This window comes from Xenopus tropicalis, chromosome 7, assembly GCF_000004195.4.
Source record: "Xenopus tropicalis strain Nigerian chromosome 7, UCB_Xtro_10.0, whole genome shotgun sequence".
Classification (NCBI taxonomy): domain Eukaryota; kingdom Metazoa; phylum Chordata; class Amphibia; order Anura; family Pipidae; genus Xenopus; species Xenopus tropicalis.
Window position 1 is genome coordinate 84,524,477 of NC_030683.2, and position 209,042 is coordinate 84,733,518.

The window sequence follows — 209,042 nt, forward strand, 5'->3', positions numbered from 1 at the left end:
TTTCAGCAGGGGGGTTCGCTCATACAAGCGAGCATTGGGGTGTGCGGAGTGACTATTCTGGCTGATGTGGGATATTTCTCGCAGCCCTGTGCGACAAGTTGCTGTTCCTCCCCCGCATACACCTGTTCCTTAGCTCAGTGCCGGGTCAGTGCCCGCTGCCTCGCTTTCACTCAGCGGTGCGCCTGTGCGTCTGTGGGAATTTGTCTTAGGATTCAAGCGCAGAACTCGTTACACAAGAGAAAAAATGTTCTCTTTGACCTTGAACGTAATTAAGCGCTAAATGCTAAAGCTTGCCATCGGGAACGGAATGTTTTTGGTCTCAATGATGCCTTTTAGCCAAATAAGTGAAGCCGACAGGTAGTTTAGGGCTAGGCAAGTGCAAGGTTTCCCAGCATTTCCACTGAGATTTATGGCAGACGCTGTCCCTTAAGTTATTTCCTCAAGACATCTTACTGGAGTTATTCCAGGTAAATATTGTGGGAAGTTATTATTTCCTAAATCATCTTTCCGTGGTTACTCCATATTTGTATTGGTGAGAATTATCATACATAGAAGTCACCAGAAAATACAAATATATGTATTAATATATGTATAAATTGATAACATTATAAAACACAACAGCCTTGAATATCCTATAAACAGGGTCGGACTGGAGGGTGCAGGGCCCACCGGGTTTATTCCCAGTGCCAGTCCAACCCTGCCTATAAATTATATCTATAACTATATGTATATATAGTTGGGGAACTTGCCTCAGGCGGCAGCACCCCCAAAGTTACTAGGGGCAGCAAAAAGCCGCTCCTGGTAACTTTAAGAGCTGAATTTCCGTTTTTTAAAGCGGAAATTCGGCTCTAGACTAGCGATACGCGACCCCCTTTCCAGCTGTAAAGGTAAAAGTTGTGGGGGGGCAGCTCAGGGCCCGAAAACACCCCTGCCTTTTAAATGGTGCTTAGTGGTGTAATTTCTTTCACAGCTCACTGAAACTTGTGAATTATAATGAATAATATGAGGATATTGGAGGTCACTTCAGAGTTCCATGAACTTTTATATGGCCATAAAACTTCTCTAGACTTATAATATCCTAATTTTACAATAGGAGGATACATTATTCACTATAAAACACACAAGAGCCATGAATATCCTGTAAATGATATCCTTATAATATACAAGAGCCATAATTATCCTGTAAATGTATCCTTATAAACTGTGCTTTGTGATATCATCAGTTATAATCATAGCTTAGCAATGTAATTTCATATGACTCACTAAAAATAATGTACCCCCTGTTGTAAAATATAAGGATTACTTTTGAGTTTCATAACCTATATGAAAGCATTTGGCCTTCAGCCTCATGCTTTTATATTATCATCCTTGGTGACTTATAATATACTTATAGTTTACAATAGCGGGAAATCTATGCTACCCTGTGAGTGAAAAATCTCTAAAAAATACCTTAGCACTGGTGGCAGTGTACATTTCTGGTGGTTAAAACATATTTATAACCGCCTGAAATACTCTTCACCTGGTTTTTCCAGCAGTTATGTCATTGATATGTTTTACCACCAGCAATTCACACTGACATCAATGCTAAGATATTTGCAGAATTGTCACCCACAGGCAACACAGATTTCTCAGCGAGCAACAAATCAACTCATCTGCTATTACTCTTAGACTGTAAGCTCTTTCGGGCTGGGACCTCCTTCCTATAAAAAGTTTAGTGATGCATGTACGGGGAGAGGTATATCAATAAATACATATATCTTGGGGCTACATAAACAGAATGGTCAGGACCTGCAACCCTTATCACCCTTTTTAAGTGTCGCTGGGGCTAATAATTGTCTTGCCCAATCAGAAATAGTATGGACCAGACATTACTGTATTAAATAAAAGTGTTGCTTTCCTAACCCCTTCTCCCCAACTATTTCCAGCTGCCTCCACTTATTGCAACCATGTCTCATCTGCTGTGCAATATAGGACACCTCTAGGGTAATGTAATAAAAAGTCTTAGTAACCCATAGCAACCATTCAAATAGTTGTTTTGAAACAGTTGACTGGGAATCAGCTGCCTGCTGATTAGTTGCAATTGGATATCAGACAAGTAGGAAACTATAGACTGTTTATTACACTACCCCCTAATTTCCATCCATAATAAAACCCATTGAATTCTAAATTCATAATTAGATCATAAGATCATTAGATCATAAAATGATATATGATATGATATATGATATAATACCACTAAATATGCACATTACCTGAGAATATCCATCAAGATCAAGGCCAGTTGTAATGCCTTAAATCAATTCTGATGTACAATAAATACACAGACAGCATATGAATTCCAACCCAATCTTTATTTTTGCACATTTGGTGACTTAGGGCCATATTTATTATAGTGTGTAAGCCAACATCACCAGTGGTGTTGCCCATAGCAACCAATTAGATCTTTGCTTTTGTTTCATAACTTGTTGGAGACTGTAGGTGACAAATCTAATTACTGATTGGTTGCTATGGGCAACATCACTAATGATGTTGGCTTACACGCTATAATAAATATGCCCCCTTAGTCTCTGTTCAAATTCAAAAATCTTCTGTGCATACCCATTAATTTTAATTGAGTCTACAGCTCTGGTAGCAGCTATTGTTGCACTACCACTCTGAATCCAAAAATAGCAAACACCAGGACAGCCTGGAGCCTTATCCCTTGCTTCTCCTACAACAGAGTCACCACCCAATTGCCGTCCCAAGCTGGGCTATATGCCACCCAGGTCATACCCTGCTCCACCCAGGCACTGCCCCCCTCCCAGTACAGTTAGTAGTTTTGATGACTGTAGAGCTTTTTGTGACATTACCCATCATTGTTGCCTTTTTCTCAGCTTTATTTAGAAAAAAGAAAGAGTGTGTTATATTTTAGTTCCCTGTGCACCAAATGTTTGTAATTGTAATTGTTTTCTCCACATATATATTGTATCACTTAAAATCATCTTGTCATTTTGTGATCCCTCAAAAGTTGCTTGGTCTGCATTTTGTATTGTTAAGCCACTGCCAAAAGCAGAGATGTCAACAGGCCCCTGTCATTATGGTGAAACAATTAAATCCTTTTTTAAACCTATGTAGATAATAAATATAAAGATAAAGTTAGGTCTTGAAAATTCCCACAGCGGATTATTATCATCTTAATGACATGGCATACTTCCCGACATTTGAAAAATGAAAAGAGGGATATCCTCGATGCACAGAAAACCATGCCCACTTGGTAGCCATGCCCCCATGCCCATCAAAACCTGCCCCTTATTATGTCATAGTTGGTGAAACTTAGGGACTGCAGGGGAAGTATCGGGGGAAGCAGCCACTATGCAGCGATCGATTGATCGAGTCTAGCCTTGCTTCTGTATAGGAAGTAGTCAGGTTAGGCTCGATCAATCGATTGCCGCATAGTGGATTCTTCCCCCAATATTCCCTGCATCGCCATATCGCCTTTCTTCAAATGACCGGAAGCCAAGTTTTGACAGGTATTTTGTACTAAAGCATTCAAAATAATAAATGGTTTGCAGGATAGAGCAATTATTGGGGCAGGGTAGAATAGATTTTTTACTTATACATTTTTAATGTTAATTTTCCTTTAAGTGCCGTACCATATTCAGACACTGCCAACACTGCTCCATAATGATATTTTCTTTCTCAGCATTGCTTTAGCACAGTAAAATTGTCACTTCATGGGAGCTACAAAGAAAGCATTGCATTGCTTTCTCTAAAAATATGGAGCTCTTCTTTTCAGTGTTTTACATATCCACCTCCTCTAACACTTCAATTTATATTTGGATCCAGTTTAGGCAGGATTTACTACAATGTCAGGCATTCTAACTGGCCAGTTTTCCTAGAATTAGTCAGAGTATGCCCTGTGTGCCACATGCCTTAAAAAATATATACTTAAAATGTGTGTGCATAAATCTATACATATACCATTTTACTCAATAAATTACTGTCATTTAATTTAGAATGTGCAAAAATGTCTGTTAATTCAGTGTGTTGGTTAATAGTTGGTCCAGTTCTCTGTATTGTACAGCAATCGTAAATTAGGTTGCCCTCTGCATGTATTTGTGCAATTAAATTATTCTTGGAGCCCACAGACTCAGGTTTGGGGCAGGATGAGTGGAACTGAAACAGTGATTCTGGGGAGGATGGGACATATCACACAAATGTTTTTAATAGTGTCAGAAGTTTTGCTCTTTACTCCATGACAGCCCCATTGTGTGTGGTATAAGGTATCTCAATATGCTTTCTGCCATGTTCAGGGGTCTTGGTCTTGGTGCAGGAGTGTGGCATTATGGGAACTTCCTTTACAGAGCTTGGTATTTTTTTTTCCTTTGAGGCTTCTGATCATCTGAACAGGCGAAATATGGGGAGACTTAAACCTGTCACCCTAAGAAATAATTCCAATTTCTTTTCTGTTGTGTTTGTTAAGCAAATTTAACTTCACATACTATATAAATTATATACATCTTGTTTCGTTCAGTCTTGGGAATATACATTCACAGCCAGCAGACAGCTGCCATTTTGTGGGCACTGTTTTAAGACAAGCTTTGCATCACCCCAAAATCTTGTGTATGTGCCAGAATGGGGGACCTGATGCCTTTGCCTGTGCACTGCCTACACAAGTGGTGAGAAGGTAGGGAGAATGTGAGTGCTGAATGGAAAGTTTAAAGGAACAGTAACATCAAAAAATTAAAGTGTTTTACAGTAATTAAAATATAATGTGTTGTTGCTCTGCAAAAGACTGGTGTTTTTGCTACAGAAAAGCTACTATATAAATAAGCTGCTGTGTAGCCATGGGGGCAGCCATTCAAGCTGGAAAAAGGAGAAAAGGCACAGGTTACATAGCAGATAACTAGTAGATAAGCCCCATATAATGGGGGTTTATCTGTTATTGGCTAAGTAACCTGTGCCTTTTCTCCTTTGAATGGCTGCCCCCATGGCTACACAGCAGCTAACTTATATAAACTATAGTAGTCTTTCTGAGGCAAACACACCAGTTGTAGCAATGCAGGGCAACAGTACATTATATTGTTATTACTTTTATACACTTTCATGTTTTGGTGTTACTGTTCCTTTAAGTAATTGTCTGCCCCACCTCTATGCCTAAGGGATAGAGGCGGGACAGGCAGTATATGATTGACAGCTGGGATTTTTAAATGCATTTATAATGGGTTTGAATATGTTAATATAAAAATGAGTTTTGGTTTCATGTTTCATTTGAAAAGGACTTTTATTATACAGCTTTTCATGTCTGGGTGACAGGTCCACTTTAAGGGCACTATTGAAAGAAATAAAGGTATGCCTGCAGCTTGAGAGTTTAACACTTTAACACTTAATTAGCCTTTCCTTCTCCTTTAATACATAAAAACTCACCCACATTCTGTTCATTACTATGGGACTGTATTTAGCAATTGGTGAGTTCTAAAATTCACCTATTTATCTCATAGGTATGACTAGAACTTGGGTTTTTGTGCATTAAGCTCTAAACTCACATTTTGATAAATCTGCCCCTTTATGAGTGATGTCATAAGGTCAGTCAGTATGTGGTGGGAGAGATATCATGGGACCAATCAGTATGCAGTGGGAGTCATCTTATATGGCCATTTAGTATTCCCTTGGTGTGAATAAGACCAAAAATCCTAATGGGGCTGAGAGTGGTATCACTCTTGAAAAAAGAGTCCATCAAGTTCAACCCTTCCAAGTAAACCCAGCACACACAACCTATACTTACCAATCTATACACTCACATACATAAACTATATATATAACCACTAATACTAACTGTAGATATTAGTATCACAATAGCCTTGGATACTATGCTTGTTCAAGAACTCATCCAGGCCCCTCTTAAAGGCATTAACAGAATCTGCCATTACCACATCACTAGGAAGGGCATTCCACAACCTCACTGCCCTCACCGTGAAAAACCCCCTACGCTGCTTCAAATGGAAGTTCCGTTCCTCTAATCTAAAGGGGTGACCTCTGGTGCGTTGATCACTTTTATGGGGAAAAAAAACATCCCCCATCTGCCTATAATCCCCTCTAATGTACTTGTACAGAGTAATCATGTCCCCTCGCAAGCGCCTCTTTTACAGAGAAAACAACCCCAACCTCGACAGTCTCACCTCATAGTTTAAATCTTCCATCCCCTTTACCAGTTCAGTTGCACATCTCTGCACTCTCTCAAGCTCATTAATATCCTTCTTAAAGGACAATGAAGGTTAATATAAATTAAAAGTAAGTCTAAAGGCATTCTTTTTAAGTACTTACTGCATATCTAAATTCCCAGAACCCTGCTTGCTTCTCTGAGATATGGTGCTGGCAGCCTACAGCAGTGGAAGACTACAGTGACATCACTGAAATCTCTGTCCTTCCTGTAAGCTGCCAGCGGCAGCCTTCCTATTCTCTGAGCATGTGTGTAACTTGATCCTGTCTCCTGTTCTGAGCTACACATGCCCACCAGCCAATCAGAAGCGGATCTGGCAGAGGGGAGTGGGGGGAGGGAATGAAACACGTGTGCAGCATGAGGCAAGGAGGGAAAGATAGAGAGAATACCTTTTAAGAGATGGCTGCCTGTTCTAGAAAATGTGAAGTAAGTGTGACTGAGTAAATATTTGATTAGGTGAGCCAAAAGTGTGGCGTTTTTACTAAACAATAGGAGGACTATTGGGCAGTATGCTTTTTAAATTTTGACTTGCATTCTCCTTTAAGGACTGGAGCCCAAAACTGCACTGCATACTCAAGGTGAGGCCTTACCAGGGACCTATAAAGGGGCAAAATTATGTTTTCATCCCTTGAATCAATGCCCTTTTTTATACAAGACAGCACTTTATTTGCTTTAGTAGCCACAGAATGACACTGCCTGGAATTAGACAACTTGTTATCTACAAAAACCCCCAGATCCTTCTCCATTAAGGATACCCCCAACAAACTACCATTCAGTAGATAGTTCGCGTTTATATTATTTCTGCCAAAGTGCATAACTTTGCACTTGTCCACATTGAACCTCATTTTCCAATTTGCTGCCCAGTTTTCTAATTTTGTCAAATCGCTCTGCAAAGCGGCAGCATCCTGCGTGGAACTTATAGTTTTGCACAATTTAGTGTTGTCAGCAAAAATAGAAATGGTACTCTCTATGCCCACCTCCAGGTCATAAATAAACAAGTTAAAAAGCAAAGGACCAAGGACTGACCCCTGCGGCACTCCACTAACACTGGCCCAATGAGAAAATGTTCCATTTACCACCACTCTTTGTAATCTATCCTTCTGTCAGTTTTCTGTCCAATTGCAAATATTATGTTCTAGGCCAATATTCCTCAATTTGATCATTAACCTTCTGTGAGGTACTGTATCAAACGCTTTAGCAAAGTCCAAGTAGATGACATCAACTGCCATTCCAGCATCGAGGTTCCTGCTTACTTCCTCATAAAAGGCGACTAAATTAGTCTGGCAAGATCTGTTAAGCATAAAACCATGCTGGCACAAACTAATAGTATTGTGAACTGCAATGTATTCAAGTACCGTATCCTGAACTCACTCTTTATGGTCCCCCACCTACCATTCATTTTGTCATTAGTACCAATATGTACCAAGACAGCTGGGTCATGCCCAGCCCCTCCCAAACATTTGTCAGCCTTATCGACAGATTACCCTGTCCACTCTCCTAATGATTGAATCCCCTATAACCACCATCTGTTTAGGCCTAGCTCTGCTCTCCTCCACGCCACTATTAGAGAAACTGGTCTCCCAGCTGTTAGAGGGATCAGCCTCATCTAGAACCACCAGTCCAGAGTTCACACTCCAATCTTCTTCACACAATCTGGCAAATCTGTTGGGATGCGCAAACCCTGGCGCAGCCTCCCTCTTTCTCTTCCCCACACTAGATTGTCTAACTGTCACCCAGCTTACTGCCTTATCATCCTTTCGCTGCTCCTCTCCCCCCAAACTATCTGACCCCGGTAGCTCCTGCTCAGTGAGCAAAAGACTCCTCTCAAGATTGTCAATCGAACGCAGTGTTGCAACTTGTTCCTCTAGGGCTCTAATGCGAGCCTCTTAAGCGGCAATTAGCTCACATCCATAACAGAGGTATGCACTTTGGAACTGTTGTTCCACATCCGCATACATGTGGCAGGCTGTGCACTGTGTCAGACCTTCAGTGTTGCTGCCACTCATTCTCCCAGTTACAGAAACAGTTAAACAGGGGAAAAAGATTTGCAATAAATGCAAACTTAGTACCTTGTTTTAAACTCCCTTAGTTTGTAACTCCTGAGGTTTATAACTCCACTTACAGAGCAATAACTTAAAGAGCACCAACAACCAGAGCAAGCTCCACTGGAGTCCCAGTGGTTCTATTTATACTGTCTGTTAAGGTGCAACTAATCAAACCCCACCTACCTCAAACTGAGGGTAACTACAAAGGAATGCAACTTCTGGCAAACGTGCTGTAAGCAAATACTTTTGAAAAAAATTAAACCCAACAGTTAAAAAACACAATGATTTTGAATAAAGTTAATAAAATATACTTATCCCTTTTTTGTTGAATTGAAAAAGCAAGTTGTTTCAACCAGCCACCAGCCTGTTAGTAAGGCATTTGCAGGGAGCAGTATACTTTTATTTTTTTTCAGGATTCCATCTTTAAAAAGTCTATATTTGAAGAGAATTGCCATGACGTGGAGAGCAGCAATGTTTCAGGCCTCTTAGGCCTTTTCTTATGCTTTGCTTGGAGCAGTGCCCAGTATGGGGCATTGTGTACTTGAAGCAAAGCCGGTGAGACAGTTAGTGCTAGAACAGTGTCACTGAGCTGTTCAGTGAATCAAAACACATATTCCATTATCAACAACTTATTCTCTTAATCATTAACTTGCATCAGTTAATGATTTAGCCATTATCATCCTCTGCCATATTTAGCCACTCTTGTGTTACTCCAGTTCATCAGTTCCCCACATTTTTGCCACCTTGTTTCCGCAGTTCGATAGCACCCTGCATCTACCCACCTCCTACATTTCTGATAACCTAATTTTCCTCACACAAAATCTCAGACTTGCTGGTGTTTGGGAAAGCTTTAAATGAAATGTAACACAACATTTTTACATTCAATATATCCTTTCTACATACTTTTATGACCAAATATAGCATAGAAAGACTGTAATAGTATATGTGGTTTTTAAAAAAAAATTAATTTACCATAGATTTATTGAGCTCAGGCAGCACATCTCTCCCAAGTCTCGCAGCCTGGTTCCGTTCTGCTCCCCCTCCACCCCCTCCCTTTCCCCATCCAGGGTCTGGCAGTTCTTGTTGAAACAGACACACAGAAGCAGCAAAAGAGCAGAAAAGGTCCATCTCCTATCCCTCTCTGTGCCAGATCACTAGAAGCGTATACTGTGGTGCTAACATGTGGCAGGTGCACAAAGCAACTTAAAACACTGAGGTCTGTACATGATGTCAGATTTTCATTCCTGGCCAAGTGTTCTATGCAGCTCAATTTTGCTCAAGCACTTCCACCTCTACCCATTAATGAAAGAGTTCCTATAATGACCTTTATTATTTTATTATTATTATTTTAATATGCCCACCCTTGTACAGTGAAATTCAGACTCAAATCTTTTCTTTTGAAATATCGTTGATGTGTGTTAGATTGCAGAATGAGTGAATTACTTAACTGCATTACTGCTTGAATCAAGGTGAATAAATAAGATTGAATAAGAATTTTCACAACTCACAATAAAGATGCATTAATGCTTATGTTCTTAACAGTCGGGTAGTATAGAACACTAGGGGGCCCATTTACTTACTCACGAACCGGCCGAATGCGTCCGATTGCGTCTTTTTCGTAATGATCGGTATTTGCCGATTTTTTTCGGAAAATTATTGCGACTTTTTCGTTGCCATCCAAATGCCATCGCAAAATCTGGCGATTTTTTCGTAGCGTTAAAACTTGCGCGAACAGTCGCGCCTTTTTCGTAGCCATTCCGAAAGTTGCGCAAAATGTTGCAATTTTTTCGTAGCGTTCGGATTCATTCAAGCTTCAGTATGGTGACTTTTCTTGGCCCAGGTTGGAGCTGCAGGGTGCCATTGAGTCCTATGGGAGGCTTCCAAAATCATGCTATGTCTGAAAGTTTCGGCCGCCGCTTACGAGCGCTCAATACGAAAAAGTCGCAACAAGATACGAATCATAATGGCTACGAAAAACTCGCATTTTTTCGTGAAAATCGTATTGGTAACGAAAAAGTAGCGACAATTTCCGAAAAGTCGTAAAGGCGCCGAAAAAATCGCAAAAAAAACCCGAAAAAGTCGCAAAATGTTCGTTTTCCAATCAGAATTTCTCCAATTCGGATTCGAATTCGTGTCTTAGTAAATCAGCCCCTAGGAATGTACTTAAAGGAGATTAAAGCCTAGCTAAAGATGTAGGCAAGAAATGCTGTACAGTATGTTTTGGGTTTTTGTACCAGCCTAGGCCCAAGGCAACCACAGCCCTTTAGCAGGGAAGATCTCTGCTTCCAAAGATGCCCCAGTAGCCCCCCATCTTCTTTTCTGTGGTCCCCTGCACATGCTCTGTGCTGCTGTCACTTTCCTGAGCTCAGGGACCGACTCAAAATGTACTGTAAATACAGAATATAAATGTCACGATATAAGGCTGATTAGTAATTAATACTGGTAATTACTACATGGCAGCTCACATACCAGGGCAATTATTATCAGAGGACTGCTAAACTTAGCTTCTCAACTGCTGCTCAGAGCACACTCAGCATGTGAGTGTCTCAGACACTTTGCAAGATGGTGACCCCCTGTGACAAATTCGAAGTCCTGGATCATTTCTGCTATTGAGATGCTGAAACTTTAGGCTGATGCAATAAGTGCAGTATATAAAAAAGGCATTTTTAGCAATATAAATTTTTAGGGTTTAGTTCTCCATTAAAGTACAGGTAGGCAAGGTGTTACATGGTTAAATACCCATGTATAGAGAGTTTTCCAGCTAAATAAAGAACAGCCTTACACTTTTTTAAGAGATACTAGGAAAGTCTGGGGAAACCAATTTAATTTAAGTTGGCATACTGTAAATGCAAATTATAACTCAAAATTACTATTCATATACTGTTACGAAACATTGAAATTAATAAAAAAATGAATATCCAGTAGAATGTTGATCATGTTGTACAGATGCCATTACATTTTATTTTATTTTGTTTCTAAGGGCCAAATGCAGTTTGATTTAGATGGTCAGGTGAAGACAGTTCTAGGGTTAGCCAGTTACATGACTTTGATGATTGTAACCCACTTCACCCTTAAGAATTTGACAATAAGAATACTTTCCCTTTGCAAAACAGGAAAAGGCAGCAAAAAGCCCACTAAAACTACAATTTTAAATTACAGGAATATGACCTGAGGTTTTTTTTTTCCGCACCATCATCACACGCTGGAAGGGGCGCTTTTCTGACAAAGGTGGCGTACCTTTGTTAGAAAACCGCCCGTTCCAGAGTTTTACATTAAAGTTATTTTAAGATAGCAGGGGTGGTTTTGGGTGCTTCTCTGAGGGTGGAGAAAATACCCTTTCTGCCATCAGCAGATTAATAACTTATAAATTATTAAGCAGTCGATTTTAGAATGTTCACAGGTATCAGGGAGAACTGCCAACTCCTATATGGCAGCAATCTCTGTTAATTCATATTGATTTGTGACCACCTATTGTAACTGCTGTCAATTCCCTATTAGGGCTCGTACTCATAGGCATTTCACCCTGTGTTTCCCTAGAGTGCAGACAAAGGCCCATGAGTACGAGCCCCTAGACTGTGGGTTGTGAGTGGGGTTAATGTCATCTCCCACAGTGGATGGAGAATGTATGGAATCCAGTATGCTGGAATAGAGCTTTAGTGTAAACATCTTTAGAAGATGGAAAGTGTTCTGGTATGGTGCATTCATGCTATTCAGTGTTACAAGCATGTATTAAAATGAATCTGACAAATGTATGTACTGTAAATCATAAAAAGAAAAAAAGTGTTAACATATCACCAGTATTTCAGTCCACAGAGATCTTCTTCAGGGAGTTCCCAGCATGGACAAAAACATCGGTGTTAGGGGATATTGTTTGCTATTATGAATTATTGCTATTTAAAAAAAAGGGTGTGTCTGATTGCTAATGCACTGTGAGTCAGACCAAACATTTTCCATTCTATATCAAATATCATTATATTAACAGATTAAGCAAGGGGAAATACATTGGCTGAAACATTAACTTAATGTATTATGTTACATTTTCACTTCATGTTTTTGAATTCTTTATTAATCATGTAATCTTGATGTGTGGGGGGGAAGGGTGTCCAGGTAGTCCAGAGATATCAGTTGTTATTTGGGCCCTCTGTTTCTCTCATCTTAAAAAATTCTAATTCTGCATTAAATTACATTTAAAAATGTATTTTTTAAAGTCTGTTATTTAAAATTTTTGCTGTGGTTACAACAGATCTAGAGACCTGAAAATTGTATGAATTCCTTCTGTAGCTCCTTAAGTCGTCAGTAGGTACTCCTCAACAGGTTACAGACCCTGTGCTGGCTGTACAGCATTTCCAAATTCAAACACCAATGGCCTGGAGAGCACACATTATCTTAGTGTATCATATCAGTGTAATTTATTGAGACATCATAGCATGGAAGATGTGTGCGGCCTAGGGGCCCACCGTTTTAAAATCTGGCGCTGCATATGGGACAGTTTTAGCCTGTATCTGCATTTCCTCCATCAAGGACGAAATGCTGGTAAAATCATGAAAGTGAACATATTTAAAGCAAAATCCTGACTTCTTTACCATGAATATCTCCATTTGGAATTTGAGGAAGTTCACAAAGCAAATGAACTGTAACAAATATAAAGTCTGAAGGATTTTACAGCTTTATAAATATCAGTTATTTATAAGTTATCCATTAACCAACAATTGAATACTGGCCTGATATTTCACTAGAAATCTCTAATATGTAGTTAAATAAGTCTAATAGAATTTAAATTTCAGTGCTCTTTTCTAATCTGTTGAGGGTTAGCCAAAGTTGCTCTAGTTTTCAAAGCAGTTATAGCCACTATTACTGCTCCTAAATTTTTACATACACCTTATACAATTTAGCAAAGTTTAGACTACAAAGGGGAGAATATGTAATAATCGTAGTGCACAAGTGAAGTAAGAAAAGTGAAATTTTAAGCTCAATTAACATGTTTTATTTCCCTATAATGTAGCGTTTTCTCCAAAATTCCAGCAAATTTGCATGGCATGGTACAGTTGCAGTGCGCCTAGTGCAACTGTGTCCAACTCACCACACTTAACACAACTGCGCACATATTTTGTAACACATCAGACACAATTTTCCACAAGTCCTCCTGGCTTCACCAGTGTTTGGCATGCAAGTGACATTTGTAAGAGGATTTCTTACTCGCCATACATGGCAGTCTCTGCTATAACTACTAAATCTGTAGTTAGCCTATCCTAAAATAGTAAAATATTGCATGTCAGTGGGCCTGGGTATGTGTTTCTCTGTTTAGTTAACATCAAAATGTGAGTTGGTTGGAATGTTTCAAATTAGTGAGTGTTCTCTATTGTGAGCGATACAAGGAATAAAAACACTGTTTGGTGTGGGAAAACAAGTAGCGCAAGGTAAAATGCCTGGTTTTGCAGCACCTAATGTTGTTTTCATAGAAGTGGCTTAGGAAAAGCTGGATAAGTGAGTCTAGGAGTAAATGGAGGGTTAGTAGGATGGGTCCTCTATTCTATACTCCATTTAGAATTTTCAGTTGGCCAGCTGTAGGTAGCTGCCTGATTAGGCTGCAGGTGAGCAGCAAATAAAAGAACTATGGGATTACACAGCATTGGTGAGGTGGGGGACTCAAAGATGTTGACTCACAGAGAGGGGTTCACTCTCAGAGCAGGGCACAGAGCAGGAAGGTTGCCTGCCTGTGTTAGGAATTCCTAGAGGAGCTGGGGGTGCTGCCTGCCACTGCAAGGAGCAGAGGGAGCTGTAACCAATGAAAGGTCTCTCAGCGCAGGGCACAGGGCAGGAAGGCTGTCTGCCTGTGTGAGGAACTCCAAGAGGGGATGCTGCCTGCCAGTGCAAGGAGCAGAGGGAGTTGGGACCACGTGTATGAATGTGGGAACAATAAGGCTTAGTGAGAAGCCAAAGTGTGCCAGAAGCTGGTGAGCTGGTATCCCAGGAGGGGAGAGACAGCAGGGCTGAGTGAGTAGCTGAGTGAGTAGCCCGAGTGTTCACGACTGTGAAAGTCAGCGGGGATGGTGAGAAGCCTCGGGAAAAGGTTCCAGAGTGTGAGAATCTCAAAAAGGCAACACATAATGAACTTCTTATGAACTGTTTGTAATGTTTATGTTGGGAGGAGTGTGCCCCAAATAAACCTGTGGGGTTTTTTTGCCTGAAGAAGTGGTGATCCTCTTCTGGTGGTGGTGATCCTGATCCTCTGCATACCTGCCTTCCATAGCTACTTTCCCCCAAAAATTACGTGTACAGGCAGACAGCATTTCACACTATGTTAAGCATTTGAGATGTAAAGCCTGGATGAAAAAAATCTGAGAAGAAGTGATCTAAGCAATAATTGCTCATGTGCTGAGCAGACTAGAGCTACAGTGATACATCTCTGCTCAGAAAACCAACATTCAGTTGACAGACAACAGCTATTATTAAAAAGGTTGCTGGACAATTGAGCATTATCCAGCCAGCATTTGCATTCTGAGAACCTTTAGTGACAAAAATGTTCTTTATTATTTGAAGAAAACCCAGCTGGCATATGTAAATGGTCAACCAGTTCTCATAGATGTGTAAGAGAGTGATTAGTGGGAACAATATATTTATATTTTTTAACATTAAGATTTTCAAGTATTTTCAGCTACTACCATCAGTGAAAACACTCACACTCTCTACTGCTCTACCATGTCTGCTTAGCATTACACAGCATATTTGCCACTTGGGCAAATTTTGTTGCAGTGGTATTTTGCTCAATTCAAAATTGCAGTTGTGTTTTATAGTGTGAATCAAATGGACAGCTGTTTGTAGTTAGAGAATTTATATATATTGCTAATGTGTATTTTATTTTCAGACTCGGGGGAAAGAAGAAAAGTAAACATAATGGTAATATAATCAGTTATTTGTTCATTCAACATGGTATAAATGATAATTATGCAAAGCCCCAGAAAATTCTATTATACTATATTATATACACTGGTCAAAAAAATAAAGGGAACACTTAAACAACACAATGTAACTCCAAGTCAATCACACTTCTGTGAAATCAAACTGTCCACTTAGGTAGCAACACCGATTGACAATCAATTTCACATGCTGTTGTGCAAATGGAGTTGACAACAGGTGGATATTATAGGCAATTAGCAAGACATCCCCAATAAAGGAGTGCTCTTCACAGATGAAAGCAGGTTCACACTGAGCACATGTGACAGACGTGACAAGAGTCTGGAGACGCCGTGGAGAACATTCTGCTGCCTGCAACATCCTCCAGCATGACAGTGGGTCAGCAATGGTGTTAGGTGGCATTTCTTTGGGGGGCCGCGCAGCCATCCATGTGCTCGCCAGAGGTAGCCTGACTGCCATTAGGTACCGAGATGAGATCCTCAGACCCCTTGTGAGACCATATGCTGGTGCGGTTGGCCCTGGGTTCCACCTAATGCAAGACAATGCTAGACCTCATGTGGCTGGAGTGTGTCAGCAGTTCCTGTCTTATTTTTGTGTTCCCTTCATTTTTTTGAGCAGTGTATATATATAATATAAAATTCCCTATAGCTAACCTTGCACCATTTATTACATAACCCCAACGTTAAAGGGGATGTATAGTCAAAAATCATTATCATTGTATTATTTAGGCGAAATAAAATACATTTGAATATAAACCCATTAAAAATTATCCGTTTTTTAATTAGAAGCCTTTGTATTTTGCATCTTATGCTATTCTCCAAAAATGAGCTCTGATCACAGCTCCCGGAAACCAACAGGGCCAGTGGCTGTCCTGATGTGGAAAAAAAGCAAGGGACTGCTTTGTACTAGACTTGGAGGGAAAAAACAAAACATGGACTGTCCTATACCAGACTTAACAAAAAAGCACAGGAGTTTGTTTACTGGATTGTCATTGGTCAGTTGCTGATAAGAGAAAGTCAGGCACAGATAAGGAAGAGAAACATGAACATAGTGAAACACGCCCATTCCTCATTCTGCTGCAGACACTGTGGAATACAGAGGTCCAGGTAGCAGTGTTTTAACTGCTTTCCCATCTATTATAGTTCTTTTGTATCTTAGGGCTATATATATATATATATTTATATATATATACTTCCCCTTTAAGGAATAGTAATGAATCATAAACTGGAGTAAAATAGAGAATTATTATCAGCAAGTCCTGAATAAAGTTTACCAGGCTACTTCTTGGATGTGTGTCTGTTAGTCTGGTTGTAATCAAACTCAAGACAGCAAAGCCACAATACTATGCACTGGTTGCATGCATTACCTAGAGTCTTAAAGGAATAGTAACACCAAAGTGTATAAAAGTAACTAAAATATAATGTGCTGCTGCCCTGCACTGGTAAAAGTTGTGTGTTTACTTCAGAAAGTCTACTATAATTTATATAAATAAGCTGCTATGTAGCCATGGAGGCAGCCATTCAAAGGAGAAAAGGCACAGGTTACATAGCAGTTAACAGATAAAACACTATTGTATCTGCTATGTAACCTGTGCCTTTTCTCCTTTTTTCCAGCTTGAATGGCTGCCCCCATGGCTACACAGCAGCTTATTATATAAATTATAGTAGCAAACACACCAGTTTTACCAGTGCAGGGCAGCAGTGCATTATATTTTTATTACTTTAAAGCTCTTTAATTTTTTGGTGTTACTGTTCCTTTAAGCTGGCCATACACTATAAGATTCACTTGTTTGGAGTGGTCTCCAAATAAGCAGATCTTTCCCGATATGCTTACTGTTGGGAATATGAGCCGTTCAAGCAAAGACCACATAATTGAGCCAATAATTTGTTCCTGCTAAAGCTGGCCATACTACTGACTCAGCCCCTGCAGCCGAGGCAGCGACTTATCAGGTCTTGAATTGGATATCTGTTGGTAATTTTTGAAAATGCAGTCGGTATGTTGAGGCAGTTCTCATCCTACAGGTACTCTCTTAGTATGATCCAAAAATGGCAAAAACGACAACAAAGCCAAAACCTTTTTTTTTTTGTTTAATAATTTGTTCTTGTATGACATTGATGTGCAGAATTTTGTATGAAAACACAACATTTTGTATTTATTCTGACCTGAGCACAGTTTTTAAAAACAGCACACACAAAATAATTTTTTGTACAGTACACACATTTGAGAAGGAATTAGAGGGAACATTGATTTTCTTAACTGTCTTTGATAAATAGTTACATAGGTAACAAAATGATCCACTGTAGTATGTTCAAAAAGGCACATCATATACCACAGACCTATGGTAACTGTACCCATATATCTTTGGGGGTCCTTACTTGGTTTGTTGTCCTAGCCACGCATTGAATGATTGCATTGGCACACAAGACTGTATAGGCTTACAATGGCCAAAAGGGGCACTACATTTGAGCAGAGTTGCAAGCCATCAGGGGAGGAGGATATCTCTCTAAAAATGGGTCTGGACCTCTGTTGGTTGTATATCCTGCAGTCCCGTGACCCACATTGAAAGTAATGCCATATGCAGGATATTTAAGGCCATCTTTAAATAAGTAAAACATGTAATGCAATCAGTTATTTTGAATAAATGTTGCACAAATATTTATATATACACATAAATAAATATATTGGTGACTGAATGAATGATTACTTTCTTTTCTAGGTTCAAAGAAAAGACACTCTACTAAACGTACCCAAGTAAGTATACAGGTTCTATAAAGTAACTTGTGCCTTATAACTTTACATTTTACTGACATAACATTCTGCTGAACACAATGAACATTACTAGCGACACTTTATTTAAAGAGTTCACAGAAGAACAAACACTTCAACTAACGCTTTGCCTGCCAAGCATATATTTGATACATTCTTTGCAGTTACAGATTTTCCCTTTGCAAGCTGCCGCCGCAGAGAGTTAAGAGCAGTATCAGCCCCCTGAGCAGTGGGACAAGGGAGCTGTTATGTAGGCCCTACAACGCAATTATCACAGGACTGTTTTTTTATGGCTTTTTTCCTGTTTTTTGTGCACACCACATTTTCACACTTACATTCACATAAGGTTTTTCTAATTTTGACCTGTTAACTGGTACCGCCAGTAATCTCCATAAAAATATACATATGTGGTACTGCTCCATTCAGGAGACATGGGGCTTAAGTACCAAAAGTGCAAAAACTGGCTGGCAGGAAAGGGTAATATTAAGAGCCATTTAATTACAACTGTTATGTCCACCCCCTTCATCTCATCTCTCCCCCAACACCTACATTATAATACTCGTTAATACACCATTTTTTTTCCTTTCCATCTTTGTAATTTTAACCGACATTTCTCAGGCCATAGTTAGTGCTTTGTTTTTGTTTTGTTCTTCATGGAGTGATAGTATACCTTTAAAATAGGAGAGACCTAAGTAACCCTTTTTTTCCTATACTACAGAAACCACCCAATGATGCACCCACATATGACACAGTAGCAGAGGTTCCTGTTTACGCTGTTGTGGACAAGGCCAAGCAAAAAAAAACTAAAGAAGAAAATATTCATTATGCAGATATTGAGGTCTTACGTCGTCCCACCACAAACACCTCCAAACGGAAGCCTGACATTCCCCCAAAACCAGAAGCAACAGAGTACGCTTCTATTAACTTTCCTAAGGAATACAATCCTGTCAAAGGTACTCTGGTCTAATAAGCACTGCTTAAGCATTAGGATACTCTGGAGTACGATTTGTTTGTTTCTGGATATTATTGGACTTGATTAGATACATCTTTTTGTAGTAAACCTTGGAATCTGCAATGGAACATGCAATGCAAAAAATTCTAACCTTGAGTATCTAGCAGAACAACCTCTCTATGAAGCTGTTTCTACAAAAAGACTGAACTGTCTGAAGGACATTATTATAATTATTCTTTAGGTTATATGGGAACTCTGTATTTTTTTTTATTTATTTTCATGATGCCAAATTAAAGTGGTTCCTGCTTTCATGTTATGTAAAAAGGGGAACTTAATGTAGTTACTACAATCCTTATATTTTCCTAAATACGTTCCTGTTTTATGGCACCTGTCATCTTTTGGTACCAAGATGCAGAGAGGAAATGCTGAGGATGGCCTGAGGATCAAAAGCGATATGTAAATATTACTTTAAAGGGGTTGTACACCTTTGAGTTAACTTTTAGTATGATATAGACAGTAATAATCTGAGACAAACTGCAGCTGCTCTTCATTTTTATTATTTGTAGTTTTTTAATTATTTCAGTTTTTGTTTGGCAGCTCTCTAGCTTGGAGTTTTAGCAGGTATTTGGTTGCTAGGATCCAAATTACCTTAGCAACCAGGTGTGGTTTAAATAAAAGAGTGATATATGAATAGGAGAGAATAGAAAAATAAGTAATATAAAGTAACAATTAAACTGTAGCTTAACAGAGCAATACGTTTTTTGGCTCAGGCATCAGTGACCCCCATACGAAAGTGTTAGAAAAAGGCAAATAATTAAAAAACTATGAAAACCAAATAATGAAGATTAAACAAAAAACAAATAAGGTTGCAAGCTTACGTAGAATAAAGCAATTACTATGCTGCATCTTGTAAAATGTCATCCAGATCCACTAAACATGATTTTTGTTTTTTAAAAGCAGATATAATGGTGCTGACTACAAACATTTCTATATTTACTGTTTTCATAATAATCGTGTTTAAGTAATAAAATCTATAATAATAATAAAATCTACAGAGGTAGTGTATTTAACTGAGTGTTATGTGGTTGGTAAGAGCTGGAGTGCTATAGGTTAAACACATTAAGGCTAAAGAACATTGTTTTACTGTTTTCTTTGCATCATAAGGCTACGGCAACATGCCATTTACTTGCTGACCCACAATTACCTGATGCAAATACATTAGTGTCTGCTTTTAGCAACAATGTATTCATGAGGGGCAGGCAGGGGTGGCACTTAAGCATAACCTCACCCTATCCCATGAATTATTTAGATGTGCAAGTTAGGGAGCAGTAAGCACTGGGCTGGTTGGCACCTACACGGCCAGATTGATGCTGCTGATTCGGGCCTTTCAGACTGTGTATGTGCATGGGGCCCTCCAACAGGCCTTCCTGACTGATATCTCACCAAAAAACGATGACAATAGGGCAGGCTTGATTTTTCTGTTGGGTCAAGGACTGCATTGACTCATTTGACCTTTCATATCCCCTTCATTGTAATGTGGTCATTTGGCCCAAGGTGGGCATATCAGAGACACTTCTATCAATGGCTGGAAGAGTACTTTTAATATACAGTAATTCTGAGACAGAAGTATGGAATCATAAGAAGGATAAGCAGATTTAACTAAGAGAAATTATTTAGTATAACAACAATCTGAATAAAATATTGATTGGGGGGCATCAATTTGGGGCATTCCTTGGCTGACTTACTTAACAAGACAGGTGCTTCTATGCTGAAATGTACTTTAACAGTAAAAGCTACAAACAGAAAACCTAGTTAGCTGATGTGGTGGGCAAGGCTGCCATCAGAAATCACGGGGCCCCTAACAACAAAAGTGCTAACCTGCTCCAGTGAGACTTTCAATCCAATCTGGATGAAACCCATGGAAACACAGGAGGAACATGCAAACGCCACACAGATAGTGCCCATGCTGGAAATTAGCTCAGCCCACCCAACCTAGGTGAATAATGAATGTCTCTGGGGCTCAAGCATGAATCCATATTCGGTGGCACAGGACACAGACCCACCATGCAAAAATTCAGTGATGACTTCTGTATTAGGGTCTTAATGTAACAGGGAGGCACTTACCAGGCACTTGTCCATAGCCTGAAAAGGGACACGCATTTGCAGTACATTACTGCCAGAGAAACAACCGCAAGAGCTTTAGTGTGGAAGTAGTGATTGACAGGGGCTCGGAGGCCAGGGCCGGTGCCGGAGGCTGCTACCCCACAGTATAAAGCAATAGGATACATACCTTGTAACTGTTTATTAACCAGTTAGGCAGAGGGACTTCCCCTAAGACACTGGTGGCCAGTGCTCCCCCTGAGACATTGGTGGCCATTGCTCCCCCTAAGACATTGGTGGCCAGGGACCCCCTAAGGCATTGGTGGACAGTGCTCCCCCTAAGACATTGGTGGCCGGTGCTTCCCCTAAGACATTTGTGGCCAGTGCTTCCCCTAAGACATTGGTGGCCAGTGGACTTACCGTTAAACTTTTTCTTCAGCTACTCCAGCGGCTTCGGGCTGATGTCACACACACGCACGGGGTGCGACCAAGCAGATTACCCGCTGACCACCAATGACAGGGTGGGACTCAGGATAGTCAGAAAACTGTAGTATGGCCAGGCCCCCTTTAATAGTGAAAATCGCCCGGCCCGGGACGACTGTCCCCCCTGATGGTGGTGGTTAAATATATACCTGAAAGCAGGTTGAGGTGGCCCTGAAAACCTGTATAAAGTACTATTAAGCTTAGGACCACCGGTCCAGTATTTTACACTATTTAACAAAGCCCCAATAAAAACAATGGTTTCTGATCTGAGCCATTATGATGATGTTTTTTTCATGGCTAAGAATGGAGGTCAAACACTGCAGAGACTCACAATATGTCTAAAGAAGCAATTCAGACAATATCATGATCATTGCTATGTCCATGTCTTTATGCTCTATAAAGCTTCAGCACATTGGCAAATTCATGTCAGCACTGTTGCTTAATGCTTATTCCCTGCATAGTATCCATAAATCTTGTGTCAGCCTTCTTGTTGTATTAATGTGATGTGTCCCTGCATGTCACCATTGCACATTGACAGGAAATAAGGCAGCTTTAGTCCTAGAAAGCCAAACCTAGAGAAGGCAGAAGAAGTTAGCCTGTGTCACCCTGCCACAAGTATGTGCAGTTGAAGACACCCCTGTATTAGCTTCAACTGTGAAGGCTCTTGCTGCAAGATGGCTGGAAAGAGAGCATCAAGTGACACAAGGAGTAGTGAAGGGCTTTTTACGGCTAGCAGTAGTATTTTGTATTGTATCCTTTCCTTTACATGCATCCCCTTTCTCACTTCCAGATGTACCATGAACTGGTCAACATGGTGCATTGGCAGATGTTATTTTCTTACCTGCTCTATTCTAGAAACAACCAATATCCATAGTACACGAATTTCAGTCGGGCTGGACAGGGCACCATACACATACCAGCAATTTCCGAAATCCAAAACTTTGTTTGGAACAATCTTATTACTTAATGTATGGCCAACTTAAATCCGTTACTATAAGGGCATGGACAAGTGCTCACACTGAACTACCCAGGGCCAGTGCAGTTTTTGCTGACCCAGGGCACTGGCCCAGGGTATCAGGCAAGTGAAAATCACAGCGGGGTGCCAAACTTTCTTCCTCCTTTAAGGGTAATATAAAGTTTTATATTAGCCACATCTAGTAACCAATCAGACCATTAAATGCTGCCTTCTGATTGTTTTCCACATATTACTGTGCAAGTATTGAAATATGGTTTACCAGACAAGTATGAAAAGGCAGTGTTTCAGAGAGGAACAAGGGAGATAAACAGGAACATACATAAGTGAAAGAAAGGTGAAGAAATCTTGCAAACATAAGACAATTTATTATATTCTGCCCATGTTCCCGATTAATGATTTCCTGATTTGTCTGAATGCTCATGGCCTGGTTCTTGTTCTTTGTACTTAGGCCTTGCGATTATAGTAGGCTAAAATGCTGACATCATGGAGATTCAATAGACAAAAAGCATGCTCAAGGAGGTATGGTGCTATGCTAAAAGAGATAATGCTCAGTTTCCTGTGATGTGTTTAGAAATCAAAGTGCCATTTGAGGAGAAATACAGGATTTTAGAGCTGTCAATGATATCATGCAAAAATGCCATAATACATATAAGGGTTGATTCACTAAAGGTCGATATTTTGAGCGCTATTTATAGCATGTGTAAAAAAATTTTATCGCTTCTTATTTTTTGCGACTTAACGCACTATTCACTATAGGATACTTGCATTTATTAAGACGCAATGTTGTTTACGTTATTTAAGTCGCGATGAGCATTTTTCTTGCGTTATTTTCCGCGCGTGCGTTAATTCCCGCTGCGCGCAATATATTTCGCTGCTTGCTATATTAGCACACGATTTAACGCATGATTTAATGCACGTAACCATTACGTTCATAAAACTACTTTTCTGCAGATGACCATTTCCATGAAAACTGGAGGATTGAAAACACATACAAAATGCCACTGCAAAGTCCATGTTGTGTTGCCAAAAGCTCACAAACCACAATTTTCTATAAGTACTGTCTGCCCCAAGTAGATGTTAATTTTCGCACAGACTAATGCGATATTTAGCGCGTCTAACGCTTCTTATGTGTTTGTGAATCATGCGTTAGTATTATTTCTATGCGATAATTAACGCCTTGTGTACATGCATTATTCAGCGCAAGCGATATGCGTCTTAACACACACGATAATACTTAAGCAAAATGCGCGGGTTTTTTTTCCGCGTCAATTTTAACGCAAAAAAGCATGTGATAATGCTTATCGACCTTTAGTGAATCAACCCTATAATCTTAAATGCTTTGTCTGATACTTGCATGGGGTAATCCTGAACCACTTTGTAGTATTGGGGGTGCAGTGTTATATTTAGGAAGGGTAGCTAGGGCACAAGTAGAACTGGGTAACAATAATGTTTGCAGTTTCCAGGTCCCTCCAAGAGCAACCTGATTGGCCAAGTTACCACTAACCACTTGGCCATAAGTTTGCTGTCATATACCTTGAAAGTGCCTTATTTTCTGTGTCGGGGTAGAGGCCTGAAAGGGTGACTTGACCCCTAACAGGGCTGGCATCATTAAAGGGGTGGTTCACCGTTACATAAATAAAGCTATTTTAGCAGATTAGGTTATTTTAATAAAATTTGTAATGTATCTCTTTAAGAAAATGTCTAGTGTTTTAGAGAAAATTACCTCTGAAGATAGCGTTTCTCTATAGGGCAGGAGGCAGCAGGGGAGGGAGTCGCTGACCCCTCTGCACAAGCCTGTGTCAGCATGTTGAAGCTAATCTATCATTTTTTGGGTAGTACTGAGAAAAGGTAGACAACCCCTTTAAGCTGCAAATAAGCTTGCACATCCAAGAGAACTGATGAAGTTGCTGAAAAAACAAGGACGTTTCTGGACAAACGAAAACATAATACAAATTAAATGTAGGCATCTGTTTTCGGTTTTCTTAAGTGTTAAAATTGTCTAATGCTCGGAGGCAGTGTTCTTATTATTACTATTAACGGAAGCCACACGTGTATCTGTCTTGTGATAGCAGTTAGTTACACAAATCTTAGGGAGCTATTTACTGAAACTTAGGCAGTAGAACTCAATGGCAGATGTCCCCTCCCTTCCCTGGAGGATTCCCTTTTGCTTCTAAACTTTCGAGACATCCGTGGAAATGAGTTTATTAGAATTTTTTAAAATACAAAAACTAGAAATGTTAGAGTTTTAGTAAATGCGCCCATAAGCGTTGCACTTTTTTTCCATTTTTTTGTTTTATAGCTTGTGGTTTTTTTGACCCCAAAATATAATTATTGCTAAAGACAACGCTAATGAATAGTATATGAATTAGCATTCATTTGTAAAAATTGCCAGTAAAAATGCTTGATCACAAGGTTAAAAATATTTTTTTTTCCAGAAAAGATCGCAACTCTAACAATAGACAATTTTATGAAGTCACATGGTGTTAGATTCTGGATGGCAATTAAAACTGGCATGATCTTTGGCACTGTAAGGAAATGATTTTGCACCTAAAAATCCAAAAGTAGCAAAGTGTTCACAGCTCAGTCAACCATTTCAGGTAACATTTTTATGTTAATTGTGAAGAAAGCATTATCTTGTGCCATTGCATTTAATGGACAAGGAAACCTAAATTGACTGGGGATGACAATATGTTAGGCACCCCTAATTATTAATTAATCTCACCACCATCTTACCTTATTATCCTAGTTGTCCCCCACTTAGTCTAAGGAGCCGCTTTATCAAAACATGAGTTTAGAGCTTAATACATAAAAACTCACCCACACTGTATGCATTCCTATGGGATTTTTAGAAGTGTATTAATCAGTGGGTGAAAGTTAGAACTCACCATTTGATAAACACTTCCAAAAAACCCATAGGAATGATTAGAACATGGGTGAGGTTTTATGTATTAAGATCTAAACTCACATTTGCCCCTTAGAGTTGAGCATGCACAGTATTGTTTATTTATGGTATATAGTGAGTTCCAGTTAGTTTGCAGCTCTTATGGCCATACACAAATCACCTATAGTGTTAGGTTGAGCATCTGACCTTGAGTGGAAACGTTACACATGCTGTGCAATTGGGACCCATTTACTAACCATTGATTTTATTTTTAAACAATTCCATAAAGCTGGGAGTTTTTTACAACTTTTCTTACATAGTAAGTTGGGTTGAAAAAAAGACTAGATAATGGGTCCCACGCCTGTAATTAAAATTCAAGTTACTTTAACACGTTTCCTGCATTTAGCACCATCTTTCTGATTTTAAAACCATATTTTTTCAGTAGATGGCGCACTTACAACGTTACAATATTATTATCCTGTAATAATACAGTATATAGTTATGACGAAGGATCACAAGTGAAGAGTGCTTTCTACACAACAGACCCGAATTTCTGGTGAAAAAAAGAACTTCGGCTCTTAAAAGAGCCATCTACAATGTGTGCCTGTACGAGGCCCTACATCCATTTGTACATTTTTGGGCAAATAACTTCACAGACCTATCTCCCCATAGGGGGCTCTCCATCCACTTACCCTATATATATATCTATATAATTACAGAATAATGGGCTAGCCTCTCTGTTTCCATTTACCCCATGTTTGGCCACCATAGGATCATAAAATTTAACACTGAACAGGTATGGAGAGCCCTTATGCTACTCCTCAATGAGTAGCTGTATTTTAGCCAATTATTATTTTCTTTATTGCTGTTTTTATGTAATATGGGTTGATTTCATTTTATTTTATTTTTTCCACAGACTGTTGCATGTTTGGCAGCTCCTTCCTGCTGATTGAGCCAGGCCAACCAAAACCATGGCTACTGATGCACTGCAGTTATAGGTTATGTACTGAATTATTGTCACAGTTAATTATGGTACACTACAGTACTTTCAGATCCCACCTTAATCTCTAAAAATCACATTTTAAAATGGTTATCTGCGATGGTGACATTTCACAGGATATCCTGAATTACTTTGTGCCTGGACATCCAATGGTGCCTGTGATTTACACACTGTCTAAAATTCACAAATGAAAAACTCACACAAAAAAGCCCCCTGGGTACCCAATCATATCATCAAATGGCTCCCTTAACAAAAATATTGAACACTGAGTTCCTATTGCAACCATGCGTTAAGGGTACAGCTATCTGAAAGAATTAATTTTTAGAGATTACTAAAAGTACTAATATGCAACAAATGAATTAATGTTGGTAACCATGTATTTTCAAAAGTTATATACATGTATCCCACATGAAACGGGGTTTAATGTCAGTAAGGAATGTAACCACAGGAAACCGATTTTATAAAGGTCCACTGCCTGTTGAGTTTGTGCTGCCATTGTTGGAGTTCATCCTTTATAAGAATTATTAAACTTGAAAAAACCCTTTTTTATACAGCACACAGGGACTTGGATTCACAAGTAGCACCTTTCTGTGCCAATATCTGTATGTGGGAAATATGAAAAGCAAAACATAGTCACCACATATTAAAAGCTAATACAGCACTTGCTCATTATGCACATTTGTGTGCATGAACATGGCTACCCACACCAGGAGCTCCCTCCCTATTGCTTCCCCCAAGCAGATTGTTGGCTCTATTAGCCCACAACTCTGGTGGGGAGAAAAATTTCATGGTGACATTTAAAAAGGTATGGTGCCTTTTACAGGTGCCACCTTGACGATTTGTTCTTTGTGTGGATAGTCAGTGAACAGCAAATAATTGAATTTCTAGAGGAATTGAATGCACAGGGAGGTCCTGTTGATCTGGTTTTAAATTATGATACATAATATATTAATTTTCTAAAGCTTACAGTATATAAGGATCAAGACCAATTACACACTGTACACCTGATATTGCATTAGTTAGTAGATGGAAAGAAGGTATGTCTGTGACTTACAATTATATGACCAACAGGTGGCGCTGGTGTTAATAAAGACATAAATAGCTTTAAAAATAAATGTATGTATGTATGTATATCTTTATTAATAAAGCGCTACTTATGTACGCAGCACTGTACAGTAGAATACATTAATACAGGGGGTTATTAAGATAACAGATAAATACAAAGTATTACAATAAACACAAATAAATAAAAGATACAGTTGCAATAAGATAAGAGTCAAAGACACAAGAGGATGGAGGTCCCTGCCCCATAGAGCTTACCATCTATATGGGAGGGTAACTTACAGACACAAGTAGGCAAATATAAGTGGTTTAAATCACAGTGGGTGACACTACAATATAAGTGCTTGTTTCCAGATCAGGTGCTGGGTGAGTGCTCCAAAAGGTAGTCTTTAAGTTTAGTTTTAAAAAGACTGAGGGAGGATTCTCTCCAGAGGAAATCAGGGAGGGTATTCCAAATGTAAGGGGCAGCAAGGCAGAAAGGTTTGAGGCGGGAAACAGCAGTAGTAGTGGGGGGCGCAACCAAACGATTGCTCTGCGAGGAACGAAGGAGTCGGCCAGGAACGTACGGAGACACAAGGGAAGAGATGTAGTGAGGAGCAGAGGAATGGAGGGCTTTGAAGGTTAAGAGAAGGAGTTTGTAAAATATTCTTTGTTTAATAGGAAGCCACGATAAGGACTTTAGCAGGGGAAGGGCCTGAACTCTCCTGGATGAGAGGAGGAGAATTCTGGCAGCAGTAGAAAGAAAGGGACGGATTTTGGCAATATTGCGCAAGAAAAAGTGACAGGTTTTGACAGTGGTGTTAATATGGTCAGAGAAGGAGAGACTGGAGTCAAAGATCATCCCCAAACAATGCGCCGAATCGACAGGGTTGATGAGGTTGCCTGAAATAGAGATAGAGAAGGGAGGGTAGGACCAGGCTTAGGCGGAAAGATCATTAATTCAGTTTTCATTAGGTTCAGTTTGAGGTGGCGTTGGTTCATCCAATTGGAGATAGCTAGGAGGCAGTTAGAGATTTCATCAGCATACAGATGATATTTAAAGCCACATGAACGAATAAGATCTCCCAAAGATAGCGTGTAAAGGGAGAACAACAACGGCCCAAGTACAGAGCCTTGGGGTACCCCCACATTAAGAGGAACTGGAGATGAGGTTTTGTTAGCATAGGAGACAGTGAATGAACTGTTAGAGAGGTAAGAAGAGATCCAGGATGCAGCCTGACTATGGATACCAATCGAATGCAGAATTTGCATCAGGAAGGAGGGAGTGCTCGACCGTATCAAACCCAGCCGATAGATCTAGGAGGATTAGTACAGAAAAGTGACCTTTGGCTTTGGCAACCTGAAGATCATTCGTAACTCTGCACAAGGCCATCTCAGTAGAGTGCACAGGCCGAAAGCCAGATTGCAGCGGGTCCAATAAATTATGTGCATTAAGAAAGTAAGGAACATGGGAGAAGACAATACGCTCTAAGATTTTGCAGGCAAGCGGTAGAAGCGAGACAGGACGGTCCAACGTGGCCTTTTTAAGGATAGGCTTGACACAGGCCTGTTTGAATGAAGAGGGGAAACTTCCAGAAGTCAGAGAAGAGTTGAAATGCAAAAGTGCTTAGAACAGAACCCTGAGCAATTTTAGGCTTATGTCAGATGGGACGGATTCTTGGCCTCAGAATAAACAGCTATCTTGGCAACAAGTTCCCCTCCCTGTGACCAGGCTGACGCAATGGCTCTGGGTTCAGGCACAGGAAAAGGCTGATGCCAGTGTAGGGGCTGATTCTTGACCTACATTTATCCGCAGGCCGAGAATTAGCCCTGTCTGGCATGAACCTTGCATTAAATTTTTTTAGGTTTACTTATACTATTGTATAGCTTTATGTAGATCGGCACTCACAATAAATCAGTGTGTGGAAGCCTGGGTGCAGTCCTCAAACACGTAGACAATCAATCCAAAGAAGGGGCCGCTTCACACAGCCTTAGGGCTCTGGCACACGGGGAGATTAGTCGCCCGTGGCAAATCGCCCCGCCGCGTCTGCCATCGCGCCGGCGACTTACATGTTCGCCGGTGGGATGGCAGGGGGAAGGCAACTCGGGGAGATTAGTCGCCCGCGAACAGGGAGTTTTGCCGTGGGCGACTAATCTCCCCGTGTGCCAGAGCCCTTACATTAAATTTTTTTAGGTTTACTTATCCTAATGTATAGATTTATATATATATATATAGCAAAAAACAGTAGATCAGCACTCACGATAAATCAGTGTGTGGAAGCCTGGGTGCAGTCCTCAAACACATAGACAGTCAATCCAAAGAAGGGGCCGCTTCACACAGGTCTTATCACGAATCACAGTAGTTTATTAGGTGAAAAACAAAGAACTGACGTTTCAGCTACTCTTGCAGCCTTTCTCGACATATATATATATATATTTAACATTTTCAATGTATTGAAAAATTTAAATTTTATTGGATAATTGTTTGACACCAACTGGACATTTGTTCAGTTGATCAGAGGGTACTTAATGAATGTATAACCACTGATTGTTATTCTTGATTTCAGTCCTTATAAGGACCAAACGTTGGATAATAAATCTTGAACTTTTTAAACATAAGAGTGCTGGTCCTGTTGAAAGCTGTTCATTTTTATTGGCCGTGCACCTTGATTTAAAGGAGTGGTCAATTTTTTTATATATGTTATAGAATGGCTAATTTTAAGAAACTTTTCAATTAGTCTTCATTTTTTTTTTATCTTGTTGAGTTATTTGCCTACTTCTTCTGTTTCATTTGAGCTTTCACTATTGCTTTGTGAGGCTACAATGTTATTGTTACTTTTTATTACTTCACTCTCTATTCAGCCTCTCAACTATTCATATATCAGTCACTCTCTGAAATCACTCCCTGGTTACTAAGGTAAATTGGAGCCTAGCAACCAGATAACTGCTGAAATCCAAACTGGAGAGCTGCAGAATAAAAAGTAAAATAAATAATAAAAAATAATAAAAACATTTATACTAAAAGTTAATGTAAAGGTATTCATGTATACATTACTAACATTTGTCACTTAGGAGATAGTATGTGAGAGCAGTTTGGGGGCAGTGGCGTGCTTGTCTTTCAGGCCTGAAATAACCTCTAATATGTGTAGGATTTTTTAGATCAGGTTGAGACGATTTTGTTGCACATTTACCTCCCCGTGTAAATTCACAACCAGAACCTAATTCTTCAAAAGCTATCGTTAAATACACGTAAACGTTATTATAGCTCATTCATTTCCCTACGCAAAACACTGACGCTGCAACTAAATCCCGCCCACGTAATCGCAAGTGTAAACAGGCTATAGCGAAGGGACGTGTTCAAAGTTAGACAATAAAGCTGAGATCCGTTCACACTGCAATACAGCACCTGCTTACCCCGTTCTTTTCAAACTATGTCCCAGCGGTTCCCGGCATTCCTTGAAATTCAATTCTAGAGGCTGTAAAAAAAATAGCAGAAGTTTTCGCGTTAAAACAAAAGACTCGCCTCCAGTACGCTCCGCCAATCGCGCTACTAGGATCGTGTAGCGCTCCTCCCACCCTGGATATGCTATTGGCACAGGTTTAGGTCCGGCCGCCTGCTATCCTCGCCTAGTGTGTTTGGTTACTATGGAGATAGCAGTACGCTGGCGCTCTGGGGGGCAGGATGCTACACTTGCAACACTTTCCCTAAGCCACACAGAGCATTAACTTCTGCTTTTCAGCGCCAACTTTCTGCTGCTGCAGCTGCCGTATGTGGCCATGCAAGCCCCTCTGGTAAGTTAATATTTTTTCTTATTCATAGCAGCTAATGCTTCCATCGTTACCTGGTGCGTAGGCAGTGCAGGGGCAGAGTATGTATGTTGGTTCAGGGTAGAACAGGGATCCCCAACCTTTCTTACACATGAGCTACAATCAAATGTAAAAAGACTTGGAGAGCAACACAAGCACCATAAAAGTTCATGGAGATGCAAAATAAGGACTAAGATTGGCTGTTAGACAGCCTCTATGCACACTATCATCTTACAGGAGGCTTTATTTAGTACTAAATCTTGTTTTTACCCAACCCAAAACTTGCCACCAAGTCAGGAATTCAAAAATAACTACCTGGTTTGAGGCCACTGAGAGCAACATCCAAGGGGTTGGGGAGCAACATGTTGCTCATGAGCCACTGGTAGGGGATCACTGGGGTAGAATAAGATGTTCAGAGATACAGTGCTAGCACCTGTGCGTTGATAGACTGGTAGTGCATGTGGGATTGCGGAATAGTTATTATGGGTGCTGGAATAGTCATTGTGAGCAAGTTGTGTGGGAGATTATTGCTGATGCATAAGTCATGTGGCACAACAGGCCCAATCTGAATATTTGCATTGCCCCCCCAACAACGATTCTATAATCACTGTAAATTGTTATTAAATGGCTGTTAATGCATACTGTCTGTGGAATAACTCTACATATATTTTATTAACTAAAAGTGATTTCATCATTCATATTAGTAACTTCTCTAGTGGAGCTTACAGTCTAATGTCCCTATATTCACACAACACTAATTCACTTGGGTCAGTTTCTTCACAAGCTAATTATCCTGCCTGTATATTTGTACATAGGGTATGGAAATAGAGACTTGGGGTCAGTGGCGTAGCGTGGGCTTTCGTCGCCTGGGGCCGACCAGAAATTTGCCGCCCCTCTATTTAGTTATTCTTAAAAAAAAATAGACAAAATAAAAAAAGCAGCATTAAATTTATTTTTTTTTTGAATTTGAAATGCGGTGCGCATGTCATAATTGTCAAAAGTGGATTCAGCTGTGCGTCCGTGGCTGCCCATGGTGGCAGGGCCGCCATCAGAAATCACGGGGCCCCTCCCATCAGTACAGGACACACAGACATAAAAAGTATTAGGGTCACCCTACCACAGTGCCCCCTAACACTATGCTGGCCAGGCCCCCCTAACGCTATTCTGGCCACGGTCCCCCCATACAACTGCCCCATAGACAGTACCCCCATACACAGTGCCCCCAATTGCCCCATACACAGTGCCCCCCACACACATTGCCTCCAATTGCCCATAGAAAGTGCCCCAATTTCCCCATAGACAGTGCCTCCAATTGCCCCATACACAGTGTCCCCATAGACAGCCCCCTCCACACAGTGCCCCCAATTGCCCCATACAAAGTGCCCCCAATAGGAAGTGCCCCCATACACAGTGCCCCAATTGCCCCATACACAGTGTCCCCATAGACAATACCCCCCAAAGACCTTGCCCCCCAATAGAAAGTGCCCTCATACACAGAGCCCCAATTGCCCCATACACAGTGCCCCCAATAGGAAGTGCCCCCATACACAATACCCCACAAAGACCTGCCCCCCCATGGAAAGTGCCCCAATTTCCCCATAGACAGTAGCCCCCACACAGTGCCCCCAATTTCCCCCATAGTACATACCCCCAACAGACCATCGGCGGCGGCTCCTTCTCTCTTACAGGCAACAGGCGCTTCTATAAGGTTGCGCCTCGTCGCTGACGTGTGACGTCATACGCACGGGCGCAACCTTATAATAGCGCCTGTTGCCTGTAAGAGAGAAGGAGCCGCCGCCCCTTCTGATACGCCGCCTGGGGCCATGGCCCCCTCGGCACCCCCCTCGCTACGCCACTGCTTGGGGTCAGCATACAGATGTTGCCTAGGTCAAAACTGATTTAAAAAAAAATAAAGATAAAGATTTTCTAACAGCAGTGTTGAATTGCTCCGTACAAATCTTTTCACCGTTTAGGTCAAAACTGAACCAGGAAGCCCAGCACTGCAATATAGCAATGGTAGCTACTGTGTCAGCATGCTAATTTCCCCATCATACCTTAAGTCTGCTAAAAAAACAATAAAACATTATTTAAACCCAATAGGATTGTTTTTCATCCAATAAGGATTAATTATATCTTAGTTGGGGTCAAATACAAGGTACAGGTATAGGACCAGTTATCCAGAATGCTCCGGACCAAGAGTATTCCGGATAAGGGGTCTTTCCCCATCATACCTTAAGTCTACTAAACAAACAATAAAACATTATTTAGGATTAGGATTGTTTTGCATCCAATGAGGATTAATCATATCTTAGTTGGGGGTCAAATACAAGGTACTGTTTTATTTAGATTTATCTTTTCTCAGTACATTTTGATTAAAATGGAGTCTATGGGAGACAGGCTTTCTGTAATTCAGAGCTTTCTGGATAACGATTTCCGGATAACGGATCCCATAACCATATAGCAAGATTGCCATGGGCCTTAGTGCAAAATTTGGTTCAGTGTCCTGTTTTTGTTGCCCACAAACATTTCGGCCTTCAAGTCCAAATTGTTCCCTAATTTGGTATCTGGGAATTATGCAGATGTTCCTCTGTGAAGACTGTTATACTCTTGTGCCGATGTGCTGTTATTTAACTTGACTTTTTAATAAGTATTCATTATTCAGAAGTTTTTAAAGATATATCAGTTTAGTACTATGAAATGTGTACATGATTTACACATGAAAACCCATGATCACTTAATAATCATAATAATGCAAATGAAAGTGTAAAAAAGTATATGAAAATATGTCTTTTTAATGTAGAATTTGGTATATCTTGAAATATGGAGCAAACAAGAAATTAAAAAACAGTCAGTTAGTGGTGTAGAGTACATTATAGTGCAGAATTAGAATAGATGGGGATGAGAGGGCAAAGTGTGACAGCCAAACAAATAGAGTCAAAGTACAGGGTCACCCAGGTCATCCATTTATGGTTCAATTTGGGATTATTTAGAATCTTCTTCCACATTGCTATTTCAACCAAATTATTTTTATTTATGTAATTCCAATTTTAGTTTTGGCCATGCAGTATTTAAACTTAATAGGTACTGTATGTCAAGGCAAATCAGTAAGTAGGACTCCGTACCACTTATTACATCACATGGAGTTTTACATCTACATGCTAAAATGACATTGTAGAATTATAAGCCACTGCTACTGAAGATAAAACCTGAAGCAGAAATATGGAGACTATTTCAAAGTGGAACTATCATTGCACCTAAATATGGTTGCCACTTATAACCAGTAAAATACTAGTCAAGGTTGTGGCAGTATTAAAAATGTATCTGCAATGTATTTGCTGGAAAATTTGGAATTACCTCCCCAGCCTGCCCCAATCACACTTTCAGTTTAGACAAGTCCCCAGTCCACCCCTTTATTGATATTGATATTATTTATGATTTCTTTATAATATTTTTTGGTGCATTGAAAATTAGTGTCCTAAAAATTGCTGGCCTAATTCCTGGAATCAGCCTGTTGGAGCTGGGGAAATCTGTCTGGGACTTTCAGCATGAGTTGATTGTATGCAGCTGGATTAAAAATGTAGGGTTATGAACTCGCAAATAAATTGTAAAAAAATAATAATAAAGCCTACTTGAAAAAACAGATTTAACATAATCTACGATTTAGTGAATATTATAATACTGACAGCCCCCTTTATCTGTAAAGGCCCCTTCATACTTGTTAAAATTTTAAATGATATCCTCTGACACTAATATTAGGTGAGAATGCCTAAAATATTGTGTTTTGACTTCCCAGAGGTTTGTTGAGGGTTCAATGCATTTGAAAGTCTTTGTGAATTGGATTTAAAAACCTTAATTTTAGAAAAATATAAAAATGAGCTCTGACTAGTGATGAGCGAATCTGTCCTGTTTCAGTTTGCTGAAAAATTAGCGAAGCTTCTGAAAAATTTGTGAAACGGGTAAAAAATTAGCGAAACTCGACTTTTTTGACGCACTACTTGTTCTGATGCAACCACAAATTTTCCACAGTAAAATATTCTGGCCGTTTCATGAAAAAATTTGCATATGCCAAACTGTGGAATTTTGCTGCAAATTCATGCCTGGTGAAAAAAATTGCTGATTACTAGCTCTGACAAACAGCTTAAATTTCTCTTGAACTACTGCAGCACAGCAGCTGCCATTAGTTATACTTATAAGCCTGGATTTCATAATAGAAATTAATTACATATACTTCAAGGAACTATGATATAAGCCAACAGCAGTGTTTAGTCTCACACGCTCTTCTGGAACTGAATGTGGTCATAAGCATAAAGGTGGTCATACATGTACCAATTACGAATTTCCTGGAAATTCAACCCTAAACGTAGATTTTGTTCGGGCACCTTCAACGGCGCCCAATCAAAATATTTTAACCTGTCCGATCGATGAGACGACCGATCCACAGTCTTTGCGATATTGGTCACCTCGTCGATCCACAATACACGCACTGAATATCGTGTGAAACAAGGTTTCATATGATAATATCAGTGCATGTATGGCCAGCTTAGGCATAGCAGAGGAAAGATCTGGAACAGAAACACAAAACTGGGTAGCTATAAATGTAGGTTGCCCATTTTCTTAAATTGACTATTATCCCAGATTCCTTTATAAACTGTGACCCCTGCATTCACACCATGACCTTTATTTAGTGAGTTTAAAAAAAAAAGAGAATTGCTTGGGGGAGGGTTGACCCACCAAGCCGCTTAAATTAACTGCCAGTCATGAAAGCTAAATATTATCTCCCTGTGGTTTAAGCAGAAACCTGGAGGTTGACAGAATTTTCTCTATCTGCTCTATTACGCTTTTTCAGACCGAAAAGCACAAGCACTGGAGCTGTCAGTTAATCTAGAAGCATAGGCAGTTTTAACCACTTTGCTTGCTTAATTCAAAAGCAGAGGAAACACCTCTTGTGTTATCCGATGTTTGATCAGTTTCACTTATTTATTGAAGATGGAACTGAGGAATCCAGAAGGATTCCCAGCAGTTTGATATTTTTTAAAAACTAAGAAATTGTTCCTGACAGTCAGGAACATTTCTAAAGAACTGATACATTTTCAAACTTGTATCATTGCTCAACAGCATACTTATCCAAATCCTTATTGCCTGATGCGAAGTGCATGCAATAGTCAAACAATTTAAAGGGGCAGTTCACGTTCTATAGCCTATAAACTATAGCCTTTTTCTTCTGGCTATAGTTTTTCAAAAGGGGTCATTGATCCCAGTCACCAAAAACATTTGCTCTGTGAGGCTACAATGTTATTGTTACTTTTTTATTAGTTATATTTCTTTTCTGCCCCTCTCCTATTCATATTCCAGTCCCTCTTTCAAAACACTGCCTGGTTGCTAGGGTAACCATAGCAACCAGCAAAAAGCTTAATAATTCAAAAATCACAGAAAAAAGTGACGATCAATTGCAAATTGTCTCAGAACTGAAAACAGTATCTGTACTGTTCTATCTGCACTTTGTACAAGAGCAGTTCACTATATATTTCTATTTAACCTTAAACCACAGAGATCCTAATACCGTATATACTCGAGTATAAGCAGATCCTAATATAAGCTGAGGTACCTAATTTTACCTAAGAAAACTGGAAAAACTTATTGACTCGAGTATAAGCCTAGGGTGGGAAAGGTATGTCCTCCCCATATTGCTCCCAGTACCGCTCCCCATACTGCTCCCAGTACCGCTCCCCATACTGCTCCCCGTACCGCTCCCCATACCGCTCCCCGTACCACTCCCAGTACTGCTCCCCATACCGCTCCCAGTACCGCTCCCCATACTTCTCCCAGTACCGCTCCCCATACTTCTCCCAGTACCGCTCCCCATACTGCTCCCAGTACCGCTCCCCATACTGCTCCCAGTACCGCTCCCAATACTTCTCCCAGTACCGCTCACCATACTTCTCCCAGTACCGCTCCCCATACTGCTCCCAGTACCGTTCCCCATTCTTCTCCCCATACTGCTCCCAGTACCGCTCCCCATACTGCTCCCAGTACCGCTCCCCATACTTCTCCCAGTACCGCTCACCATACTTCTCCCAGTACCGCTCCCCATACTGCTCCCAGTACCGTTCCCCATTCTTCTCTCAGTACCGCTCCCCATACTGCTCCCAGTACCGCTTCCCATACTTCTCCCAGTACTGCTCCCCATACTTCTCCCAGTACCGCTCCCCATACTGCTCCCAGTACCGCTAGTACTGCTTACCGCTGCGTCTTCTCTCTCCGCTGGCAGTTGTGATGAAGATGCAGCGGGGGGGCCTGGTCAATGCACAGCATTGGCATACCAGGGAATCCTAGCAGTTGGATTCAGATCTAGTTCTGTGAGTTTGGATAGTGCAGGAAACATGGGGTCAGTAGTGCTTTATTAGGACTCCCTGGAATGTGCGCGCACGTTAGTGCCGTCCGTGCGCCCCCCGTCCGTGCATTGACCCGCCCCCCCCGCTGGGGAGCGGGGAGCGGTACTGGGAGTAGTGCGGGGAGCGGTACTGGGAGCACTTATACTAGTATAAGCCGAGGCTGAGTTTTTCAGCACATTTTTCGTGCTGAAATACTCGGCTTATACTCGAGTATATACAATAAATATAATGAATTGCATTGTAAATAATTTACTGTAATTATGGTTATTATATAGCATAGCAGAGTGGTCCATCTTGATTTTTTGGCTTATTAAAAAGGGGGCTTGATGCTGATGGACCTGAATAGAACAGCAAGCCTAGTTTCGATTGCTCTGTACTTTATAATATCTGCAATGGTTTAAGTAACTATTAATAACAATATATATTTAGTAGATGACTTGTATACATTTAACATGTCTATATGGTTCAAATTCTTTAGGGTAAAGACACACAGGGCTACTAAGTAGCAACTACTTGTCACGACTACTAAACGCCAGAAAAAACCTTGCCGTAGACAACACTAAGGGGGGAATTCACAAAAGTAGAGATAGCTCTTTTTGGAGTAAAAGTGGTGGAAAAACTGGTGGAAAACACTTTCTCCATATTCACGAACAGAAATCCGCCTAAATTCTGACTCAACCGTCATTTTTCCCTTTTTGGTGAAAGAAAGGCAGTTTACGGAAATTTGTCTTTTAAACAAAATTTATATGACATTCTAACAACATTTTTTCCCACCATTTTCAAAATGGAGTAAAGCTCGGTGTAACTGTGTCAGATCGATTCAAAGCTCTTCTGTTTTGCTTTGTTTCATAATTTGCTTTGTGTCTTAATTTCATACCTCTTGTAGGGGCCCCATTGGGGTGCAAATCATGTTTGTGAATTATTTATATGTTAACTGTTCTGTCTTTTGTACCCCTCTATGCTGTAAAGCGCTGCGTAAATTGATGGCGCTATAGAAATGATAATAATAATAATTAACATATTAATTTGGATTAGCAGTCTATTGTGAGGAGACAAGTTTCTGTCTAACCCTTGAACAATAGGTGCAAAAAGCTTCATTAACACATTTATAAACAAGTAAAACACAGATTAAGCAAAAAATTCATATCCTATGTATAAAAATTTTAATCTCACATTTGCATTATTGTTGTTATTATAATAATAATAACATTTTGAGCAAATATATATTGTGTATATTTTTTATTGTATGAGATAGCCCTTTTATGAGTAAAAGTGGTGGAAAACACTTTTTCCAGATTCACAAACATAAATCCGCCTAAATTCCGACTTAACCGCCACTTTTCAGTTTTTGGTGAAAGAAAGACAGTTTACAAACGCTTTCGTGAATTTGTCCCTTAGACGATATTTGTATGACGTTTTAACATTTTTTCCTGCCATTTTCAAAATGGAGTAAAACTCAGTGTCAGATCAAATCTAAGCTCTTCTGTTTTGCTTTGTGTCACCCAGTCTCCATTTAACACCTCTGTTAGGGGCCCCATTGAGGGATCATTAAGATATTAACATTTTATAAACAAGTAAATCACTGATTGAAAGAAAAGTTTAAATTATACTGTATATATAAAAAAAAATTACCTCACATTTGCATTGTTATCCTAGTTTTAGCTGAATGAATGAGGCAATAATAACATTTTGAGCGAATATATTCTATACATTTTTATTTAAAGGAAAAGTAAAGCCTCCCAGGTAAATTTTTAGTTTTAGCAGCAGTGCCCCCTCTTTGATCACTTCACTGACACTTGCCCCAACTTATCTGTGCTCCAATAGCATGCCAAGAACTACAGAGCTGCTTAACAGCATTTTCCCCTTCTGTTCCCAACAGCCATCTTGGTGATCAGCAAGCAGCACATGCACTCTCTCACCCACACTGGAATACTGGGGTACAAGGTTGGACTGGCCCCGACAGGGCACTGGATAAAGACCCAATGGGCCCTAGTCCTGTTGAACATCTTTTCACCGGGCCTGTTGGTGTGTGGGCCAGATTGCTGTTGACCAGTAATGAGTAAAGGCTAGAGTAGGAGGTATTTAGATCCTTGAATCTCGTTACAGAAGTGGAATTACACAGAAATATAGAAACCATTACAAAGCCCAGCTTGTCCTGAAAAAATGATGTATAGTCTTCCTAGGCAAACTAAAATTACCCCTCAGGAAATGCCCATAAAGTGAAATGACAAATGGCAAATGAAATGCAAAATCCTGCTGGTAAAATCCTTATTCCAAAGCTCATGTAGTTGTGGGACTGGGTTTGATGGCACACTGACAGATATACCAAGAGCTCAAGACAAATTTATAAAAAAAAAATGTTGTCAAAATGACAAAACCTGAAAACTGTTTAAAAGACAAATTCACAAAAGTGGAGGTAGAGGTTTGTGAATAAGGTGGAAAATTTGACAAATCTATCTCAACTTTTATTTTGTCTCAATTTCATCATCTTTTGTGAATTCCCCCCAGAGACAATTATGAGTAAATGATCAGCATTGTCTATTTTTGTAGCTGTGACAAGTTGCTGCTACTTGCACAGTTTTTGTACAAGAATGAAAAAAAAATTCTCCTGACTTATAATATGACAATATATTTCTGAGTCTCCCTGCTCTTATTTCAGCACTTACGGTTATAGTTTATAATGTGAAGCATACAGGTATTGTTGTATAATGCCCAGGGGACACATTGTGATCAATGCAGTTAGTATAAGGAACACCACAATCCCAAAGCTGGTGACACATGGGGAGATTAGTTGCCCGCTAAAAAATCTTTGCTACCGCGGGCGAAGTTGCCTTATGAAGAAACTTCAGGCGACTTCGGAAAACCAAAGAGAATAATGGAGTAAGAAACAACAGTTCATTACTTTGTTAATAGTGTATGAGAAGAAAAACAAAATCCAAAGCAGATAACAAAACATGGTGGGATATGAAGGTAACATGATGAAATATTAGACAGATAAAGACTTGATAGCCTTAACAGACAAGTACTGAGGGAAATTGTTATGCTGATCGTATTTAAATTGTGCACTCTATTTCAGAGACAGCTTTGACCTTGTGGCCTGGCTCCCTGGTGTGACCTTAGTAAAACAATGGAAATTGCTGCACACAACATTCTGCCACCAACATCTGTAAGTACACTATAAAATACTTATATTTTCTTCTATCCTATATGCAGGTACAGTTACATTTATTGCATGCCATTTTGGCTGTTCTGTTTGTGCTGAACTCCTGTAGCATAAACATGTTCTATTTAAAGATAGGAATATGAGTTTTACTTGGAGTTTTTTTTAGTAGATGAACTGATTGTCAGAACTGTTTGTTAGGAAAGTTGGATTTAGTGGAATAGCAATGGCCAATTACTTGGTCCATCAGAAAAGGTAATTTCGGAAGCAGCAAACTAGCTATCCAGTGCATTAAGTGGTTTGGCCTTCATGATCTGTCTGATCCCTCCTGGAGCTTAGGCATATTCTTGTAAATCCATCACTTTAATTAGAAGAAAACTTATGGAGGCCATACATGAACTGTTAAAAGCTACCAACAGGTTGCGCTTAGTAGCTTGCGTATGGGTCCCCTCCATTGGGCCTACCCAACTAATATCTGGTGAAAAATCAGATACCACCTACCTCAAGGGGGGCATATAGGGGTAGATCTACTTGTTTGGTGACCTCACCAGTGTATGGCCACCTTAACACTTTGGGAATCAGAACATTACTTTTTTCCCTTGTATCTGAAATAAATTATTTTCATATTTGGGCTGCAAGTCCAGCTTAGTGTAATTTTGGCATAGAGACTATAGTTTTATTATGTCACAATCAGTCACCCACTTTTCTAGTTTATATGTGTTTCAATATGAACATTTTGCATTAACCCTAGTTTTCTGTGTATTTTCTCCATCAGTCTTTTCCCCTACATTCATTGCTACCCAATGAATTAAATAACTGAAGTTGATTAAATGGTATACAAATGAAAATGAATCCGTTATACCTACTGCCTGAATAAGCCTTCTCTTGTAGACTACTCATGTAGATATCACATTCCAATCACAGATGTGTAAGCACAATAAAAATTCCCACTATAAGTATACTTGCACCAAAGTAATTTTCCCTGTGTGACTGTTCAAATTCATTCACAAGTATAGTATGTGTTGTCCTGTATGCAGTAGGTAAAAGGCCAAAAACAGGGCTAATTTTGATTTCAACACTAAATTATATAGTATAAGAAATAACAAAAAAACATATATATTTTATATTTAAAATAGGCAGAAAGTATGTTCAGCACAAACCCCAATCATTTATCTAAACCAAACTTCAGGGAGTCAGGTAGCACACAACGTTTAAAAAGCATTAAAACAAAAAATGGCCAAATGATTAATATGTATTAGAAACAGTGCCATAACTACTGGGAATGAGGGGGTGCACCTCAGCCAGTCCCTGCTTGGGCTCCTTTGGAAACTTGGCAATGTGAAGAAGAGGACGTAATGTGAAAGTGTCTGGCGAGCATCCGTAGGGTGGTGCTCATCTGCAAGGGAAGGGGGGAGGTGGGGGGAACCCTGAACCCCAGCCTTTGCAGCGCCAGTTATTTTACCATACTCAGTAGAACCATTAGAACAGGGAAACAATATCAGTGTTTCAGGAGTAGTTTATTGTGGTAAACATCACTAATCAAAGACAATTTGTAGTTAACGTTTACTTATTTTTGTGGTTTTTTTTTTATTTACATTTATTTTCTGAAACTGTCAGGACTGGAATTTTAAATGTTGTCTCCTGGGGCTAAATTAACCTAGCTATGAGGCAGCTATAATGTCAGAATGGAAGATCAGGAGAGGTCCTGCATAGAAACTAAGCAATTAGATAAACAATAAAAAGAAACCTTTACGGTCAATCAGTTTTAGATTGCCGGCGTAAGTGACCCCAACAACCATATAGCAGTTTCAGTTGCAGGCTCTAAAAATGCAGAATGGGAACAATAGTCATACAAAAATATACAAAATACAACATACAGAATAGATAATTAACTAAAAAAAAGTAGCAAATGTACATATATTATAATAAAAGATAATATAAAGGTGAACAACCCTTTTAAAGCATAACTTAAGACCTGAGATAACAGTTTGTCTGTTATTGTTTTACTTGAAACTATAGAATCCCATTTTAAATTACCACAATTGTTACTTCCATGTGTCCTCTCTTTTGACTGTCTCTAGCAAATATATCATAATATGTACATATTATACAAATTATCTGTATACATATTTGTACTGCTTTCATTTCCAAGTGTACTGGGCATGAGTATTTTACCAGGGCAGATTTTAAAAGTCGTTTCTCTAAAGTGAAGGTGAGTTCAGGACATGGGGGAGGTGGCTCACAATTGTCACATGTGTACATGTGGTTACATACAGCAGCCCTGTGGAAGAAAACAACTGCCACACAAAAAAGGGAATAATGTCACCCCAGAATTAACCCTTTATTAACATCCATGTTTATTTTATGTCCTCAAAATTAGTTCTGTTTTAGTTGTATAACGTATGAGGATATGTTTGCTCACTCAGTATTGGACCAAAGTTGCAAATTAAGGTGACAGTGCCCGCTTTTACTCTCTATAAATTAGAATTGGGAAGAAGGCAAGAATAATAGTCATAAAACATGCCAGGTCTGCTGCTATTGGACTAGCAGAATAATCACTTTACTATTTAAACACACCATACACACTTACTCTTAAGTAGATACTGACGAGAAATGCCTAAATGTGAAATAACACTCACGCAAAGTTACATCAATCAATTTAAAAATAAATTATTAGGGTCGTGACTTCCTATTGTCAAAGAACTAGTATACCCTCCTTTTCCTTTAGATTATAAGATCTATTGGGTAGGCCACTCTTGTCCTTATCTTTAAATATTTGTATGTATTCTGTATGTTTGATGTATACACCTGCATAAAAATATGTACAGAAGACATGACAGAATAATAAATAATGTTACGAATATGAAAGTATTGGCAAATTAAGGGCAAGGATAGCCCCTTTCACTGGGAGTGCCAATATGTTAGGTTCCCCGCAGTGAATGTTATCGCTTTTATTTCCTCAGGTGGTACCTTTATTTTGAAAGGCCAGAGCAACTTTTAGGGAAAATATGCAATGGACTGGTCAAAAACTAACTCAGTGATGCCATTTTATTTAACTTTTGCAGGTGTTCGTCTTCAGACTTAAGGTGGGCATACACAGGCTGCCGAGCTGGCACCTTATTGACCCATGTATGGGACCCTCAGATGGGCACCCTTAACCGATATCTGGCTAAAAATTGGCCATATCTCGATCAGGCAGGTTTAAATATACTGGCAGAGTGAGGAGCATAACTGCTTGTTGATGCGGTCCTTGCCCCGACAGCCTGAATCCCATCAATGTGATCCAATTGTTCAGCTATCGTGCCAAATGATTGGATCAATCCAATGTTGCCCTCCTCAAGGGAGCTGCTGGGCAACCTACAGTTATGGCAAGCTTTAAACTGTATGCGCAGTAACATAACATTTTGTAAATTGAATGGTACAGGTATAGGATCCCTTATCCAGAAACCCATTATCCAGAAAGTTCTGAATTACGGAAATGCCGTAGACTCCATATCCCCCATAGACTCCATTATAAGCAAATAATTCTAATTTTTAAAAATGATTTCTTTTTTCTCTGTAATGATAAAACAGTCCCTTGTACTTGATCCCAACTAAGATATAATTAATCCTTACTGCAGGCAAAATAATCCTACTGGGTTTAAATGATTTTTTAGTAGACTTAAGGTATGGAGATCCAAATTGCAGAAAGATCCCTTATCCGAAAATCCCCAGGTCCAAAGCATTCTGGATAATGGGTCCATTACCTGTACTGCACAAAGTTTATGCTAAGGATGCTTTGGAAAGGTAAGTATGCTGTAAAATGGATGTGTGGCTTTGCTTTCGTTTTTTCCCAGGATGGTCAATTATTTTTACTAAAGGAAGCCTTAGGTCCAGACTGCGATTCAAAATAGGTCCTGGGATTGGAAATACACAGAAGTCTCAGCTGACCCCCCCAATAAATAGTGACTGTCTATGGCATCTTACAGCAGCTCCCCTGGCCATTGTGGGCCTGTCTTTAGTATAGGAGTTTGTAATTGCTCTCTACACTAACAATCAACTGCCCTACACCAGTCTGTGTGAAATGTGGTGGGACAGCATTGGGTTTGCCCCCTTAGGCAGCAAAATATTAAGAAGCACCTCTTTTGTTTTTATGGTAGCAGCTCTAGCATTCCCCAGGGGTGCAGCTTACTTACCTTTGTTAGTTAAGTTATAAAAGATTTCTCATATTTCTTATAACAATGGTACAACATACTGTACAACTTTCTCCTCTGTCAGAATACTTAATTTAAAATTGTAATCTTGCTCTTTTAGAATGTAAGCTCTATTAAATATATGTAAGAGTGCATCTTATTAGCTGAGAGATAAGCAGACCTATAACTTCCAGAAATACTTTGGTGTTTAAGGAGCATCTGTCATCATAAATAGCTTCCCCCCACCAGAGATGCCAGCGCTAAGCTTCCAACACCAGGAAGGTGCTTCCCGTTCAGATGGGCATGTGAAGGCATATACATGTGCATAATAAGTGATTGTGTATGGTGAAGCACAGCTGTCCCCCTAGTTGTCCCCCTACCAGAATAAAGGTTCTGTTAGCTTGCACCTCCAGTGGGTAAAACAATTTTTGGATGATTAAGCAAGGATTTTGTACCGTAATCTCTGTAATACAGTAAGGCTCCTAAAACTGATTTTACATGCTGGTGATTGTGTTTAAATTAAAAGACTTGCTCAATGTTAAGACTGTAATTCTAATGTAGCTTAAAGAGCAATGTAATTAGCTAATAGGGGTGTTTTGTTTTGTAAGACAGCAAAAGGCATGCCTACAAGTCATCTGGGAAGCTTAAAGCTCTGTTCCAGTAGTCACTGAAACCCCAGACATTTACTGCCATCAGTGCGTACAATTGGCATTGGGGTGACTGTCTAAGGACCATGGATTAGGATGACACACATGATGGTTAGTTACCACATATAAATACAATTTGGCTACACAAGCTATTGATGGTGAAACAGACTGCCTTGTGGATCAATCAGCTGTATCACATGGAAGAAAGACAGGAAGTGCAGGAAAGTTAACTGTTGACTTGATTGTCTGGCCAGCATACATGTACCAAAAGTCATATGAAAAATCAGCCTTTCACAAACATAACACATACCCTGTTCTAGCCATAGACATCTTCCTCCTTTCAAAAATAGTGTTCTTTCCCAAACAATTCTGCTAGGTCGAAAAAAAAGTAGCCAGTTTGGTAAATAAATGGAAAACCCATGGCCCTGCCTCCTTCTTTATTTCAAAAGCTGGTTGCGCTGTGCGCTTTCACAAATACAGCGTTCTGTCAATATGCAGAAGTGCACAGTTCTATTTATCTGACTAGAGATTCTGGGTGCTGTAGTTCACTAGCTGAATGACTGCAGACTGAACAACAGATATATTCAACTTCTGAATTACCAAACTCGCCCCGTGTGTCTTCACCCTAATAGGCACTGTTAAAAGTCACGGTGACCTGTACAACACGGTCGCGGCAATATTCTATTTTACACGGAGGTTAGTCACTGAGATTAGTCACCGTGACTGTGGTTTTCTTAAAAGTAGCAGCAACTATTTGCCCATCTGTCTTCGCCTAACAGGAGTGGGACTGAATAGAATGAAAAGTAAAAATACCAATAAAGTTGTAGCTTTACAGAGCAAAACTGATTTAGCTGCTGTAATCAGACAGAAGAAGAAGGTAAATTATTCAAAATCTGTAAAAAAATAAACAATGAAGAGCAGTTGTTAGGAATAGGACATTCTGAAACAAATATAGAGAAAATACAATATTTAGCACATCTTTTCATGTTCATGTGATTGATCAATAGTGCAAGATAAGAAATATCTTGAATAATGAAAAATGTACGATATGTACCCACTGTGAGGGGTAGCTTGTGTGATGTGTTTCATGTGGGCTCAGCAGGCAGGAAAGCTTACTGAGGTTTGCATCTGTTTTCTGTTATTTTTCCTGTGACAACATCCTATAAACTACAAGTTGCCATAGAGACATAAGCCTGACACACCATACGCTGGTAGGATCCCATTACGAGCATGCTCAGTTGCACTTCTCGTCCCCCTCCCTACTCTGCTCTCAAGATCTGGTTTCAAATTAACGGGCTGCATGGACCAGCTTTATCCCTGATGGCTCCTTATTCTTTGTGTCTGGAAATAGCCGGGGAGCACAGGGAGCATTGGTGACAGTAAGAGAAGAGAGCCACGTTTGGGGGTTGCTTTTTACTGAATGATGATTGCCAGTCTGGCCAGGGGGAATTTGCTGGACATTATTCATGAAGGATTCCCAGAGGTAAATGCATGTTTTATTAAGCAGTTCCTGTGCCAGGCAGATGTGTTGGCTTTGGTGACAGTGTAACCCTTTATGTTTTGGCACTGCAAAGAGGTGTGGAAAAGTTGTAAAAGTCGGGGGAAGTGGTGGCTTGGTAACTAAGAGATTCGTCTCTCTAGCGCTTCCTTTTCTCAGCATCAGTAGAGCAGCAACTGGGTCATATCTTCCTGTCATTTTATCTCTAGCAGGCTTACACATTAGATTGGCCTGGCCGCATATATCATCTTACTCTAGTCTCTGGCAGGATGTCATTGATTTGTGTAATTCATTTAAATTCATGTATGCTTGTATCATATACTCTATTATACAGGTAGGCTTTTTTCATACACTATTTTAACAAACAGATTTACCTTAAATTAAGGTTGGGAAACATGTTACTTTCCCTCTATGTTGTTTAACTACATCTTCCAGCATCTCATCCCCCCCAGACAGCTCAGCTGACTTTTATTTTAGATTGTAAGCTCTTGGGAACAGGGTCATTTGATACAAAAAAGTATTCTTTACCTATGTTTGCTAAATTATTGTAAGGCCCCTGTGTTTTATAAATTAATGTAAAGTTCTGTGTAACTTTCTGGTGTTTTGATGATAGTTATGTAGGCTGAAGCAATCAATTAATCAAAACAATTTTGCATTTGGTCTTTTTTATGGTGTGGTATTCAGATTAGCAAAGCAGGTTTCCTGTTGTGTGTGGTTGCTAAATAAAAATTCAGCATGTTTTCTACTATGTGAACAACCACACAAGGGGACGTCTGTTGACCCCCTACTACGAAAACGCGGCAGATCTCTAGTTAGCTACTCAGATAAGCAAGCTGCATTATATCAGGTCATATCAGGTGATTATGACAAAACTATACCTGATAAGAAATTCTAATTACAATTGTATTAATCCTAATTACCATTTGACAATTCCTTTTGTTATGTAGGTGTTTGTCTCAGAACTCCCGTAGATATATACCTGTTAAATTACAGTACATATATAACATAAATGGCTTTATTCATACATGGTATCTTAAAATATTTCAAGCACTTCCATACTCTTAATTACTTTTTCTTACAGACCTGGACCTGGTACACACTTCATGCAGTTCTTTTATTGAATTGCTGCAGGCATGTTTGATTTAACTGCCAAATCCATACCTTTTTACTTGACATTATTATTATGTAATGACTTGATCAGCCTTTAGAGATCTGTAACCACAGTTTTCCGCTTTTCATATATATTAGATATGTGACACCAAGTGGCATAATACTAAGCCGCAAATGTTTTACTTCATGGCCAGTGGTATATTTGTAAATTTGCAATTAACACAGTGCTAATGCAAATACAGTCAAAACAGGGTGTGACCAAATAGCAGGCAAGAGTAGCTTGCCGGATAATCCCCAAATCAACATGTTAGGGTCATCAGAGTAAACCATGTCATTAGAGTGATAATGATCTGCTCCAGGTGTTTCTGTGAACTTATTTCAAACAGTATAACCCTCATTTTATGTTTTTCAGGTGACCAGGAAAAAATTGTGTAAAATCCAATAAAATGTAAATAGTAATGTGTTAAAACAACTTATTTTTCAAGTACTCAAAGGATATAAGCCCAGGAATAACTTTTACTTTAAAATACAATATTTGCATTTTTAATGACAAGGGTTACGCAGTGCAGCATTAATGTCACCCTATGGGGCATCATGCGCAAGTCAGATGCACAACCTAAAGCAGTAAGTGATTTGTGCATGGCTTTATGAGGTACAGACTCATTGGAACTGATAATTTACAGACAGGACCATGGTTTAGGCATCTGGTTAGAATTGTAAACCTCTTTATTTCACTAATAACAACATTCATAGAGGACAAGCAGATATTTTTAGGAACATTAGGCCAAAATTCTTATGTAAAATCTGTAAACATTATGTAAAATCATAGAAAGCATCCACTGAAATGCATTATAAATAGTTTGGGTCACAAAAAACAAAGTAAAATGCAGGAAAACGTAAAACAGGGTATGAAAAATTGATGTTTCACTGTTTTTAGAATGAAAAAGGAATTTGTATCAATGAATTCATGTATAATTGATGACATTCATATACGATTGATGGACTTATGTTGTCAAATGGCTGATTCAGGTTTTGCCCATCTGATTTGAACTGTATCTTGAATCAGTGCTTGGGTAATTTATATACATGGTTTGATCCACCCTTGACAGATTGATCTTTTGCCACTGTCCCTTTTAAACAATAAAAAGCTAACCTTTAGGTCCCTTCTATACAGTTAATTTAGGTCCTTTGGCAGCCAAACAATTAGAGTACTGGATGAGCTTCTGGTTTTATAACATTCTTCTAAAGCTGGCCATACATGCACCAATGATATTGTACAAAACCTCGTTTCGTACAATATTTTGTGCGTGTATGGTGGATCAACAAGATGACCTATATCGCAAAGGCTGCAGATATCGGTTGTCTTGTTGATCAGCTGGGTTAAAAGATTTTGATCAAGCGCCATTAAAGGCGCCCAAACAAAATCTGCGCTCAGGCTGAATCAGCAGGTGGAGGTAGAATTCCTATTGTTTCTACCACCAGATCTGACGATTCAGCCCTGAAAGATCAGAATTGCTACATGTATGGCCATGTATCTCTGGTACACCTTATCTCTACTGGTTACTGCCACCTGGCGGTACCAACCATCAACTTTCGAAGCAGATGGGCCCTGTCCCATAACAGCATTACCAGTGTTTGGATTAGAGTTAAGGGATAACCATGGAAACTCAAATGTATTCACATTTCCACAGTGCTGGCCCCAGTGGGCGGACTTTTACTTTCCAGGCAGAATTGCATCTGATTGTCACACATCGCTCACGTTTTAGCTGCTGTAAGACTAAATATAGCTCCTGAACAGTCAATCTTTTGCCCTTGCATATTTCACAGTCTTTCCTATTTTGCACCTAATTACAGCTTTATCTGTAATAGTTGTAACATGCATAGTCCTGAGTGGGAAAAGCTGTCAGTGAAAAAACAATGCCTCTTACAAGCCATAGTGATCTTGCTACAACTGGAAGAGTATCTCTTCCCGTCCCAATGAGAAATGTTGGTGGCTCTAAAGCATCTTGCCGAATGAATAGAGGCAAATAATTTCTACCTTAAGGATAGATACTACGTGGCAGGATATGCACTATGTGGAAAATACTTTTCTCAAGCATCCAGAAAAGACTATGAAATCCTTTAATCTTGGTAGAAAAGTCATGTGACAAAGGCTTTCACTATATAACTTCTCATGTGTTAAGTGGTGGAACATTTGTTTTCCTTTCTGCTGTGCTGTTTTCAAATGAAATCATGCGTGTGTTTGATGTTTGTGCACAAACACTGGCTATCATTTAAAGTATCAGGTCAGTGTTCAACTGCTCACATAGTTCTTAGCTACTATGCGCTAAGGTACATCAGTTAATAAAAAGGCCATATATATATATATAAATATATATATAAATATATACAGTGGTGTGAAAAACTATTTGCCCCCTTCCTGATTTCTTATTCTTTTGCATGTTTGTCACACAAAATGTTTCTGCTCATCAAAAACCGTTAACTATTAGTCAAAGATAACATAATTGAACACAAAATGCAGTTTTAAAATGAAGGTTTACGTTATTAAGGGAGAAAAAAAACTCCAAATCTACATGGCCCTGTGTGAAAAAGTTATTGCCCCCCTTGTTAAAAAATAACTTAACTGTGGTTTATCAATTTCAATTTTCAATTTCAATATCAATTTCTGTAGTCACCCCCAGGCCTGATTACTGCCACACCTGTTTCAATCAAGACATCACTTAAATAGGAGCTACCTGACACAGAGAAGTAGACCAAAAGCCCCTCAAAAGCTAGAGGTCATGCCAAGAGCCAAAGAAATTCAGGAACAAATGAGAACAAAAGTAATTGAGATCTATCAGTCTGGTAAAGGTTATGAAGCCATTTCTAAAGCTTTGGGACTCCAGCGAACCACAGTCAGAGCCATTATCCACAAATGGCAAAAACATGGAACAGTGGTGAACCTTTCCAGGAGTGGCCGGCCGACCAAAATTACCCCAAGAACGCAGAGACAACTCATCCCAAGACCCCAGGACAACATCTAAAGAACTGCAGGCCTCACTTGCCTCAATTAAGGTCAGTGTTCACGACTCCACCATAAGAAAGAGACTGGGCAAAAACGGCCTGCATGGCAGATTTCCAAGGCGCAAACCACTTTTAAGCAAAAAGAACATTAAGGCTTGTCTCAATTTTGCTAAAAAACATCTCAATGATTGCCAAGACTTTTGAGAAAATACCTTGTGGACCGATGAGACAAAAGTTGAACTTTTTGGAAGGTGCGTGTCCCGTTACATCTGGCGTAAAAGTAACACAGCATTTCAGAAAAAGAACATCATACCAACAGTAAAATATGGTGGTGGTAGTGTGATGGTCTGGGGTTGTTTTGCTGCTTCAGGACCTGGAAGGCTTGCTGTGATAGATGGAACCATGAATTCTACTGTCTACCAAAAAATCCTGAAGGAGAATGTCCGGCCATCTGTTCGTCAACTCAAGCTGAAGCGATCTTGGGTGCTGCAGCAGGACAATGACCCAAAACACACCAGCAAATCCACCTCTGAATGGCTGAAGAAAAACAAAATGAAGACTTTGGAGTGACCTAGTCAAAGTCCTGACCTGAATCCTATTGAGATGTTGTGGCATGACCTTAAAAAGGCGGTTCATGCTAGAAAACCCTCAAATAAAGCTGAATTACAACAATTCTGCAAAGATGAGTGGGCCAAAATTCCTCCAGAGCGCTGTAAAAGACTCGTTGCAAGTTATCGCAAACGCTTGATTGCTGTTATTGCTGCTAAGGGTGGCCCAACCAGTTATTAGGTTCAGGGGGCAATTACACATCACACAGGGCCATGTAGGTTTGGATTTTTTTTCTCCCTAAATAATAAAAACCCTCATTTAAAAACTGCATTTTGTGTTTACTTGTGTTATCTTTGACTAATAGTTAAATGTGTTTGATGATCAGAAACATTTTGTGTGACAAACATGCAAAAGAATAAGAAATCAGGAAGGGGGCAAATAGTTTTTCACACCACTGTATAGAGAGAGAGAGAGAGAATTTGAAAGGCAGTGCACTCACCCAAAAAAGGCAAGAAAAGCCCAGGTGCTGCCACAAAAAGTAGCATCAGCATGTAGAACACAGAGCACTCATGGGATTCAAATTATGTGCAAAAATACACCATTAAATTTTTACACATAATTTAAGTCCCATGAGTGCTCTGTGTGCTACATGCTGATAATACTAATTATAACTGGGGTATCAGATAAGTGATTACAACTACTGGGGGGTACCTAATATTTGGCACCCCCCCAGAGATTGTAACTTCTGCTTATAGCCTGCATATCCTATAAAAATTATGAATGTACCAGTGAATTATACTCCTCTAGATATAGAAGGATTGTGCTTTAAAAAGTTGTGTTTCTGACTGATTTATTGAGAAATTCCACAAAAACCCCACTAGTCCCGCCCATCTGTTCCACTTCCTGCTGGCTGAATTCTTTGGATGAGCTGGGGAGCCAGTGGCCCTCCGTACACTACACTGTAGGATAGGAACCAATCAGCAGCTGACCTGATAGGGAACTGAAGCCTGTCTTGTGTGAGTGCAGGGCTGTGATTGGCTATCCCCCTCCTACTGTGCTTCTGGCAGGGACCGTTAGGACACGCCCACTCTTCATTGCACACTGGACGGAGAAGTGATACGATCTATAGGGAGCTCCAATAAAGGGGCCATTTTTACAGAGAGGATTAATTTTTAGCACAAAGTGAAACCAGCACCGTATATTATTCACAATTGCCTACAAAATAAGCATTTTTTTCCCATTTATCCAATATGTCTCCTTTAAGAAATAGTGCTACTTATCAACATTCCATAGCCTGTGATCAGATTAATATTTTTCCTAATTAAAATCGAAGTGATACAATTTATCCGCCTGTTATGTTTAATGGACCCCTTCATTTAAATATTTTATGGTTTTCAGATCATATTATCATGAAAAGGGAAGATAAGTTTGGAAACATCTCTTTGGCTAAAGGAGAACTGATCTTCTGATTCTCCTTCCTCTGTTAAGCCTTCATTCCTTTAAAGAATAAGTAAAACTTTTTTGTTATCTCTAAAATAACAGAATAACATACCGTTCTCATGTAAATTCACAAGCAGCTCAACTTTGACTCTCTCAGCTTTTTCCTAGTGTAGCATGAAGCTTCACCTACTTTTCTTTGCTGATTTTGCATCCAAATTTCAACCGTAACCTGCCTGACCTAAGGGTAAACCCGCATATCAATACTCTCCTCCTCTCTCTGACTGTGAAGATGGTGTCCAGTTGAATTCAATCAGGCATGCACAGTAGGCACCTATTTGACCATCTTCACAGTCAAAGAGAGAAGGAGTGTAGTGATGTGTGGGTTTACCCTTAGGTCAGGCAAGTTAAGGTTGAAATTTGGGTGACCTTTGCGGGTTGGGGTTAGATGCAGGTCATTCTGGGGAAGTACATTCTTCCTGAGCTCCTGAGCCTTGAATCCAAAGTGTATGCAGAAGTAGCGTACAGAACAGAAAGCTGCAGCTACCAGTTGGGAGCAGGTTCTGCAACAATTTGGTTAGGATTTGGTGCAGGGTTGAGTTTTTCCTGACCCCCCCCCCAAAAAAGAACTTAGCAAAGAAAAGTGGTCAGAACTTCACACTAGGCTAGGAAGTAGCTGAGAGTGATGAAGTTGAGCTGTTGGTGATACAAGGAGAAATGTATGTTAATCTAGGGGATGTTTCTATCATACTCATATTTTCTTAAAATAATAGTAGTTTTTATCTCCCAAAAGGTGAGCCCTAACTCAGAATAGGTCAGCATTAGAGCTGAAACTAAAATAGGGTGCTCCCTGAAAAGACATTATGTTCGCAGAACGGCCAATATGGAGATTTATAAATAATACTGAAAAAACCTAGAAAAAAGTAGATTATTGTCTATTTTCCATTAGATACGTTAAGTAACTACATTTCAGTATTATATTGGTGTCTTGGTGTAAGTTGTTTAGTACAGGTGTAGAGGAAAGAAAATGTTATGTAGCATATAATGCTTTGCCATTATGCATTTCATTGTGCATAAAAGTAAAATTAGAAGTGACTTGTAAATCAAAATTTGTATGCATCAAATCAACTTGCTACTGGCCTTCTGCTCCAGCGGGGTCACCATTCAGGCCAATGTAATTATGTTAAGAAGCTTACAGTTTCCCCATGAGGCTCGGCAAGCTGAGCTAAAGGGAGGGGGATGGAACACTCACATTGCTTTTCTTCTGGGTGACTGAGCTGCTCCATGTCTGAGTCAGTTTATTCCACTGTAAAAACAAATTGTGTCTGGGAAGCTGATTTTATCTGTGTTAAGCAGCATGGGCGATGTCCCTGTGTGGGCTACTGACTAAAAGGCATTAGAATTGTGTTGCTAAATACACTGGGAGGTACATTAGCAGCATAAGCATCAATAAAGATCTAATTGGGTATTTTTTAAAGGGTTATGACTTTTATATTTTGTAGTCGACACTTTTTCAGTACAGTTATGGGATCCCTTATCCGGAAACCCATTATCCAGAAAGCTCCAAATTACGGAAAGCCTGTCTCACATAGACTCCATTTTAATCAAATAACAAACACATGTCATTGGTTTTAATGGCAGTTACAAATGGGTTGCTGTGAAAGCAAGATTCAGGTTTGTGTCTTGTTCTTTAATGCCTGATTTCTAGTTCACTATGTCTCAGTTCAGTTATAATGGTTCAGAACATACAGCAGAACCTCAGTTTTATGTTTCTCAGGGGCTGCGTCAAAACAGTAAATTCCAGGAAAAACGTTAAATCTGGGAAAGAAAAAAATTCATTGTGCCTGAATGGGACCACAGCAAAGTGGTGTCAATTCAAGGAAAACATAAAATCTGGGGACATAAAATTGTGGTCCTGCTGTTATTCCATTCATGTAGGAATAACCAACTGGAGCCCAAGGGGTCAAATGATCTTTATGGCCCTATTTTATCCCAGCCATCATAGAATTCTCTCTAATCCTTCTCATGAATAAGTGGCATATCAGGAAATGTGAAAGACTTTCTGACATGCGTGTAGAGATTAATGTTTTTGCCTCAATAAAGTCAGTTTTAAATATTAGTCATTTGGCAGATGAAATGCAAGCTTGCAACTACGACAACACTCAGGCTGGGTGACTTTTACTGAATGCAGATGTTCATCTTGCTACAGTCTGATTTGGGAAACCCAAGCTGTAAGCTAACTTGGCAACCTAGGGTGCACACTGACACTTTGCCAGCTCGCACAATAAGGCACCACAGTGCAGACAGTTTATAGTGTTGTCTTGGTAACATGTAGATTTGCTCCTTGTGAACTCATCCAAGAGAATAAACAAAGCAGAACATTTGCTGAGCTGAGTGCACCACATAGACAGCTGTATGTGCAGATCAGGTTAATATTTTATATTAGATACTTCAAAATATTTCAGAGTACCAAATCTAAGTATCCTGCTATATGTGGTATATGGTGCTGGGTGCCATGGTAAATTATCTAGTGTGCTACCAAGTGCTCAACACAGCAGACATTATTTTTCTTAACCTGGCCATACATGGGAAGATCTATAAATCTGCTGAGGTTGCCAAAGTGGCCAAATCACTCCACAAATAGACTCCACTGGAAGACAACTGTGATTCTTACCCAATACAATTTTGTAACCTTTCCAACTGACATCCGAGGGGGATACATTAAGATCTATACCATTCAGCTGACTTGGTCAGGAGTGGCTCAGTTGGCAGCTGGTGTTAAGCATAATGTGGGCACTTCAAGAATTTGGTCTCATTTGAATAACAGACTAGAAGATGAGTAGGCTTAGTTCATAATATATATAGTAAGAATAAATAAAACTAAAAAAATATGATGGCCATCAGCAGATTACCACAGAATATCACTTTCAATAACATACTGAAAGTTTATTTTTTATTGAACCCCCCTCCACTTTCCAACTAAGCCCATGGGGGTCATTTAACATTTAGTTATAGGGAATCTAGAGCCCCTGTAGCATTCTTAAGTCACCTACTATCCCCTCTTTTTATAGATATGATGGTACTATGACCATACCAATTGTAAGCAAGTACTGTTAGGGTGCAAATGATTTGATGGCCTGTTAATAAAGAATTAATAAAAAAAAAATTAAAGAACAGCCCTAATAGAAATGTTTGTTCCAAATAACATACAGCATTTTTGTTTATTTATAATTTCTCAAGGATTTAATAGGAGTAGGAGCTTTAGATGGGCAAACATGTTGCAGTCTACACCCCAGTAACCACTTTATCTGGTGAACCAGAATATGGAATGCAGCTGCACTGTGGATTTCCCCATGGCTTGAAGAACATAGCACTCTGTTATAATAACAATGGAAAACATAGATCCTGTTTCACAGAGGGCTTCAAGTTTGTAAGCGACAAAGGACACCTAGGTGGGTAGAAGTATTTTACTCTGCAGAGTTCTACATGGAGCTTTCACTGTTTTTTTTATCTGCAATGTTATTGCACATTTAGTCCAAAGCAAAGCATCTATAATTGGGGAAAATATGTGATTTAAAATATGATATAATGATATAGACACTATAGTATAGTATGGTCAGGAGTAGCCCAGTTGACAGTTAAAAATTTGGTGTTATTTGGATGGTAGACTAGAAGATGAGTAACCTTGGCCCATAATACATATCGTAAAAAAAAATAAAGGTAAGCAAGCACATTACAAAGTTTAGTCACTATAGATTTCCCCATGACAGAGGGCTTCAAATTTGTGAGCAAGGAAGGGCACTTAGATGCGTAGCAGTATTATGCCTAAGCTGCAGATTTTCTGCATATTGCTCTAAGTATGAGTGGGGGACAGGTTATACTGACACCATTTCATTTTGCAAAACGTGGCAGCTCTATGCTGCATTGACAGGATGCTCCTTTAGACCTTTGATGCTGCCAGGCTTATGTGGTTGTAAATGCTGCAGTGCCAAAATACTTTGTGTAAAAGCCAAAAGGATAAAAGCATCAGCATTTTTAGGGAATTATTTAAAAATGTCAAGTCCTCAACCTTTAATTAAGAAAAGTATTTGAGCAACTGCATGTTTTGCATGTTGTTCATATAAAGATTATGTAAAGAGGTCTTCCTTTGTTTTGTATTGTTGTATTTTGTATTGTATGTTTTTTGTAGGCGCTGAACTTGGCAACTGTATTGCAGTGCTCCTGGGAAAGTCTGTGAATGCCTTAGTTTGATTCCACTGGTACTGTTCCTTATGTTTGCTGTAATGTCTGCCATCATGGGTAATCGTGGAAAGCCTGGTCAATAGCTGAATTCCTGCCAATGACTGGAGAGAGAAAAGTATTTCAACAGTGTCTGTAGTGTGCTAGGAGCAGAGGGGCTATTCTTTCCTTTAGGCAGATCGATCAATGGTGTGCCTTGTGCCATACAAACATTGATACAATAGCATAATATCTCTTCCACAGGGTTAAAGATGTTTGAATCTTGTTAGCAAATCTCTGAATACCTGCCAGTATTTCTCAGTTAAATGTTGCTGTTATGTAATGCTGAGCATTTACTCCTTCAAAAAACACATAAGCCTGTAAATTTGGGTGTGTTTTATTTTTCCTTAATCAGTGTTCTGAAATGTTCTTAATAGCTGTTTTATAGCAAACTTTTAACAGCCTCCTTTGCCATTTAAACCATCCTCACAAATGAATACTTTACATTACCTTCTTTTGAGAAGCAAATCTATTTCTGTTTTAAAAAAACTAGCTAAAAATTATTTAAAAATCTCAAGCAAAATTCAGCATGTTTTACCCAAAATACAACATTATTTTCCAGAATTCCAGCATAATTCTACCCTTACGTGTAAAGTTTTAGGCCACATACCACAGGTGCTAAATATTTAGTGTTTAGTAAAATACATGCAAATAGCTTGGGAAAAGCAGCTGGTGGGTGAGATATAGGTGTAGCATCCATTACCTATAGGCAGGCCTGGACTGGCAATCTGTGGATTCTGGCAAATGCCAGAGCGGCTGCTGTAAGATCCCATAGACCAGGGACCCCAACCTTTCTTACTCGTGAGCCACAGTCAAATGTAAAAAGACTTGGAGAGCAACATAAGCATCATAAAAGTTCATGGAGGTGCCAAATAAGGGCTAAGATTGGCTATTAGGTAGCCTCTATGCACACTATCAGCTTACAGGAGGCTTTATTTGGTAGTAAATCTTGTTTTTATTCATCCAAAACTTGCCACCAGATCACGAATTCAAAAATAACTACCTGGTTTGGGGGCACTAAGAGCAGCATCCAAGGGGTTGGTGAGCAACATGTTGCCCCTGAGCCATTGGTTGGAGATCATTTGACATTGTACCACATACATGTAAATTAGCACCTTTTTGTATATAATTTGTTGTTTTTTTTTTTTTTTAAACAATCAACGGATTTCATGTTTACTCATTTGAGTTTTGGAGGTTCCTTTCGTCAGTAGCCTTGGGACTCTCTTGGTTGGTGCAGCTAGCCAAATGGGACAAATGCCTATGGCTAAACAAAGAGGCTGACAAGCTCCAAAATCTCCTTATGTTCTTATGCTGTGGGAATTTGTCCAGCACTTTAGTTTCTCTTTGTTACAAATGGCCTTGTCAGCTTATCAACACATTTATGTTTATGAAGAGGATTTTTTCATGCCCACATCTATTTGTATATGTTTTTCTAAAGAAGTAAGAATAAAGATTTATGCTTATTGCACATTTAGCTTGCTAAAGGTAATAGCTGCAGGGAATCCCAAAATTGTTGATAAGACCGAATAAAGCCTTGCTTTTTGTTGTTTCCATTGTACAGGTACAAGAGCAGACTCTTTGCCAGATATTGCACAGTTACTGCTAAGAGATGTTTGATCATGTCATGGATTTTGTATTGTTCAGCAGTACCTTTTTCTTTATGCATTCAGCGCTGTGTGTGTTCTGTTGCAATTATGGCAAAGACAAAAAGAAATCCAGAAAGTGGAGAGAATTCTTAGAGGATACACTTATTATGTTCAGAGTTTTGCTGAACTGTAAAATAATTAAAATTAGTCATCACTAGTGATGGGCGAAATAATTCACCAGGCTTGGATTGGCTTGGTGACAGATTTTTTTGCGAAAGAAAATCCTCAGAACCTCAAAAAATTGTCACCCAAGTCAAAAGAAATTGTCACACACGTAAGTAAATTGACGCACGTCAAAAAACTATTTGTACACGTCATTTTTTTTTTTTGAAGTATGCAACAAAAACATGATAGACGCAACAAAAACATGACACACGCAACATATTCGTTGTTTTGCCAATTTTTCGCCATTTCATCTAAGCGAAATGGGACAGATTCGCTCATCACTAGTGATCACCCAGTAGCAGGATAAGGGAAACAGGGGTATCACTGAATGCAGCATTTAAATCTTTATCAGGTAAGCCTGTCAGAGGGCCAAATACACAGGCAGATTAGCTGCTGGATCAGTCTGAATAGCCAGGATTGCCACCGTTAACTGCAGGGAATAATGCTGTGCTACTTTCACTGCTTGGCTCAAATTATTTTGGTGAAAATCAGTGAGCAATGCTTTATTTCAACTGAATATTGACCCTTTTGAAATGTATGAAAAAGACAATTTAGGGGCATACAGAAGCTTCTGCTCTAAAGTACATATCCGTGATCTCTGCAAATAAGAAGCTTCAGCTTAAAACAGCTTTATATTCTTTTTGCTATATTCTTTAAAGTGGACCTGTCACGCAGACATAAAAAGCTGTATAATAAAAGTCCTTTTCAAATTAAACATGAAATCCAAATTCATTTTTATATTAAAACATCCAAACCCATTATAGAGGCATTTAAAAATCCCAGCTGTCAATCATATATTGCTTGCCCCGGCTCTATGCCTTAGGCACATCTCACTTTCCCCTCCCTCCTCATCATCTAATTATATAGCCAGTGCAAGGGCATGGGCATCTGGTCCCCAATTCTGGCACGTAAACAAGATTTTGGCATGATACAAAGCCTGCCATTTCATAACGGTGTCCACAAAATGGTACCTTCCTGCTTGCTTTGATTAAGTAATTCCAAGACGGAAAGAACAAGATTTCTATTATTTATATAGGGAAAGTAAAGTTTATTTTGCTCAGCTAACAATATAGAAAATAATTTGGAGTTATTTCTTAGGGTGACAGGTCCCCTTTAAAGCTACCCATACATGTCTAGATTTGATTGTGGTGTTTGGCTGATTTTGACCATACTACCAATTGTCTGTGCATTTATGTCATCTGATAGCGGCAAGTCAGGCTCGACAATCCTGCAATCGGTTTGTCTCGATCAGTGCTGTCCAACTTCTGTGGCACTGAGGGCCGGAATTTTTCCAGCCTCCGTTGTGGAGGGCCGATAATGGAAGCTAGTTTTGGCCACTCCCCTTTTTAAAACCACATCCACTTGTAACCACACCCATGTTATCGCATGACCATAGCCATATTAATGGTGGTAGTACAGCAAAAACCTGCCATACTCTGCCTTCCCTACCCTGCCTGTGTGTGCCATATTCTGCCTTCCCTACCCTGCCTGTGTGTGTGCGATACTCTGCCTTCCCTACCCTGCCTGTGTGTGCCATACTCTGCCTTCCCTACCCTGCCTGTGTGTGCCATACTCTGCCTTCCCTACCCTGCCTGTGTGTGCCATACTCTGCCTTCCCTACCCTGCCTGTGTGTGCCAAACTCTGCCTTCCCTACCCTGCCTGTGTGTGCCATACTCTGCCTTCCCTACCCTGCCTGTGTGTATGGCACACACAGGCAGCATAGGGCAGGCAGAGTATGGCACACACAGGCAGCCTACAGTGACACAATGCTGCCACTGCTCCTACAGTCTCCACAATAACTATATATCAAAAAACTTTTTAATTGCAGTACCACCTCAGTATATATTCTTTTTATAATGTGCAGGGTTTATTTTTGGGTTTCTACTGCTCCTACAGTCTGTCTGAGGTGTGAACAGGTGAACAATGTGGGTGATTACAGCCTGAGCCTGAGGTGTGAACAATGCAGTGGTTGAACAATGCAGAGATTAAAAGGTGTAACCAACACAGGGGATTACATTTTTAAACAATACAGGGGGGTTACAGCCTGAATCTGAGGTGAGAACCATGCAGGGGGCCAGTTAATCTCAGTACTGATACCATTTTAAAGCTTAAACAAAAGTAAGTTATCAAAGCAGCCAGACAGGTGGGGGGCCACACAGAGGGGGGTCCCGGGCCGCAAGTTGGACAGCACTGGTCTAGATCAGTGCTGTCCAACTGGCGGCCCGCGACCCCCCTCTGTGTGGCCCCCCATCTGTCTGGCTGCTTTGATGGCTTACTCTTGTGTAAGCTTTAAATGGTATCAGTACTAAGATTAACTGCCCCCCTGCATGGTTCTCACCTCAGATTCAGGCTGTAAACCCTCTGTATTGTTTAAAAATGTAATCCCCTGTGTTGTTCACACCTTTTAATCTCTGCATTGTTCACCCCCTGCAGTGTTCACACCTCAGACTCAGGCTGAAATCACCCACATTGTTCCCCTGTTCGCACCTCAGGAGCAGTAGAAACCCACAAATTATCCCTTCACCCTACAAAAAGAACATATACTGAGGTAGTACTGCAATTAAAACGTTTTTTAATATATAGTTATTGTGCAGACTGTAGGAGCAGTGCCAGCATTGTGTCACTGTGTGCTACCTGTGTGTGCCATACAGCATAGGGCAAGCAGAGTATGGCACACACAGGCAGCATAGGGCAAGCAGAGTATGGCACACACAGGCAGGATAGGGTAGGCAGAGTATGGCACACAGGCAGGGTAGGGCAGGCAGAGTATGGCACACACAGGCAGCATAGGGCAGGCAGAGTATGGCACACACAGGCAGGGCAGGGTAGGCAGAGTATGGCACACAGGCAGGGTAGGGCAGGTAGAGTATGGCACACACAGGCAGCATAGGGCAGGCAGAGTATGGCACACACAGGCAGGGTAGGGCAGGCAGAGTATGGCACACACAGGCCAAGTATGGCACAAACCAGCCAAGAATGGCACACACAGTCAAAGTATGGCACACACAGGCAGGGTAGGGAAGGCAGAGTATGGCACACACAGGCAGGGTAGGGCAGGCAGAGTATGGCACACACAGGCCAAGTATGGCACAAACCAGCCAAGAGTGGCACACACAGTCAAAGTATGGCATATGCAGGCAGGGTAGGGAAGGCAGAGTATAGCACACACAGGCAAGGTAGGGAAGGCAGAGTATGGCACACACAGGCAGGGTAGGGAAGCCAGAGTATGGCACACACAGGCAGGGCAGGGAAGGCAGAATATGGCACACACAGGCAAGGTAGGGAAGGCAGAGTATGGCAGGTTTTTGCTGTACTTCAACCATTAATATGGGTATGGTCATGTGATAACACGGGCGCGGTTTCAAGTGGGTGCGGTTTCAAAAAGGGGAGTGGTCAAAACTGGCTTCCATTATCGGCCCTCCACCACGTAGGTCGGAAAAATTCCGGCCCTCGGTACCACAGAAGTTGGACAGCACTGGTCTGGATAATGCTCCTTTTTAGAAAGTCAATTGGGCAGCAATAGGTAAGGAAGTAATAATAGGAAGAGCTCTCTTCTCTCCCTGCTGATATGTTGGCTCAAATGACAGGAACAATAGTATTTGACCTTCACAGTATATGGTGACAAATTGTACCATAACCTTAGTGGACGATCGGTCAGATACAGTACCTTGCAGTTTGGCCAGTGTATGGCCACTGCTAGGCAGTCTGAATACAAATAGGGGGTCTATGATCTATAATGCTTGGGACCTGCATAAAGGGTCTTGCTATAATTTAGATTACTTTATGTTAAGTCTACTAAAACCCAATAGGTTTATTTGTATTGCTACCAATATGGATTCCTGAAACTTACCGTATTTTTCGCCCTATAAGACGCTCCGGAATATAAGACGCACCCAATTTTAAAGGAGAAAAATCTAGAAAAAAAATATTCTGAACCAAATACTGTAGTAAAATATTTTATATGAACTGTATAAAGTTAATTGTCTCTGGGCTCGCACATAATGAGGCTTCCCCCAGGGCCCCCCCCAAGCATACTTTAGCTTCCCCCAGGGCCCCCCCCAAGCATCCTTCAGCTTCCCCCAGGGCCCCCCCCAAGTATCCTTCAGCTTCCCCCAGGCCCCCCCCAAGTATCCTTCAGCTTCCCCCAGGGCCCCCCCAAGTATCCTTCAGCTTCCCCCAGGCCCCCCCCAAGTATCCTTCAGCTTCCCCCAGGGCCCCCCCAAGTATCCTTCAGCTTCCCCCAGGGCCCCCCCAAGTATCCTTCAGCGTCCCCCAGGGCCTCCAAGCATCCTCCGGCTCCCCCACGGCACCCCCAGCATTCTTCAGCTTCCCCCAGGGCCCCCAAGCACCTTCCATTTCCCCCCTAACCTACCCCCACCGGCCTCCGGCTCCCGTGATGTCTTCCTCTCTGTGCCGCGGCTCCCAGCAGCTTCTGTGCTTTTATAAGGTTGCGCCCTGTGCGTGTGACGTCACGGGCGCAACCTTATAAAAGCGAGGATGCGGCACAGAGCCGCGGCACAGAGAGGAAGACAGTTCGCCGTATAAGACGCAGCAACTTTTCCCCCCCAGTTTTGGGGAAGAAAAAGTGCGTCTTATACTGCGAAAAATACGGTAGTTAGGACCAAGTACAAAGTACTGTTTTATTATTATTTTATAAGGCACCATTTATGAGATGGAACGACCTGTACTAATCACAGTACTGGCATAATAATTGCAGCAACAGCATCATATCTATCATTAGTAGTAGCAGAAATGGAGTGTTTTTTTTGTTTGTTTTTGTTCTTAGCAAATCAAACTGTAATTAAGTTTTTTTTTTCATCTTACAGCAGCAACTGCAAGCATATGTTGCCTGGGTGAATTCTCAGCTGAAAAAGAAGGTGGGGCTTAATCCAGTGCAGGACTTAAGGCAGGACCTTCGAGATGGTGTTGTTTTAGCACACCTTATAGAAATTGTAGGTGAGTGCTCACATCTTGTGTGTGTGTATATATATACACTGTATATATATGTGTGTGTGTGTTTTTCTAAACAGCATTAATTATACTAAATTGTGTTCACTTTTTTTCACTAATATATCTGCATCAAAAAAATCACTGACAATTGATTGCTTATTGACATGACATAGGACTGTGCAGCCTTGCCAAGGAGCTCAAGCCCAATGATCTCTTTTATCCCTTCCTTCTGATTATGCACAGTTTAATTAGTTGAAATTATACTAGAAAATAAGTGAGCCTTGGAAGAGGTCCAACCAACCCTTTGTCCCATGAACATACCTACCTGAGTAAAATTAAAGGCTTGAGCCATCATACCATCATTCAAGAGTCTGTTTCAGAGACTGCAAGATTCTGTAATTTAAAGAGAGTTTAGGCTTTGACTAGATAATTTAAGGTCATTGTTACTGAACAACTCCAGCGTTGCTTTTGTCCTTGTGTTTGGGACAGTTGCCCAGTTGAAAGAACTTTCACCCAAAATTACATTTTTGGGGGATCAATATTTAGTGGACAAACAGGGTAAATTGCAGTATTATTGACCATCCATTTTTACTTCTATTTTAAGAAGATGCCCATACCCTGATGATGAGCAGCTGCCATTCAGCATGGTGCTATCTATCATTACCTCATTTACTCTGTAGGGAAAAAGCTCATTAAGCAAATTAAGTAAACTGCAGTGGTAAAGAACAAAAAAAGTGAATGTTCCACTGGTCCACTTCAAGCCCATTTTAGTTGAACTTTGCATCAGCAGCATTTATGAAAAAGTAAGTGTCACGACTGGTATCCTAAAACTCAGAACAGGCTCTAAGGGTCCGGTCTCGGCTCACTCTTCCGCCTATAACCGCCGCCTTTCACGTCGGGAGGAGCCCTTCGCTACTCGGATGCCGCCAGGTCTTATTGTGAGAAACCCAAGGAGAGAGTTCTGAGAAAGCACAGGAACCAATCGTATGACAGGCAGATGGGAAACACTAGAGTAGTCAGGACAGGCCGGGGTCAGCAACAGTCAGGCAGCGCAGCACAGAATCAGAATCCAGTAGAATAGTCAGGCAGGCAATGGTCGGTCCAGGCAGCAATACGGAAGGTCAAGAACAGGCAAAAAGGTCAATACAGGCAGCAAGCGAGAGAAGTCAAATACAGGCAAGGTCAGGAACACAGGAGAACAGGAACAGGAATCGCACCCAGGAAATCAGCAAGGAAAACCTACGTTGGGCAACGAATAGAGCACAGTGAGCGCTTTAAATATTTGAATTTCGCGCCGAAATGACGTCACGCGCGCGCCGGCGACAACGCGAGTGCGCATGCGCGCGCATCAAGAGCGCGCATGCGCATAAGGAACAGAGAGAGGCGCGCGCGCCTAGATGATGACGGCGGGCGTCCCCGCACCAGAGGAGGCGGCGGGCGTCCCCGCCGCCCCGCTAGACCACCAGGTATCGTTACATTACCCCCCCCTCTAGAGGGGGCCACCGGACCCCTAGGCTTATCAGGGAATCTGGTGTGAAATTGTCGAACAAGACGATCTGCCCGAACATCAGCAGCTGGGATCCACGACCTCTCTTCAGGGCCATAACCCTTCCAGTGTACCAGGTATTGTAGCCTACCCCTAGAGAGGCGGGAGTCCACTAACCTCTGTATGAGATATTCGGGCTGTCCCTCAACAGAAACGGGAGGAGGAGGAGACCTCTGCCGAACCACCCTAGCAGGTTTTAATAAGGAAACATGAAAGGAATTAGAAATTTTGAGTTCGGGAGGAAGCTCTAATCGGACTGTGTTTGGGTTAATAACCTCAGAAATAGAAAAAGGACCAATATATTTGGGTGCAAATTTAGAAGAAGAAACCTTAAGAGGAATATTTTTAGAAGAAAGCCAAGCTTTATCACCGACCTGGTATTCTGGCGATGCTTTATGATGCTTATCGAAGGCTTTCTTTTGAACAGCTACTGCGGTGGATAATGACTTTTGCACCTTTTGCCAAATACTGGAGAACTGATTGACTAAGGAATCAACAGCAGGCACATCAGAGGAAATGGTAGAGAAAGAGAAAACTCTGGGATGATACCCAAAGACAACGAAAAACGGGGACTCACCAGTGGACGAGTGAGTAGAATTATTGAATGCAAACTCGGCCCAAGGGAGAAAATCAGCCCAAAGGGATTGGTTACTGGAGACATAGCACCTGAGGTACTGCTCCAGAGACTGATTTGTCCTCTCCGTCTGCCCGTTGGTCTGTGGATGATAAGCACAGGAGAAGGACAAATCTGTACCCATCAGTAAACAGAAGGCCCGCCAAAATTTTGAGACAAATTGAACCCCTCTATCAGAGACAATATTCTGCGGAGCACCATGGAGCCTAAAGATATTAGTCAGAAAATGTTCTGCAAGAGACTTTGCAGATGGGAGGGCGGGGAGGGGAATAAAATGAGACATTTTACTAAAGCGATCCACAACCACCCATATGACAGTATTCCCCTTGGAAGGAGGTAAGTCTACAATAAAATCCATGGAAATGTGAGTCCATGGCCTTTCGGGAATTGGCAAGGATTGCAACAGACCCTGAGACAAGGATCTGGAAGGTTTCGAGCGTTGACAAGTTGGACAGGAATCAACATAGTTACTAACATCTTGTCTCAGAGTTGGCCACCATAGGGTGCGGGACAAAAGAGAACAGGTTTTAAAACGACCAGGGTGCCCAGCCAACTTAGAATCATGGGCTTCTAAAAAAACCGCTTCACGGAGGTTTTCTGGAACAAATAACTTTCCCTGGGGTAGGTTGGAAGGAGAGTGAACCTGGGCCTTAGACAAGGAAGAAAGTAAATCTGGGCTTAAGGCAGCTATAATCAACTCCTTAGGGACAATAGGGTCGGGTTGACACTTCTCCAGAGGATTGGAATCAAAACTTCTAGACAAGGCATCCGCTTTAACATTCTTTTCGCCAGGTCTGTAGGTTATAATAAAATTAAATCGAGAAAAGAATAATGCCCACCTGGCTTGTCTAGGATTTAAGCGTCTAGCGGATTCAATATATAGGAGATTCTTGTGGTCAGTGATTACTGTAACTACATGTTTAGCCCCTTCCAAGAGGTGTCTCCATTCTGTGAATGCCAATTTTATGGCCAGTAATTCCCTATTGCCAATGTCATAATTCTTCTCCGTAGGAGAAAACTTTTTAGAAAAGAAACCACACGGGTGAATCTTATTGGTCACAGGGTGACGTTGAGAGAGGATCGCCCCTGCCCCAACTTCAGAAGCATCTACTTCTACCAGAAAAGGGAGGGCAGAATCAGGGTGCAGGAGTACAGAAGCAGAGATAAAAGCTTCTTTTAGTGATTTGAAGGCTGTTAAAGCCTCTACCGGCCAAATACTTGGGTCAACCCCCTTTTTTGTGAGAGCCGTAATTGGAGCCACTATCGTGGAATAGCTCTTAATAAACTGTCTGTAATAATTAGCGAAGCCTAAAAATCTTTGTATGGCCCGCAGAGACAAGGGTTGTACCCAATTTAGGATAGCCTGAACTTTGGCTGGGTCCATTTCTAAACCTTGATGGAAAATGATAAACCCAAGAAAGTGAACTGAAGAAACTTCAAAGATGCACTTCTCGAATTTAGCATACAAATGATTTTCCCTTAATCTGCATAAGACCTCCTGAACATGAACACGATGATCAGACAGACCATTAGAATAAATCAAAATATCATCAAGGTAAACTACCACAAAGCGACCCAGAAGATCGCGGAATATATCATTTACCAGCTCTTGGAAGACAGCAGGAGCATTACATAAGCCGAAGGGCATAACCAGATATTCATAATGCCCATCACGGGTATTAAAGGCTGTTTTCCACTCATCCCCTTCCCGGATACGTATTAAATTATATGCACCTCTTAGGTCAAGTTTAGAGAAAATAGTGGCTCCCTTAACCCTATCAAAGAGCTCAGAAATTAGGGGAAGGGGATAACGGTTTTTGACCGTGATTTTATTTAAACCCCTATAGTCAATACATGGCCTGAGACCCCCATCCTTTTTTCCCACAAAGAAAAACCCAGCTCCTGCCGGAGAGGTAGAGGGTCTTATAAAACCTCTCTCTAGATTCTCCTTAATATATTCTTCCATAGCCTGAGTTTCAGGAAGAGACAAGGGGTAAGTTCTACCTCTAGGAGGAGAAGAACCTGGAATCAAATCTATGGCACAATCATAGGATCTATGTGGGGGAAGTGTTTCGGCTGCTTTTTTAGAAAAGACATCCGCAAAGGCAAAATAAGGAGAAGGTAGCCCCTGTAACGAGGTTGCGGCCAAAATTTGGACAGGCTTCATGCATAAACTCTGACAGTCTGTTCCCCACTGAAGAATCTTATTAGCTAGCCAATCAATTTGGGGACTGTGCTTACGCAACCAAGGGAGACCTAAGATCACCGGGGTATTCGGGCAATCAATGATAAAAAAGGAAACTTGTTCCACATGGAGAGAACCTATCGACATGGAACAGCTTACGGACTTTAAAGATATAACCCCACGACCTAGGGAAGTACCATCAATAGCGATTAACTTGACCGAAGGGACCAAAGGAAGTGTGGGTATAGCGTGTCTACGGGCAAAGTTAACATCTAAAAAGTTCCCTTCTGCCCCAGAATCAATGAAAGCCAGGCTCTCCACAGTACTCGTATCCCATCCCAAAAGGACCGGAATCATGACTTTAGAGGAACTTTGTTGGGGAGTAGGAATGACATTGCCCAAGCAGAACTCCCCAGATCTGCTTAGGCTTTGTCGTTTCCCGGCCTCTTGGGACAAGTGCTACGAAAATGACCCCGATCCCCACAGTACAAACACAACCCGTTAGCCCGTCTACGAACTTTTTCCTCGGCAGATAAGCGGGTAGAACCCAGCTGCATGGGTTCCTCTGAGGGTCTAGAGGAAGTCTGCTCAGGTTTGAATAAACACTCTGGAGGAGAGGTTTGTGGAGCCACTGCAGGAAGTCTCTCCTGGCGTCTCTCCCTATGCCTCCTATCAATCTGAATGGCAAGGTGCATCAGGGAGTCTAGGGAGGATGACGTGGGAAAGTTAACCAAGCTGTCTTTCACAGCGTCAGATAGCCCCACTCTAAATTGACTTCGTAAAGCAGTATCATTCCACCCTGTTTCAACCGCCCAATGGCGGAATTCCGTACAATAATCCTCGACCCGTCGTTTACCTTGCCGGAGATTGTGAATAGCAGAATCAGCAGAGGCAGAACGATCAGGATCATCATAGATTAGTGCCATAGCTTTAAAAAAGGAATCAAGGGATGTACGGGCTGGATCAGAGGGAAGTAAGGAAAATGCCCAGAGCTGTGGATCCCCAGTCAGGAGGGTCATTACAAAATTGACTTTCAACCCCTCGGTAGGAAAGGAACGAGGGAGAAAGCTAAAATACAATTTACATGCTTCCTGGAAAGCAAAAAATTTATGACGTTCCCCAGAAAATTTTTCAGGAAAAGGAACTTTAGGCTCCACTACATACGTTACCGGAGCAGCGTGAAGAGAACTGCCTCCAGGAAGAGAAGCCGGAGTAGGAGCAGCAGGCTGTTGTTGGAGCGCATCCAACCTCACGGACAGTCTCTGGAGCCACTGAATAATCTGGTTTTGCTGAGCTTCTTGTTCCCCAAGACGCTGGAGGAGACTCGCCCGGATATCCTCAGAGGAAAGTGGCGCCGCAGCCCCTTCAGCATCCATTTCTTCGGGCCCAACGTAATGTCACGACTGGTATCCTAAAACTCAGAACAGGCTCTAAGGGTCCGGTCTCGGCTCACTCTTCCGCCTATAACCGCCGCCTTTCACGTCGGGAGGAGCCCTTCGCTACTCGGATGCCGCCAGGTCTTATTGTGAGAAACCCAAGGAGAGAGTTCTGAGAAAGCACAGGAACCAATCGTATGACAGGCAGATGGGAAACACTAGAGTAGTCAGGACAGGCCGGGGTCAGCAACAGTCAGGCAGCGCAGCACAGAATCAGAATCCAGTAGAATAGTCAGGCAGGCAATGGTCGGTCCAGGCAGCAATACGGAAGGTCAAGAACAGGCAAAAAGGTCAATACAGGCAGCAAACGAGAGAAGTCAAATACAGGCAAGGTCAGGAACACAGGAGAACAGGAACAGGAATCGCACCCAGGAAATCAGCAAGGAAAACCTACGTTGGGCAACGAATAGAGCACAGTGAGCGCTTTAAATATTTGAATTTCGCGCCGAAATGACGTCACGCGCGCGCCGGCGACAACGCAAGTGCGCATGCGCGCGCATCAAGAGCGCGCATGCGCATAAGGAACAGAGAGAGGCGCGCGCGCGCGCCTAGATGATGACGGCGGGCGTCCCCGCACCGGAGGAGGCGGCGGGCGTCCCCGCCGCCCCGCTAGACCACCAGGTATCGTTACAGTAAGGTACACAAATGGAAAATGTACCAAATCAAATATGGAAAGGTATAAGTGGGTGGATTCCTATGCAAGGCACCGTAAATGCTTTAATGAAGAAAAACTCATTTAGTATAGTTTGTGTTTTTGGGCCACTTGTGTTAATGTGAGGCAGCGTAGGGCAGTGTACTGTGTAACAATAAGATCTTTCCTGCATGGAATGCAGTTAGTTTGGGGCCTAAAGCAACTTTGTTACTGCGGAGACAGTCAGATCAGTATATATACTAATGTGCACTGTGAGGTACATACTGGCAGGCCATTTTTGCACCGAAGGATTTGTTTAAAATAGAATAATATGCTTTGGCACTTATGCCAGTGAATAACAAGATTTTTTTTCTTTCAAACTGAATAAAAGACACTGCAGAGAAAGAATGGAGTTTCTATTAAAAAAAATAATAAAAACACAAATTTGAATAATATAGCTAAGGGTCTAAGGCTAATCTAAGATTTGATATAATATTTATAATAATGTTATTCACCCATCTTACTAGGGTTATGGTCCTTTTGAGAAGCAAACAATCCACACCAATAAATCTGTATTAAAGGGCATATTTTGAATAATAAATCAAGTGACTGCTAGATTAGATGATTAGATGATTTAACTTAAACAATATTTATATTATTTACAATTATGGATAAATGCCTAGGGGCTGATTTACTAATCCACGAATCCGAATGGGAAAAATTCGGATTGGAAAACGAACATTTTGCGACTTTTTCGTATTTTTTGCGATTTTTTCATCGCCGTTACTACTTTTTTGTAAATTGTCGCGACTTTTTCGTAACCATTACTACTTGGGCGAATTGTTGTGACTTTTTCATGGCCGTTACGATTTGCTCGTATATTGTCGCGACTTTTTCATATTGAGCGCTCGTAAACGGCGGGCAAACCTTTCAGACTTTGCATGATTTTGGAAGCCTCCCATAGGACTCAATGGCACTCTGCAGCTCCAACCTGGCCCAAGGAAAGTCACAATACTGAAGCTGGAATGAATCCGAAACTTTCGTACTCGGCGCGACGGCTACGAAAAAGTCGCGACAATTCGCGCAAATCGTAATGGCTCCGAAAAAGTTGCGACAATTTACTAAAAAAGTCGTAACAGCTACAAAAAGTCGCGACAAGTTACGAAAAAATCGCAAAATACCGATCATTACGAAAAAAACACATTTGGACGCCTTCGGAGCGTTCGTGGATTAGTAAATGTGCCCCCTAGTCTACATTATTGTTACCAACAAACACAAAACATTGTGGTCTGGTTCCTGGGATGGGTTTGAAAAAAAACACACCTTGCTCATTGTTCAATGAGTGTTGAGTGAGTTTCTCGCATATACAGAAACGTGTTTTTTTGGGTCCTGTACCAAACATACTGCCCAAATGCTTTTCACAGGTAATCCATTTGATATGGATAATTTGATGCTGGGTGTGATTGTAAGCTACCTGGAAAACTGGTTTTATAGTAAGCCTACATTACCCATAAGACATAGACAGATATAAATACATAGAAATAATGTAAAACCAAGATGTTAATTTCTTACACTAAGCTTAGATGTGTTTTTGTTTTCTTACCTTACCTAAAGTAATTGTTAGGGGATTTTTTGTTGGTTGTAGTTTGTCTTAATCTGCTGCTTCATAGGCAAATAGGGCATAGTTATTAGCCTGTGTGTGACAGTTGCAACTAGCAATCCCTTCGATAGGTTAGTTGTAGAGCAGGGGGCTGGAAAGGTTAGCGAAAGTCCTGACAGCTGGTTTGATTCCAGCACTAATAATGCACGCCAATAAAAATTTTGCTTGATGCCAATGTTATTAATAGGGAGGAAAGAAGATAAATATATAGGAAGGCAGGTATTCTTTTCCAGAAAAATTGGCAACTGTAGTCCTTACACATTTGTTTGTATCTGTGTTTGCCCTGTGGTGATACAGCTACTACGTGCATGTTGCAGGGCTGCACTGATTGTATGGAATTTAAATTGCTATTAGGGCAGCATTTCTAGATAAAAGGCACTATGTTTGCCCAGGTGCAGTAACCCATAACAGCCAACAAGATGTTTGCTTTCAAATAGGTGACCAGGAAATGCTACCTTATGATTAGTTGCTATAGGTCATAGGAATTGTAGCAAACTTTGCAACTTTTTAGGGGCTGATTATAAAAGTGTGTTCCTTGACTAAAATATAATCTAATCAAAAGGCCAAATGGGTTCAGAATCACCACAGCTACTGAGCATGTAACTGATATCTTATTGTGCAGCTAAATATGCGATGTCCTTCAGTGGTAAAGGTAGAAGAAAACCAACTACTTGGTGTGCTTTAAAAAGTTTTTCCAGTAGCCATGCACAGTAAATTGTAACTATTCTTTACAGCTGGGGAAAACTTAAGTGGGATCCATCTTCAGCCAAGCTCTGTACAGGAGAGGAGAGAAAATGTGGAGAAAGTTCTGCAATTTGTGGCTTCCAAGAAGATCCGAATGCACCAAACGTCATCCAAGGGTGAGTGATTAATGTGCTGGGCCCAGGATACATGGAAGAGTGTGATTTTCTTCCTTCTTCTGTCTTCATCACAGTAGAGTGAAAAACTGAACAAAAAAGCCAACTTTTTCACTCTACAGCATATACTCTACTGGGGATACTCTGGCCCCCAGGAATTAAAAAAAAAAAAAGTATCAGAAAAAGAGGATTGCTTCCTCGCATGTACCTCAGGCCGATGCAGCTTTCTGCATTGGTCCAAATTATCTGAAAAGCCTTACAATCAATGGGTAGTGCCTAACATTTGGTACCCCTCCAGTGATTGTACCTTTCCTTCTTCTTTAAGATACACTCAGAGACCAGCTATTGTAGGCTTCAACTCAGTGCCTATATATATTGATTATATCCCACCTTTAAAGGCAAAGGATATTTCCACAGGCATTTTATTGCCAATAGAGGCAGTAGTTGTAAAATTGTGTGTTGGCAGCCATCTCTGAGCTTAACCTTTAGAAGGAGCCAGCGCTACACAGAACTGCTTTCAGATAACCTAATATTTCTTCTATAACTATATCTATATGTAACTAGAGAAGTCCCAAAACAGACTTGGATTTCTTACTATTAAGTGCTATTCTGATATTTATCGGGAGCTGCTATCTACCTACCTACCTTTCCATTATTCTGCTGATCGGCTGCTGGGGGAAAGGGAGGGGGTGATATCACTCCAACTTGCAAATAAAAAAAAAATCTGTTTGTGTTTTTGAAAAACGGATTTCAATGCAGGATTCTGCTGGAGCACATCTATTAACTGATGCATTTAAAAAAAAAAAACCAAAAAAACAAACCAAAACATGAATACTTACAGTATAATAATTGAGTATTTAAAAACTGCATTGTAGTAAGAAATAAGCAAATTAATTAGGTGAATAGTGAGTGATTTTGGACATAATGAATATGCTAATTGGCATTTTTATAAAAGTCTGTTTTTTTAACAGCAGACTAAAATTATAACTTTATTTTACATTACTCTAGACCCAGTGTAACCTATTAAAAGAAGTTGAATAATCTTCAGGGAAGAATTTTTGTCCTAAAAAGTGTTGTAAAACAATGTTTTATTTTTTATTACAGAAGTTTAGTATCTGCATTCAATTTGCATAGAAATGTGTGGGATTTAACTCAGCATTAAATGGCTGCAAATTGGCAATGACTGCTGTATTTTAGTGCAGTTTTTACACACCATTATACACATGCAGCTTTGGTTCAGCTATGGAGAATTCTTATTCTCATATTGCAATACATATTTCTTTAGCCATATCTGTTCCCTAGGTTATAATTACAAAATATAAAATATAACATAATGTATGATGTTATGATCTAAGACCATGTTACCAAACTAATCCTAACACTTCTCTCCATATCTGACAGATATCGTGGATGGGAATCTGAAATCCATCATGAGACTTATCCTTACACTAGCAGCTCATTTTAAACCTGTCTCTGGAAGATATACAAATCACAATGTGGTGGGAGGGACAGGGAAAAGCCAGTCGGCTTCTTTGGACAACCACAGGCCCCATTCCACTGCTGCAATGGCTCAGGGTGCAGCTGCTGCTCTTGCAGAGGTTCGGCAGGACATGTCACGATCTGGCCGGGATATTTTTCGCTACAGGCAAAGGTAGTTAAGGTTGCTTAATACCCTCTGTCAGCTTTATTGTACTGATATTTTTTTAGTGTAAAAATGTAAAAAATTAGTGTAGTGTAATAATGAGTTTGGCATTGCTCATATAATTTACATATGACTATAGTTTGAGAACAGAAAAGAAATGCATGAACTTGCTGTGGAATTAGAAATACTGTAGAAAATGTATCTATGAAAATGTATCTGTTGAAACTATGTGGATAAAATTGCAGTAAGTAGCATGTCTTTCCAAAACCACCACACAATGGCATTCACCCCACACTGAGAGTTGCTGGGTACAAATAAAAATGTCTATGGAGAAATAAGACACAACTCAAATCACCAAAGTTTAGTTAACTCTGTCAAAACCCACACCATTCACACATGGCATAACATACATAGCCCCACCATAGAGCACATTTATTCCCATTCATAATAACCCACTTTTTCTTACCTCCACAGTTATTAAGTCCCTCCAATACATGCAGTATACCCAAAACATGTTGGAGAGAAATATTTAGATTCCTTCAGCAACAGCACTTGTAAAGACAATCAATCCTACCTTTAAGAAACAGACACCTACTATCCTTGAAACTTGTTGCCAACAAGTAGGCAGACTAAAAAGGACCCTCTCTGTTTTGTATAAGCGATTATTGTCCCAATCTCTCCCAAACCTTAAAAGTATAAAAAGATATAGGCCAAACCTTATCACCAAATGAATGGAACATAATATAGGCCTAAACTAATCTAAAATATCCCCAAATACAGCCAACAAGTAATCAACATGTAAGTTCATGACAAAGATCAAAGCTCAGATTGTAAGCTCTACGGGGCAGGGACCTCCTTCCTACTGTGTCTCATACCACATGGCACTTATATATATATATATATACATATATGTATTTATTGTATTTATTTATTATATCACTCATCCTCCCTGTGTGTAATTTTGTATTCTGTAAGACTGTACAGCGCTGCGTACCCTTGTGGCGCTTTATAAATAAAGTTATACATACATACATACAAGATGGTACATTACCACTGAAAGAAAACATACATTTGACCCATCTTCCTCCCCACCCACTTGTTTTAGGGGATGTATAGATACTGGAAATTTTATCCAGATCAGGTGGACCTGCCCAAAAGCATGATCATGCCAGTTTGAATAAACCTATACCAAGGGAGATTTGTATAGCTCTTTTTAGCCCTTTCTATGAAGATAAATAAAGTGCAAAACAGGCTTGTAGCTCATATTCTGACCATAGCAAGAATCAACCTGACCAAATAATTGCTACAAACCTATATCCATGGGGTAAAGGAAAGAATCAATACTTATTGTAAAACTATACAGTGAATGCTAGCAAACATGGTTCAAATTGATACCAGCACTTTTTCCTCCCCTGACCCTATGTACCCCCATACTAACATGCCTCCTTCCCCAAACTGAGAGAAGCACATAATAACCTGAAATGGTAATATATAGTAGCCTTGTGTAGTCCCGGCAAGAGTAGCACACCACAGAGTGGGGGTCGAAGACTGGGTGCTACTGCAAAAAATCAAAATATAGACGCAACAAATGCCAGCACTCAGGACTTTGGATTAATAAAAAACCATGTAAGAAAACTTTTTGCTTATTTACTTATATTTAGATATATATCATGGACATTGTGAGATTCTCTTGTTTAATATTCTTGAACCACTTTTCCTTGGGCTGCAAATTTATTAATTGTTAGAAGTTGTTGGTTCTTAGAAAAGCTGCACTGGCCATATATTGCTTGCATGTTTAAATTTCAAGCAGCTTAACCAAGCAGCCACCTTGTCTCTGGAACAGAGATTGCAAACAAAACATAACTTTATTGGGGTTATAAAGCTTTCTGATTTGCTGCCATATTCCTGTTTCTCTGTGCTTTTACTTCTGGATCTGACTTTGGCCGTGTCCTGGTCTTGTGACCTTTGCCTGGATTGATCTATTCCCAGGTCTGCTTAAACTCAGTCTGTCACTCACCACTGTCTGACCTCTCACTACACTACTACAAAGGAAAAAAATACCCTCCCTTTTTGGAATGAGCTCATTCAGGCTTGTGTAAAAGAAAGGTGCATAAACACTATTTTATTTATTTCCTGTTATTTACAGTATGTAGCGCCAACACATTTCTGCTGAGCTTTACAGAGATTATACATTACATCAGTCCCTGCCCCAGAGAAACACACACATTCACCCACTATGGTCAGTTTAGTCAGAAGCCAGTTAACCTGTTTTTGGAATGTGGGAGGAAACCCACACAGCCATGGGGAGAACATACACCTTGCGGAAAGTGCTCTGGCTCAGATTGAATTCATGACCCCAGTGCTGCAGGTCAGGAGTGCTACCTACTGAGTCACTGAGCTGCCCATGTCTGAACTTCCAAAAGTAAATATACATTTTTTTTTTTTTACAGATATACCTGATTCCACAGATTAAAATGAAACCATGATAGTCTGCTTGTGTTGTAGGGCAAGACTCCACCCTACTCTTGGGCTGCAAATAACTTGTTCAATTCTTGGATTCTAGGCCTTGAATCCTTCTGCATTTCAGAGAATCTGTGCACTACCCACTATGGAAAGCAGAGAGACTTCAAATCCCAGAATTCATTGCTGATTGCCTATAGATGACAACAGTCTAAGTACACTTTCACACTCCTGCTACTTCCCACTTCGTGCAGCCCTGTTTGAACCCTGAGAATTGTGTTACATAAAAATGTTATTGTGGAATGCCCTATTAAATAGCTCACAGAAAAGCTGATATGAGTCCTCTATCAAAAGAAACAGGATTTCTTTTCTCCTTTTTTGTAAACATGTTCTTCGGTATCTCTCTCAGAAAAATCCTTCATTCATAGGTCCAGAGTCTGGGCTGCTCTCTCCTTTCTCTCTTCTCCTGCTTCACTTCCCATAAGAATTCATAAAACTTACTCCCTCCACAATGGCTAGAGCTGTAGCAGGAAGCTATGAAGACTGGCTTTTCAACTTGTTTATTAATGGCCTGGAGGTGGGCATAGACAGTACTATTTCTATTTTTGCTGACAACACTAAATTGTGCAAAACTATAAGTTCCATGCAGGATGCTGCCGCTTTGCAGAGCGATTTGACAAAACTGGAGAACTGGGCAGCAAACTGGAAAATGAGGTTAAATGTTGATTAGTGCAAAGTTATGCATTTTGGTAGAAATACCGTATTTTTCGCAGTATAAAACGCACTTTTTCTTCCCCAAAACTGGGGGGGGGAAAGTTGCTGCGTCTTATACGGCGAACTGTCTTCCTCTCTGTGCCGCGGCTCTGTGCCGCATCCTCACTTTTATAAGGTTGCGCCCGTGACGTCACACGCACAGGGCGCAACCTTATAAAAGCACAGAAGCTGCTGGGAGCCGCGGCACAGAGAGGAAGACATCACGGGAGCCGGAGGCCGGTGGGGGTAGGTTAGGGGGGAAATGGAAGGTGCTTGGGGGCCCTGGGGGAAGCTGAAGAATGCTGGGGGTGCCGTGGAGGAGCCGGAGGATGCTTGGAGGCCCTGGGGGACGCTGAAGGATACTTGGGGGGGCCCTGGGGGAAGCTGAAAGATACTTGGGGGGGCCCTGGGGGAAGCTGAAGGATACTTGGGGGGGGCCTGGGGGAAGCTGAAGGATACTTGGGGGGGCCCTGGGGGAAGCTGAAGGATACTTGGGGGGGGGCCCTGGGGGAAGCTGAAGGATACTTGGGGGGGGCCTGGGGGAAGCTGAAGGATACTTGGGGGGGCCCTGGGGGAAGCTGAAGGATGCTTGGGGGGGGCCCTGGGGGAAGCTGAAGGATGCTTGGGGGGGGCCCTGGGGGAAGCCTCATTATGTGCGAGCCCGGAGACAATTAACTTTATACAGTTGATATAAAATATTTTACTACAGTATTTGGTTCAGAATATTTTTTTTCTAGATTTTTCTCCTTTAAAATTGGGTGCGTCTTATATTCCGGAGCGTCTTATAGGGCGAAAAATACGGTAATGTAAACGCGAACTATCTACTGAATGGTAGTGTGTTGGTGGTTTCCTTAATGGAGAAGGATCTAGGGGTTTTTGTAGATAACAAGTTGTCTAATTCCAGGCAGTGTCATTCTGTGGCTACTAAAGCAAATAAAGTGCTGTCTTGTATAAAAAAGGGCATTGACTCAAGGGATGAAAACATAATTTTGCCTCTTTATAGGTCCCTGGTAAGGCCTCACCTTGAGTATGCAGTGCAGTTTTGGGCTTCAGTCCTTAAATTAAGAAGGATATTAATGAGCTGGAGAGAGTGCAGAGACGTGCAACTAAACTGGTTAAGGGGATGGAAGATTTAAACTATGAGGTTAGACTGTCGAGGTTGGGGTTATTTTCTCTGGAAAAGAGGCGCGAGGGGACATGATTACTCTGTACAAGTACATTAGAGGGGATTATAGGCAGATGGGGGATGTTCTTTTTTCCCATAAAAACAATCAATGCACCAGAGGTCACCCCTTTAGATTAGAGCAGGGGTGTCGAACTCAATCAGAGAAGGGGCCAAAATCTAAAATCCAGCCTAAATCGCGGGCCGAATGGTTTACTGAACCCCCATACAAAGTACCCCCAATTGCCCCCATAAACAGTGCCCCCAAAAATAAGTACCCCCAATTGCCTCATCATACACAGTACCCCCCCATAGACAGTAGCCAGCCCGCACACACAGAGCCCCCACAGAAAGTACCCTCAACAGACCAGTGATGTCGGCGGCTCCTTCTCTCTTATGCCGCGGCAACAGGCACTACTATAATGTTGCGCCTCGTCGCTGACGTGTGACGTCATACGCACGGGTGCAACCTTATAAAAGGGCCTGTTGCCGCGGCATAAGAGAGAAGGAGCCGCTGGCGCTGACGAAGACTATGTTTTTGCGCAGAGTGCGTGCAGTGATGACAGCGCGGTGCGGGCCACATTGCAAGGCCTGGCGGGCCGGATTTGGCCCGCGGGCCTTGTGTTTGACATGTATGGATTAGAGGAACGGAGCTTCCATTTGAAGCAGCGTAGGTGGATTTTCACGGTGAGGGCAGTGAGGCTGTGGAATGCCCTTCCTAGTGATGTTAATGCCTTTAAGAGGGGCCTGGATGAGTTCTTGAACAATCAGAATATCCAAGGCTATTGTGATACTAATATCTACAGTTAGTATTAGCGGTTATATATATCGTTTATGTATGTGAGTGTATAGATTGGTAGGTGTGGGTTGTGTGTGCTGGGTTTACTTGGATGGGTTGAACTTGGTGGTCTTTTTTCTCTTTGTGGTTTCTCTTGGTGGTCTTTTTTCAACCCTATGTAACTATGCTGGCCCAGGTGCATACACACAGGGAAGATGTCATTGCAGTAACATGTGTATGCATTTGGCACCGAAAGCCACTCTGGGGTTAATTTATCAACACTGGACAAATTTGCCTATGGGCAGTTAACCCATAGCAGTCAATCTGTGAGTGGCTTTTTTCAGCCAGCTGCAGGTAGTATAATCAATGCAACAGTTTGATTGGTTGCCATGGGTTACTACCCAGGAGCAAATTTCTCTAGTGTGTCTGCACCCGAGCCAATGCAGTGGCTCCAGGTGCAAGAAAAAGAAGAATCCTGCTTGACACTTTGACAATGGTACAGTTTGCTCTGCAAATATAGAGCCATGCATAATTTTATTGTATAGAGAATGAGCGTTTACAAGTGCAACCAAAATTCACAGCAAGAGTTCCTCTCTTTCTCTTGCAACATTAGATGCTTTGGATGCTAATTGTAGTCTTGTATCTGTTTGTTCTATTAAGTTCAAATGTCATAAACTATAGTTTTTACACCACAGCTTCCTACTGGTAAGAAGCATGCTAGGAGGTGTAGTTCAATAGTAAGTTTATTTTATTTAATGAGCTAAACAATACATGCTTGTCTGCAAGACTAGATAAATGTGCTTCTCGCACAATCTTAAGCATGTCACTAAACCTGCTTCGTAGACAGGAGATATTTCTGAGAATATGGTGGTAATGCTGGAATTCTTTCCTGAACCCAAAATCACTCTGTAGGTTTAGGGCTAAACACTTACAAAGGTGTATTTTAAAATGATGGTAACACTACTAAATTGTCATGTATATAATGCATTCAGCTTTAATTTCCTAACTAATTGAAGTAAAACGTTTTAGGAACAGCAGTTTTGAAGAAGAGATTGGAAACCCATACTGGAGTGTGAGGGCAATGGTGAAGCAGTATGAAGGGAATTCTTCACCAGAGACATTAAGGTAAGCAACAATTAATTTTTTAGGGCCTTTAGTAATACTGTATATATGTTCTTCCTCTATGGGTAACATATGGGAATAGGACTGTTGTATATTTTTACGCAGTCTATAAACAATACTTAGACCCTTGGAACTTTTCATGTGTTGTTGTCCTAGAACATGGAATCACAGTCGATTTAATTTAACAGTGATACTGACACGTAAAAAATACTTTTTAAAATATTAATGTACATTACAATGTACTTTTTACATTTAATGTTCATAGTGATGAGTGAATTTTGTCCTTGCTTCACTTTCTTTTGCTATGCCAAATATCCTGAAACACATTGATTTTTTTGTGGCTACCATGAAATTTTGTTTTTTATCTGCACTGCTGTTTTTTGCAGCCATTGAAGTCTATGGGTGTTTTTTCTTGGCAAAACCTGGTGAAAAATGTTGCTCAGAACTAAATGTTACCTATAGCTCATATAAATATTTTTTATATTTTTTTTAAAGGTTTTTATTTTATTTTCTTAACAAAACATATAACAATACAGTAAAGCATATAATGCTATGATCACAGGAATAATACATGACAGTGAAAGAATTAGGTAGATTTTTCATTTTTACTTGAATTACTCCTGACTGCTTTGCCAACCTGACTGTCCCTTTTTAATCTGTCAGTTAAGTTTCTAATGCTAATGGACTACTGCTGCACAAATATGGCACCTCCCTCATAGAGGAACTTGAGGGATCTGGTGATGTAGCATCAGGAAGTACTTTTATGGCAAAATTGTAGCTCCCTATCATACTTTTAGCTCAGTGTAATACAGGCATAGACCGGCCATGTACCATGATATCTTAGGCTAAGGACACCTGTGATAGATCTCTGCTATCACGGGGGACTAACCGCTCCGAAATGGCTTTGCATTGGCAACAATAGGAGTTGCCAGTGGAAAGACCTTCGCATTGCTTAGGTATTGCTAAGTCACGCAAAGTTTCCTCCTGCAGGCAAATTTGCGGTCATACCTCCTTACCATGATACTTTCTAGATCAGTATAATACAAGGAACAAATTGGTATCCTGCAGTCCACTGGCACAGACTAGGGACAAACCTAAAGCTGGCCATACATGGTGAGATCCACTCATTTGCTGAGGTTGCCAGACATGTGCATTTATATGTGGCCACTGACTGACTGGGACAAACAGACTGAAATGATCATTGACCCAGGCCAAATTTAGGATCATTTGGCAAACCTATGAAGACCCCCTCAGGAGGGGGAGGAGGAAAAATGCATCAACACAACAGTGTGGTCCATGCCCAACAGGATTTTCAAGCCCATGTGATAGATATCTGCCCAATTATTAGGCCGATATTTATCAGACAGGCCCTCCTAGGGGTCCCATACACACACATAGCGGAAATGACTCTAGCGGACTTGACTTGGAAATGACCATGCATAGCGAATCATCACTTTCACAAGCTGGTAGACACAGTAAGATTTGGTACCCGGGGAGGCCCTTGACCTAACTACAGCACTGGTGCAGAGACCTGCAGCAATTCAACAAGCATGGAAAGTATAAATATGTACAAAAGCACAGACAGAACTATAGAAGCATACATTATAGTAAAAATCCCCCATAGGCTCAGCCTCATCTAAACTGCTCTGCATATTTAATAATTATCTTAATTGTGGGCCAGGATACTTTGCACTATTTAATTAGGATTTAATCTGTGTTTCAAGGGTTGACTGCTTCCAATTAATCACCTTGGACATATCTTAATGTAATCTGATACAAAGTCATCCATAGAAGGGATAATGGATTAGACACAGCATTCTGTCTCACTTCGGGGATACTCCTTTTAGGGCTGTGTTACTGGCACACAAAAGATTTGCCTGCACATGTTTCAGAGATTTGCAAATACATTTTAAGGGTATAATTTTAGAATATGTAATATTTTTTTTTATTTAAAGAAGGTGCAGGGTCATGTTCAAATGAAAAACCAAATGCATTTGCATAATTTTGAAACATTTACTGTACGTTGTGCCTCATATATTCATTTGGGTACCTAAGTATATATACAATGCCTTGCTAAAGTATTCAGACCCCATGACTGACTTGTTCATTCATTATCATAAATACAACCTAGTAAATGTTGTTCTCTTAGGTTTTTACATTGCTTAATTGTCACATTTAAAAGGCAACACATGAAACATTTTTTATAAAAACTCATTTATTTAGCCATGGTTACATTTAAATAAAAGGTGGTTAACCTCTCTCACTCCAGAACTGAAACTCCATTCATTTTACCATCTGGGTAGACAATGCTGATACAGGGTACAGTTATCAATAACATCAGTGCATGAAAAACAGTTGCACATTAATTATTCATATGAGCTGAAATTTCTGTGATCTTTCCACCCTTGGATCTAGGATGCATGCTCAATATGGTGGCCTAAGGCAGATAATTAAAGACAAACTACTCCTAATGCATTTTCTTTTGTAACTCTCTAATGGGAATAACCAGAATATAAAATGATTTAAGATTTAAAAATGTACAGGGCTGAGTATAAAAGTAGCACTATATACAGATATACATACCTATATTGCCCCAGAGATTCATTCTGTCTTTCTTCTATGGCCCTCCTTATCTCCCTTCAAAGCCTTCCTGTCAATTTTATCTTAGCTGTAGAATAGGAGACTATAAAGGAACAGTAACACCAAAAAAGGGTTTTATATGCATCTAAATATAATGTAATGTTACTCTACCCTGATAAAAATGGGTTTCTTTCAGAAACTTAAATGTAGTTGATATAAATAAGCTGTTGTGTAGCTAAAGGGGTAGCTATTCAAGCCAAGTAGGGCAAAAATGCACAGATAACCTTTGTAGATAACAGTGCTAATAGAAAAACAAGGGTAAAATGCCATTTATTTCTGTTTATGTCTCAACAAATTAAAAAAAAATTTACAAGTAAAGGATATTTAAAAAAAAAAAAGGAGTGATTTATAGTCTGTATACATGATCACTGAAATAACATTCACCAATGTCCCATACAATCAAACTGAATGAAGAGTGGGGCCAAACATTTAAGATTCCCAAAAGTTAAAGAAGTGAAACGAAACAGCAGCATTCAGTTTGTTAGTAAATTAGACCAACAGGCGCCACATAATTTTTTGTGATGTGGCTTTAAGTATGTAAAAACAAATAATTAATATTATTTGTTTAATTAATAATTGCCACAATAATTGTTTTATGGATGCTTTCTCTTAGCTACAGCTGCTTCTGCATACTATTAGTGATTTATACTTCAGAATATAGTTACTTCTTATCTGCACATACTGAATATGCTCAGTCTGGTTCATTGAAATATTATTATAATCATTACAATCAAGGAATGATTCAGTGATTGAATCAACCCATTTTAGGTCAGTGAGTTCTGGAACTGATTCTGTGTCAGTTCTTTTTAAGCAAGTGACTTAGGGGCAGATTTATCTAAATATGAAATCAGAGCTCACCACTGGAAAATTCACCCACTTTCTATTCATTTCTATGGGATTTTTAGAAGCATATTTATCAATGGGTAAAAATGAGAGTTTACCATTTGAAAAATATGCTTCTAAAAATCCCATAAGGAATAGAAAGTAGGGGAACTTTTCTGTCAGCTTTGATCTCACATTTTGATAAATTTACCCCATAGTGTAGTGTCACAATAGGGGGTCATCTACATCTGCTGTCACAGTTATATTTGCAGAATTTTCCCCAGGTCAGTTGTAAAGCCCAATTCATTTAGGTTTCTTGCACTTAAATGTACTCCTGTATAGATCGGCCCAGCCCTGCTTAGTCCTGAATGCAAAGTAACAGTGCCTGTCACTGTTCACTCTGGGACAGATTTCAACCAGATAATGTCACTGCTTAACACTACCTTTAATTTACCTAGGCACTGATAAGGTGGCCATACACGCACCGATATTATCGTACGAAACCTCGTTTCGTACGATAATCGGTGTGTGTATGGCATGTCGGCGAGTCGACCGATATCGCAGGAAGCTGCTGATATCGGACGACTCGCCGATCGGACCAGTTTGAAAATTTTGATCGGGCGCCATAGAAGGCGTCTGACCAAAATTCTCCCTTCAGAGCTGAATCGGCAGAAGGAGGTAGAAATCCTATTGTTTCTACCTCCTTACCTGCCGATTCAGCCCTGAATGGTGTGTGGCGGATCTTACGATGTTTCGTGTGACCGATGGTCGTACGAAACATCGTCAGATCGCCACGTGTATGGCCACCTTTCCTTCTAAGCTATGCATGCACACACAGATTTTGAGACCAGTGAACAAAATAAATTTTTGTGCGCAGAAAGAATTTCATGTGAAAACATATAATTTCATACATATTCTGATATGTGCACACCAGTTTTTTTAACAGTGCGCCCTGAAGAAATTTAAAGGAATACGTGGGCTGTACGTTGTATGCTATAGAATGCTCTCAATGGGGGTCCCTGACCCCAGCAGCCAAAAATCTATTGCTCTCAGAGGCTACAATTTTTTTTAAACTGGAAGTACTGTTGCTGCAAACCAGAAGTTACATCATCAGAAGTGGGCAGGGGTAGAAAAAACTTTTAAAAAAATGTTCAAAGTAGTAAAATACAGATAATATATCTAATATAAGATAAATAATATAGATCAGACCTGCAGACCCCCATCTGAAAATCCTATACCTAACCCGCAGGGTACTGGCTTTTTTTTTTTTGGAAAACCAACCCCGCTGCAGGACATCAAGTATGAAAGTATGTAAGGAGTATTGACAATCCTCTTTTAAGCACTGCAAGCATATTCAGGAAGCATATTTCTCCATTTACAAATGACTCCCAGTTAAAGTGGAAGTATGGCTCTTCATTCCTCAATACACAATATACAGAGAAAGCATAAAGACAAAAAAACAGAAATACAACTTCCAGCATCCACTTCCAACCAATACATTCAGTTGTGAATTTTATTTTATTAATTTAAAAACAGTCCTGTCTGGGCTCCTAATCATGCACTTTTGTATCCCCTGACGGGATGTGACTACCCCCTGTAAAGCCTTTAAGAGCATAATCTTGTAATCAATTATTTTATCCCTGATGGTCAGATAAATCTATGAGGCTAGAGCTGTGTATATAGGAGAGAGTCACTTGGATTCATGTAACACTGCCAAATTCTATATTTTTTGTTATTTTAATGGCAATAAACATTTTTGGAAGTTTAATAATTATGCAGTATTGTCATTAACCTCTGTAATGCTGTTAAGTCCTGTAGCATTATATATCTCACTTGTTTACAGTCTGGCAGAAAGTATTAAAGCAGCACAGAATGTAATTATACCAACAATCATAAATCAGGCATTTGTGGGGCCCTAAATAAAGCAATAGAGCTTTAAGGGTTTTTGGTGCATTTGTACCATAATCCTAAACATAGTAGTTCATCACAGATTGTGTTCCCAGAGGTATTAGATAAATAAATAATTCAGATAGGAAATGCCAAAAAATGCCTCATATTCCCAGGGCATCAAGAGATTCCCTTTGCCTATTGGATAATGAGACCCTCCCTCCCCCTCTCCCAGCCTTAGCTTGTATTCATCTTCCCGTGATGCTGGGAGAGAAGAATAGTCTGCTAGACACAGGGTGACAGCAAGAGGAAGGCATGCTGCTTACAAATATGCAACAGAGCTTCTTAAATGGGATGACTGAATAGCTCTGATTAGCACAAGGATGGGTGCTCTGAAATGGTTCTGCTAAAAACATGCATATATAATTTTTTCTGCTGGAAAAAAGCCTCTTGCATGTACTGAGGATACTACTGGATTAGAGAAGCCAGGCTGGATGTTTACAGCAAAAAGGCAATGCAGAATGGAGCGGGGAGTTTGCACTGAAAAACATGGCAAGAGGCTTTTATCAGCACTTGCAGGAGAATGCCTAGATGAACATCTCTGAGAAGCAAGGTGTCATGATGCCACAGAGAAGCATCCAGAATGAAATGATGGAGCCCATGTATTATAGCTGGATGTGGTAAGAAGGTAATAGCAACAGCCTTGGCCAGCCACAATCTGGAAAGAGGACGTTGCTGTTAAGCCACGCGTGGCTCACTTAGCTGTATGGCTCCAGAGTCTGTGATGTCAAAGCCTTGAAGTGGAATCATGGGAGGGAAGCTTGTGAAATGGTGAGAGACATACATCACCTCTGCCTGTCATGGCTTTATGGGGGAAATCTAAATGTGTGAAGTGTGATGAAGGGTATAGGTAACATGTGAACTGTATAGGAGAAAAGGCTTAGTTTGCGAGTCAGGGCTAGCATTTATTTTTAAATGTATAATTTATAAATGTGTGTATATATATATATATATGTATAAAGATATAAATGTAAACACAGGGCGCACTCACCCGTGTTGTATTAACAGCCTAGGTGCACTCAACAGGACTTCAGATAGTCATGATTTATTGCAGATTTGAAATTTTAATTTCTAATAAAGCATCCCTATCTTTTTCTCTCTCTCTCTCTCTCTCTCTCTCTCTCTCTCTCTCTCTCTCTCTCTCTCTCTCTCTCTCTCTCTCTCTCTCTCTCTCTATATATATATATATATATATATATATATCTATATACACATATATTAGATATGTATGAAATGCCTGCAAAGAGTTGCATATTATATTAGAAATGTGAATATATGTTTTGTAGTAATTAGCATAGCTGGCCTTTACCCACATCAGAACAGAGCTATTTTACATTTGACAGCAACACAATATAATGTTTCCAGCTGAAAGCATTTTTTTGACATATATTCATCAGAATTTCATCATTGCCAATTTAATGGTAAATATATCCGTTTGTACAAAGACTTCCACTGACAAACCTGTCAGACAAGTCCAGGTAAACATGGGCTTACAAAAATACAGGTGGGCAGTGACAAATACACAGATGACATGCTTATATTGTTGCTTACATTCCTTCTAGTACAAATGTCTCTCTATGTGGTTCGGTGCAAGTGTCTGCTTTTGTCCCGGTCAGCACATGCCCATATCTTTTTGGGGGCTGGTTTGTATTTGCTTGCTAATGCATTGTTCACCCTTGACTGTATGAGTACCAGTGTATGAGTTTGTTTCTGCTTGTTTCCACAAGTGTGCGTGCAAGATTGCGATTGACATTTTGGTTATCTGTTCATTTAAGAACCTGTATATCTGTGTATATATTGACTTATGTCATAGGTACAGACAAAGCCACACACACTATAATTTACTATGGAGGACGATAGAAGACACACAAACTTGCATACATATAGTTGCAGGCATGTACTTGGAGGGATTTAAATTCATACAGTAGTGGAGGCAGTCATAGAAACAGACATGGCTACAGACATAGGCAGGTACTAATGGGTATAGGAACAGATACACACAAAAACACATCATAAGGATGACTGCAGAACACTGCAGATTAGATTTTCATCATCCACTCTTTATTGTTCATACTGCAATGTATCTGGTGCCAACAAGCATTTACTACTTAAATATTTCTGTTTGTGGAAACAACTGTAGAGCCTAACAAACATGTCCTCAAGTATAACTCTCAGAAAACACCTCGTTTTTATATAACTGTATGAAAGTATTATGGTGCACTGCAAGTGCCTACTGCTAAAGGCTATTTTAAATATTCATACTCACACATCAAAATCACAGATGAGCAGAGTAGTGGAGACTGGAATTTTTATTCTCAGGAGCAGCAGAACACATTACAGCAAATAACTCAATAGAACTACAGGGATTTCTGCTGTAAAGGCATTAAGGGGCAGGTTTACTAAAACATTACTAAAATTTACTAAATCAGGTTTACTAAACATTTCTCATTTTTTTTCATTTTAAAAATTCATCTAAAATCATTTCTACAAATATCTAAAATTTACTTAAAAATCTGAGGAAAAGTCTGTGCAGGAAAAAGTCGCTGACTTTATCAAATTGTCGCCCTCAAAACTCAAAAAAATTTAGAATTGTCACACAAAAGCCAGCATCAAAAATGTGAAACCTCTAAGTTTTGAGGCAAAAAAAGGATCTTTCAGGAAAGGGAAGCAACATCTGCTATTGACAAAAACTTTAAGCTGGCGAATTGTCGGATTCGGATTTTTAGCCATTTGGACATATAGTAAATCTCGAAAAAGTCACAACTTTTTTTTTTGCTAAACTTTTATCGCTAAAAATCCAAATCGGGGGAAAAAATCAGACAGTTAGTAAATGCCCCCCTAAGTTTCACCATTAGGGGAATTCAATATATGTATTTATTATTATTATTATTATTATTATTATTATTATTATTATTATTATTATTATTATTATTAACATGTACTTTTAAAGCACCAACATATTCTGCAGTGCAGTACAATAAATGGGTGCAAACACTGAACATTCAGATGTACATACAACATAACCAATAACTGATACAAGGGGTGAAAAAGGCCCTGCTCAAAATGAGGATAAAGCTATACTTAGATCCTGGGATATATACTGGACTTAACCAGACAAAGGTTGGCCCCAGACTTTGCAGTAGGAATTAAAGGGTAGAATAGGTGAGAGCCAGTGGTTGGCATGCAGGATTGTGAAAAGGAAAACTGTGTGCCAAAGGATAGCATATCCATGTTTTTTAATGAAGAGTTGCTATTAATGATGCCCAGTACAATAAGTGACATCTCACTTACATTTAGGTATATATGATTAACATATTTATGTTTTAACATATATATGTTTTGATTCTTGCGTCAACACTGCTCTTTCAGTGTTTTTGTGGTCAAATGGACAGTAGAGCTTGCAGTGTAATTCCTGTTTATTCTTAGACATTCTTTTTGTAATCCTTTAGTCACAGTAGTTGCTTCTCATCTTGTGCTGTCACAGTTCCCCCTCTTCTCCAGGTCCCAAAATATTTCATATAGTACATGATTATTGGAAGTGGCATAAGTGGTTTTTAATTTGTGTCATAAGGGTTGATTCACTAAAGTGCGATAATGCTTATCGCATGCTTTTTTGCGTTAAAATTGCCGTGAAAAAAAGTGTGATTCGCTTAAGTATTATCGCATGCGTTAAGTCGCATATTGCATGCGTTAAATAGCGTGCAACCGAATGCGTTAATTTTACCGCATTGCGTTAATTCTCAGAAATAATACTAACGCATGATTCACAAACACTTAGACGCGCTAAATATCGCATTAGTCTATGCGAAAATTAACACCTAATTATAGAAAAGTACAGTTCATGAGCTTTTGGCAACACAATATGGACTTTGCAGTGTGATTTATTCAAGTATGTGTTGGCCCGAGAGTGATGCAGCCTCCAGTTTGCAGGGAAATGGTCATTTTCAAAAAAAGTAGTTTTACGAACTTAATGGTGTGTATGGCTAATATGGTGTGCATGCGATAAGTAGCGCACGTGACAAGTAGTGCACTGTGTTAATTAGTGCTCGTTGCGTCAAATACCGCGCGAAAATAGTCTTCGCGACTTAAATAACGCAAACAGCATCGCGTCTAAATTTTTAACGCATGCTATAAATAGCGCTCGTTTTATCTCACTTTAGTGAATCAACCCTATAGTCTGTTTCTCTTTAAGGCTGGGCTTTTTTGTAGTACCTTCCAATCTAATCTTAGCATTTCATCTGAAACATAATTACATACTTCCTAACATTTTAAAATTGGTACAGTGTAGACCATGCCCTAGAGTCTGCCCTTCCCAATAATGACCAAACACACCCATAGCACTATCCAAAACATTGGTCATTTTCCTGTAACCAGCAGTTTTTGGGGTCCACAATTTTGAAACTATCCCTTCAATATCGGGACCTTAAGGATAATGTAATAATGTAGTAGTGTTGCATATTTCTTGTGGACATTTAAGGCATGTCTTATAAGCATTATATCCTAAGATTTTAATGGACACTTCATTCCCTCCTGTACATGATTATTAATGTTTATTTCCAGTGTCAGCATGTTGTCAGGTGAGAAGTATTTGGTCTATAAAATGATCTATGGTGCTCTTGTATTGTGCATTTTCTATTCTCTGCTGCATTCATTAACAACAGCCCCACAACAACACATGATGTGTAATGCAGTTGGTGTGATGTAGGCGCTATCTTTTTATATAGAAGTGGTGACATGATTCCTTTGTACTTATTGACAAGCACTGCATGCATGCCTTGTAGCTCTCTGCCTATTATTATAATTCTTATTATTTACTACATCTGGAGGCTGTGCATTTAAAGCAAATAATATTCTCTGTTAGACTATGGCTATTTTAAGAAATGGTTTAAAACCAGAAATGAGTTACATGTATCTTAAACTTTAAATTATACTAGCATTAATACTTTGATTGTGTTACATATCCTATAGCATTGCTTTTGATCTATGTTTGCTTTGCCTGTTCCTATCTTGTTAAAAAGCATTGGCGGCCAAGTTTTATCTGTTACATCTGAAAGACCCTTGCTAAGAATATTTTTGGTGCTTTTCTTGCTACCTTGTTAAGTAAAATAATTATTGTTTTTATTTGTTGATGAACTACTTGTGGTAATCAATGTCATCCACGTGGATGTAGAGTAATTTAGGTTATGTTTAAGAGATGTGGGCAAGCCTGCAAAAGGCTACTTGTGAGAGCTTATTTTGCTATTATTTTCACTGGTTTATGTTTTTTCCACTGCTGTCTTTCATCCCTAATATTACTCATGTGATATGGCTGACTTCTGAGGGGTTGCCATGATCATTAAGTGAAAATGAGAAGTCACACTCATGAAAATGATGCAGTGGTGCTTAATCTATTCATTCTTTTCAGCCACAGAGTGACATTCCAAATGTTATATTATCCATGTATTTATGTGGAATGGGCTAGGAATGGTGGGGCAGAAGGTCAATGTGCTTAGTAATGCCAAGACCCAAGTAGCATTAATTCTCTTGGCTTGAATCAGTCTAATCAATCCAACATTTTTTTGTCCTCCATAACTTTGTTGAAGTTACATAACCTCTCAATACAGAGTGATTCTGGAAGATGCATACAGGTCTGAACTGGCAATCTGTGTATTCTGGCAAATGCCAGAGGATTTGCTGTAAGATCCCATAGACAGCGACAATGTATTAGGCCTGTGGGAGTTGTTTGGGCCTCTGTGTACTTAAAATACCAGGGACTATTTTGAATCCCAATCCAGACCTGGGTATATGTAGTATTAGACTTAGAATGGGAGTTTTAAAACCACAATTTTCCTTTTTAGACAAAACCACACAGTAATGTTGATACATTCCCCTGGCTTCCTGGTGTTTTGTCTAGAATATATTGATTTTGTGTCCAAACCATGATGTATTTCAAAATCAGATGGCCTCAGTTTCAGAGCTGTGTCAGGCAATTTGCTAATCTAAATTGGTATCCTAATGAATTCAATCAATAGTAGAGTGGTGATGTGTAGAAGAGCATTTGGGGGAAAACAAAGCAATGTTTCAAGATAGAATCCTACAGGATCACAGAAAGTTCTTAATTAATATGTGCATTCTAGCTGTTATAGTAACAGAGCTTCCAGATGAACAGGATAGTACTGAACAGCTCATGTTAATGCTGGGTAGTGATCATTTGATGTAGGACCCCCATTTACCCCCCTTGTATTGGTTGTTGTTTGTAATGTAATCTGTATGCTCAATTTATAAATCCATTCGGTGTACAGCACTGCAGAATATTTTAGCATTACAATACATGTAAATATTATAGTAATTATACAAAGCAGTCTCTGAAGGACATAAATATACATGACCATGTTCCATGAGGATGGGGAAGAAGTAGGACATTAGTAGGCGAATGTCCATAGGCGGAGGGTGACTTTTTTGTTTGGGGAGGCTAAAGATGGGCCATATATAGACTGACCTAAAGCTAATGTGAGACTTAGTGGATTCGCTGCTGGTATAAAAAATTAACCACCAACTACCTCTTGCCGGTCCCACTGACTTGCAAGGATTCTGTGCAAAAGTGCGGGTAGGGGTGCTTTTTTTTTTTTTTACCCTAAAATGCTTAGGATGTAAAAGTATTCATACGTGCACTTCTGTGAGGGGATCTGCAAACATTTGTGTTTGTGATCAGTTAGCTTAAAGGGGTAGTTCACCTTTAAATTCACTTTTTATATAATGTGGGTTGATATTCTGAGACAATTTACAATTGGTCCTCTTTTATTTTTAATGGTTTTTCAGTTATTTAGCTTATTTTCAGCAGCTCTCCATTTGGTAATTTAGCAGCTATCTGGTTGCTGGGGTCTTATTTACCCTAGCAACCAGGTAGTGGTTTAAACAAGAGATGCGAATATGAATAGTTAAGGGGCCTGCATGGAAAAATAAGTAATAAAAATAATTTTTTGCCCCCATTTGAAATCTGGAAAGAGGCAGAAGAGAAAGGCAAATTATTCAAAAAAATTAATTAGGAAGACCAATTGCAAAGTTGCTAGGAATAGGCCATTTTATAAGATACTAAGGGGGAGATTTACCAATCCGTGAACGCTCCGAATGCGGGCAAATGTGTTTTTTCGTAATGATCGTTATCTTTGTGACAATTTTGATGCTGTCGCGACTTTTTCGTATCTTGCGCATATTTTCCGTCGCCGTCACGACATTCGTATTGTTGCCCCGAGTACGAAAGTTTTGGATTCATTCAAGCTTCGGTATTGTGACTTTCCTTGGGCCAGGTTTTTGCTGCAGAGTGCCATTGAGTCTTATGGGAGGCTTCCAAAATCGTACACAGAAGGATCAAAGTCGGAAAGGTTTTTTGCGCAAGATATAAAAAAGTTTCAATGGCGACGAAAAAGTTGCAACCTTCAGAAATTATCGTATCCAGTCTGAATTTTTCCCATTCGCGATTCGAACTCGTGTTTTAATGAATTGGCCCCTAAAACACCCCTTTAGATGTGTTTACGTTAGTTTTATAGCAAGAAAAGCAGTGGGTACTGACACCCCAGGCACATTATATGCAGTGAGAAGCAGTGGGTACTGATGACAGATAATTAGGCCAGGGCCTGGCACGGATACACAACATTGGCCCCACTGTAACTAACTAGAAATGAACAAAACAAAGACAAAAAAAAAAATAGTAAGTGCAAAAAACAACAACAGTAAATATATAATAGCACAATGAGCTTTTTCAGAGGGAAAGAGTTAACTTATCATCCTTCTGTTAGGACAGGTGATAGATTATATATTATTATAGATGTCAGGTCAGGCAAAAAACAATTTAATGTCAGCTAGTGATCCAGCCTTTAGAACTGTATTGCACCTGTGGGAGTGGGATGAAATCTGCAGCAAAAGTTCAGAGTTGGTTCTCAGGTAAAGTTTACAGTCTGCAGATTCTTCTTTTCAGTCTTCATTTCTGCACTGCCTTCAGTTTGTAATATCTCCCGAGCCCTGTCTGCATCTGTGCTTTGATTAGTCAATTTTACTGTCTGTCAAGAATGCTGTGCTCTGATTAGAGAATCCACAAGAAGAAAGATCCAATTAGAGCACAGCAGAACGGGCTTGCAGGAACAGAAAATTTCCAGGACAGTGCAGAAACAGAGTGAGGTTTTTTTTTTTGTTTTGTTTTTTTAATGAGCCAAGCAGGTTTGGGGAGGCCCTAGCCTTATTGAAAATCCACCTATGCCAATGTCTATTGTTGGCATGGATTAAAAGGAATTGCATTTCATTGAGAAATGTATCTAAGAAGACCGGGGTCAGTCCTGTGATTTTGGCTTTTTACTATGAAGTCCTGTATTCAACCATTGATTAAACCGCAATGTTCATATTCTATAGATAACAGTTTCCTGCTCCAGTTCTGATGCATCCTGTTCAAGGCTTGGTACTACTGCTCAACATGAATTTAATGACTGTAACATTTATGGGGATGTTTTATGGAAAAAAAATAGACTGCTTCTTGTGGGCAGTGTTGCCTTGGAGATACAGAAAGTGTCATCAGTGCACAATTAAGATGAATAATGTTTTGGTGATTTTTCCATGTAAGGAAGCTGTACAAATATAGATACACTATGAGCTGGGCATATGGGATGCTGCTTTAGTTCTTCTTTTTTGACTTTATAATGATAATACTGTCAGCTTTGTCACAACATAGACAAGGGTGGATTCTCAATCTTTTCTTACCAAGGCCTCATACTTTATAATATTCAACACTCTTGGCTTAGCACTTTGGCACATCAGTAATACATTTTCAGTTAGGTTTATCGGTGCCTGCATACATTACTGCTTTATAAATATGTTTCCCCACAGAAAAATATGTATGCTGATCAACGTGAAAAAAAAAAACATGTTTTAAGGCAGCAAGGGTTAACCTGGGCCTCACCAAAATTACAGAAGAGACTCATAGTTTGAGAAGCACTGGCTTAGACAAACAATTTCTCCTGTTAAGTGTAGTTACCATATTTGCAATTATAAGGATTGTAGTAGTTCAGTAATAGTTCAACTACAGTTTGATATAGGAGGTCACAGTAAAAGAATCATCTATAATCCTGATCTTTACTCCCAGCTCTTCACAGGCAGATCACACATTGTATATAAGAAGATTATAATGGATGTTAAGGTCATGAGCAAGAGTTAATGGTTTGACAAATAAGCTGTCTGGGTGTTTCGTTCCTTTGACTAAGCCATGTATGTATCTTATTTTCTTAATCAGCAGAGTTGGTTTTGGTTCATTTTGTTCACTTGTGGAGCATACAAGTAGTGCAATTTCTTTTCAGCAAAGATATTTGTGAATAACAAAAGGATGATGCTGGCTAGAATTCTGTTACGTGTTTATGCCACAATGCAGAGCAGAATGCAGAATACTCTCATTCCATTCTCTGTCCATCTGTTTACAGATTTTACAACTGTCAGAAGGGTGATGTGAAGCTTTTTGTGGGCAGCTATGGGGTCTAGTCACCTTTAGCTGTTTCAGGTTATTGAGGCTTTACGTATTATAATAAAGGACTCTGGGAATATATTTTGCAGCCTATTACAAACAACATGTATTTTTGTTCCTTTTCCAGTCCCCTTATGTACAGAAAAGTCTGTATAATATAAAAGTCTGTTTAATATAGTTTAGTAATAAACCTTCCAAAGCACCACTTCTTACTTTGCACTTTAGTAAACCCAACAGACGACCAGTTTCTGCTTAGAGGGGATTACTGCTCCTGAGGGTTAATGCAATTTGCCTGTCTGATGGATCGGAATTGCTACTGCAATTTACTGCTATGTTTTTCCTTATGAGACCGTATTAGAAACAGACAAGAAATGTAAATAGGTTTTTATAGATTAGATAGAAAATCTATTAAAAGGTTATGTGGTGGTACACATCAATCAATTACTCAATGCACACCTACTAACCACAAAAAGGCAGCAAATGGTATGTTTAACATATAATGCTCTTTACAGTTAGGTCCATAAATATTTGGACAGAGACAACTTTTTGCTAATTTTGGTTCTGTACATTACCACAATGAATTTAAATGAAACATCTCAGATGCAGTTGAAGTGCAGACGAAAGGCAAAATCACTTGGGGGTGCCAAAATGTTAGGCACCCCCAAGTGACTTTAACCGCTTACCTCGTACCCCTGGCTGGTGCCCCTGTTAGGAGAAAACAGCACCAGCTCGGGGCACCTGGAGCGGATCGCTTCCTTTTTCCGGCTTCCGTTGCTAGAATGCCAGCGGTGGGCGCAGTAGAGTGAAAAGCCGACTTTAATGTTTAAGTTCGGCTTTTCACTCTACTGCGCATGAAGAAGCAAGCACCGGCAGCTACCCCGGGCTGGTGCTGTTCCCTCCTCACAGGGGCACCAGCCCGGGGTAAAAGGTAGGTGGTCAAAGTCACTTGGGGGTGCCTAACATTTTGGCACCCCCAAGTGACTTTGACTTTCTTTTTCCTTTAATTCAGTGGGGTGAACAAAACGATTGCATAAAAATGTGAGGCCACTAAAGCATTTTTAACACAATCCCTTAATTTCAGGGGCTCAAAAGTAATTGGACAAATTAAATAACTGGAAATAAAATGTTAATTTCTAATACTTGGTTGAAAACCCTTTGCTGGCAATGACAGCCTAAAGTCTTGAACTCATGGACATCATTAGATGCTGGGTTTCCTTCTTTGTAATGCTCTGCCAGGCCTTTACTGCAGCGGCTTTCAGTTGCTGTTTGTTTGTGGGCCTTTCTGTCCAAAGTTTAGTCTTCAACAAGTGAAATGCATGCTCAATTGACTGACTTGGCCATTCAAGAATTTTCCACTTCTTTGCTTTGATAAACTCCTGGGTTGCTTTGGCTGTGTGTTTTGGGTATTTGTCCATCAGTATCATGAAACGCCGCCCAATCAATTTGACTGCCGGATAGCTGGATTTGAGCAGGCAGTATGTCTCTGAACACCTCAGAATTAATTCTGCTGCTTCTGTCCTGTGTCATATCATCAATAAACACTAGTGTCCCAGTGCCACTGGCAGCCATGCACGCCCAAGCCATCACACTGCCTCCACTGTGTTTTACAGATTATGTGGTATGCTTTGGATAATGAGCTGTGCCACACCTTCTCCATACTTTTTTCTTGCCATCATTCTGGTATAGGTTGATCTTGGTTTAATCTGTCCAAAGAATGTTTTTCCAGAACTGTGCTGGCTTTTTTAGATGTTCTTTAGCAAAGTCCAATCTACCCTTTCTATTCTTGAGGCTTATGAGAGGCTTGCACCTTGCAGTGCACCCTCTGTATTTACTTTCATGCAGTCTTCTATTTATGTTAAACTTGGATATCGATACGCCTACCCCCTGGATTGGCCGTTGTGAAGGGGTTTCTCTTCACCATGAAATGATTCTACCATCATCCACCACTGTTGTTTTCCGTGGACGTCCAGGTCTTTTTACGTTGCTGAGTTCACCAGTGCTTGCTTTCTTTCTCAGAATGTAACAAACTGTAGATTTTGCCACTCCTAATATTGTAGCTATTTCTCGGATGAGTTTTTTCTGTTTTCGCAGCTTAAAGTATAAGTAAACCTTTTTTTTTTTTTTCTATTGATAAAATTACTCTAAACAGCTTCCCAGATTGTCTGCCTTTGTCCCTCTGTTCTTTCTTACCTGGTTGCTGAGTTACATTCTGCTCTATTCCACTGTTTTGTGAATATTTACCATATAAAGAGCATTATATGTTAAACGTACCATTTGCTGCCTTTTTGTGCATTGAGTGTGTGCATTGAGTAATTGATTGATTTGTATTAATATTCTGTTTGCCTCATGTGGGCTTGGGGAACAGATTCTCATTTGCACCCTTTCTTTCTTTTTGCCATCTTTGTTTTAAAGCCAGCTATTTCTGCTTTAAAAATTGTGGTGTGCCCTCCAAAACTATTTGTTCGATTTGTGGTGGTACACGCCTTGCTGTAATGCATTGCAACTCATCATGTATGATTTTTATTTTTGGTTTTCACCCCTTAGGGCACCATATATCATGTTGCAGCCAGCAGCAGTACATGCCCAAAGCAATACCATGTAATCCTAGACAATACCTTTCCTCCCCCTCCCTTTAGTCCACACAGCAGAATTACCCCTGCTCCTCAGTCTGCATAGGCCCCCTGCTGCCCGCTACCACTGCTGCACCTACCCCACTGAACAGTGTGCTTTACAGTCCAGGGCAATTCACAGACTGCAGCTTGCACTATGCTCTGGGTACCGTGCCAATGCTTCATATACAGAATGCTAAGGTATGCAATTTTGTTGCTTCTTAACGTTACACCACTTGGTCCATACTCGTAGTAAACAAGCCCTATAGTACTTTACCGTTAATGGAGGAGACATATGAGCAGAGGACATGCCTAGAAATTTGATGGAGCCCATAGCAGTCTTTAAGCCAGAGATGGGGTCGCCCCTTATTTATATAGTGAAAAGTGGTTGTGGTTATGCACAAACATTTCAAATGGGTTTCTGAAAGCCAAATTGCAAATGTGTTTACTTAGGATCTGTTATATCCTGGTCTGTGAAGTCTGACTTCTACTATATTTATTTTACATTAAATTCCAATTTACTGTTTGTGTGGCTTTCTGTGAACTTTTCTTGGCATGCACAGGCATGCATGTAACAGTGATGTTGGGGAACCAGAAGGCTATCACATTATAATTGTTCTGTGGGAATTTGAAGTGGGAATCCCTACACAGAGAGTTTCCTGACCCTCATTTTCCTTAGGCATGCCAAGAACTGCCCATATTTGTTTCACATGGAGCAAGCATGAATCACAACCTGTGGTGGGCATATTTTAAGAATTAATGCTAAAAGTAATTGAACTGTATTGTAATTTTATGCAGTGGCCCATAGCACCAGTTAGAGGTAGGCAGTGGGTGGGGTTCATGAATGTCTCACTGGTGCTCTGTGTACTGTGGAATAAATTTCAAGCAGCTATACCCCTAATCTCACTGATTTTTAATTAATAGGAATAGAAACATTCTATCTAATTAACATTGAATCATAAGACAAGAAAAAAACATTTGTATATTTAATGTCTCATTTAGAGGCCTCTTCTCTGAATCACACCACCGACACTGTGCAGTACTTACCTGTGTGTACATACCTGTTAATAAAAACAGTGCAACATGGCTGATAGCCACCTTGTTGAGCCAGATGATGTCCTTTTCCCTGCTCTCTGTTAGCAACTGCTTACCAAAGGTTTGCACAGTTGCATTTAGAACTAGATTTGCTCATGGCCAGCTAGGGTCAGGACATCAAGTGGCCAACATGTTGGCTGCTAACTCGGATATACCAAATTAATAAAGTAAAATTCTTACTGGACTAGTTAAGGGGTATATTCACCCATTAGTATATAAGGCCCAGGTGCTCAAACCTCAAAAAACCTTCAGCCCACAGGACAAAACACCTACTTACTGGAAAGTGAAAGTAAATACCCGATTGGGGGCTGCACTTGTACAATTTAGCACCTGTGTTCATAAATAAGCACTTGTGTATTGTGCTTGCCAAAGCTTGCCTTTTTCAGCATATTATTCTCTGGTTGTAGTCATTTATAAAAGGTGGGGACAGGATGCAGGGTGCTAAAATTAGTGATTGTACAGGGATTTTAGCCTAAATAATACTTATGGTTATGTAAATTTATGAAAATATGAGAGAGAACTGCTGGTATTTTATTGCTGCTACTTTTCCATGAGAAAAGTTGTGTTTTACTTACCACTGATATCAACCTATCATTGAGCATTTCCGAGTATGCACCACCAGGTCTTACCTCCCAACTGTCCCGATTTTTGCGGGACAGTCCCTCTTTTAACAACTCAGCCCGCAGTCCCGGATTCTTACTGAAAAGTCCCTCATTACCCTTTGATCTCATACATTGAACGCTAAAAAAGATACAAATTTAATTAAAAAGTAGCTTTTGGCAGAAAGCTTACCAAGCTTCACCTGCACTTAGATACATTTTACAAATGTTGGGAGGTACAGTGGATATAAAAAGTCTACACACCCCTGATAAAATGTCGGGTTCCTGTGCTGTATAAAAATGAGACAAAGATAAATCATTTCAGAACTTTTTCCACCTTTAATGTATACCTAAACTGTACCACTCAATTGAAAAACAAACTGAAATCTTTTAGGTGGAGGGAAGAAAACCAAAAAAACTAAAATAATGTGGTTGCATAAGTGTGCACACCCTTAAACTAATACTTTGTTGAAGCACCTTTTGATTTTATTACAGTACTCTGTCTTTTTGGGTATGAGTCTATCAGCATGGCACATTTTGACTTTGCAAGATTTGACCACTCTTCTTTGCAGAAACACTCCAAATCTGTCAGATTGCGAGGGCATCTCCTGTGCACAGCCCTCTTCAGATCAACCCACAGATTTTCAATCGGATTCAGGTCTGGGCTCTGGCTGGACCATTCCAAAACTTTAATCTTCTTCCGGTGAAGCCATTCCTTTGTTGATTTGGATGAATGCTTTGGGTCGTTGTCATGCTGAAAGATGAAGTTCCTCCTCATGTTCAGCTTTCTAGCAGAAGCCTGAAGGCTTTGTGTCAGTATTAACTGGTATTTTGAACTGTTCATAATTCCCTCTATCTTAACTAAGGCCCCAGTTCCAGCTGAAGAAAAACAGCCCCAAAGCATGATGCTGCCACCACCATGCTTCACTGTGGGTATGGTGTTCTTTTGGTGATGTGCAGTATTGTTTTTGCGCCAAACATATTTTTTGGAATTATGGCCAAGAAGTTCAACCTTGGTTTCATCAGACCATAATATCTTTTCCCACATGCTTTTGGGAGACTTCAGATGTGTTTTTGCAAAATGTAGCCTGGCTTGGATGTTTTTCTTCGTAAGAAAAGGCTTTCGTCTTGCCATTCTACCCCATAGCCCAGACATATGAAGAATATGGGAGATTGTTGTCACATATACCACACAGCCAGTACTTGCCAGATATTCCTGCAGCTCCTTTAATGTTGCTGTAGGCCTCTTGGTAGCCTCCCTGACCAGTTTTCTCCTCATGTTTTCATCAGTTTTGGAGGGACGTCCAGTTCTTGGTAATGTCACTGTTGTGCCATATTTTCTCCACTTCACTGTGTTCCATGGTATATCTAATGCCTTGGAAATTCTTTTGTACCCTTCTCCTCAGGGCTGTGGAGTCGGAGTCGGAGGCAATTTTGGGTACCTGGAGTCGGAAAAAATGAACCGACTCCGACTCCTACTAAATTTAAATGGGAATAAAAAAAAAAAAAAAGCAAGTTTAAATGTCCCAATTCACAAACAGTCATAATTAATTACTTCTCTGCTATAAGAATAAAGCCCAATGCACGCAGTGCATAAACGAACACGTTGAGCGACCATGAAGCATGCTTTTCATTGACTGTATGCTTCACTAAATGGGATGTAACGCACAGTTAAGGGGCGGCAGCTCCACTGCGTCGTGTTCCTCTGTTAATGGGAACACAATGCCCACTGTGAACCTAGCCTAACTCTCACTGATAACTAATTAAGTAAAAAAAAATTGTAGGACTAGAAATACTTATATAAGTGAAGGGAATGGATAGTCAATAGTTTAAAGGAACAGTAACACCAAAAAATGAAAGTGTATAAAAGTAACTAAAATATAATGTGCTGCTGCCCTGCACTGTGTGTTTACTTCAGAAAATCTACTATAATTTATATAAATAAGCTGCCGTGTAGTATGGGGGCAGCCATTCCTGCACTGGTACAGCTGGGGTGTTTGCTACAGAAACCCTACTATAGTTTATATAAATACCCCGCTGTGTAGCCCCGGGGGCAGCCAATCCTGCACTGGTACAGCTGGGGTGTTTGCTACAGAAACCCTACTATAGTTTATATAAATACCCCGCTGTGTAGCCATGGGGGCAGCCATTCCTGCACTGGTACAGCTGGGATGTTTGCTACAGAAACCCTACTATAATTTATATAAATAAGCTGCTGTGTAGCCATGGGGGCAGCCATTCAAAGGAGAAAATGCACAGGCACATAGCAGATAACAGATAAAACACTATTGTATTCTACAGAACTTGTCTGTTATCTGCTATGTAACCTGTGCCTTTTTTCCAGCTTGAATGGCTGCCCCCGTGGCTACACAGCAGCTTATTATATAAATTATAGTAGTTTTTCTGTAGCAAACACACCAGTTTTACCAGTGCAGGGCAACAGTGCATTATATTTTTATTACTTTAAAGGTCTTTTATTTTTTGGTGTTACTGTTCCTTTAAGACTGAAGCTTTAAAACATTTGAAAAACTGCTGTAATTCAGCTGTAATGTTAGCTTAAACTTTAAACATGACTATGGGATTCTAGGGAAATCATTAGGAGTAGGAGTATAGATAAAATTGTCTATCAGTTAATTATTAGTTCAGTTGTGTTTTAAGTGCCCCTTCCCCTTCCTGGATGTATAAAATACATTAGCATATTAAAAACAGAGGAGTCGGAGTCGTGGAGTCGGAGTCGGAAGTATTAGAAACTGAGGAGTTGGAGTCGGAGTCAGAGAATTTATCTACCGACTCCACAGCCCTGCTTCTCCTGACTGATATCTTTTAACAATAAGATCTCATTTTTGTACAGCACTGGAACCTGACATTTTACCAGGGGTGTGTAGACTTTTTATATCCACTGTGTGCAAGGGGATGACATGGCATGTTATTACCATGACTAAAAATATGCATTGCCTGTATGATTCTGACTTCACACTGTTTCCATTCGAGGGGAGCAAGTTGAAAAAATTGCTAGTGCTTTTTTCAGCACTAAGAAAAAATAGTTGTGACACAAATGGCCAACATATGCTGTTTTAGCAGCATATAAGTAAAAAAAAAAAAAAAAAAAAAGTAATATTGGTAGAATTAAATCTCAATCTTTTTTTTCAATTTACACTGCAGTTTTTATAGAAATACTAATAATTAAAAAAAAACTAAATTTCGGGACAGTTTTAAAAAGAATGCACGTAAGCAAGGAATAAATATGTGCTAATCGCCTTTTTTTAATTCAACAGCCTCGCATCACCAAGTCCAGTACACAGTGCAAAATCAGAGGTCAATGAAACTGCATGTGACGAGAAGGAACTTGCTGTCATTCAGTCGGAAGAAAGCATTGCTAAGCGAGGTACAGTCTCATTTTCCATTAAAAGACATCCACTTCCCATATTTTTCCCAAAGTAATATTGCTCCACAGTAGAACTGTACACTCTCAAATGCTTCTTACACCTTGTCTTTTTTTTACATAGTAGCTTATCATCTCATTCTGCTGCTTTCTTGGGCTCTCTTTGTTCCCCTAAGCCAGGGGTCCCCAACTTTTTTGACCCGTGAGCCACATTCAAATGTAATGAGACTTGGAGAGCCAAATAGGGGCTGTGATTGGCTATTTGGTAGATCCTTTGTGGACTGGCAGCCTACAGAAAGTTCAGTTTAGCAGTACACCTGGTTTTTATGCAACCAAAACTTGCCTCCAAGCCAGGAATTCAAAAATAAGCACCTGCTTTGAGGCCACTGGGAGCAACATCCAAGGGGTTGGTGAGCAACATGTTGCTCATGAAACAATGGTTGGGGATCACTGCCCTAAGCCATAGGATGTTGCATGTTTGCATGTACTGTAACCTAATTATCCCAAAATGCTACTGGTCTAATATGTTAACCTGATTTGTTGCGTGAATAGGTTCTTAGCATTTGGGTAGTTCAGTTGCATGGGAGATTAAAACACAGACTGGCCATCTTTATTCCCAAACTTCCTGCAACACAGTAGGGATCAGTCCTCCAGCATAAATGTAATAAATAATGCATTACACTACAGGTAGAAATGTCAACATTCTGATAACATTTTAATCACAATTCACGTTTTTTCCAGCAAAAAATACAAATTCAAATTCAAGTTTCCAAAACTTGCAAAAATTTAAAAACCAAAAAAAAATGTTGGCATCTGAAAGCTGGCAAATTTATGTAACAGCTAATGGAACTGGTATTTTCAAATTTAAAGCTATTTTTCAGTGTGAGTTTTCAATGTCAAAATGAAGGATAGAATATGATTTCAAAAATTTAGACAAAATTAAAATATCATCAGATAAATGCTGCCAAGATAACATTGCACTGCCAATGTGTGAAGTTAAATGCTGCCAAGATAACATAAAAGTCAGTGAGAAGTCTAATTTTCTTCCTGAGATTGCTTTTTTCCCCTCCAGATCAAGGTTAAGCCATTCAACATTTTTCTTTGGAAATTGAAACCACTATTGCAAGGATGAAAAAAACAAAACCAATCCTGTTTAGTCGTGATTATTCAGTGTTTTTTTTTCATCTTCCCTTGAAAGTTAACAAGTATTATGAATTAAATTAGGAGAATGTCACGGAAAGCCTTAATTACCCTAGCAACCAATAGTAATCTGAAAGTTATAATGGAAGATGCTTAGAAGAGGGCCTGAAACACAACATAAACAATACAAAAGATAAGAATAAAAAAACTTAGAAACCCTAACAGTCTATCTTCCAGTAACCCCAACAATCACATGCCCAAATACAGCTGCCTGTGTGTACCATACTCTGCCTGCCCTATGCTGCCTGTGTGTGCCAAACTCTGCCTGCCCTATGCTGCCTGTGTGTGCCATACTCTGCCTGCCCTATGCTGCCTGTGTGTGCCATACTCTCCCTGCCCTACCCTGCCTGTGTGTGCCATACTCTGCATGCCTTATGCTGCCTGTGTATGCCATACTCTGCCTGCCCTAAGCTGCCTGTGTGTGCCATTCTCTGCCTGCCCTATGCTGCCTGTGTGTGCCATACTCTCCCTGCCCTACCCTGCCTGTGTGTGCCATGCTCTGCATGCCCTATGCTGCCTGTGTGTGCCATTCTCTGTCTGCCCTATGCTTCCTGTGTGTGCCATACTCTCCCTGCCCTACCCTGCCTGTGTGTGCCATGCTCTGCATGCCCTATGCTGCCTGTGTGTGCCATACTCTGCCTGCCCTATGCTGCCTGTGTGTGCCATTCTCTGCCTGCCCTATGCTGCATGTGGGAGGTGAACCTGGTGGGGATTTGTTCTGGGGGAGGAGGAGCTAAATAGAGGGTATGTCTTGATATTACATAATAAACATCTTTCACAAATGAGTGAAGGGTGACATTCCCACAGTGAGCACCAACCATTTGGGTTTTTGCTGTGCTACCACCATTAATATGGGTATTCCAACCCTCTGGACCACAGAAGTTGGACAGCTATGATCTATAGAATGCTTATTCACAATTTAAAGGTGAACTTCGCCTTTAATCAGCTGTGACTTGTTTATCTTATCCATCTGGCCAGGAAAAGGCATAAAGCTACAGAGCAACTATAAACAATTTGTTCTGTAAATAAGAGCCAGGACTTATCTTTTCTTTCAGTAGTGTGACCTCTCTGGTGGAAAGCACATTTTATTGATGCGGAACACTGCTCTCTAGTGGATTCTTTATAAAACTGATACAGTAGGCAACAAACAAAATAATACTTACATTTCAGTAACAGAGGTCAAGTATTATCAGAGTCCTAGAAGAGAGAACATACATATAAAATAATGAAAGAAAATTTCAGATAAAGTGTAACTCATGTGACAACTTGTGAGTCCATATATTTAATGTGAGAAATGCTGTGTGTATATATGCAAAAGCATCCAAAAGGTCTAAAATAGACACATTTACAATAAGAAACATACTGCAGTCTGCTGTGTACACTTTAATTTGATGCTGAAGTTCTGCTCAAAATGTGCTGACCATCTTTACCTCATTATAGAAGATTCTCCTTTGTGCCATGCTGACCTTCAGTGTACGAGCCCTGTCATTTACCCTGAGTCATCATGGGAGGACCGTCTCCTGGAGCAACAGGACCATTTAGAAAAAGAGATGGAAGAAGCCAAGAAAATGATATCTGGTTTACAGGTAAATTGGAATACTTGTGACAGAAGAATTATACTTGGTATAATTTACGCTTCTGCATCACAGTTGAGGGTGATATTATCGGCATATAATATACAACTGATAATGTTATAAACTATGAAGCTTCCTTAAACTACACAAGCACCCAGTATAGGGAATATAATGCACACAATAACAAAAACATATTTATGACAAATGCCCAGAAGAGTTTCCAAGGCACAGACATGCTCTTTGAATCCTCACCAAATAAGTGTCCACAGCCAAACCCCAGGGGAAACATTTTACTAAGCAGCTTTATTCATGGGGGAAAAAAACAGCTTTCAGCTGTGGCTGTCTTGAACCATCTGTATGCACTGTATAGTAACATTTAAAATCAACTTATGTGCAGTATAGTAAAATTGGACATTTTGCTATACTTTGAATGCAAATGGCCCTGGATAACCACCAGGGCTCCCTGGGAAAGTATTAAAGATAGCAACATAGAATTCAAAAGTACCCCAGGCCAGTGCATATTTTACAGAAGAGAAATACCACTTCTGGAAAAAAAGTAAGCAATTATATTTACTCGGGGTTCCAATGAATTGTCCCCCCCAGTAAATTTCACTAAGGTTCAGTAAATTAATAATTTTGTTTCAGGGCTTATACTTTTATTGTAAATATACCCATTACAAGATTAATTTTCCCTTTCCATAAAGTACAATAAAGTGCACATCATGTCAGGAGCTTGTACCATGTCAGATTGCATCATAGTTATACTTGCAACATAGTCTGTGATCATCAGCCTCAGGAACACAACTGTACCAAATATACATATAATCACATGTCAGGCTGCCAGAGATGAAGAAAAGAACGAAAGATCACGATATGGGATTAAACAGAGCAGCTAAAACCTGGCCTTATTTAATTTTCAATTCCCAAAAACATACCTAGCTTCATTAAAGTAGTAATTGTTGGTCTGCATTTAAATTGACTTTTGTTACAGAATCCAGTGCTTTGTTATTACCCCTGGTTACAGTATTCAATTTCCTATTCAGGCGCTGCTATTAAATGGATCCCTCCCTGAGGACGAACAACAGAGCTTGTTCACTTTGCGAGAAGATGGGGCGTGCCCAGAAGAACAACTGGTGAGGACAGTCTTGCATTATTCCCTCCTGAAATTATTTGCTTAACACAAGGTACTGGATACACTGTGTTTGTGCTACATTTTCAGGTCATCATCAAAAGTCGTTTGGATCAAAGTATGAGTGAAAATCAGTCACTAAAGGTAAGATGTACATTTTATTCCATCCTTTCTTTGGTTACCAGAAATTCTTGAAACTATAGCAGGAAATGTATTTTAAAAATGATCATATTAACGCGACTTTACTTAGCTTGTATGTGTTTTCTGGTCAAATTCCCTGACATACATACTGTAACAGGCAAATTCCATTACTCTCCGCATACACTGGCAGTTGGAGGTAAATCAAATTAAATTTTAAATTAGTTCTGCTTATCACAATACAGTACTCTGTTACACAGACCAGCTAAGAAGGTATCCCTGTTTTAGACACACCCAACTTGTATCTTGCCTCTGACTAATTAATCTTATGTTACTGTTGCAGAATGAACTTTTGAACTATAAACAGGAAAACAGAAATTTGCAGGGAATAAAGGTAAGAAGAACAATGCTAATAATAATTTCATAAATATTTAGTGTAATATTTCATAACATTTCACATAGGGACATATTTCAGTATTTAATGCAGGGTATAATTTAAACATAAAAGAGGAGAATATCTTGTTTTTAAGTAAAAAGCAAAATGTAGTATGAGAAAGTACAATAATAAACTAACACATGTTTAAAGCTATGCAAGGATCCTTTTTTATATGTGTATATGAGAAAACTTAGCAAGTGTTCCCTAGTCCATCACTGTGCTAGCATTAAAGTGTATAAGCTCATCAAAACAAATTCTTGATTAGTTACTGGACTGGGTCTCTATGTTAGCATTAAGCCAATGTGTATGTTTTGTTTTATTTTTAACACCTCCATGTGTGTTTGCAAAAGCCATTTATCCACTTTATCATGTGATAAAACAGCCAAAATCAGATAATAATACTAGATACAGACACAAGCCTCATGTACAGCGAAAGGGAAGATTGGGTGCTCAATCTATCCAATATCCAAGGCTATTGTGATACTAATATCTATAGTTAGTATTAGTGGTTGTATATATAGTTTATGTATGTGAGTGTATACATTGGTAGGTGTGGGTTGTGTGTGCTGGGTTTACTTGGATGGGTTGAACTTGATGGACTCTGGTCTTTATTCAACCCTATGTAACTATGTCTGAATAACAACTCCCAGTATTTACCACGTTTGGAAGTGAAGTTCCAAAACAACCACAGTTTCAAATCTTACCCAACCTTGAGTAATGCAGAAGGAAAGCCTGCATGTAATCTGGTTCCTTCACCCAAAAGCTGTTTTTTTTGCTTATTGAAAGAAAATGTGTTTGTAATAAATATATTATTTCATTTTCTAAACTATTCAACCCCTTTCATTATCCATATCACACCCAGTCTGCACCCCTGGATATATTTGACATAGACCTTAAAGTAATGGAATATGTTGGCGCTTTATAAATAAGTGATAATAATAAAAACAATGTAACAATGTTCTCAACATAGTTTATTACCTTGGGAGTTTTGCTTAAGTATTTTACATTTCTAATACCCAGTTGAAAGTGGTGTAATTTTTTTTTGGCTTTATTACATCCACTGTGCACTAGTATATACATCAAAATGCACAAGATTGCTTTAGGGATGCCATTGCAAGGATAATGTGTTTTGCTTTGTCCAGTTGCATTTGCTCAGCTTCATTGTTTTTGATTCCCCTAGGATGCACTGCAGCAGAGAATGGCTCACCAGGAAAGCTCTGTGCTCCAACTGAAACAGGAGTTACTGCGAGCTAACATGGACAAGGATGAGCTGCAAAGCCAGAATGTGAGTTATGTAACAGGAAGCTGAGTAAGGGTTCTTAACTTACAGTGCACTGTAGGGGCTTAATATATAATACAATTTGGGTTAATAAGAAAATAGACTGGTCAAATTATTGCCTCTAAATAAAATCATTAACTCGTGCACTGCTATTTTACGCCAAAAACTTGTTGACCAGATAGGATAGGCTTATTCAATAAAGCCCTCCCACTGGTCAAGCTAACTTATGAAGCTTGGGCTGCTCAGGGAAATTTGAAAAGGTTTGGGCCGCCTGGCTGGAGGCTGATTCCAAAGCTCAGCCTGATTAATCCACTGGACACCTGTGTTGCTTTACTGTACACCTAAGTGATATATCTTCTACATAAGTCCTTCTATGCCACCTATTGGCTATTACCTAACCAATTATATGACCTCAGTTCTCCTACTGTCTTGTTTTCCACCTGTATTATGTTAAACATTAATATGCATAAATAAAATCTATAACAAAATAGACCAACTCTTCCAAATTACTCCCTGCATATATACATAAATACATATCCTAAACTAACGATATATCACCTGACAGGGCATTACACAATCTGTATCACTGTGAAGAACCACCTTCTGGTTCAAGTTCTGTTCCTCAGGTCTAAAGTGGTAGCCACTTGTTTTTTTCTTTTATTAGTATGTGAAAAAAAGTTTCCCTGCTATCTGTCTATAATGTCCTCTAATTGATCCACCCAGTTTTTGGCTTAAGTGGCATGCAAAATGTGTTGCCTCCTAATGGCCAAAATCAATTCTTACCCATCTATCCATGCTTATTCCTAAATTTATGTAAGGTTTATCTGTAGATGGCTCTAGATGACCTATTTAATTCCACAAACCCTGAAATACAGTTTGTTATATAATGCAAGAATAGATGAAATTTAAAAAGACATGCCTTCCATTATTTTAAAAAGGTGTGATGGTGCATCCTTTTAGGCTATGTGCAGACAGGGCTGTTTATGTGTAGACCAAGAAGCAGGCAATCTGCTGTGCTCAGCCCACTTCTGTGCTTGCACTCATGGGCATTGCGTCGATTTGACTGCATTCATACAGAACAGATTTTGGTGCAGAAACATGAAAGTATACATTTCAAGGCAAAATCTGCTCCATGTGTGCACCCAGGCCGACACAGGAGTGGGCTGAGCACAGTGACTTGACTATAAGCCCTTAAAGTTAAGTTTTGTATCTTTGTATGTGCATGGCATGACCAGCAAAGAAGATTGGGTGAGTAAGATGACTAACAATTGGTCCCTATGTTTAGTACCACCCAGAGCCCATGGTATTCCCACTTTCCCACTGGAAAATTTCCCACTGCCTACCTTAAAATTAAATGCAAGTACATATTCTGTTGAACATTCTAAATTAATTTGTTTTGTGTTTTAGGTGGATTTGCAAAGAAAAATGGAAGAGAGGAGCCAGTTAGCTGCAGAGTATAAGGTAGGACATAAAAATTATAAAGTATCTTTTTTTATGATTTCTGCTTTCAGATAAAGCAGCTCCTGAGATTAATATGTTAATAAGGTGCTGGCCAAAAATAAAAAGATTTTGGAAGTGTAGGCCTACCACTAAGCTGGTTTAGTGCATATTATATTATTATTGGCTTCTCAAAATTTTCCAAGGCTGCACAAATAAAAAAGAAATAAAATATGTCTCTGAAAGTTTTTGTTCATTCAGGCCATGGTATATTTAGTAGTGGCAAGTCAACTGGCTTAGTAATCTTAAAAATGTTTCTCTGCTCACCAAGTAGTAACTAGTTTGAAAGAGGCATCAAATCAGAATATCCTAAGAGAAAAGATTTTATGTCCCTAAAATTTGGGAATGGACGTTCTAGCTTTACAGATGTGACATCAGTCATATATAAAATGATATTTTAACCATAGTTGCTAACTTGACCACTAATAATTAACACAAATTCATATGATTATTGGACATTGACCTTAGACATCATGTCCATGAGCATAACGCCAAGAAGATATGTACTGGAAATGTTGATAATTTTGAGGCAATTACACAGGGAGACACCCGCTATTAAAATTGACCTTTATCTGCACCTGTGTCCCATCTAATGTACAGATAAAAATTTAATTGGCACATCTGGGCACTCACTCATACCATTTTTTTTACTTGAAATGAATGTTAAAAATAAATCAATAAGCTCGGTTTCATCTGAGGAGCTAGCTACTACCATTTCAGCTGCCATAGTTACCTTTAAAGCATAGATTTGCCAGATCTATTGCCAGATTTTAGCTTTTTTTGCATAGACATTGATCAAGGTTCCTTGTAATGAAAAGCAATAACCATGATTATGTTCCGTATTGCAGAAAGAATTAACCCAGAAGGAATGGCTTATACAGCAGTTGCAAGGGAAGCTTGATGAGTCTCATCGGAAGCTTTCTGAAGCCAACTATCAAAAGGTACTGGTAACTTTTTTTATTGCTGGCCCCTTATTGACTAATTGCAATGACCTCTATTACTGTGGCTTATCAAGTTATATTGGCAAAACAATAAACCATCATTTCAGCAATTTATAAATTTATTGTGTGGCAGTTGGTCTGTGTTTCAATTACTGATGGCATTAAAAAATATATTTATATATAAACCACGGCCCACTGTTTGAAAATTATACAAAGGTCTATAATCTTTATATTCACTGATGAGTAAGAAAGGTTTACGTTTAATGAAATATATTGTTTCAGACTGATCTTCAGAAGGAGTTAGATCACCGGAAGGCTCTTCTTCAGCAGTACATGAATGGAGAGGATGACCAGGTAGAGCTAAGTGTTTTACATTACGTAAAATAACAGTTGCATAAAGCCATCAGAGGAGAAGTGGTTCAGGACACCACAAACCCTGGAAGATGGTGAATTATACATTTCTGTAGAGGGTCTTATACATATATAGTGCCCGCAGGGATTTTTTTTTGGCTGCTTTTTTTGTGTCACACATACATAAAACATACTAGATTTTCTCAAGCAGATTCGGGTGTCTAAAATATGAGGAGGACGTTGACACTTTGCTCATCTAATTTGTTTTGCACAAAACTAAGCATATTTTTGATGGCTGTGGAAGAATGCTTGGTAGTGGCTTCCACTGTTCCTATTCTGTCCAGAAAAGTATGTGTCCTCAGTTTAACGGATGCCCTTACAAACTCACCACATGAATCAGGGAGTCACTCTTCTCTCGAAGAAAAGCAGCTTTTATTATGCATTCTATGGTGAATTGTCTCCACCTAAGAAAGCAGAATTTATAAACGAGTGTACAAATGAGTAAGCAAATGTGCATATTCCTTCTGCAGGATAAATTATGCCCATAAGCAACTATTTTATATCCTTAAAATGAGGTCTCTTTTCTCTTTTAATTCAGCTAATCAGTGTTGCCCAAGGATATATTTACTGTATGTAAATATGTATATTTATTCTTATATACATGAATATTCCTGGTTCTAAAGGTTCTTTAATAAAAGAGATAGTTCAATCAAAAATATACATTTATTCACAAAAGTTATTGACACATATCTACAGAAATCTACAAACATACAAAATACAAAACAACGCTAAATCTAAACACAGTATATAACTGATATTTAGAAAGATAATTATAAAGGTGGATATGTTACATAGAATCCCACTTCCTCCCTTATACTCATCCTTCCATTGAGTCAGGCATCTGTGTCCTCACTCCAGGAACTCCAGGAACACACTACTAAAACTTAACCCATGCTATTAACCTAGAGATTGGTCATAGTTGATGTGGCAAGTTCTGATTGGTCAATGACCATTAAGTTAACATTAGGGAGTTGGCCATAGATTCCTGAGGCAGGTTGGACAGTGGACGTTGGGAAAATGCAGTTAGAGACAAAAGGGATTGAATTTCCAACCACCCTTGGTCAAAGTGGATACTAAGCAACTGTGTGCTAGATAGGATGTGTTTAAAGATTGCATCTGTTGTAACCTGATTGTATCTAATATGTAAATTACTGAACATCCTTAAATACACAAGTTACAATGTATATATAAAATACACGCATATTCTATTTAATAGAGATATGACGCAAGCAAGTCTCCCTGTGTTAACAATCAGCATGGTTGGTAAACCTGTATACCCACAACAAAATGAGACATAGCCTCTATTCCGCAATTTGCCGTTTTTTGCAGTCTGCTCTTTATTTCAAAGCAACTTATTGCCTATTACTGCTGTCTCTCACTGATCCGCTTCTCACTCATTGAAAAGCACAGTGCAGCCTTTCCAGGGATACAAGTGCTTGTTGAATGAACTTTAAAGGATGAATACTTGCACCTCGGGGAAACCTAAACAATCCCTATAGAGTTCTACAACAGCAGATATGTATAGTTTATCCAGGGAAACACTGCTTGCAGCATTGGCTGGAAAGTGTCACTTACTCATTGGTATGGTCTTTTAAAGGGACCAACTAAACATTTTTGACTAGTTGAAAGCAGCTTTACCACCCCCTACATTATATAATATATATACATACACACATACATACAGGTATGGGATCCGTTATCCAGAATGCTCGGGACCTGGGGTTTTCTGGATAAGAGATCTTTCTGTAATTTGGATCTCCTGCCTTAAATCATTTAAACATTAAATAAACCCAAATGGATTGTTTTGTTGCCAATAAGGATTCATTATATGTTAGTTGGGCTCAAGTACAAGGTACAGTTTTATTATTACAGAGAAAAAAGGAAATCATTTTTAAAAATGTGAAATTATTTAATTAAAATGGAGTCTATGGAAGATGGCCTTTCTGTATTTCGGAACTTCCTGGATAATGGGTTTCCGGATAAGGGGTCCAATACCTGTTTATTTGTATTATTTTATTTTAACCTGCAATCTAGTTTAACATGAATTTTAGGAAAAGTTCAACATTAACATATAGTGTTTACTTTTTCTCTTAAGGTCAGTGACTACATGAGCCACCCTGCTCAGACCAATGGCTTTATGCAGTCTGCAGGCAAAGTGCCCTCACGTGAACCTGCCCAGCAAAGAACAGTAAGTAATGTAGTGCATCTACATATTTTAAAATATTTTTTTAATTCATTTTTCTTCTAACACAACTTGGGTATTCATGTGAGCGTTTCACCTTCTCATATTCTATAGGCTAACGACTTGCAGTTGGTGCGGGATGCACTGCGTAGCCTGCGAAACAGTTTTAGTGGCCATGACCCTCAGCACCACACAATAGATAGCCTGGAACAGGGTATCTCAAGTCTAATGGACAGACTTCATGCCATAGAGACGCAGAGGAGGCATGACAGGAAGGTATGCATCGACCATGAATCTATAAACTACAAACACAATTTCCAGAATAACTATAATGAACACCATGATCCCCCTCAGGTCCCTTAAAAAAATATGTAGACCTTTTCAAGAGCTTTTAAGAGCTTTTTAAAATGATTAAAACAAGGGGCTGCCATTTATGAGAGATACTGTTTTAGTGCAGATTTAATATTACTGAAAAACCTAAAAGTGTGAAATGAAATCTGAGTAAAATAGCAAAACTTACCTGGACATTTTTAAAGTTATACAAATTTAGCCACTTAACTACAGCAGATATGGTAGCTTTTTTTCTATAATGTCATCCTATGGAGCAGAGATCTTTAGCATTTTTGAGCCCAGGGTCACCCTTGTGGTTAAACAGTTGGTGGCTTTCTTAAGCTCTTAACAAGGGAACAAATATATGTAAACTTGCATGCTTTTATTATATATCCACTGATATCCACTAGAGTAAGTATTCACACTCAAATTATACCTTGAAACACCCCCCACTTGGCAGCCAGTCATTAAAATGAACGCAACTTTAGCAACATATAGCAGTCATACATCAAAAAGGGGAAAATATATTTTTTTCCTGCACAGCTATAAACTAAATAACTGTATAGGTAGGTCTGTTGTATTGATTTATACAGGGAGGCAATTATACCTCCTTATTTTATGCTTGTTCATGCAAGTAAGCAATATAGAAATACAACTAATATAAAAAAAAATTATTGCTCACCATCTCAACTGATTTATTTTGTTCACACTCTCTATTTCTCATCCGAAGGCTCGGAGTAAGATGCAAGGAAGTAAAGGAATCAATGAATACAGGGATTCATGGCCTCCTAATACCAGTAAGCAGGCATTTCAGTAGTTTTCAATCTTACCTTACCATTTTGTAGCAACAACTTTTTTTTAACATGCACTCATACAATGAGTGAGTTATGTAACTTATTTAATTTACATTTATTTACGTTCATTTATAACAAAGGGGTTTTACAATAACTTCAAGGGGACCTGTCACTCAGACAAAAAAGCTGTATAATAAAAGTTCTTTTCAAATTAAACACAAAATCCAAATTCCTTTTTTATTAACACATTCATACCTGTTATAAAGGCATTTAAAAATCCCAGGTGTCAATCATATATTGCCTGGCCTATCGCTGCATAGAGGCAGGTCAGACAATTACTTTTACTTTCCATTCAGCACTTAGTAGATGTCACTGCCCTCCTCACTTTCCTCCTCCCTCCTCACTGTCTTATTGTGTAGCCAGTGTATGGGAATCAGATCCCCCATTCTGGCACAAAGACAAGATTGGAACATAATGCAAAGCTTTCCTCACAAACAAAATGGTTCCTGCCTGCTTATTGCAGTTGTGTAGTTTAAAGACTAAAGGAAACAAGATTTAAATAATTTATATAGTGTAAGCAAATTTGTTTTGCTTGACTAACCCGATAGAATAGAATTTTGAATTGTTTCTTAGGGTTAACAAACAATGGTTACAGAATAAAATTGGTATCAGAAGGCCCTGCAATATGTGGATTCCAGCAAATGCCAGAGTGGTTGCTGTAGGATGTCATAGACAGTTAATGTTTTTGAGGCCATGGTAGTGCTGTTTTGGTTTGGGTGTACTTGAAATGCCAGGGCATATTTTAATCCTCAGTCTGGACCTGCTGAGATAATCTATTTTTTGCTCTACCATGCATTGTTGTCTTTTCTCGTGCTGAGTGGATATCTGTTGACAGTTAGGTTTTAACAAAAGTGGCTTGTCAGAATTTACAATTTCTGTTCCCTTCTGGATAAATACAATTTATAAGATGGCAGCCATGTTAAATAACCTACATACTAAGCAACTTAAAATAATAAGAAAATTCTGTCAGTGGGTCATTCAGTCACTTCAAAATTTTAAATAAATATGACCTTGCTGTTTTAAGAATAGTATCATTCCCATTCCCTGATACCTGTAAAGTATAATTTTTGCAGTCATTGATGGACGCTATTTGCAAGGCTCATCATGCAGGGATATTCCTAGAAACAGAACAGTGATATTTTAAGTGGTAGAGACAGAACGGCAGAGCGTAAACACTATGATATTGTCAATAACTTACTGTTATATTGATTTTTGCAGCAATGCCACATTCACAGAGTACCCCAGTCATGGGCAACAGCAACTCATCCACCAAAGTGCTGTACTTTACTGACCGCTCTCTGACACCCTTTATGGTCACCATACCAAAGAGGTAATGGTAAATGCAATATTAAGCTACATTGTACATGCTACAGACAGAACTTTGGCATTACTGTTTATAAAGGTATAAGGAAGCAAAGGTGCTACTGAAGAAACAACTATATAACACTGTAAACAATAAGCCCAAGGTGTCCTTCGCTTCACTTAGATTTTTGTCCTTTGTCCCTTAGCTTCTAAGAATGAGCCATAAAAGCTGATACTTTACTGACACAGGTATGGGATCCATTATCCAGAATGCTTGGGACCTGGGGTTTTCCGGATAAGGGATCTTTCCGTAATTCGGATCTCCTACCTAAAGTCTGCTGAAAACATTATTTAAACAGCAATTAAACCAAATAGGATTGTTTTGGCTCCAATAAGAATTAATTAAATCTTAGTTGGGATCAAAAGAAAAAGGAAATCATTTTTAAAAATGTGAATTATTTGATCAAAATGGAGTCTATGGGAGATGGCCTTTCTGTAATTCGGAACTTTCTGGATAATGGGTTTCTGGATAAGGGATCCGATACCTGTACTAAACCCTATAACAAACCACAAACCCTGTGAATGTAGAAAAATTATATATTGTATGGAAAAATTTAAGGACATAGTGTTACAACTTTATTAGCCACTTGCCTGCCATAGATTGTAAATTCTATAGTGCCACCTGTCTGAACCTGACTGCTATCGATGAAAAGTTGATGCTTCTGAGTTACTCTTTGATCTATGCTGAGCTGCATGTTTACAGATCAAAGAGTGAGTCCTTGCAGGAAAGTTCCTTAGAGCCAACAGAGAAAAGGCTTGCCATTAAAATAAAGTATGACAAAAGTATCAGACAAGCAGGGTTAACAAACTACCCTTGTACCCTGTAACATCTCTCTTATATGTGTCAAACCCTTTAGAGCTAACTGTACAATCATCACATGTTCACCTAGGGCTTAGACCAACCTTTAAACCCTTTTGAGCCTTGTCAAATGTCTGACCTGAATGCAGGGGTAGAGTTGAAACTCTTGACCTCTAACCTAGTTTGGGTGGAAAAGACAGAAAGCAAGACATCATTACTGTAGCCATCTTCCCCTACTTTCACCATCTTTTTCTACTTTACCAGACTTTATACTTAATAATTCTGTTAATCAAGTTCATTCTTATGAATATCTTTTTTTCACTCAATAGGTTAGGAGAGGTGACACTGAGGGACTTCAGGGCAGCCATTGGCCGAGAGGGAAGTCACAGATACCACTTCAAGGCTTTGGATCCTGAATTTGGAACAGTAAAAGAAGAGGTAAGTTATTTAAAATCTCTAACACGAAAATTCCTTGCTCAGGTATCCTTGAGAAAGATTCCCAGGGGGGCTGAAATGTTGGATCACAGATATTGTTAATGTTGCTTAATTAAATTATTAATTTTTCAATACAGAAGAGAGTGTTGATCCATTCTATAAAGCAGTGCTATCAAACTTACGTGGTACCAAGGGACAGAATTTTAATGGCCAATGTAATGGAGGACCGATGATGGAAGTCAGTGCCCTTTTATATCCACACCCACTTTAAACCACCCCCGTGTTAACACAAACCATATCAACATTAATGGTGGTAGCACACCAGAAACACAAATGGTTGGTGCTCACTGCAGCTGTACCACTCATATGTTAGAAAAGTTTATTAAGCCATATTAAGACATACCCTTAAAGGAGAAGGAAAGGTAAAAACTAAGAAAGCTTTATCAGAAAGGTCTATGTAAATACAGCCATAAGCACTCACAGAGTCCTCTATCAAAACAATTTTGAATGATACTCCTTTTTTGTAAACATGTTCTTAGGGTATCTGTCTTCCTCTCTCAGAAATATCCTTCATTCCTGGGGCCAGAGTCTGCACAGTTCTCTCTTTTCTCCCCTCTTGTTCTCCCCCCTCCCACACAAATGCTAAGAACTCCCTCCTCCCTTAGGAATGTGTAATTTGAGCTACCAAGGCTAGAGCTGCAAGTAGGAGCTACTTAAAATGGCATCTGCTTCTAGGGCTCCTTTTCTCAGGAATGGCAGAATCTGCAGAATAAATATAGTGTTCTAGGTGGCACCAATGTGGAGAATCTATTGGCAGTAAAATGGCAAAATGACTTTCCTCCCTTGTGGATAGCACAGCAAGCCTGAGCACATAATTAAACCTTTCGGGACCCCTAACAACTATTTCCAAATGCTAACGAACTCCCAGAACAAACCCCTGCCAGGTTCACCTCCCACAGGCAGCATAGAACAGAGAATATGGCACACACGGGCAGCATAGAGCAGGCAGAGTATGGCATACACAGGGAGCATATATGCCATATATCTAATTTGTTAAAGAAGATAAATGTTCAATAGAGCTTTATTAGTATTTATGTAGAGTTCAAATGTTGCTCGTGACTTACTACATGTCTCTAGGATGAAAATCTTTTTGTACAAAATAGGAGTGTTTAAAAGAAGTAATAAGGGAAACTGAACGGAATGTTTGGTGTTACAGGCCCTTTAACATTTTTCTAGGCCAGGGATCCCCAACCTTTTATACCCGTGAGCCACATTCAAATGGAAAAGGTGTTGGAGAGCAACACAAGCATGGGAAAAGTTTCTGGGGGTTCCAATAAAAGCTGTAATTACCTATTTAATAGCCCCGATGTGGACTTGCATCCTACAGAAGGCTTTGTTGGGCATTACACTGGGTTTTTATGCAACCAAAACTTGCCTCCAGCCCAGAACTTCAAAAATAAGCATCTGCTTTTAGGCCATTGGGAGCAACATCCAAGGGGTTGGGGAGCAACATGTTGCTCATGAGCCACTGGTTGGGGATCACTGTTCTAGGCTATACATTTCTCATGTGCTGGTAAATAGTATTACTTTTTGAATGTTCTGGTTACAAAAAATTGCTTTTCTAGTAATTACTTCTTTGTGTTAGTTTCTGATACTAGAGCTATAGCATCTATTTATGTGATATACTGTATTAGAAAACAGGGTGCAGGTAAAATATAAGATAAACTACATGGGGGTTTGTATCAGGCTACAAGTAGAAGTTTGTATAAGCTATTATCTTGGGGGGGGGGTGCAAAGGTTGCAGTTTTTTATTCTACCAGCACAATGCATGAGGGACATAAAAACCTAGTCTGATGCCTGATACAGATCTCCAAATAATTTTAAATAGCAATGGGTCCTGAAACAAAGTGCAGTGTGAAAATAATTGCCATGAAAATCTTCTAGTAGGTTTAAAATATTTTCATACATGTAATATTGTTTACACAGCATGGGTGTATCAGTGGCTTGGGAAGAACACAAGCTGCCCCATGCTGCTGCAATCATGTGACTATTTCTGTTTTCTTTTTGACAGAAGCTTTTTTGCTTAAAAGCAAGGATTCTAGATTTTCACTCAAGATCAAGATCAGTTACTGTTTGTCTATTTTTGCACTATGCAGGCTGAGCTAGGAAAACCAAAGCTAGAGAAAACAAAGCAAAAGGCAAACAGTTATATACTCACTTCTTTGTGATGTAAATGCATTTTCATTTGCCAAAATCAAAGGGAAAATATAAACTGAAAGCAGAGCACCCTTTTAAGTGGTCACAGAAAAATGTACTTTTAAATGAACATAATGATGTTCTAAGATACTTTGTATTTTCTTTTATTCTGTGTGCCTTTTTAACTGTTTTGCTCTGCTCTGACAGTGGAAGATGTAAGGAAAGGGCCCGAACTCAAAGATAAGGAGCCTCATTAAATATTAGTAGGCAGAGTGATAATTAATAGGAAATAAAAACAATAAAAGCGAAGCCTGGGAATGCCTTCTGGTTGACTCTGGCAGCCAGATAGCATTAGAGATGAAGGTCTGTTTTAAGAATATCTGCAATTCAAAATTATTACCTATAAATTCCACAAAATGTGGTATAAAAATGTACTCTTACACATTATCAGTGATCCTGCTGTGAAGCAGCCTTGCTCTTGTTGCATGGCTTAGGTATTCAGTGTGATTGAGCTTGCAGGGACTGAATGTATAGCAGAAATAACTAGAGAGGTACATTTCCTGAAGAAAATGTGAGTGGTGCTTGCCATGGCAAAATTCGTGCCCCAATATTACAATGTTTCCTTCAGTTTGGTTAATTGCCCCCCTGCTGGGGCAATTAACCGCCCACCCTCTAGAAAAGTCATTGCACCCCATTCCCGAATAAGCTGCACGGTTTGACACCTCATTCATGGGTCTACGACAAACGGTGGTTAATTGCCCCCTGCTGGGGCAATTAACTGGCCACCCCTCAGAAAGGTCATAGCACCCCATTCCCTAATAAGCCGCACAGTTTGACACCTCATGCATGGGTCTACGACAAACGGTGCGGGACTCAAAGTTGGTCTCAATGTTAAGTCTATGGGCAGATAATTGCCCCCTGCTGGGGCAATTAACCACCCACACCTCAGAAAAGTCATAGCATCCCATTCCCGAATAGGCCGCACGGTTTGACACCTCATTCATGGGTCTACGACAAACTAGTTATTTGCCAAAATCCCCATTATAAGTCAATGGGGCAAATTTGGGGACCTCTCTTGCCCCGGGGGTAAAACTTATACCCTTGTGCAGGGTATCTTCTGACACAGGTTGCAAACCTCTTCAAATGTGGTAAATTTCACGTTTCAAAAAAATTCCATCTCTGCGCTACAATCCGTCAAATTTGGCCTCAATGTTAAGTCTATGGGATTTTTGGGCCAGTTAATTGCCCCCTGCAGGGGCAATTAACCGCCAACCCCTTAGAAAAGACATAGCACCCCATTCCCGAATAGGCCGCACGATTTGACACCTCACTCATGGGTCTACGACAAACGGTGCGGGACAAGTTCCGTGCCGAACTTTTGTACGGAAGAATAATAATAATAAGCCTGTGAGATAACAGTAGTGATGCTTTGCTTCGCAAGCACCACTAATTAAAAGCAAATGAATTTAGCCATCCTTGTATCACTGCTTGGTGGTTTAATATAGCTGTGTGCAGCAGGTAATTAGAGTAAGTAATCAGAATGTAAGCATAAGTCAGGACATATGTTTTTGTAGAAGGTAATTATAAATTTCTAATTTACTCATATGTATAATACCATCAATATGGAATGCCCGCCATTCCCCTTGTGGGCCAGTAACACTTCTTGGTTCAGTACCAACTCTTGCCTTCTCTCCCCCAGGTATTTCATGATGATGATATCATTCCAGGCTGGGAAGGTAAAATTGTAGCCTGGGTGGAAGAAGATCACGGAAACATCTGACATTGATCATTTGGGAGTAGAATGAGCAACTCCATGATACGGGTCTGGATAATTTATCATGCTGCCAAATGTGGATTCTGCAGGCACCAAAAACAATGAACTAAGCTGATACACAGTTCCTGCTGAAGGGAACAAGATCCTAACTAGTTGCTGTCGATGCTTTTATTGCATCAAACTGGACAACGGACGTTTGGGATAGCTGAACTGACATTATTTCATAAGATTTATGTGGTCCATGCCTTGTGGATACCAGCAGCCTTATAATGTATGAATTTGTGATGGAGAGTATTCAGTATTTTTATAAAGGATACAGTGCGGTAAATTTAGTCTTGCAGCTACAGCAGGACAATATGTAATTGGCCCCTTCAGGTTACACAATTCATAGACAGGTTTGATATAATTGTGCTTTAATAACAGCATGCTAGTTGCCATCTAAAGAAGCAGACTGCATTCTAAATCTGCATTCTGAATCTACAGCATAGGCAACTCAGATGCCCAGAACATTACTGCTGTAGAATTAAATCTATGGTAAAATGGTTAAACCTGTGCCCCTACATCTCACAGAATATGATGTTGTGGAGTGTTGGGGGTATAGTTTAATTTTAACCATATACATATTGGAGGTCACAGATATAAAAAAAATAATATGATTAATTTAGGCATTTTGTATTTACAGCCAACCACAGCCCATATTGATGTATTGGAAATGCTATGGTCAAAGGCAGACCTCTACTTAGAAAAGGGCTCTGTGATCCATATACTCACATAGCATTTTTAATTACAACTGAAAAAGAAGGCTAATAATCTTACAAAATTTAACAAAATAAATTCATTTATAACATAATAAAAGTTACCTCAAAAGCAATTGAGTTCCAAAGAGTTTAACTGCTAGTAAACTGATTAAGCCTATACTTTAAAGTCAAAGGAATATAAAACAAATTGTCCATAATTGCTGGATTACGCTGTGCAAACTTCAGCAGTATTTCTCATGTCTTACGCCCCCCCTAGTGATAAGATTTGCTACGAGTATGAATACAATGATGAATTACTTTGCACTGCACCACTGCTAGGAACTAGTATTAAGTGAATGGTTCCCTATGGGGCGCTATTCCCCTTACACACCAGCACTTGTGCCTATCTGATGGTTAATAAGCCCTAATTTTCAGCTCCATTGTATTCTGTTTCTACAACTTCCCTTTCATATTATATAGATGCAGTTTCAGTTGATACAGATTCTTCAAGTTCAGGAAGATCTGGATTCATCTGCAACCAAACCCTGATTTTATTGTAATTACATTTGTTGGACTCCAGAGCTGTAAGGTCTTGATAATAAGTTATGTGGCTCAATATTAAATATGCAGTTAATACTACATATTGCCGTTGGCACAATTCTAACTCTGTAGATTCTGGGGCTTCTAAATTTCTGTCTTTTTGAATATTGGCTGCAGTAACCTAAACGCTGTTAACTGAAATCTCTTAGTCCTTTCCTTCTGCTTTTATGCAAACTACCTCTCTTATCTGCTGCTTATGCACCATAAAAACATTTGCCCAAATCCTCACTTCACTCCTACATTACTCATCAGTGCTCCAGCCCACAATCAGCAGCTCGTTGTTATCCCTCCTTATCATAACTAACGTAACCTTCTTTTGAACTGAACGCTTACTTTTGTTTTCCATAAGTTCTCTGGCACACGCGGGCGACTAATCTCCCCGAAATGCCAAAATGTAAATCGCAGGTGGGATGGCATACGCGGCGGAAGTTGCCTTTAGAGGGAATCCCACCGGCATTTACATTTTCGCCGATGGGATGGCATTTCAGGGAGATTATTTGCCCGCGAACAGGGAGATTTGTCACGGGCAACTAATCTCCACGTGTGCCAGAGCCCTAAGGTGACCATACATTGGTTGTAGGAAAGATTGTTCGTCTACTCTACTAACATTAAGAGCTGAATCATCAGATATGCAGGTAAAAACAAAGGAATTCTTTATTCCTATCTCACGATTCAGCATTAAAGTTATGATGTTTGTACACCTTCAAAGGCGCCCGATCAAAATTTTCAGTCCTGCCTGATCGACGAGATGACTGATATCAAAGGCTTTTACTTATATCAGTTACCTTATCTTCCACCATACACACACTAATTATCATATAAATAATATCGATGGATGTATGGCCACCTTTACAGAGGCTCCATGGAACACTGACATTGCTTCTTTTAATGACCCCTGCAGTCACATTCCATAACATTCTCGGATTTTTACAAAAAGAGCTTACTGTATATTCATTCCCAAACCATGCGCTGACAACACAAAAAGCCTTGCATGTGTAAACATTATCATATCATCAATATATCATGTAAGGCTCATTGAGCCTTATTTAAAGCAATTTAAATTTCTTTAAAGGGTTTATTATTATGGGCTAAAGTGTTAGTTTGCCTTAACCTTGAATATATATATTTATTCTTAGTTTAGTTTTAGAGATGAGACAGCAGGAAAAAATCTGCAATATTCCACTGAAAATTATGAGATGGTACTTTATTTTCACATTATCTCTAGTAGAAACTTTTCTTCTATGCCTTTTAGAATGAAAATGGCAATTTAAAATAAAACTATAAAGGTACAAATAAGCTCTTGTTAAAATGTATACTTTACATAGTCTAATGCTAAGGACACACGTGGCAAATCCTCTGCTGTGAGAGAAAGTCCAGTGCCTCTTCCACCTGCATTTCACTATACTTGCATCTACCTGTCGCTGCCCACTTTTTGCGCAGTGCGGCTTTTGAACCAAAAATGCTTGTGTGTATTTTGTGGGTCAAAATATTGCCCATGTGTGCAGTGACAGATGGAGACAGGTGGGCGGAGGATCTGCCACATGTTCCTTTAGCATGAACGGTTTATCATGTTTATATGTGTACTCACATTCAGGTATGCTTTTCCCTGTTTCTCTGCATTCTGATGTTAGCCTCATAGCTTCACAAATGTCAGCACTTTTCAGTAAAATGTTTCACTCCTAATTGTGCCCAAAGTCACTAAGAATGCACACTGTGTTTTATAGGAATAAACACCCAGAGTAGTATATTGGTGCATTCCATTAGGAAATGTTTTTCAAAAATCTGCTATTTATAAGTTATGAAGAGATCCTTTATGGTAATCAGTCCTAAAACTGCTGTTCCACAAAACGGGTTACTGTAGTTTTCTATAGCTGACAAACTCTTTCAAACAATAGAATGTGCTCCTAGCTGAATTGTTATCAGATCCATAAATTCATGGATAGTGCTTTATGTTCACTTTGAAACTGATGCCATTTAACTGCCTTGTGTTCTTGTACCTCATAGAAAAACACATTAAGGGCTCTGGCACACGGGGAGATTAGTCGCCCGCAACAAATCTCCCATGTCGCGGGCGACTAATCTAACCGAAATGCCATCCCACCAGTGAGAATGTAAATCACCGGTGGAATGGCATACGCGGCACCGATTGAGGCAAGTTCGTCGATTTTGGCAAGTTGCCGGCGCCCCGTATGTCATATAGGGGAGATTAGTCGCCCGCGACAAGGGAGATTTGTTGCAGGCGTATAATCTCCCTGTGTGCCACAGCCCTTAAACATTGTTATCAGATATGGCTATACAGCTGGAGGCTTGTAGGTTAGGTGTAGCCTTCCAAGTAACTATAATCCCAATAAAACGTCTTTATATGGCATCTGAGCAATGAATATGTTATATATGGGATCACTGGTCCACTGCATGGAAAAAGTTGGACAGTGCTCTTTAAAATGATTACAAATAGAAGGGGATCAAGCATTGTGTTATATGGAGATTTTATACATAAAATTTGTCTGCACTTCTGAAATGTGTCTGTCTGTCAAAGGTGTATAATATAGCAAGGACAAACAAACACTGGGTAAAAAATCCACACCTTATTCTGTACGTAAGTTGTATACACAATTACAGTTCATTGTATGAATGCTTCTTTTTTGCAATGATTTGTATACCTCTGGCTGGAAACAGAATCATTTTTTATTTTTTGTGACGTGTCCTATTTGTACAACAATGTAATTATTTAAACAGACTCTTGTTTTTTTTTAGATTTGTGCCTATTTTTACACTGGTACACATATTTCTATTGTCGGATTCATCTCACATGAAAATATCAGAATATTGTTTTGGTGGTTCCTATGCTATGCGTAAACAAGGCTTCAAGTTCGTATTGAAAAAAGTTTGTTTATTTTAGTATTTAAAAAAAATTGGTTCTAATCTAACAATTGTACATACAGAATATATGTTTTGTGGCCTATCCTGTGTACATAAACAGTGATGCACATGTTACCAGCCTTGTGTTGCCTGATTTGTCGTCTGTTAAAGCCAAAATAATAAAAGTATAGTTATATTATATTTGCTAGCAGATATCTTTGATGGAGGGCGAATCCCAAATCTTTTCGAAAGGATTCGCCCGAATCCCTAACCGAATTGGGACCCTAATTAGCATATGCTAAATTCCTTAAACACGTGACCTAAAGTCATGTGATTTTAAGACTTCAGATTTGGCTTGGCCAGGTACTTGGACTGGAGTGAATCCAAATCCTGCCACAAAAATTCAACAAAACCTAAACCGAATCAGGGATTTGGTGCATTCCTAATTTTTGCCAAAAATCCACAAATAGACTTCCTGTATGGCGTCTGAGGGAGAAGACACACTGTGAAGCAGCTCCGTGCGCACCCCCTAAGCAACCAACTTCTCAGAGTTACAGACCCCCTCCAATTTGTTCCAAGCATGGCGGGCAACTCACCGCGACAAAAGAAGAAGCCAAAACCCTCCACAACGCCGAATCCTGAAAGGGAGAACTCGGCACAAGACGCGCGCCTGCAATCCAACATGGCTGACGAGACTTCTCTAAAACGCGCACTAGTACAAGAAAGCTTCCCAGATTTAAAGATACAAAGCGTCAACTACAAATAAATGGCTCTAGAGGTAGCGAATTTAATTAACCCCACTATTGAAAAATCTATTGTACTGGCTGTCAAACACCTACAACTAGAGATAAATAAAGTAGTACAACAACTTACCTCACATAATGCTACACTTTCAGAAATGGAAGTAAGGATTTCTTCTCTGGAAGATAATGCTTCCTCAGCTAAATCAAAAATACACATTTTGGAAAAGAAAATTGCATACTTAGAGAACAAAACTGAAGAAGGAATAATTTGCGTTTTGTAGGCATACCGGAGCATTAAAAACAGGATTCTTTCATTAAATTAATATCACAATGTCTCCCTAAAGCTCTTGGGCTGCAAAATGATATTACATTCCTAAAAATAGAAAGAGCTCATAGAGTGGGGCCACTGAAGGATTTACCACACCAGAAACCGAGAACAGTCCTGGTAAAATTTCTGGACTATTCTGATAAATTCCTGATTCTTCAGACATACAAAAAAAACAGAAACCTCTTCTTAGAAAAACACAAAATTTTATTGTTCCAAGATTTCTCTATTGATTTATCAAAAAAGAGGCAAAATTTTTCAAATGTCTGTCAAATGCTTTTTCACCATGAGGTAAAGTTTGCATTGCTATATCCTGCTATTTTAAAAATCTTTCTGTCTCCTGGAGTGCATTCATTTGAGGACCCTAAAGAAGCTGGGAGATTTGTAAATGATTTAATCTCACATTTGGGAAAATCTACATCTCATGTGACAAAATCTCTTTCTAACTCAAAGGGGAAGTTACTGCTGAATGTAAGGAGAGTTCGAGAGTTCATACTTCCCACATTTCCAGAAAAGTCAGTCCGTTTATTAAAAGGGACCGGAAAAATTACAACTTTAAATCCAGGTCCAGATCTCCTATTGACAAAATTATTTCCACACCTGAACAGTGACCTAAAGTGTGCTTTGTTTGGAAACTTCTTTCATTTTACCTACTTTGTATGTATTACATGGGTCTACTTGTATATGCCTGAGAGGGGTATGGAGCAATGTTACACAGGTTAGATTATTTATTAAGAGTTTATTAGGCTTCTAATCCACTTAAGGAAAAAAACGAAGTTTTGTGATTGAATTAACTTACTTAAATTGTTTTATAACAAAGTTTTATTATTATATATCTTTCCTAATATTGTTATATATTTTATTTGCCTTTTCAGATTATTTTATCACCATTTTATGGTTATTACTTATAACTATCTATATAAGGCTAGTCTAATGTTGGTGTCTCATGTTATATACACTGCATTCTTTACTTATGGATAACATCAAAATGATCTCATGGAACGTTAATGGCATCAGTTCACCGATAAAACGTAAAAGAATTTTGCTAGAACTAAAAAAACGCATCTAAATGATGATGAAAACCAGAAACTATGTTCTTCTTGGGTTTCTGAAAATATATATTCCCCTGCAATAAACAAAAAAGGAGGAGTTTCAATCTTATTTAACAGAAAGTTAAATTTCCAACTAATAAATACATCCAAAGACAACTCGGGTAGGTTTATTCATGCAGAAATTTTTCTTCAAAACCAGTCATGGAATATCTGCTCAGTTTATGCCCCAAACAATAATAAACGGGAATTCTATCAGGATAAAATTCACAGAATTAATTCTCTGAGTTCTTTTAATGTGATAGTGGGAGGTGATTTTAATGAATCACATTTATGGTCTTTGGATAAATGTGGCATATCCACAAATCCTTCTCACAATAAATCAAAACTATTCTCAGACCTACTAGATCATACAAACTTGAGGGATGTCTGGAAAATTTTGAATCCTAGTAAAGAATTCACCTTTTACTCTCATTCCAGGCAGTGTCATTCTGTGGCTACTACAGCAAATAAAGTGCTGTCTTGTATAAAAAAGGGCATTGACTCAAGGGATGAGAACATATTTTTGCCTCTTTATAGGTCCCTGGTAAGGCCTCACCTTGAGTATGCAGTGCAGTTTTGGGCTCCAGTCCTTAAGAAGGATATTAATGAGCTGGAGAGAGTGCAGAGACGTGCAACTAAACTGGTAAAGGGGATGGAAGATTTAAGCTATGAGGTTAGACTGTCGAGGTTGGGGTTGTTTTCTCTGGAAAAGAGGCGCTTGCGAGGGGACATGATTACTCTGTACAAGTACATTAGAGGGGATTATAGGCAGTTGGGGGATGTTCTTTTTTCCCATAAAAACAATCAGCGCACCAGAGGTCACCCCTTTAGATTAGAGGAACAGAGCTTCCATTTGAAGCAGCGTAGGTGGTTTTTCACGGTGAGGGCAGTGAGGTTGGGGAATGCCCTTCCTAGTGATGTGGTAATGGCAGATTCTGTTAATGCCTTTAAGAGGGGCCTGGATGAGTTTTTGAACAAGCAGAATATCCAAGGCTATTGTGATACTAATATCTACAGTTAGTATTACTGGTTGTATATATATAGTTTATGTATGTGAGTGTATAGATTGGTTAGTATAGGTTGTGTGCTGGGTTTACTCGGATGGGTTGAACTTGATGGACAATGGTCTTTTTTCAACCCTATGTAACTATGTAACTATGTAACCAGAGTTATATAAAATCCAAGTATTTCAACCTCGGAAACAAAGCTTATAAACTCCTAGCCAATATGACTAAGAATTGGTCAAAGTCTCATAAAATTTGTGCTATTAAGTCTACAGATGACAAAATTACTCATAACCCATTGGAGATTGCTGAGACCTTCCGGAAATATTATGAGACCTTATACTCTCCTACTAAATCTAATAGTAAGTTGAGACAAATATTCTTTAAGAACATAGCTTTCCCCAAGGTATCTCAATCTGATCTGGAAAATTTAAACTCTCCTATCACTGAAGAAGAAGTAAAATTCACAATCTCATCCTTGAAGAAATACAAAGCTGGAGGACCTGATGGTCTATCAGGACCTTTCTATAAATGTTTAATTAATGAAATCTCTCCCTTTCTTACAGAATTGTATAACTTCATCATAAAAAATAAGCAATCTTTACCTTCTAGCCTCAATTCATACACTTCAGTACTGCTGAAACAAGGAAAAGATCCATCCATCACATCCTCATACAGACCCATAGCACTAATCAACCAAGATGTGAAGATATTGACTAAAATTATTGCAAATCATCTATCAACAGTACTTCCAAAACTCATCTCCCAGAACAATGTGGATTCGTCAAGGGGAGATCAGGAACTAAAAATTTAAGGACCTTAATTAAAGTCATATATTCAGCTAAAACTAATAAAATCCCAATCTCATTGGTGGGAATAGAGGCAGAGAAAGCTTTTGACAATGTTTGCTGGGACCACCTATCAGACTCTCTAAAAGGTTTTGGTTTTCAGGGTCCTTTTATGGATTTACTTCACTTATTATATTCGTCCACTACTACTCAAATATTGGCAGCAGAAGAACTCTCAAAACAAATTTTCTTGAAAAGAGGAACAAGACAAGGTTGTCCGTTATCACCCCTATTATTTGATCTATCCCTAGAACCTTTAATTAGAACACTAAAGACTGCTGATTCCTTGCCTGGCTTACCAATAAATAAAACAATAGTTCGACTAACAGCTTTTGCCAATGATTTACTTCTAATTGTTAAAGACCCTAATAAAAACCATACCAACATATTTTCCATCATTCAACGTTATGAGGTTATCTCCGGGTTTAAAATAAATCTAAACAAACCTGTGTATGACCAAACCTCACCAAATATTCTAAACAATTAGGAATTGGCAAGAGTCTTTCAAGCATTAAATATCTTGGAATATATTTACCGTCCGATCTCCAAAGGCTCTACTCCTTAAATTATCTACCCATGTTAAAAAACATAATCTCTCTATGTCAAAAATGGAAAAATATCCCTCTGAACTTGAAAGGAAATATAGCCTTCTACAAAATGATGATCTTTCCAAAATGTATTTATACTATTATAAATTTACCTCTTTTAATCAAGCACAAAGATATCAATAAGTTAAAATCAGCCCTCTTAGAATTCCTCTGGAAAGGTAAAGTTCCTAAAATTGCGTTAAACAAATTGAACTATCACAAATCTTACGGTGGTCTGGATTTGTCTGATTTCAGATCCTTTAATCTATCAGCTTTAAGCCGTTATATAGTGGAATGGTTTTCAGAAAAGGATAAATTTACTAATCTACCTCTGGAACTTTTAACTAATTTGTGTGATAATATTTTGGAGCAAATACACAAACCTGTGAAATTCCAACCGGCTGAAACTAAAGAGAATCCTTTATATAGAGATACGTTTGCAGTCTGGAAATTAATGCATAAATCGTATAAATCGAGTTATATATCAACTCCATATATACCCCTAGTGAAGATTTCGACATTATCCAGCTCATTTCACCCTCCTATGACTACCATCTGGAAACAAAAAGGAATAAAATACTGTATATAAAAGACATTATTTCACCATCTTCCAACAAAATACTGGATTGGAAAGACTTCAGTAGTAAATTTCAAATATCTGAAAAAGAAAAACTATATTATCTTCAAATATCTCATTGGCTTCATCATCATAACCATCTAATCTCTTTGCCAAATTATAACTCACTACTTCTTACTGCTTTAGATGATCTGATGGTTTCTCAATCCCGTAATAGAATTAGGTTCATACAAACTTCAGTATGGATCAACCCGTCTCTCAACTCTCATCCACTAGATTTGACTGCTAAAAAAATGGTCAGACTATCTTCATACAGAAATCTCCCTAGAAATTTTAACCGATTGTATAAAACATTATGACAAGCTCATACATACAGAAATCTGGGGGGAGCAAAACTATAGACTTATTCATCTAGCTTATAAAGGTTTTAACTTTTCCTCAAAAAATAACAACCTCCTCAATAATTGTCCTAAATGTAGTACACCACTTACAAATATAATTCATCTACTATGGGAATGCCCTCATATTAATAGTTTTTGGAAAGACGTCGAGAACCATCTAAAATCTACATTAGACTCTAAATACATGCTGACGCCAAAATCCGCTTTATTAAATTTCTCAGAAGACACAACGCAAGTGTCTCATCTATTTCAACCTAAATTTGGGAACATTTCCTATTCCATAAATTATCTAAATCTTATTTTAGCAGCAGCAAAGAGGACTATTCTTAAGAAATGGATAGATCGACATCCCCCTTTTATAGCTGAGGTTATTTCGGAGTTACAAGCTCTCTGTAAAAATTAAGCCATTGCTTTCAAATTTGGCAATATGAAAAATCGTACAAGATACTTAACTAAATGGAAAATCTTCATTAATACCCTTTCTCCCAAAGATAGATCTCATTTGGATTCAATTGTTTTCTTTCCATGAATAACTACAAACTTTACTAGCCTATATATAAGCAAATTCCAGTATAAATTTTAATCATCTGTTTATTAGTAATCTATGTTATTCTATTATTTTTCAGTCATTTGCCAACTGTAAAATTGATTTGAAATGTGCATTTTACTAATTTGTTTATATTCTGTATCTTATTATTCCCTGTTGGGATTTACTGGTTCTCTCATCGATTGTTGTAATTGTCTAATCAATAAACAATAAAATAATAAAAATAAAAAAAGAACAGAAATATATATATATTAGTGTCTGCTTGCAATAGTTAATGCTAATTTGGGTCTTGTTTTTTTCTTTCTAAGTATTGCAAATTAGCAATACAGCTTGCCAATGGGTACGCAGAGACTTTCACACAGAGAGAACCAAGCTGGTTGGCCTGTTATTAGTTAAGGCAGTGTGGTAGTTAGTGTGCTTTGGCCACTTAATATATGATATGCTCTTTGTATATCGAGCAAGATAAACCGTGGAGACAGAACAATAAATCACATTTACAGTACCGCCCATAATGTTTGGGACAAAGGCACATTTTTTTTTATTAAGGGGGGATGGGGGAGCTGTGTATAAAAAGTATTGTCATTTCTATGGTGAAACTAAATGTAATTAAATAACTTTAAATCATAGCCTGGAATGTGTACTTTAATAACATGAGATAAAATTTTTAAACTGTACTTGACTACAACACACAGTTAACACAAAGGGTGCCTCGGTGGTAGGATCCCTGAGCTAAGAAAAAAATATTAGGAAGGGGTTAACAACTCTGTCTTTTAAATATTTTGCTATTAGTGCTAAAATAACTTGCATTGTTTACAAAATGGCACTCTGTAGTCATATTAGTCACAACCAGGAAGTGATGACAAGCAGGGGCGATTCTGGACATATCGCCGCCTGAGGCGGCTCCTGGATGACGCTCCCCACCCCCGCTCCCCAGCGCTTACCTTCTGAGTGCAGGAGCGGGTCCGGGGGTGGTGAGATCGCTAGTGCACTAGAAGAGCCGAATTTCCGGTTTAAAAACCGGAAATTCGGCTCTTAAAGTTACCAGGAGTGGCTTTTTGCCGCCCCTGGTAACTGGGGCGCTTCTGCCGCCTGAGGCGAGTTTCTCAACTCGCCTAATGGCAGAAGCGCCCCTGATGACAAGAGGTGTGGTGGCAAAATCCATTGAGAAAATGAGGAAGGGGGATCAAGGCCTTTGTTTTTATATATCATACTTGGGGTAAGTAGCATTTTGGGGAATGCTACATATCTCAAGCATGTAGCATTCACCATGTAGCTTAATATTGTTATTATTGCTGTTGCCCATGACTGGGGTACTCTGTGAATGTGGCATTGCTGCAAACATCAATATAACAGTAAGTTATGGACAATATCAGTGTATCAGTAGCGTTTATGCTCAGTGGTCACAAACCACTGCCATTCAACCACTGATCAGTTGGTATTAATTTACTTTTTAAAATTAAAATAATAGGATGAGCCTTGCCATGAACATCCATCAATAACTAGATTGCAGAAATTATACATAATCAGAAAGACATTTTTATAACGGTGTATGGAAGGAGTGTCATTGTCTTACAGATGAACATATAGTAGGTACATCCATGATGAATTTTTCAATGCCAGCTGATTACAGGGAAGGGTGCCAGCGCACAGCAATGTAATGCAAATAATAGGCACAATGCACCCTGTTTACACCTTTTATACAATTTGTGTGCCAAATACACACTCTGCTTACATAAGGTGGGCAACCTTCAATATTCCTATCTGTGTGCTTAGTTCTTTAAAAACGGTCTCAAGTTGGAAACCACAGTAGTAGAAGACCGGGAAAAGCCAAAATGTATACAAATGGGTCATATACCAAAAGGAGACAATTTTTTCATGGGGTAGTAAAGTAGTAGTGTAAAAAATGAGGACTGGCCTTTCCACAAAAGCTAGTGTAGTTTATTAATCCCACCCATCACACCCCTCAACTCCTGCAAACACTGTCATCAGGTAAAAGGTATAATTCTTTCTGCCCAAGGGGATCAGTTATCTCATATAAGTAATCTCCCTGTTACCCCTCACCTTTTGTCATCAAATGTTTTGTATTAGGCTTGAAAACCCCAACATACTGTTCTTCAACTTTGGCTTATTCTTCCGCTTCTTCTTCTTCTTAGCGCCCCCCATTTTCTAAACGCTACTCCTCCTACAGTTTTAGGGGTACAATACCCAAACTCTCCACATATCTTCGCCCTATAGCGGAGCAGGTTGCTTGTGCTTTTCTAAGCGGTTGTGCCCCCCGTCTTTTTGTGGCGCCGCTCCGAAGCCCCCCAATTTTCCCATTGACTTTGACAGGGAAGATTTTCAAACTGCTGCCACTCTTACAGCTTTGAAGCTACACCCCCCAAACTTGAATAACATAATCATGGGGTCACCCCGAATGAAGCAGCAACATTTGTTGGATGACCCCAAAGTGGGAGGGGCCAACAACAGCCAATCAAATTTTAATCATTGACTTTAATGGGGAAATTGAAACTGTTGCCAATCTTACAGCTTTGAGGCTACGCTCCCCAAACTTGAATCACATAGTCACGGGCTCAGCCTGAATGAAAATAGGATGATTATTGAATTCCCAAAAGTGGGCGGAGCTGTAAACCACCAATCAGATTTTACCTATTGATTTGGCGGAAATTCAACCTGCTGCCAGTCACAGTAATAACGTTGGGGTCCCCAAACTTTTTACACTTGGTCACTAGGGGACTGCAGTTTCAGGTTTGAAAAGTGGGCGGAGCCACCAACAGCCAATCAAATTTCACCTATTGATTTTTATTGGTTTGATGCCAGATTTTCCAAACTTTGCACAGGCAGTCACTGGGTGACTACACATTCAGGTTTAAAAAAACAAACAAACAAACTGCAAAGTGGGAGGGGCCAACAGCAGCCAATCACATTGTACCCATTGACTTTTATGGGGAAATTGAAACTGCTGCCAAACTTACAGCTTTGAGGCTTCACTCCCCAAACTTGAATCACACAGTCATGGGCTCAGCCTGAATGAAAATATGATGATTGTTGGATGCCCAAAAGTGGGCGGAGATGTGAACAGCCAATCAGATTTTACCTATTGACTTGGCAGAAATCCAACCTGCTGCCATTCTCACAGTAATAACACCGGGGTCCCCAAACTTTGCAGAGTTAGGCACCAGGTAACTGTGGTTCAAGGTAAGAAAAAGTGGGCGGGGCCACCAACAGCCAATCAGAGTTTACCTATTGACTTTCAATGGGGAAATTCAAGCTGCTGCCATTCTCACAGTATTAACACCAGGGTCCTCAAACTTTTCACAGTTGGTCACTAGGGGACTGCAATTTTAGTTTTGAAAAGTGGGCGGAGCCACCAACAACCAATCAGATTTCACCTATTGATTTTTATTGGTTTGTTGCCAGGGTTCCCAAACTTTGCATAGTCAGACACTGGGTGACTACGCATTTAAGGTTTTTTGTATTTTTGTAAGTGGGTGGAGCCACCAACAGCCAATCAGATTTTACCTATTGACTCTAAATGGGGAAATTCAACCTGCTGCCATTCTGACAGTATTAACACCAGGGTCCCCAAACTTTTCACAGTTGGTCACTAGAGGACTACAGTTTTAGTTTTGAAAAAGTGGGCAGGCCACCAACAGCCAATCAGATTTCACCTATTGAATTTTATTGGTTTGATGTCAGAGTTCGCAAACTTTGCACAGTCAGTCACTGCGTGACTTTGTACTCAAGGTTAGAAAAAGTGGGCAGGGCCACCAAAAGCCAATCACATTTCTTTCATTGTTTTCAGTGGGAAAATTTTAACTGCTGCCATTCTCACATGTTTAATGTCAGGGTCCCCAAACTTTGCACAATTGTCACTAGGTGACTATGTTCCAAGTTTAGAAAAGTGGGTGGGGGCAACAACAGCCAATCAGATTTCACCTATAGACTTCATATGTTTAAATTTAAACTGCGACCATTCTTTAAATATTAATACTAAGGTCTCCAGAGCTAGTCACCTGGTAACTGCAGTTCAGAGTTAGAAAAAGTGGGTGGAGCCAACAACAGCCAATCAGATTTTACCTGTTGATTTTCAATGGGAAATTCAACCTGCTGCCATTCTCACATTATTAACACCAGGGTCACTAGGTCACTGCAGTTCAAAAATAGGAAAAGTAGGTTGGGCCACTAACAGCCAATCAGATTTCATCCATTGAATTTTATTGGTTTAAATTTAAAATGCGGTCATTCTCACACTATTTATGCCAGGGTGCCCACTGTTTGTCACTGGGTGACTCAAGGTTAGAAAAAGTGGGCGGAACCACCAATCACAATTCACCTATTGACTTTTATTGGTTTAAATTTTTAATTGCTGCCGTTCTTTAACTATTAATCCTAGGGTCCCTAAACTTCGCATAGTTAGTCACTGGGTAACTGCAGTTCCAGGTTAGAAAAAGGGGGTGGAGCCACCAACCGCCAATCAGATGTCGTTGACTTTCAGTGGGGAAATTTAAGTTGCTGCCATTCAGACACTATTAAAACCAGGGTCCCCAAACTTTGCACAGTGGTTTTTACTGTATAACTGTGGTCCAAGGTTAGAGAAAGTGGGCAGAGCCCATTCAGTGACTTCATGTTTTTCAACCCAACATGAAGTTTGTTCTCAAACTTCCCTTTCTAGTTGTGTTGTGTTATTTTCTGTCACCCATAAAAGTGGGTAGGCACTTTTATATGTTTCTTAAGCTTTGTGGTTTACACTTTTACAGAAAACCTTTAAAAAGTAGTTTATTAAACTAGCAATTTGACCCATTGCTGGCTCCTATTGTGAAATGAGGATAGTTGGTGTACAGAGCACTATTTCTCTCCCTACACTGAAACAGCTGAATTTCCAGTAGAAAAAAAACAGAAATTCAGATATTAATGTTACCTTGAGCAGCTTTTTGCCCGATTCAAATGTTGTCAAGTTGCCTAAATTGCACCAGCGTTGTTGCTTACAATAACCAATAAAATATATTCTAACTCACTGATTGAAACTAATTGCTAATTGGTGGATAATGACAAATGCATTTACCCACCTCTGCTAGTAAATAGTATATGATTTTATATTTAGAATCCCCATAAGAACAACAGGTCACTTTAGTTTCAATTTTTCAGGAAGGAGAATGGATACAAAAAAAACACATGAAAGCATCAATATTTTATCTGAAAAAACATTTATTACTTGGCACCTCCCTGATCATTAACGTTCATATGATATAAGGAATGTTAGCTCAGAAGTCTGGAAGAAACATGGATTTGTAGTTGCAGGAACAGTTACAGCAGATAAAACAAAGGAATAGCAACAAAACAATCCAAAACAAATGTCATTTTTGGTCTGCACTTCTAGAATCACTTGACTGTGCTGCCAAGTTTTAAGGGGCATTCAGAGACTTTCTAGAAAACAGAAATGTCCAGCCCACAACCTGTTACTTGCATCCCCATAGTTGGTTGCATCCCTATGAAACTATGGATTAAGAAGCTTTCACTTTTTTACGTCATTACAGTGCTACACTGTGCAAGATATAACATGACGTACAGCAGGAAGCAGTAAATTCTGATTTCACAGAAACATAAAATAATCCAACTAAAAAGGCACCTATACTGCTGCCCACTCTGTCGATGAATGCTGGAGTGCAGAGTTGCTGCTGTAAGGCTAAAGCCCTGGGGCACTCAGATGTTACGCACATTCAGGGCTCTGGCACACGGGGAGATTAGTCGCCCGTGGCAAAACTCCTTGTTCGCGGGCGACTAATCTCCCCGAGTTGCCTTCCCCCTGCCATCCCACCGACGAACATGTAACAGTAAAGATAAAGGCACACAATGACTGGAAGAATCTTGGAGTAAAGAAGCATTTGAAAAGCTGCCACTTGGTGCCCAGTATAGCACAGCCAGGGTTCTCACAGCCCAACTGCAGCAATATGTGTGCCCAAGAAATAACATTTTCATATCAATCTGTGAATATTATAAATAGGGATGCACTGAATGCATTTTTCCGGATTTGGTCGAAACACTGGACCCATTGTAAAGGATTTGGCCGAATACCAAACAGAATCTGAATCCTAAGTAGCATATGCTAATTAGGTTTCAGAAGGGTTAAATCTGGCTGTGCGGAAATGTTTCAACTTGTTTTTACATGTATAAATGTCACGTGGTTTTTAGGATTCAGATCAGCCAGGACCATGGATTTGGCCGAATCCTGCTGAAAAAGGCAGAATCTTGGCTGAATACCGAACCAAATCCTGGATTCGGTGCATCTCTAGTTACAATATGCTTTTAGATAAATCTAGAAATTACCCAGCACCAAAAAGTCATCATTTTAAATCTTGTTAGCTGATGAAGGATGAGTACAGCCTTTTAGAAAATAACACAGCGGTGTTTGATACTGCTGCAATTCTGTATGTAATGGGTGATGGCCTTAGTATCAGGACTAAGAACAGAAGTAATCTTAAGAAAACATAAAACTAGAGAAAATAACAAATACTGAGGCATAATGCCTCGCCATGTTCAGTGGCAGAATCTGCTGCATACAGGTAAGAATATAGTATTGGTTGTGGCATTAAACTTTTCCCACATATATTTGTAATATGTTAAAGTAGGAACTAAACAGTTAATAATAGGAGAACTGTGTACAATGTTAACAAGCCAATAAGAAACAGTAACAAAAATATCTCTTCTTTTATACCTCCTCATTTATCATTTCACCCTGACGGTGACTCTTATTTAAACACTGGGTATTTAATAAAACTATTGTTACAGAGAGATACAAAATCTGCCTTCACATTCTGGAAGCAAGCATTTCTGATACTCTCTTTGAATTCATATAATTAAACTGAAGAACAGCAGTTCCAAATAATTGCACTGTAATCTCATAAAATTGTTGGTCTCCTCGCCATAATATGTTTGCTTCCCCTCTGAATTCTAAATGTTCTCACCACACAATACTTCACAAATGTGAACTATAAAATACACGTTAAGGTAAATTTAAGGATTCCCTCTATATACACTTTTTTTTTCCATACAATGGCTTAAATATATGCTTGAATGCATACATGCATGGGTTAGGGAACCCATGATTAAGGAAACCCACTAATGTCCAGATAATTTGCTTCAGCTGGTTAAACATCGCCTGGTAAACCAGACAAGTGCTCAGCAGCAGCAATGCCTGAATAATGCTATCATCATGAACACTGAGGCTAACTACAGAAAGTTGCATTGGAAATTCTAGTGCTTGTAGAACTGTGGGCAGAATAGAATGGTGGGAAGAGTAGAACAGTGGGCAGAGTAGAACCAATGGAAGAGGAAAAACATATTGCACCTTGTGAAAAATCACAAAGTTATTTAGCAAAATGTCAGTCTCATTTTATTGCTGGTACCCAGCATTATCAGTCATCCTCATCAGAGCTATCTGACCCCTCATCTTTAGCCACTTTCCAGTTTGTCCGTCTACTTTTCCGCTCCACCTTGTCTGCATCCTTAGGCTTTGATCTGTGACGGTCTTTTCTGCGATGTCTTTTAGTCTGTCTGCTCTTATGTTCCTCTGACTCAGCATCTTCTGTGCTGCTCATTTCATCACTGGAAGAGTCACTGTCCTGCCCAGATGAGCAGTGCTTTTTCCTCTGTGCCTTTTTTCTTGTCTTCTTCTTGCATTTAGACTTTTTCTGTTTCTCCGAGCTGTCGTCACTACTCTCACTATCGCTTGATGTTTCTGTTGACTTGTCCCGTTCTTTTTTCCGCTTTTTTAACTTTTTATGAGATCTCTTTTTTTGTTTTTTCTTGTGAGTCTTTTTGGACCTTTTCCGTTTGTGAGATTCCTGTTCCCTTTGTTCCTTTCGTCTTGTTTTCTCTTGCCCGTTTGTCTTCTTTTTTGGATTTTTTTCTTCTCCGCTGTTAGGAAATAAAATCATTAAATATAAATGAGATGAACTTCAAATTGCTTTAAAGAGAAACTCATCACAATAAGTAAGGAAAGAAGCTTTTTTGCAGCCAGTATAACGCAAGGAAAAGCACTGCCTTCATAAATATGTATGACATCATTTGTATTTATACATACACAAGTTGCTGTCATATTGCTTGACTAAGAGCAGTTTAATATATATTATTACTCTTCTACACTGAACTGTTGTCTATTTAGAATCGTTTTATGTTATATATTTCAGAAGTCAATTATGACCCCAGTGCAAGAGTACTAAGGGCTGCTATATTGTAAAATGCATTGAGCTAAGTTGAAGAGGAAGAGACTTTATTTTCTATGTGCTGCTGACTGTGGGAATATAAATAGGCTAACTTTGTTGCCGACTTTTAGTTGCCCTTCAACATGTAGAATCCATATGAAATGTAAGTAATTCAAGTCTAACTTTCGGTCTGTACCAGAACTTACCTGTCTGTATCAAATTCCTCAGGGTACAATTCTTTATACCCACTGTGACCCCACCTATTAAGAGTCAGGGAGAAACACAAGTTAGCATGCATTATACATAACAGACTGTGGGGCACATGGGAAGAAGGTGGTATATTATAAAAATGATTTATTAGTACTTTAGTAACTACTAAAATGCTATAAAAGTAACAAAAAAGAAAACCACCCTAATATAAGTTGCTATTTCTTAGCGTGACTAACATTTTCAGATACAGGTATGATAGATACAGGACCTCTTATCCAGAATGCTTGGGACCTGGGGCTATGGATAAGAACATTAATTAAACCCAGCTAAATTGTTTTACCTCCAATTAGGGTTAATTATATCTTAGGCAGGATCAAGTAAAAGGTACTGTTTTATTATTACAAAATAAAAGGAAATCATATTTTAAAATGTTGGAGATGGCTTTCCTGTAATTTGATACTTTCTGGATAACAGATCCTTAACCTGTATTATAAACAGGCAACTAGTACTTCAGCATACACTTTGCTATGTTAATTCCAATATGTTTTGATGTTTGAATTTTTCCTTATAAGTCTACCCTAAAATAGCACCAAAACTACATGAAAACCTGATTAAAAAAAAGAAAAGAAAAACAAAACATGTATCAAGGGTTTTGGTGCCCCACAAAACTGCACCTGCCCATCTGCAATTCCAGATTACAGAAAAACTATTCTAGGAGTACTAACTTGTAGTTTTGTAGTTGTAGTTTTCAAGGGTGCTCAGCTTTGCTCTGTCTATTTGCCTGACAAAGTTTGGTACATCTGACAAATGACAATGAGGGATTCCATTGTAGTGAGGAACTAGTCAGCAGGGCATTTTGGCCAAGCACAAAATATGTGCCACAGCTTTAGTGTGTATAGAAGAACAGAGCAAATCTTTTGCATTAATAAAATTATATAGCATTCAACAGTACAACCTGGCCTCATATTATGGAAACAACATAATGGAACTCTTGATGTACTTTGTGAAAGGAAATAATGTATTTATACTGAATATACCTATGATAAATGTTTAAGCAAGGAGAATCTCCCTGAAAGACTAGCATATAAACTTTGCCCCAACAGGAATTTTTGTAGCTGGTGGCTCAGCTGCACAGACCACTTAGGGTAAGCAACATCAGAAATAAATTATTAATACACAACCAAGCAAAGTCTCCTTATTTATACATTTTAATTTAAAGCATAGAGGAGTGAGAAAGTAGAGAACTGGGAAGCCAAAATTTATCAAATTTCCCAGGACATCTTCGGGCTTCGTAGGTTAGTTTGATCAAGGGGAGAATATTGTTAACCATTAATAGCCAGTCAGGGACAGTAGGGGCTTGGGACGCCATCCGCTTGATTAGCAAGTTTTTTTTGCATAAAAGAGGAGGGCCGTGCTAGTGACCTGGTCTTAAGTAGGGTTACTATATCATCCACTAGGCCGAGCAAACAGACCTATGGGGAACGGAGGCCATGGAAGGCTATTTTGGTAATTATATAGTCGATCACTCCTTTCCAAAATATGAATGGGGACAAGTCCAGACCATATGATAAAAGGAAGCTCCAACCCCCCAAGATTTAGGACATAGTGCATGATGGTTACTTCCCATTTTTCCAATCTAAGAAGAGTAATTTATATTTAGTGAAGGAATTTAAATTGTATAAGCCAGTCCCTCAGTAACAAATAACATAAAACACTTAATGCAAACAGTAATGTCATTCAAAAATCTTTGCTGCCCGATGTAAATCCTTTGCAGAAAAGTCTTGTGTACTGATAATTTGTGTAGAATGTGACCCAGGTAAAAGCTTGTAGTGACCCACCTGTCAGGAATACTGGCCTCACACTCAGAATATTTTTTGTTCCAGGCACGAATACTCAGTGCATCCTGTCTCAATGTCACTGCAGGGTCTGCTCCACTTTTCACCTGGTCACGGCTCACCTCAGCATCAAAACTATCTGATCGCATCTGTCCCCTGTAAAATTGGGCAAGTCTTACTGTTAGTCACACAAAGTTGTCAGGGTTGAACTTATCTCCAGAGCCCTAAAAACCAAACTTCAGCTTGCCGCCCTTCTTTTGGCAATTGTTGTGCGCTGACGATCCTGCTGTTCTGTGCATGTGCCAATTACAGGAGAGATGGGTTACCCTACGTTCCCCAAAGCTAATACTGGATTTATCCTCAATTATCTGGCTAAATTCAACTTCTGCAACCTGAATATATTGCTTAAAACACACAGAATAAAATAAAAATCACAATAGAATTAATTTGTAAAACAGTCCCCAAATTCTATAAATATACAGTGGTTCCAGAAAGTTTGTGAACCCTTTTACATTTTCTACATTTTTATATGAACGTCAAGTCGTAAAAATAGATGAAGAAAACCTAGTTAAACAAATGAAAAAAATGTATCATATTTGGTCATGTATTTCTGCGTGTGGCAAAAGTGAATCCTTAGGATAATTCAATGGCATGACAATCAGGGGTGTAAATCCAGCAAAGCCTGATATACAAACAACACATTTGTGGATGTGTATCATGGCTCTAACAAAGGAGGTGTCTGAGGACCTCAGAAAAAGGTTGTTAATGCCCATAAAGCTAGAAAAGGTTACAAGACTATGGGGCCCATTTACTTACTCACGAACGGGCCGAATGCGTCCGATTGCGTTTTTTTCGTAATGATCGGTATTTTGCGATTTTTTCGGAAAATTATTGCGACTTTTTAGTTACCAATACGATTTTTGCGGAAAAACGCGAGTTTTTCGTAGCCATTCCGAAAGTTGAGATTTTTTCGTAGCGTTAAAACTTGCGCAAAAAGTTGCGATTTTTTCGTAGTGTTAAAACTTGCGCAAAACGTCGCGCCTTTTAAGTTTTAACGCTACGAAAAAAGCGCAACTTTTCGCGCAAGTTTTAACGCTATGAAAAAATCGCAACTTTCGGAATGGCTACGAAAATCTAAACCTATAGTTTTCGCGCAAATCGTATTGTGTACAAAGGGAGGAAATTAAAGACCATTGTTTTCCTACCCAGAAGTGGTCGACCAGCAAAGATATTTCCAACTGCAAGGTGTCTAATAGGTTACAAAGGAATCTAGGATAACTTCTCAGCAACTGATGGCCTTTCACAGCAATGGTGTGTATGGCAGGGTAGAAAGGAGAAAGTCACTGCTCTCCCCAAAAACATTGCTGACCATTTACAGTTTGCAATAAAGATCCCTTGGAAAACCAGAAGGATAATGGAAGAATGTTTTGTGGACTGATTAAGCAAAAATTGATACTCAGTCAAATCACTTTAAAGGAAAATACCTGTTATTATCAAACTCTTCTGGATATAACTCCTTGAAGCCACTGTGGTCCCATCTATGTGAAAGAAAAAAACATTCACATTAATATAATGAGGGGAGGATAAAAAGTACAATACATAATAATATAATAATGTTTAAATGAGAACAAAAGCCATAAATAATAGGTATTAGCCCTGAAGAGGCCTCCCTTTCCTGTACAAAACCAAACCAGTTATCCACCACTAAACTGCTTAATTTTGGTTACCCATTGAGAAAAGGCAGGGTAGCATAGTGAAGCAGCACGAGAAGGTGCCTCCCAACCCCACTGAGGTGATCGGCTTTTTCTTAACAGGTATTTAAACCAGGGCAGTACTGGGGGGCACAATGGTGAGGTTTAGAGAGGTGAGGGAGGCAATCCAGGACCACAACAGTATCTCTTATCTATGGCATTTTTATGATAAAGGTTATGATATTACTTGTGTTCTGTGTGTGTATATCTTCTATGTACATTTACCTACACATATACAATAATGTGCAGTGTGCATGCTGCCTCTGATTATATGCACTAACATTCACGGGCAATAAGAGACCAGCTGCCACATCATATAAAGGCAACAAAGAAATGTAGTGCTGCATCAATTTTCATTCATATTACTTTGTTTTTGGATTTGTCAGAGGAGGAATCATATTTATACCCCCCTTAAAAAGTCCCCCAAATATGTAAAAGTTACTTTTGCATTTTAGTTTTTAGTGCTGACTTGGTAATGTCTGGAGATGTTCGTTTTCTCTTTGCTCCATAAGTTTCCTCTGTCTGTTTCTCCAACTCTCTTATTTTCCACATTTCAGTCTCTTCTTGAATCTAAGATTATAAATAATGATAAGAGCAATTCCAAAATTCTATTAAAATACATATGATGCACAGGTCAGAAATGGGCACACAGCCTACATAACATTTCATAAAATTCCCTAGATTTTCTTGGATGCCACAAATTTTAGTTCCTATTAGCTTCAAATCTGATACCCCTAAGAAAAAAATTCAATCAGTTATGTGTAGGGACCCATAGGGTTAAGCTCCCTATGGCTGTAAATCCTACCTCTTCACACCTTTACTGTTATTCGGTAAGAACCCTTGTACTTAAGTTACAGTTCTAAAACTATTCCCTATAGGTTTAGTCAGGTTGTACACGCCCCCTGCAGACTGATATAGTGTCTGGCAGGAGGGTGTGACCTCTTTTGGCTGCAGGCTGCTTTCCAAGCAGAGATCCATTTGAGCCTGGGAGCAGACCTTAGGCCCCAGAAACAATTTGTACCCCAGAGGATACCATCCCTCTGGAGAAAGTCGGGGACAGGGCCCCATGAACGAGGAATTAGCCAGCACAGCAGATTTTGTCATAGCACTTTCTAGAAAAGTGACGTAGTTAGCTCTACTAAGCAAGGGCAGCCTTAATAGTCCCACCAAGGAGAGATTAGATCCAGGAGTATTTCTCCTACCCGGCAATGTTGCCTCAGTGTAGGGCCACTGAGTAGAGATAGTGACAGGCAGGATAACCCCTGATCTCTACGCACCCGGAGGACTCATCCACTAGAGGTTATCAACCTGAAGGAGCAGATATCTACCTAGAATACCTCCAAGGGGTATTGGCTGAAAGGTGTGTTTCCCTGCCCAGACTCTACCAAGGTGGGATAAACCGGTGCATGCCCTCTCTTCTTCCTCAGAGTGTACTTTGTATACCATCTGCATCTGCTTGTGTTGTGAGTATTGGATAACCCTGCATCACCATTGTTCTATCTTGGACAATAAACTTGTTAATAGTTCACCGCAAGAACCTTTCTGGCGTCCATTATTACCAACTGCACTACACAGCTACAGTGAGTAGTAGTCCAACTACACCCTCAGCCCCGGTTAGGTCTCTTCCACCTAAAGCGAAGGTCCATCCTAAGAAAAAGAGTTGCATGTAACACATGCTCTCCTATCACTACTAGCCTGGTTTAACCATATTATAGCCAAAATAGTATTACATATGCTTTAATAAAAAATACATGGCATTTTACAAGGAATTATTCAGGTATAGTGATTTTCTGCCTCTGAAGCTGACTATACTTCGAAAGATCCTCCTGTCTTGGCAAGGCCAGGTGGAGACAATTAGATTGTTTGGTTGGTCCCTAGGCCAACAATTGAATAACAGGGAGAACTTGTGCAGATATGAAGAGAGAAAATCGCATCCAGGCCTTAATAACAATGCCATCATTTTAGCCCTGTACATGGTGCAATAAGCTGCCAGTTTGGGTAGGAATGAATGAGTCGGCAACCAATGGCAAACTGTATATAGCCAGCTTTACTATCTCAAGGCATAACTGGCAAATGCGCAGATTAAATCACTGGGAATAAAATACACCCATATCACTCACATCACTGGCACATTAAATTGTCAAACTTTCAGTCACAAACCATGATATATTTGTTTCTTACTTTCATGGAATATAGCTACAAATGGCCCAAAATGCTATCTGCCATACAATAACAAGAGCTAAACAATTGTCGTATTTTCACATTCTGAGAAACGTCACCTTGTTGTGGGCATCTGTGTGGCGTATAACATTTCGAAGGAGAACTTTCCCAAGAGGAACACGGGACATCTCAAATTCTGTGGAACAGAATTCAGCTGTTACTTCTAAAATGTACAACCCAACAGGCAGATAAATAGCAGCATTAATGGCAGATATACCATCTAAAAAACCTTTACGTATCCAAATATCTGTGAAAATCCAACATAATTTATATTGCAGATCTTAAAGGAACAGTAACACCAAAAAATGAAAGTGCATAAAAGTAATTACAATATAATGCACTGTTGCCCTGCACTGGTACAATTGGTGTGTTTGCCTCAGAGAGACTACTATAGTTTATATAAACAAAGCTGCTGAGCAGCCATTCAATGCACATAGCAGATAACAGATAAACCCCCATTATATTCTACAAAGCTTATCTGTTATCTGCTACATAACCTGTGCATTTTCTTTTTTCCAGCCTGAATGGCTGCCCCGTGGCTTATTTAAATAAACCATAGTAGCGTTTCTGTAGCAAACACACCAGTTTAACCAGTGCAGTGCACTGCATTATATTTTAATTACTTTAAAACACCTTTATTTCTTAAGGCCCCCATACACGAGGCGATAGAAGCTGCCGATATCGGTCCCTTGGACTGACTCGGCAGCTTATCGGCCCGTGTAGGGGCAGAAACGAGGGGCCTGGCTGACCGATATCTGGCCTGAAATTGGCCAGATATCGATCGGCCAGGTTAGAAAATTCAGTCGGATCGGGGACTGCATCGGCTCGTTGATGCGGTCCCCGAACTGACTGCCCCATTGCTGCTGTTATAATTCGATCGTTTGGCCCCAGGGTGGGGATATCGGGTAAAGATCCGCTCGCTTGGCAACATCGCCAAGCGAGCGAATCTGCCCGTGTATGGGCAGCTTTAGTGTTACTGATCCTTTAAGGGCAGGGGTACTTGGGAGCTCAGTCACTAACAGATTTGTTAGACATCACTCTGACTGCACTCCAAGCAGTGCTTGCAGTGAGTACATTTGGCAAAAGACAGTGGCAGTTTCCACAAATACACTCTGCCACCCTGCAGATATACAGACTACATACATTTACACTCTGCCACCCTGCAAATATACAAACTACATACATATACACTCTGCCACCCTGCAAATATACAGACTACATACATATACACTCTGCCACCCTGCAGATATACAGACTACATACATATACACTCTGCCACCCTGCAGATATACAGACTACATACAAATACACTCTGCCACCCTGCAAATATACAGACTACATACATATACACTCTGCCACCCTGCAGATATACAGACTACATACATTTACACTCTGCCACCCTGCAAATATACAAACTACATACATATACACTCTGCCACCCTGCAAATATACAGACTACATACAAATACACTCTGCCACCCTGCAAATATACAGACTACATACAAATACACTCTGCCACCCTGCAAATATACAGACTACATACATATACACTCTGCCACCCTGCAAATATACAGACTACATACAAATACACTCTGCCACCCTGCAGATATACAGACTACATACATTTACACTCTGCCACCCTGCAAATATACAAACTACATACATATACACTCTGCCACCCTGCAAATATACAGACTACATACATATACACTCTGCCACCCTGCAGATATACAGACTACATACATATACACTCTGCCACCCTGCAGATATACAGACTACATACAAATACACTCTGCCACCCTGCAAATATACAGACTACATACATATACACTCTGCCACCCTGCAGATATACAGACTACATACATTTACACTCTGCCACCCTGCAAATATACAAACTACATACATATACACTCTGCCACCCTGCAAATATACAGACTACATACAAATACACTCTGCCACCCTGCAAATATACAGACTACATACAAATACACTCTGCCACCCTGCAAATATACAGACTACATACATATACACTCTGCCACCCTGCAAATATACAGACTACATACAAATACACTCTGCCACCCTGCAAATATACAGACTACATACAAATACACTCTGCCACCCTGCAAATATACAGACTACATACAAATACACTCTGCCACCCTGCAAATATACAGACTACATACAAATACACTCTGCCACCCTGCAAATATACAGACTACATACATATACACTCTGCCACCCTGCAAATATACAGACTACATACAAATACACTCTGTCACCCTGCAAATATACAGACTACATACATATACACTCTGCCACCCTGCAAATATACAGACTACATACAAATACACTCTGCCACCCTGCAAATATACAGACTACATACAAATACTGACTGATACAAGAGGTAAGATGCATCTTATAAACACAAATCCAAGACTTGGGGTAAAATATTATACAACTATACAATTTAGAGTTTCCTGGGAAAGCTCACTAGAGATGAAGGACATACAATGTACAGAAAGTTCCAAAACTTTTTTGTAAGTTAAAATATGTTGAAATCAAATTTGTGTATTGAAAACGGAAGGCAGCGATATTATGAACAGATTTTAGGTAACTTTGGGGAAAGTCACTGACATACTGGATCTTATGAACCCCCCATACACCCTCGCACGCTGAGGGACCCCCATGAGATAGTTGCTGCGCCCCGGCCTGTCTGTTGCTTATACTTTGCAGAGATGTGCAAACTAATGGCCAGTAACTGACTGTATACATATAAAAGACCGGGTGTAAATAAACTGACTTATAAGTCAGTAAAGAGAAGGGGCTAGGGGGCTGCCACCCCCACCCCCTGGATTAGGCCCGGGTACTTATATATTTTATCATTTATTTCTCCGCTAAGGAAAGCTGTGCCTCCCTTCTACCTGCTTCCCTACGAGCAGCCCGGGTATTCTCTTCAGCCAAATGCAGCAGCCCGGGCCCGTCCCTCGCTACAGCAGCCTGTCTGGGGCTCACCGCTTCCCTTTCCTACCGGAAATTCACATCATTTGGCTAGTATGATTAGGGAGGCGGAACGTAAGTAGCAGGTTTTCGCGTCCAGGGAGGGAAGGTTTTTAGTGCTGCACAGCTACTTGGTTTCTATGGGAACCGTGGAATCGCTAAAGAAAGCGCAAAGTTTCGTGTGAGTCCGGCTGGGAGCAGAGAAAGTGCAGGTTGGTGCCGATCTAATTGTCTGCACATCGTGTCCGTCTGCATTTGTCATCTTGTAATCGCAGTGCCCTACTTTGGTAATATTACCAATAGGAAGTATTCACTGCCAATGCAGACCTTCCATTAATATGTATGTACATTACCCCCTCTTATCAGCACGTAGCAATAACCTTGGTATAAGGGATATAGGGGCTGATCTAGGAGTAAAGGTTATGCTAAATTAAGAATAGCAGTTGCTTTTATTTTTTAAGTTGTACTAAAGCCTTTTCAAAACATTTGTCTGGTAAGTTTCTATTGTCAACTGCACTTGCGCAATTTAGCAGCATTGTTTGTAAATCAGCCTCATTGTCTGATATAAAACTCTGGAAATGAAGTACATGGTAAGGATTAATATAAACATCAGGATTTAAATGTATGTACATGTAGGGGTTTACCAAAAACGGGCCCTTAGGACAGGAACCCCTAGGACAGGCCACAGGGTGGTGCTGGGAAACAGGAACACTGGGATGACTGGGTTGTCAATAGTTAAAGGAACAGTAACACCAAAAAATTAAAGTCTTTTAAAGTAATTAAAATATAATGTACAGTTGCCCTGCGCTGGTAAAACTGGTAAGTTTGCAACAGAAACGCTACTATAGTTTATATAAATGAGCTGCTATGTCAACACGAGGGCAGCCATTGAAGCTGGGAAAAAGGAGAAAAAGCACAGGTTACATAGCAGATAACGGATAAGCTTTGTAGAATATAATGGGGTTTTATCTGTTATCTGCTAAGTAACCTGTGCCTTTTCTCCTGTAAATGGCTGCCCCCGTGGATACACAGAAGCTTTTTTTATATAAACTATAGTAGTCTTTCTAAGGAAAACACACCAGTTGTACCAGTACAGGGCAGCATTACACTATATAGTAATTACTTTTATACATTTTCATTTTTTGGTGTTACTGTCCCTTTAACAGGGAGTACACTTGTAGTTCGGGTTATGGCCACAGGGTGGTGCATAGGCCCATATAAGGGAAGCAGCCATGTGCTGTGGGAGAATGTTGGTTAGTCCAGGGACTGCTCCAGTAGTGGAGTGAGTGCCCCGGGCATAGTTCTTAGATAGGAGTTCTGTAATAGATCGCTCTAGGAGTGATATGTAGGGCAGCCTAGTTTAGAATGGGCGGACATGGCCCCTCCAGGAGTAGTAGCGAGGTTAAGACCTCCCGGCATTATATCAGCCGGAGTGCAGGGAACTAAGTGGCTAGATAGGTGGAGCAGGTCACCGCTAGTCCAGGAGGCCGGATCTGAGGATGCCTAGTGAGAGTACCGGTGTGGGTCCCTGTGGGGTAACGTCCTAGCGTGAGTACCGGGGGAACTCTATGGTAGAGTGTCTTGCCGTGAGTACCGGGGAGAGCCCCTAGAGGGGAGCACATGTCGGGAGTACCATTGGGTAGGCCAACAGGAGATGGTACTCAATGAGACGTATGGAGATATACCCTGCACTGTATACTATTGATAAGCTGCTCCTGGAGAGGTGTCCGTCCAATAAACCTTTTCATTTACTTTATTCATATTACCGTGTGGTGAGATCTATTAGCCCGGAGGGGCATACCAACCTATGAAGTTCCCAGGGGGTAGGATACAGATCCATACCACCATCCCTGGGTGGAGGCACGCCATTTTAAGGGAGAATCCCTTGTAAACCCCCAGAGTAAGCGGGGGCTCAGGACTCCTGTAGCGCCAAAGTATAGTGCTCCACAAGGTAGTGCCACAAAAATCTGCAAAAGTGGGCTACATACAGTTATTTCTTTTTTCCATGCATTGCATTATATAAGGACAAGTAACTGCACCACCTTTACATACAGTACCGCCCTATATCCCTATATCTGCTAATAAACACAGAGTAGTGATGCCTGTGTCTGGCTGCTAGAGACAGGGAGTCAGGTGGCTACACATGCTGCACTCCTCTCACCTTTATTAGCAGGTACAGGGTTGTAGGGCCATATTGGGTATTAAAAGTCATGTGGTTCAAGTGTGTGGGGCAGGGGCCTTGTGATTTATACATCACTTTTTTTTTTATACACAATTATGTATTTTGTAGTTTGGCAACTTGTTCTTACATCAAGATGGAAAGCAGCTTTACTCAGAAGGATATGTTAGCCCAGGTTAACCAGTTGTGGAGCATGCTGGATGATATGGCTGAAAACAGCCCAGAAAGTTACCAGAAGTTCATACAAAGGCACATGAAGGAAGGAAAAGAATTTATGACCCCTCCTGAGCCCAATCTGTGCATTCATACAAAAATACTGGTAAGCTGTTGATTTGAGAAATCTAATAATGTTTACAACAAGCTAGGATAGTTCACGTGGTATATGATCAATGGGTTGTTTGCATGTTTTGTCTGGGAATCATTTAATCATAATATCTTGATGCATATGACTGATATTTATTTGATTATTACAAATAAGTGTGTTTAACACTTGAAAACTTTGATTAAATAGTGTAACCCCTATTTGGCTGTAAATCAGTCAAAACCCAGGCTATTGAGCATGGGGTACATTGCGACTCTCTTAAACAGGATGGGCCTTTGCTATATGGAAGAGACTGCTGGAGGGTGTGATAGATAGTCCTCATTCATGGGGTCCCTGTCCCCGACTTCACCAGAGTAGATGTTAATCTCTGGGACAATGGCTTGACTTTACTGGGGCCTAGTCTGATCCCAGGCTCAGTGGTCCTTTCCTGAGACTCAAAGGCAGCGAAAGAGGGAGACACACTTCCTTGCTAAACTAAATGAGAGTGCAAGGGGTGTGGACAACCAAATAACCCAATAAGGTACAAGACATAACTGTAAACTGATACAAGGGACTTTGCCCAGTAACAGTGCAAATCAGAAAATCAGGAAGTGGTAGGGTTTAAAGCCATAAGGCCATTTAACTCTATGGGTCCCTACAACAGCTTAGTGTTTCTCATGACCTAGAAATGACTTGTTCATGTACTTGTGCCTGGAGCAATTAGAAATAACCTAGTCTTGCCTTGGGAAATAATGCAGGATCCCACATCATCATCATCATCATAATAAGTTAAGCGTTGGCTTTTACAAATGTATGTATGTATTTTGCAGGAGCCTGATGAGAAGATACTATTTATAAATATCTGCCAATGGAATCGAGTCCCTGCTCCTATGTCTGAAGCACATCCTGTACCTATTAGTGCTGGGCAACTGGAAAACTTGTCTGATGGCACAGGTAAGCAGACTGTGAGCAAGGCATGTTCAGCTTTGGAGAAGTGTTCAAATATAAAAAGCTCCTGTCGCTAAAAATACTTTCTCAACTCATCTTCATTAAATAAAATAATTAGCTGTAAACATAAATACCACTGAAGTAGCTAATCTAGAAAGTCTTTCTGATTCCCACTCCCCCAATCAGGGGGCCGCTGATCTCTGCCTGTGTCAGCACACAGGAAAGTGAAGGCATTTCAGGCAGGAAGCACTAGTTTACAAGCTCTTCCTTTCCAGCTTTATTTGCATGTAATTGAGCAGAGTGGCCAAATCATGCCAACCAAATGTATTAAAGATATATAAATAGAGTGGAATGGAAGGGACATGCAGAGGTTCACCTTATGGCTGAGCTTCCTTCATCAGTGTCACATGGGCAATCTCAGGAGAAACAGCCGCTGGCAGAGTAAGGGAAACTTTCCAGACTGGGAAATTGTTGAACATTCCCTTTAATTTGAGTAAAACTTACAATATTACTGGGAAATTATAATCATGCAATTTTTATGTTTTCTTTCAAGACCAATTTGATCAACTGTTATTTTTGCTATCCCTTCTCCTTGTAGCTGTCCCTGACCTCTGATTGTCACCAGTGTCAAAAAGACTAACAGCATATTATACAATGTCCTCCCCAGGCCATTTTGGCTCTGCTTCCATCCTCACTTTAGTCACCATAATAGTAGGACTGACGACTCCTTGTACTACAGCATTCAAAATAATAAATGGTTTGTAGGATAGGGCAATTATTGAGGCAGGGTAGAATAGATTTTTTAGTTAAAAATGTTTAGTGTTACTTTTCCTTTAACTGGATTTTATGAAAAAAGTTTGTTGTTAGTTTTCTAATATGCAGAACAAAAACATGACAGCAACAAAAAAGTATTTCTGAAACACACCTACAATTATGAATCCATTTGGTATTTTGTTATGATGTTTTGTCAGTCTGCCTTTTGTTTTTATTGCAGTTGTTGCTATTGCGTATAACCCAGATGTGCTGAAGAGAGCTCACCAGGACCATGTAGAGTTAGACCAGCTTATACGCTTGGCAATGAAATACATTGAGGAGCAGTACCAAATCACCCTTTGCCATTCCTACCATGTTGCTCCGTTCCAGCTCAAGGGAAATGCTAAAAGGATGAAGGAGAGTTTGGAAAGGATACAAAAACAGCCAGCTACAAACAAAGGCAACAGTAGTTGTGGTATGTAGTTAATTGTTCTGGTTAACTGTCTTTCTGTATACCAGGTCCTGAACCCACAAGTGGATGACATTATTGCATCTAATTTTGTTTGAGTGTGAAGCCACAGGAGCCAGCTCCAACTCTGAAAATATAGGTCCTTGCTCCTGTGGGCCTAAACCCACTGAGAATATCAACCATCATAAGGGATTGCAATGGGGTGAAACACATAACTTTACAGGGGTACCATGAGATATCACCCATCTTTATGTATCTGTTTTAATTAGTCTAATTGTTAAAGCAGCTCTATCACAAACCATCTGTCAGACTTAACCTTTTATGCTAAGCCCGTCCACTGTCCTACATGCACATCTCTCTTGCTTTAGTCTGGTTACTGGCACATATAAATTTAATTAATAAAAATAATTTGTAAAGTTATTACAATTGATCTCTAAATAAAATCACTGATTAGAAATAATGTATAGTTATGGGACCTGTTATCCGGAATGCTCAGGACCTGGGGTTTTCCAGATAAGGGGTCTTTACATAATTTGAATCACCATTTAATCCTACTAAACCCAATAATCACAATTCACCATATTTTGTCTTCTAAAAAATAATCAAAACATTAAAGAATCCCAATATGATTATTTTGTCTCCAGTAAGGATTTATTATATCTTAGTTGGATCAAGTACAAGTTACTGGTCTATTATTACAGAGAAACAGGAAATTTTTAACAATATGAATTATTTGATTAAAATTGAGTGTTAGCTTTTTGGATAACAGATCTAGAGTAAACCATTATTATATTATTTAATATAATGAAAAGTACTGTATAATGCTGTAATGTTCTGTGTAGGCAAGAAATAGTTGCTTAATGCATGAATATTTTGTTTCCAGCCACAGATAACTCTTTGTTGGAAGAGCTAAAAAGCATTGCTTTGATAAGAGAAAAGCAAGAAACCAGTCCATCAATTTGTATAACAAGGGAAGATGCTCCTAAAAGTACAAAGACAAAATTGATAGAGGAAATTTCCAGTACAGACCTACAGAATCGAGACCTACTACCTAGTCCCTGGCATGAGATTTCTGTTACAAAAGATAATGCAGGGCATCCCCAAAGCCTGATATTAAAGGTCAAACTCAGGGGAGTCCACTCAGTGGCAGAGTGTGATTTGAGTGTATCTAAGGTAAGTGAAGCCTAATATTTATGATAAGCAGTATTTTACTTAGTAGTAATCTAGTATTGTTTTTTTCCCCATTGGCACTGAGTTGCATCATAATAGTTTTAGACAGACATCTTTTGACACAGGTATCACTTTTGAGCGACGGCCACATTATGCTACAATAATTATGATCTTAGACTTTCCTTTTTCGAGCACAAGTATCAATTTTTAGTTGTGGTGCACGTGTCAATATATGTATATCGTAATTAAGTGGGGTTTTTTTTTATAATAGCTAGAGTTCATAGTCATAGCTAAAACTTTTTCTGTTTTCTGAAAATGAAGTAAAATGGAATCAAGACCTCATGTGCCATAATTAATTGCTCCAGTATTGCTTAAAGATTGTAGGCCGCCGAAATATCAATTCTGAATTAACTTTGAAAAGTCTTAGGGATTACTCCTATTTTTTAAACCTGTTGTGGCTATAACTGTCAATATAAATATATTTGCTCCATGTTTGTTTTTCAGGATGACTTGCTGCTTGTAGTGCCAGGAAGGTACAGGTTGCTGTTAAACCTGCCTCAGGCAGTCAATGAAGAAACAGTTGCAGCAAAATTCAATAAAGCAAACAACATTCTTCTTGTTACGATGCCTACATTATAGCATAGACTCGGTTACATCCTTGGGAGTGCCCTCAATATTCAGTTAGCAAGAGGCTTTGTGTCATCTACCACTGTCAAACGCAGTGAAAATTGGAGCTCAAAAGGGATAGTACTGCGCCAGATTCTTACAGATGCAGTGTGGCATCAGCTACATCGGAGAATGTTTGTACTTTTTTTGGAACATTCGGCTGTTGTAGAACTTTCACAACCCCTCTTCTTGGGGGTGCGATGATAGGTGTTCTAAATGTGTAGCACCCAACCACGCACCAAGTTATAGTGAAGCACAACTGTTTCTAAATAAAGTGCTACTGAAGGGCCTATATTTCCAGTAATGAATATGCCTTTACACATAGGGACACATTTACTAATCCATGAACGGTCCGAAAGCGTCCGAATGCGTTTTTTTCTTAATGATCGGTATTTTTGCAACTTTTTCGTTGCCGTTGCGAATTTGTTGTATATTTTCTGCGACTTTTTCGTCGCAGTCGCGAAAAAATCGTATTGTTGCACCGAGTACGAAAGTTTTAGATTCATTCAAGCTTCGGTATCATGACTTTCCTTGGGCCAGGTTGGAGCTGCAGAGTGCCATTGAGTCCTATGGGAGACTTTCCTTGGGCCAGGTTGGAGCTGCAGAGTGCCATTGAGCCCTATGGGAGGCTTCCAAAAACATGCAAAGTCGGAAAGGTTTTTCCGCCATTCATGATCGTTCAATACGAAAAAGTTGAGATGGCGACGAAATATTCGCGCAAAATACGAAAAAATTGCGACGTCGACAAAAAAGTTGTGATGGCGACGAAAAAGTCGCAAAATTTTCGTTTCCAATCCAAATTTTTGCCATTCGGGATTCGAATTCGTGGATTAGTAAATGTGCCCCATAGAGTTCACTTAATTCACTTTCCAAAATTCTACATCACTGCTAGAAAGCACAAAAGTTGTATTTATACCTACATGTACTTATTTCCTTATTAATTTATGTGTCTTTTTAGAGGTGCTCAAAGTGACATGGACACTAATAAAAAAAAACAAAAAACGTCAAAATATTAATCTATATTAAAAGTTTTCTAGAGTTCTACGCAAAAAAAAAAAAACAGTAAATATGCATTAGATGGGGGAACAATACGGTTGGTGTAGCGCTTCCTCTCATTACATTAACATACAAAACAAGGGGTGCATACAACAAGTTTGATAAGATATGGGGAGACAGGTTATGTATGCAGGGGGTCCTGGTTGCACCAATCTGTTTAGAGTTGGTGTGACCTGCTTGATATAACTAAACACAGTCACTTACATCTACTCTCCTGCCTTAATAAACCTGTGCCTGACCCGACACCAATCCAATGCCAGTATATCAGACACTTTTTTGTATCTTGTTGTTTTGTGTTGTAAAAGCAATAAAAAAATTACCTTAAAAAAACCCAAACAAAGTTCTCTATAGGTCATTTTCTTAAATTTTGCTGAAAGGGCTGCTTTTGTAAGTAATTTTTACCTGAAATTCCTAAACCTGACTGTTTTGCCAACCTGTCAATTATAACTTCTAATGCTAACTGACTCCTGCTGCACAAATATGGCCGCCCCCCTCATAGAGGAACATGGGGATAAGATAGGTACAGTAAAAGCATCAGGCAAATACTTTTATGGCAAAATTATAAACAGCATACAAAGAATGTAATTATATATATAAAAAAAGGATTTCAATTCTGGTGTCAGTATCTCTTTAAGACTAAACTGGAACATTTATTTATGCAACAACATAGAGCCCCAGGCATTAATGGGATTCTCTAGCCATCATGCTGCCCATTGTCAAATTCTAGTGACCATGCAAGAGAATTCACCAGTGAAAATACTGATTGCCAACACTATGTCAGCCATCTTGTTCTTATCTTACATAGATTATTGTGGCATTTTGGCTTTATTATATTACACCCTAATCAAACATGGGGAATTGGACAGAATTGTCCAGTGCCTACAACTGCCTCTTAGTGCTGTAAGGGTAGCTTTTGGCTCAAAACTGTACCTCAGAAGTGGCATTAGCCTTAGGTTAAATACACTATTTGCAATATGCCATGGGTAGTGACAAAGCTGGTCAACTTTTGGGGAAGGAATAGCAACTAGGGGAGGGGTTATTCTGCCTAAAAGCACTTTGGCCCCTATACTAATAAATGATTAAAATAAGTAAAATACTGTTGGATATTGTTTAGAAGGAAACCCACAACACGGTATGTAAATGCAAATAAAGCTTGTGGTAGAATCTTTTCTTTGTTTGAATTATAAAAAAAAAGTGTAGGCAAATGGCAATCTATGTAATCTATGAGAAAGTACACACCCGCACTCCCTGGTCTTTTCAAAAACACTGAGCAGAAAAAATACGCTGGCACAACGTGGCAATTCCAAGCGAGGGAGACCCCCCCCTGTGTGTTTATTAGTGCAAACACAAAGACGCCCCTTCGTCTGACAACAGGGGCAACAAAATTGCTCCTACCTGCCTGTAGGCTGATGGCAAAGCTATGACAAGCATATATAAGTGTGTTTGGACTGCCTCTGTTTTTGGCCTGATATATAAGCACTCAAATCTTACATGTACTGGATATAAAGTACAGGTATGTCAATTAAAATATCTAACTTGTCAACTTACTTGTCCTTTATATATTTGTAGAACATGCTGCATCTAAATCTGGCACTGCTATTTTCGTTCCATATTCTATACTGATTTATGCAAGCAGTGCCAGGAACAGCATCTGCTAGCACACCAGCTCTCTGCTGCCATCGGAATGTTCGGAGCTGCATTTAGAGCATGCTGGGTAGACATCCCTAATAGAAATTCTGAGCTGGTAGCTTATGTCCCTTTTATGCTACCCTACAACACTGGAGTGTCCCTGCGCACACTCGTTCACTACTGGTGGCAAGTTTTTACCAAATAAAGCCCCTTAGGTATTGTTATGGTCACCAGTGGAATAACTACCATTTCTACAGATTTATCACATCTGCAAGGTGATGTTTTACCAAGCCAACCAAATTTCTATATAAACTGTTTATCCAACGGTTTTAAATAAAAACCAAATCCACCCATTATCATGTCCTATTTAGGTTTGTTATGGGATACTGTGTTATGTTCGTTATTCAGTATGTATTATTCTTATCAACTTTTCAATTGGTCTTCATATGTTGAAAATAGCCTCCTACTCCTTACAGCTGTCATTGACTTGGCCAAAAACAGTTTTACTACAATTTTGTAGTTTTTTTTGTTATTATTTTTCCTGTACAGGCCTTTCTGATTCATCTTCCAGTCTTACATTTAAACTATTGCCTGATTTTTAGGGTAAATTGGACCATAGGAACCAGCTAACATCTGGAATTCCAAACTGGAGAGCTGCTGAACAATAAGCTAAATAATAAACCACAAAAATACAAAACTGATTTTAAATATCCAACATACTAACAGTTGATTTAAAGGTGAAATACCCCTTTAACCAACCCACCTACTGCAGTTCAACACAGTTCAAGCATAAACCTAGTCCCTGAAATCAATACTATGTTCGCACTGACAAATGGATGCCCATTATATCAATGCTAAAGGGTGGTTCTGACGTTTGCACAACATCCCATTTGGTTTTTCTAGTTCATTCTTATAAGAGTTGTATTGGACCACATAAAAATTACATCTAAAAAACAAAGATGAGCACGTTTTGATCTAAGTTGCCCACTGAACAGATTATCCTACTAAAAATACATAAGACCTTTGGTTATTTCAGTTAATCTGACCTTTGATTTATTTTAGTCAAGTTCAGGAAATGTTGACCTTTAAAAGGAGATTTTTATCAATGACAGTTTTACACGTAACACGGCATTTGTAGTCTGTCAAAAATGTACATAGTTACCGAAGTGAAACAATGCCTATCTGTACAGTTAAGAGAATAAAAAACAAGGTGCTATTTTGTTGCAGTTGTTCTTTTAAATAAAAAAGAATGATGCATGTTTATTAGGAGTCATCGGAGACAGGCGAATATAAATATCTTGTTCGGATATGTAATTGTTGATCCTTTAGCTGTGGAAAGACTTGTATTTAAAGCAGCATTGTTGTTGGTTTCTCCAAGAATTTTTTGAATTCTGCAAGCCACTGTGCTCCGACTGCCCCATCCACAACACGGTGATCGCAGCTTAATGTAACAGACATCATACTGGCAACATCAAAGCTGAAACATTAACGGGGCAAATATTTGTTAGGCACAAAGACTTTTTTTGGAAAAAAAAGTCAAATTTTCTACATCATGAATCACTTTGAGCAATATCATCAGACCATGAAATATGTTTGTGTAAATTGTGTATTTCAATCCCACACATGTGAAAATAAGTTTCTATGAAGCAGAAGTGTTTGCCATCAGCTGTGCTTGCTCACCCACCATATAGCTGTAGTCTTAAAGTCCCACCAAATCCATGTATGCAGTACAGCCTTAGTGTTATTATAGAGATTGAGCGATAGGAAAGCTCAGCAACATGGCAAAACAAATTAGGCTATTATCTGGGCGTATGATGTTGCTATTATGGATAGCCTTGGAATAACAGGTCAGCTAGTACAACATGTTATATAAGCTTTGTGTAGGCTTAGGAGGAACTGATGAAATCTTGGACAAAAAGAGTCCAGAACCCAGCCAAAATTCAGGTCTGTGACGAACAGTGGAGAGTACCTACAAATGTCTGGCATTAAAAAATATTTAGTGCTTACCCTTTTTCATTGTCTGCAGGTATCAGTCTGTTTTCTGACCCTCCCACAGCGAGGATGCAGGCCTGGGGTGGGTTAATTATTGCGGAGAAGTTTTTGATTCCATACATTCCCAAGTTGGATACAGTGAAGGTTCCACCCTAAGACAGAAAAAAATAGCCTTAGTTTTAATTAGCCTTAGTTTTTAGACCAGAGGAGATATTTTTAGTATGTGCTCTTAACAGAACTGATCCTTAGTAAAATGGATGCACACTGATCTATGTTTCTTTCAGTACCAACCCACTAGGAAAAGTGAGGTCATTTAATTTGTACATGCCAAGCAAGGAATGCATAGAAAACAAAAAAAATAAATAAATAAAAAGACTGTATGCATTACATTGTTCTCTGTTCATGGGTTGCTTTTTAACACTGTGCTATACACTTCCAGTTACCAATACTTTTCCTTAGGAATGGTTAAAGAAAAACTATATCCCAGAATAAATACTTAGACAATATAACATAAACTAAGTGCCCTATTAAAAAGCTTACCTTACTGATATATATATATATATATATATATCAGTAAACATTGCCCTTTTACATCTATTCCCTAGAATCACCATTTAGTGATTGGCTGTGTGCTTCCTGAGAGATCAACTAATAGGAAATAACGCAGCTCCAACTGTAATGTTGTGTGGCGAGTTTTTGATGACCATTTTATCTTATACATCTTGTAAGTAGCTTTGATTTTAGCAGTTTTTTGTAATAAACAATCTTGCACTATTTGCCGTTTTTTCTCCTTTTGTGCCCGAATTGGGGATACGGCTGCAACTTGATATTGTATATTCCTTACACATTTGGCCAGTTTCTATCGCCATCTGGTGAGCATATTGCATAACAGCATATGGTGGTTTGCACAGTGAATAAGCCTTTTACACATCTATTTGGTGGTTGCACCTCTTTTCACTATCAAACAGCTTTATTGTCAAGCAGTTTTGCACTATTAGTTGTTTTTGTTTCTATACACATGCGCTCCTGCTATATTTCTTTGTAAGCGTTTGGGACCCAGTCAAAGGGGTTGATCGGAGGAGCAGCTGCAAGACTACACTTGCACTGCCATAATTCACGGAACACAATTGGATCAAGATCGCCGAGGACTGGGTATTGTATATACCGCATCACATATACATTCCAACTGTAATAGGAAGTAGTGTGGGAGTAAAAGACAGAATGTGGTCCGTTCCTTGGCAGATGTGACGTAACATGTATGTGTGCCCTGGTGTGTTTGTGTGCAACGCAAATCATATCCCAGGGGGGCGCCCTTAGTTCTTAAAGTGTCAGTTTTCTATTTAGAGTCATCCAATGGCACATACAAAAAGTATATTTTTATGGAAATGGTTTAATAAGATAGATCAGAACTTTACATTTAAACTTACTTGAAATTCATGAGGTTTCAACTTGCCTTCTCGTGCCCGGGTAGCTAGAGACAGCACATCTTTGCTAATGGTTGCCAGCCCTTTGGTATGGGCATTGAACACAATAGGAGTTATCAGACCAACTGGGGTGCTTACTGCCACACTTACATCAACCACATGATGTCTAAAAGACACAAAACCTTGAGCATGAATCTTGCTGAGCAAATTCCTGAGCTAGAACAAGTATTTATATAAGTATTTGCTTTCAATGTTTAACTCTCCTGGCAAATTTAAAGCCAGTCAGTCTTGCCTTATTTCAATTTATAGACAATGATAAAATAATTTAATTTGAAATCACGTTTTTGTTTATAGACATGCTATCTACATCTGGTCTGTCTTACTTGGATTTCTAATTACATAGCCAATCACTGATATTCTTCCTCTGCACTTTTTACCCATGGAGAAAGGTAGCAAACTTACTGTCGAATTACAGTGTCCAACCAGGAGGAGTTTGCTTCTGGGACTTTCAGACATGCCAGAGCCGATGCTTTAATAATGAAGTCATTAACGGATAGTTTAATGTTGTCAGCCTTGGTAACCTGTTCAGAGCAGTAGAATAAGGTCATTAATGAAATATAAACACTTCTCCTGCTGCTATACCCCCTATCACTTCCTGATACTGCCAGTTTTAATCAACAAGAAAACAATAATACAGAGTAACCAAACTATGTACAGGCATAGAGTACTCTCCAGACAGTCTTCTTCTGGGGGGGGTTACAAGCAGGTAAGACATAGATGGCAGATCATTGGTGAGGCACAGATAGAATTTTAAAACCCTGACCGGATCTAGAGAATGTAAGGCCATTTTTTTGGCCTAGGGCAAAAGGTGGGAATGGTAATGTCCTGGTCGATACAGGAGGTGGAGACTATGGGGACAAAGGAGGGAAGGATCCTCAATACTGTGTAGTCTGCACCTGGACATGAATTGCGGCACTTTGCAGTTCAGGCGAGAGGTCATGAAGTCCACCTGTGGGAGACCCCACTGTTCTACGATATCTTGGATGACTTTGGGATTTAGGGCCCACTTCCATGGATTGTGCAGTCTGCTTAGATCATTGCTGTCCAACTGGCGGCCCGCAACCCCCCTCTGTATGGCCCCCCACCTGTCTAGCTGTTTTCATGGCTTACCTTTATGTAAGATTTAAATGGTATTAGTACTGAGATTAACTGGCCATCTGCATGGTTCACACCTCAGATTCAGGCTGTAACCCCTCTGTATTGTTTAAACATGTAATCCCCAAATAAATTTTACCCCCAACTAAACACCAGTGTATTGTAGCAGGCTCACTGTACCACTTACCTCATTGAGCTCTTTTCGCAGCTGTACGATTTCTCCCATATTTATATCAATAGATAAATAGTAGTGTGGTATGGTTTGCTTGGACTGCATGAGTCGCTGAGCAATTACCTAAAATGGCAGGAGCACAGAACCAGTTAACAGCATAAAATAGCAGACTACTTGCATTGACTATATAAACAGTATTATTTGTCAAAAATGTTGTTTAAATATGACTCCCCCCAAAAACTTGTTGCGTTCTGCTCTGTAGCAGAAGACCTAACCGCTGTGACCAACCAATCACAGGCATTATTGGTGCATAAAATTTAGGCCTGAGCCCACAAATAACTCCCTGTCCCAAATACCCAAAATTTTTCTGATCAATATTGTCAAAGCCACTATTGCCAAAAGAACAACCTCATTCTATGCTCTATAATTAACTACCCAAAGTAATGGAGAAATGGAGACATTTTTAGCTCCAGCTAAAACAACTTGGATTCACTTACCCAGCTGGTTAAAAAGACCACATTAATGGAATACACTTTCCCAGACAACTGGGGAAATATAGTTGTCTTACCCTGCGAATATTACTAATAGGCACATCCGTGAAGACTCCACTGGGAACAGCAGCCACAGCTGGAGATGGTACAGCAACTGCAGGGGCTGGGGCTGCAGCAGGAACCTATAAGCAAATAAAAGACAATATCTATAAAAGACAATATCTTGGTTTCAACACAGAAATTCTGTCCCTGGTATAAATTTTGGCACAATTCTGATATGCATATTTCTTTCATATGAAAGTCTGGTAGCTTGATGCACATAGCTAAGTTTGGCCAGCACGTTACCATCCAGCCATATCCATAATGCTCTGGTGCTGGATCACTATAATTTGTCTACTAAAAAATAATTTAAACATAAAATAAACCCAATACAAAAAAAGTAAAAGCATCAAATAAAATAAAATGTAAATATTCTCTTAAAGAAAACATAACGTTTCTACAGTTTTGTTGTTGTTACTTTTTATTACTTCAGCCCCTCTCCAATTCATATTCCAGCCTCTTATTTAAACCACTGCCTGCACCATCTGCATCATACTAAAAGTTAATGGAAAGACGAATTGCCCCTTTATGACTTGAACCAGAATAAAGTACAGGTATGGGATCCCTTACCAGAAACCCGTTATCCCGAAAGCCCGTCTCCCATAGACTCCATTTTAATCAAATTATTCAGAATTTTTAAATTGATTTCCTTTTTCTCTGTAGTAATAAAACAGTACCTTGTAATTGATTTATTACTATTAAATTATTGAATTATTGGATGCAAAACAATCCCATAGGGTTTAATTAATGTTTTATTGATTCTTAAGTTGGTATAAAAATCCAAATGGAAAGACCCCTTATCCGGAATACCCTTGGCCCCAAGCATTCTGGATAATGGGTCCTATACCTGTACTAGCATTTACCTGTGAAAAGGCATTTTATTTATACATACAGACACACACACACACTTACTGGAGCAGCTTTGGGAGGAACAAATGAGTCAATATCTTTCTTTGTAATTCTTCCTTCTGGCCCACTTCCTAAAATTGAAAAGGGCAACAAAAGTTAAACAAAAATACACAAACGTTTCCAGCTCCTGCCCTGCTTTATTCTGAGACTGATCTGCACAAAAGACTTTTAAAATTGCCCACGCAACAAAAATGTATACATACTATGGGAAGGATAATAGTACCAGAGTCTAACAGGATATGCTGTATAATCTATTATATTTTATGACATCTATTTGAAACCAAGGCAGGTGCATCTTGCACTGAATAACACTTTAGGCATAATACAGAAGCCATTACACTAGGAAATATTTTGAGCATTGCTGCTTATCTGAAGGCTTAAATTTGATGATCCAGGGGTATGTTATGGGTCCATAGCTGCAAAGACCCAAAAACTACAGCCCAGCTGTGCTTTATTATGCTGAATCCTTTTGGCACCATTTATATATTAGACACTAAAGATTATAATAAAAAAAAAAGGTGAATGCTTATAACATAATGCAAGGCAATCATAATACAGGTGAGCACTTTCAAAGTCAGTACATTCAAATACAGCATATAACGGTACGAAAAACATTTTGGAACAAGTTAGAAAACAATGAGGGGTTATTTTTAGCTAAATTGGACGTCTCAGATATATTCCTCGTTGTCAACCTATAAGGAATTTGAAGGTGTTTTCTTTTTAGCTGGTAATTAAAGGGGATGTGAAGGCAAACGTAATATTCCACTTAATGCTTCTCCAACTAAAATGAAGTATATTTGCAATATACTTTGGTTAAAAAATCCGTACTGTTTCTTTAAAATGAATGATCATCTGCAGCTCAATTTACCACTTGTCTGCTCTGCCTCTGGACTCAGCTTACAGAAATCCTTTGACAGGCCAGACGGCTGGTCAGATTCAGACCACCAGAGTACTGAGAATTAATCAGCCCTGCTCTGCATTCCAAAGGGCAGGGAAGCAGAGTGGCATTATTTCATGTTTTTGCTTATCATGTAGGCTAAGCTCAGTAAGAAACAACCCTGCTCTGCTTCCCTGCCCCTTGCAATATGTAGCATCATGGATCGTTACTCTGACTGGCCGGTTGTCAGTAGATTTGTGCAAGCCGCTTCTAGAGGGAGATCAGAAGTGTGGTGAATTAAGCTGCAAAAGATCGATAATTTTAAAGGAACTGTGCAGATTTCCTAACCAAAGTATATTGCAAATATGCTTTTTTTTTTAGGTGGAGAAGCATTAGCTGCAATTTTATTTTTGCCTTTACATCCCCTTTGAAGTATTTTAAAAATAAAATATAACTGTCAGTATGGTTAGGGTTCCAGACAAGGAATCCTTCTATACAACTTTTTTTTTTCCCCACAGAAATGTTTTTTTCAATATGCTCACCTTTCACTTGCTTTATATCAATTCCTTTTTCAGAAGCAAGCTTTCTGGCAAGCGGACTTATAAACACCCTTCCTTTGGGAGCTGAAGGAGCAGTGCTGGGTGTAGGAGCAGGGGGAGGCACTGCTACTTGTGGGACAGGTGGTGGAGCTGCAGTCTTAAAACAGAAAAGCAAAATCAAAATATTATATTGCCCTTTAAAACTGCTGTAGCAATGTAACATGTGTGTGCAAAATACTGTTTTCTAGGTTCTGATGATGTAGCCAGCTACTTCCTGCACATTCAGTGCATCATTCTGTACTTTGGCAATAAATAATAGACAGAGAGAGACCATCTAATATCTATATCTAACTGTTCAAGGAGAAGGAAAGGTAAAAACTATGTAAGCTTTATCAGAAAGGTAAATACAACCATAAGCACTCACAGAAACGCTGCACTGAGTTCTCTTTCAAAAGATACAGTATTTGTTGTCTCTTTGTTTTCCTGTGCCAGAGACACACAGCTCTCTCCTCTCTCCTGCTCCCCCTCCCTCAAGAATGCTATGAACTCCTTCCCCCCTTAGGAATGTGTGATCTGAGCCAATCATCAGGAAGCTTCCTCATAGTCTTACAAACTGAGCATGTACACCGGTCTTGGTGCAGGAGTAAGGCATTATGGGGACTTTTAGAGCTCAGCGTTTTCTTTTCCTATGAGGCTTCTGATCATCTGAATGGGAGAAATATGGGGAGACTTAAGGGCACTATTGAGACAACGGAAGGTATGCCTGCAGCTTGAGATTAACTCTACATTAATTAGCCTTTCCTTCTCCTTTAAGGCCCTGAATATAAATAAATATATAGATAAACAACAAATTTAACTGTAAAACATGCACACATTTTATGTTCAGCTGCATTCCCTCAACAACAAGCATTCAGAGTTCAGCAGTATGTAAGCTATCACATGTTGTTAGGGTTGTAGCCATAAGCAATGTCCTATTAGGCTGGGGGAACCATTTACATCTGTGTTCCAACCTATGAAATCACTGCTATGCCCCCAAGTGTGCCATCACTGACAAAGCTGCACTCCTTCAAGCCAAGTTGGGGAACTTGTTAGTAAGCAGTGACCCAGGGAGGAGGGGGCACTCCATTAGAAAACATTAGCAACACTTTATTATATAGGCAAAGTAACATGTTTCACCTAAAACCTGGAATGTACAACTATCCCTTTGAGCACATATTTAAAACATTTTTTAAGTAAGCCTGTGCAACTTGAATTTCTTACTGGGGTGGGAGCTGCAGGCTGAGGTTTTATATCAGCTACTCCAGTTAACTCTTTGTAATCTTCAAAGCTGCCAATGTCTGATTCTTTCTCAACAATAATGCAAAGAGGGGTGCCCAAAGGTACATCACGTGTGCCTTCTTCGATAAGAATTTTAGCCAAATAACCTTCTTCTGGCACTTCAAATCCTTTGTGTGTGAGAGGAAAATGAGAGAGATTAAGTGACAGCAGAACAAATATTCACAAATTGTGTGTACAACCACATAGATATCCATAAAATATTACTATCCCTGTGACTATTGCAGCTCCACACTTTACGAATCTTTACAAAATACTTGGTCAGTTACATAAGGCTACAATCCTTGATTTAAAAAGAGACTTGTCATGGTCTGGTAAATGTTCAGATATATGGCAGATTTACTAAAACTCAAATTTTCTCACTTTTTTTTTTATCTTTTAAATTTGAATAAACTCATTTCCATAAATGTCTGACATTTATATATATATATATATATATATATATATATATATATATCAAAATAAAACAGCCAGCACCAAGGGTCTTTGTGTTTCAAAAAATCTCTTGTGTATTAAAATTGCATGTACAACCGACGTTTCGGTCCCTTTTGGGACCTTTTTCAAGGTGCAAATACATACAGCAACTCAGTTTAAATAGCCTCCTCCCATGAATCCAGGGAGGGCCAGTGACATCATATGCATATTAACCCCATAGTGACCATTAATACCATATACTAATTATATATTTTATAAAAGTGCATTCATACTTCATAATAAATCTGTTGCACATATTCAATACCCCAATCTAGTTAAACAACAGATTTATTATGAAGTATGAATGCACTTTTATAAAATATATAATTAGTATATGGTATTAATGGTCACTATGGGGTTAATATGCATATGATGTCACTGGCCCTCCCTGGATTCATGGGAGGAGGCTATTTAAACTGAGTTGCTGTATGTATTTGCACCTTGAAAAAGGTCCCAAAAGGGACCGAAACGTCGGTTGTACATGCAATTTTAATACACGAGAGATTTTTTGAAACACAAAGACCCTTGGTGCTGGCTGTTTTATTTTGATATTTATATGATATCCCGTGCACAGGGGCAACTGCAGAGCAGCAGATTTTGGAGTGTGGTGCTGTCGTGTGGACTGTGTTTTATATATATATATATATATATATATATATATAAAAAAAAAATATTGTGGTCACGAAAAACTGAGACTTTTCAACTTGTCAGAGGTTAACAGCGACTCTTTTGTATTGTCGCACAAAAGCCAGCATCAAAAATCTGAAAAACTCTTAAGATTAGTATCATAAGTACTTACATATTTAGTTTTATCTTACATTTCTAATCTAGCCCTTTCTAAAGTTATATATCAACTACGACTTCCAACAAATAACAATCACAAAACACACCACTGAAGAAATCTGACATTTGGTATAATATGACAGCGCTTAAAACTGTAACTACCTATAGTAGCTTTGTCTGTCTCAATTTCAGCCAGAAGGTCTCCCTCGCTGAGCTTCTCACCAACCTTCTTTTCCCACTTTTGCACTGTACCCATGGTCATGGTTGGAGAAAGTGCAGGCAGACAGATCTAACAACAGAGAAGGAAGACATTCTATACACAAAGTCAAACACCAAATTCATTATAAAAAGGTAAAAAAAAGCATTAGCCAATATTATGCCAAACTAAATTAACCTTATCTGCCAGACTTTTGCTCTCTACTGCATTCCTTCAGCCTGTCTTTCTATGCTTTAACAATTACACAACACCGTGTAGCACCTAGAAAGTATATATAATGACCAGCAGTTATTGACTAGTAAAAATAATACCAGCTTCTTATGCTAAGGCACAACAGTCTTCTATCAACAAATACATTTTCTGTAATGCCATTAAAGCTTAAAATATTTTGTAAAATTTTACATGACACTGATAAATGAATAGGTATTATACTCTATGTTTTGATCAAGTATATACAATCTGAAACAAATGCATTCATGTTTTTATTTGATGAAATCACTTACTTTCATATGGTTGGGGTAAGTGCTACCCGGGGCTTGAACTGCAGGAGGAGGTGGTGGTGATGGTGTAGCAGCTGACACACTTGGTGGAGTTGCAGCCGTGGAGTCCAGTGTGTAATTTTTAAAAGCGTCAATAAACTCTGGTCTAAGATATAAAAAAAATAGGTAAATCACTATTAAGGACCTGGTTATTTATGCAAAAAGAAAATGGGTTTTCAAAAGAAATCAAGGATATTTTTAAAAACCTTTAGTACAGGTATTGGACCCCTTATCCAGAAAGTTCTGAATCCATAGACTCTATTTTAATCAAATAATTCAATTAAAAATGGTTTCCTTTTTCTCTGTAATAATAAAACAGTACCTTGTACTTGATCCCAACTAAGATATAATTAATCCTTATTAGAGCCAAAACAATACTATTGGGTTTAATTACAGTTTAAATATTTTTTTTTTTTGCAGACTTAATGTAGGAGATCCAAATTATGGAAAGTCCCCTTACCAGATCCCAAGCATTCTGGATAATGAATCCCTTACCTGTTCAGGTAATCATCGCCTTTTCATAGTTTTAGAGATTTTTGAAACCACCAATAAACTTATTTCCACTAAAACCACTAATGTCTAGTCATATATTAAAAGATCCAAAAAAAAAAAAAAGCAATAACAAATTTAAAACATCCGTTTTTTTCTGATCTAACATGACATTCTGATCTTTTTGTATCTAACATGAAAAAAATTGTTAGTAAATATTAATCATAAAAATATACTTATAAATAGAAAATTGCCATTGTAAGAATTAAGGGCCACCTCCTGGGATCATAGGATTCACAGTGCACACAAACAAGCCAAGGCACACACACATGCTAGGCCATATCAGCCAATTAATCCACACTTCCTCCTGCATTATTTCTGGTCATCTGATCTCTAAGGGGGCACACAGCCCATCACTAAATGGTGGATCAAGGGAAGGGATGTAAAAGGGCAACATTTACTGATAGTAACATAGTAACATAGTAAGTTGGGTTGAAAAAAGACATACGTCCATCAAGTTCAACCATAATGCCTATACCTAACCTGCCTAACTACAAGTTGATCCAGAGGAAGGCAAAAAACCCCATCTGAAACCTCTCTAATTTGCCTCAGAGGGGAAAAAATTCCCATTCCAAAAAAAATGCCATTCCAAGATGGCAATCGGACCAGTCCCTGGATCAACTTGTACTAAGAGCTATCTCCCATAACCGTGTATTCCCTCACTTGCTAAGAATCCATCCAGCCCCTTCTTAAAGTTATATAATGTATCAGCCAGTACGACTGATTCGGGGAGGGAATTCCACAACTTCACAGCTCTCACTGTAAAAAATCCTTTCCGAATATTTAAATGGAACCTCCCTTCTTCTAAACGGAGTGGGTGCCCTCGTGTCCGTTGGAAGGACCTACTGGTAAATAAAACATTAGAAAGGTTATTATATGATCCCCTTATATATTTATACATAGTTATCATGTCACCTCTTAGGCGCCTCTTCTCCAGTGTAAACAGACCCAACAGACCCTTTACCAGCTTACTTGCCCTTCTCTGGACCCTCTCTAACTCAATAATGTCCCGTTTGAGCACTGGAGACCAAAACTGAACAGCATATTCTAGATGGGGCCTTACCAGCGCTCTGTAAAGGGGAAGAATAACCCCCTCCTCCCGTGAATCTATACCCCTTTTAATACAGCTCAAAACCTTGTTTGCCCTTGCAGCTGCTGCCTGGCATTGCTTGCTACAGCCAAGTTTATTATCTACAAGGACTCCAAGGTCCTTCTCCATTAGGGATTTGCCTAGTGCAGTCCCATTAAGGGTATACGGGGCTTGCATATTTTTACATCCCAGGTGCATGACCTTACATTTATCCACATTAAATCTCATCTGCCACTTAGCTGCCCAGATTGCCAGTTGGTCAAGATCCTGCTGCAGGGATGTCACATCCTGGATAGAATTGACTGGTCTGCAGAGTTTTGTGTCATCTGCAAACACTGATACATTACTCATAATACCCTCCCCCAAGTCATTTATGAACAAATTAAACAAAAGGGGACCCAGTACAGAACCCTGAGGGACCCCACTGAGAACCTTACTCCAAGTAGAGAATGTGCCATTAACAACCACCCTCTGTACCCGATCCTGTAGCCAGTTTTCTATCCATGTGCAAACGACTTCACTAAGACCAATAGACCTTAGCTTAGAAAGCAGTCGTTTGTGGGGAACGGTATCAAATGCTTTGGCAAAATCCAAATAGATGATATCTACTGCATCCCCACTGTCCAGCTTCTTACTTACCTCATCATAAAAAGCAATTAAATTGGTCTGACATGACCTGTCCTTCATAAAGCCATGCTGATTACTGCTCATAATGCCATTCTCCACTACATAATTTTGAATGTGATCCCTTAACAAGCCTTCAAATAACTTGCCCACCACGGATGTCAAACTTACAGGCCTATAATTGCCAGGCTGAGATCTTTCTCCCTTTTTAAATATGGGAGTGACATTCGCCTTCTTCCAATCCCTAGGTACCATACCTGATGAGAGCGAGTCTGAGAATATCAGAAACAAGGGCCACTGCAATTCTGCCCCTAGCTCTCTCAGTACCCGAGGGTGTATTCCATCTGGCCCAGGTGCCTTGTTTACATTTATCGTGTGTAACCCTTTAAGCACCATATCCTGTGCCAACCACTGTGTCGTTGGAGCTGAGGCAACAGTGAAGCTATTGGGTAAGACTTGGCCCACTGGCTCCTCTACTGTATACACAGAAGAAAAGAACTGGTTAAGCACATCTGCCTTTTCTGTATCCGCTGTAACCATATTGTTATTATAACTCAATGGGGCCACACCCTCAACCTGCATCTTTTTACTATTAATATACTTAAAAAACTTTTTGGGGTTAGTCTTGGCCTCGGCCGCGATGCGCTCCTCATTTTCTATCTTTGCGTTCCGGATTGCTGTTTTACAACACTTGTTATAGTGTTTATATTCATTAAACGCAGCTACTGTCCCCTCTGACTTATATTTCTTAAAAGCTTTCCTTTTTTTCCCTATTAACTTCTTTACCTCAGAGTTAAGCCACATAGGGTGATTCTTAACACTTCTGCTTTTTCTTATTAATGGAATGAATTGAGAACAGTAATGATTTAATATCATTTTAAATGACAACCATTTCTGCTCTGTATTTTTATCAAAAAACATAATGCCCCAATCTATGCCCTGAAGCGCTGCCCTTAAGGAGCTAAAATTTGCCTTCCTAAAATTCAGTGTCTTTGTTGCCCCCGTGTAAATTTGTTTCCTGCACCAAACATCAAATGAAATAACATTATGGTCACTATTACCCAGGGGTTCAACCACTTGCACATTTGCTATACGTTCTGGGTCATTAGAGATCACTAGATCTAGTATAGCATTGTTCCTGGTTGGCTCCTCAACAACCTGTGACATAAAGTTGTCGTGCAGCAAGTTTATAAACTTGTTCCCATTTACTGTCCTGGCAGTACTATTGCCCCAGTCAATATCAGGGTAATTAAAATCCCCCATTATTATCACTTGCCCCAAACTAGCAGCCTTTTCTATTTGCAACAGGAGCTGGGCCTCCTCCTCTTCGCTTACATTAGGGGGTCTATAGCATACCCCTACAATTAGCTTGGTAGATTCTTTACTATCTGTGAGAAGCTCAACCCATAAGGATTCAGCTCCCTCTGTTCCCCCCATCACTTCCTCCTTAATATTTGCTTTTAAGTCGTGCTTAATGAACAGACACACTCCTCCTCCTTTCCTATTGCCCCTGTCCCTCCGAAACAATGTATACCCCCCAATATTAACAGCCCAGTCATGAGACTCATTCAACCAAGTTTCAGCAACACCAATCACATCATATTTCCGCTCCAACGCCAAGTTTGCCAAGATTCTTTAATAGGTCACTTAACATAATATAAACTGTTGATTAAGAATTCATTTTGGGGGTATAGTTTTCCTTTAATAATGAATACAGTGAAAGGCATCTATAAACAAATCATATAAAAGTTGACACTTTTTTCCACCTGTCAAATGAAAATTAATTTCCCGTTATTGTATTAGGCATGTACCATAAGCCTCTTCTTATTTTATACTCACTTGTCCACAGTAATGCAAATAACTGAGCCAATGGGCACATCCCTTGTTCCTTCTGCCACAAGAATTTTAGCCATATAACCCTCCTCCAGACTCTCAAAACCCACGGTGGCCTTGTCTGTTTCAACCTTAACATAAGAGAAACAAGATATGGTATATAACCCTGGCTGGAGTTCAACGCTGTACCAGCACCACGGTTATTGGTTGAACATTCATTTTTAAAGGAAAAGTAAAGCCTGACAAACATAACTTGTCCTACTGAGACATTGCACTTTAAGGCTAAAAAAAAAAAAAAACATAGTATTGTTTTGAAGAATATGAGAGAGAGAGACAAAGAAAAGGAGATGTTTGCATGCCACTAATCACAGTTTATTGGTTTTCTGAGAAAATGGTAGCTATTAATTGGATACCAACTGTCTTAACTTGGGGGCATTTTTTCCACTTTTGAATGCTGAAAATAAGGCAATTATACAGATATTAGCTCATTTGGCTATGTGTAGATTCCTGATAGGCCCATGGGGGTATCAGTTGGATACAGAGCCCATGCATTTCCAGGTTGTTTTTTTTTTTTTTAGGTTTTTGTCAATCAACTGTACCAGTAGGTCTGATCAACCAAATTAACTCAGAAGATGAGTCCACTGAACTGGGGATTAAACATCTGCCCCATATTGTTCAGTGCATTCTGGACCAAAGTGTGAAATTTGAGCACATCACAGTAAAATTCACCCACTTTCTATTTATTCCAACAGGATTTTTAGAAGCATTTGTATAAAATGGTAAACTATTTTACCTATTGATAAATACGTTTCTAAAAAATACCATAGGAATGAACAGAAAGTGAGTGAACTTTCCAGTGGTGAGCAGCATGCGTAATATAATATAAGTGATTTAAACTACTACATTTCTGAATATAAATAAAATAGACTCATAATAAAGGCATATTTTGTGCAAGATAGAGCCCTTCGTGTTGTATGTGTTTTCTCATGTAAAGGACAGTCATTCTCACTACACTATAGATTAAAAATAATTTGTTACCTCAGCAATTAGATCCCCTTCATTAATTTTATCACCTTCTTTCTTTTCCCAGCGAGCTATGGTTCCCATCTGCATGGTGGGAGACAAGGCAGGCAAAGGCACCTACAAACAAAAACATTTGCTCATAAATGATTAACAAAGGTAGAAAAATATTACTGTTAAGGGCATTTAAATGCATTAATTTATATGTTAACATAATATTGTCAAAACAAAATTAAAGTATAGCATGGTGAACAATACAGTATAAACATTTTCATGGAGGACTAATTTTGTTCCATTTTAAATCTTAGCCATAAATGTTTATATAATATCTTTCCCAGTTTTACACTCCTGTACCAAATAAACATTAGGAATTTAAAGTTTGGATGGATACCAATTCTTAAAGGACAATGAAAGGTTAATATAAATTAAAAGTAAGTCTAAAGGCATTCTTTTTAAAGTACTTACTGCATATCTAAATTCCCAGATCCCTGCTTGCTTCTCTGAGATATGGTGCTGGCAGCCTACAGCAGTGTGAAGACTCCAGTGACATTACTGAAATCTCTCTCCCCTTCCTGTAGGCTGCCAGCGGCAGCCTTCCTATTCTCTGAGCATGTAACTTGATCCTGTCTCCTGTTCTGAGCTACACATGCCCACCAGCCAATCAGAAGCAGATCTGGCAGAGGGGAGGGGGGAGGGAATGAAACACATGTGCAGTATGAAGCAAGGAGGGAAAGGAAGGGAGAATACCTTTTTAGAGATGGCTGCCTGTTCTAGAAAATGTAAAGTAAGTGTGACAGTAAATATTTGATTAGGTGAGCCAAAAGTGTGGCGTTTTTACTAAACAATAGGAGGACTATTGGGCAGTATGCTTTTTAAATTTTGACTTGCATTCTCCTTTAAATGTTTAACATACAAGTTGACAGTCCACATATAGGATTAAAGGGGTGGTTCATCTTTACATTAGCTTTTAGAATGTTATAAAATGTCATATTCATAGCAACTATGCATGCAACTAAGCATTATTTATTTTATTTATAGTTTAATAATTTGCCTTCCACTTCTACATCTTTCCAGTCAAAATTTACTGCTTTGTGAGCTAATAATTTTATTATTATTAGTTTTTATTATTTATCTTTCTATTCAATCTCTCTCCCTATAATATTCCAGTCTCTCATTTAACCCACTGCCTGGTTGCTAAAGTAAACAAGACCCTAACAACCAGATATCTGCTGAAATTAAAGAGCATATAAACAAAAAGCTAAATAACTGAGAAACAACAAAAAATAAAACACAAAACCATCTGAAAACTGTCTCTAAATATCAGTGTCTACGCCAGGGATCCCCAACAAGTGACTCATGAGCAACATGTTGCCCCTTTAATGTTCCTCCCCGTAGCCTCAAAGTAGGTGCCCATTTTTAAATTTCTGGCTTGCAGGGAAGTTTTGGAAGCACAGAAACACAGTTTTACTTCAAGCAGAGCCTCCTGTAGGGCTAGCAGTCCACATGGGGCTACCAAATAGCCAATCACAGCCCTTATTTGGCATCCCCAAAGAACCTTTTTCATGCTTGTGTAGCTCGCTAACACTTTTTACATCTGAGTGTGGCTCACACATTGTCTACACCATACTAAAAGTGAATTTTAAGTAAACAAACCCTTTAATATGGACTTCACAAATCCTGCAGTTCTATAGGCTTTGGGCCAAAATTAGTAGATCCATAGAGGGCTACAGCCTTTTCAGTGTCTAGGTAAGCTGATGACATGTATGTTTAATGCAAGATAAACTGTACTTTCTTCAACACAGTTTAAACTAATTTAGTGCATGGTGAGTGCCGAGGAGAGTTTGTAAAGTTGAGTAAAAAAAAAAAAAAAAAAAAAAAGAATGGCCAATTTGTGCCCTTTTCATTTTCTGCTGGCTTGCAAACACACAAAGAGCAAATAGGGTAATCTAATGTGATTCAAAGGTACTCTATGGAGCTCCATGTCAATACAAACCCCAGTTCTAGGGTAACTCCAGCAGGTTAGCAAAACAAAGAAATTATTTAGTATGCCAAGGTAAATGGTACATCCATAGGCCAGTGATCCTAATTCTTCTGACCCTTTTTCTCAATACTTGTTGTTAATAAACCATAATTAGCATGCAGGTCTAGAAGGAAGGCAATGGGGTACCATTCAGTTTAGGGTGGAGTCCACTATGTCCTTTACTAATTGGGGATTTCTTCCTTCAATAGAAAATAGCTATTAAGGTATCAAAAAGATGATTCACCAATTTAATTTGGGTCCCCCTAAACACTGGTTTAAATGCTCATAATAGTCATAATTATGCAAGGATGCATTTCGACATACACAATGGCTCATTATACAGTTACACTTAGGAAGCCATGAGGAATTAATCAAATGTGGCATGCAGGAGTTGAATAGACTGAGAGCAAGTACACAGAGAAAAAAAAAAGAAAAGCTTGCAATTAAAAAGAAAAATTAATATCAATATAATCAATGAGATTCTGATACACTGCAGAATAAATACACAAACTAAAGCAGCACTAAAAGAAAAGGTTAAGCTTCTCAGTTACAAAAGAATGCCACTGGAAGCCATCATGCAGTGGATTTCAGCATACACAAACAACTTGTGTTTTATGGATGGATCCTAACTATACTCAAATTCTCCCTAAAATACCCAGATAATACATGCTGCCAACAGTCTATTGGCTCTCCGGAAACCCTGAAAACAGAAGCCAATTAGTTGGTATGTGAGCAGCCAAGCATGTCCACCTTCCATGATTTTATAATGGCAATCTATGGGTGCACCTACTGGACTGCCCAGAAACCACCCACAGCAAAACCTCTTAGGGTGAAGACACACAGAGCTACTTAGTAGCAGCTACTTGTCACCCCTACTAAACACCCTGCAATAGACAATACTGAGAATGTCCTCTGCTAAATACACATAGAGACAATTATCAGTAAATGGTTAGCACTTGTCTATTTTTGTAGGTGCTACTATTAGCTTCATGTGTCTTTGCCCTTAATGTTGAATGTTTTGAGTCTCCCTGAGGTCAAGGGTACGAGCCACACAATACATATTTTATACGTACAAGGGACACAGAGCCGATTTATGAAGGAACATATTTAACAAATGATAACAATAGTTTGTTTTTTTAAAAAAAAAAATAACTATCCTCCAGGTTTAACAATTTGGTTTACCTGTGTTACTTGCACTGGGATTAAAGATTTGGATAGGTGTCAGTGCTAAATGCTGCTTATGAGTTGCACTGAGCACTGAACCCACTGCAACCGAACATGTTTGTACATTTTCAGGTTCAGTAGCATAAACTTGTTGTGTTCATACATTTTAGAGTTTTGATAATAATTATATTGCTTGGATTAAAAACATTTTATGGACACTGCTTTCCAAGTGAGCTGCCAAAGCACGTTGTTACTGTGGTTTCACCAGTGCAAGCTCTAGGTCAGCGCTAACTGCACCAGTACCATATTCTTTACTATCAATCAAATCAACTGATTAATAGAATTGATGGTATCTGGAATGTGCAAGCAATGCTAAGGGTAAAATCCATAAACAAAGGAATAATTTACACAGCAAAACCTAGGCAAGTACCTTGGTTAATATAGCCCATATTTACTTTATTTTAGTTCACTTCATCCATCAAAGCGGATTCCTGACTAACTGGCCATCCACATACTGATAAATGCAGCCTTTCAGGCCTACATTTGCCACTGGTATGCAATTTGAGCTTGCAATTCAGCATTTACACCATCATGTTTGGCATGCTATATGTATAAGGCTGATGGCACACGTGGAAATTAGGCACCCAATATATATATATCTGCTCTGCTGCTGATGACTAATCTCCTGAAAATGCTTTCCCACCAGCAATAATGTAAATTGCCGGTGGAAAACATCACTTCAGTTTTGTAAAGTAATCCCAAATTGCCTCATACTGGTCCAGTAATCAGCAATCTGCATACTCTAGCAAATGCCAGAGGGGCTGCTGTAAATTGCCACTGACCATACTTTATATACTGCAGATGTTTGGCCTTGTACTTCAAATCCCAGAGCCTATTTGAAATCATACCCCTGGCATATTGCAATTCATGCAGTTTGAATGCGTTTGGGCTTTTTATAGTTTTTTTTTTCCATGGCATTGCTATTAGAGCACTCTTATAACAGGCAGGTTGTAAATTGGGGGACGATTGCACACTCCCTGCTTGTAACTTGCATTTATGCACAAACAGGCAAATAATGGCCTTCAGCAGACTGAAATTCATCCTCCCCTGCACCATTAGCAGCAAAGCGCAGACCTAGCTGGTATTTTTGGCCAACTGATACCCTGACCCCCTAGGTCAAATAGCTGCCACAATAATACCTGCCCAGTAAGTGAGCCCCTGGTCCAGCCCTTATCACTACTTCCTACACTGGCACGTTACCTTCTGGTGGGGAGGTAGGCTGTACCATCTCCTTCCAGAGGCTGTTCCCTGCCTCAAAGCTCCCTTTACTGCTGGAACATTTGCCGGAGACCCGACCAAGCCTCTCAGCCGGTTCACGGGTCCCAAATGAAGCCTTCGGTACCGACATGTCGACGCAGCTTGGCTCCGACCGGATAAAACAGAGCGAGCCGGGGCGCGGAGCCTCAGGCACAGGCGGAGCATTGCTATGGAGGGCACGCTCTAGGCCTCGGTTCTCTCCTTTCTCAATGACCTCCCCGGCAACACTGTAAAGGAAGACCGAAACAGGTTACGCCTCCCCCACACACAAGAGGGCGCTATTTCTTCTGCAGTGTTTTGATCTCCGTCGCCACATTGCTACTCCCGTAGGGATTTTTCAGCGTATATGTATACATTGTAAAACACCATTGTTGGCTGTGCATATGCATGAAATAATGCTTCTTAGTAGTTTTTTATTCTATCAGTCAATAGAAATTCACTATTAGATCTGTGGGCCTATATTAAATATCTCAATGGAGCAGAAAGATGGTGAAAAGTATATTTAACTTTAAAACTTCCCATGATTCTGTGCACTGCCCTCCCTAGGCTCCCTGTTGTTAGGCAGTAAGGACTGGGAGAGGCGGGGCAGGGGTGTGCCAGTGACTGACAGTAGCTCCTGGCAACAAGGTTACGGGGACAAGGTGACCACACGAGGAGTTCAGCGGGTCTTGTACCTTGTGAAACCGGAGAACTCCTCAGATTGAGAAAGAAAACGTTCAGCAGTAAAATAGTTTTCCGGTTATTGTACATTGTGGAGTTTTTTTTTAATCACGTTGGTGGATATGTTACTGGCCACCGTATTTGTGAAGAAACATAAGTTTTTTCGGCAACAAATTCAAAGTTCTGAAAATATATAGCTGGTGAGCCTTTGTGCTCGACAAGTTTTGTTAATTTTAAAGCAGCTGCACTTGCGCCTGCATTCATAAATAAGCACTATAGTGTACTAAAGACCAATTAAATGATAGATTGGGGGGGGGGGGGTAAGCTTCTCAATGGCATGTTGTAAGTGAATGGTTAAGGCAGAGAGACTGGGAAAAACCTATGCAATGTAGTTAATTTTACTGAAGGGCATCATTACTTAAAGTTACTAGTGCGCCCTGTGCAAAATTTCATTGGTGGGCCCACACTGCCCCAAGATGTTTGTGGTAGAATAACCTTCAAGCACAAGAAGTTCAACATAGTAAAGCAGGTAGTGAAGAAATGGTGTGCATTTACTAAAGTAGACTTGATCCTCAGGTGAGCCACCATAGACCAACAACCCTGGGAACAGAAAAATTACCAAATGTTGATGCCAATAATTATATCAGTATGAAAGGTGGGCTAGTGCCCCCCCTATCCTGGTGGGTCCTGGGCAAATCCCCCTTTTACCCATTTATAAAAAATGGCCCTGTTGAAGGGGTCTAGCTTTAGGCTGATGGCAGATGAGGTGTAGGGCGGATATTTTTGGCAAGCGAAAAAGCGATTGCTGAAAATACTGCCCTACGCCTGGTACATATGCCTGCACCCGAATGAATGGAATACGCTCAGGTGCAGGCACATGTAGCCGAAATACACATAAAAACGTGCATATCTCATTTGGGTACAGGCACATGTAGGAGGCGTAGGGCGGTATTTTTAAGCAAGCACTTTTCCGTTAACATTAAAGTGGACCTGTCACCCAGACATGAAAATCTGTATAATAAAAGTCCTGTTCAAATTAAACATGAAACCCAAAGTCATTTTTATATTAACACATCCAAACCCATTATAAAAGCATTTAAAAATCACAGCTGTCAATCATATATTGCTTGCCACACCTCTATGCCTTAGGCATAGAGGCGGGGCAGACAATAACTTTAGCTCTCCATTCAGCACTTCCTAGATGTCACTGCACATCTCACTTCTCCCCTCCCTCCTCCTTATCTAATAGTGTAGCCAGTGCATGGGCCTGGGCATCTGGTCCCCTATTCTATCACATAAACAAGATTTTGGCATGATACAAAGCTTGCCTTAATAACAGTGTCCACAAAATGGTGCCTGCCTGCTTGCTTTGATTGAGTAATTCCAAGACGGAAGGAAACAAGATTTATATTATTTATATAGAGTAAGTAAAGTTTATTTTGCTCAACTAACAATGTAGAAAATAATTTGGACTTATTTCTTAGGGTGACAGGTCCGCTTTAAGGAAAACAACTCCTTTAAGGGCAGGGGTACACGGGGAGATTATCGCGCCGCGACAAATCTCTGTTGTGGACGACTAATTTCCCCACAATGCCATCCCACTGGCTGGAATGTAAATCGCCGGTGGCATGGCATACACGGCGCCGCGATTTGCCTAAGTCGCCCAAAGTTTCCTCTCAAGCGACTTTGGCAAAGCTGGGAGGCCGCATATGGCCTCCCAGCGGCAATTTACATTGTAGCTGGTGGGATGGCATTGCGTGGAGATTAGTTGCCCGCGACAACGGAGATTTGTCGTGGAGCGACTAATCTCCCCGTGTGTCACGGCACATATAGTTTTGTGGTGATAATTGCCTGCATTTGTCATAATGATTGTGATTGTTATTTATGTTTCTCATAGAAAATTGCACAGTGTTTTGATTCCCTTTTCCGCAAATCCACTTTATCTCCTCCTTAAAACCCTACTCTGTGTAAATCTGGTTTTGTATTCGTAAGCAGTGATATGATCGAATGGACCACAAGCTGATTGATCAATATCAGCATAATTAGGGCATTTATGTGTGTCCAGTTCATTGCAATTCATAGTTACAAAATTTGGGGACAAAATTATGCTATTATGTTATTTTTTAATTATGTGTATTTTAAGCCATATATCTGGTACAGTAAAACATATATATTTTCATGTAGTTTTGGTGATATTTGAGGGTAGACTTTGAAGGAAAAATAGAAACATCATAAGATATTGGATGTTAGCATAGCAAAGTGTGAGCTGAAGTACTAGTTGCCTGTTTATAATACAGGTATAGGATCTGTTATCCAGAAAGTAACAAATTACAGGAAGGGCATCTCCAACATTTTTTTTTTATAATAAAACAGTAGTTTGTACTTGATCCTACCTAAGATATAATTAATCATTTTTGGTGGTAAAATAATCTTACTGGGTTTAATTAATTTTTTAATGATTTTTCAGTAGAGTTAAGATATAGAGATCCACATTACAGAAACATCCCTTATCTAAAAACCTTTAGGTCCCAAGCATTCTGGATAAGAGATCCCATAATCAACTTCTGCAATATATAATTTAAAACAGAATATAATCACGATCAACCATATTATTAGCTTTGCATGTATGCATGAAGATTCTCAATAGACAACAGTTCAGTGTTCAAGAGAAATAAAATATATTTAACTGCTCTTAGTCAAGCAGTATGACAGCAACTTGTTGTATGTTTAAATTCACATTCAGAATGGCATGGACTTTGTCAAAAAAGTGCAGGAGTTAAAGCTGGAGATCGATGATACAATGGTGTCCTATGACGTAACATCTCTGTTCACATGCATACCCACTACCAAGGCAATTGAAACAGTGAGGAAACGGCTGAAACAAGACACCACCCTCAGCAGCAGAACAAAGCTGACCCCAGAACAAGTTTGTTCCTTACTGGACCTGTGTCTCAATAACACTTACTTCAAGCACAAGTTTTCTATAGACAAAAACATGGCTGTGCCATGGGTTTGCCTGTGCCTCCAATTGTAGCGAACCTTTACATGGAAGAAGTGGAAAAGAAAGCCCTGGACACCTTCAAGGGAACAACACCAAGTCATTGGTTCAGATATGTGGATGACACCTGGGTCAAAATTAAAGCATGTGAGGTTCCAGCCTTCACCAAACACATAAACTCAGTGGACAAAAACATCATGTTCACAAAGGAAGATGTGAAAGACAGCAAACTGGCTTTTTTGGACTGTGCTATAGTTATCAAAGAGGGGGGGACCTGGATATTGAAGTATACAGGAAACCCACTCACACAGACCAGTACTTGCTGTTTGATTCCCACCACCCTTTGGAACATAAATTGGGTGTCATTAGGACTCTACATCATCGGGCTGAAACTGTGGCATCCAATGCAGAGGCTGAAGAGAAGGAATATAAAAATCTAAAAGGAGCTCTGAAAACTTGAGAATACCCATACTGGGCCTTTATCAAAACAAAATCAAAGTCATGCAAAAAGACCAGACCAACAAAAAGTAGGGAGGAACACAGCAGACGAAGCAACATAGTCATGCCATATGTTGCTGGAACATCAGATAAACTTCAAACTTCAACAAACTTCAACAAACATTGCATTCCTGTGTTTTTCAAACCCAGCAAAACTCTGAGACAAAAGCTGTACCAGCTTTTGTCTCAGAGTTTTGCTGGGTTTGAAAAACCCTAAAGACCCTACACCTAAGCACTTGAAAAGTAATGTGGTCTATGCTATCCAGTGTAGTGAAGAGTGCTCTGACTTATACATTGGGGAGACAAAACGACCTCTCTGTAAAAGAATGGTCAACATAGGCGAGCGAACTCCTCAGGCCAAGACTCAGCAGTATATCTACACCTCAAAGAAAAAGGACACTCTTTTGAGGACAGTAACGTGCATATTTTGGACAGAGAGGACAGATGGTTTGAAAGAGGTGTGAAAGAGGCCATTTATGCCAGCCTGGAAAAAACATCCCTGAACAGAGGAGGGGGCCTGCAACACCGCTTGTCATCAACATACAATGCCGCTTTGACATCCTTACCCCGGCGGTTTCACAACAGTTCACACTTCCAGTCATGTACTTTGAAGGATTAGCACCTGCATCAATGAGAATCATGGTACCATTGTGACTGGATCATACCTTCTTACACCTGTCAGTTTCAGCTAACACCTAACTAAATAAGTTCAATGGAACCATTGTGAAGAAGCCACTTGGATGAGTGGTGAAACGTTTTCAAGAAAAACTCAGAAAAGCAGAAAAGTCCAGTTGTTTTTAGACTTAATTCTACTAGATACGGTATTTCTATACATATTTATGGAGGCAGCTCTTTCCCTTGCTTCAAGGCTTTATCCAGGCTGCAGAAAAGCTTCTTTGCTTACTTATTGTGATGAGTTTCTCTTTAAAGCAATTTGAAGTCCATGTCATTTTTTTTTAATCATTTTATTATTTATTATTTTTTTATTATTATAAGACAAATGGGGAAGAGAAAACAAGACAAAATGAACAAAGGGAGCAGGAATCTCACAAATGGAAAAGGTCAAAAAAGACTCAAAACAAAAAAAGATTTCATAAAAAGCTGAATAAGCAAAAGAAGGACCAGGACAAGTCAACAGAAACATCAAGTGGTAGTGACAGTAGTGACGACAGTGTGGAGAAACAGAAAAAGTTCAAATACGAGAAAAAGACAAGAAAAAAGGCACAGAGGAAAAAACACTGCTTATCTGGGCAGGAAAGTGACTCTTCCAGTGATATGATGAGCAGCACAGATGATGCTGAGTCAGAGGAACATAAGAGCAGACAGACTAAAAGACTTTGCAGAAAAGAGCACCACTAAGGATGCAGACAAGGTGGAGCGGAAAAGCAGACTGACAAACTGGAAAGTGGCTAAAGATGATGGATCTGATAGCATACAAAATTATATCAAACACCGCTGTGTCATTTTTAAAAGGCTGTATTGATCCTTCATCAGCTAACAATATTTAAAATGAAGACTTTTTGGTGCTGGGTAATTTCTAGATTTATCTAAAAGCATATTGTAACGTTCACAGATAGATATGAAAATGTTATTTCTTGGGCACACATATTGCTGGCCAAACTGCCCTCTCTGGAATATGGAGATGACACAGCCTGCAGTTGGGCTGTGAGAACCCTAGCTGTGCTATACTGGGCACCAAGTGGCATCTTTTCAAATGCTTCTTTACTCCAAGCTTCTATATCATTGTGTGCCATCATCTTTACTGTCTGTGAATGCGCATAACATCTAAGTGCCCCAGGGCTTTAGCCTTACAGCAGCAACTCCACACTCCAGCACTCACCGGCTAGTGTGGGCAGCAGTATAGGGGCCTTTTAAATTGGATTGGATTTTTGTGTCTGTGTGTATCGAACATTACACATAATACTTGTGTAATGAACTTCTTATTATCAGTAAAAATGAGGCACAGGGAAAGAAGGGGTTCTGTACTGAAGAAATTGTCTTTTTCATATAAAAATATTTTATTTAAGATGAAATGCCCACTGCTAATAACAAAGGCTGAGTTGGAAGCTAAAAATTGGGGCCAAATGCTGAACTAGTGCCAGAATTATATGCCAGAAGTAAACAGATGGCAATTCTGCCTTGTGGGTAGCAATGCCCCTTTTTGCTTTCCTGTCCAGCTTTTGTTTTATTTTAATAGCAGCATAAGCCACCAACTGAAGGAAGGGGGGACAAATGGTATGTATAACAACAAAAATATTAATTGTTAACTCGTGTCTTGACCCCGAGCAGGAGCAGGTGGATACACAGGATCAATATCTGTATTGTATTGTCCAATATACTCTAGGTAATCACTTCCTCTCTGCAAATGTACCGTGTCAGAGAGAATAGATGTACCCTGTCAGAGAGAATAGTGTCATGGCTGGGACTTGTGGGTAGGAGCCTAAGTGCTTGATAATGTGATGTTTCCATGTTTGGTGTTTAGAAGAACCAGGAAAACACAATTGTGCCTTGAAATTGTTTTAATGAGAAACTTAATCAGATGACAGTCATGAAAAGGAAGAAAAATGAAAATCAAATCAGAGTGATGGAATAGAGGATGCAACATGAATACAAATCCGTTTAAAAAGCCAGAGGTTGGGCGCAGGCTGCAAGTCCATATAAACAGGTGAGAGGTCTTGGCAGTAGGCAGGCAATACAAGTCTGTGAATACAGGCCAGGGGTCAAAAACAGGAGATCATATATCAAGGATGGGTAGCAGGAACAAGGAACAATGAATCAAAGTAGGAATAAGGAACTGAGGTACAAGCAGAAAAAGAGCATATCAGGAACTCAGTCAATGATCCCTCAATAGCTGGCTGGAAGGCACTGGCTTATATAGAGTCTCAACAGGGGAGTGCGCTAACTAGACAACCCACAGCCAAGGATTTGAAACTCACCTGACAGAATAGAAAAGCATCTGGTGTGACTGTCAAGAAGAGATTTGAGGTGGTAGGGTTTATATTTAGCCAAAGCAGGAAAGTGAAAAGCAGAATAGAATAGCATATGGGAAATAAAGAAAGAATGATATAGCAAATGGGAGAATGGATAAGAAAATAACACAGTAGTAGGAAAGAATGACACATCTGGGGTATAGTGAGAGAATGGCACATGGTGATGGGAGGGAGCAAGAAAAAATAGCAGATGGAGAAAGGAAGTAAACGAAAGGGTGCAATAATGTTTGTATGTATGTAGGAAGGACAGAGAAATACTTGTGGGGGACATGATCATGAACATAAGTTTGAGCTGAGAAGTATCACATAAGCAGTTGCGATATATAGGGAAAAAGGGCTAGGCAGGGGAATGAAATAGATATGGAGAAGACAAGAGGTAATAAATTGAGAAAACATTTAAGACAAGCACATTATTTAGTTATCATTTTTTTAGCAATGGTTAAAAGCACACAGATAAAAGGAAAAGTCATGGGGGCACTAGTTTCCAGGTTTGCCTAAGGTGTCAGGACATGTAGTTCTGGCACCAACTGACACATGCACATAAAGATAAATGATCACTTCTGGATGCTATACTGATGCCATTGAACATCTGTTTTTGATCGATTGTCTTCTAAAGAAGCACAAAACATAAATTGTACTATCCAATAACTCTACTGATTATTACAAATTTAATCTAAAACTTGCAGCTGATGTTTAGTAGATTCCTCTACAGGACTACAGCAGTTCAAGTTCAATCCACTGCAAGATGTAGAGACTCAAACACCTATACCTCAGTGAATGTGCCAGTTCAAAATACATTTTTACCAAACCCAGGAGAACCAATTTCCCATCCAAACAGTAAAATGTCTAGTAGAAAGCTTTTGGGCCATATGATGGCCCCAAAACACATCCCTTAAACATATTTGTATATTCTATTTTTTTTTTTGCAATCGCATCGCGTCTGCTGCTTATCCTGTGTCTCCCCTGCTCCCCTGTGTCTCCCCTGCTCCCCCCAGCGCTGCCCACGCACTTCCTGTGCTGTGAGGACTACAAAGAGGACAGCCTGCCTGTGATCCCTGAGACCTTCTAATGGTAGGTGCTCTTTATTTGCCTAATACACACACTTACACACATTTCCACACAATTTAGCAGAGTTTTTCCCCCCATTTTGCACACTTTAGCACACTTTGACATACTTATATACACACTTACACACTGTCACACAAATTCTAGATGTGAACACACATGTATACACAAAAATGTATTTTTTTTTTTCCCTTTGTCTTTAGTTTTTTTCCCTAAAATTTTTTTGTGGTTTTATTGCATTTTTATCCCTGTATTAGTGTTCCTGATTAATATTTAGCATAGCTTTGCCATGTGGTACTTTGGTGTAGAAAAATAACTTTACCTATTTTGAATTCATCAGAATGTGTACTTTCCAAAAATATATGGTTTTCTGTGGGTCTCTGTATAGTTAGGGGTGTTACGCATAATACGCTGACAGGGGGCTCTGTATGCAAAAGCTGAGTTGGCAGGCGAGAAATCCATACGCGCTATTTTCATTTTGGGGTCAGTACATAACACAGACTTTGGTATATTTATGCATATTGGGCATCAAACTGTTCAGTAGACCTTAATTATTCCTATTTGGGGAGATTTGCCTATATATGCAAGAAATTGTGGCAAACTGCAAAATTTTTATGCAATTTTCTGAATTGTCATAAAAACCACTAATTTTAGGAAAGCTTTGCAGATTGGTACTTTTGTGTAGAAAAGACTCTTTACCCTTGGTGGATTTGTCAGAATGTGTACTTTCCAAAATTATTTGGTCTTCTGGTTTTTTTTGTACAGTTAGGGGGTCTTACACGGTCACAGGCTTTTTTTGCAGAAATTGAGTTGTCAGCTGAGAAAATTCCCATGCACTATTTTCATTTGGGTGCCTCTGTATACCACATATTTTGGTAAATCTTTGCATATTGGGCATCAAACTGTTCAGTAGACCTCTGGCATTCATATTTAGGGTGATGTGTCATTATATGTGTAGGGACCCCAAAGAATTGGGCCCCTTCACGATGAGTTCCCCTTTAGACAGGCACCATGAGGGTGGCCTTATGTGATAAGGACACCTAAAGGTGGTCCTAGCTGTTTATGTGCTAAAATGGAGTTTCCCTGTTGTTCAGCAGCAACCACTAGGTGGCAGTGTGCTGCAATATAAAAAGGGATGACACCCATTTTGTGAAGGTCTTAGTCCTGGGACTGCCTCTTGTAAAGAGATGTTCAACAGGTTTGTGTTCTAGTACAGGAGGTACTGTAATAGGTCACTCTAGGAGTGACAGGCAGGCTAGAGAGAATGGGCAGAGATAGTCCCAACAGGAGAGAGAGGGGTTAAGACCCCCCATCACTCATGGCTGGAGTTCAGGTCCTGTAGTGTTTAGTAAGGGGAGCCAAGTCAGCACCTGGGAGTGTTCCCATGTAGGGGGCCCCACGCGTGGACCGGGGTGAGTCCTAGGTGGGATCATCCTAGGCGGGAGTACCGGGGGTAGCCTGAGGGAGTGTGACTTGAGCCGTCTGTGTGACATCCCCTGAAAGTTCTGCCTGCATCAACAATAAAACAAGTTCATCTGGTTCACCATTTTAACCGGCGTCTTGGCTGTTCATATTCTGAGGATCCTCAACTGCCTGGTAAGCTAATATCCCAAGCGAGGGGCAAGGTACTGAGAGTTGCTGGGAGTCCAGGTCCAAGGAGAACCTCATAGAGTTTTCCCAGGGAGGAGACATATAGTTCTACCTATACCTACCCTGGGTGGAGGCACGCCATTCATTTGTATCGTACCTGTCCCCCATAAATAAGCGGGGCTCAGAGCTCCTGTAGCGACACACTAATGGAGTTGCGTGTTAGAAGTACAACAGCCAAAATAGGGTTACATATGTAAGAAATGTTATAAGATAAATGTGGCAAATTGCAACAATTTAGGCCTTTTTCAGAAAAATCATAAAAACCATTAACTTTAAAAAAGATTTCCAGATTGGTGCTTTGGTGTAGAAGTCTTCTTTACCCATGTTGGATTTGTCAGAATGTGTACTTTCCAAAAATATATGGTTTTTAGGGGTCACACTACATTTCTGCAGCTTCTATCCCTAATAAAACTGCCATGTGTTTATGAATTAGGTAAAGGTAAGCCATGAAATTAGTGTGCACAAGGTATATTTGGGGGGTCTCTAAGTGCCACGTGCTTTGATGAACCTATGTACAGTGGGCATCAAACTGTTCAGTAGGCCTCTGGGGTTCATATTTAGGGTGTTTTATCTTGGTACCTAATGACCTGTAGAAAATAAGATGCTGCATAGTGGAAGTTTTGAGGTGATTTTTGGAAATGTCATAAAAATCGTCAAACTTAGGAAAGCTTTCGGCTTGGTACTTTGGAGTATAAAGACATGGGTTCCCATTTTAGATTCAGGGGAATGTGTACTTTCCAAAAATATATAGATTCCTGTGGTGAGCTTACTACTTTGTAGCATTATCCCACATATAATGATGTAAATGTGTTGATTTTGGAGGAGCTGAAATGACAGAAATTACTTTCTATGGGGGTATGTTCACATTGGGGCCCCTACATGCCACATACTTAGGTAAACCTATACATATTAGGCATCAAACTGTTCAGTGGACCTCTGGCATTCAAATTCAGGGTGTTTTATCTTGGTACCTAATTATACATGGGAGATAAGATGCTGCAAACTGGAAGCTTTGAGAGGATTTTAGGAAATGTTATTAAAATTGCCAACTTTAGGAAAGCTTTGCGGTTTGGTACTTTGGAGTAGAAAGACATGGGTACCCATTTTAGATTCGAGAGAATGTGTACTTTTCAAAAATATATGACTTTCTGGGGTGAGTGTACTTTTTACTAGCTTTATCCCACACAAAATGATTCAAATGTGTTGATTTTGCAGAAGCTGAAATAACAGAAATGATAGATCATATGGGGGAATGTTCACATTGGGGCCCCTACATGCCACATACTTAGGTAAACCTATACATATTGGGCATCAAACTGTTTAGTGGACCCCTGGCGTTCAAATTCAACATGTTTTATCTTGGTACCTAATGATATCTGGGAGATAAGATGCTGCAAACCAGAAGCTTTGAGAGGATTTTTGGAAATGCTATCAAAATTGCCAACTTTAGGAAAATTTTGCGGCTTGGTACTTTGGAGTAGAAAGGCTTGGGTACCCATTTTGAATTTAGGGGAATGTGTACTTTCCACAAATATATGGCTTTCTGAGGTGAGCATACTTTTTGTAGCTTTATTCTACATAAAATGATGTAAATGTGTTGATTTTGCAGAAACTGAAATGACAGAAATGATAGATCATATGGGGGTATGTTCACATTGGGGCCCCTACATGCCACATACTTAGGTAAACCTATGCATATTGGGCATCAAACTATTCAGTGGACCCCTGGCGTTCATATTTAGGGTGTTTTATCTGGTTACTTTATGACCTGTAGGAGACAATAGAGACTATAGACTGGAAGTTTTGAAGCGGTTTTTAAAAATGTTTACAAATTTTGATAAAAAACAATAATTTTAGGAAAGCATTGCAACTTGGTAGTTTGGAGTAGACAGGCAGCTCTACCTATTCTGGATTCCCCAGAATCTGTTCTTTCTAAAAATGTATAATTTTTTGGGATAAACCTTCTGTAGGTGGAATTTTTGGCCTTGAAATCTAAAGTATTAAGCTTTCTGGAGCAGAGCTTTGAAAATTTGGTAGTGTACTGCTGGGAGTTTTTGACCTATACAAGTAAGAAATCTCCATAAAACTATTTTTTTTCCCATTTTTTAGACAAAATGTAATTCGCCGGTGGGATGGTATATGTGGCAGTGAAATCGCGCAAGTTGCCTCGAGAGGATTTCAGTGAAATCGCACCGCTGCGTATGCCATCCCACCAGGCAAGGGTGCCCCCTCTCACCAACACTCTTTGTCTTAGCTATGGAATTCTTAGCACTGCTCATACGCAATAACATGGACATTAAAGGTATAGAAATAGCGGAACAAGAATATAAGTGCTGTTTATATGCAGATGACTTATTAGTTACCCTTTCCAGACCATTGATCTCATTACCAAATCTGTTTAATGTATTGGATAAGTTTAGCTCTCTCTCAGGTTTAAAAATCAATGTAACCAAAACGGAAGCATTACCACTGAATATGACGACACATGCGATAAAATTATTGGAGCTCAATTTTAATTTTCGTTGGTCCCATACCTTTATAAAATATTTAGGGGTTTGCATCACAGACTCATATGACACGCTTAGTGACCTTAATTATAGGGTACTTATTAAGAAATTGATGGATGACATAAATTCTTGGAAGACCTTTACAGTCTGATGGTTTGGCAGATTTAATATCAAAAAATGAGTATCCTTCCACGAATACTGTATCTGTTTCGAACCTTACCTTTATCTCCCCCACCTGAGCAATTAACCTGTTTACAGAACGCATGCCTTAAATTTGTGTGGGGGAAGCAACATCCACGCGTAGCCCGTAAGGTTATATATAGACATAGATCCTTAGGGGGACTGAGCGTCCCGAATCTCTGAGAATATTATTTCGCCGCTTAGGTTGCACAATTACTATACTGGTTCGTCCAAGCAAATGCCCCTAAATGTGTCTTAATTGAGCGAATCATGTATCAAAGTGACAGTTTGGGGGACCTCCTCTGGACCTGTCAGGCCCCACAAAAATATAAGGTTTACCCCACAATACGGTATACCTTTACTATATGGCGCACAATTAGCACCAAACCAGGTTGGGTATCCAAACTATATAAACTATAGTAGTCTTTCTGAGGCAAACACACCAGTTGTAGCAATGCAGGGCAACAGTACATTTTATTGTTATTACTTTTATACACTTTCATTTTTTGGTGTTACTATTCCTTTAAGAGATAGATATGATATACCTGACAGAGAGCTATACAGGTATAATCAAATAAATCATTTTTTAACATCCCTACAAAAGAAATTTACTTTCACATCACATACCTTTCTAGAAGCAATGTGTTTACATCAACCTCTTATGAAAGGATCATTAAGCTTTATATATAGAGAAAGTACCAATACTCAACCCATAACCTCCCTAAAGTACGTAAAAAAACTGGAGCGCAGAATTATCGCCTACATTAAACGTACAAGACTGGCAAGAAATTGTTACAAATACAACGCACAACTCTATAAATGTCCTAGCGCAAGAAACAACTTATAAAGTGCTGAGTAGATGGTACCTAGTCCCAACTCGTAAAGCAAAATGGGACTCTGGAGTAAACCCAAATTGTTATAGGGATGCAATAGTCCGGGAACAATGGCACACATATTTTGGTACTGTGATAAAGTACAGCGTCTATGGATTAGGGTTTATCACCTGATTTATACGGTGCTACAAGTCAATATTCTTAAACGTCCAGAGAAGGCCCTCTTAAATAAGACAATTGACACAATTACTAGAACACAACAAATTTTAATTACACATATATTTACAGCAACAAAACAAGTGATAGCAAAGGCTTGGTTATCCCCTCATCTATCTTTTGCAGAAGTGAAAACAAGAACAGATACAGTCTTAATCATGGAAAAACTAACCAGTATAATACTAGATAGACAGAGACAATTTGTAAAGGTCTGGGACCCTTGGATCCAATATCGCTACCCGAATGGTTTTAGTAACTCATCATTAACCTATTAAAATACTTCTGACTAAATAAACACCATTAAGTGTACCAGATGGACAATGTAAAAGGTATAAATATGATGCAGCAACCAGGTGGCACATTTAAAGGAGACATTTCATATCACCTTCATATTCAGTTATATGATTCATCTTTCTTCAATCTATGTAATCTTGCAGAAAAAAAACGATTTGAATGCATTTTACCTCCTAAAATCGTTTTTATATCAGAGCTGCAGAGAGATCTTCACTCCTCTGAAGCTAAACTGAAATGAGAGGTGGGAGTGTCTCTTCATTCTCCCACAGGAAATGGTCACAGCACTGACTGACAGGCTGAACTCTGCTGTAGCAGGGAAAACCCCTCCCACCTCCCTGCCTGTGTACCTGTTACCAGTCTGCACATAGCTGTCCTGTGCTGCTGCCTGATCTTTACAAGTTGCAGGGAGTTGTTTCAGGAGAAAATACCAAAAAACGGCCAGTTTAGGTGTCAAAGTACAAGTTGCAGGGAGTTGTTGCAGGAGAAAATACCAAAAAACGGCCAGTTTAGGTGTCAAAGTACAAGTTGCAGGGAGTTGTTGCAGGAGAAAATACCAAAAAACGGCCAGTTTAGGTGTCAAAGTACAAGTTGCAGGGAGTTGTTGCAGGAGAAAATACCAAAAAACGGCCAGTTTAGGTATCAAAGTACAAGTTGCAGGGAGTTGTTGCAGGAGAAAATACCAAAAAACGGCCAGTTTAGGTATCAAAGTACAAGTTGCAGGGAGTTGTTGCAGGGGAAAATACCAAAAAACAGCCAGTTTAGGTATCAAAGTACAAGTTGCAGGGAGTTGTTGCAGGAGAAAATACCAAAAAACGGCCAGTTTAGGTATCAAAGTACAAGTTGCAGGGAGTTGTTGCAGGGGAAAATACCAAAAAACGGCCAGTTTAGGTGTCAAAGTACAAGTTGCAGGGAGTTGTTGCAGGAGAAAATACCAAAAAACGGCCAGTTTAGGTGTCAAAGTACAAGTTGCAGGGAGTTGTTTCAGGAGAAAATACCAAAAAACGGCCAGTTTAGGTATCAAAGTACAAGTTGCAGGGAGTTGTTGCAGGGGAAAATACCAAAAAACGGCCAGTTTAAGTGTCAAAGTACAAGTTGCAGGGAGTTGTTGCAGGAGAAAATACCAAAAAACAGCCAGTTTAGGTGTCAAAGTACAAGTTGCAGGGAGTTGTTGCAGGAGAAAATACCAAAAAACTGCCAGTTTAGGTGTCAAAGTACAAGTTGCAGGTAGTTGTTGCAGGAGAAAATACCAAAAAACGGCCAGTTTAGGTGTCAAAGTACAAGTTGCAGGGAGTTGTTGCAGGAGAAAATACCAAAAAACGGCCAGTTTAGGTGTCAAAGTACAAGTTGCAGGGAGTTGTTGCAGGAGAAAATACCAAAAAACGGCCAGTTTAGGTGTCAAAGTACAAGTTGCAGGGAGTTGTTGCAGGAGAAAATACCAAAAAACGGCCAGTTTAGGTGTCAAAGTACAAGTTGCAGGGAGTTGTTGCAGGAGAAAATACCCAAAAAACGGCCAGTTTAGGTGTCAAAGTACAAGTTGCAGGGAGTTGTTGCAGGAGAAAATACCCCAAAACGGCCAGTTTAGGTGTCAAAGTACAAGTTGCAGGGAGTTGTTGCAGGGGAAAATACCAAAAAACGGCCAGTTTAGGTGTCAAAGTACAAGTTGCAGGGAGTTGTTGCAGGGGAAAATACCAAAAAACGGCCAGTTTAGGTGTCAAAGTACAAGTTGCAGGGAGTTGTTGCAGGGGAAAATACCAAAAAACGGCCAGTTTAGGTGTCAAAGTACAAGTTGCAGGGAGTTGTTGCAGGGGAAAATACCAAAAAACGGCCAGTTTAGGTATCAAAGTACAAGTTGCAGGGAGTTGTTGCAGGGGAAAATACCAAAAAACGGCCAGTTTAGGCGTCAAAGTACAAGTTGCAGGGAGTTGTTGCAGGGGAAAATACCAAAAAACGGCCAGTTTAGGTGTCAAAGTACAAGTTGCAGGGAGTTGTTGCAGGGGAAAATACCAAAAAACGGCCAGTTTAGGTGTCAAAGTACAAGTTGCAGGGAGTTGTTGCAGGAGAAAATACCAAAAAACGGCCAGTTTAGGTGTCAAAGTACAAGTTGCAGGGAGTTGTTGCAGGAGAAAATACCAAAAAACGGCCAGTTTAGGTGTCAAAGTACAAGTTGCAGGGAGTTGTTGCAGGAGAAAATACCAAAAAACGGCCAGTTTAGGTGTCAAAGTACAAGTTGCAGGGAGTTGTTGCAGGAGAAAATACCAAAAAAACGGCCAGTTTAGGTGTCAAAGTACAAGTTGCAGGGAGTTGTTGCAGGAGAAAATACCAAAAAACGGCCAGTTTAGGTGTCAAAGTACAAGTTGCAGGGAGTTGTTGCAGGAGAAAATACCCAAAAAACGGCCAGTTTAGGTGTCAAAGTACAAGTTGCAGGGAGTTGTTGCAGGGGAAAATACCCCAAAACGGCCAGTTTAGGTGTCAAAGTACAAGTTGCAGGGAGTTGTTGCAGGGGAAAATACCAAAAAACGGCCAGTTTAGGTGTCAAAGTACAAGTTGCAGGGAGTTGTTGCAGGGGAAAATACCAAAAAACGGCCAGTTTAGGTGTCAAAGTACAAGTTGCAGGGAGTTGTTGCAGGGGAAAATACCAAAAAACGGCCAGTTTAGGTGTCAAAGTACAAGTTGCAGGGAGTTGTTGCAGGGGAAAATACCAAAAAACGGCCAGTTTAGGTGTCAAAGTACAAGTTGCAGGGAGTTGTTGCAGGGGAAAATACCAAAAAACGGCCAGTTTAGGTGTCAAAGTACAAGTTGCAGGGAGTTGTTGCAGGAGAAAATACCAAAAAACGGCCAGTTTAGGTATCAAAGTACAAGTTGCAGGGAGTTGTTGCAGGGGAAAATACCAAAAAACGGCCAGTTTAGGTGTCAAAGTACAAGTTGCAGGGAGTTGTTGCAGGGGAAAATACCAAAAAACGGCCAGTTTAGGTATCAAAGTACAAGTTGCAGGGAGTTGTTGCAGGGGAAAATACCAAAAAACAGCCAGTTTAGGTGTCAAAGTACAAGTTGCAGGGAGTTGTTGCAGGGGAAAATACCAAAAAACGGCCAGTTTAGGTGTCAAAGTACAAGTTGCAGGGAGTTGTTGCAGGGGAAAATACCAAAAAACGGCCAGTTTAGGTGTCAAAGTACAAGTTGCAGGGAGTTGTTGCAGGGGAAAATACCAAAAAACGGCCAGTTTAGGTGTCAAAGTACAAGTTGCAGGGAGTTGTATGTAAAAAAAAACTCATAGCGATTGTAGAACGTAATACTGATGGGCAGGGACACTGTAGGATTGGGTGCAGGGAGTTGTAACTATATATAATTGGAACCTAACATGGATGCAGGGAGTTGCAAGCAAATAACACACATCATTTATCATTAGGTACAGTCTAATGAATAAACAGATCTGACTCCTTCATTGTAAATAATGTTTTTTTTTATTTGGTAAATAATTTTTTTTTAAGAAAGAGAATCAAGGTGCCTTACATTCCAGCATGTCACAGACGCAGCGAATCTTCCTTCAACTGAGCTGCTAGTCAGGAGAGCAGGGCCGTCCGGGAGCAGCACTGAGAAGGACCCCAGCGTGACTGACGTGGGCGGGGAAATTACGTCATCAAAGTCCCCGCCCACGTCTCACGCCCACTCCTCTCTCAGTGGCTGCAGCGTCTTTATAGGAAAGAAGCCAGGGCCGGCGGCCCCAGCTACAGACTATTTTCCAGCCGGAAGCCCTGTGAAAGGGAGGGGCTTTAGCATTTGTGCAGGGATTACACAGCCTTCTTCAACAGTAGGTATAAAATACACTTTATTTTATTCAATTTTAGAGTGTTAGCTGCAATTTAAGATAAACTGAAAAATTATGGTATATGTCTCCTTTAAGAATGTTTTCCCCCAAATTTTCCCAGTTATAAACTTCCCTACCCCTAACCCTCAACTTTTCCTACCACCCCTACCCCGCTACCCCTCCCCCCCTTTTTTTTCCTCCTACAATACCTACTTACCTTAACACCCATAAGTTAACAGATGCATGGGAAAGATTCCATGGAATACGCACAGAATGAATATAACGGGTAAATGTAACATTAGGAAATCTTGATGTTAATTCTGTATATAATGGAAATGTACAACTAACTATCTTTTCCCTTCTGTATATGTTTATAAAATGAAAAATCCTCAATAAAAACTATTGAAACATAAAATGGGTAGGCCAAACTAGGCACTCTGAATGCAATTACATATGTGAAAGGATTCTATTGTTAGAATTCTTTCTAACTCTACTACATTAGTAATTCTAAATGGCTGAGATTATACATTAATGAGACACCAGGATTAATAATTCTGGTGGGGTCAAATTTTATTGAGCAGTGTTGCTTTAAGAAGCTCCTAACTTGCTCTGCACGCTGTGCAGCCGTTGTTTCACTGTTCTGTCCTCCCTACGTATTACCCTGGGGCAGTGTGTAGTTTGACATACAGCTAAACTCCTCCCTTCATCAATTCACTGAGACAGGTTGGTAGGCTTCAGTTTATTAACAAAGGGGAAGGTGTGAAAACTTTTACTATACAGCATAATAAAGTACAGTAAACAAAACATTGTGATTCATATAATGTACAATCATGTATGAAGGAAAAGAGGCATATGAGTAGGAAGCCTAGTTGCCTGGGCAAGAACAGGTGCCATGAGATAACTGCACATAAACAGTTATAAACTCAAACTAAGGCATAAGCAAGATATATATCTGCTTGTATTAATGATCTACCGTGTTTCCCCGAAAATAAGACACTGTCTTATATTTTTTTAAGCTCCAAAATATGCACTAGGACTTATTTTCAGGGGATGTCTTATTTTTCAATGAAGAAGAATACAGTACACATTTATTCCATCGTTTGGGTGGGTGTCTTATTTTCGGGGGGTGCCTTATTTTCCGAGGGGGTGAAAAATCAGGGGGGTGCCTTACTTTCGGAGGATGTCCTATTTTCGGGAAAACAGGGTAGGGACTAGGGATGGATAATACCTACCAACGATGCTTCCACAGGGCTGGATAGGTTAGGATTTATGCAGGATGTATTTTATACTGTTAACACTACAGCTCTATGGCAGCTCTAATGAACCTTTTCCTGTATTACCCATGGTCATATGGTAAAGTATGGTAAGCTGAAAAGGACATTTTTTTAAACAATCACAACCTATATATTAAGAACCCACTAGGTGGCGCAATGAAACAATAAAACAATGCTGGAGGCATAACACTCCCCATCTAATATAATAAGATATCACCCATCTGAAAGTTCTCTGGAAGAGAGCAATATGATTAGTTTAGATATAGGTCTAAGGAAAAGTTTAGTCTCATTCTGCTTTACTACCTTGACCTCCACTTTCCGGACTTTCCCATCCTCACTTGGGAAAACTCTAGTGATAAGTCCTAGAGGCCATTCATTTCTCTTGATCTGAGAGTCCTTCTGAGAGTCCTTCATGAGAACATGAGAACAGGTTCAATGTTCTGTTTGTCGGATTGCCACTTATTCCTAGACTGTAAGGCGAAGAGGTACTGCTTCTTCCATTTGTCCCAGAAAGTATTAGCAAAACTTTGAACTTGCCTCCACTGGCACTTATATAAGTCTTTAGTGTCAAACTCACCAGGAGGAGCTTTAATGGTACCAACCTTTTGAGTAAGCAAGGCTGATGGTGTAAGTATGAAGGGATCCTCAGGATCATTGGATATTGAGGTCAAAGGTCTGGCATTCATAATGGCTGCTACTTCTGCCATGAAGGTAATGAGAGTCTCATGAGTAAGCCTTGTTGACCCTTCATGTAAGAATATAGAATCAAGAATTCTGCAAGCTATTCTTATCATCCTTTCCCAAGCACCTCCCATGTGAGAAGAATGAGGAGGGTTGAATGTCCATGCACAACCTTGGTCAGACAAGTATCTTTCATCAAGATTTTTGTCAATGTTTGAAGGAAGTTTTAGCTCTTTATAGGCTCCTACAAAATTAGTCCCTCTATTAGAGTAAATGTTTTTCACTGGTTCTTGAATTGATATGAATCTCCTGAGAGCATTGACAAAACTGGAAGGATCCATGGATTCAATAACCTCTATGTGTACTGCCCAGCGTTTGCTATTTGTGTGACCCCCTCTAGTATGGCGTGAAGTCACAGAAAAAAAATCAAGGCCAACATTTGTAAATGGAAGTTCTGTACTAAGTCTGTCTGCTGGCAGATTAGCCATTTTCTGAGGCTGAAACATGCCATGAAGTTTTTGGCAAGTGACACATTTAAAGATAACACTACTTACAAGTTTCTTTGCTCCCACTATCCAGAATCCTGCTGCACGCAGGGCACCATCTGTAAATAGACGTCCTTGGTGCCTTGTCTGCTGGTGATAATGTAGAACAAGTAAAGATGATCATAGTAACATAGTAAGTTGGGTTGAAAAAAAACATGCGTCCATCACGTTCAACCATAATGCCTATATATAACCTGCCTAACTACTAGTTGATCCAGAGGAAGGCAAAAAAACCCCATCTGAAGCCTCTCTAATTTGCCGCAGAAGGGAAAAAATTCCTTCCTGACTCCAAGATGGCAATCGGACCAGTCCCTGGATCAACTTGTACTAAGAGCTATCTCCCATAACCCTGTATTCCCTCACTTGCTAAGAATTCATCCAGACCCTTCTTAAAGCTATATAATGTATCAGCCAGCACAACTGATTCGGGGAGGGAATTCCACAACATCACAGCTCTCACAGTAAAAAATCCTTTCCGAATATTTAAACGGAACCTCCCTTCTAAACGGAGTGGGTGCACTCGTGTCCGTTGGAAGGACCTACTGGTAAATAAAACATTAGAAAGGTTATTATATGATCCCCTTATATATTTATACATAGTTATCATGTCACCTCTTAAGCGCCTCTTCTCCAGTGTAAACAGACCCAACTTGGCCAGTCTTTCTTCATAACTGCGACTTTCCATACCCTTTACCAGCTTAGTTGCCCTTCTCTGGACCCTCTCTAACTCAATCATATCCCATTTGAGCACTGGAGACCAGAACTGAACAGTATATTCTAGATGGGGCCTTACCAGTGCTCTGTAAAGGGGAAGAATAACCCCCTCCTTCTGTGAATCTATACCCCTTTTAATACAGCTCAAAACCTTGTTTGCCCTTGCAGCTGCTGCCTGGCATTGCGTGCTACAGCCAAGTTTATTATCTACAAGGACTCCAAGGTCCTTCTCCATTATGGATTTGCCTAGTGCAGTCCCATTAAGGGTATAAGTGGCTTGCATATTTTTACATCCCAGGTGCATGACCTTACATTTATCCACATTAAATCTCATCTGCCACTTAGCCGCCCAGATTGCCAGTTGGTCAAGATCCTGCTGCAAGGATACCACATCCTGGATAGAATTGACTGGTCTGCAGAGTTTTGTGTCATCTGCAAACACTGATACATTACTTATAATACCCTCCCCCAAGTCATTTATGAACAAGTTAAACAAAAGTGGACCCAGTACAGAACCTTGAGGGACCCCACTGAGAACCTTATTCCAAGTAGAGAATGTACCATTAACAACCACCCTCTGTACCCGATCCTGTAGCCAGTTTTCTATCCATGTGCAAATGACTTCACTAAGACCAATAGACCTTAGTTTAGAAAGCAGTTGTTTGCGGGGAACAGTATCAAATGCTTTGGCAAAATCCAAATAGATTATATCTACTGCATCCCCACTGTCCAGCTTCTTACCTCATCATAAAAAGCAATTAAATTGGTCTGACATGACCTGTCCTTCATAAAGCCATGCTGATTACTGCTTATAATGCCATTCTCCAGTACATAATTTTGTATGTGATCCCTTAACAAGCTTTCAAATAACTTGCCCACCACAGATGTCAAACTTACAGGCCTATAATTGCCAGGCTGAGATCTTCCCCCCTTTTTTTAAATATAGGAATGACATTTGCCTTCTTTCAATCCCTAGGTACCATACCTGATGAAAGCGAGTCTGAGAATATCAGAAACAAGGGCCACTGTAATTCTGCCCCTAGTTCTCGCAGTACCTGAGGGTGTATTCCATCTGGCCCAGGTGCCTTGTTTATATTTATCTTGTGTAACTCTTTAAGCACCATATCCTGTGTCAACCACTGTGTAGTTGGAGCTGAGGCAACAGTGCAGCTATTGGGTGGGACTTGGCACTCTGGCTCCTCTACTGTATACACAGTAGAAAAGAACTGGTTAAGCACATCTGCCTTTTCTGTATCCGCTGTAACCATATTGTTACTATAACTCAATGGGGCCACACCCTCAACCTGCATCTTTTTACTATTAATATGCTTAAAAAACTTTTTGGGGTTAGTCTTGGCCTCTGCCGCGATGCGCTCCTCATTTTCTATCTTTGCCTTCAGAGGGTTCTTCTCCTCTTGTTCAAGTGTAGCTTTTATGATGCGACTGCCAACTCTCAATAAGCCATTTTCATCAATAAATGGGTCAAGCTTCTTTAACTCATTGTCTTTGGAAATAGCCTTTTTGCCTTTTATGCACTCAGGCTCTTTAGCATACTGTATGTTTCCTGCTGTACACTTAGAAGAATGACGTTTCCGGCTTGCTCAAGTTCATCAACTGTATGTGCCTTTTGACAGTAGTGCCAGCCTTTGCATTTGTTAGATGTTAAAAGGAAATCTTTCTTGAAGAACTTCACTATATGAAGCAGACAGGTAATAGATCTGACTAGAGATTTCTTGAAGCGATGGGACCCAAGGTGCATACTTGAAGTATCAGTGTAGAGTGTAGACACTTGGGGATGAATCTCCGGATCAGATGTTGTATCAATTAGTTCATACACATCAGCAGGGTAAACCAGGAGGTTTCTTTTAAACAAGCTGTGGGTACAGCTCTTGTTGCATGATCTGCTGGATTTTTGTCTGAAGGTACAAAATTGCCATTGTTTTGGGTGTGTTGATCTCCGTTTACAGAGATACACATACTACAAACTACATACTTGTTTCAGTGAATGGCGCCACCATCTATAACAAGGGATGCCCATTCCCTTTCCCTCATCGTCTCTACTGCGCATGCATCCCCCCTGCTGCCTGCCGTCAGCATGGCACAGAGTATAGCACTTGTCCAGTATGTCTGTATGGGGTATTGCTGAAAAGCACAAGCCAGTCCCCACCCCCCCCGTATGGTCCCCGCCCCCTCCCCCCAACACACTCAGTCAGCATGACACAGAATATAAGCCAGTCACCACCACTCCCCCGCTCCCATCCCTGCTCCCTCCCCCCAACACACTCAGTCAGCATGGCACAGAATATAAGCCAGTCACCACCCCCCCGCTCCGATCCCCGCTCCGAACCCCCCAACACACTCAGTCAGCATGGCACAGAATGTAATAAGCCAGTCCAGCCACCTGTCGCCAATCCCCCCCCCCGCTCACGGCTCCTCGCTCCTGACAGCTAAGTCCTCTTCTGCGTCGCCATAGCAACCAGACACTAGGGGGAGCGCTCCTGATGTGTGCACATGTGCAAGCTAAGGATCGGGTCGTAGTGTTTGTGCAGGAGTGTTGCATTATGGGAATCTTCTCTACTCAGCTCAGCATTTTTTCTTCCTGTTTGGCTTCTGATCTTCTGAACAGGTGAAATATGGGGAGACTTAAGGGCACTATTGAGAGAACTGAAGGTATGCCTGCAGCTTGGGATTAACTCTTTATTAGCCTTTCCTTTTCCTTTAAGGTAAGCAACGGCAGATATTGCTTTGGTTGAAGCATCAGAAAATATCCAAAGCTTCCTTGGAATTTGAATGCTAGACAATGCCCCTAAAGAGTCTCTCCATTCTATACAAGCTTTTTCTTTTGCCGCTGGTAGTGGGCAATCCCATTCACAAAATTCTACTGTTAATTCTGATAGTAGAGGTTTGCCTTGAACAGTCACTGGAGCTGCAAATCCTAGAGGGTCATACAAAGTATTTACTGTAGATAAGACTCCTCTACGAGTGAAGGGTTTCTCATCCTTGTTCACTTGAAATGTAAATGTGTCAGATTTCAAGTCGCAGTTTAGGCCAAGGCTGCATTGTACCTGGTAAAGTGTCTGTTCCCAAATCTAGGTCTCTTAAATCATTAGTGTGGTCTTGGGAAGGGAAGGCTTTCATTACCTCTATGCTGTTGGAGGCTATTTTGTGCAGTCTGAGGTTGGAACAGGCTAGCATATCTTGTGTTCGCTAAAGTAGAGTGATTGCTGTCTCCTCAGAGGGTGATGATTTCAGTCCATCATCTACATAAAAGTCGCTATCAACAAATTGTCTTATATCTCTGCCATAGTCTATTTCTCCTTCCTGGGCAGACCGCCTGAACCCATATATGGCCATATATGGCCACATGAACTTTCATCTTTTGCTGGATCATTATCTCTGAACCAGAAGAATCTCAAGAAGTTCCTATGATCTTCTCCCACAAGAAAGCTAAGGAACATTTGCTGGATATCTGCTATAAAGGCAATAGGATCTTTTTAAAAGTACCTCATTTAGGGAAACTCCGTCATATTTGGAACTGGAATCAAACACAACTCTGATCTGACCTGGCTTCTTTGGGTGGTATACTCCAAAGATTGGCAAGTGCCAGCATTCTTCATTTCCTTTAATAATGGGAGCAATTTCTGCATGACCATTATCAAATATTTTCTCATGAATGTAAAGTGTTCTCTCATCGCTGGTTTCTTTTGGAATGTGCGAGTGAGGGAAGTAAAACGTTTGAGTGCCTCTTCTCTGTTATTAGGAAGAGAATGTCTGTGTGGTTTGAAAGGAAGTGAACCTACCCAGCTGTTAGCATTGTCTTTACACATACCTTGATCCATGATCTCCAGGAAGATTTTGTCTTCTATGGAAGGGGAAAGCTGATTGTCATTTTAGGATCTCTGGAAAACGTTGCAACCCAAATGATCATCATCCTTAGTGCAGGGATAGTGTTGCCATTAACAGACACGATAACCGGTATGTGATATTTGAGCATTCAGCTTTCTTTTAGACAGAGGAGAAACTGCACACAGACACCATGCTTCTCTTCCTTCAGGAAGTCTCAACTTCATTAACACTTCTGCATTAACTTGAGAGCACATATATTATTACATATCTTAACAGATAGCTCTCTCCTAAGTGGTTGGTTAGATAAGTATTACTCTGAATCTCTTACCATTTTGACATGGTTGAAAAAGAGAAGGGCGGTCATTCTCTAATGTGTTTGTATACAGAGTGTTGATGTTGTTTGGCCTGTGTATATCTCCCAGGCATACATCACCTATGATGACCCATCCAAGGTCTAGCTTCTGTGAATAATGTGCATTGTGAGGGCCATTTATCTGGTCCCTTGCTTTGTGGACCCATGTGATATTTGTTCCAAGAAGAAGCATTATCTTGGCTTTAGGGTCAAGTTCAGGAATTAAGTGCATTATACATTTCGAGTGCGTATGGTGCAGTGCTACATCTGGTGTAGGGATTTCAGTCCTATTATCTGGTATCTGACTGCACTCAGTTATAGGTGGCAAAGGCAAGCATATTTGTCCATCTATGGACTCTACTTGGTAGCCAGATGCTTTTCTCCCTGCTGTCTCAATAACACCTGCACAAGTCTTTTGGGAGTAAGGAATGCTTGGGCCCTTAACATTGAATAAATCAAAGAAAGCTGGAGAGGCTAGAGAACCGTTGCTCTGGCTGTCCATGTTTGCATAAAGTCTAATAGCTTTATCTCTTTGGCCTGTCCGGTATCCTTTGACTAAGCAAATTTTAGAGCAGGATCTACCACCTATGGCTCTTTTGCAGACTTCTGTACATTGTGAAGTGACCTCTAGTATAGTTGTAGCAGTGTCACATTCCTCCCCGCCATACTCGCAAGCAGCCTTGTTATGAGGTAATATCCATGGGGCTGGCCCAGGGTGTAAAGCTGTATTGTGATGTGTGCTGTCACATTCTGTGCATTTTACACTGACCTTACAGTCCTTGGCAAGGTGAGATGTTGATAAGCAGCACTTGTAGCAGATGTTGTTTTCCTTTAAGGAGGCTTTGCAGTCCTCTTTGGATTTTCCTCTGAAGGCTCTGCATTTCAGAAGAGGGTGAGGCCTTTAGTGTAAGGGACACTGCTTACCAGGGTCTTTGTTCTTTGTCTCCTCCTAAGAGCTGTCAGCAGATCTGTGGAAAGATCCTGAAGAGGAAACATTAGTTTTGTGAACTGTTACTGCTTTGGGAGTATTAGGTCCTAAGGGGCAGCTTATGGCAGAGTGAGATCAAAACTGGGGTCATTCCTCATCTTGACTTGCTGGTATACAAAGTCCACAAACACAGTGAAGGGAGGAAATGTGACATTGTATGCTTGTTTGAATTTAGACCCATGTGCCATCCACCGTTCTTGCAAGTTGTAGGGTAGCTTTTGCACTATGGGGTTAACACCTCTGGCTGTGTAAAGGAATGCAGGTCCTGGTAAGTCCCCTTCAGCTTTAGCAACCTGAAGTTCCATTAACAGGTCACTTAGTTCACTAAGGTTTTGATAACCTTTATTAGATATTTTAGGGAAATCATCAATTCTTTTAAAGAGTGCATTTTCTATCACCTCAGCTGAACAATAACACTCATTGGGGCTGATTCACTAAAGGTCGATAAAACAAGCGCTATTTATAGCATGTGTTAAAAATTTTATTGCTTCTTATTTTTTGCAACTTAATGCTCGATTCACTAAAAGGGCAGGCGTCATAATTAAGACGCGATGTTCTTTGCGTTATTTAACTCACGTTGAGCATTTTTCTTGTTATTATTTTCCGCTATGTGCGTTATTTCCCCCTGTGCGCGATATATTTTGCCATGTGCTATATTAGCGCACGATTTTACGCACGTAACCATTACTTTCGGAAAACTACTGTTCTGAAAATTAGCATTTCCCTGAAAACTGGAGAATCACTCTAGGGCCAACACATACTTGAAAAAATCCAACTGCAAAGTCCATATTGTGTTGCAAAAAGCTCACGAACCACAATTTTCCTTAATTACCGCCTACCCAAGTAGGTGTTAATCTTCGCACAGACTAACATTTAGCACATATTTAGCACATTTAACGCTTCATATGTGTTTGTGAATCAGTACTATTTCTATTCACTAAATAACCCATTGCAATAGTGCATTTTTTTGCGCATGTGATATGCGCCTTAATGCATGCAAAATGACTTAATTAACACATGTTTTTTAATGGAAAAAAGCATGCGATAAACGTTATTGACCTTTACTGAATCGGCCCCATTAAGTCAGTGCCAGATCATTTTCAGGCCAGTCTCTGGGTGATTTATGTTGATCACCCTGATCCATTTGGCATGCTCTGCAGACTCAGTGCCTAAGTATTTGATAAGGAGGTTTATCTCCTCACTGTATGAGAAGTCTCTGATAGTGTTTTGAAAGGAGGATCGCCAGGCTCTGAAGCCTCCTGGGCATCATTAAACTTTACAAGTCCTTTGGTGATTAGCTCATGCCATGCAAAGAACTTGGCAAAGTCCATTGTGGCCTGATTGGCACCAGGGTAGGAGGATGAGTGTTATAGTGCGAAGGTGTTGTGTAATCATACCTGTCTGGAGGTTCTCCTTTAGGCTGATTTGTGACATACCGCCTTAACATAGCAAAGGAAGTAGTTGTAGGGTTACCCGTAAGCTTGGGTACCTGGCTGATGTGGGTGCCATAAGCAGGATCACTTTGCTCTGTGTTGTCTCTTTGGTGCACATATTAATTGCCGCTGACTTCTTGAGTTATATAGCGTTTTTGGTCTGGCTCCTAGGTTGGCATGTTGACCTGGTTCTTGTGCTGAAAGAAAATCTGTGTTTTGTTTGGAGTGCTGGTGGACATACTCAGAGGTGCACTGCAGTGGGTCTTCACCCTCAATCTCTAGATCTGGTGCCCTGCTGTGTCTTTTGCTGTCAGGGTATATAATTGTCTCTAGAGCTTCAGCTTCAGCAATGGCTGCTGCAGCTTCCCTCTATATGGTCAGCTTTTCTAAAGATGCTTCTAAGCATGCATTCTCTGCATCTAGGCGTGCTTTCTCTGTATCTAGTCGTGCTTTCTCTATTTTTGCCTCCATCTCCCTTTCTGCAAAGGTGGCTCAGGCCTTGGCTCCTTCTGCCTTTTGGCAGGCAATTGCAGCTGCATTAATGACAGATGAGCGCTGGGAGGAACCGAAGACTTGGGACCTTGTTATTAATGAGGGTGTCTTTTTTTGCGACATTGGGGCAGATTCACTAAACACAACATGGACTTTGCAGTGGGATTTTTTCAAGTATGTTTTGGCCTTAGAGTGATGCATCCTCCAGGTTTCAGGGAAATGGTAATTTTCTGATCAGTAGTTTTCTGAAAGTAATGGTTACGTGCGCAATATCGTGCGCTAAATATCGCACGTGGCGAAATATATCACACGCGATGGGAATAATACACGAAGCGAAGTGTCCTTTTAGTGAATAGAGCGTTAAGTCCCAAAATGTAAGAAGCAATAAAATTTTTACCGCATGCTATAAATAGCGCTCGTTTATTGACCTTTAGTGAATTGGCCCCATTATGTGGTAGTGGAGAAGTCTTTAGCCTGCTGTAGCTGTTGTGGCTTCTCTGGGCTACTGTGACTTTGTAGCAGTGGCTGAATTTAAATATTGCCTGCACTTGCAGTGTAGCTCTTAACTTGCTCTGCCCGCTGTGCAGCCGTTGTTTCACTGTTCTGTCCTCACTATGTATTACCCTGGGGCAGTGTGTAGTTTGACATACAGATAAACTCCTCCCTCCATCAATTCACTGAGACAGGTTGGTAGGCTTAAGTTTATTAACAAAGGGGAAGGAGTGAAACCTTTTACTATACAGCATAATAAAGTACAGTAAACAAAATATGTGATTCATATAATGCATACCTCCCAACGGTCCCACTTTACACGGGACAGTCCCGATTTCTCCACCCTGTCCCGCAGTCCCGAATTGTTCTTCAAGTGCCCCACTTCCTCCGGCTGCATCCTCCGGCTCTTCTTCTCCCCGTGACATCACGCTCACGTCTCTCGGGAGCACCGATTCTTCTGCTTCTTCCGCTTCTTCTGCTCAGTTCCATTCATTTAGGTGAATGAGGTGCTCCCGAGAGACGTGAGTGTGACGTCACAGGGAGAAGAAGTGCCGGGGGACGCAGACGGAGAAAGCAGACGGGTGGTGGGGGGAGCAGGGGGAGCCACAGGAAGCAGGGGGACACTGGGGGGACGTTGCGCAGGAGCTGAAGGAAGATGCTGGGGGGAGCTAGAGGATGCTGGGAGGGAGCTGGAGGATGCTAAAGGGGGAGCTGGAGGATGCTGGGAGGGAGCTGGAGGATGCTGGGGAGGACGCTGGAGGATGCTAAGGGGGGAGCTGGAAGATGCTGGGGAGGACGCTGGGAGGGAGCTGGAGGATGCTGGATGATGCTAAGGGGGAGCTGAAGGATGCTGGGGAGGACACTGGAGGATACTAAGGGGAGAGCTGGAGGACTCTGGGAGGGAGCTGGAGGATGCTAAGGGGGAGCTGGAGGATGCTGAGGAGGACGCTGGAGGATGCTAAGGGGGGAGCCGGAGGATGCTGGGAGGGAGCTGGAGGATGCTAAAGAGGAGCTGGAGGATGCTGGGGAGGATGCTGGAGAATGCTAAGGG

At 39.8% G+C, this 209,042-nt stretch overlaps 5 protein-coding genes across 9 annotated transcripts in view; 3 read left to right on the top strand and 2 right to left on the bottom strand.

Moving 5' to 3' along the window:
• LOC101733990 (uncharacterized protein C11orf52 homolog) overlaps nucleotides 1–19,942 on the top strand; it is a 20,124-nt gene extending 182 nt beyond the window's left edge. The window contains exons 2-4 of the mRNA XM_012967066.3: nucleotides 15,110–15,141; nucleotides 17,876–17,910; nucleotides 18,644–19,942. Of these exons, the coding sequence (XP_012822520.1) occupies nucleotides 15,110–15,141; nucleotides 17,876–17,910; nucleotides 18,644–18,892 (316 nt within the window). The 3' untranslated portion in view covers nucleotides 18,893–19,942. The remainder of the gene's footprint in view (nucleotides 1–15,109; nucleotides 15,142–17,875; nucleotides 17,911–18,643) is intronic.
• Nucleotides 19,943–30,857: 10,915 nt separating this feature from the next.
• Nucleotides 30,858–126,482, top strand: dixdc1 (DIX domain containing 1). 2 transcript variants are annotated; one of them, XM_031905638.1, is made up of 21 exons: nucleotides 30,858–31,150; nucleotides 40,634–40,723; nucleotides 64,050–64,179; nucleotides 73,000–73,125; nucleotides 74,524–74,773; nucleotides 80,947–81,042; nucleotides 103,508–103,617; nucleotides 106,255–106,400; nucleotides 107,432–107,521; nucleotides 107,608–107,661; nucleotides 107,999–108,049; nucleotides 109,272–109,376; nucleotides 110,778–110,831; nucleotides 111,716–111,808; nucleotides 112,091–112,162; nucleotides 114,315–114,407; nucleotides 114,516–114,677; nucleotides 115,462–115,528; nucleotides 116,804–116,915; nucleotides 118,076–118,184; nucleotides 122,077–126,482. In XM_031905638.1, the coding sequence occupies exons 2-21, from the start codon at nucleotides 40,685–40,687 to the stop codon at nucleotides 122,155–122,157; spliced, it is 2,040 nt and encodes a 679-aa protein (XP_031761498.1). In that variant the 5' UTR covers nucleotides 30,858–31,150; nucleotides 40,634–40,684; the 3' UTR covers nucleotides 122,158–126,482. The 2 variants fall into 2 exon arrangements, with proteins under 2 accessions (XP_031761498.1, XP_031761497.1); XM_031905637.1 differs by lacking the exons at nucleotides 30,858–31,150; nucleotides 40,634–40,723 and adding an exon at nucleotides 46,695–47,019.
• An 11,176-nt stretch (nucleotides 126,483–137,658) lies between these two features.
• Nucleotides 137,659–149,735, bottom strand: nkapd1 (NKAP domain containing 1). 4 transcript variants are annotated; one of them, XM_002932920.5, is made up of 7 exons: nucleotides 149,612–149,735; nucleotides 146,750–146,826; nucleotides 144,913–145,040; nucleotides 144,204–144,257; nucleotides 142,723–142,875; nucleotides 140,881–140,934; nucleotides 137,659–140,387 (listed from the first exon to the last, which is right to left on the bottom strand). In XM_002932920.5, the coding sequence occupies exons 2-7, from the start codon at nucleotides 146,816–146,818 to the stop codon at nucleotides 139,886–139,888; spliced, it is 960 nt and encodes a 319-aa protein (XP_002932966.2). In that variant the 5' UTR covers nucleotides 146,819–146,826; nucleotides 149,612–149,735; the 3' UTR covers nucleotides 137,659–139,885. The 4 variants fall into 4 exon arrangements, with proteins under 4 accessions (XP_002932966.2, XP_004916162.2, XP_017951473.2 ...); XM_004916105.4 differs by having other exon boundaries at nucleotides 144,940–145,040; nucleotides 149,612–149,695; XM_018095984.2 differs by lacking the exon at nucleotides 146,750–146,826 and having other exon boundaries at nucleotides 144,940–145,040; nucleotides 149,612–149,720.
• Nucleotides 149,736–149,821: 86 nt separating this feature from the next.
• Nucleotides 149,822–157,183, top strand: pih1d2 (PIH1 domain containing 2). The gene is given in 6 exon segments (NM_001011085.1): nucleotides 149,822–149,899; nucleotides 151,978–152,185; nucleotides 152,998–153,121; nucleotides 154,110–154,343; nucleotides 155,221–155,510; nucleotides 156,012–157,183. Coding segments are annotated over 5 exon segments (966 nt in total). The 5' UTR covers nucleotides 149,822–149,899; nucleotides 151,978–152,002; the 3' UTR covers nucleotides 156,147–157,183.
• A 3,019-nt stretch (nucleotides 157,184–160,202) lies between these two features.
• On the bottom strand, nucleotides 160,203–179,697 carry dlat (dihydrolipoamide S-acetyltransferase). The gene is given in 14 exon segments (NM_001016320.3): nucleotides 160,203–160,335; nucleotides 160,866–161,002; nucleotides 162,278–162,440; nucleotides 162,737–162,855; nucleotides 163,617–163,724; nucleotides 164,170–164,274; nucleotides 165,104–165,171; nucleotides 166,520–166,673; nucleotides 167,777–167,961; nucleotides 169,271–169,397; nucleotides 169,829–169,970; nucleotides 173,967–174,091; nucleotides 174,999–175,100; nucleotides 179,425–179,697. Coding segments are annotated over 14 exon segments (1,887 nt in total). The 5' UTR covers nucleotides 179,647–179,697; the 3' UTR covers nucleotides 160,203–160,205.
• Nucleotides 179,698–209,042: the final 29,345 nt, after the last annotated feature.

Excerpts from the sequence above, each read along its gene's own strand:
- dixdc1 (XM_031905637.1), top strand. The coding sequence starts at position 46,957 with ATGATGATTGCCAGTCTGGCCAGGGGGAATTTGCTGGACATTATTCAT. Across the intron at positions 109,377-110,777 it reads ATGAGCTGCAAAGCCAGAAT|GTGGATTTGCAAAGAAAAAT; the intron begins GTGAGTTATGTA and ends TTTGTGTTTTAG. Across the intron at positions 112,163-114,314 it reads TGAATGGAGAGGATGACCAG|GTCAGTGACTACATGAGCCA; the intron begins GTAGAGCTAAGT and ends TTTTCTCTTAAG.
- nkapd1 (XM_002932920.5), bottom strand. The coding sequence starts at position 146,818 with ATGTCCCGTGTTCCTCTTGGGAAAGTTCTCCTTCGAAATGTTATACGC. Across the intron at positions 142,876-144,203 it reads GAAGAGTTTGATAATAACAG|GGGACAGATGCGATCAGATA; the intron begins GTATTTTCCTTT and ends CCAATTTTACAG. Across the intron at positions 140,935-142,722 it reads GAGGCCAGTATTCCTGACAG|GTGGGGTCACAGTGGGTATA; the intron begins GTGGGTCACTAC and ends GACTCTTAATAG.